The sequence below is a fragment of the Spermophilus citellus genome (assembly GCF_964194105.1).
Source record: "Spermophilus citellus genome assembly, chromosome: 3".
NCBI lineage: Eukaryota > Metazoa > Chordata > Mammalia > Rodentia > Sciuridae > Spermophilus > Spermophilus citellus.
Genome location: NC_138184.1, coordinates 205,848,587 through 206,094,816, shown reverse-complemented (window position 1 = coordinate 206,094,816; position 246,230 = coordinate 205,848,587). Strand labels below are relative to the sequence as shown.

The following is a 246,230-nucleotide window of genomic DNA, read 5'->3' as shown; positions in this document are numbered from 1 at the left end:
AAAAAAAAAAAAAATCTGGGAAAATAAATGGTAAAGTATCCCTGAGTTCAATCCCTAGTACTTCAAAAAAAAAAAAAAAAGTCAAAATTTTTAAAAAGTTAACAATGCTACCGGGCTGGGGATGTGGCTCAAGCGGTAGCGCGCTCGCCTGTCATGCGTGTGGCCCGGGTTTGATCCTCAGCACCACATACAAACAAAGATGTTGTGTCTGCCGAAAACTAAAAAAATAAATAAATATTAAAAATTCTCTCTAAAAAAAAAAAAAACAATGCTACCACATGGAATAGAATTTTGATTGCTTACCTTTAACTTCAGGAATAATTTCTTCTAATGTTACTCTTTTATCCCCTAATTTGGTAATAAGAAATGAAAGGAAAAATGGCATTGAACTATAGATTAATGCTTTGAAATACATGTGAGGATTGCCTCGATCTTGTCAATAAAATAATTTGGAAAATAGAAAATTCAAGTGTAAGAAGAATTTTGACTTCATAGATAATACTTTTTGCCTTTTTGATATATTTTAATAGGAGTGAGGCATTTACAACCAATGACATCTTTTTCACAGTAAAATATTTGTCGTCAGGTGTAGTCCTACACACCTATAATCCAGGTTTGAGCCCAGCTTGAGCAACTTAGACCATGTTTCATGTTCAAAAATAGAAAGGAGGTGCTAGGATTGTGGCTCAATGTTAGAGCGTTTGCCTAGCAAGTGCGAGGCTCTGGGTTCGATCCTCAGCACCACATAAAAATAAAAGGTATTGTATTCAACTACAAGTAAAAAATATTTAAAATAAAAAGGGATAGGAAATGCAGTGGTGCAGTGTCCCTGATTCAATCCCTAGTACTGAGGGTTGGGGGGAAAGTACCATTAAATATTACAAGTAACTAAAAATTAAACTTGATTAATAGTGTTAATCAATTTGGTAATAGGAGATGAAAGGAAAAATGGCATTGAACTACAGATTAACACTAACCTTTTATGATTCCAAATATAGGATTAGTTCATATGATTTCTGGTATAAAAGCACTTAGACAAGACCAAAGAGAAAATAATGACTTTCCAACAGCTTTATTATTTATACCATTGTAAGTTACTATTGTAGCATTTTCTGTAACAAATGCATGTGTATATGTGAATCTCAAATTTTGTATACAGCCTTATAAAATCTTGGAAATTTAGAAAATTGCAGGTTTATCTGTCCTTCAGTTAACTTGTATTTTTCAAATTTTCCCAAATAATTAGGAGGTATATATTTTGCCTTATGATACTTTGGTATTAGAGTAATGGTCTCATCAGTTTTCAGTGGTGGTGTTTGCCTCACAATTGGTCAGTACAATTTTGCCTCAGTTGTATTTAGTAAGAAGAAAAAGACTCAAGCTGAGACGAACCCTCTATTACATTTTAACATTTTTTAACTACTATTTTGAACATCAGACCTTTAGAAGAACACCCCTAAAATCTTAAACAAAAAAAAAAAAAAGTTTAAATTTCAGTTCCCTTGGAATAGTGCTATCCGTTGTAAGAGGGCTCTCACATAAAGTTTGTAGGGGTTGAGCTGTGCAGACAGGCATCTAGCCAGGGAGATAACTTTCGGTAGAAAACCAGCCTGCATTTGCAACAAGTATGTGCACTGACAAGAAAGGCGCATTTCCATAGCACTTTTCCCCTCCACAAATAGCCCTTTATTCTGGTTTGGCTCCCAGATTTGCTCACAAAAGGACATTTAATGTAGCAAGGCACTTTCACAGTAGGATTCTTAAAAGATCCCTCAGCAAAGTAGATAAGCAATTCTTGGTTTGAAAGTCATATACTGCTGGGCACTGGAGGCATGGGATCCTCCCAGCAGCACGGGAAGCTGAGGCAGGAGGATCCTGAGTTCAAGACAGCTTCAGCAACTTAGTGAAATTCTGTCTCAATAAGTTAAAAAAGGACTGGAGGTGTGGCTCAGTGGTTAAGCACCCCAGGTTCAATCCCTGGTACAAGAAAGAGAAGGGGGCTGTGTGAGTGTTGGATGGTGGTGGTGGTGGGGGGGACCCATGCTTTGCCAAAAATGTCCAGACAAGTAAGAATTCCCTGGTAAGCATGTAAGTAGAATTCTGCTATCAAGAGCACTACAGTTGAAAAATGTTGGGGGGTGTGGGGGAAGACACCTTAAATAATGATCAGCTAAGGATGAGTAGTGTTAGCATTCAAAGTTAGCTCCATATTACCTAGAAGTAGAAATAACAGTGAAGACAATGTGGTTTTGTGACTCAAAAGTGAATGCTAATTTTCCCAAGATGACAAATGAAATTGTAGCAAAAGGTATATTTTATGCATCATATAATTTTTGTGTATTACTGAAAGGGTAAAGTTTCTAAGCTGCAAAGCCTGAGTTAAAATGTAAAAGACCAGGCATTGTAAAGTTTCTAAGCTGCAAAGCCTGAGTTAAAAAGTGAAGGACCAGGTATTGCTAAATTCCTCTGCTACATCCAGAACCTGAAATTCCTGAGGCAGTTAAGACAACGCCCTACTGGCCATTTAGCCTAGGGCCCTGTGCAGCTTGTCACATAGGCATACAGGGCCCGAACCAATCAGTTTGAATGTGTACCCCGCTTAGGAGTGACCAATCACCCCCGCTCGACCTGTTCCCGCCAATGAATGTGCTAATCATGTATGAGAGTTGTTCAATTTTCCCGCGCCTCATGCTGATTTGTTCTGATGTATACAAAGCCCCCGCCCTCCCCAAAAAGTGTACTTAAGCACTGCTTAACCTCTGCTCTGGGCTCTGGGCTGCTCTCTCTTCTTGAGTGAGCCTGGAGCCTCAGCACGCTGAATTGGATCCTCAATAAATCCCCTTCTGCAATTGCATGAGTCAGTCTCTTGGTGGTCTCTTCCTCCAACTTTTCGCTGGACCCTTACATTACTAGATGAATTTTATGTTTGAATACTGTTGCTAATCTAAAGGATATATTAAAATACTTGAAAGTGAAAAAATGTTGTATATTTAAATATTATAAATTTCTATAAATGTAATATTGATTGTGAAACGAAAGAAAATTTTGTTACACTTTTCAGAAGTCATTCCAATGTTGTTTAATTAATAAAGTGAGATGTAAGAATAATGGACCTCTTCCTATAGATGGAAGAGTTTTTAAGCACAATAAATGTAAATTAAACCTTTGCTGAGCTAGCTGAATCTTAAAACCATGAGGCTGCCAGGTTAAAAACAAAGAAATCTAAAACAATGCCCTTCACAGTATAGGCTGCTCAAGATATAATTGGGCCCAAATTACCTTTTATCTGAGAGCTACTATGGACATGCCTGTTTTAAAGTCTGTACTACTACAAATAAAATGCATAAGACAAGTGCTGTGATTACATGTCATGGGTAGGGTGGGGCAAAAGCTGGAGAAGATTGACATGGTGCAAAAAAAAGTCAAAAGAAAGGTCAAGCAGTTCAGCATTTAAGTTGCATTAGATATAGGGCTGTTTAATGGTATCATACAAGAAGTAGTACAACATCATGCTTCCACAAATTCCAAGCAAGAAATTACCCTTTCTAGCCAGATGTGGTGGGCTCACATCTATAAACCCAGTAATTTGGGAGGCTGAGGCCAGTCTTAGCAATTTAGCCAGACCCTGTCCAAAAAAAAAAAAAAAAAAAAAATGGTAAAGCAATCCCCAGTACCAAGAAAAACAAAAACAAAAAAGAAAGAGATTACCCTCTCTGTATCCAGAGACAGCAGTATACCCACATAGTCATCTATTCACACTGATGATTATGTACAACTTAGATTTAAAAGAACAATTTAAGGTCTTTGCAAATAAGCTCCTTACCATTAATTAGCAGTCTTAATTATGTCAGCAATATTTGAGGGAAGTAACCTCCTTAAAATCCTATACAAAAAATAAAATTAGGAAGAGCTCAGAGCAATTAAGAAGCAAAAAATAATTTATCAATAAAAAAGTAACACTCAATGCAAGAAATAGATGTGAAAAATTTAAGCATTGTAAAAAAAAGTGCAGGTAACGAAAAAGTAAGACTTGAAAATTCCATATACAAGATTGAGGGTTCATATAGTGACATGTATCATTGTCAGTAATAAACTCACATAACAATGGAAACAAATATACACTTTGAGAATGATCTCACTATATTACAACCATTTCAAAAGGAGTTATTCACTTATTTTTAATGAATATCTTTAACTCGAAGGGATAAGCTGAGTAGTTTGGTGTTTTACTCCCAAAATTCTTTTGAGGCTCCCAAAAACCACATTAGGTACCTCTAATATCAGCCCCATAAAATCTTTACCTGGACTTAGTATTTTCATAGAGAATAAAACTATAAATTGACAATAACCCACAAACCCCCATTATTTCCTTGAGGGAATTTACAAATCTGTAAATTTTTGTAATGGTAACTCATTACAGGGTGAATTCCCTGGGGAAGTACACTCTCAGGTGAAGAGTGGTATCCCTGATGTTTTCTAAGGTTTTGCCAGGTGCTATTTTCTAAGGCCAGGTGCTTCAACTTTCATTCATATATATATATATATACATATATATGTATATATATATATATATATATATCCCCCAGAGAATACCTAACATCTCCACTGAACTTGGCTTGGCTTTATTGTAAAACCCTAAGGGCCTGGACTGTGATTTCCTTATTGTAGCTTGTCATAAGCTTCTCACAACATGTTTTTATCTACCACTGAACATCTAGAATGTTTAAACCTGCCTAGTTATATGACTGCAGAGCCCATTCTTGCTTGGGGCCTTCACTCACAGCTGGAAGTCTTTCTTATGAAAGATTCCAAGCATTATTCCCAGGTGGAATTTACTGCCTCCAGAACCTGAAGAGGACCATCAGGCTTTATACTTCTTTATGTTTGGAAGGTTCAGCATACAATAACTTGTCTTTTCCTCTGGATGTGGTATTCTGACATGCCCCTAAGTTTAGAGTTCTAGTAAGAACTCTAAAGATGTTATTGATATAGCAGATCCCTGAATCTTTCACCCTCTGGGAAACTTGTTTTCCATCTTTTTTTTTTTTTTTTTTTTCCAGTAATAGGGATTGAACTTAGGGACACTCTCCTACTGAGCTACATTCCCAGCCTTTTTTTTTTTTTTTAAATGTATTTTTAGTTGTAATGAAACAATACCTTTTTTTTTTTTTTTTTTTTTTTTTGGTGCTGGGGATTGACCCCAGGGCCTTGTGCCTACAAGGCAGGCACTCTACCAACTGAGCTATATCCCCAGTCCTGTTCTGCTTTTTTTTTATGTGGTGCTGAGGATCAAACCCAGCACTTCACACGTGGTAGGCGAGAGAGGCGAGAGCTCTACCGCTGAGCCACAATCCCAATCTCCCCATCCATTTTTATTTTTATGTTGAGACAGTGTCTCACGAAGTTGCCCAGACTGGCCTTGAATTATCATCCTCCTGCCTCAGCCTCCAGAGTAGCTGGGATTACAGGTGTGTTCAATCACACCTGGCTGCAGAAAACATGTTTCTAAAGTTTCCAATGTTCTAGCAACTTCTTGCATATTTGGTCCAATAAATATGATATCAACATGATTAATTAATGTGATTCCTTTATAGGATCTGGATAGCCAAAATCTATCCAAATTATAACAAAGGACAAGAAAGTTCAAATAGGCATGGCGGAAAACATAAATGTATACTGTAATCTCCCTGTGAATGCAAATCACTGAGCTACATCCCCAGCCTTTCTTATTTTTTTATTTTTTTAGGTACCAGGGATTGAACTCAGAGGTACTGGACCACTGAGCCACATCCCCACTGAGTTGCTTAGCGCCTTTCTTTTGATGAGGTTAGATTCGAACTCACTATCATTCCCCAGCTGGTGGGATAACAGGCTTGCGCCACCGCGCCTGGCTTATTTTACTTTTTTATTTTTTTATTTTTGAGGAAGGGTTTCACTAACATTTGGAACTAGAGGAAAATAGAATAATTGGCTTGAGAAAGCAGAGTTCTCCATGCCTGGTTTTCAAATACAGTTTTGAGGCAGGTAGATATTCTAGAAGGAACAAAAATGTCCTCGGGAGTTGAGAGAATCATACAAATGTCTGCCTAGACCTTTTCATATATTATCATCTTCCCACACCATAATGTAAAAACAAAACCAAATAAGAAACAAAAAAACGGCCTTCGTACTCAACTGCATTTGCGTAGGGGACTCATACCGGTGTCCTTAATGATTGCCAACCACCTGCCACAAAGCGGATCCTCAAACCGTGTTTGCTGGATGATTAACTTAACCTGTCTTAGGGTCTTGTTCTGTGATACTAACTTTAGCTACCAATTTGTGGGAAACATTATAGTTCCTTGAGGACATTGTGGATGAATACTCGCTGCCACAGCAGCGCAGCTGGTATCTGCGGCGCCAGGGCTTCTGCCAGTAATGACCACTAGTTTCTTCGCCTTTTTCCTCCCTCTGGTCTGCAGGATATAGAGGACCTTAGGGTCACGAGGTCGTAGTAGTTGGCACGGTCGTGGAGACGAGCAGGATGCTTAGAGAACTACATTTCCCAGCTGACTCCTGCGCTCGCCCCTACTGGTGAGCTGGGGGCGAGTGCACCCGGCGCTCGCTCCCTGCCGAGTGCTCGTCGCCCGGCTGAGCCAGTGCCAGGGTATGAGGTGGGAGGCGCTAGAAACCACTTAGCTACAGCCAACCGCCCAATGCAGCACTCGCTCGCTCCCCCCACCAGCGGAAGCGCCCGCGGAACACAATGCAGCACTGAGGCAGCGCCGCGGTGGAGGCTGCAGCTCCTTGGCAGCTGCAGCATCGGCCCGGGCTGGGAGGGGGCGGCTGAGGGAAGCCGGAGGGCTCTGAGCTAGAGAGCCGGACCCGGCAGCCCCGGCATGAGAAGCTGAGCGTCTCGGGCGCGGTAGGCTGACAGCAGCACCATGCAGGCGGCAGCGACTGCGTCCGTGCCCTTCTTGCTGCTCTGCGTCCTGGGGACCTGTCCCCCGGCGCTCTGCGGCCGGGCAGGTAAGTTCGCCACCCTCAGTGGCTTCGGGATGGACCATTTTTTCCGGTAGTCTTCGGAGCTCTCGGGCTCATTGAAAAGGGGCACCCCCATTTCTCAAGTGCGCGGGGAGATTTTTTTTTTTTTTTTTTAATTTGGAAGGGTGATGAGAAGCGGAGCAAAAATGCATGTATGGGGGCACGCGGATGCACTAGAAGCCTTGGGTCAAATGCCTGTTTTTCTTAAGAGGACTGGGGAGAATGGGAAAGGGGTACCCTGCCTTTGGGCCCCAATCCTGGATGCTCTCAGATGAGCTGGTCCAAGGTTCTCCAGCTGGTGCCTCTGCGTCCTTCCAGATGGGGTCCGGGAGGGAGGAGGCGGTGGAATTTTCGTGAGGGAGAGATGTAGGACCACGGGAGGGACGAGTGTGGGTCAGAGTCTTTATTTTTGCCTTTTCTCTCCACTCCCTTCTGCCCCCCTTCCTGCCTGGAAGGAGACGCCTCTTTGACGGAGCTGGAAAGGAGGAACGAAAACCGCTTCCTGGAGCGCCAGAGCATCGTGCCACTGCGCCTCATCTACCGCTCCGGAGGCGAAGACGAAACTCAGCATGACGAGCTCAACACTCGGGTGCGGGGCCACCTCGGCGGCCGGCAGGTGAGAGCGCGGTGCAGGAGGTGGTCCTTCCAGCGGCCTGGCCCACCCGCGACCTCACGTTTGCTCTTGGTTGCCCTGGAGACGGGTGACTTGGGTGAAATCAGCGCAATCCTAATGCGAGTCATGCAAAAAGAAGGGGGAACAGGGACTAAAAAAAAAAAAAAAAAAAAAAAAAAAAAAAAAAAACGAAAGAAGCACTGCTGAGAGCTTTGCTTTGCTCCATGGGTAGTAGGGTACTTTGGGCGGGCTACCTCCAGCAGAGCAGTAACCTTAGTGAAGGAGGGAGTAGACCCTCTCATTTTAGTCAAGCAAAAAACTTGCATAGGGGAGGAGATTATATATGGGCAGGTTTGCATCATCATTGTTGTTTAATGCTGAAAGCTTAGACTTTGTAATGCAAGATTGGTACTGTAAAAGAATGGAGGGGGGTGGGACAGGGGAGGCATTCCTAAGAAACCCAAACTGTAAAAATAAGTTAAACTTAAGTTCTCTGATCACTTAGATTTGTGGAAACCAAAGATTCACCAATACTTTCTACAAAAGGAGTCCCCCCCCCCCCGCGCCCCTTTCTTCATTAGTAGCAGTTCTCTTGGTGTAATTAGGGCTGTTTTGTTTATTAAGCATATAAAATTATTTTAAAAACCTAGCTTATTATTGTATCTGTATTTAGATCAATGTCATATATCCACAGATATGTTTGAAAATTATTTAGAATTTATCAGCTAATTTTAGTAAATATTTTGGGAGCTGTGTAAGTATTTTTGAATTTATAGCTATAAACCTGGCAGGCAGCTCACCCAATTGTAAGTACATATTAAGATAGAAATTATTCATGTAGTTGAAATTTTTTTTAAACTTCACTGAAGCAAAGGCAAACTGAACATTTTCACATGCTTAAATATACTCACCAATACTTTAAGATATATCTGAGTGAAGTGATATTTATATTGACTTATCCATATATTTAAACTATGTGAAATTAGAAAAATATTATTTACATCTGAATTTGTAGCCAAATGCTTGATTCTGTTAAAATTTTGTCAATATACGATAAGACATTAATCTAAGGACTACTGTAATATCCATCAAAGTTAGATTATTTTAGTAGAAGACATACTATTCCAAGTCATTTTAATGGAGTCTATTTTCCTTTTTCATTTTGACTTGTTTTCATTGGAAAACTGAAAGAGAAGGGAGCATAGTTTCTTAATCTTATTTTTCAAATAATTAGGAGTATTTTTGTGGAGGAATATTCTCATGCCAATTTGCAACCTTTGATTATAAAAAAATATCAAACACACAAAACTAGACAGAATAACATAATGAACCCCCAGTTTCAATGTTTAGCAACTGCTGTTTTATCTCTACTCTCTACTTATTCTTTCCCCTCGTGTATTATTTTGAAGCAAAAATTTCAGTAGTATACCCCTGAAAGGTAAGAATTCTTTTAAAACATGTAACCCTGACATTATCGTATTTTAAAATATTAAGAATAATTTCTTACCACTATTGAATAGCCAGTCTTTCCAGAAAAACTTCAAGTATCATATATGTACATGTACATATATGTGTTATGTGTGTATATATAATATTTTATTTATATTTTATGTACACACATATATAATATGCGTAAATATATATATACATATATACACACACACACACACACACACACACACATATATATATATATATCGCATTTGTCTATTTGAACAAGGATCCAATTAATGCCTAGAGACCACGATTGATTTATTTTTTTTAGGCTTCTTTTAATGTATGATTTCCTCTCTCCATTTCTTTGTTGTTGTTTTTTTTATGTTATTTATTTAAAGACTTGAAGTCTTTCATCATGTAGTTTCCTACAGTCTGAATTTTGCTGAGATACAACTGTGTTTTAGAACAAATCACAGAGACTTTCTGGGAGAGGAAGTACAGAAGGAAGTAGAGATACAGAAAAACCACAGGATTGAACCTGGAAACTCTGAGTCTCTGCCTCAATGCTGGTAATGCTGTCTTCAGTAACTTCTGACATATTGTGTGTTGGTGAAAGACCAACATTTTGAAAAACAAGCCAGTCCTTTTCTCACCATTTATAGGGCACTACTTCTGCAGTTTTTTGATTCATAGACCTGTCCACATTGGTCAGAAAATACCTTGGGCCCCTGCAGATTTTACTTTTTAAAGCAATAAATCTCACAATTGAGAAGAATGACTCTTGACTTTTGGTGAGGTGTGAATAAATTGGTAGAATTTAGGTTAAGCACCATGACTACATTATTAATTCAACTTAGAAGTGAAAGTTTGTATTGTCATCAAAGTAATTATTACAATTAATTATTATAAGAAATTGTCCCAGTGCTTGGCACATAGGCCACACAATATATATTTTCTTTTTTCTTAAAAAAATTTTTAATTGTAGTTGAACACAATACCTGTATTTTGTTTTGTTTTTATGTCATGCTGAGGATCAAACCCAGTGCCTCACACAGTGCTAGGCAAGTGCTCTACCACTGAGCTACAACTCCAGCCCTCACACAGTATATCTTGATGTCTGCATCACTTGGGGATCCATTGCAGTTCATCATGTTCCTTAAACTACTGCCGAAATCATGGTCAACTAGGACTGCATCTGGCAGTTAGGATTGCAAAGACCTATTTGACATAGGCCAACTTTTACTAGAATTAGGAAACTAAGAAGTTTTCTTGGACTTCTGGCATTTCTAGTTTTCTAAGAGTTGTCATTGGACCTGAAAAAATAAGTTGGTTTTATACGGCTCTTGCTATTTCTTTGGTAATTAAATAGATATCTTTAGGTATCCACAGATATTTTTAGCAATTTTTTATGTGTGTGTGTGGCAGAAATAAAATCAGGATGACTTTTTTGTGAGCTCACAAAGTTTATATATAGATTTTTCAATTCGTTTATTTAAAAGACATTTATTTACATGGGTTCCTGCTTTGCAGCAATTTTTGTGCAAGGCCCTAGGGACTTTACAGATAAAAGACACAGTTCTAGCCTCTAAGGTGTTCACAGACTAGTGGGAAGATGAATGAATGAATAAGCAATTCCTTTTGCCCTTCCCCGTGGTTTTCTGGAAGTGATCAAAGATGGCTGTGAAAACAGAGAAGTCCCAGCACTAAACTAAGTAAGCAGTCAGGGTGGGCTTTTTGGAGGACGCACTGTCTTAGTTGTGTTTTGAGAGGGAATTAGTAATTGGCTATTTTAAAGGGAGGGAATGGGCACAGCCAACTGAAGGGAGAGCAAGGAGATAGGAATGTGAAGTCTGGACTTGTCTTTGTGAACTACAGATAGTTAAGGGACCAAAGAGACAAAAGAAGAAAGCAGGGAATTGATGCTGTAGCACTTTCCTGATTTACTGAGGAATGTGGACTTAATCCAGTAGGCTGTCCAAGGATTTCAGTAAGGAGCATTAATTGGTTAGATTCATGCTACAGTGGGATGGTCCTGCTTGTTAGAAATGAATACTCTTTATTTCAAAGAGTCAATGAATATGATTGTTTACTTGTACTCATTGTTAAATACCAGTTCACATCATCATTAAGCCTCATAAGAACTTAGTTACTAAATATACTGAAAATACTGTATAGGGAGTTAATGTTTGTAAAGCACTTAGGACAATGCTGGGCATATAGTAAGTACTCTGAGTCTGTTAAATAACTTTAACTCCCTCAGGCTGCTTGAGTACTATTTAGAAATTTTATGACATCACTGGAATGCAAAATGGTGTCCTAATTACAGGAGTGTAACATTTCCAGAAGTGAGTTACAAATTACCCAGATTTACATGACTGAATGGAATTGATTTGTCCTAGAGAGAACAGACCTAATAGGTCATTTAAATTAGTTCAGGAATCACTTCTCACTTAATAAGATCGAGCAATTGACCTATGTATTACTCAATGATTCATAAAACTCAAAAGAACTATGACAGAATAAAAACTTTAATTTTATTCTTATTGTGTCCTTGTTTCAGTTTTCAGCCCTAAATTGGAACAATTTTTATTTTGGAAGAGATTTAATTTTAGTTCTGTTTAAATGCTGACAATTTGATGAGTGTGAAATAGTGCTTTTGTTGATGAGTCCGTCTTGTAAAACGTTTCATTTTTACATAGTCAGTTACTTCAAAGCACATTTTATTTTTTTATTCCAAGTGAGATTATTAGCTCATGCTAAAAGCTTATTATTCCATAAAGTCCTAAAAACAGTAGTTAAAATGATTATACTTGACTGTGGGTAACCTTGCTGTCTTCAAGGTTGTCTACTAGTTTGAAGTAATTTCAATCTTGGAAGATGGCACTAGAATAAAGTAGTCTTTCTTATGTCTTGAAAGTATTTATGCTGAAAGAATTGCATGTGTTAGATAAAAAGATAGAATTTTTAATTTTTTTAAACTGGTTATCTATTTGGGCAAGATATCACCTACTTAATCTCACTGATGATTTGATATTGATGATCTTGTAATTGCCATTTTATAGAATATAAGCACCTTAATGATTACTCTTTTTTTTTTTTTTTTTTTTGCCTGCCAAGCATCACAAATTTATTGTAGCAACAAAGATAGGTTATTTGGTAGTTTATTTTGTTGTGTAGTAACCTTATAAATTATGCATAATTTGTTGTATACTCAAGTGAGTATATTTTTCTACAAATAGCGGACATTAGTTTTGTCAGTGAATTAGGCGGGTCACTTTTTTTTTTCTTTCTTCCTTTAGAAAGTGTTGTACCTTCTCAAGTAGTTGGTTAGGTGCCAAGGACATAGCTCTACAATTTATCAGAGTTTTGAAAACCAATAATGACTGGAGAAAATGCAAGACAATAGCAAGATTGAAAGTAGAAGGTGTGCTCTATTCTGTTTGAATATATTTATATATATACCTGAGCATGGATGAGCTGTACTTAAAATTGTGCTGTTTCATTTGGGAGCACTGAGTCAGCTTGACAGTAAATTGTCTGCAATACTGCTTCCCTGGTGGTAAAGAAATCCTAGGAATTACAGCTTTGGTGGTATTTTGCAAAGATAGCACAAACATTTTTTTAATTGTATATTTGTTAAACTAAGTAGCTGGATATTGATTAAGGTTTGCTACCAATCAAAACTTTGTTATACTGCCATAAATAGGACAGGAACATTTCACAGTACATTTTGGTTCTCCTACCAACCTTCTTTTCCAAGAAAGTCAAAATCAAAATTATGAAATTTCCTTTAAGTCCTTATTCAAATTTACATAAGTAAGTGGAATTGAAGAGTCCTAGAGAGAAGAGACATTATAAGTCATCTAACCTAATTTAGGAATTACTTTGTTTCTGCTCTGTGAGATCCCAGTTTGTATACATTTTTTTTTGTTATCTTTGAAATTCTATCTAGTAATTTTAGTGTGCACAAAAGGAACCAGTTTTCATCACTTCTTAACTGCTACACTTGGAAAACTATAAATGACTCTATGAGCTTTTGGGTTGATAAAATTTGTTCCTAGTTTTATTCACTTTCTCATATGGCAAAGAATGCCAATTTTACCAATTAGAGTCTGTTTTAGATGTACATGGAGAGAGACTGTCTTTTTAATCTGGACACACTGAGAACAGGAACCTGTAAGGTCAGTTTTGTTTAGCAGTTCTGTGTTAGTCAGCTTTGCATTGCTGTGACCAAAATACCTGACAAGAACAATTAAAGGAGAAAAAGGTTATTTGGGCTCATAGTTTCAGTGGTTGTGTCCATGGTCATCTGGCTCCTTTGCTCTGGGCTAAGGAAAGTTGCTTATCTCCCTAAAAGCAGAGAGGACAAAGAGAAGGAGGGGCCAGAGGGATAAGATCTAATCTCCAACTCCCAGTGACCCAACTCCTCCAGCCACACCTACCTGCCTAAAGCTACCACCCAGTACAGTAGTTCTTCCAAATTATTAATCTATAAAATGGATCAATCCACTGATTAGGTTATAGTTCTCATAATCATTCCACCTCTGAACATTCCTGCATAAACACAGGAGTTTTGGGGGCAAACCTCATATCCAAACCAAAAGGAAAGAAGATGTTTATAAAAATGGGGTGGGGAGAGAAAAGGAAGGAACCTTGAGGGGAATGATGGAAGGTAGAAGGAAAAAGAAATCAGGAAAAGAGAAAAATACTTGTAATAGAATTTCTATATATGTTATACACTAAAAAATTAATATGTAGTTATTTATGTGGTGACTTTATGTGCCAAATAGTCTTCTTTTTTTTAATATTTTTTATTTTTTTGGCGGACACAACATCTTTGTTGGTATGTGGTGCTGAGGATCGAACCTGGGCTGCACGCATGCCAAGCGAGCGTGCTACCACTTGAGCCACATCCCCAGCCCATCAAATAGTGTTCTTAAGTGCTTGATGTACGTGAACTCATCCCATCCTCAAAAAAAATCACTTATGATAGGTTAATAACTTATCTGTGAAATCACAAAGCTGTGAGGGGGTTTGAACTCAAGGATTTCAACTCCAATGCACTGGTTATATGATCAACCACTGTGCTAGACTGGCTAGTGGTAGAGGGCCACTGACAGTTCTTCAGATGTCATTCAAGACATTTGGATGTCTTTGGCAATGGGATCAAAGATTCCTTATATTAATTCCATTAGAACAACATATTTCTTGCAGTACTTTATATATACACACACACACATATTGAAGTTTCATTCATTTTACAACTTTAATATATGTATATATAATAATATGTATGTATGTGTATATATAAAAAATTGTATTATATATAAAGTTTTCAAGCTAGTGAAAGTGGAAAATTCAGAGATATTTGACATTTAGAAGGTGAAAAATAACCTCTTTAAAGACATGTACATATTCAATGGTTACATTCTTTCATTAAAAATCAACGTTTTTGGTATTCAGCAGTCAACACCAAAGTTATGTGTATTCTTTTGAGGTCAAAGTTTCATAAACAGAAACTTTAACTGCTAAATCCACATTCCTATATCCTTTATCAAAAGAAAAGGTACAAAATATGTTTTGTGGCTTTATAGAATTAGAAGCTGGAAGGTCCCAAATGTCAAGTCATCCAGGTCACAGAGATACATAGCCTTAACCAAAAAATGATAGGTTCTGTGAATATCTAGTTGGATGTGTTTAGTTTGGTAATAAAAGCACTAGAAAGAAAAATAGAAAGAGTTGAAAAAACAACTCTTTCTTTTTAAAAAATATTTTTTTAGATGTTGATAAACATTTATTTTATTCATTAATTTATATGCAGTGCTGAGAATCGAGCCCACTGCCTCACACATGCTAGGCAAGTGCGCTACCACTGAGCCACAACCCCAGCCCAAGGATTAACATTTACCAGCTACCAGACACTACGGGAGTGATTTACATGTATCATCTCTCATTATGAAATAGACACTATTATATCCATTTTAAAAATGAGGAAACTGGGGCTGGGGTTATGGCTCAGAGGTAGAGCGCTCACCTGGCATTTGTGAGGCACTGGGTTTGATCCTCAGCACCACATAAATATAAAATGTGTCCACCTATAACTAAGAAATAAATATTTTTTAAAAATGAGGAAACTGAGGCTTAGAAGCTAATTAAGCTGCTCGAGGTCATAAAGCTAGAAAATGGTAGAATTGTAAAAAGACTCCAAAGAAAATGTTAGAAATCAACATCAAATAATCTTTTTGTAAAATCTTTGCAACTTAACATTTCTCATTTATCTCTATGTTAGAACATTCTTAAATAAATAACATTATTTATTTAAGAAACTGTTGACCCTGCCCAGGACTCTTTGGCTAACTTGCAATTATATTACACATAATTAAAATAGAGTTCAACATGCTATATTTTTAAGATATAAATACGTCATGTAGAACATGACTTTAGACTTCTTGCTGCCCTTTACTTCTGATTACATCATTTGAATTCCTTTTAAGATAGAAATATGTTTTGTTGTTCCCAGCACAAGCTATTATTTGTAACTTGATTTTGAAAATAAAACTCAAAATGCTGTACCATGATCAGAAATATCAGTAGTTTTAAGTGGAAAGAGAAGGAATAAGGAATTTCCTCATTCCTCTTGTCCCCAAATCAATTAGTTGTCTGCATTGAAGAGATTTTTCAGGATCATATGTATCAGCAGGGGTAAACAAAGACTTTTCTTCTCCTTTTTAAAAATTTATTTTGTACCAGGGGATTTTAGCACTTAGCCAGAGTTGCCCTTTTTGTTGCATTTTTTTTGTCCGAGATCATTAGATAACACTTTGAAGATGAGAAATCAATGATACTTTTCTTGAGATAGGTCTTGAAAGCTCTCATTTTGCAATGGTTTTAAAATTTCTTACCCAAGGCAACGGAACTCCTGGGTGACAGTTTTGTTAGACCACATATTCTCTTGGCACTGCCTCATCTCTCTAGCCTTTACCTTTAGTGGGTCAATTTCTCTTCAGATTTTTTTTTTCCAGTTCACCTTTAAAATAGGCTTGTTGGAGAGAAATTCCCTTCATATCCTCCACTAGTAAGATTAGGTGTTGGGGCCAGGCTGCTACAGGAATTTTTGCTATTCCTGGTCATAGTGCAAACTTTTCTCTAAGGAGTTTCTCTTTCCTTGGATTAAACAGCAAGATGCTGTAGAGGGAGCTGCCATTTGACAGAAACTGATCCTGAAGGTTTCCTTAAATTCTCTAGTGGTTTTATAATGCATTTAGAATATCCAGTCAGGGGGAAGTCTATCCAGGCTCCCAGCTGTGGATCCTCAGCAGGCATAAGGGAAGTCAAGGTTATGCCCCACTTGGTGCTATTAATCTAGTTTAGACTGGAGAGTAGGGAAGGATCATCAGAATCTGAGCATGAGCAGGCTTTGGCCAAAGGCTCAGGGAAATCTCAGGTCAGTTATGAGAGAAGATACTAGTCCCACTGTGCTGGGTCAATCCAGTACCTCCTGTCTGAACTAGAGAGAGCACTACCTAAAAGAGTCTGAGGGACTTTCTGATTTTTAATCTTAACCATTTAGGATTTAGTGGTTGGTTCCACTTTTGATCCATGTTATAGGTTTTTTAAAAGGAAACTTGTTTTTAGCCAGACTTGCTCTGATGGTCCCTGGGATGGAGTTCATTTCCCCATGAATTTTAAGTGTTTGAATTGTTCAGAGGAAAGAAACGGAATTATTCATCATAATGGTAAATTTGAAAATGCATATGTTAAAAAAAATTCCCAGCATTCTCATTCAATGCTCCCTAAAGTTTTTTTTTAATATTCATTTTTTAGTTGTCCTTGGACACAATACCTTTATTGTATTTATTTATATGTGGTGCCACCACCCCAGGCCCTCCCTAAAGTTTTTCTAGAATACCCATGGAAGTATTCATAACTAATACTAAGCTGCAATTCATGCCAAATTCACCTTGAAAAAAACTCATAATCTTTGGAGGGAACAAAAGGCTGGAAAGAAAATATTCAATTCAATAATTACAAAATTTCAAAACTCCAATTTATAAAGACTACATTACTTCAACATACATTTATTTAACAAATACTACACACCATTGAAAGTAGCCTATTGCTCCTTTGAAGCTTCTTTCCTCCTTCCTTTTCCCTCTTTCCTCCTCCATTGTCCTCTCTCTCTTTCTTTCTTAATTTTCCTTCTCTTATTCCTCCTTCCTCTTCCTCCTCCTCTCAGTTGGTCTTATTAAAGTTCTGCAGGGTGTGGGAGAGGGATTTAAGGGGCCCATTCTACTCCCTCTTATGTAATTCAGACTCTAGACACTGTGCCTTTCCTAAGTTGGGAGATGAAGCCTAAATCAGTTTCCTTACTCATGCAGGAATTTTTTTCTTTAATATTTTTTTAGTTGCAGTTGAACTCAATACCTTTATTTTATTTGTTTATTTTATTTTTTTAATTAGTTGTTTCTGGGTGTCATTCCACTCTTTTTTTTTAAGAGAGAGTGAGAGAGAGGGGGACAGAGAGAGAGAGAGAGAATTTTAATATTTATTTATTTTTTCTTAATTCTTGGCGGACACAACATCTTTGCTTGTATGTGGTGCTGAGGATCGAACCCGGGCCGCACGCACGCCAGGCGAGCGTGCTACCGCTTGAGCCACATCCCCAGCCCCTTATTTGTTTATTTTTATGTGGTGCTGAGGATGGAGCCCAGCACCTGGAACATATGTGCTAGGTGAGCGCTCTACCGCTGAGTCACACCCCAGCCCCAGGAATTTTTGATTCTCTAAAAATTACATTAAATTTGTATAAAATGAGCAATAGAATGGTATGTAGTATTTATTAAATGTATGATGTATGAATGAAAAGTCTTTGTAAACTGGAGTTTGGAAAGATTTAATTATTGAGTTGGATATTTTTGGTATCAGTCTTTGGGGCAGAGTGAATAATTTTCAAGGTGACTTTGGTATACCCTGCAGCTTATCAGAGTTAGGAATACTTTGATATGTGTTCCAGAAAATCTTTAGGTATTGTTTAATGAGAACACTGGGTAATTTTTAAAACAAATGCATTTTCATAGTTACCATTATGGTGAACACTTTGGCTATTGTTTCTTAGGAAAAGTTTTTATTGACTTTAATAGAAATGTAAATATTATTAAAGATGATGAAAATTTGACTCAGGACTAAAAAAATTATTCTGACTTTTTATGATCCTGTATGGATGGTTAATGTGTAATTAGGACATTGCTTTCTAAGTTATTTCCTCATAAAAGTGCCTTTTAAGTTGGACAGATACTGAGTGGAGTGGGTAGGTAGAGGAAATTCATGTTTATTGTCACCAAAGGTGGAACCATTTCTGAATGAGTAGGTAACTAGAGGTAAGACTATTTTAAAATCACAGTGTACATTTTTGTTGACTCTCAGGATGCCTTAAGGTAAAGGGGGGGAGGATACTAATGTTGAAATACTAAGAATTCTTATTTGATGTAATTTCTGAGATAAGTTGAGCACAGTGTTCTTATAGTTCTTAATGATCTTGCATAGACAATGTTCTCATGGGTAATGAAGAAAAGCACCATTAATTTGTAATTTAAACCAGTTTAATTTGAAATCACTGATGATGAGTTGTTTAAATGTTCTGATTGTGAAATCTTGGAGTTTACAGTTGTAGAGTATTTGGGTAAAAGTATTTTAATTTAGTTGCACAGAAAAACATTGAATGTAGTTATGGACCCTCATCTTCATTTTTATTTCTTCCCATCATTGAGTGCAGACAGCCTTATATGCAACAAATAGTCAACAAACAAATGTTGGCTGAATGGGATAGTTTATGCCATGCCATGTAGAGGGCCTTGTTCCATTTTTGTGCTCTCGTATGCCTGATGTTATAGTAGACTTTCCCTGGTTAGTTATTTCTTCACGTTGTTCTTCATCTCTTTATTCCTCACCTCTCAATAAGGCTCTGTCACTCTTGTGTAGTCCTTTTCCATTTGTCATTTTCCTGTGAACATAACTTCTTATTTCCTCTGACCTTTGGTTTATTTTGTATTTTTCCCCCACTCTATTTCTGTCAAGTTTCTCTTTTTCTCTTAGCAACTGAAGTAAAAACAAGTTTCCAGAAGGTTATTTACATTCAGTGTTGGGAACCACCCCTGTTGCACAATGCTGGACTTAACTTATTTTGGAATTTGGAAAATGTGTTATAGTTCAACAAGCTTTCCATTTTACTACTTACCTTTAAATCATATTTTGTGTGTTTTTTTTCTTTTTCTTTGATTCCCCTTGCCCCTCATTTATTCTCTTCGTTGGGTATGGATTGAAGTGTCCATTCTGTTCTTCACTGATGAAATAATCTCCTTTCTAATTTTTTAAAAAATTCTCATTGCTGATAATCCCCTGGGTTTAAGTTTTGAATTATTTTGAGTTATGTACCTAGTCTACCCTCCTCACTTGGTGAGCATGACACTTCTCAGAGGCTTCAATGGTGATCCATTGCTACAGGATAGTGATCCATTGCCACACTGGTACAGGGTGCATATTTAGGATAAAGGAATGACAGGCATTTTTACACATATACTAAAAGTAGAACTTGTATCATAGGCTTGGCATAAAATTGTGTGTGCTTATGTGTGTGTTAGGGGAGGGGGCTAGGGCACTTACAACATGGGTATTACTAGATTGTGACCTTATGATATAGACTGCAATCTTGGCGTGTGTTTGGTCATTCATATTCACCATTGTTTATTCATTGCTTAGTATTGTGCCTGACCTACAGATATTAAATATTTATGGTCTGTTTTATTTCAATTTTCTGTCTCAAAGATGCAGAAAAAAGTTTTCTGTAATCATTTATGTTAGTGATTTTATTTACTTTGCAGGTATTTCCCATAGTTATAATACCTCTTTCCAAATGGAATATTCAAATCTTTTTTGGGATGGGGTGAAGAGAAGCATGGTGCTCCTTCCACCTGTGCCTAATCTCTGAACTCTTTCTCCCTCTTTCCCTCACATATTCCTGTTGGTCCAGCAGAGATGCTGAGTCTTTAGTATGCCCAGATTCTGTGGGGATCCTTGGATAATGAGTGTCTGCACTGATGTAGCTGTCCCTCTTCTTGGAATCTGAGGCAGGGTTTATTAGGAAATGCAGGGCCGTGGTGATAAGAGGAGAGAGACTGCCGGAGAAAGTGGCAGGAACTTGGACCATGATTGGCATACTGACATTCCACCACCTAACGCTGCCTTGCTGTCTCCCAGCAACTTTAATCACTGTGACAAAATCATCCATGTCAGTTTATAGCCCCGTCTCTCCTAACAAAAATAAATCCTAGATGTTTAACCTTTGTGTGTGATTTAATCACCAGGCTTTGTCATTTGCTGCCTGGAGCTGCATTTTCTTTAAGACAATGATGTGTGTCTACTGAGAGAGTGACATATAGTGTTCCTGATGGACCTGAATTCATATGACATATTCAGCCAATGATTTCCCTTAATATTTATTTCTTACTTTTTAAACTGTGATATTAAACTAAGGACAACATCTTCTTTTACTTCTGAGCCCCATATAACTGTTGCCTAATATTTGTTTTAAGTTTTTCTAATTTTTATCTTTCTTTTATGGACTAACAAGTTAATGTAAAATATTTTTATTCTTTATATGAATTAATTAAGTAAATTATAATGCTATTTTATTGTTTTATAATATAAAATACTATATAATAAAATATTTATATTCGTTAGATATTTGTTAATTATAAATTTTCCTTATAATATTAATTGATGGTATAAGCTAATATAAAACATTTTCTATTTTAAAATATTTCTTGGGAGGTTACCCATATGGGATTCTGGGAAATCTCTATGCTTATAAAAGATCTGTACATGCTGACTTAAATCTGAATAAAACACCCGTAAAGAATAGTCCTTTTGGGGCTGGATCGTGGCTCAGGCTCAGTGGTAGAGCGCTCACCTAGCATGTGTGTAGGCCCTGGGTTCAATCCTCAGCACCACATATAAGTGAAAGTATTGTGTGCAACTACAACTAAAAATAAATAAATATTAAAAAAAATAGTCCTTTTAGTATAAGTAGTTTTAACCACAGTATAAATAAGGATCTATTTTAAGGACTTGTTCTAGGGAAGAGGCCCCACATCAAAAGTTGAACATCATGAAGTTGTCTGACAGCAAAGAACTCTGAAACTGTTTTCATGACTTCAGCTGACTTAGTGTAATCTCAGGAATAAAAAATTCATGTTTTACTTATGTGTATTTAAAAAATAGCTTTATTGAGATATAATTTGCATACCGTAGAATTTATCCATTTTAAAATATCTACAATTCAAAGGTTTTTGTTGTATTCAGAGATTGTGCACCAATCACTACAATTTCAAAGCATTTTTATTGCCTTAGAAAGAAATCCCATACCAACCTCCCCTGTAAATAGCACCTGTAGGCAAACACTAATCTACTTTTTGTCTCTATAGATTTGCCTGTCTTAGACATTTTATGTAAGTGGAATCATGCACTCTCTGGTCTTTTGTAACTGGCTTCTTTCACTTAGCATAATACTTTCAAATTTCATCTATATTGTAGCTTGCATCAGTGCTTCAGTCCTTTCAATTACTGAATAATATCCCATTATTTATTCATTCATCTTGATGGACATCTGGGTTCTTTCCATTCTTTGACCATCATGACACAGTTATAAACATTTCTGTAAAAGTTTTGGGTGGATGTGGGGACAGACGGACAGACACACTCACATACACACACATCCAAAATCAAAATATGTGTCATGAAACAGATCTTACCCGTATTATATGCAGTAGAATACTTTTCATTCTACTCCATTCTGTTTCATTTTCTAAAAATATCCTGATCATGGTACATTAAAGTGATTTCAGAAGCTCTTCTGTGAAAACCAAGATTGCCTTGTATTTGAAATGTACTTATGCAAACAATAATGATTTTATGTTGTTTTTAAAATAATAGTTTATTGATATATAATTTGCATACATAAAATTCATCCTTCTAACTATGCAATCCAGTGTTTTTTAATACAGCTTTAATAAAACTTACAGTTATTCACAATGCATTGGTTTTTTTTTCCTTTCTGTTTGGCTTCCTCTTTTTTTTAATATATTTTTTAGTTGGAGATGCATGCAATACCTTTATTTATTTGTTTATTTTTATGTGGTGCTGGGGATTGAACCCAGTGCCTCACACTCTATGACTCTGACTAACCCACAACCCCATATAAACTATTTGTGCTCTTAAATCCATTTATTCAGCTTCTTTATTTTATTTCTATGTGGTGCTGAGGATCCAACCCAGGGCTTTGCACATGCTAGGTGAGCGCTCTACCGCTGAGCCACAACTACAGACCCACCAGCCACAACCACAGACCGCCTTATTCGGCTTTTTATTAACATGACTCTCTGTCTCGTGTTGGGTTAGCCTTCAGCTCCATGGAAGAACTTCCCTTTTCTTGTAGTGGATTTTCATATTTAATAAATATTTCAACACTTAATCAACCATGTGTTTCTGAGTTTCCAACAGTTTTCAACAAACATTCTTTCCAAAATCTGTTATTCCAAAGTTAGTTGTTTGTATAATTTCTCCTTCTCAAGAAATAATTAGGTTAGAAGAAGTCCGTATGCTTTTATTTTTAGCATCATATGTTCATAGCAGAAAGTGTTCAAGAAGAAAAAAGCTCAAGTGCAGATAGTCTGAGAGTATTGTTGCTGATTCTGGTGGTAGTGATGGTGGTAGTGGTAGTGATGGTGGTAGTGGTAGTGATGGTGGTGGTGGTGATATGTGGAGGATTCATGGGACATCTCTTCTTCATTGGGCCATTGGGTCAGTTTTAGTCCCAACTTGATGAGAAAAACAGCAATACTTTCCTGTGCACCTTTGGCCCTTTGTACAGTTGCGTATTTCAGTTATGTTCAAGCTATTAATCATGCCTTTTTATAGCTTCTGTTCTCTGCAGTGTGTTTTCACTAGAACTAGAGATTTTTGAATTCTCTTTTCGTCGTCCAATTTGAATAATGAAGGAACTGAGGGGATTGGCAAATATTTAATAGACTTTGATTCTTGTTCCTTTTCTTATAAAGTCTAAAACTTGCCAGTTCTGTAATTAAAAATTTTCTATTTTTTTAAAAATTTCAGGTTAAGACTCAAAAACTGTTTTGGTCAATCTGATGCAGTGTGTGTGTGTGTGTGTGTAAGGGGGGATAATTATTTCCTGTAATTTGCTTTAGTTCATTCCACAAATATTTGTTGAGGGCCTACTATGTGACAGGCATTGTCCTTGGTCCTTGGGATACATCAGTGAATTTAAAAAAAAAAAAAAAAACCTTTATTTATTCTGCGGCCCATATTCTAGCAGATAAACAGAAACATATTAAATGATGAATTATACAGAGTGTTAGCAGGTATTAAGGACTAAGAAAAAGAAAAAAAATACAGCACGGTAATAAGGATTAGGAGTGTAGGGAAGTATGAGGGCAAAGATTGTACATCCCCCCCCCCCCCATGCTGGGGCTTGAACCCAAGGTCTTATGCATGCTAAGCAAGCACTCTACCAGTACACTACATCTCAGGACTTGGGTTGTTATTTTTAATAGGGTAGTTCTTTAGGCCAGAGAAGATCACATTGAGAAAAATACTTGAAGGAGGTGGGGAATGAGCCCTGTGGGTATCTGAGGAAGAGCATTCCAGGGAGAGAGAAAAACCAGTTTGATGGCCCCAGGGCCAGAGTGTGTCAAGAATTAAAAACAATTTGACTACTCCAAAGAAAATTAATGATAAAGGTCTCATTGGAGACTGTACTTGCGGGAAACATTGGAATCATCCATACCTGTGGCAGTATTTTTGGTTTCTTCCTGTAATTTCAAAATATTGGCTTATTTCACCAAGGAAGACCATACAGATTTTCACTGTGGTGTCTGCATTTTAATTCATATTCCTCCTCTTTCCACAGTCTCACAATGCAATTCATTTGCGTCTTTCTTTGCAAGACAGTATTACTTTTGTATTTTTAGCACATACATGGTTATAGATTACTCTTTTTGTGTGGTTGGTGGGTATTTTTAGTACCAAACTTCCATAAAGCAGCAGATACTTTCTGCTATGCCTCAGAGATGAGCTGCATACCTCCAAACCATCTCTGAACAAATCCTGTTTCGCAAATGGAGCAAATAGCACTAAATTACATTAAGACAGGGTTTTGTTAGCTAAGAGGAAAAATAAGATGATGCAGCATTGGAACAGAATACAAATGGATGTTGAGAAACTGTTTCAAGAACCTTATAAAGTAGGCTCAACAATCTTTGTTCGAAATACTTTTGAGTTAGATGTTCGTTTCCTCATAAGTAGGAGGAAGAATGAATCATATAACTCTTTGAAGCTCCCTAAAGCTCAGAGTTCCATCCTTTTCCCTCTGTACTGTGGATAACACATATTTCAAGGTATGTGGCCAAATGACTACCAAACTCACTAAAAAATGTTGGCTGAATAAGATTCACACAGGAATGAATGCAGGCCAGAAGTTTCTAAGGAGAATAAGTAGATTCTTATAAGCATATACCTGTAAAGATCGAATTCTAAATGACAACGGTAGTGCTTACAACCGCTGGGGAAGTAACTAATCTGAATCCAATAAAATAGTTTAACTGTAGGAAAGCAACCTTTATATATAGTCCTGAGAAATAGTTCCCATTTTTAGCTAAGTACTGTTTGCAGGTTAACTATTCTCATATTGTTGTTAGATAACAGTTGTTGGAGATGTTTTGAATTTACAAGTGACCACATACTTTGTGTCACAGAAGGTGCCAATTATTGGGAAGACAGTCACACTTGGCACCGGGTTGAGGGTAGAAAGTGATATAGCTGAAGGGCATGAAACTCAATAGGGAGGGATAGAGGAATTGTCTCGTGAAGGTGACCAAGGAAGCAAGAGCAATTCTGACTCCTGATCACAACAAGAAATTCTGTTCGCACAGGCTTTGACTTCTGAAGGGTAACATCCCTAACATCTCCGGAGCTAGACCATTCTACGTACTTTACATCTACTCAATCTGCATAGAAATCCTCAGAGGTTGGTACTCTTGTTGCTATTTAATGAATACAGAAACCGAGGCACAGAGAGCTAAATAACTTGCCCAAGATTATTTATAGCTCAGCAAGGAATAGAGCTAGGATTTAAACAAGGAATCTGGCTAGAGATTGTAACATTTTAACTACTGGGCTCTCCAGCTTTTCTTAAGTTATCTTTACAGTTTAAAACAGAGGGAAATCCTTTTGAACAAAACACTTGAGCAATGGACTAGCCTTGTACAACCATAGCAGGTCTTTCCAGACAGAATAAATCTGTGGGTAGGATCTTATCTTCTTTGGAGTCTACTTTGGCTCTCCTGGAGTCCTGTACATACAGCAGGGGTTCAGGCTTGGTGGGGAGAGGTGTAGAGCCCTCTGGGGAGGCCAGAGAAGGACAAAGAGGACAGCTTGGTGGCAGTTTGCTGAGGATGCTGGTCTGGGGAACATTTGAGTCAGAAGTCCTTGCCAGGAGGCAGCTTCCCCAAAACCCAGTGGGGGTGGTTCAGAGAGACGACCTCCACACTTTTGAGAAGTGAATAGATACTCTCGGTGGGGGGAGTGTTAAAATAAATGAAAAGTGACCTCCATGAGGTTTTATTCATTTGCCTCAAAGCAACAACTAGTTTAAAAAAAAAAATCATAAAACACAGAAAGAAAACTGTGCTTGGCTTTTTTTCCTTTTTAAGGAAATCAAGATGTCTTATAAGAATCCTTTCTTTAACTCAGCACGTCAAAAACACGGAGGACTCATTAAACTGCCGTCGTTTGCCCCCAGGAGAGGCAAGAACTAGAGAGTTTAGTTTATTCGTCTTTGTTTTAAAACACATCAAGAGCACAGAGACCTGGGCCACATATAGGACAGACAGAAAACAGTTGTGGGTGCCTGTGTGCATGCAGTTTTGTGAAGACTGAGTGAAAAGCAGAGGAAGAGAAGGAGACTCTCATCTCCCTTGTGTCTCTAGAATGCAACCATTCTGCCCTAAAGAGTAATGACTCCTTAGGATTTTATTTATCTATTCTTTCTGTTTTGGGTACAGTAGGGGGATCAAATCTTGTCAGCCTTTGACAGAAAATATTTTCTATTAAGAGTTGAGTTCACCATGGGCACAGTGGCGCATGCCTGTAATCCCAATGGATTGGGAGGCTGAGGCAGTAGGATCTCAAGTTCAAAGCCAGCCTCAGCAAAAGTGAGGCACAAAGCAACTTAGCAAGATCATGTCTCTAAATAAAATAAGAAAAAGGTTGGGGATGTGGCTCAGTGATCCAATACCCCTGGGTTCAATCCCTGGTACTCCCCGCTCCCCTCCCCCCCGCCCCCCAAAAAAAAAGACTTCATGCTAGTGAAGAAAACAATGGTGAGTGTTTAGTCAGCTTTTTTGCTACTGTGATTGAAAGACCCGGCCAGAACAACTGTAGAGAAGGAAAAATTTATTTAGGGCTCACAGTTTCAGAGGTCTCAGTCTGTAAGTGGCTGACTCCGTTTCTTAGGACTCAACATGAGGCAGAATATCTTGGTGGAAGAGTGTGGCAAAGGGAAGCAGCTCACATGATGGTCAGGCAACAAAGAGAGAGACTTTACTTGCTATATACCAAATGCCCGCAATGTCCTACCTACTCCACCCATCCCCTACCAGCCTTCAGTTACTACTCAGTTAATCCCTATTAGGGGATTAATTCACTGATTGGGTTAAGGCTATCACAACCCAATCTCTGAACCTTCTTGCATTGTCTCACACGTGAGCACTGGGGGGACACCTCGCAGCCAAACCATAACAATGAGAATAATCATTTGATTTCCTTTTTGTATTCAAATATGAGGTTGTAACGCTAAATAGAAATCTCTAAGAGTATGGGATTTTTTCACTTGTCTGAAGTATTTCAGAGCTAAGTGTAAGTCTGCATCTGATTCTGATTTTATATCACTGGTTATAATTAGCATGTCTTAGGTCTAAAGATCAGTGAGGATCTCTATTCTACCTCCTTCATTTAGAGCATCAGTTCTATTTCTGGCTGTTCAGAGTTGGACTCATTTGACTACAAAATTTGCTTGTTTCAAATAGTAATATTCTTCCTGGTTGTAGTTAACTATAAGCTTTTACTGCCATAATGTATGCACCTGTGCACACGTACGCACAAGCATTATTGGTTGTACAATGGATAAGGTAAACTGATTTCTAGAGTTTTTCTGTGTCTCATAATAGCATCTCTTACTTTCAGAGATGATTAAGAATGAGAGTATCCACATACCAGTAAATAAATAAAATTTAAAACTTCATCAACAACGAATAAAAATGTTTAAAAAAAGAATGAGAGTATTTTAAAAAAAAACATGTGGCTCAAGCGGTAGCGCTCTCGCCTGGCATGTGTGCGGCCCGGGTTCGATCCTCAGCACCACATACCAACAAAGATGTTATGTCCGCCGAGAACTAAAAAATAAATATTAAAAAAAAATTCACTTTTCTATTGTTTAGTGCTAAGATTTAATTACAACTCCATATAACTATATATGACATGGACTTTTTATGATGGGATAATAGGGATCTAGCTTCATTGAATAATGGAAGTATAACTAAAATTACTATTTAGAATCTCCATTATATTTATCAAACAGAATAACTTCCTTATTTTGATACTTCTTAAGAGTTTTTCCTTGTAAAATTTTTGAAAATTATTCTTATTGATTCTATTTAGATTAATATGTTTTTGAAGGTAGAATCCCAGAAAAACACTATGTACCAAGTACATGTAAAAGAATTTTCTTATTTGGTGTTTGTTTTCTCTCCACCATGCATCATGGCCAAAATTCTTTCAAGTTTTTTTTTTTTTTTTTTTTTTTTTTTTGTAATATAAGGGCAAGGAGTTACACTTAAAAGCACTTAGAGATGCCAGCTAGTAATATGTGGCCACCCATTAATTAAAAACTGGGGGTGCTGATTTATATCATACTTCATTTTAATAGCTTCTAGCTATGTCCTAACCTGTGGGTGCATTTAAAAAAAGCTCCTTTGTTTAAGACAAGGTTTTCTCAGAGCTGGCTGGTAATCTGATCTCCCTCTCCCCAATCTCTTCCTCCCACCCCTCTTCTTGTGACTATCCTTTACATTAGAGACCAATCGCTTTTTTTTTTTTCTTAAGCTGAGGTTTTCCTCTTAGAATATTTTACTTTTTCCTGATGGTATTCTTGGAAAACTTTTGACATGTTAGTCAAGAAAGAATGTGGTCCTTTTAAAGTTTATTGTTTGTATATGTATAAGCAAAAAGTTCTAGAATTAGGGAGTTCTAGTCCTAGGAGAGAAAAGGCCTTGTAACCTAATGTGAATTTTGTTTCCCAAAGAAAATGCTATGGAATCCGTACAAGCCTGCTGTTCATCATGGCATTTTGTTCAGTGGTATTTCTGATTTTTCTTTCTGTACATGCTTGGCGTTGGCCCTTTAGTGGAAGTGAGCCTTCACTCTCAGACACCTCTGATATCTGTAAGCAAGATGAAATCAAGTAAGCAAAGAAAGATCCATTGACATAACAGGACTGGGTGAAGTAAGTCTTGATGTGAACAACTCACCATTCTTAATTTTATTCTTTGGACTTGGCCTATTTCTGATGTTGCCTCCAGGACAGATTGTGACCCAGCTGGCAGAGACAATTCTGATTCCCAAGTCTGCTTTTAAAATTGTATGATTTAGTGCTAAGCTGAATAGTTATTCATTGGAGAGTGTGGTAGTTTAACCACTCATCTTCTCTCCTCTACTTTTTTTTTTAACCTGTCTTTACTTAGCTTTTTGTACTTCTATATTAACAACAAGCTTTTTTATGCTCTTTTCACTGTAAACAAAAGCTTAAAAGTATTTTTCTCACAGCATTGTATAATTGTGACTATTTTCAGTTCACATATGGGGACAAGATGAAGCATAGAAAGTTTTCATAACTCCACTCAAATCAAATATCAAGTCAATAGCAGGGCTGGAAAGAGCTCTCCGTGTGTTTCTCCCAGGCCTTTGCTGTACTAAGGAAGGATATCAGTTTCCCAGGGCTGATTCATCTGAGAGATTTTTGTGTGTGTGTGCCGATTTCGTTGCATCCAAGTATTGGGGTTCTTTATACTCAGATTTAATTACAGCTCAACATAACTACATATTTCACTGTTCTCAAGCCACTAAGTATCTTAAAGGTCTGCTTTGACTTTCAGGATTATGTGAGTAAGCATTTTTTGTTCAGGCCTTAAATTGAAGCCCTAGTAATGGGCAGTTAATGGCCAAGATGATGGAGAGACTGATTTATCAGAAGATAGCTGAAGCATAAATAGGTAATGAGGCTGCCTGACTTCCTGAATGGAGATGAGAAAATAGGCACTAGTGTCAGCGTTGGCATTCTCTCTCCACTTCTGGCTCATTGGAGCAGGGGCCACTGGAAAGAAGGGGCATTGGCAGCCAGGAAATCACAGAATCTTGGGCTTTTAGTGCCCTCAGAACTGGAAATTTGGCAAAGCAAATTCAGGGAATGTCTCTTAAGTACTCATCTTGTTCAAGGAAAGCCAATTTTTATATATAGTATGTGTGGCTTTACGTAGGTATATCCTGGGTACTAAGATCTATACAACATAATCTTTGTTTTGGGGCAATATGTCCCCAAACAAAGGCAACAGATTTTTGTTTACATTAATTATAAGGTTTTGGGGTTTTTTTTGTTTGTTTTTTGCATTAACTAAAGTCAATAGCAAGAACTGAAACTTGGAGGATAAGTTGGAGAATGAGTTCTACTAGATGAGAATTCCGTGAGAATTGGTCATACTGTAGACTAACATGGATAGCTCTTTAGAGAATACCATGGGAATTCCAATTTCTCTCTCTCTCTCTCTCAAAAAGTACATTGTGTGTCACTCTGGGAGACACTATGCTAAGGTACTTATAGAGATGTTTGAAAACCTATTGGTCCTCAATTTATCTGGGAAAGTCATCATAGTAAATTATTTTTTCTTCCTTTTGGCTTTCTCTCACTACCTTACCCCCCACACCTTTTAAAAATAATTTTTTTAGTTGTAAATGGATACAGTACTTTTATTTTATTTTTAAAATTTTTATGTGGTGCTGGGGATTAGCGCCTCTTGTATGCTAGGCAAGCGCTCTACTACTGAGCCAAAACACTGGCCCTCCCTCTCCCCTTTAACAAACAAACAAAAAAGAAGAAGAATAAAAAAGAAAAAATTAGACTTTTTCTGTTTTGGTGAACTCAACAACAAATTTAGGTAGTAAATTAAAAAAAAAAAAAAAGATGCAGAGGATCAGGCAAACCTGTGAGAAATATGAGGACTTCAGTAAGTAGATCAACAGTTTTCAAAGTTAAACACATTTGGTCATAAACAGCGAAGAAGAGGTCAGAAACTATTGTTTACTGAATATATACCATTGCAAAGACCTTCATATCCATTTTCTATTTCTTTTAGGATAAAGAATACATTTCTTAGGTTGTTTTGGGATGGGGGCTTTTCAATTCATAACCACACCCTAGAATCTCATGTGTGGCTTTTTAAAAGACATTGATGCCTGGGATCCACTCCAGATCCACCAAATTAATCAGAATCTGTAAATTGTAGGTCACTGCATTAGTACATTAAAAACAAAAATATTATAAGCAAGTCCAACACACAGCCAGGATTGAGAACGGTTGGTTCAGAAGTTCTTTAATGTCTATAGTTCTAGTTTGATCATCACAATAGATGCCACATTTTTGTTCCCCTCAAAAATTTAGCATTTTTATAGTTTCCTGACTGGGCTACTGTTGCAATGGGCAAAAGTTGCGACTTATGCATTTGAGGGGGAGAAATAAAGAATGTTCATGCACTTTTGCCTTTTTAGTGCTTATTCACTCAAATCACTCAATACAATTTCACTTAATAGGTTCTTTTTTTAAAAAAAGAGAGAGAGAATTTTTAATACTTATTTTTTAATTTTTGGTGGACACAACATCTTAATTTTATTTTTATGTGGTGCTGAGAATCGAACCCAGCATGCCAGGTGAGCGCGCTACCGCTTGAACCACATCCCCAGCCCACTCGATAGGTTCTTAATCAAGAAAATGACAATCCTTAATGCTAGGCACTGCGATGGATGTAATCAATTCACAGCAAACAACTCTAGATTAATTCTAAGCACTGCAAACACAATGGCATTGACAGACATTGCTTCTGCGTGCTAAGCTCAAGTGTCAGATCAAAAGTCTCAAGCCTTAGGCTCTAAGTCCAGCAGATGAACACTCGATCAGACTCTGGTGATCAGGTCAGGAACCAGGTCAGGTTTCTCCTGGGGTAGAGCTGACAGCCGGCTGGTTGAAGAGAGGGTTGTAGGGAGAAGTTGTGGCTCTCACCAGGGTCAACATGTGGCTGTAGAGTTTGAGAGCAAGAAGCAGCTGTAAGAAGATGCAGAGGATCAGGTAAATGATGAGAAGAGTTGGGAAGTCAGTCCAGGTCCTCATCAGGCTCTCCAGCATGAGGGCATCAGTGTCGGCTGGCTGTTCATTTGCTCCCTCATTTATACTAAATTTTGGGGCTTCTGACCACCCTTTTGATCCCTATCAGCTGCCATTGGGTTTCTCAGTGATGTCATTTGCCCTTGGGTTAAAGCATCTGGTTGGTGGTCCCCACCTTGATTTTTTCACCTTTCTCCCTTACTGGGGTGAGGACAACATGCCAGAGACTTCAGGATGGGAAGAAGTGACTTATTTATGCTTGAGGGCTATACTGGAGGGCTCTGTTAGTTGTGCCTGGTGAGACTGCAGGTTTCAAACTGGAGTTTAAAATGGAGTTGCTTAAGCTAAAGCCTAAGGCCTCAGGCCCTCCTTATAGCTAAGTTGTTCCTTTTACCTGGAGTGCTTATCTTTGCAGTTAGTCTGAAGGGACCAACTCTTCCTTCTCTAACCCTACAGTTGGGCTGCTGTTGTATTTTGCACCTACATACCTATATTGCACTTATACATATTTTGTAATAATTTGTTAATAGCTTCCCTTTGGGGCTGGGGATGTGGCTCAAGCGGTAGCGCGCTCACCTGGCATGTGTGCGGCCCGGGTTCGATCCTCAGCACCACATACCAACAAAGATGTTGTGTCCGCCGAGAACTAAGAAATAAATATTAAAAAATTCTCTCTCTCTCTCTCTCTCTCTCTCTCTCTCTCTCTCTCTCTCTCTCCTCTCTCACTCTCTCTTTAAAAAAAAAAAAAAATAGCTTCCCTTTTTAACTATGTGAGTGTCCTGGGTGCAGAGACCTTGTATAACTGTTCCTCTATCCCTGGGGCATGGGCAGATCTCTACAAAGGCAGAATGGACTTATTTGTAACTTATTTGTTACAACAAATCTACAAAGTGTATCATTATTTTAGCTCTCAGAGATGAGGACCTTCAGTGCAAAACATCAAACATCTAGCCCCAGACAAGTCTACTTGTAAATGGAAAATCCAGAATTCAAACCCAATTTAGCTCTTTGAAATTCATTCTTAAAGACTGTGGGTTTTTTTTGTTTCTTTTTGTTTTAAATACCCCGCTGCCAGGAGCTTTTCTGGTTTTTGTAATAGTAATGCAGATGGTTGAATTTTGAAGAACAGTTGAGCTAAAGATAATGTGTAAATTAGATGCAATATATGGTAGAGATTATGAAAACTATAGGGTTGATTGAATTGACCAGATTTAGAGGAAAAAAAGGAAAAGGTATTTAACACAGTTATCGATACAGAAATGTGGATAAAAACCACTTGTGTTTGTAACGTATCATGCTAATTTCTGTATTAGGTAGATATAAGTTGGGTAGAATGCTTTGTTAACAAATGCCATTGTAGTACAATTCTTTTATGAGATTTATCTTGTATCTTAACTGACTAGACAAGGGAAAACTATCCTGCCCTTGTGGCCACAACAAATTCTAGCAAGAGGAACAGTAGTCTTAGTACACATCTGATTATCAGTCTTTTAGCTCTTTTGTCAGAAGTTCACTTAAGGAGATAGGGTAATTACAGTGAGCCTACAATAATATATTTTTTTGATATAAAAGAGGAATAACATATTCAAATGGTAACTTGCTATTGGTATTTTTTCCCTATCAAACTGAAGATATTAGACTTCCAGGAATTGCATTTGTATTTTTTTTTTTTTTGAGAGAGAGAGAGAGAGAGAGAGAGAGAGAGAGAGAGAGAGATTTTTAATATTTATTTTTCAGTTTTCAGCAGACACAACATCTTTATTTTATGTGGTGCTGAGGATCGAACCCAGCACCCCTCGCATGCCAGGCAGGCGGGTTACCCCTTGAGCCACTTCCCCAGCCTGCATTTGTATTTTTTAAAAATTAAGTTGTAACCTTCATATGACAAAGAAGTGTTTAGGAAACAGAGTAGCTAAAGATTTTGTTACATAATTATACACTTCTTTTCAATAATGTTAATTACTTTTACACTTACCATGTTGTATAATACCATTTGGTTGGTAATACCTGTACTCTGTTCATATCCATTGATTTTACTGGGGTTGGAGTTAAGAACCCAAATTACCTTTTCTTTTCCCTTATGTGAAAATTCTGATTTTATTTATTTATTCATTTATTTATTGGTACTGGGGATTGAACCTAAAGGCACTCAACCACTGAGACACATCCCCAGCCCTTTTTATATTTTATTTAGAGGCAGAGTCTGCCTAAATTGCTTAGGGCCTTCCTTGCTAAGTTGCTGAGGCTGGCTTTGAACTTGAAATCCTCTTGCCTCTGCCTCCTGAGCCTTTGAGTACAGGCATGCACTACAGCGCCTGGCTAAAGTTCTGATTTGATCATGAATGTTTTAGTCAACTTTGCTTTGGGAAAAACAACAACAACAACAACAAAATAAATAAATAAAAATAAAAACTGGTTATCAATAAGGAAGTCTTGAAAAATTTGTTTTTGCTCTCTGGGATATGAAGGTTGGCCCTGGTTGGTTGACTCCAGAATATGCAAGGAAAAAAGGACAGGTTGCCAAGAAGCTTAGTGCATAAAGAGTTTGGGGTTATATTCATATTTAAATTTCAGCTACTGCCATGAATAATAAACGGGTCTCAATCTGGGGAATGTATCAGGTTCTTCTGGTTCTAAGATTCTATGATTCACTTTTGAAATTAAAAATTAAAATTAATCTTATGTAATTATATTGATTTATTAAGAGCTCTTGCCATCTGGATAGTTATTTTATATTTTCCCCTTGAATCTTTTGTTGCATATCTTGTGTAAATGTCATTTACAATACCTATGTCATTATTTTCCTTAAAAAATGGATTTCTTTGTATGGTGTGTGTGTGTGTGTGTGTGTGTGTTTTCCAGGACTGTGTGTTGAACCCAGGGCCTCACACATAACTTGTCAAGTACTCTAACACTGAGCTATACCTCCCAGACTTTTTAAAATTTTATTTTGACATAGGCTCTTGCTAAGTTGCCCAGGCTGACCTTGAACTTGAGATTCTCCTGCCTCAATCTCCTGAGTAGTTACAATCATAGTCCTGTACCACCATGCCTGGCTCCATGTATATTTTTTACTGTAGTTCTCAATTTCTAAGGTTGTAATCAGACGGGCCTTAGAAAACATTCTGTGTGTCAGATGTGGTAACATTATTGATTTTTTTCCCCTGATAAAAACAGTTTTAAAGATTGCTTTTCATGTTTGGTTTTCCTTTCAATATCCCTTAAAAATATTGTTTAGAGCATTTTCATGGCTCAAGTGATGATCCTATTATAATAATTACTCACTAGAATTCAGTAAAACCTGCAAGCACCCCTGAGCCGCAGATTGAAAGCCAGGAGTTGCAGTCTGATGGAAGGGCCTGCCAGCAGGCAAGATGCCTGCTGTCACCATCTCTCTGTCCTTGGAAATGACTTTTTCACACATTTACCTAAGTTTTCTTACTTGTAAAATAAGGATGTTGTATTATATGAGCTCTAGGGATTTTTTTGATATCATTTTGATACTGAAGTGTTTGATGGTTTTAAAAATCACAAATTATTCCTATGTAATAATTTGAAGGAGTATATTTTTACAAAATTTTACTTCCCATATATCCTTGAGAGCCATTACTATTTTGCATGTGTGTGTGTGTGTGTATGTGTGTGTGTGTCTGAGGGCAGGTAGGGGGAAGTAGGGATTGAACCATTGAATTCAGGGCCTTGCATGTGCTAACCACACTCCTCCACTGAGCTGCATCTCCTGTCCCCATCATTAATGTTTTTCAACATTCAATTTAAAGTTAGTAAGTATTATAATTTTTCTTTGGTGCTGCGGTGTGGTGGTGCATGTGTATAATACCAGAGGCTGAGGCAGGAAAATGACCAGTACTGGGTAACTTAGCAAGACCCTGTCTGGAAGAAGAAGAAGAAAAAAAAAAAAAGGAATAGAGATATAGCTGGTGGAAGAGCACCCCTGGATTCAATCCCTAGTACTAGTATTCATAAATAAATAAATATATTTTTTAAAAAGCAGAAAACGAAAGAAAGAATTTTTCTTTGATAATATGTCATTTTTTCTTCTCTATTCCCAAAGGAAAATCTGATATTATACTAATTCTTTCTTCTCAAATATTTTCTTTTCCTTTCAACTAAAAAGGCAATGTGTAAGATTAACTTTCCAAAAACCATTCTGGCTCACTTTAGTGGAATTGAATAATAAGCTGGGTTGTTAATGCAGCAGAAATTCAGTGTGATTCTCTTTATTATTTCCCCAAGTACCATGTTTCTTCTCTTTGGTTTAATTATAGACTGGACACATTGGAAAGTAATCAATGAAAGTCAGATTTGGCTGGATGAGGTGTGACTGTATCTCCCAAAGGTTTGTGTGCAGCAAGTGTGGTCCCTGGTGTGGCAGTGTCCAGGTGGTAGAACCTTTAAGGTAATTAGGACATGAGGCCACTGCCTTCAGGAGGGATTGGTGGAGTTCTTTTTTTTTTTTTCTTTTTCTTTTTCTTTTTTGGTACCAGGAATTGAACCCAGAGGTTTCTTTTTAGAGACAGGGTCTTGTTAAGTTGCTTAGGGCCTTGCTAAGTTGCTGAGGCTGGCTTTGAACTCATGATCCTCTTGCCTCAGTTTTCGGAGCCTCTGGGATTACAGGCATGTGCTATTGTGTCCAGCGATTGATGTAGTTCTTGTATGACCAAATCGGTTTCATAAGAGTGTATTTTTATAAAGTGAGGCCACCCCATACACTTGACCACTTTTGTACATGGTTCCTTTTCTGCTTCTTCACCGTGTTTTGACATAGCTAATGGAGGCTTTGCCTAGGTGGTGTGCCATTTAAACTTTGCAGCCACCAGAATTATGAACTACATAAATCTCTTATCTTTACATAATCTAAATTGTTTCCAGAAATTGGTACACTTTCAGAAGTTTGTGAATGAACCCATCTGTGTACAGTCTGAGGAAGCCTGCCTTACTGAAAACTATATTAACATGCCCCTGTTCATTTTTCTATCAATAATGCAAGGTTCGGGCTGGGGATATAGTTCAGTTGGTAGTTAATGCAAAGTTTTTGTTTGTTTTGTTATTTACTGATGGCAGTTAAGCTAGCTGTCAGTAGATTTTCTTTTAAATTTAAATATATGGGTCTGTCCTTGGGACATGATTGAGGCCAATAAAATAAAATACCAGCTGTAAAATGGAGCTGGAGGAAAAATAAAAAAAAATTTTAAAAGTTCACTTGAAGTAAAATGGGTGGAAATGGAGGACATTATGTTAAGTGAAATAAACCACAAACAGAAAAAAATTTGCATATTCTGTCTCATATGGAAGCTAAAAATGTTAATTTTAAAGTAGAAGAGAGTAGAATAGTACTTACTAGAGGTTGGAAAGAGGTGTAGGAATAGCGGGAAAAGCCCTGTAAACTCAATAAGCTGAAATAACCATTTACCTGTCCAAGATTTTCATTAGGTGGGGGGGGGGAGATAGAGAGAGGAAGGAGGAGGAGGAGGAAGAGGAGGAGGAGGAGGAGAGGGGAGAAGGGGAGAGTGAGAGAGAAGAGAGAGGAGAGGGGGAAGAGAGAAGAGAGGAGAGGGTGAAGAGAGGGAGGGTGAGAGAGGGTGAGAGAGGAGAGGAGGAAGAGAAGGTGAGAGAGAGAGGAGAGGGGGGAGAGAGAGAAGAGAGAGAAAAGGGGAGAGAGAGAAGAGAGAGGAGGGGGGAGAGAGAGAAGAGAGAGGAGAGGGGGGGAGAGAGAGAAGAGAGAGGAGAGGGGGGGAGAGAGAGAAGAGAGAGGAGAGGGGGAGAGAGAGAAAAGAGAGAGAGGAGAGGGGGAGAGAGAGAAAAGAGAGAGAGGAGATGGGGAGAGAGAGAGAAGAGAGGAGAGGGGGAAGAAAGGGAGGGTGAGGGAGAGGGAGAGGGGGACAGAGAGAGAGAGAGAAAGAGAGAGAACGAATAGGGTGTTGATATTTATGGGCTCAACGCAGGATGAGGAAGAGCAAGACAAGTGAGCTGTTACTTCTTCATTGGCTGAGAGTTCGCGCCACTTCAGGGATTGGAGGTGTGCCATTCAAAGTTCGAGCCATTCACCAGGATTAGAGGTGATGGTTCGCCCGCCATTCAGTGCTTCATGGACCTGAGCTCCTGGAAGAGAAGTGCTCTGTCTGGGTGCCATCTTTACCAACAAGAGGAAGGGGATAATAAGTACCAAAATAGGGCTGGGGATGTGGCTCAAGCAGTAGCGCGCTTGCCTGGCATGTGTGGGGCCCGGGTTCGATCCTCAGCACCACATACCAACAAAGATGTTGTGTCCGCCAAAAACTAGAAAAAAAAAATTAAAAAAATTCTCTCTCTCTCTCTCTCTCTCTAAAAGATAAATAAATAAATAAATACCAAAATAGGTAGGAAGAATAGATTCTAGTGTCCCACTATACAGTAGTCCCACTTTATAATGATAACCTATTATATACTTTATTAAGAACTAGAAGAAAAGGAACTCAAAGGCTCCCAACATAAAGAAGTGGTAAGGAACTAGAGATATAATTACCCTAATTAGATTGGCGCACATTTTGTAAATATTTTGAAATAACACACTACAACTCACAAACTTGTGTAATTATCACATGTTGATTAAAAACAGAAGTTGCCTGTGATCCTAAGACTTGAGAGGCTGAAGTAGAAAGATTGCAAGTTTGAGTCCAACCCCGGCAACTTAGCAAGACCTTGTCCTAAAATAAAAAATAAAAAGTTGTGGGCTATAGCTCAGTGGTAAAGTACCCCCTGGGTTTAATAACCAGTACCAAAAAGATAAAAATTAAAATAATAAAAAAATAAAAAGAAGAAAGAGAACTAGACAGAATTAGTAAATACCTTGCCAAAACAGAATGTAATATTACCTTGATCTGAGCTCTAATTATGATGCACTGGTAAGTAGCTTGGGCTTTCTGCCCTCTTCACTACAGATTTACAATGCTCGCATTTGTAATTCAAAGGAGACTGAGATAAGAGCTATAATAGTCATACAAGAAGAATAAAGGAGGAAGAGATTCATTTTAATCGAGACATCACTTCTGGTAAGCAGAGCTTTCCTCAGGCTGTTCCCAAAACATGATCCAAAGAGCTTTTAGGCAGAAGGAACAACATCCATTGACATGGCATTAAGAACAACCCTGATGGAAAGATGGTATTTTGGTATGCAGATAATTTATAGCTGTGCCCCTATTCATTGATGCATCCAGGTGATATATAAAACAATTCTTAAGTACCTAATGCTGGTCAGTAATGAAGCTGTGATGTGACCCTGACCTGAAGTGAGGAGGAGGAGGAGGAGGAGGAGGAGGAGGGGGAGGAGGAGGGGGCAAAGAGGTTGGAAAGACTTCATAGAAGAGAAGTATTTTTTAAAAATAAGTTTTAGGGGCTGGGGTTGTGGCTTAGCGGTAGAGTACTTGCCTAGCACATGCGAGGCCCTGGGTTTGATCCTCAGCACCACATAAAAATAAATAAATAAAATAAAGATATTGTGTCCATCTACAGCTAAAATATAAATAAATATAATTTTTAATAAAATAAGTTTTAGTTGTGATGGACACAATACCTTTATTTTATTTATTTTTTATGTAATGTTAAGGATCAAACCCATTGCCTCACACTTGCTAGGCAAGTGCTCTACCACTGAACTACAGCCCAAGCCCATGGAAGAGAAGTATTATAGACTGAATTGTGTCCCCTCAAAATTCATGTGTTGAAGATGTAACCACCAATGTGATTGTATTTGGACATAGGGCCTTTAAAAGGAGATGATTATGGTTAAATGAGATCATAAAGTTGGGGTCCCTAGTCCCATAGGATTGATGTCGTCATGAGAAGAGGAAGTAACATCAGATATGTATGTCCAATAGAAAAGGCCATGTGAGTACACAGTGAGAAGAAAGCCAGGTGCAAACCAAGAAAGAGCCCTCAGGAGAAACCAAGTCTGTCAACACCTTAATCTTGGACTTCCAACCTCCACAGCTGTGAAAAAGGAAATTTCTGTAGTGTAAGCCATCCAGCCTGGAGTATTTTGTTATGGTGGCTACAGCAGATATTAGAAGGAGGAACTTGACCTAGGTCCTAAAATGGGTAAGGCTGATTCTGGGAAACTGCCTTGTTGAAGGGTTTGGTTCAGAAAAGTCCTCAGTAAAAAAAGTTAGAGGCAGAAGTCTGGTAGCTATTACCTTCTTGGTTTATATGTTCCTTATGCCTGCTGCATTTCAATCCTTTGATTTTCTTGTAATTAAAATATTTCTAACTAAAAAAAAAAAAGTGAACAAAAGCCATTGAAAAAGTTGGAATAAGCATAGCTTTTGACCTACAGAAGAGAGAACTCAGTGTAGATGGGGTGTAAGGGGGTGCTTGGGAGCTTCTGGGCCATTATGCCTGGGGTGAGTTGGGGAGGTAATTATGGAGGATTTTGAAATTAGGGGAGAAGAGTTTTGTGTTAAGAAAAACCTGGTGTTGGTTAGGAAGAGTGAGGGAAGAGTGAGGAGTTAAGGTTAATGGCAAAGACTAAGAGGTATTCAGAAGGCTCTTTGGGGTTTTATGAGAATGGGAATATGTTAGAAACTGAGGTATAACATTCTTCCACCCCAGTCTCTTCCAAAAGCTTGAAATAGAAGAATTATTCTTTCTTTCCAAAAAATCTTCATCATTGTTAAGTAAGCTCTCTCTGCTCACCTAATCCCATAGTTTACTGCAAAGGAAAATCTAGGGGTGGTTGAGGTTCCCTTTTTGCCCCACTGAATTCTAGGATGTGTCTTCCATGATGTGCTAGTTCTCAGGAACAGCCTCACATACTATACACATACAGTTGTTATTGATAGTTTTCCTTTCTAAAATAATATTTGTATGTTTTTCTCTTTATAAGAGTTATATATGTTTATTTCAGAAAATTGGATGCTATAGAGACACATGAAAATTCCAGTAGTTTATAGTCCTACGGTTTAGATATAGCTTCTATTAGTATTTGGGGAGTCAAACAGAATAGACAGTTTTGGCAGGGTGCAGTGGTCCCTATAATCCCTGCTTGGGAGATTGCAAGTTTAAGGTCTGGACAACTTGATGAGGCCTTTCTCAAATAAAAAGGGTTTGTGTTGTTTCTCAGTGGTAGAGAATTTGCTATCATGTCTGAGGCCCTGGATTTGATCCAGAGATGGGGATAGGGGAGAGAAGATATTTTCCTTACTCATATACATATTTCACTGAATACATATTCAGTGAATACACATGATCATTCAATATATTATTATTATGTTATTGATGACATTATATATTTTTAGAGTGCCCATGTGATTCTCTGTGGGAGTTTATAAGATGGAATAGAAAACTGATTATTTTTATCCAAGAAAATTTTGATGAGTGATATTTGCATTAGATGTGCAGAGGTTCAGATTTTTTCTTAGGAAGATGTGGAAACCTCTATGCAATTACGTTTGGTGAATTTGAGATGAAGTATTATTTTTATTTTATTTTATTTATAAAAAATAAATATTTATTTTAGTTGTAAATGGACCTTTATTTTATTTATATGTGGTGCTGAGACTCAAACCCAGGGCCTCACACATGCTAGGCAAGTGCTGTACCACTGAGTCGCAACCCCAGCCCAGAAGTGTTATTTTTAAAGTACGCATTTGAGATATGATAAAAAGTTTGTAGAGGTTGTATCTTTGTCCGTAGATCATATTCACTATAGTACTTCACTCTTAGATTGAGCATGTTTTCATTTTTGAATGTAAAAGCTTAATTTTAGAGCAGCTAGTCATTCCATATAGAATAAGATTAATGAAGTAAAGTCTTCTTAGAAAGGGAATGTTTAACCACTTAAGACAAAGCAGAAAAGTAGGGCACTTGGCTTCCTTGATTGGGTGGTAGTTCACTTCATATTGGTGAGTACTTGGCTTCTAAGAAGGTGCATATTTTGCTTTAGTATGCTTTCCTTTACTCTCCATGTTGAACTGGCTCTCTCATTTGTGATATTGTAAACCTTTTTGAACAATCATAAGCAATACTACTCATCTGATTGCTGTGGCTAATGAGTGCCTTTTATCTTTTTGATATTGCAGTTGACTCATGTTGACCAGGCAAGCTTCCAGGTTGATGCCTTTGGAACGTCATTCATTCTTGATGTCACGTTAAACCAGTAAGTGTTTGTTGAGCTGCCCTCTCTTTTGTGAGACACACATTGAATCTAATTTCCTATCCTTCTTTGAAATTTTGTCTTACTACATTTTAGTTATCTATACCAATTTAGTACTGCATTTAAAACTGTTTTATCTATTGACGAGAAAGTAGAAAATCTGGTAAGTAATAAGAAATAGATATGCATTTGAAATGGCATAGCTGTAACAGAATGTACAATGGAGGCAAGAGTTATTTCAATATTATATGCGAATATATATGAGTTTCCTATGAATGACAGATATTAAAATAATACTTTGGGCATTAAAATGTCTTTCTGAATAACAGCAGAAGAGATAAAAGTATACTTTTTGACTAATGATTCAGAGAATCAGCTGTATGATATGTGATGCTAAATAATGCCTGGTGTCTATTTGATGCTTTTATACAGGGGCATGTTTTGTTGAGGCGTAGAGTAGTAGAAATATTCTGTATTTACAGTATGATTTTAGAAATAGTCAGTTGTTTACCTAGAATTTTAGACTGGAAGATGACTTTTTACCCCCTAGTAATGAGGATTGAAACCAGGGACTTGTACATGTTAAGCAAGTGCTCTAGCACTGAGCTCCATCCCCAGACTTGGAGGAGGCTTTTGATAGATCACTAGATTTAATCTTTTTCACTATTTTTTAAAAAATGTACTCAATTTCCTATCAAAAGCAAATGGGGAGAGACCAGAGTTCTTCCAGGCCTGAGTTTCTGGGCAGCTAATGATATCTCTGCACCAACGATTCGCTTGGTCATAAGCCAGTTGTTTTATTAATGGCATTGCTTGTTCTGTAATCCCCAAAACTCTGGTAGCTGTTTGAATAAGCCTATCTACAAATTCAGCATAAGATTCATTAGCTCCTTGTATTAGCTTAGATAATTGACCTTGTAAACCTCCATGTCCTTGTAAAGTCTTCCATGCCCTAACCGCCTCTACAGCAATTTGTGCGTATATGCCAGGATCATATGCAATTTGTTGCTGCTGATCCTCATAAGGTCCCTTTCCTAACAACCTATCTAGATTTCTCTGAGGATAACCAGCTGCTGCATTTCGCCTAGCCGTCTCCTTTTTTTTTTTGTTTACTTCCCATTTATTCAACATTTCATGGATTAACACTCCCTCAACAGGATCATTCAAAACTAATACAAACTGAGATTATGTTTAACAATTCAAGTATTTTAGTCTTAGAAAACAATTTCCTATTTAAAGTAAAAACAACAGTTTACCCATTTGATTGCTAAGAAGTTCTACATCTCCCTTAGAGTGGTGTCCGCATCAAATGGAGAGTCCTTAGTCCTCACCATGGTGGCCTCTGGCTAGGAACACACAGAGCCTGTGATCAGTGCACGGTTGGAAGAACCAAAGGCCAGTCAAAGATAGAGGAACAAAGATTAGAGCAGAAAAAAGCCATCAGGGGGAAAGTTACAAAAGGAGACTGCTACTAACAACTTTCTATCACCAGAGGGCGTAAGTGTCCAACCAACAGCGCCACCTCTACAGGAGACTGCTACTAACACCTTTCTATCACCAGAGGACGTAAATGTCCAACTAACAAGGCCACCTCCATATGCTGGGAGGCCCCCAAACCCCACAGTTGATAGTTGGGATCCTGAGACAGGATCTCAAGTATTAACATGCCCTATATTTGAGGTAGGAGGGCAGCGGATTCACCATGCTTTAAATTTCAAAATAGTGAAGCAGCTAAAAGAGGCTGTAACAACCTATGGTCCTCAAGCACCCTTCACTGTAAGCTTGGTCGAATCCATTAAGAACTTGAACATGACGCCAGCAGATTGGGCTAATATGTGTAAAGCTGTGCTAAATGGAGGTCAATACCTGTTATGGAAGGTTGCCAATGAGGAATTTTGCAAGGAGACTGCTAGGCGAAATGCAGCAGCTGGTTATCCTCAGAGAAATCTAGATATGTTGTTAGGAAAGGGACCTTATGAGGATCAGCAGCAACAAATTGCATATGATCCTGGCATATACGCACAAATTGCTGTAGAGGCGGTTAGGGCATGGAAGACTTTACAAGGACATGGAGGTTTACAAGGTCAATTATCTAAGCTAATACAAGGAGGTAATGAACCTTATGCTGAATTTGTAGATAGGCTTATTCAAACAGTTACCAGAGTTTTTGGGAATACAGAACAAGCAATGCCATTAATAAAACAACTGGCTTATGACCAAGCGAATCGTTGGTGCAGAGATATCATTAGACCATGGAAACATGAAGATTTAAACACATATATTAAATTATGTAGAGACATTAATGAACAAGAGCAAGTCGTGGCAGCTGCAGTAAAACAGGCTTTAGATGCCAGAGACATTAATGAACAAGGGCAAATTGTGGCAGCTGCAGTAAAACAGGCTTTAGATGCCAGGCCAAGAACATGCTACAATTGTGAACAAACAGGACATTTTAAAAGGAATTGCCCCATAGGAGGAGGGTTTAACAAAACTAGGTATCAAAGGAGTAGAATACTGGGTATTTGCCCACGATGCCGTAGAGGGAGACATTGGGCTAATGAATGCCGTTCTCAAACCACCATAGAGGGTACTCCATTATCAAAAAATGAACAAGGACCAGGTGTTTATCCACGATATCGTGGAGAAAGGCATCGGGCTCCATTGCCAAAAAAATGGACAGGGGGCCCAATGCTCCGGGGCCCAAAACCACAAATATACGGAGCACTGGAGGAACCCAGCAACCCCATCAGGGTAGTGCCCAGGACACATTGTCCATCAGATCCCTCATCAGACAAACCAGAGGGAGCGCAGGGTTGGACATCTGCGCCTCCGCTAGATCAGTACTAACTCCAGAGATGGGAGTTCAAATCATTCCCACAGGGGTAAAAGGACCTCTTCCCAAAGGAACAGTAGGCTTATTATTGGGACGCAGCTCTTCTACTCTAAAAGGACTTATGATAAGTCCTGGGGTAATTGATCCCGATTATGAAGGTGAAATAAAAATTATAGCCAGTTCTCCAAAGGGTATATCAGTAATTTCACCAGGAGATAGAATAGCACAGTTACTAATAATACCAAGCCTACCTGATAAATTTTCCAGTCGTGCTGTAGAAAGAGGTTCCAAGGGATTAGGCTCCACAGGTGTGAGAGGCTTGTGGGAAGCCAGTGGTGGCAGTTGGGCTCTGAGGGTTTTTCCTGAAGAGCTGTTTTGTTTGGCCTGTGTGGTTCTAAAAATAAAGTTCGTTTCTTTTGACAAGTGGCTCCTGAATCATGCCCAGCCAGACTGCGGCAGGCAGCGATGGATCACAGATTTACTAAAAGCATCTATACAACAGCTCAGGAAGACAGTTTTGAGGTCAGAAGATCAGACAGGTAGACCAAGAGTGAGAATTGGAACCTAAGCAGTCTAGAGTGGGGAACCAGCTATACTGAAGACTGTCAGTTTAATTTTTAAAATGATGTAAGAAGCATAGCTTGAACTTCTCTGAATAAATACCAGCTACTTGTGACCATTTAAATTTAAATTAATCAATTTAAATAAAAAAATTAGCTGGGTACAATGGCACATGCCTGTTGTCCTAGCTACTTAGGAGACCAAGGCAGGGGGAGGATTTATTGAGCCCATAAGTCCAATGGACAACCTTGCAAGAACCTATCTTAATTAAAAAAAAAAAATAAAAATTCTGTTCTTCACTTGTCATAGTTCAAAATGTTCAATAGTTATGTATGGCTAGTGGCTACCTTACTAGACAAGATTTGAAAAGCTGGGTTCCTAAGGTGCTCCATTTCAGTGTCTCTATCCCATATCTCCTTTGTATTCATTATTATTAAACAGTCCCCTTGTTTTCTGGTTCCTGACCCAAAGGAACTCTTTTGACTTTTTGTACTCACAGGAGTGATATTTATTCATGTCCATTCTGCTCAAACTGCCTCACTTCCTTGGAGAAATCTGAGTCCAAAAACTCTCTGTTCTCAAGGAGAAACACATATGGCCATACTTATCAGAGCATGAAGCTTGGAATACTGGGGGTGAAGCAAGAATTTTTTTCCAGATATTGGCAGGAACTTGTATTGGACATTTTTCTTCTTATTTCGATGCAAATTTGAAATTACCAGTGCCAGTGTCTTGGCTGGGCACAGAATCACGAGCCACCACACAGCTTTGTAGATTCAAACAGCAATTCTTTATTCCCGAACTCACACCGGCCTCCACACACGTTCTGGGGCAATCCCAGTTCTGCTGCCACCCAATTCACCTACTACACGAGGCTTTTTTCCCAAAATGCTCTCTGAATCTCACGAGAGCTCAACAGGAGCTCAGGTAGCAGGAACACCCTATTTCCAGCAGCAATAATCCTCAATATCGAACTTCCCTAAAACCCAAGGTCTTAAACTGGGAATGCCCTAAACCCAAGGAGGGGGATACTTCCTCAAACTGCAGGATACACCCTAATCCTGGATCCACCCTGGTCATTGAGCAGGGTCATCTTTCTCAAACACACATGCAAGGTCACAGCAAATTTAACATGGGGTACGCTGGCAAGGAAATCGATGCGTCATTCCTATTTGGTAATGGCCCTCAGCATACCAGGAGTATAGAGGATAAAATAATGTCATAAATGAAGTTTACCCAGGCTGAGAAATATGCAGTATGTTGCTTTTCTTTGCCGGGGTTCTAAACAGTGATGAGTAGGCAGGTTTTTATTTTTTTATTTTATGGTTTCAGTGTCTGTCATTATTGTGGTTCTATTGGTTAGGAACTTGAAGGTAAAACTGAATATTATCTTTAAAAGCTTTTTGTTGTTGTTGTTTCCTCCTTATGAAACAAGTCTAACCCTGGGGGGACAAGTAGATTTTTTTTTTTTTTTTACCTCGAGGAAAATTAAATAAGTCTATGTGTAGCGGGATTTCAGTTGCAGAATGGATCCAATAATACTTATTTTTAGAGTGGAATGGAAGGAAGAGTATTATTATATGATAAGCCTTCAGAATGTTTAATAAACAAGATTATCTACAACCAGATTATACCAGAGTTCAACTTTTGGTTGTGATCTCTACAGGAGGAAGATAAAAAATGTGAAAGGTTAAAAAGCAAAAAGTACAGCTGGCTCTTGTTTTGTCAGAATGATGAATTTTTCTTTTTCTTTTTTTTTTTTTTTAAGAGAGAGAGAGAGAATTTTAATATTTATTTTTTTTTAGTTATCAGCGGACACAGTATCTTTGTTTGTATGTGGTGCTGAGGATCGAACCCAGGCCGCACACATGCCGGGCGAGCGCGCTACTGCTTGAGCCACATCCCAAGCCCATGAATTTTTCTTTATCAGGTCATAATTATGAAATTTCACTCTTTAGGACAGATATATTAATAAAACCAAACACATGGCTTGACCTGGCCTGGCCAAACTAGTCCTGAGGCTACACTGGACCTTTCCAGAAGTCTGCGAGGGGTGTTGTGCTTTATTGTGAAACATTCCTCAAGGGAACAAAGAAGAACTCCATAAAGACATTTAACTATAGACCCTGAGAAATTCAGGCCAAGTCTTTTCCTATAGATCTCTCTCCTGTTTTTCCAAAGTTGAATAATTAAACTGCCCCAAACAATGAAAGAATATTGAACAAAAATTTCCGTCAATCCTTTTATAAAAGTGACCTGACAAAAAAACACAGGGAGACACACCCCACAAAGATGCACACCCTCCTGTGGACTTTGGCTGGTTGTTTTATGATGCAAAATATACAAGAAAATTATAAAGAAGGAGGTCATCATTTATAGCCTGTTTTTTTTTTTTTGAAAGACAAGATTGTGTTGTGCAGCTCTCAGATCTTGAATGATCCAACTCCAAAATTTTAACTGTATTTTACAGATTGTCACCCAATCATTTTCTTATTTCAGTCACAACAATACAGTTTTTCTCTCCCTCTATAATCCTTATAGCAGGCTCCCCCCAAAACACCCCTCATTTCACAGTGGGGATGGGAAAACAACTAGGATAAGACATGATAGCAGGCGGGGTGACCAGGCAGAATGGGAGGCATTATGGAAACAGTGGGAAGAGGTGGGAGGAAAGCAGGTACAAGGTCAGGCAAAGAGCTCCCAGATTCTGTTAAAATGGGCAAGTTCAGGCTGGTCTTTCAATAAGGAGAATCATTTGCCGATTAGTCACCTCTGCCTGCTTTCCACTGGGGCCTTGAATTTGTAGGGAAAGCAGGAATCAAAGTGGGTAAAAGGGTATGGATTCAATTGGAATTGAAAGCTAGCTCTGAAAGAGTGTCGTTTATTTAACCATGCTCTATTTGCAGTGTGGTTGATGAAGATGATAAAAATAAGTGGTGAGGATAAGAGTGTAATTAAATGATGATGTTACATGATGATGATGAATAACAATAGATCTCTCACTGTTATTAATAAATCTATAACAGAGTATCTTGCTGTTCCACTACATCCATTATGATGAATATTTGTTTATTCAAATGTACATTTAATACAAAATTTAAGACAAATTCATGTTGACTAGTTTGCTATCCTTATTTTCATTTTGAATATACATAAATACATATATATACATATATACACAGTTATCCACATATGTGTATGTACATATATATACAATTATGCATGCATGCAGACATGTGTACACACATATACACGTTTTTTATGTCCCTACCTACTAAGTGCCCAGAGCTCTTGTAGACACTAAGCACTCAGAAGCAAGGAAATAAGGTCCCCATTCTTAGGGAGCTTGCATTTGGAGTCAGTGACAATTAACATGTTAATTTTGAGAGTGACAGTGTTGTTAATAGAGTGCCTGGTGTGGGAGGTGCTATTCCAGCATGATTCTCAGGGATAGGCCATCTCTAAGGAGGTGTCCTTTGAATATAATGGGCCTTCAGGCAGAGGAAGTGGTCCTCAAGGCCCTGAAGCAAGAACAAGCTTAGCATGTTTGAGAGACAGAAAGATGGCTTCCGGAAGGTGGGACAGAGTGAGCCAAAAGGGTTATTAAATGAGGTGGGAAAAGTAGATAAGCCAAAATAGCTCAGCAACAGAAAGACTTTGGATGATAGTCTAAGCAGGGGCTATTGATTTCTCCACACTCTGTTGCATTATTCACTCCTTCCCTGACTGACTTATGATCATTTATTCATCAGATTCGGTTATTCTATATTTTAATGTTATTTTCGAAGCAATCTCTTCTAAAGATCTATTCGTTGATTTGGGAGCCTGGTATTATACTGTTTATTCATTGCTTTGCCATGTGTTTTAATAGCTGGTAGGAAAAAACCTCACTTTCTTTCTTTTCTACACTTTTCAACATGAAAGAATCTAATGATCGCTATAATTCTAAAATGGCATCAATACAACAAATACTGTTCTCATAAGAATTAACTGACTATACTGAAAAAAGATTAAGTATATAAATATAATGTTCTCAATTTGAAATATCACCAAAATAAATAGCAGATGTTTATAGTGAAAGATGCAACTGTGAAGTTTTCAGATTCAAATACTGATTTTTTTTTAAATTACATATATGGAATACCTAGAAAATAGGTTTAATTGGAACCTATAGACAATTTTATAATATTCATGAGCAACAATTTTTAAAGACATAGAGGGCTATTTTAATTTGGAGTTTTTTTTTTTTTAAGAGAGAGTGAGAGAGGAGAGAGAGTGAGAGAGAGAATTTTTAATATTTATTTTTTAGTTCTCGGCGGACACAACATCTTTGTTGGTATGTGGTGCTGAGGATCGAACCCGGGCCGCACGCATGCCAGGCGAGCGCGCTACCGCTTGAGCCACATCCCCAGCCCTTAATTTGGAGTTTTAACATCATTTCCCTTTAATGCTTTTGATTATAGCATGATCATAAACCAAAGATTCAAATGATTTCAAGGGATTGTTGATACTATTTAGGCAAAATTTTTCCTGCACCAGTACTTTTAATATTGTGTCCATCAAATTATAACAACAACACAACAACAGCAACAACAGAACCCACAACTATACACAAGATGTAGCCTGTTCCATGAATAGCACATTGTATAACAGTACACCAAGTTTATATTCCACCATCAAGTGTGGCGCTCTCATTAGTTCACTTTGTGATAGATCATTAAGAGACTCTTCAAATCCAATAGGTTCATCACAACCACTCAAAATATCCAGTGAGAGATTGAGCTGGAAAGAAATGGAAGATGCTGAACCTGCTGCACTATTGAGAATTCCATGTGTCTTTTAGTGGAGAAAATACACACTGTATTTCCCAGTGTAGAAAAATTCTTGATTGAGTTGGATTTTTCCTTTTTTTTCTGATTACTAATAATTAATAATAAATATTACTAATTCAAGGGGAGGATTGAGTGAAAGTTCATTTTTCTTCACACAAGAACAACTTTCTGAAAAAGATCACGACTTTGAAAAGGCCCGTTTGCTGAGTGCAGCTGAATACTGTCCTTTAGCAGAAAGCCACGTCCTCTGGTATTATCTTTAGTCTGCTCTATTAACAGCCTCTCAGCCCCTCATCATTAGTTGTGTTTTACAAAATTATCATGGGTATTTTCTCCTTTTCTAAAATGGAAATTCAAAATAATTTTCATCACTTCACCTTTGGAATTTTTGGACTGTTGTAAATCTATTTTTAATTTGGAAAAAAGAGGGCATTTGTTTACACTATTGACTCTTTCTATCCAAGATTGTAGTGTATTTTTTAAAAATATAAGTATTTTATATCTTTCAGTAAAACTTAATATTTTTGTTTTTATAGGCTTACACATTTTATGAAGCAAATTTTCCTGGAAGTTGTTATTTGTTTTTGTTTCTATATGGATCTGACATTTTCCCATCATATTTGTGATTAGTTGTTGGCGTTATATAAGAAAGCCATTGACTTACTGAATGTTCTAAATATTACTAATGGCTTTTGTTTCTCTTGGATTTGACAATGACATTATAGTTTGACAATAATGTGAATGGCAAATCATGAGAGGTTTTTAATTTTCAAAATGATACTTTTTATTACTATCTTTACACCTTAATGTTTATTCTAAAAGTTTTTAAGCTGTGTAATTCAGTGATAATAGTAATTTTGTTCTGGTTCTTTTGAAGACAGAGATATCTCTAGTATTCATTAGGTAGAATGTAGATTACTGGTTTTCGAGAGCTAGTGTTTATTATGTTAGTGCAGCATCCTGCATCTTGTTTATTAGGTCTTAAAGGAATGACTATTTGATTTTATTAAATGACTTTTCAGTCAATTAAACTGAGCCTATGAATTTTCTTATTTTTTTAAAAATATATATATTTATTTATTTATTAGTTCTCGGCGGACACAACATCTTTGTTTGTATGTGGTGCTGAGCATCGAACCTGGGCCGCACGCATGCCAGTCGAGCGCGCTACCGCTTGAGCCACATCTCCAGCCCTGAATTTTCTTATTTAACTGTTACTGTGATTTATTATATCAGTGTTCCCCACTATTAAAAATTATTCTTAACTGCAGAGTACTCTGCTTTGCCATGTTGGATATCCTATATGTCACTGGCCTTCTCAGTTGTAACTTTAAAATGGAATCGAACTTACTGTTTTTATCTAAATTATTATGGCACAAGACCCTTCTGGCCCTTCTACAGTAAATTACTTTCATCCCCAAGTGTTTCCCTTAAGTATTTCTGAGATTTGGTTTCTAGCCTTTTATCTTGCCCTTATATTGCTGCCACTGACAGATACCCTGCAGAGACCACATGACAGCTGCTCTTCTGGGTACAGCTGCCCTTCACCAGTGATGGTTACTAACATCTGCCACAGTGGTTACTTCCGGAACCTACACACTCACACACATCTATGGGCCTTCTTGTGGAGGGTTAGTGTCATCACCCGGAGAGCAGATGCTCTGCTCAGAGGCAGGCAGAGAAAAGGGCAAGCCCTTTCTTTCCTTCATTCAAGGCACTTTGCATACTGTCTCAGGGTGAAAGCAACGGGGACATCTGTTTTCAGAAAGCAAAGATGGACGATCTGACTCCTGTAGCTTGACAGTCCCTTTTCCAAAGCATGGCTTATTCAAGTTTAAACCATCACATGTGCGGCATGTCTGAAGTCCTGATCACCAAATATATTTTCCTTGTCACAGTGTTTCTTCTATTATGAGATGAAGAATAGACCTGGTCACATAGCTCTCATGCTCAGGCTCTGACTCCTAGTTTTCTTATCTAATGCTTAGAAAGAGAGTAGTTTACAAACAAGCGTGAGGGACACAACTCTGCAATTAACACCTTGAGGCAAGTGTAATTGATTTTCTGTACTGGTTCAAGCTTTCCCAAGGGTTCAGAGAACTCCCCAGGGTATACTATTGAGACCTATCATGAAAAAATCAAGGGATACTCAGTTGCAAATTTTAGTTTCCATTGTAGAGTGCTGCAAAGGATTGCATTTTAAGGCAGTTTCTTGCTTAAAATTTTAAGATTCATCTCTCCAGATACTCTAACTGTTAAAATAAATTTGCTGTTATATTTAGAATTTTTATATGCATAATAATAAATGAGATTAGTACTATTCTTTGTTTTGCATCAAATGTTAAAAAGATGTTTAAAATGAAATTATTTTATTTTATGTCTTTATAGAAAGTTTCCTGAAAATTTTTCTTGTGTAGAATGGAAATTTATATATCTAAGTGCACATTTGTATCACACACACACACACACACACACACACACACACACACACATAGTACATGTACTGTTTCAACTGGTAACATGAAAAGAACTAGCTCTCATAAATAAATAGTCAACATTCTACTTAACAATGAATTCTAGAGATATTCATATTATCAGAATAACCAAGACAAAAATGCTGTTATTACCAAGTAATACTGTTCAGAACTAAATATATTTATGCATGTTTGTATGTTTTAAATGTAAATATTTTACATATACATGTATATATGTAAAGATTTAAACATCCTTATTTTTATCCTGATTAGTCTAGGAACCTTTTTTTTTGGGGGGGGGCACCAGGGATTGAACTCGGGGGCACTCAACCACTGAGCCACATCTCCAGCCCTATTTTGTATTTCATTTAGAGACAGGGTCTCACTGAGTTGCTTAGCGCCTTGTGGTTGCTGAGGCTGGCTTTGAACTCATGATTCTCCTGTCTAATATTTGATAGTTTTTGTTATGGTTATTGATGCATTCAGATTTTCTATTTATTCTTAAGCCAGCTTGGGAAATTGTATTTTTTCAAGCAATTGTCCATGCCATGGAGAGTTTCAGCTTTATTATCTGATAGAAAATAATTTCTAAAATTTATTATGATAGTGTTATTATTTACTATTATCTTATTAAATATGGCATCAAATATAACATACAGACTTTTAGGAACCTATTTATTACATAAAATCAATAATTTTGATTTTTAAGAATAATTTTATTGAAGTATATTTCACATTTCATAAAACTCATTTCAAGTATACAGTTAAATGATTTTACTGAGTGGTGCTATAATCACAATAAATCAGTTTTAAAACACTTTTCTTTCCTCCAATAAGATTTCTTATCCCCCTTTACATGTAATCTCTATTTCTATCCCCAGCCCAGGCAATTACTAATTTAGTTTCTGTCTAAGTTTGTCTTTTCTGGATATTTCTTTTAAAAGAAATATAATATATAACATCTGATATATAAAACATCTGTTCCTATGTCTAGCTTCTTTTAGTTGGCACACTTTTAAAATTCCTCTATGATGTACTGTATGTCACTTGTTCATTGCTTTTTATTATTTCATTATATAAAGATATCTCCTTGTAACTATTCATTCATTTGATCATGGTCATTTAGATTTTTCCCCCATTATTTTTGGCTATTCAAATAATGTTAGTTTGAACATTTGTATGCAAGTCTTTATGTGGATATGTTTGCATTTCTTTTGGGTAGATTCCTAGAAGTGGAATGATTAAGTCACATTGTAGTTTTTGTGTTTGATTGCTTAAGAAATATGAAACTTTTTCAAAGAAGACTTTTGACTTTTTTTCAATGGTGTTGATAGCTGTTTTTCTATAAATGCTATGTCAGATATAAATGGTTATTAAGGCTTCAGGCTTTCAGTTTTATAATCATTGTAAGGATGGAAAGAATTCCATAATTCTCATGGCTATGATCTTATGCTCTGAAATGGATACTGGATTTTTGAAACTTTTTAAAGGTTAAGATTCTACCATTGACTGAATATCCTGAGACTTTATGTATACCTCACATTTCTTAGACCTTAGACGAAACATGTTTCATTTAGCTCGGTTGGTAGAGTGCTTGTTCTAGGTTGAACAGTGGTAGTTATAAATTGTGAATCCCAAAACTGGGCTTCTGCAAGTCTAATAACTCCCTCTCATAGGCAGGAAATCTTTTTTTTTTTTTTGCCATACGATTTATTTTTATTTTTTTTAGTCATATATGACAGCAGAATGTATTTTGGCATATAATACATACATGAAATGTACATTCATCAATCATATTGTCTATTCTATTCTTCTGCCCTTCCTATACCCCCTACTCCTCCCGTCCTCTCCCATCCTTTCTCTCTATCCAATCTAATGTGACACACTTTTTTTTCCTTTTTCTCCTCACAACATCATATATGTATTCTGTATAACAATGAGGTTCTCCTTCCATCTTCTGTGTAACTCCCCTTCTCCCTCTTTTCCCTCCCACCTCTCTTCCCTACTTAGTGGAAGTCTTCTTCTCATGCTCTTCCTCCCTATCCCATTTTGAGGCAGGAAATCTTTTGAGTTCAGCTCAGGGTTGCCTTGGTTATTATTGGGATGCCTTTGGCTGCAGAGCCCAGAGCAAAGGGGAAACTGGATTGGAAGATACTAGAAAGTCCACTAGAAATGCCTGGCAGACAGCTCAAGAGTCTTCTAAGGCAAAGACCACTACTAAAGCTAAGACCTGGAAAATTGTTTCTGAAGAAGTGTCTAGAAGGAATCTCAGAGGTTTTCAGACCCCATGGGCTGGAATCTTCTATAGGGTTCAGAAGGCTGGACTCCTGGGTGGGGAGGATATTGTGCAAGGCTGGAGTCAGTCCTTTTATAAGGATAGACAAGAGCTGAGCAGGGTGGAGTCAGACCCCTGTACATGGATGCTTATGTTATTGGTTAGCTAAATGTTCTGCTTTAGGTTTTTAAAGTATAGCTTTAATACAAATATGCTGTCTTTTTTAAAAAATATATTTTTGTTAGTTGTTGATGAATTTTTTAAAATTTATTTTTTAGTTGTAGTTGGACACAATACCTTTATCTTATTTATTTTTATGTGGTGCTGAGGATTGAACACAGGGCCTCGCGCGTGCTAGGCGAGTGTTCTGCTGCTGAGCCACAACCCCAGGCCTGATGAATTTTTTTTACTTATTTGTATGTGGTGCTGAGAATCGAACCTAGAGCGTCACACATGCTAGGCAAGCGCTCTACCGCTGAGCCACAACCCCAGCCCCCAGACATGCTATCTTTTTTTTTTTTTTTAATATTTATTTTTTAGTTGGCGGACACAACATCTTTGTTGGTATGTGGTGCTGAGGATCGAACCCGGGCCTCACGCATGCCAGGCGAGCGCGCTACCGCATGAGCCACATCCCCAGCCCCGCTATCTTTAATTTGATTATTTAATATGACCTGTCAATGTCTTTTAGCACTACCTGCTCTTTTTTTTTTAAAGGGAAATCTGGAGATTATAGCACACTTATAAGGACATTATTTAAAGTGTAAATGAAAAATAATTATGATATTATTTAATATAATCAAGACTATTTATACTTCTTAGTTTTCCAAGGAAAATACCAAATAAAGCCATTTTTATGCTTGAAAAGATTGATGTATATTTTTATTACAAATTTATCAAATGAGTCAAAAATATAATTTTCTAGATATAGTCAATATTTTTAGGTGCATCAATGAAACTTGTAATGAAATTAGCTATTTTTACATACTTAACGTAGAAATTGTTTTCAGTTTTTATAACAATTAGGAGACATATTAAAGATCATATCATCAGTTAATTGCTGTTTTCCTTTCAGGTGTCAAATGATTGAATCTTGCTCAATTGTCTACTGGTGGTAGCAACATAGATCAACAAAAGGGAACTTAACCGGCTACAGTGAATTGAATTCCCTAAATATTAATGTTATTTAAGTTTATGACGATGGCTGTTAAGATATTGGGTATCTTGGGGCTGGAGAAATAGCTCAGTTGGTAGAGTGCTTGCCTACCATGCACAAAGCCCTGAGTTTAATCCCTGGCACCACACACACACAAAAAAAGATATTGAGTATCTTATAAAAATAAAATATTGGGTATCTTTTAAAATCTCTACAAGGTAAACTATCTAATTTGGGCAATTGAAAACGTGTTCTGTAATAGCTATATTTGTTTTTTAGTAAAATCTTTGTATTAAAGTGAGGTATAAGGTACATGCTTATCCCAGGTGATACCATCTGCACAGAGCTGACTTGTTGCTCTTTGTCTCTGAAGTATTTTCCTCATTATGGGTATATCAATCTGTTACCACACACTGTGTATATATGTATATTCTCTTATACTTCATTTGTTGGCACATCTTCTCAGCCAGTGAGAGCTGGTGTGGCAGATTGTACTGTACACCCTTGTCCCATGAGCATTGACTGTCATTGTTCTCAAGCATGGAGTGTGACCATGTTATTCTCAGTTGACTCTTATTTTGTGTAAAATTGAACAGTTTTGGCCTACTAATGCTAGATATACTGCAAAGAAGCAAAGGTTAATATCCTAGTTATTTTTTTAATATTAATTTTTTAGTTGTAGTTGGACACAATATCTTTATTTTATTTATTTATTTTTATGTGGTGCTGAGGATCGAACCCAGGGCCTCGCACATGCTAGGTGAGCACTCTACCGCTGAGCCACACGACCCCGGCCCAATATCCTACTTATTAAAATAAAAGTTTTTCTAAGGCTCAAGACTCCTTCTGGAAACTGGTAGAGAATAAAGGTCAGTTTGAATTTCCTCTTAGGAAATGGCCATGGAATACGTAGGATAAGAATCCACAGGGAGCAAGAGATGGTGCCATGTTTTGAGGTTAGGAAGCGGGTCATACACACCATTGCAACTTGGTGGCTTGGTCACAGTTGTGTGAATGGTAGCTATGAGGAACTTCAGCTAAGTTACTGTTATAAAGCTATGGGATTTTGCAGAGAAAGGCACTGTGATGTCCCTCTGTGAGGACCACTGTATAGCAACCCCATGTAGGGCCTATTCAGTTAGTGTGCTCCTATTTGCCTGGCCATATCCCTGGCACTCAAGGATAAAAAAACTGAAAACCTGATATGGAGGTGTGGTTCAGTAGTAGAGCTCTTGCTGAACATGCACTAAGTTTACTGGGTTTGATTCCCAGCACTGGGGAAAAAAAAAAGAAGAAGAAAAAGAGAAAGAAATTTGTTTTAAGATAGGTTACTGCTGAGGGCCATTGCCAAGTAGGAATGATGCATCGAAATTTCCTTGCCAGCATACCCCATGTTAAATGGACTTGCCTTGGAATTTCGCTGTTGACATTGCATGTAAGGTGACCCTGCTCAAGGACGAGGGTGGATCCAGATTTAGGGTGTATCCTGCAGGTTTGAGGAAGTATCCAGCTCCTTGGGTTTAGGGCCTTCCGGTTTAAGACAAGTTTAAGGCGTTCCCAGTTTAAGACAATATGGGTTTTAGGGAAGTTCCAGATTGAAGATTATTGCTGCTGGGAATAGGGCGTTCCTGCTGCCTGAGTTCCCGTTGAGTTCTCCTGAGATTCAGAAAGTATTTGGAAAAAAGCCTCGTGGAGTAGGTGAATTGGGCGGCGGCAGAACTGGGATTTCCCCAGAACGTGTGTGTAGAGGCCGGTGTGAGTTGGGGAATAAAGAATTGCTGTTTGAATCTACAAAGCTGTGAGTGGCTCGTGATCTTGTGCCCAGCCAAGACTGGGGCAGGTTACATATTAAGTTAACATTTTATGAAAAGGTATTTGCATTTTGATACAAGTCATATTTTCATATTTTGTTTTAAGAAAATCTTATGATAATTTGCTGCAATAATTATTTCACCTTAACTTAGGTTTATCCAACTCAGAGAAGTTGGAGAAATGGGGCCTGTGGAAGCCTCGACTTTATCCTTTGTCTTGCTCTTGTGTTTTTCTCTGCCTTAGATTCTTAGGGGGTCAGAAATGGTAGAAGCACCAGGTGACTCTCTTAAATTCAAAAGCACATATGGGTGGGGAGGGTGCATGGGGGCAGGGATGATGGCGGAATGAGGTGGACATCTTACCCTAGGTACATGTATGACTGCACATATGGTGTGATGCTCCATCGTATACAACCAGAGGGAAAAAAAAGTTGTGTTGCAAATGTGTACAATGAATCAAAATGCATTCTGATGTCATATATACCTAATTAAAATCAATTAATTAACTAGAAAGGAAAAAAAAGCACATACGGCCACTTTTCTTTTTTTTTTTTTTTTTTTGAGAGAGAATTTTAATATTTATTTTTTAGTATTTGGCGGACACAACATCTTTGTTGGTATGTGGTGCTGAGGATCGAACCCGGGCCACACGCATGCCAGGCGAGCGCGCTACCGCTTGAGCCACATCCCCAGCCCCGGCCACTTTTCTTTAGTCCTGGTCTAGAGAGTTTCTCCACTTTGTTCTTCTAAAAGAGAAACTATAGTCACAGAAACAAAAACATGGAATATGTCCCTAAAACAATTGGTTTAGAGTTCAGTACAAATTGGTTCAATCTTTCATATATTTTATATTTAGAGCATTCAGCATTTTATAGTCAGAGTTCTTACTGATGACCCTAGTACAGACTAAGATCCTGAAATATCTTTATAAATAGAAGCAAAAAAACTAAACTATTTGTGTACATGTTTATTATTATTGTATTCACATGTACTATTAATACCCTCCTATATGCTGGTTGATAGAAAATTCATAACATTTTGTTTTCTTTGATACTGTTTTTAATAGAGATGATAAGTAATTTTAAAAAATGAACTATTTCCCATTTAAATGCATTTGGGCTGGTTGCTGCTTAATGTGTGTGGCTTGAAACTGGAATGTATTGGAAGAGAATTTGTTTTAGGCTTCTTTTTAAAAAAAAAAAATCTTTGTTTTATTTATTTATTTTATGTGGTGCTGAGGATTGAACCCAGTGCCTCACACATGCAAGGCAAGTGCTCAACCACTCACCAATTCATCCACTGAGTTTCTGTAGAGCACCCACCACATGCTGGACACTCCATTAGATTTTGGGTTTTTTTGTCCTCAAGTACATGGCAGCCTGGTCTGGGTAGAGATACAAACATTGATGGATGGGTTGTGACTCAGTGGTAGAGCACTTGCCTAGCATGTGTGAGGCACTGGGTTCAATTCTCAGCACTGCATATAAATAAATGAATAAAATAAAGGTCCATCAATATCTAAAAAAGATTTTAAAAAAAGAAATAACCACCCTGACTTCGGTGATAATCATTTCAATGATTTTTCTTTACAGTTTTATCATCCATATTTTCATCACTAAGCAGAAAGGTACCTTTCTCTCTCCTAAAAATTTAAAGGTAGAATGGAGTTGCAGATTTTTATGCAATATTTACATTCAAATGAAGTTGTTGATTATTCTTTGTGATGCTCAATTGTCCCCAAGTTGACTAGTGGGAGCCTTTGGTTTCAGTGCCATTTTGATTTGACCCATTAATCCTTAAATGCTTCTTTGCTTTCTGAGACAGCAAGAGAGACTTCTTGGTTTTGGGGACAACCAGGTTGGCTTTTTATTTTATAATTGACTTCTAGCTTCTTATGGTGACTGGTTTATAAGCTGATCATGGTCTTCATTTTGCTGTTTGAATTGTATATCATTATCTTCTCTACTTATTTCATAAGAAAGGCCAGATGACAGCCTTTACTATTTCTTATTGTTAATCAAATATTGAACCAACAGGAAACATTAAAAAAAGCATTTCAGTTCTTTGACTTTTGGGAAGGTTGCCTTACACATATTAATTAAATTGATCTCAGATATAATTCCTTTTAGAATGCCATGGTGGTTAGCATAGGTGGGGATCAAGGTACTGATCAACATTTTAAAGAAATATTAGAATTCTAAGGAACAAGTTCTTACTATCCCCAAGATTGAAACACTCTTGAAACCCACTAGTGAAATACTGAATGTCCTTTTCGCTCACGACCATATGACATATGATCAGAGATCTGTAAGCCCTAAAGTTACTCTTGACCATGTGAAGAAACATGTTGTTTGGTGACCTAGGTATAAAATGATAAAAAGCTGTAATTCTAATGATATGACCTAGGGAAGGAATGAACAATTTTGCCCAATAAAGGACTTCAGATAAAACTTCACGAAAATGGAGTTGTTTTTTCCTAGGTTTTAAGCTGTGTGAAATTTTGCTAGGGCAGTGGTTTTCTAAACAGAGGAAAGAGAACAATGATATGGTGATACTGCCCTGGGGCAGAGTTGCATGAAGCTTAGGGAGCTGGGGAGGGCTGGGAGATAAAGCTGCCTTGTTACTCAAGTGAGAATGAGGTCTTGATTGCCCTATTAAGGAGTTTACTTCATTGGTAATGGCAGACTGTCAGTGTTTTTAAGTGAGTTTTAGAATCAGTAGTATTTCCAGAAGGATAACTTTGATAGCAGTATAGAAGTTTGATTAACCATTTAAAAAAATGCCTGCTATGGTCTGAACTATTTAATAAGCCTACTTTTATTAGTGTTTTTTGAGTCACAATTTAATTCCAGATTTCCATAGGTAGTATTGCTTTTTAGATCTACCATAAATAGTGATTTTACTTATTTGTGTTATGAACTTGTTTTCCTATAGCACATTTTGACAATGTTTTGGTCTGAAAGGAATAGAAAAGTCTAATTCAAAGAATCCTGAACAAAATGAGATTCCTGTCTCACATAACTGCAAATCTAGACCCCAAGAGTAACTCCAAATATGTTCCTTTGCCAGTCTTCTGTCCAGAAAAGATGAAAAGACACCTCCCCCTTCTCTGTCTCACTGTAGGAGCCAGACACCTTTTTATTAAAACTTTTGAAACCTTATTGGCCATAATTGAGTCAATCATCCTCCTCCTGAAGGAGGAAGAGGAAATTCAGCCCTCTGCTGACCTAACTCTGAACACCCTAAACCAATAGCTCAACCTTTGGCAAAGAGAAAAGATGCCTCTAGGATTAGTTGCTGCTAACTGGGATCACCCTGGAGCTGGGGTGAGTTCACCCAGCTCCACCAGAAGAGAGCGTCTTGGTCCAATCAGTTTCTGCTAGCTGACCGATCAGAGTTCTATAGCTCTAGAATATGGAGGTGATGTTGGAGAGATAACCAACAAAGTCTGACAAAGAGAATTTTGGATAAAGGTGACCTTGAAAAAATTAATGGATTTGAGCACTACTGTAATATTGCTGCTAAGTTCATTCCACAGACTGGCTGAAATGAGAACCCTCTGTGTACTAAATATACATCCTTTATACTTGATCTAAGAGGAGCTCCTGTTATTAAGAACAGTGAGTCATGTGACAGTAAAACTGGGTTTTTTAATTGAATTCTCTAATCATTGATCATCCATGTATATCTTATTGTTCACATCCACTGAGATTCTTAAATAACATGCTTTTAACATTTTTTTCATTTTAGTAACTTTTGCTGTAAATAATCAGATTAGAAATATTGAATTTCAGGGTGCCAAGAATAGTTCTGGGCACCCTGAAATTCAGCCTTCTACTGATCTAACTCTGGAAACCCCGAGCCAATAGCTTCCTTCTGTGGTTAAGTCAGTATGCCTCAAGCCATTCTTGTCTGCAGTTAGCCCTTCCATCACTACACTGGCTATGTGAATTCTTTCTGCCCCCGAAGTGCAGTGTGATCCCCAGATACCTTGGGTTTGTTATAATTTTAATATGCAGCCATGGTTGAGATCACTGGGTTAGCAACACCTGTTCTCTGATAAATTAATCCATTGTGATGTGCTGGCTGGTTCTAGCCCCCTTCTTTGTACATGTATGTGACTTTTTAGAGATATTCTTGTCTCTTTTGTATAATTCCAAGGATTGACTATAAAACAGGGTATTTTAGGACAGGTAGGAGGATAGGGTAGGATTTTGAGCACCATGATAGCTCTTCAACTTCACTGTTAAACATACACATATACACCCATGTTTGTGTCTTCCTCAAAGGATGGTTTGAGCTCATGAACTCATACTGACACCAGACTTCTCTGAGAGATCCTGGACACTCAAGCAATAATATTTAGGGAAAGAACATAAACTATTAATTAGCACCTAATGAAATTAATAATGTTAGCCATGAAATCTTCTATATTTTGATATAAATATCATACTAAAAATAACCCTTATTTTTTTTTTACAGAAATTATTTTGTAGTTTGTATTAATTGAAGTCTCTTCCACAGTTGTAAAAGTGGTTGGTTGATTGTCATTCTTAAGCCAGGTTGTCTGTGGACATCTGGTATCATTGTTGTCACTTAAGTTACCTTCCCTCATTGCTTTCTGCCTCTCTGGGTCTAATTTTATGTGAATCTAATTCATTAGCTCTTTTTTTTTTTCAAATGTGCTTTTTCTGTCTCTATTCATACCCTGATTCCACTACTAGTAGTTCGGAGTCTAATAGACAACAAAAGCTCAACATAGGTGCCAGAAAGTGCCAGTTTTCACTTTGCCATGTTTCATGTATGTATGTATGTTGTATGTATGTAGAGTACTGGTGATTGAACCCAAGGATGCTTTACTGCTGAGCTACATCTGCAGTCCTGTTTTTTTTAAAATTATTTTTTTATTTTGATACAGGGTCTTGCTACCTTGCCTAGGTTGGCCTCAAACTTGTGATGCTCCTCCCTCAGCCTCCAAGGCATGTTCCACCATGCCCATCTAGTACTTTGTATTGAAATGTGCAAACACACAAACTTCATGAAGTTCATCATGAGTAGATATTCTTCAAAGCCATAGTAGTGAAATGGCTTTGAAATAGCCCTTCCAGCAATATTTTTTTAAAGGCCTTTTATAACTAGCAACACATGGCCATGGATATGAATACAAGAGGATTTGAGATAAATAACAGATGTTGATATATCCCTCCTTCTGTAAAAATTATCTTGGGGATCACAGTGCTAAAATGGAATGGCTACAGTTCTCCCCCGCGTACACTGTTGGTTGCTACTGGGCAATGTTCAGAAGGTCTCTTTTTTTTTTTGAAATTCAGAAGGGCACTTCTCACTGGCCATACACTTGCTGCAAACCTGCCCCTCCAAGGACATTTACTCTTCTGGATGAGTCATCCTATCCAAACAAAGTTTTCATTGTATCTTCCTCATTAGCTGAGTTGCTAACCCAGTGATCTCAACCATAGCTGCATATTAAAATGATCTCTCGTGAGTTTAGAAAACAACCAATATCTGGGTACTACCCCAGACCAACTAGTGAAGTGTCTTCCCAGTGTGATCCTTGGACCAGCAGAGTCATTTTAGGAAATTGTTGGATATGTACATTCAAGGTCCTCACCTACAAGTACTAAATCAAAATCATTGATGGTTGGGACCCAGAAAACTATGTTTTAACAAGCCCTTTGGCTGATTCTGATTTATGCTCAAGTTTAAGAACCAATGATGTCACGTTTTTTCCTCCTAACACTCACGTGCTACAGTTTCTTCTTACTATCTTAATGTAGTTCAGACCTTAACCCTATACCTATATGTTACTCCTCCCCTTACATCTAGTCCATTAGGAATTTTTTTTTGTTACAGTTCAGTAATTAAAAACTATTTCACTCACTCTAATAAAAATAATATCTTCTAGAAATCTTGTTAAAAAACCAAGACCATTTTTTTCCCTTTTAAATCTGGCCAATATGAATTAGATCAAAGAAGATTCCTACTAGACCTTATGTTGCTTCCTTTGAATTGAGGTGTTATATTCTTTTTTTTTTAAATTTTTTAAAATTTATTTATTTTTTTATTGTTGGTCGTTCAAAACATTACATAGTTCTTAATATATCATATTTCACAGTTTGATTCAAGTGGGTTATGAACTCCCATTTTTACCCCGTATACAGATTGCTGTATCACATCAGTTACACTTCCATTGATTTACATATTGCCATTCTAGTGACTGATGTATTCTGCTGTCTATCCTATTCTCTACTCTCCCCCTTCCCCTCCCCTCCCCTCCCCTTTTCTCTCTCTACCCCCTCTACTGTAAATCATTTCTTCCACTTGTATTATTCTTCTCTTACCCCTCCTTTCCTCTTATATGTAATTTTGTATAAACCTGAGGATCGCCTTCCATTTCCATGCGATTTCCCTTCTCACTCCCTTTCCCTCCCACCTCTCATCCCTGTTTAATGTTAATCTTCTTCTCCAGCTCTTCGTCCCTACCCTGTCCTTGGTTACTCCCCTTATATCAAAGCAGTCATTTGGCATTTGTTTTTTAAGGATTGGCTAGCTTCACTTAGCATAATCTGCTCTAATGCCATCCATTTCCCTCCAAATTCTATGATTTTGTCATTTTTTAAAGCAGAGTAATACTCCATTGTGTATAAATGCCACATTTTTTTATCCATTCATCTATTGAAGGGCATCTAGGTTGGTTCCACAATCTTGCTATCGTGAATTGTGCTGCTATGAACATCGATGTAGAAGTGTCCCTGTAGCATGCTCTTATTAGGTCTTTAGGGAATAGACCGAGAAGGGGAATAGCTGGGTCAAATGGTGGTTCCATTCCCAGCTTTCCAAGAAATCTCCATACTGCTTTCCAAATTGGCTGCACCATTTTGCAGTCCCACCAACAATGAACAAGTGTACCCTTTTCCCCGCATCCTCTCCAGCACTTGTTGTTGTTGGACTTCATAATGGCTGCCAATCTTACTGGAGTGAGATGGTATCTTAGGGTGGTTTTGATTTGCATTTCTCTGACTGCTAGCGATGGTGAGCATTTTTTCATGTACTTATTGATTGATTGTATGTCCTCCTCTGAGAAGTGTCTGTTCAGGTCCTTGGCCCATTTGTTGATTGGGTTATTTGTTATCTTATTGTCTAATTTTTTGAGTTCTTTGTATACTCTGGATATTAGGGCTCTATCTGAAGTGTGTGGACTAAAGATTTGTTCCCAGGATGTAGGCTCCCTGTTTATCTCTCTTATTGTTTCTTTTGCTGAGAAAAAACTTTTTAGTTTGAGTAAGTCCAATTTGTTGATTCTACTTGTTAACTCTTGCGCTATGGGTGTCCTATTGAGGAATTTGGAGCCCGACCCCACAGTATGTAGATCATAGCCAACTTTTTCTTCTATCAGACGCTGTGTCTCTGATTTGATATCAAGCTCCTTGATCCATTTTGAGTTAAGTTTTGTGCATGGAGAGAGAAAGGGATTCAGTTTCATTTTGATGCAAATGGATTTCCAGTTTTCCCAACACCATTTGTTGAAGATGCTATCCTTCCTCCATTGCATGCTTTTAGCCCCTTTATCAAATATAAGATAGTTGTAGTTTTGTGGATTGGTTACTGTGTCCTCTATTCTGTACCATTGGTCCACCCGCCTGTTTTGGTACCAGTACCATGCTGTTTTTGTTACTATTGCTCTGTAGTATAGTTTGAAGTCTGGTATCGCTATACCGCCTGATTCACACTTCCTGCTTAGCATTGTTTTTGCTATTCTGGGTCTTTTATTATTCCATATGAATTTCATGATTGTTTTTATCTATTTCTACAAGAAATGCTGTTGGGATTTTGATTGGCATAGCATTGAACTTATAGAGAACTTTTGGTAATATCGCCATTTTGATGATGTTAGTTCTGCCTATCCATGAACAGGGTATATTTTTCCATCTTCTGAGGTCTTCTTCTATATCTCTCTTTAGGATTCTGTAGTTTTCATTGTATAGGTCTTTCACCTCTTTTGTTAGGTTGATTCCCAAGTATTTTATTTTTTTTGGGGATATTGTGAATGGAGTAGTTGTCCTCATTTCCGTTTCAGAGGATTTGTCGCTGATATACAGGAATGCATTTGATTTATGCGTGTTGATTTTATATCCTGCCACTTTGCTGAATTCATTTATTAGTTCTAATAGTTTCTTTGTAGACCCTTTTGGGTCTGTTAGGTATAGAATCATATCATCTGCAAATAGTGATAATTTGATTTCTTCTTTTCCTATTTTTATGCCTTTAATTTCTTTCATCTAATTGCTCTGGCCAGTGTTTCGAGGACTATGTTGAACAGAAGTGGTGATAGAGGGCATCCCTGTCTTGTACCAGATCTTAGAGGGAATGCCTTCAATTTTTCTCCATTCAGAATGATGCTGGCCTGTGGCTTATCATAGATTGCTTTTACAATGTTGAGGTATGATCCTGTTATCCCTAATTTTTCTAGAGTTTTGAACATAAAGGGATGCTGTACTTTGTCGAATGCTTTTTCTGCATCTATCGAGATGATCATATGGTTCTTATTTTTAAGTCTATTGATGTGGTGAATAACATTTATTGATTTCCGTATATTGAACCAGCCTTGCATCCCAGGGATGAATCCTACTTGATCATGGTGTATAATTTTTTTGATATGTTTTTGAATCCGATTCGCCAGAATTTTATTGAGGATTTTTGCATCTAGGTTCATTAGAGATATTGGTCTGTAGTTTTCTTTCTTTGAAGTGTCTCTGTCTGGTTTAGGCATCAGGGTGATGTTGGCCTCGTAGAATGTATTTGGAAGTTCTCCCTCTTTTTCTATTTCCTGAAATAGCTTGAAAAGTATTGGTGTTAGTTCCTCTTTAAAGGTTTTGTAAAACTCTGCTGTATACCCATCCGGTCCTGGGCTTTTCTTAGTTGGTAGTCTTTTGATGGTTTCTTCTATTTCCTCTATTGTTATTGGTCTGTTTAGGTTGTCTATATCTTCCTGACTCAATCTGGGCAGATCATATGACTTAAGAAATTTATCGATGCCTTCACTATCTTCTATTTTATTGGGGTATAAGGATTCAAAATAATTTCTGATTATCTTCTGTATTTCTGAAGTGTCTGTTGTGATATTGCCTTTTTCATCCCGTATGCTAGTAATTTGGGTTCTCTCTCTTCTTCTCTTCGTTAGCATGGCTAAGGGTCTGTTGATTTTATTTATTTTTTTCAAAGAACCAACTTTTAGTTTTGTCAATTTTTTCAATTGTTTCTTTTGTTTCGATTTCATTAATTTCAGCTCTGATTTTAATTATTTCTTGCCTTCTACTTCTTTTGCTGTTGTTTTGCTCTTCTTTTTCTAGGATTTTGAGATGAAGTATGAGATCATTTATTTGTTGGTTTTTTCTTTTTTTAAGGAATGAGCTCCAAGCAATGAATTTTCCTCTTAGAACTGCTTTCAGTGTGTCCCATAGATTCCGATATGTTGTGTCTGTGTTTTCATTTAACTCTAAGAAGTTTTAAATTTCCTCCTTAATGTCTTCTATAACCCATTGATCATTCAGTAACCTATTGTTCATTCTCCAAGTGATGCATGATTTTTCCTTCCTTCTTTTATCGTTGATTTTCAGTTTCATTCCATTATGATCAGATAAGATGCATGGTATTATCTCTACTCCTTTATATTGTCTAAGAGTTGTCCTGTGACATAATGTATGATCTATTTTTGAGAAGGATCCATGTGCTGCTGAGAAAAAAGTGTAACTACTTCATGTTGGGTGGTATATTCTATATATGTCAATTAAGTCTAGGTTGTTAATTGTGTTATTGAGTTCTATAGTTTCCTTATTTAACTTTTGTTTGGAAGATCTGTCCAGTGGTGAGAGAGGTGTGTTGAAGTCTCCCATGATTATTGTATGGTGGTCTATTAGACTCTTGAACTTGAGAAGAGTTTGCTTGATGAACATAGCTGCACCATTGTTTGGGGCATATATATTTATGATTGTTATGTCTTGTTGGTGTATGGTTCCCTTGAGCAGTATGCAGTGTCCCTCTTTATCCCTTTTGATTAACTTTGGCTTGAAATCTATTTTATTTGATATGAGTATGGACACTCCTGCTTGTTTCCGCAGTCCATATGAGTGGAATGATTTTTCTCAACCTTTCACCTTCAGTCTATGTATATCTTTTCCTATCAAATGCGTCTCCTGTAGGCAGCATATTGTTGGGTCTTGTTTTGTGATCCATTCAACTAGCCTGTGTCTCTTAATTGGTGAGTTTAAGCCATTAACATTTAGGGTTGTTATTGAGATATGGTTTGTTCCTCCAGCCATATTTGTTTATTAATGTTACTAAACCTGATTTGTTTTCCTCTTTGATTACTTTCCCCCCTTTACTGTCCTACCTCCCACTGTTGGTTTTCAATGTTATTTTCCATTTCCTCTTCCTGTAATGTTTTGCCAAGGATTTTTTGAAGAGATGGTTTTCTAGCTGCGAATTCTTTTAACTTTTGTTTATGGTGGAAGGTTTTAATTTCATCTTCCATCCTGAAGCTTAATTTCGCCGGATACACGATTCTTGGTTGGAACCCATTTTCTTTCAGTGTTTGAAATATGTTATTCCAGGATCTTCTAGCTTTCAGAGTCTGTGTTGAGAGATCAGCTGTTATCCTGATTGGTTTACCCCTAAATGTAATCTGCTTCCTTTCTCTTGTAGCTTTTAAAATTCTCTCCTTATTCTGTATGTTGGGCATCTTCATTATAATGTGTCTAGGTGTGGATCTCTTATGATTTTGCACATTCGGCGTCCTGTAGGCTTCTAGGATTTGGGATTCTGTTTCATTCTTCAGGTCTGGGAAGTTTTCTCATATTATTGTTGCGTCTGCCCGCCGGCAGGAATGACGACAACAAACAGGATTCTTCTTTAGCACGCTTTATTGGGAGCATCCATTATGGTTCGTTGAGAGAAAGGACCCTGAGCCCGAAAAGACCACCCCTAATATACTAGAGCCGCGGCCTAAGTATCACGCGATTGGACAAAAGCGCATAGCAACACAGCAGCAGCCAATAAGGCAAGGAATTCAGCACTGGCGCCCAGAGCCAGGAAGTACAGGTCAACTGGTTCTTACCAGTTTTTACCGGTTCTTAGAACACTCAGCACATTATCATATCGGCTTGCTCCGGAACTGGCCGACCACAAAGAACTGAGTCATTGTCCAAGAACTAAGCCAACACCCACACAAGGCAGCGCAGCAAAATGGCTCACCACATATTATTTCATTGAATAGATTGTTTATTCCTTTGGTTTGGAGCTCTGTGCCTTCCTGTATCCCAATGACTCTTAAGTTTGGTCTTTTAATGTTATCCCATATTTCTTGGATGTTCTGCTCATGGTTTCTTAGCAGACTTGCTGAGCTGTCTATGTTCTTTTCAAGTTGAAATACTTTGTCTTCATTGTCTGATGTTCTTTCTTCTAAGTGATCTACTCTGCTGCTAGTATTGTCAATTGAGGTTTTAAGTTGGTTTATTGCTTCCTGCATTTCTAGGATTTCTATTTGTTTGTTCTTTATTACTTCTAGCTCCCTGTGAAATTGATCTTTTACTTCCTGGATTTGTTTCTGTAGTTCCTTGTCAATGTGATCTTTCATTGTCTGATTTTGCTGTCTCATGTCTTCCTTGAGACTCCAGATCATCTGAAGCATGTATATCCTGAACTCTTTTTCTGACATTCCATCTGTTGCAGCTATTACCTCTTCTAAAGTTGAGTTGACCTGCATTGCTTGTGGTCCTTTCTTTCCTTGTCTTTTCATACTGCTTGCGTTTCTTTCTGCTTGGTGAAACTGTTGTGTTTTTGAAATTTTCCCCCTATTTATTTATATTGCTCTTATATAGTTGGGAGATCTCCCTTGAAGGGCGGATAGTGGTTGTGCTCCTCCTCTAATTAGGGTGATCTATCTACCATGCTGGTTGGTCGCAGGTCTGCCCACCCTGCGGATGCGGGTGGCGGCTCTGCTCTGCCCCCACTCCAATTGTGGTGACGTAACTACCACGCCCTCAGCTCGTTGGTCCTGATCCGGATGTGGGCGGCAGCTCTGCTCCGCCCCTACTCCAATTGGTGTGACGTGTCTACCACGCTGGTCGGCCTCTAAGCCTGTTCCGCCGGTGGGTCGCAGTTCTGCCTACTTTGCGGGCTCGGGCGGCAGTTCTGCTCAGCCCCCACTCCCAGTGGGGGTACCTGACTGCCTCTCCAACGGGTCGCTGGGCCTTTTCCGGACACGGGCGGCGGCTCTGCTCCACCCCCACTCCAACCAGTGTGACGTGACTGCCTCGGTGCTACTTGTCCACCACACTGGCAGGCTGCCGGGCCTGTCCTGCCAGTGGGTCGCAGGTCTGCCTACCTTGCAGGCTCAGATGGCAGCTCTGCACAGCCCCCACTCCAAATGGGGTGATTTGGCTACCGCGCCATCGGGTCGCTGGTCCTGTTCCAGGCGAGGGCGGCTACTCTCCTTGGCCCCAGCTGCAGTTGGGGTGTCGTGATACCACGCCGGCGGGTCACTTGGCCTGCTCTGGGCGCAGGCGGCAGCTCCACTCTGCCCCCCAGGCCCCCACAGCACCCAGCAGGACCTGGACCGAGAAGCAGTCCCCGCAGGTTCCCCAGCCCTGGGCCAAAGCAGCTTTGGGAGCCAGAACCCGGCCTCTCCGATCCCGGCCACGCTCCTCTAGGAGCAGGCTCCACAGAGCGACCCCCGCGGGTTCCCCAGCCCCAGGCCAAAGCAGCCCCGGGAGCCCGAGCCCGGCCGCTCCAAACTCTCCCAGCTCGGTGCACGCTCCGCTAGGAGCAGGCCCAAATACGCAGTCCCCGCGGGCTCCCCAGCCCCGGGCCAAAACTGTTCCGGGAGTCAGAGCCCAGCCGCCCCTTAGCGCATGTTCCACTTGGAGCTGGCCTCAGCATGCAGTCCCCGCAGGTTCCCCAGCCCTGGGCCAAAGCAGCCCGGGGAACCAGAATCCGGCCGCTCAAAGCCCGGCGCACACCTTGCCAGGAGCGAGCCCCGAGGAGTATTCTCCTCAGGTTCTCCAGCCCCGAGCCTGAGCAATATGTCTGCGAGATGCAGGCAAATACCAGCCTGAAATCACCTGTTCCGTAGTTGAATGAGCTGAGATCAGTAGAAAACAGGGATGATTACATCAGCTCTCCAAGATGGCGGCTGCTGTCCTCCTCCGTGGTCCGACTGGTGTCGAGAACCGAACCGGACCGCTTCTCTCCTCTGTCTCAAAGCCAGAACTCAGCACTAAGCACGGCCATTGCACCACTGGCAGGAGCCCCCAGAATCCGCATCGCTGTACTCCCACTCCGCTACCTCGCCGCTACTCAGCGCGCGCTGCAGACTCCATCCGCGTGGCGGTCCGCCGACCAGGCTCTGCTACCCTCCGTGCGGAGAAATCGCCCGCGACCGAGCCCCCGCAGCCGAACCCCGCGCGATGTAAATCCGTCCTCTAGATTCTGGAGCACCTCAATTTCACTGGAAATTCCCAACAAGGTAGCCTTCAGCCGTTTCACCTCGTCTTTCTCCCGCACAGTGACGCGGCGTGATACACTCCCTTCACCGCCATCTTCCCTCTTCTCTCCGAGGTGTTATATTCTTGAGGTGGAAAATTGTGGATCAGCCATTCAGTTGGTTACCAAGGATTTATTTTGAAATAATAGGGACATGACCATGGTACCAGGTTATTATGGATTTTAGATCCAATAGTAGATACAAATTTCCAGAATCTGTAATATAATAGGGGAGGAAAGGCAACACAACAGGAAATTCCAGGCAGCAGATTTTGCTGGTTGGTTGACTAATGTACTGTTTTTTGCATGTCTTAGTTTTAGCTGGCATAACAAAAATACCATAGATTAGGTACCATGAACAACAGAAATAAATTCCTCACAGTTCCAAAAGCTGGCAAGACCAAGGTCAGTGTTTTTGCTTATTTTGTCCTTGGTGAGGTCCTTCTGATTTGCAAATGACAGCAGTCCAGGGGTACTTTACCACTTTACTACATTCCCAGCCCTTTTTTATTTTTTATTTTGAGACAGTGCCTCACTAAATTGCTGTGGCTGGCCTTGAACTCATAATCCTTCTGCTTCAGCTTCTCAAGTCCCTGGGATTACAGGTGTATGCCACTGCATCCACTTGTATGTGTTCTTATATGGCCACTAGTTCCAACTCACTCTCATGACCTAAGCACAACCCAAAGGCCCCCCTCCTCAAACCACTGCATTGGAAATTGGGATTTCAGTATGCAAATTATGCCAGATACCAACATTCGTTCTGCAACACTGAAGGAAATATTATTGGTACACGCAGCCTCACAAGATCAGTGCAAGGGTTTGTATGGAAAAAAAAAATAGTGTATAAATTCTGGGGTCACCTAGGCATCCTGTTGTAGATATTTTGTTGTGCCAATTGCTGATGTTTGATTAAATGGTCCATACAACCAACAGAGAGGGAAGGTAGTCAAGTGGCTACTTATGGACTCCATAGTCGATCAGCCTGTATTCAAAATCTATTCCAATTACTAGTTGTGAGACTGTGGGCAAATTAGCTAATTGGTCAGTGGCTGGATTTCTCCACTTGTAAAATAGGGATGGTAACAGTGCCTATTTTATAGGGTACTTGTCAAATATAGTTGTTAATACATATGAAACATAAAATAAATAAATTGTTCTGAATCCTTTCTGTGTATTTCTGAAATCTCCAAAGCTCTGAAAATAAAAATTTTATAAATTTGAAGCAACATATTTGGCATTGAACATGGCATTCAACTATACATGTATTGGTTTTGTATTACTGCTGTATTGATAGCCACTTAAACCAACAAATTTATCATCTCACTGTTTCCATGGGTCAGAATTTTGGGTACAAGCTGGCTTGGCCACATTCTCTGCTTAGAGTCTCATGGACCTAAATCAAGGTGTTGTTCAGGATGTGCTTCTTTCTAGAGGTTCTGGAAAATAATCTGCTTTGCATGTTTTTAGATTGTTGACACAATTCTGTTCCTTGAGATTATAGGATTGCAGTTCCCACTGCTTTGCTGATTGTTGGCCATGGATTGTTCTTTGAAGGTTGCTAGAATTTCCTGGCTAGTGGTGCCCTCACTCCACCTTCAAAAGCAGCAGTGGCTGGTTAAGTCCCTCTCAGACTTTGAATCTCAGCCCTCCTCTTCTGGCTTATTTCTCCTCTGCCATCTTCTCCCACCAACTCTTATGCCTTCCTCTTCTGCTTTTAAGGACTCATGAGATTATATTTGGCCCACCCAGGAAAATCCAGGATAATCTCCCATTACAAAAATTAAAGTTGTCAGTGAACCTTCATTTAAAAAAATTTATTTATATGCAGTGCTGAGAATCAAACCCAGTGCCTCAAATATTCTAGGCAAGCACTCTACCCTTGAGCCACAAACAACCCTAGCCCTGGTCTCTCTATTTTAAAGTCAGCTGTTTAATAATCTTAATTCTGTGTGCAAAATTTCCTCATGCAGTATTAGAACAGTATTGAATAACCCAAGAATGGGAATCTTGGGGGACATCTTCAGACTTCTGTCTAGTATGATACATTAGACTATTTGTATTCTTTATACCAATTAGTATGATTGTCATTTGGCACAGAAATATTAGTATATTTGATTGTAGTTGTTATCCTTCACTGTGCTTGGGGCATTAAGTGACACGTGATATATGCACATGCTAACTTTCTAAAATTAAATAATTTCTAACTCCAAAATACATCTGGTCCCAAGAATTGGTGAAGGGATTGTGGGCGTGTTATAAAAACTTGCTGGTGAAAGATATTTTTGAAAGCATTTATATTTATATTTTAAAATACTGTGAAGTGGTACATGTGTAGCACTCACTACTTGAGAGAAAGGATGTTAATTTGTTCTCCAGATTCGAATTTAGAAAACTAAAATGGACTTTGGAAGAAAGGTTCATTGTTTTAAAGACAAAGAAGGCAAAGGATGAAAGTAACGTTTATGAAACATTGTACGATTCACGTTACACACAGTCAGAATGGTGGGGTATGTCCTTAATTTAATCCTCATAACCAAAGAAGCTGTTATTTTCTCTATTGTGCTGGGGTCAAGAATCAGGGAGACTAGTTTGTATAGGGTCAATATGTAGAAATGAAATTTGAATTTTGTGCTGACTTCAAAGTCTACTTAATTCATCAAAGAATGGTGGCAGATCTGCAATTCAAACTCTAGTCTTCTGTCTCACCCTAAAAGCACCCAAATAGCCATTTTAAATACATAATTCTGTGTTTACAAGTGTCTTTTGAAATGTTTAAAACATTTAAAAACTTCTGGCAAGGGAAACTCATGATGCTTGGTCTGCTACCAAAATTAATTTTCAATTGAATACTTTCTATTGGATAAATCTTTATTAAAAATTATTTGCCATTAAATGTCATGTCTCAAAATGACAGTGTACTGATATAATAGCCACTAATGAATCCTGGAAATAATGGTGCATTAAAATTTTTTTGGGGGGAGGGAGGGTTCAGGGATTGAACCCAGGGTCACTTAACTACTTAATTCTTCTTATTTTTTATTTTGAGACAGGGCTAAGTTGTGTAGGGCCTTGCTAATTGCTGAGGCTGACTTTGAATTTATGATGCTCAGTCTCCCAAGCTTTTGGGATTACAGACAGGTGTGTGCCACCACGCCCAGCAATAATACATTTTTGATACTGGAACATTTATTTAGATTCAGTCTTGTTAAGTAATGCCTTATTTTATTTTTTAAAGGTATCTAGTTGGCTATTCCTGCTATATAAAATATTCTCCTTTGAAAAATAAACAGCTCTCCTGCTGCTTTATGTTTAAACTCCTCCTCGCTTTTTGGGTCTCTGTTTTCTCTATGTAGTAAAGTGTTGACAGAAAGCAAGAGTACAGAGAGATAAAAATATGCATCAATTAGAACAGCAAATCACAGTGTGGTTTTCAAGCTAAGTATTTTAGTAAGGGCATGAGAAACACAGCTGTAATAAGTGTCTGAATAGGAATTTCTTTTGAATTGTTGCTAAAATGGAAACTTATTTTCATTTTATAGTTGTCAAAGGGGATCAAAAACTGGAAGAGGCATACATATTCAGGATCATGCATCATTTTGAAAATAAATGTGAAATGAAGATTCATGATGTTACTAATGTCTTCATTCTGTTCTTTTTATTTTGTTTTTATATCCACAAAGAAAATAGTCTAGTTTTGCATTATTCATTATGATAAATTATAAAAAGTCTTGGTTTTGAAGGACCAACTTCATGATCCCCCAAAATATATTTCAGCTTACATGACTTTTTTTTTTTTAACAAAGATTACAAATGAAGCATTGAGATAGATGCCTATACCGAAGATGACTTGAATATTTGTCCATTTAGACTAAAGCGTAGGGAAATTCTTTACTTTTAGCAGTAATAGACACAAATAAACACAATTTTAATGGACTGTAATATGTCTGAGCTAAAGGAGTAGAAAGGCAGAAAAGAAGACCATGCCTTTGTTTTTACCCGGACCTTAAGGAAGGTGATTATCCATCTCTTTCATTTGCTGTTTATTATTTGTTTTTGTTTTACAGACAGCATTCCAGGTGGGGCACTGATGGTATTATCTTGCAATTGCTTCTGTTTTTGGGAATCAGGATTGAGATTGGTTAGATTTTATGTGATAACCTCCAAAAAGGTCACTTAGTACTCTGATGCCTGCCTGTCTTTTCAAAAGGAATAGAAATATATGAAGAAAAATAATGTAGAAATTTTGGGACAAGATAGCATGAAAGGCAGTGGAAAACCAAAAAAGTTAATATTTAGGAATAAATAATTTCCTCTTGTGTATATATCTAGTGTACCATTGTCTCTTCACAAAGGTGACTAAAACTCCATTTTTATGTCTGTGTGGTATACTCATTCCAAAATGGAAAGATGAGATTTTGAACTTTAATGCTAAATTGATGTATGGTACACTGTATACTGCCACTTTATGTTTTTTGTTCAAGCTTACAGTATTGTATATACTGAACATTTTCCCATAAGTGGTAGCCTAACAATGTCTGTACTTCAATCAACCAGCCAGTAAATCCTATAGAGTCTAGCCCTTAGATGAAGAACTAGAAAGGAGCAAGGGCTCACACTGGATAGTTCTATAATATATTTACAGAAAGGAAAAATTATGACAGAGCAGGGACTCAAAGATGCAGGTTTGGGCTGTTGCTCGTAACTTACTAGTTATATAACCTCAGCCATTGCCATTATAATCTCTCTGGGGAGGAAGGGGGTCAGTTTTCTTGACTTTCAAATGACAAATGTTCTATTTGACCTAGAAAAGTTTTTGTGAAAATGTAGTGTTACCAACTGTGCCACATGTGAAATATGATGTGTATGCAGATGACATGCAGATGACAACATTTTAACTCAGATTAGCAAAGGAAAGGATTTATTGACTCACTCATGAGATCCAAAGTAGTACTGCTTTTTAGTCTACAGTTCTCTGTTGCTTGACGGCTCTTAGTTCTGCTGTGTTCCATCTTTAGTTTCTAACTCAGTGTACACTTCATGTGCCCTTATGTTCAGCCCAGTAGGGAGGATTGCCCTCCTGTGTCCTATTATCTCAGTCTCCACTTGAACCAGCTCTGATGGAGTCACAGGCTCATTGCTGGTTCAGGCACTGTAGCCAGAAAATATGATGTGGCCATTGGCTGAGGCCAGTGTGGATCTAGGTCTGAACCCATCCTGCCCAGACTAGGGAGCTCAGTGGGCATGAGGGTTAAATTCCCAAAGGACCTCAGGACATACTTTACCAACATGAGAGAATATTGTGCCAGGGTTTGGGAATTGAGTTCTGTGGCAGTGTGCTTGCTTAGCACATGCAAAACCCTGGGTTTGAGCCTCAGCACTGAATAAAAAAAGAAAAAAATAAATAAAAATTAAAAAACAAGACAACCAGAGAATATTATGCCAGAACAACTTGCCACTGAACAAGATGTTTTTTATTCTTTTTCTCTATGCAGAAAACACTTAATGGCTTTAAAAGCAAGTAAAGAAATAGTTGGTTGACATTCATGGAAGTCAAAAAAGGACCAAATTTCTAAGAGATTTTATAAATAAGAAAGAATAGGGGGGAACCTCCAGAAATTTATCAAGGACAGATAAGTACAATGATATGTGCAAGGCAGAACCTTCTTCTTGACTATTTGACAAGATGGTTTTCACTTCCTTTTTGATCCTGACCCAAGATGTAATTCATTTACAAGGAAGTTATTCCCAGGCCAAGGAACAGGATTAGTAAAACTTCATCCTAGATAAAATAAGCAAAGGTAATTTATTAAGTGTGGGAACTTTTAGTTAGAACTAGCAATTATTTTTTTTTTAAGCAATGTACACATTATTGCCAAAAAAGTAGCTCTACAAATTGTGAAAATGATTGTAATTTTCGGTGACTAAGTGGGGTCAGAATGAAAAGAGTTGAGGAGAGAAAATTATAAAACTCTAATAAAATTTTACTCAGAAAAGGCGGCCAGCTGCAGAAGGCATGTCGTTGCTGCCCCTCAGGAAAACAGGGAGTCTTGGGAGATTTGGAACAAACAAACTTAGAAGAGATTAAAAAGGCCGAAAGTTAAAACAGCTCTAACCTAGGAAAGAAATTGTCAATTTAAAATTGCCTTCGCAGTTCCAGTAACTTTATATTCATTATCTATCTCTTTTTAAGCCTCAGGATAATTCTGTTTTACAAGTGGGGAAACTCAGAGGAATTAAATAACTGGTTCAGGGTTCTATAACTGGGACCTCAGTTGGGAATCAAGTGAATTGGCCATGCTGCTACTCCGTGGAATTTCTTGGGAATTTCAGTGAACTTTATTCTTTGAGTTTTTCCCTCAAATTTGATATGTCCTGAGAATCACTTTTCAAATTATTCCAAAAAATGGAGTTACACGCTAGAGTTAAGTAAGGTATTGTGAAATATTTAGCTATTTCAAATTTGGGAAACAAAGACAAATTATAGTCTCCCAATGGAGGATAATTTTGTTCCTTAAGAAAAGAATATTTTGAGTGAAAAGGCAACTATTTTCAGAAAGCTTAAAAAAACTTGTCACTGTTTAAGGGCAACTGTTATTCCTTGAGATGTTTTTAAATGTTCCTAAGAACATTTCTTTTTTTTTTTTTAAAGAGAGAGTGAGAGAGGAGAGAGAGTGAGAGAGAGAGAATTTTTAATATTTATTTTTTTTTAGTTTTCGGCGGACACAACATCTTTGTTGGTATGTGGTGCTGAGGATCGAACCCGGACCGCACGCACGCCAGGCAAGCGCGCTACCGCTTGAGCCATATCCCCAGCCCCCCTAAGAACATTTCTAAGGTCAGAGAAGTGTGAGGGAAAGTTCTGCATCATGCATGCCTATTGGATTCATATCCAAGTGCATGGAACCTGGGAAATTGCCCTTACATTGTGTCTCCTGTGAGCACTCACAGGTGAGCAGGGTTATTACTTGTTGCTCACCCCTGGTGGACAGGCAGACACTGGCATGAGACTGCAGAATAGTTAGGAGGGTCCAGAAAGATGTAAGTTAGAAAAGACCTGAAAATCCCAATGAAGGGAAACTTTGACTTTTAGGTCTTTTAGGGGGATTTGAAGTCCTAGGCGGCTGTTCCAATTTTTTTAAATGATGAATACACTTACTAAGTACTTACTTCACTTGCATTAGTGTATTCAAAATTTGCAACAATAAACTGAGGCACGGAGAGATTCAGTAAATTATGTAAGGCCACTCATGGAATATGTGATGGATCTAATAGTCTGTTTAGGGTCAGAGTTTATACTCTTAAACAATACATGTTCTGCCTCTCAGATTAAGAACTTGGGTGCTCTTGAAAACAAAAATGATCTTTTTGAAAAGATTTTTTTCTTATTTTTTTGGAAAGAGTGGTGGGAGTTCTTACTTTTCTAGAATCTTGCCAGTGTAGTTTGACTTTTTATGGTACCCTCTGTTCACCCATTCCCTCATCATTACATTTGTAGATTATAGAAACAGGAGATCGCCTCAACTGGCTGCCAGATTGGTGTTGCATCTTGTTCTGCATGAAGGGAAAAAAATCAGCATGTTCTGGGCAAATGTCAGAGAAGAGAAAACCAGTCTGGGTGGGAAGGCCAAGTCTGCATTTGGACAGGTCATTTCCCACGTTCAATTAAAAGTCATCAACCAAGAGTTATAGGCTTTGGGGATTATGGGCGGTGGGCTCAGATCGATAGAGAATCGATAGAGAATTCTGATGTCAGCCCAAAGGTTGTTGGTGACAAGGATGACTAGAAATCAGGGCTCGGAGAAAAGAGATTGAATAAGGGGGCAGATTTTTAACTTACTGCAACACAGTTCAGTGTAATACTAGGATCTGGATGCAGGTCCTGGGGAGGAGGGAACATTCTGGGCATTGCAGGGGTAGAGAAAACTGTGTGGATAAGCAGATGGTTCCTGTTGAGTAGGCAAATTCTGGAGGCTACTGACCCAATGCTGTAACCATTACTGTGATATCCACCACTTTTAAACTATTCGAGTTTCAAGGCAGCAGAACAGTACTCTTTTTTGGACGTAAATTGTTTTTGTGGACGTTCATCTTAGTACATTGATAGGCGCAGATCTTGGTTCTGGGGCTAGGTGGATAGTAAGGACCTATTATACACAGATGCTGAGGTGGGTGGGTGATGGGCTCAGGCAGGGAGGGATGCTGAATTTGCCACATGACCTTTATTTGACTAACGTAGGCTTATCTTGGCATTTTACTAATATGATGCAGGGCTAGCTCTACAGTTGGATGCAGGTTTTGTAAGGCCTGAGAGTTACATAATTTTAAGTGCTCTTTTTAAGGAGGAAAAAAATGTAAAATTATAATTACAATGTTAAGAATAGATGTGAAAATTAGTATTAAATAATAAAAGAAATAATACATTTTTCAAAAACCAAAAAAATAAAAAAACTGTATAAAATCCATAGATATGACATTTAAAATTTAGTTTCCTAACATACTAATTCTTCATTTCAATCTACATTTTGTGATTGCTTACTTTCTAATCATCTCTCTTAATGCAGTGATCATTCTGAAATAAATTTTCTATACAGAGAATATGGAGATAATTCAATTTTTTCAGGAGCATACTTGTTGGAAATTTATTTTCATTTATTGATAGTTTAGAAAAAACATCTTTTGGCTTTTCACCTTGTTATGCCTCGTCAATTTTGTTCTAATTTGGTAAAACCTTTATCATAATGACCTCTGAGATTTGATGGCATTTCCAGTTTCAGGGGAAGAGTGACTGATCATCAATATTTTGAATTAATGATCCTCGTTAAGTGGTTTGTCCTCAGTGTCCTCATTTGATAGCATACTGTGATGTTGTCAGTTTCAGGACAAACCAGTACAAAATGTAGATCTTTTTCTAGTATGTTCATATGATTTAAGTTCTTTTCATAATTAGATTGTTAAGTCACAAGACAATTCATTATTTTTATTACTTCTTGATGAATTGCTGTTTTTGGTACAGTGAAAAAAATCATATCACTTGCTTCTCTGTGTCAAAATAATTTCAGCTGGTTTCAGTTCTTTATCAGGTTTGTTTCAGATTTCATTAAGTTTTATCTGAATTTTCTTATTTTTAAAAAATGAATTTAAAAATGAGAAAAGAAACTTCCTTGATATATATATCAAGGAACATATTTATATATTTACATATTTATATATATGTGTGTGTATATATATCAGATATCATAATTTTTTCACTAGTTTTATTGAAATGTCTTTCTAAATTGTATTGAAAATGGTGTATTTAAATTTTACCAAATATGGAATTTTCATCAAATAAGATTATGGTGCATTTATATGGAGTATATTTCTGATAAGAAAACACTCTGAATTTTGACTAGACATCAATGGTAATGGAATCCTCTGCTTATTATTTTACACTTGAGGTGCCTGGAAAAAATTTCCAGACTTGCTTTTATTTTGAACTTTTTATTTCCACTACTTATATCCTTCAGTGTCTGACATACCAGGCACATCACTATGGCAATAAGACTTTGGTCCTGTAACTTCCTTTTACTTTTGGTCCTGTTGTATTGACAGTTGAGTCGGCATAGTGGGCTGAAGGAGTATACCTGGATACCATTCCTACACCGCTAAGGCTAGTAATAACTGTAAATGAAAAGTATATAAACCTTGTATTTCCCTAGATCTGATTCTTTGTTTTTATGCCTAAAATGCCTACAGCCAGCTGGGCACAGTGGCATATACCTGTAATCCCCACAGCTTGGGAGACTGAGGCAGGAGGATTGCAAGTCAAAGCCAGCCTCAGCAACTTAGTGAGACCCTGTTTCAAGATAAAAATAAAATGGACTGAGGATATGGCTCAGTGGTTAAATGCCCCTGGTGCAAAAACAACAAAACAAAACAACAAAAAAAAATTCATCCCCATAGCCACCTTAGTGACTCTAGAGGCTGAGGCAGGAGGATAGTAAGTGGCTGGGGATTTCACATAGACGTAGAGAATGTGCCTAACATGTGGAAGGTCCTATGTTCAATCCCCGGCACTAGAAAAAAAAATTCATGGAAAGAAAAAAATATTAGCTATATCTGAGCATTAGTTATTTTATTATTTACAGACTATAATTCTATATTTACTATATTTAGACTATATTTACAGACTATATTACTTACTATTTACAGACTATCTTTCTTGAAATTGAGTCATTTCAAAAATACTAAATAACTACTTTACCCTCCTAAGGAGTATCAACATCTGTGAAATCATAGATTTGATATATTAACCACATTTTTTTCCTGATGTATGTTATCAGGGTTCCCTGAATAAAAAGTCTCCAAAATCATCCTGTGTTCAACTAGTGGCATATGTACCCACAATGGAAAGAACTGCTATAAGCAACTGAGTAATATGTAACTATAATACTGATTTTTGTGAGTTCTTTTAAAAATTGCCTAGTTAAGCATGAAAACATTTCCCGCAGTAGGATAGGAGTAAACTTGGACTTTTTCTGACTCTCCATTGGAGTGAAAATATAATGAACCCGATTGCTACTTATATCCTAGAAAAACTCACTTTTCTCTCTACCTCCCATCATATACTCTTTTACAAGAATATATCATTATATCATTCTTTAGTTCTGTAAGTCAGCTGAGAAAGTTTTCCTGGCAGGAGCATTACCAAGAAGTTCTACATTTTCTGGCTATCCTGGGCTCTCTAAGAATTTGCTGCATCAAACCCAAAGGTTGTTTGAGAGTCTCCTGTCAGCAGGAAGTAAATAGGACTTGAAATATTGCTAAGTTCTCATTCTATTGAGGTAAGTGGATTTTCAGTGATCTGCAAATGCTGATCCTCAGACTGGCTGCCGCTGAATCATTTGGGGAACTTTAGCATAAGTAATTCACAGTCCAAGCCCCACATGTAGAAATCCCAAGCAGATCTAGTAGGGAAGGAGCTGGGAATTTGCAGGTTTATAGATTCCTCCCCTCCCCACAATCATTCTGACATGAATCATGACTGTGACTGTGTCCATGAATCATGTACTGTGTTCTGGTCCATGCAGTGATTATTGATCTAGGGTAGAACCGTATTTAAGAATTTAATATATGCTGTGACTTTTTTCTTCTCATTCTAAATAAAGTAGCAAGGATTTATTTTTTAAAAAGAGACATGTGTGTAGATACTGAATATATATATCATTTTTTCTGAAGAAGTATAAAAGGAACTTTAGACACCATCTTGGAGCCAGTGAAGGGTTAAAGTTGGTTGAATTTATTTGAATTGAACTTAACTAAACATTAATTGTGAAGCATATAAATTTTATATTGCTTTTAAAGAGGTGGGAAGAAAGTAGTAAAATGCCTAAATAATTTTCCCATTTCATGCTATATTATAGCAAAATAAAACAATTGTGGATTCTGTCTCTGCTCATGTAGCTAGTCTGTTTCCACCATTCTTGATGCCCTTGTTGTACATTTGGAATCAATCATCACTGGCATGCATAACTGTAAGCATTTGGTTTCAGGAAAGAAGTTCAGAGAAACTAAGCAGTAAATGAAATATGGTTGGATCAAATAAAAGAGTTGCATTGATGAAACTGGAGGAGGAAATGGAATCAGACCTCCAACCATCACATTTCATCATAGTACATTAAATGTCTTACCAGAGTCAGGCAAAGTCCAGGAAATACTGAAAGCTTGGCTTTGGACACCAGGCAGCTTGGATGTTTCTTCAAGCACCTGGTTGCAGCAAATGGTGAAGTTTAATATTCTCATGTTTTGTTCTTATCTAACTAATCTAAGAACCTGTCCTTCATTTCACTAGAGTGAAATTTGTAGGGCAGAGCAGAAGCATTTATTATGTTTCCCATTGAATTTTAATTTTTATCCAAGTTGTGTGTACATTTTTAATGAATTTTAAGAGAAAGTTGTGTACTTTCTCTTCCCAAGAGGTAGCTGCTTTTAACTTTTTTTTTTTTTTTACTGTTTCCTCAAATATAATAAATGGAGAAGGTATGATTGGCCTTGAAAATCTCTATTATGCTTTTCACTAAAACTGTTTTCCAAGTTATGTTCACCTTAATTATCATCTTAATTAGTTTGTATGATTGTTAAAAAATAAGGAGTTCTACTCAGACATAAAGAAGAATAAAACTATGACTTTTGCTGGTAAGTGGGTGAAACTGGAGAATATCATGCTAAATGAAATAAGCCAGACCCAGAAACTCAAGGGTTGAATGTTTTCTCTGATATGCAGAAGCTAGTCCAAAATAAGGGGAAAAAAAGAGAAATCAAAAACCCCACTGGGGGGGGGGGAAGTAGATTCCATGAAAATACAAGGGAGATCAGTGGGATAGAGGAGGGTGTTGAGGGGGAGGGAGGAGGAACAGTGGAATGACTGAACTAACTTTCCTATGTACGAATATACCACAGTGAATTTCAGTTGCTGTCTCACCCAGAAAAACAGGGCCAGAGAACAGCAAATGGTTTGATTACAGGGAAGTTTTTATAGCACAAAAAGTTATAAAAAGGGGGTTGTCTTGGGAACTTAGAGCTGACAGGATTCAGGCAAGTGTAATACAAGGGTAGATAGCAGGTTTATGATCTACATGGTTTAACATCTCAAGGTAGGGAGCAAACTCAGATTCTAATGTCAAAGTTAATGAGGAACAGCTGGGATTTCAGGGAGGGTTTTTATTTGGTCAAGGAGAGCCCAGCACCGGTAAGTTCAAAGCACAGGCAGGAATCCCAAGCAAGTTTTTAAAACATCAAATTATGATCAGGCCAAATAGAAATCTTAGTATTTTACAGTAAAACAGAAATAAATTTTTCATGGCTTTGTGATGAGATGGCTCCCAATTTTAAGATGGAATTAGGCTGTGTTCATCAGTACTGGGCACTGATTGTAGCAAATTACATTTCATGCTTGTATAATTATGTCAAAATGAGCCATAATATTATGCATAACTAATAAAATTAATTTAAAAAGTAAGGAGGCCTGGATTCTGTAAACAAAACTAGTAAGTGAAACTTGCCTGGATTAGGGTATGGAGCCTGGACATCTGTGCTCTGAACAGCCTTTAAGTGATCCTTATGCAAATTAAAGTTTAAAAGTCACTTTCCTAAAGCCTCCTGATTTTTGCCAGGAAATATCATATTTTATAACTCTGTCTTTCTATCCATTTACATGGGTTACAGTCCTACCTAACAAAGATTACAGCTTTCACCAATGATATTAATACAAGCAAGATAAAATAATAAGTTCACCCCACCTAGAAGAGTGAGAAATCACCCTAGAAACTGAAATCTGAGTCCTGGACATGCTTATTTTATTGGATTATTGCTTCTAAGCACTTTAGTGGAAAGATCAAAAAATTGTGACTTACTTTTGAATTATAATTAGGAACATCATAGTTTATTAAACTATCATGTATTTTTTCTTATATGAAAAATCCATACTTTCTAAAAACAGTAACAGTTATTTCCTGCCAATTGTAAAATTGCTGAATAATACTTGAAATCAACATTGTATTTCTTTAGATACTTAAGAGGAAATAGATATTATGTTCTGAAGTTTTTTTTTTTTTTTTTCCTTTTCTTTTTGTGATACAGAGGATTGAACCCAGGGCCTTGCATGCCAGGCAAACACTTTACCACTGAGTTTTATCCCCAGTCCTTTGAAGTCATCTTAAATGCTTATTTTCTCTGTTTAGTTATATTACCAATTTGCTATATATGTAGATTGGTTTCAGTTTGTTTACAAATAAGGTTGGCACTTTTTATTCTTAGATTTAATTTAATTTTTGAAATACGTAAGACATTTTAAAAACTATATGAAATACATAAAGTGTACACTCAGAGAAGTTTCACTTACACCTTTTCCCTTTATCTATCGGCTACTTCCTCCTCCCTTATAAGCAATCATTTTTAATCGATTTCTTTCCTTTCATTGTTTCTTTTTACAAATGCATGAATGTAGGTGTATGAATTCTCGTCTCTCCTCGTTTTGTTTTTTCATAAAACATGCAAAATACGTTTGCTCTGCATTTTCTATTCACACATATATCTTGGAGGTCAAGGAGAGCCCTTGCAAACTACCACTTTCTCCCTAATTCCCCAAAGATTGAGAGGTTGAGTTAATATTTTGTCTTGTTCTTAGGTCCTCTCTTGTTTCAGGTTTCCAAATTGAACCTTTCACTAACAAAGATTTGTTGTACAAAGTATTTTTTACCCCATTTTTTTTTTTTGAAGGTGTTGATCCCAATCTTTACTTGTGAAGTTGATCATATATACTTTTCATTTTGACAGGCTCACAGTACTTTGTGGTTACAAAACAGGAATCATTATTCAAAGAAACAAAATATTACATAGCTACAATTAGAATAGAAGAATGTATCTTGGCTTATGCATAAGCAAGCATTTTTCCTTTCTGTTCGTGTTTTGCTTTGAGCTCTTTCTGCTTAGTTAACTTCTAATAATAGTTAGAAATGTCCCAGACTATTGGCCTATATCTTGACTATTCTTTCTTGACTTACTGACTAGAACCTGTGCCATGGTTACGGCAAGTGGTTAACTTGTTATTAATTTTAATCAAACAAGAGTAAGAGCACAGACCATTGTGCACAGGTACAAGAACAAGTTGCCCAGTACTAAGCACTAATCTGTCTTCTTAACATTAATTCTTCTTCTCTAGATTTTAATTTAATTTCTCAAAAACTTCCTTGACAGGAATACAGGGAGTTTCTCATCAGACATTAACAATTTATACTCCACAGCTGAATCATTGCATTTAACAAATGTCAAATGTCTTTTTTACCCCATTTTAATGAGTAGGGTTTGAGAAATCACACAGTGTATCTTATTTGTGTGCAAATGTGTACATAGATGACCCAACCAAGGTTCATGTCAGGTGGCCAAGAAGGAAAGGGTTTAACCTTCTTTTTGTCCTCTGAAAAGATCCAGAAGTAGCACCCAGAAGCCACCATTTTACTCTTGTTTCATTTTAAGATGCCACAGTGTCTTTTTCTATTTTTTTCTCTATTTCTTTCTTTCTTTTTTTCCCCTTTTCTTAAAATATTTTTGATGACTGTTGCAGAGAAGTGTCATTATTTGACTCCTCTGTGAGAGGAGGGAATTTTTGTTTTGTGGGTTAATTATATTAGGTGATCTAGATTTTTCCCTGTCATTATTCTACCAAATTAGAATATTTATACTGACTAGTGCTGAAAAACAGTATAAAACAAGCCAAATCTAACTGAGGAAATGATTAGGATTTAGGTAGAAATATAAAGCATCTGTTTTTTTTCCCTTATTTGCAACATTCCTTGACAATAAGGCACACTGTAAAGAAAGAAAGCAGTCTTTCCAAAGAAAGATTTTCCAGTTGAACTCACTCTCCAACACTCCCAAAGGTATGTTCACTTCCTGTTTTCCTGCCTGAGGCACACAAAGTTGGAATATGAAAACCCCTGGAGGCCAAATATATTTTAAATGGTTCTCATTATGAATTTTTGTTTCTTAGTAAAAAGTATCTCTACTTTCTATATAGTAATCCATAGAAATCAAATTGCATGATTAATTTTCAAGAAATCACTAGACATAATGTTTACCTAAAGCTTTAGACAAAAGTAGTCTCAATACACATTCCTTTTAATGGGTAGTTTATTAGCTCTGTGTTTTTCTTTTAATTTTTATAGAAAACAGCTTACTGCCGCAGTCTGGCTGGACACAATTCAGGAGCCACTTGTCAAAAGAAACGAACTTTATTTTTAGAACCACACAGGCTAAACAAAATAGCTCCTCAGAAAAACATTTAGTTATATTATCAAAATATGTATCTCATGCTATATATCATGATATATTATACCTAATGATTTTTTTCTAAGATATATAAAAGTATATAAACTATTAAACCAAGAAAGATTAGCTTCAAAATTGTTTTGTTTTTATTTAGTGAAATAAACTCTTTGAAGCAGTTTAGTATTGACCTAGGAAGACCGTCCATTAACCCATTTTCAATTTATCATGATGATTTTGATGTTTTTAAGGAAGTAAACTTACTTACTTTTAAATATATGTGAATATATTTTTTTATAAAAAGATTAACTATAAACTATGAAAACTAATATTCTGTCATCTTCCTTCATACCGATAAAAATAGAAAATTAAGTTTTTGAACTTTTATAAGTGTTCACAAAAAATGGTGAAAACCATCTCTTATATGGATAGTCATTTTTTTCTGGGTTATGCTAATGATTAATTAGAAATGACTTTGCTAATATACCTGTGACTTATTGTAATTTTCACGACCAAATAATCACTTCAAGGCAACATATATTTTTTAAGATTTAAATTTTGTTTTGTGTTCATATAGTACATAATTTAAAAATGTAAAAAGAGAATGAATCAGGGGCTGGGGTTGTGGCTCAGTGGTAGAGTGCTTACTTAGCATATGTGAGGCACTGAGTTCAAACCTCAGCACCTCATAAAAATGAAATAAAGATATTATGTCCACCTACAACTAAAAAATAAATATTTTTAAAAAAGTGAATCAGGCAAGGGCTCAGCAGAGAATAGATGACATTCAAAATAGGATTATACTAGGAGAGTTTATGTATAACAAAGCCATTTATAAAACCATGGACGTAAGGACCCTACCATCAACACCAACACCCAGGGATAATCATTACACCTTAATTAGAGATAAGAGGGAGTAAATATTGGAACTCAGAGTATGAGTTCTACTATTGGTTCAGTGGCCCTTGTGAGATGTCACAACTTTCTTTGGAGACGTAGCCAACTCCAGGGACCTAGAGCAAGTACTTTGTCTTCACTCATCTCCCTCTTCCTGATCTTCTGCTCTGTTTTCCACTGTCTAGTGTCTTGCTGTGTTTTGTGTTGTTACAACACATACCTGAGAGTGGTAAGTTATAAAGAAAAGTTATCCTGTCATTCTAGAGGTTCAAGAACATGGGCCTGGCATCAGCTTCTAGTGAGAGCCTAAGGGCAGATAGTATCAGAATGGCAAAAGCTTCTAGGGAAGAGATCACATATTGAGACAGGAAGCAAGAGACAAGGAAGGAGCCAGGTTGCTTGTTTAATGACATCCAGTTCTTGTGGGAACTGATGACTTGTATGATACGACTCAACTCACTCCCTGAGACCAGCCTGAATCCCTTTGTGAGGGTTATCATGACACAGTCACCTCACACTAGGCTGCACTCTTAAAGGTCTCACTACCATTCAAAACTGCCACACTGGGGAGCAATCCTTAACATGAGTTTTGGCAGTGACAACCTACTTCTTAACCACAGCATCCAAAGCTATCAGAAGCCAGGAAGTGGGGAATTGTTTGCTGTGAACCCTAAAGGTCAGCCCCTTAGGGAATAGGGCAGGGTGGCAAATGGACCTCGAGAGCCAAATATAACTCAGCATAAAAGATACATGAGAAGTCTCTTTCCTGCTTGGCACCTAGCCTCCTCTGTGAAAGCAACCAATTTACCAAAATCTTCTGAAGACCTTAATCCACTCTTATTTTGTAAATAAACTGAGGAGTGGAGATTATTTTTATAGACTTTTAAATTTGCCTAATGCAAATCTTGTTGCTGGGAAGGAGCCCCTGCTGCATGCCAGAGGTTTGCTGAGGGTCACTCGAGACCCTATGACGCATATCCTGTTCCTGTGTTCTGGGTGCTCTGTATGGTCCATTTGGGCCTTAAAAGTACTAAATAGGTTAAGTTTTCATAATACTGCCTTGTGTTTCCTATTAGTAAATTTGGCTCAAAAATATATATTGGCTCAAAAAAATATTGGCTCCTTTCAGATAAGCAATTATAATATATTTTTCTTAAATGGACTTTTCAGTGGTTCTCAAGCACAGTTTCCTCCCTTGCTGTTCACGGATGAACCCTGAATTTCAGGAATGATGAAAATTACGTTCAAAATGTTAAATATGTATACATGTGAATTTTCAGGAGTGTGGGGCCATGGCTTTCATCAAATTCTCATAGAGGTCTTTGAATCATAAAAAGCTTGGAAACATTGGCCTGAAGAAAGTTTAATTAAGTTGGAATTTCTTTTTCCTCTCATTACATAATTTTAAAAAATATTTATTTTGTTTTCAAGAGACCTTTATTTTATTTACTTATATATGGTGCTGAGAATCGAACCCAGGGCCTCACACTTGCTAGGCAAGTGCTCTACCACTGAGCCACCACCCCAGCCCTCATTATGTATTTTTAATTGTGACCTCTGTTTTCTTAGATTTCAGAAGGCTGGACCAAGTGATTGACACCAGACATTTCATAACATTAAAGTTCAAATGTTCTCAATCATTTGCAAACTACAATTCTCTAGTGTAGTAGGTTCATATGTGTTAAATGATTATTGAAATATAAAATTCTGTGGTCTTTGTCATGAAATCTTTGTAAGACCAGTTAATAAGGTGATTTATGTTCAATGAGAATATGTCAATTGCAGAGAAAACAAGAGCAAAATGTTCTGCTTATGTGATGGAAGAGAAAATTGGGGTTAAAAAAGAGGTTGTACATCATTTTTTTCAACAGTGATTGTCCAGACATTTTATTTGGTTGTTGAAATTTGTGACTTTTTTCATACATGGAAGTAGATTTGATAAATTAAACTAAGCATAAGCATATTTAAGATTTTTTAAAAAGATTTTTTATTAACGTTTTTATCATAAATTATTGTCATATTTTTATTCCTACTTTGCATACTCTCTATGGCCAGATATTTTTCTAAGAAATTATAATTTCATGTTAAAAATCATTACATTCAATATATGATATTCTAGCAGCACTGAAGGGATTTTTTTTCTCTTTTTTATAAGACACACATAAAAAATTTTTTATAGAACTGGAACTCAATATTGAACCCAGAGACACTTCACCACTGAGCTAGATCCCTAGCCCTTTTTATTTTTTATTTTGAGACAGGGCATCACAAATTTGCTGGGGCTAGCCTTGAACTTGTGATCCTTCTGCTTTTGCCTCAAAGGTAGCTGGGATTACAGGCATGTGACTCCACACCCAGCTCACAAAGTAGCTATTGGAACTATTAGTGGAGCAGTATAATTTTTAGTGTACTTTATACAGCATTGTTAGGCTCCGGCTCCGTTAGAGGAATCAACTCTTTAAATCATCATCTCCTCCTCCCCTCCCCCTCCCCTTCTATCTTGCACTTCCTCCTCCTTCCTCTTTGCTTTCAAGTATCTGAAACCTAACTATCTTTTTTTTTTTTTTAAGAAGAACCATTTTTTTTTCAGTTGATGAACCTTTCTTTTATTTACTTATATGCGCTACTGAGAATCAAACCCAGTGCCTCACAGTGCAAGGCAAGCGCTCTACCACTGAGCTACAACTCCAGCCCCTGAAACCTAAATATCTTAAAGAAGAAATTTATTTATTTTGATTTATATAAGTTAAACTCAGAGCAATGGAGGTGGGGACCTGGCCTGGTGCTCTACCACTGAGCCACCACCCCAGCCCTCATGTTATATTAGGTCTCTTCTTTATTTCTTGACTCTACTTGTATCTGTGTTGGCCTCATTTTCTCTTAATTCATTTTTTCTTCAGGTGAAGAAAGACATTATCACCATAGAAAGCATAAGACTTATCATTCTCTTGCCAAGGAAGAGAACTTCTCTTTTGTCACTTATGAATAAATAAAGTCCAAAAATGAGAGGAGTTGGTTGGTCTGGCTCAGGTCACATGTCTGACTTGGGGGCCAACTGCTATAGTCAGCAGCTCATCCCATCATTACCAACCCATTCATGAATTTCCCAAAGCAAGGGGAGGGTTGCTATTATCAGAGTAAGGGGGTAAGATTGTGGGCTGGCCCATGTCCAGCATAGAGTGTTAATATGTACAGAAAATGCTGCTGCAAGATTACTAGCTACAAAGCTGTCCTCTGTGCTCTGTAAGCTAAGAATTAAACTGCTTGTTCTATTTTAACTATAAAAAGCACAAAGTCTAAAAAAATATGGATCTGTTTGATTTCCATATGTTCTTGGTCTCTCTGTAAAAGAATTTCAAGTAGATAATACTTAAGTATAATCTTCACCTAATCTTCAGTATTGTAGAAAGCTTTTAAATTCCTGACTAGCTGGCAAAATTGAGTATGAATGCAAATGAAAAATAAGTAGCACATTACATTTTATGCTTCTGGCACATTTGGAAATAATTCCTGCGTGGGCATTTTGAATACAATAGACCTTCCCTGCTTATTTTTCCATCCAATCCTTTTTATTTTTTCCTTTTGGAAATTGCTTAAAACATTCATTAAAGAATGAACAGTACCGAGAGTGAAAATTGATAGCAAGGTTTATCGTCTCTTCTGAAGTTCAGAAATCCTCTAGGGTGAAATATCTTTATTCTTATAACTCTTTTGATGGGAAATACTCTCCAAATGCATTCTTCTGTTGTAGCATTCTAATTAGGGCCAGAACAGACACTAAAAGAAATAAAGATGTAAAATAGTTCACACAATCCCAGTTTCAACATAGTATTTCACTTTATCACCATATTTATTATAATTTATTATTCTTTGTAATGCATTAACAAGATATTAATAGAACAGTCGGCTACATAAACAACTGGCACAGGCCAAAGCCATGAGGAAGCTTCCTTACCATTCCTTTAACACCTCACTAGAATAGATAATACTGTATCTGTGTCCTTTTCTTTGATGTAAAACCTGTGTAAACTGAGTACATCCTTAGTGCTTGTTGACTTATTAATAACTTTTCATTCTTCCTTCCCACCCAAGCCATGAGGAATCCATGAGTTAGGATAAAATGTAAAATTCTCTTGATCTATTCACCCAGTTTTGTAGGATTATTTTGTAAAAGATACCTGCAGTTTATAACAATAACAGAAATGAAAAGAAAATAAGATGCCTCCTATATAACCTTGCCCTCCATATAAACAATTGACTTTCCTCTTCTTGTTTCTTCTCCTTTCCTAATAGTGATGAATGCATTCTATGTCATTGTGAGCATAATGTAGAATATAGGTAGAATTTGTATTCTGCCCTTTGTAGTTAGCTGTTATATAAATATTTCTATATAGTCTGCATTCAAATTGGATTCATAAACTCTTTGCTGATAACTGTGTAAGTTGGTAAATGTCTATGATCCCAGGTACTTGGGAGGCTGAGGCAGGAGGATCACAAATTCAAGGCCAGCCTGGGAAACTTTGACCCTATCTCAAAAAAAAAAAAAAAAAAAAAAAAGGACTGGATGTGTAGCTCAATGGTAGAGCACCCTGTGATCCAATCACCAGTACAAGAGGGAAGAATCATTTGCTTACGTTCTGTAATTTATGAAGGAATTTCCCTTTTTTTGGACATTTATGTTATTTTTGGTTTTAAACTTTGTGAATGATGCTCTTGTAAATATATTTGTGCATCAGAACCTCTTTTTTGGAGAATTATTTCTTCAAGAAAAATTCTGAATAATGGAGTTATTTCATCAAAGATTAAAAGCATTTTTCATAATCCAGTTTTACAGTAAATTTGAGATATTTTTTTGAAATATGTGGGTACAAAATTAAAATGATTTTTTTTCCTTAAAGCTCACAAGAATGAAATTTTTATTCTCCATGAAACTTTTTCCATGTGTTCTTCCAAATCACTTGTTGTTAGTCTGTTCTCATGAGGGGGAAAAAATGAAAGCCTAAAACCTATATTCCTAGTTAGATTCAATTGAGAGAAAGAAAACAGTAAGAAAACGTGTTGATATTACCTTTCTATCTAATTCATTTGGGGTCCATATTTTAAAAAATGTATATATATATATATTTATATTTAGATTCATATTTTTAGTTGTCAATGGACCTTTATTTTATTTATTTATATGTGGTGCTGAGAATCGAACCCAATGCCTCACACATGCTAGGCAAGTGCTCTACCACTGAGCCCCAGCCCTTGGGTTCATCTTGATGTCTTTTATCCTTTTTATTTTTTCCCCCCTATAGAGAAGGGCATGACTGTATCTATTTGTTATCCTATAAACCCAGCCCTGGTCAGTGAAGAATGATAATGGATGTCTTTCTCTTTACACAAAGCTTGGATGGTTACCAGTGCCCTCCCTACTGTAGATATTCCCACACTCTCTGTCCTGGGAATTTTTCATAAAATTAGATCTCTTAAATTTTCTATGATCATAAAATCATATACAGTCCTCTTTACAACTTTCAATGGGAAACCTTTTGTTGGTATCCAGAGAAGTGTACCATTCAGAAAAGTAAATGTTGGACAGCTTGGAGAACCAAAGGAAAAGGGTTCATTCTGAACCTGAACCTTATAAGTAGTTTTTCATACCCCTATGGACATTGTGACTAACTGGCGTGAAAATATTCAGGAGTTGTGAACTGCTTACTTGAAAGTATTGGGAATTCAGTGCATTTGTATTTCTTTTCATATCTCTTAGACTTAGCTGTTTCCTGGCAAGTCTGGCCTTTAGTGTTCTCCACATCCTATATATTCTACCCACTCTAGGGTAGACTGTGAAAGACACATTCCATGGCTTACTTTGACTTAATCTGAAAGTTATTAAAAATCAGTTTATTCTATTGAAAAATTTAACATATGACATAAATTTCTGGATTCACTGCCTTGTAAACTACAAAATGTGATGAAAACTCAGACTGCAGTTTCCATTTATAAGCAAACTCTAAAAATAAGTCACATAAACAGAAAGGTGCATCATTGTTATTTTTTTAGTAATTATATATACATATTTCTTGATCCAACTGGAGAGCTCCATGATTTTCTAACACTGTGGATCTATAAAGATTTGTGGCCTTATCATCAGATTTATGACAAAGATTTTAAATGGGGAACAAAATCCTTTAGGGTTACTATAATCTGGATCTGATTTTGTGTCCACACCTTTTCAGATATTGTAGAATTTAAGGACTAGAACCGGTAATGAATTATAATTTAAATGTTTTTCATTCTTCATATGTGTTGTGTTTTCTCTTTTAGGATGGTCACTGGTGATTGCTAGCAGGTATTTATTACCCATCTAAAAGAGGGTTTGGAAAAGAATGAATCACTTTTCATTTTCTTACTAGTTTCTGCTAGTGTTATTCTGCTGCATCTGCTTTTACTCATGTTATGGAATTTGTTTTCAGATTAGCTAGTTCCTCCACTCAGAGTAGAATCAAGGAGTCATCTGGGGAGGCAGCCACATCTGAGGTTCTCTTCCAGGCTCATTCAGTTGGCAGAGCTCAACATTTCTTATGGCTGTGTGACTGAGGCCCCTGTTTTCAGGGGACCTCTCTAGCCTCCTAGTGTTACTCTCAGGTTTTGCCCCATGATCCTGCCAGAAGCAGTTCATTAATATGGTGGTGGCTTTTTCTGTAGGCCAAGAGGAGAGCTTTTCCTGCTGCTTCTCACCTAATTAAGCTAGGCCCTCTAAAGGTTATCTTCCTTTTTTTTTTTTTTTTTTAACTCAGTCTACTAATAAGAGACCTTAATACATCTGTAAAGTCCATTTTCCTACAAGATGTAACTTAATCATGGGAAGGGATCCCTTCATCTTCAAGGTCCTACGCACACTGGAGGGGAAGGAATTATACAGGATGTATTCAGTGGGCATGAATCTTGGGGGCTTTCTTAGAATTCTGTTTACCACAGAACAGATGGAAGCAAGAATGGTGATGAGTGTCATCCTTGTTTAAGTGAAAATGTTATACTAGTAATATAGGTGGTGCTAGTAGTGCTAGTTGGGATTTTTACATTATGTGTGTAATTTGTGAAATTATTAATTTGTGGAATGTGTGCATATGTAAAAAATATACTAATTATATATCCCTATTAACATATATTTTAAAACAAATCTATAAAGCATTTTACTACACATTTGTTTAGATGTACACACTAATTGCATCTTTTTTTTTTTTTCTTTTGGTGGTATTGGAGATTGAACCCAGGGATGCTCCATCACATAGCTATGACCCCAATCCTTTTGTTTTGTTTTGTTTTTAAACAGAGTCTTGCTAAATTGTCAAGGCTGGCCTTGATCTTGCTATCCTCCTGTTTCAGTCTTCTAAGTTGCTGGGATTACAGGGATGAGCCATCATGCCCAGCCACTGATTGTATCTCAAACTGATCTTTAATACTTCTTGGCAAGAATTTCCTACAACTCAACCATATTTTAATGTGAAATTTATTTATTTATTTATTTATTTTTGCTGGTGCTTGCATGGGATTGAATGCAGGGCTTGAGCATGTTAAGCACATGCTCTACCACTGAACTATATTTCTAACCCCTGAAATTTAGATTATTTTTGGAAATACTATGGTTTTTATTGAGAAATACATTCTATGTCTCTTTTGGCTTATGGTTGGTTATAAAATTCTGGACAATTTTACATGCTGTTCCTCCCAACCCAGGTAAGGTGGAATGTAAGGTGACTGATTTCATCTGCCTTGCCAGATAAGCATAGTTGCTTCTGGCGAATAATCAGATCATGGCTTTCATCCTATTTCATCCTAACCTTTGGAAGAGGATCATTCTTCTTTTTCTATGTTGCGTGCGTGTGTGAGAGAGAGAGAGAGAGAGAGGGAGGACAGAATATGCCAAACCATATTTTGAAAATGCCGTCTTTCTTAGGAAAAAATCTATTAAGAAAAGACAAAAATGTAGTTATTTTATTTGAATAAACAGAATAGTGTTTCAGCTCTGCTGTCCTAAAATATATTCATAATAGCATCTGTTTCTCTGTAAATATAGAGATTTGTTGTTAATTATTTTCTGCTAGTGTTGCTAAAATTGGTAGAACTTTTCTTTGAGTCATTATCTGTTTTATATTCTTTGCTCTACTATATAAAACATTTCACAAATCTAAGAGAAAAATCTTTTCAGAGGAGAACTTTCCCAATATTTTTCATTGATTTGGCATGGATCAGGGTCTATTGTCAATTCTGGCGGGTTATTTTAGGAGGCTGTAAGAAAGATTCATTCTTATTTCCATCCTAAAGAGGAGGGGATTCAACAATTTACACCATTAAAAAATACTATATTAATAGGAACAAAAGAAAAAATGAAGTTGATTTTAATTTTAATTGATCAGGTATTTAGTTGATGTGAAATTAACTACTGACCCTTGAAGACCTTTCTTGTTTGGAGTTGCTTATTGCTAGCGAGACTGTTTTGTGGAGCATTCTTTTATAAATGTGTCCACAGATTGCTGTGCTGTAGGCTGTCTAGCTTTGCAGTTGATCTAGAGGAGGTTAAATTGAAATTTGAAATTAATATCCTTGCCTCTACCCACATACACATTCAGTTTTCACTTCTTGATCGACTTAGCATTTCTGTTCTCTTAGGGAAAAATAAAAGATTCAAGGCTCAGTAGTGATAATATTCACCCTCCAACTCAAATCTGTCTCGAGTTTGTTGCAGTCAGGGTGACATTTCACCCTTCATTAAGGGAGCTTTGGTGTTAGACATAAATGCATAAGGTAATGTCTTGTTCCTGAATGTGCCCCAAAGTGCCTGTATCCTAAACCCAGGTGTCCTAGTTATCTTGTCTGTTATTGATGTTTCTTCCTGTCTCCTGGGCATTACTAGATCAAAATTTGAACATATTTGTAGCTTTCTAAGAAAAGGAATATACCATGGCTGTAAAATATATCATTTGCTTCTGGTACCAAGGAGGTGGATGAGACATATTTCCTTCACAGTGGTCACTTTCCAAGTGGCTGACCTGTTTTTTTTCTATTCATGAACATAAGATTAAAAACCATTCTAATCTTTATGGTAAGGTTTATACCATTCCATATTTAGAAAATTTGTGCTTAGAAGTTAACGTTCTTTTCTTTTTTGAATCTGTAAAACAGCTGACTAAAGATGTAGGCAAAATATTTAAGAAAAGCATTTAAATGATTTCAGATATACCCATGCACATCCACACAAGTACATATGTGGGTGGAAATTGTGAAGAAGTTTTCATCAATATGCATGCCATTTACAAGTGCAAGAGATCCCAGGGAAAATAATTTCCATCCTTAGCATCAAAGATACTTCTTTTTATCTATTTTTATGTGTGGATATTATATAAATCAAATATACTATTCTTGTCATCTCTACAATGTGGTCTATATTAAATCCAAATATAATTTCTTTTTGAAATTAAAATAGGAGCTGGGCAGAGTGGTGCAAACTTATAATCCCAGTGACTCAGGAGGCTTTGGTTGGAGGATCAAACATCTGAGGTGGCCTCAGAAATTTAGTAAGGCTCTGAGCATCTTAGTGAGACCCAGTCTCAAAATAAAAAATAAAAAGTGCTGGGGATAGAACTCAGTGGTAAAGTGTAACTGGGTTCAATCCCTAGTACCAAAAATAAATGAATAAAAAAATAAAAATTAATAATGATGAAATTAAAATAGGGAAGCTAAACAATATGCCACTTGTTAAAAAGTAAATATTTTAATGGTTTTCTAAGTGATTATTTTATTGGCCTTTGGAACTCACACTGTGGTTATATTTTTAGTAAGCTATTGGCAATTCATTTGTTTTAAGAAAGTAATTTTGGGCTGGGGATGTGGCTCAAGCGGTAGCGCGCTCGCCTGGCATGCGTGCGGCCCGGGTTCGATCCTCAGCACCACATACACAGAAAGATGTTGTGTCCGCCGAGAATTAAAAAAATAAAATAAATATTAAAAATTCTCTCTCTCTCTCTCTCTCTCTCCTCTCTCACTCTCTCTTTAAAAAAAAATAAACCTTTAAAAAAAAAAAAGAAAGTAATTTTGAGATTAATTTAGAAGTCACTTCTCCCTTTTGTATTTACATATTGTCCATGACCATGATGATGATGGTCTTTTCAGGAAATTAATGAATTAACCTGTAGTTTACTCTGTTGGATGTTCTCATCGTGATAATACAGAGATGAATGGGTATGTGGAATTTTCTACCAAAATCTACCCTGAGTTGAAGAAATTCATTTTAAACTCATCTCATGGAGGCATTTTTATCATGGATCTCCTTTGCTAATTCTCTACCTACTATAGTTAGATTAATTTTTTTAAAATTGTTGCCTCCTTTTATCCTCAGCTTTATTAGATATAACAAAATAAAAATAGTATATATTTATGGTATACAACATGATATTTTGATATATTATGAATTGTAGAATTATTTAATCAAACTAAGTAATATATCCATCACTTGACATACTAATATTTTTTATGGTGAGGACTTTCAGCAGTTTTCAAGTATATAGTACACCATTAACCATAGTGACCATATTGTACAATAGATCTGTAGAACTTGTTCCTCCAGTCTAATTGACATTTTGTAAACTTGAAACAGTATCTCTCCATTCCAGCCCCCAAACCCCACCCTCAGGCCCTGGCAATCACCATCCTACTCTTTCCTCTGTGAGTTTGACTCTTTTCGATTCCACATATAAGTGAGATCATTTGGTATTTGTCTTTCTGTGCCTGGCTTTTATCCTCCAGGTTCATCCATGTTGCACATGTCACAATTTTTCTTTTTTCAGGACTGCATAGTGTTCCAGATATACCACATTTTCTTTATGCATTTATCCATTGATGGGCACAGCTTGATTTGGTTTCTTGCCTGTTGTGAATAATTTTGCAGTAAACATACTAGTGCAGGTAGTTTTTTTTTTTTTTAATACACAATACCTTCATTTATTTATTTATTTTTATATGGTGCTAAGGATTGAACCCAAGGCCTCATATGTGCTAAGTTACAACCTCAGCCCAGTTCAGATAGTTTTTGACCTATTGATTTCATTTCCTTTGTATATATACCCCAAAGTGGGATTGCTGGATCATATGGTAGTTCTATTTTTTAAAAAATATTTTTTCAGATGTTGATGAACCTTTATTTTATTCATTTATTTGTATGCGGTGCTGAGAATCGAACCCAGTGCCCCACACATGCTAGGCAAGCGCTCTGCCACTGAGCCACAACCCCAGCCGGTAGTTCTATGTTTAACTTTTGAGGACCCTCCATACTGTTTTCCATAAGGAATGCACTAACTTACATTCCCACTAACAGGGTACAAGGGTCACCTTCTCCACATACTCTGCAACACTTGTTATCTTTTGTCTTTTCAATAATAGCCTTTTTAACAGGTGTGAGGTGATACTTCTTAGCAGTTTCAATTCTTAGCATTTTCAATTTCAAGAATTTTCTCAATTTTTTTTAATGTGTTGTTGCCCATTTGTATGTCTTCTTTAGGAAAATGTCTACTTATATCCTTTGCCTATATTTAAATTGGGTCATTTTCTTGCTGTTGAGTTGTTTGAGTTCCTTATATATTTTAGATATTAGCACTTTGTCAGATGTATGGTTTGTAAATATTTTCTCCCATTTTGTAGGTTGTCTCTTAACTGTAATTTTTCCTTTGGTATGCAGAAATATTTTAGTTTAATGCAATCTTATTTGTTTGTGCTTTTGGGGTCATATACAAATAATCCTTGCCGAGACAATGTCAAGAAGCTTTTACTCTGCTTTCTTTTACAGTGTCAGGTCTTTAACATCTTTCAGGTCCTCAAAGTATTTAATCTGTTTTGAGTTGCTTTTTGTACATGTTTTAAGAGTCCAATTTTATTCTTCTGCATGTAGATATCCAGTTGTCCAGTACCATTATAGGTAGTTTTTTAATTACAGGTGATTTTTAATACAACTTTAATCTTGAGTCCTTTCATGTTCATTGGCCAACTAGTTACAGTACAAAATCCTCACCAGTCTTATTTCACCCTTTCCATTAATAAAAGATTGTGATTTGGAGCATGAACTTGAGAATCAGACCTCCTTGGGAATTAATCTTGATGCTATTACTGACCAGCTGGGGAACTTTGGGCTGTCACTTGAATTGACCAGCTGGGTAAACTTTGGACTTGAAACTTTACCTTTCTGGCTTCTGTTTCCTCACCTACCAAATGGAATCATATTTTACACCTCCCTTATCAATCTGCTGTTTTTTTTCTGTGATCAGCTAATGGATATAAAATATCTAGCACAAATCCTTAGCACTGTAGAAAACAAAATGGAACAAGGAAGCAAATAAACAAAAGCCCAGCACTGCCTCTGACACGTGGAAGCACTCCACAGGTGCTACCTGTCGGTATTATTTTCTTAACTTAGCTTTAGGTAGGCTGATGATCTCATTGCCTCTGGAGTCACTCGTATTTTTTTCCTGCCACAGCTTTGCTCTTATTATTCCTTTCATTTGAAATGACTTTCTTTGCCTTTGTCCAAACCATGAACATTTTCTCTACCTTCCAACAATTGAGTCTTTTCTCCTTCATGAACCCTGAATCACTATTCTAATTCACAGAAGATTTCTCTCTCTCTCTCTCTCCTTCCTTCCTTCCTTCCTTCCTTCCTTCCTTCCTTCCTTCCTTCCTTCCTTCCTTCCCCCTCCTCCTCCCCATCCTCCTCCTCTCTCTCTCCTCCCCATCCTCCTCCCCCCTCCCCCTCCCCCTTCCCCTCCCCCTCCTCTTGTGAATTCTGTGTGCATTCTGTCAGTTCTGTTTGTCATGGCTCTCAATAACACTTACAATGGAATTTGTTCTTTGTAGTTTCTTGTTTCCTTAATATGACTCAAATTTCCATGGAGTCAAGTCCTTTTAAATTCTCACATCTTCCTAAGAATTGAGCATATGGGCTTGTTTTGGAATTTTGTCTTTTTAAAATAAATGACAAAATGATTTTGTGTTATTTACTATGAATTGTATATATTTGTGAACACTGAATAGACTACTAAATATTTCAATTATTAATAATTTTATTAAAATGAGTTTTTAATACTTTCACTTGTTTATTTTGGCAGGGTCTTTCACAAAAAATGTGCAACAATTACACATATGCAGTGTACTCTGTTAAATGGATCAAATAAATAAGTGAATCAATGTATATATTTAAATAAAATTATGTGTACATATAAGAGAAAATACATTTTTAAAGATGAAAAACAAAATCAGGAATAAAGGAGAAATAAAAGAAATAAAAATGGAAATTTATTGAACATCTTAGTATTTGATTGTTCTGTACTTTATTTAATAATTAACTCTTATATTTAGATTTTTAGTATTTTGCTCTTATAATATGAATATTCTTGTTGGCTTTTTTTTTTCTTCCTGTATTGGGTATTGAATACAAGGGCACTCTATCACTGAGTTACATCCTTAGCCCTTTTTATTTTTTATTGTGATACAGGGTCTCATTAAGTTGCTTTGACCCTCGAGAATTTGCTGAGGCTGGCTTTGAACTTGCAATCTTGCTGCCTCGGCCTCCTGAGCCTCTGGAAATACAGGCATGCGCCTTAGTGCCAGGCTTGGATCTTTTCATAGGAAAGTCATTTTGGTGACTGGGAAGAGATCCTTTATGCAACATATGATTATCTACCTTCTATAAAGATCATACCAGTTTATTCCAGATTAATCTGTGTTCCTGCGTTAATCTTTTAAAATAATTATTATAGGTTAAAGTATTTTTCTTTTAATATTTCTTGTTCTTTTATTTTTTCCCCCTATTTTATTGATGCATAATAGTTGCATATATTTTTGTTGCTTATTTGTACATGCACACAAAGAGCAATAATTTGACTAATATCATCCCCCCCAGCACTAATCCACTTTATTTTTTGATTCTGAGTATTAATTGACCATTTTTAGACATTTTATGAAGTGTTTGTGTATTCTTCCCATTTTCTATTAGAATGTTCACCTTTTTCTTATTGAATTATAAGACCTATTATGCATTTAGGATATTAACTACTTGATACATCAGGTAGTTTTTAGAAACACAGGAGAATATATGATAGGTAATTTATAGATATTATATCATAGTTCATGAACAAATAATATTTATTTCCAGATTTTATGGCCACCCTCTATATTCTATAAATAATTCTCTTTTCTACTTATTTACCAGTATATTATTTATCATTAACTAAGTTTAGTGTTATATGTTGGAGGAACTATTTAACTATTTTTATGTAGCCAAACATATAGTGATTTTTTTTTTTTTAGTTTTGATTTTGATTTTAGTAAGGCCTTTCTCATCAAAAATTCTTTTAAAATTTCTTTTACTGATTTTAAGGTTTTATTTTAAGTAACTGATCATCTAATCCATTTTAAATTTCTGTAGATATTAGTGTGCAGTAAGTCTATCTTTATTTTTTCAACTGGTCTGCCAGTTGTTCTTGGAGAAGGCCTTTACTGAACCTTTAAAGGTACTACCAGGTTACATGTTCCTGGGAAATCCCATAACCTCTCTGAGTCTCAGTTCTCTCACCTATAAAATCAGGAGTAAGAATATTTTTCATCTCAGATTGGAGTTCATGTAGGGTAAATCACATATCCAGAGTCTGATGTCTTACTTCATCTGTAATCAAACTCTTCTATGTACCCTCTTGCGTGTGTCGTTTGGATAACTGAAGTTTGAGATGTGTTATAATTTGAATATGAGGTATCCCCCCAAACTCCTCTGTTAATGCTGGAATGTTCAGAGGTGAAAGGATTCGATTATGAGAACTGTAAATCAGTCCATCCAAGTTTGAATGGACTGTCTGACTTAACTGTTGGCAGATGGGCCATGGCTGGAGGAGGTGGGTCTCAGGGGCAGGGGTGTGAGTCCTGGAAGGGATCATCCTTCCTTCTTCCCTCTTTCTGCCAAACCCTTTGCCCATGATGTTCTGCCTCACCTTGGACCCAGAGCAATGGAGTTGGCCCTCCATGGACCAAGTCTCTGACATCGTCCTTCCTCAAAGTTGTTATTGTTAGGTATTTTGGTCACGGTGGTACAAAACTGACTAACACAAGGAGGAAAGGGATCAGTCTGTCTTTACCTTGATCACAGAAAATCAAAGGATAGAATTGGTGAGTGGAACTTCAATTTTTTTTCTCTTTTAACCACCAGATGTTATTTAAACTGACTGATGAAACACATCATTTTATATAAAATGCTTTTTGTAACAGACTTTGAAATATGAATTGCTTTCTGAAGAATAGTAGTGTTATTTAAAAAAAGAAAGAAGCTACAAGAAAAGGTCAACTCAGAAATAAAGCAAAGTACAAATATAGAACATAGCTTTAATTTTGATTTTCTATTTAAAAGTTCTTGTCTCAAAATGATTTTATGTATTAAATATAATAATTTAAATTTAAAAAATATAAAAAATTAAACAGAAATGTTCAGAGTCTTAGAGATTTTAGTAGGCTAACTTAAGGATAAAAAAGAGTAAAGATTGTTTAATGGATTGATGTTATAATAGTCCCCACCCTTATCTACTTTTTTTTTTTTTTTGGTAATTTTAACTACCCATAATTAACTACATTCTGAAAATATTAAGTGGAAAATTCCAGAAATAAATAAGCCATGAGTTTTAAATTGCACACCATTCTGAGTAGCATGAGTAGTAATACATATATAGTTTTTGGTGCTGTTTATGATTTCAGGCATCCATCAGGAGTCTTGGAATGTATTTTCTACAGATAAGGGAGACGACTGTATAGACATGGAAATCAGAGCTTTCAGGAAAGACCATATCTGAATGTGTGACTATCCAGTAGCCGTCTTTTGTTGGTATTTCTTAATAAACATACAGAGAGTATTGGCCTTTAACTTGGCCTTTCTTTTTTTTTTTTTTTGTCTTCTGTCTTTTTTTATTAGTTGTTCAAAACATTACAAAGCTCTTGACATATCATATTTCATACATTTGATTCAAGTGGATTATGAACTCCCATTTTTACCCCATATACAGATTGCAGAATCACATTGGTTACACATCCACGTTTTTACATACTACTATACTAGTGTCTGTTGTATTCTGCTGCCTTTCCTATCCTCTACTACCCCCCTCCCCTCCCCTCCTCTCCCCTCCCCTCCCCTCCCATCTTCTCTCTCTGACTTGGCCTTTCTTATATCGTCATTTCCTATTGACCAATGAAAGGGTCTTACCATGCTAAACCTATTATGTGCAATGGGAGGGAGTTCTGAGATAAAGTTGTTATCTTGTTCTTTCAGTTTTTGTTATCGTTTTTTGATTTTTTACCTTTACCTTCAGTCTCCTCATTAGGGAGATTTTTAAATATCCCCCCAAATTCATAATATGAGTTTGGGCTAGGTTTAACTTGCTAAATGTGAGATGCTTCAAGCTTTCTCTGTTGAATTTACTTAAAATATAACATTTATTTCAACTTTGATGTTTTTATTTCATTCATCAGTCACCATGGGCCATTATTGCCTGCCATTTGGGCTGTCTGTACTACTCACTTTACATGACGAACATTGGAAGGTAGCTGAGTATCTGTGAAGAAAACTAACACACACACAAATACACACAATTTAATAATTTATTCTCTCTTTCTTCTTTTTCATGTTAGAGATTGAACCCAGGGTTTTGCACATGCTAAGCATGTGTTCTGCCACTGAGTCACACCCCCACCTCCTATAACTATATTTTTACACAGATGTTAACATTAAATACAACCTCCTGGCTTGGTGCTGTGGTGCACAAATGAAATCCCAGCTACTTGGTGGGTTAAGGCAGGAGAATTGCAAGTTTGTGATCAGTCTCTGCAATTTTAGCAAGACCCTGTCTCAAAATTTTAAAAAAGGGTTTGGCGTGCTGGGATGCATCTCAGTAGTAGAGGGCTCCTGATTTCAATCCCCAGTCCAGAAAAAAAAAAATCCTTCTGACTTTTCTTTCCTCACTTGTCAATATATCTTAGAGAAATGTCTACATCAATGAATATACTACTGCCTCATTCCTTTAAAGGACTGCATGGTAATCCATTCATAGATTTATTATAATTTGCTAAATAGGTTGTTTTTCAGTTTTTTATCATCTCAGATGATGCTGTGGTAAATCATAAACACATTCATTTGAATATGTGGGATTATATTTGAAGATGAATTCTGGAAATGAAGTTGCTGGTTCAAAAGGAATACACAATTTACATTCTCACCAGAAACATATTGAAGGTACCTATTTTCTTAGATTGTGTATTCATCACACGTAACTTTGCTCTAGTTGTTTTTTATTTCCTTGGAGGACCCTGAGGAGGTCATGTACTCCCATGCTCCTCCTAATTTACATGTTCTTATACTATTGAAAATCTCTGCATATCTGGCACCCTGTCTTATCACACTCTCCTCCTGACAGTCTCTTTTCTTCTTCAAGACCCAGCTCTATTATAAGTTCCTCTTAGGAATATTCTTATTCTATAATCATCCTTCTTCCTCAGAACTTTCTGGGCCCAACTAGGTGTCCTCTTTTTTGTGTGTGAGTGTGAGATTCCTCTGCACACATAATGGATTTTCCTGCACATGTCTGCTACATTACTCTTACTCTGAATTAGCTTTTTTAATTTTTTTTTCTTTTTAGCTGTAGAGGGACACAATACCTTTATTTTATTCATTTATGTGGTGCTGAGGATCAAACCCAGTGCCCCATGCATGTGATGCAAGTGCACTACCACTGAGCCACAACTTGCAGCCCTTTGAATTAGCTTCATTTGTCCTTTGCTTGCACTGTCATTAAATGACCTAATCCCCACATCATGGACTATGCATTTTCATCCTTTTGTCCAAACACCTTTCTTATGACAACACATACTAAAGGCCTAGTCGGTGTGTTTTTAGATAAATTCATGTCAGAATTTTAGAGTTGAATGGGATCTTTGCAATCATTTAGTCCAACATGTTCACTTCATTAACAAAAGTGTTTTAAATAATGTTCCAAATTCAAAAATATGTAGTTCATTATTTTCTATAAGGAAATAAAAAAAAAGAAACCATGACTCTTTTTCCTCTGGGTTTAATCAATCAGTATTGTAGTGCTTAATTGATAGATTTTTGTTTTTGTTGTTCCAGGGATGGAACCCAGGGCCTATTGCATGCCAGGCAAGTGCTATACCACTGAGCTACATCTCCAGCACTTTTTAGTTTTTATTTTGAGGCAGGGTCTTACTGTGTTGCCCAGGCTGGATTTGAACTTGTGATCCTCCTGCCTTAGCCTCTCATGTAGCTGGGATTACAGGCTGTGCATCACCATGCCTGGCTATGTAGGGATTTTATAAAGGAATATGCTGTTCAAACTCAGTAAATATCAAGGACATACTTTTGTTTCTTTTTTAAAAATATATTTTTTAGACATTGATGGACTTTTATTTTGTTCATTTATTTATATGCGGTGCTGAGAATTGAACCCAGTGCCTCAACATGCTAGGCAAGTGCTCTACCATTGAACCACAACCCCAGCTCCATACTTTTGTTTCTTTTACTTCTCCTGTTAATGCAACCATCTTCTGTCTTCAAGAGCTTGTTTCCCAGGATCTTACCAAGTTTGAAAACACTGACAGAGAGTCAGGAAGCTGGAAAGCAAAGAATCACAGTTTTTACTGATAAAACTATTATTTGTGTTTTCTTGGTTTGTTCCCACACCCTATGGTTGTCTCTCCTTGAATTATGGTAACCCAGTTTCCTAGTCTCTAGCCTCTAACAACCACAAATGTTTTACTTGCCCTTTGGATTGCCAGTCATCTTCCAAGACTTTAGCAGCTCTCATACCATTTCTCACCACCCAGGAATCTGCACATAAGAAAAACCCCAGATGACTCTGAAGTATTTTGAGAAATTTCTTTTTAGTCCTGTGCAATCCCTAGTTCTCATGTACATTTAGTTTCATTTCATTGCAATTTTTTAATATTTATGGAGTCCCTGTTAACACTTATAGTTTTGTACTTCTTGGTACATCTGCATAGAATATTCATAGGTTCTTTCTTTGTCATCCTCTTTACTTAATAGCCTAGGACAGTGCTTAACTTTTATTAAAATATTCCTCCTCCATGCCTAATTCATTTGATACTGAAATCTAAAATTAGAGTGATAACCAGAGAGTGCCATGGAAGAATGTATCAGTCACATAGATATACCTTACGTCCTTTTCATTTTGATGTTTGTATAGAATATATTTTGTTTTAGAGTCTCTTCGTATTCCCCAATAGCTGATCATGAAGCCTAACCATTATGTGTTTATTTCCTCTCTATAAAAACATAATTTGTAATTTATGGATGAAAAGCAGCAATGAAAACACTGTTTTTCCTTTTGTGGGGTTGGTGGCTGAATTTAGATTGAGAGGAATACAATGGTTCATCAGATAATCATGAAAAGAAGTGCCAAATACAAAGGCCTTAGCTAATCAATCCTCTGTCTGGAGTGTAGACATTCACAATTGATGTATATGACACTTTCTCACTTTTGTTCCTATCTTCTTTAGCATATTGTCAGATACAAAAGTTCAGTAATTTTCCACCAGAAAATTACTTATAAAAGGTTTTCCTAAGGATAATTTTGTAAAAGCTAAGAGAATAGGGACAGAAAGGCGTATTTAACTTTTATGTTTGCAGTTTTGATGTGACTATTAGCTCTTAGAATTTAGAAACTGATTCTAGGTAGGTCATATTGTCATGATCCTAATTCATTTTCTTTCCATTTGTTGCTCATTTAAGCTGGGTTGAGGAGTGATTATGAGGGAATGAGATGTTTTAACAAGCTTTTAAAAATTTACATAGCCAGATGAGCTGCCTTCCACCACCTCCTATTTTTTTGTAGGGGGATTGAGCCCAAGACTTTGTAGGCAAATGCTCTATAACCAATCTACATTCCTAGCCTTAGGTGCCTCTTTAATGTTATCACTCTAGGAGAGCATTGCATTTATGACAATAACAGTTCCATTGCTGATATCCATGTTAGATCTTTGGGGGTTTGCTATTAATGTCTATAGCACATTTTCTGAACTGTTTTAGTGATAGAATAACATCAGTTGGGTATATTTGAGTTTCGAAAGCAGCCAGAAAGCCATCCAGAATCATCTTTTTACTAGTATGAATGATTAGCCTAATTGTGGATTAAAAATTTCTAATCTGAATCTCTAATCTGTATTTGTTACTCACAAGATATAGTTAGGAAATAATGAGACTGGTTTTCTCATGTGTCACTTTGTCTCTGAAGGCAATTCCAAAGGAGAAATTTTAACAACGTTTTGAGTAATTTTAATATCACTGGCATAAGTGAAGATGATCTCAAAATGACAATTTGGAAATTGGCAATACTTAACTGACTGTTCATTTCTGTTATGTTTTATAAAAGCCTAGTTCATTATTTATTGTAACATTCTGATAGTGTGAAGAAACAGATATTTTAGTAGAACCAAAATAAAATTGCTTGACTTAGTATACTTACCATTTGTTCATCAGTGTAATTATAAATTGACTGATATCATCTAGAATTGAAAGATAGGTAAGGAAATGACAGCTAAATGTCAAATGAAATGTGAAGAGGGCAGAAGGTCACCTTTTAAGGACTGCAGTATTCAGACAAATGGTGAAATGTAATTTTCTTATCTTTGGTGTCCATTTCATGCCTGTATTACCTAGATTTCCTTGGATCAGGTTTAATTCCTTAATTTCCCATCTTAAAAAATATGCTTATGATAGAAAAATTAAACACTTAAAATGAGGGTTGGGTTTGTAGCCAGTGATAGAGCACTTGCCTAGCAAGGGTGAGGCACTGGGTTCGATCCTCATTACCACATTAAAACTAAATAAATAAAATAAAGGTTAATTAACAAAAAAGAAACATGAATCTTAAAAAAAAAAATGACCTGGTATTTCTGATTAGGCATGGCAGACTGAACTCTTGTGTATATCTTTGATCCTTTGTAATTACAGTGAGGGTACAGTTTCTCTCTCAGGAACAGATAGAGTCATCAATGCTCTAACAAGAATGGATAACTGATAATTGATTTAACAGAATGAGAAAAGCTGCATTAAAATTTCAATAAGAAACTGAAAAAGATTCTAGAAACAGATAACTCAGAAAACTGGGATATAATGTGGGGCTAAAAAGAGAAGCAGATTATAGTAATTTTCAAAGATATTAAGCCCTAAAACTTTGTTTTAAAATCAGAAAGCTGAAAGTTGCAGTTGTTTTATTTTGTTCTACTTCTATAAACATATGGGAGAAGAGAAAAGTGCCAATACTACTTTTTTTGGCTTAACGATTATTTATGCTTTACAGAAAGCAGGGATATCTGTTTAAATATTATTAATAGGGTAACAGATTATTAAGGAAACCAAACAGAATTTCATACTTTTTGATTTTAGAGGATATGCTTACTTTCAGAGGCACAGCACATTTTCATGTCTGGATTCTGGACAAGCATCTGTTGTTGAAAATAATGATGTGAATCCTATTCTATGACATATGTTAGTCCTTGCTCTCCTGTGCTGTAAGGGAAGGGACGTTTTCTTTTCATTGTGATATATATCCTTTTCCCTGCATTTGGAAGAACCTACAGTGTCAAAGCTGAATATTGGAATTCCACTAATGAGAAACAAAGCAGGCTTGAAAAACATAAAGCTTCTACTATTGAAATCAAGATGTCAAAAAGAGAATTTTAATAAATAGCATATTGGACATGTAATGTGTTGCACCTGAAGTTTGAATCTTTATAAGGAGCAGATAGAAGCCCTATTGTCTTCTGACCATTCTCTTGGAAGGAGCAGAAGGCTTTCTCTCTGAAAGAACAGCCCGCCTCTGGATTGGGGATATAGACAGCTAGGGGAATGTGTTATGCTGAGAACAGGAAGGTGTAGCTATGTCTGCATGTTGAATCAGGGGCCTATAACCTTTGACCCTAGTTTGGTTCTCTGAATGTTGCCATCAGGCTTATACCATGCAGCCAGGAGGTAGGAGGCTTACTCTTTGGGCAAAGTGATTGGTTCCTGGTGAAGAATGTCATTCGGGATTTTCCTAATGGTGTTTTTGTCCCCTCTAGAAAGGCCTGCCTATCCACAACCTTGCTACTCTCCACTTTACAGGCAGTAAATTTTGAACAATGAGAGCAAAGGATACCAGAGATTTAAGGAGAACATCTACAAAAAAGAAAGAGGGAAGAGAAAACATAAGAGAATTCAGTTGAAGGAAAGAAACAGCCTTTAAAAATCCTGACCTGTAATAACATATGCAGAGAGACAATTACTACATCTGTGAAACAAAGAAAGGGTATTAAACATGTAGAGGAAAAAATAATTAGTAAAAATAGTATAAATAATAAAACATCAGTAGAAGTGTTGAATGATGTAGTTGGGGGAAACAAGTCTCCCAGAAAATAGGACAAAAGATTAAGAAATGAGTCAGGGTGATGCATGCCTATAATACCGTGACCCTGGAGGCTGAGGCAGGAGAATGGTAAGTTCAAGGCTAGCCTGAGCAATTTAGTGAAACCTTGTCTCAAAATAAAAAATAAAAAATGTTGAGGGGCTGGGGTTGTAGCTCAGTGGTAGAGCACTTGCCTAGCATGTGTGAGGTACTGGGTTTGATCTTAGCACCACATGAAAATAAATTTAAAAGAAGATATTGCATCCATCTATAACTAAAAAAAAATGTTGGGGATGTAGAGTACCCGTTCAATTCCAGGGGAAAAAATTAAGAAAAGGAATATAGGAGAGAAGAGATAAAAATATTGAGGATCAATCTAGGAGATTAAGTATCTGACGAGTAGGAGTCCCAGAAAAACAGTAGGGAGAAAACAGAGGAAATTATCAAAGAAATAATTTAAGGAAATTAATATAACTGAAAAATATGACTTTTTAGATTGAAAGGACTAATTGAATGCCCAGGACAGTATATGAGAGAAAATCCACACAAAGGCATACAACTGTAAAGTTTTAGAATAGTGGAGAGAAAAGAGACAATCAGAAAAGTTTCTAGACAGAAAAAATGAATCACATTGGGGAAGGATCAGAATCAGAATAGGTCAGACTTCTCAGTATTACTAGAAGCTAGCAGACAGTGGAGCAAGACTATGTAAATCCTGCAGGATTTCTGTGCCTGAAAATCCAAACCATCCATCAAGGTGAATGCTCAGAAACTGTATGTGCAAGTGCTAAAATAAATCAACAGTGTGCATTCCTTATTTGGAAGGTACCAGAGACTGAGTTCCAGCAAAACAAAAGGGAGAAGGCCCAGAAAGGTGAAGATGTAGGATAACACACAACAGAGTTCACAGTGAAGAAAGCAGCAAAGGGAATTCTTAGGATCATGATGAAGAGAATTCTGTGATGACGGCTGAACAACAAGCCTAGAGAGCAGTTAATCCCTATGTGAGCAGGAGGATGGAAGCTAAGAGAAAAAAATCAGATGTATTTGCACATATTGAAGAAAATTATTTGTAGAAAAATTGGGGGCTAATTTGGTGGCATATGTGGCCGTATGTATGGCACCAAAACAGAAGTCTATGGAAGTAGGAAAATATACATGTTGAAGTTGGGTTTTGTGGTCACGAGAATGAGCCTAAGTTCAGGTTGTCTGAACTAGGATCCTGGCTCAACCACTTACTACTACCTGCATGCCCTTGAGGAAGTTACTTTTACCTCTCTGTGCCTCAGTTTCCTCATCTGTATGGAGATACTAACAAGACCTTCTTAACAAGATTGTTGTATGGATTAAATTGTATGTAAAGCAGCTAATCACTTATATCAGTATTATTTATAATAGTAGTGATAGTAACAAGCGCTCAAAAATTTTAACCATGATTTTCATTATTACCTAGTAATTTTAAAATGAAAAAAAGAAGAATTAGAAGTATAGGCTTACTTCTTTTTGATAAATGTGGTTATGAATACTCCTAAGAAACTGTTTAAAATAAAAAAAATTTAAATACCTATAGTGACACCTGATGTGACATTTATGTACTCTTGAGAGCATTTCCTTCAGTTATTTTTTTCCTTTGTATTGTTTCATTCACATAATTGTTATATTCTCACTCTATAATTTCATGTTCTGCTTTTCTTTTTAGACATTAAGAGGCATTTTCCCTATTAATATGAACCCTTATTAAAGAGTTTTTATTAACTATAGTATTTTCCACTAAATGGATGAAAAAATAATTTTCTCAATAGCATTGGGATAATGGCTTTGTGAAATACATTTAAAAATTATTTTTCTTATTATCAATGCAGTATGTTTATTATAGAAATTTTAGATAATGTTCAAAGGTAAGACAAATAAGATTAATATAGTGGTAATTTTACTACTCAGAGATAAGCACTATTATCATTTTAATGTATGCCTCTTTGTTTTTCCTTCACATGTATATTCTTTCTTTTAAAAAAAGGTGGAACTCTTCTTAAGAAGATATTGTCTTTTAATATCTTCTTTTCTATGTTAGTTTTAGCAGAATGCTGAATTGTAGTTTTTTGTGCCTTATTTATTTAATTGCTTCTTTGATGTTGTTTCCAGAGTTTCTCCATAATGTTTTATTGACAATCTTTATAGCTAAATATCTGTCTATATTCAAAATTATTTTATTTGGTTAAATTCTCAGAATTGCAGTCTTAGAAAGCAGAAACTTACTAAATATATATTGTCAAATTGCTCTCTGTAAAATTTTTACAAAGCTATGATCATAATGTTAGTAGATGCTTGTGGTTCCTCCAGTAGTCTTGTCAAAGCTTGGTTTTGGAATATTTTGTTTGAAAATGTCATAAAATATCTTCTACATTAATTTTCTTCATTAGATTCTTGGGTGCAAAAAATATTAGAAATTTTACACTAAATTTTGAAAGCTTTCTTTCTCAAAGGAAGGCAATAATTAACTATCACCAACAGCATATAATAATGCCTGCTGGTCTGAATTCTTATGAATGGTGGGACTATTGCATTTTTCACACAGATGATAAGGCAATCATTGACAGATAATAGATCTTAAGTATTGCAATAAGCCAACCGTGATATCATGATGGCTCAGGCCAAGTTGGTGGCAATGGAAATGGTTTTATTTTGGAAACATTTTGAAAACAGAGTTGACAGAATTCTTTGATCAATTTGATATGGAATGTAATAGAAATTGAAGAGTTAGTGATTACTTCATAAGTTTTGGCCAGGGTAATTGTCATGATAAAACAGTTGTTTATGGAAACGGAAAGATTGTAGAAAATCTTGTTTCTCAAACAAGATCAGGAGTTCAATTGGTACATGTTAAGTGTGATATGCATACATATATGATAAGCAAGGGGAGGTGTTGATTATAGAGTTGGATATGTTATTCTGGTGTTCAGAGTATTCTAAGCTAGGGATATAAATTTGAAGACCATCAGTATAGAATTATTATTTAAGAGAAAAACATTAGAAATCACCATGGGAGTAAATGTGAAAAGAGAAGACTCAATCTTGGGGAAACACAGTCTGGGGAGATGAGAAGAAACCAGCAAAGGAGACTGAGAAGAAGCAGGAAGAGAAGTAGAGGAAAATAAGGAGAATATAGAGCCTGGCAGGAAATTTAAAGAACTATTTTCAAGAGAAAGGAGTGATCATCCATGTCAAATGCAGCGTCAAGATGAGGAGTAAGAATCCACCATTGCATATAACATGGAGGGGCAGGTAATTGGCAACCTTTTTAAGAGCAGGTTTGGTGAAATGTTATGATGAAAATCTGATTAGATGAGTTTGAGAAATAAGAGAAGTGAGAAAGGAAAGATATTGACTATGAGCAGTTCTTTCAAGTGGTTTCAATTAGTGGATGGAAGGAAATGTAGCTGGATAGGGAATTGATGTCAAGACAATAATTTTGTTTTTCTAAATGGGAGAAATAATAATTTATATAGCAATAGGAAAGGTCTAATAGAAAGGGAGAATTTGATGATCAGGTGAAGGTAGAATTTCTGGTATATTATCTTTGGTAGGCAAGAATGTGATGGATGTGTTGCAAGAGTAGGGTCTGGAAGTGGTTGGGCTTTGGAGAATTACATGGATAGCTAATTCCCGGTAACAGGAGGGAAGACTGAGAAGGAGAGTGCAGATGCATGTAGGTGGAGAGATGCAGTAGCTGTCGTCTGTGGAATGTATTTTCTTGTTTCTTTTTTTCCCAGTGCTCTAGGAAGCAGATTCATCTTCTTAAAATGAATGGGGGTGGGGTAGTAGTTTGAAGTTTGAGAGAAGACATGGAAGACACAGTGAGAAGTGAATGCTCCAGTAAGATGGGATGTGATTGTCAGGCAGCTTTAACGGACTACTCAGTTTAGTATCCATTAAGATAAAGTACCCATGGTCTGCCAGACGATATGCTGCTCTTCAGCTTCATTTAGTTGCATTGAGTAGGCATGGAGCAGGTAACAGAGTGTTTCAATCAAGATTGGTTTGGCTGGATGAGTATCACATGTCAGGTTATGGGTAGGGAGGTTTGCAAAGCAGTGAATAGTAATTTAAGCCGGGAAAGGAAGGGAGTGAGATAGGAGGGAGGTGAGGCACAGTGAAGCGGAAGTATGCTCAATGATTTAAGGGTCAAAAGATTAAAATCAAGTGTTGAGGAGAAAGCTAGAATGAATGGAGATGGTCAAACAGTGAGAGACTGGAGATTAAGAATATGGTCGGTGAGAATATGGTTTTAGGGAGATGAGAGAAAAGGTCATTGAATGAGATGAGCTGAAGGTGCTGTAAAGCCGGAATTGAACAAATCACTCAAGTACATGTCAAAATCATCAGTAAGTGCAATAGGAATAGTGTTGCAGAGTGTGATCATAAATCAGGAACCAAAATTTTTAGTAAATAAAGGGAAGTGACTAGGAGTCTGTGAAGAGAAGAATGGGTGATAGGTAGGTAGTATAATCTGATGACATGAGATGCAAAATAGGGTAATTTTTAGTGGAATGAAGGAAAATAGCACAACATGGCAATAAAAAGAAAAATGGGTACATCTTCTGCAATTAGACTCCCATTAGAAGAAGCTCTCTTAAGTAGAGGCTGCAAACATAACAGTATCTGCAAGCAAAAGCTGATTTCCAGAGTAAGACAATGAAGGAGATACTCAAAGAGATTGGAAATAAGGGATTTTGCTAATTTTCATGTGTGAGTTCCAAAAAAGCATTATCAAAGGGTATCTGGAGGTTCTGAATTGTGGGAGAAGGGGGAAGAGCTGGAGATGAGGGTGACTTGGGAGTGTAGCTTTTTACAGTGACATAAACTGAGATAAAGGCCTTGATTAGATTAGTCTTGACATTTAAAGCAGATCTACATGACGGGGCTGTGAGTGTTGGTGGTAGGTAGGTGATAGGTGCTCTCTTGCCAGGAACAGGCAGAATTTGGGACTCCCACTTGATTTCTGCTCCGGGGGTCATGCACGTGGGTGTGGAAGCAGTTTTACTTTGAGCACATAGCTCTTTTGGATTTCTGATAATGGAGTCTGACCAAGGGATATGGTCTTACACCCAGAATATGGATGTGATAAAGAATAGAAAAAACAAAGATATAAAGATGCTTAGCTGTAGAGAGCCACAAACAAGTCAAGTTGGCGCCTGGCACTTTGCCAGGAGGAGTGGTTTTGGGGGTAACGCCAGCGAGTCATTAAGATGATGTTAATTGAGTTAAGCTGTGTAGAATTGTTAAGATGATGAGAATTGCTGTATCGGGATGATGTTAACTAAGTTGAGCTGTATATAATTGTTAAGATGATGAGGATTGCTGTATCTGGATGATGTTAATTGAAACAAACTGTGTATAATCAGTTAAGGGTACATATACCTTTGCTGTCTGGTAATAAAGCGGCTCCCGCTGTATCAATCTTCACAAGTTGCTTGTCACTCCCCCCAGTTAGTTTGCCCAGCCAGCCAGGCTGCAGCACTTAGCAGGTAGTTAGTAATTTGTAGAGAAATCTTAAGGCTAGTTCTATCTTGCTGAGTCCAATTTTTAAATAATTAAAATTATAAAATTTGGTGAATATAAACAATTTATTTGAACAACATCCCCAAAGTTCAACATTTTTAAAATACCAAAATCTTTTATTCCTCAGATACTCACAGGAAATCTAAGTCAATTTTGAAATAAATCCATCGGTTTTCTTCTTTGAAAGTTAGTCCTTGACTTAGCTGTGTTGGAAAGGAGCATGTCCCCCTCTGTTGAGAATCTACCTTGCATTTCACCAGGGCTCCATTCAATTGGTTTGCTGTTTCATATTCCATGGTTTCTTTAGCTTTCTAAGAGGTAATGAGTCACAATGTTCAGAATATGTCAACGCATCATTGTATGTTAATAAAATCTTACTAGACTCTTTGTAAACTGTTAATTTGATTATACTTTCATGTCCTGATGACATTTAAAAAATATATCAGAATAAAGCTAGGAGATTCTGATTTGTAAGGTTTGGGGGTACCCAGGCTTTTTGTTTTTAGTATTGTGGTTTTGCTGCAAATCCAGGCTTGGAAACCTTTGCTTTATTATGAATAAGTAGGCCATGAATAAGAGCTAAGACTAACAATGGTGCTCATTGCAACTCTTACTTAAACAGGTTCACTCTAATTCCCTGAATCCAAACATACACACAAAAAGCTCCCTGACAAGTTTCATCAGATTGTGACTTACTCAGTAGAACCTGACTAAAATAGCCTCACCTTGTAGAACAGGGCATATAGAAAATCCCTTGTATGTGCATAAATAAGCAGGAAAGAATTTTTTTTTTGTTTACAGATTGGAAAGTAATAAAATGAATTTTTCATCCAAAAACTAGATTGTGGATAAGCATTTATTTCTCTTTTGTCATTTCAATTTAATTTAGTTTAAACAAAATAGGAATTTTAAATACCAGTTCTTATACACTGAGGAAATAGATATTACTTTGCCAAAGGATCTGTAAGGTCAATTCTTGATTAAAGAGAGTAAGAAAAAAAAAAAAGATGAACTGGTAGTGAGTTGCGGGAGAGGTACGTAGAATAAAGAAGAGTTTTTTCTTTAAAAAAAATTTCTAAACTAAAATTTCCTTATTTTCCTTAGGTAAAAATGAAACTTGGATTTATTTATTTGTAGTACTGGTGATTGAAACCAGGGTGTTTTACCACTGAGCTGGTAAAGCCCTTTTCATTTTTCATTTTGAGACATGGTTTCACTAAGTTGACCAGACTGGCTTCAAGCTTGCAGTTCTCCTGCCTCAGCCTCCTGAATAGCTGGGATTATAGGCATGTGCCACCAAGCCCAGCAGAAGTTTGCATCCTTAAAACTTACATTTTTTGAGTTCTTTTCTTTGATAGATGTTTAATTTGTGAAAAGCTTAATAAAATCTTTGATATTCATTGCAACCCATGACCTGTGGGATTTTTCCTATTTTCATGGGATAGATGATAATCATAGTTGAAATTTTTATTTTTTAAAATTTATATTATCCCCAATAAATTACACTAAACATCTTTAAGACTGCTTTAAGGAAAACACAGCAATAATTTTGTGCAATATAACAATCATTGAATGTTAGAATAAGGAGGCAAAATCAGCCTATTGCCTTACAGTGTAATATTTTGCATAGTTCTGTGGGTTGACTAGGTAGATATACTTCTTGCCATTTTAGTTGATGCACTGTTATATCTGAAAGATGTGAAATAGCCTCCATCACATGGTTCGAAATTATTGCCAGTATTCATTGGGAATTCAAGTGGATTGTCAGCTAGGGATTTTGGTTCTCCTCCAAAAATACATGAATCTTTGTATGTGGTTGCTTATACTTTCTGACAACCAATAGTGGTTGGATTCAAAAAAAGAGAGTTCCAGATCTCAGATGTTACATAGTATCATTCCTGCCTCTTTGTATGAGGGTCAGCTCAGTTTCAAAGGGAGGAGAAATGGTCTATACTTTGCATGAGAAGAATGACAAAGAATTTGTAGCTGTTTAACATCATCCATAATCCATCCTTTGGCCACAAATTATTCACATTTTTTCACATATACAGAGTATACTGAATTCCTTCAAAGACCCCTGAAATATCTCATTTCTTTGTGGCATCAGGAGTAGACTTAAGGTTCAGGTTTTTGTCATCTGAATCTGGCCCAAGTGTGAACAAGACTACTTGCATGGGGAAGGGAAGGTACAGTACAGACCTTTGAAATGAAAAGATAAGTTATCTATTCTCCACACACTCAAGATGCAGGAGCAAGAGGGAGAGGATGACTGAATGAGATAATACTGTTCCAAAAGGGTGGAAAGAGGAGCTACTACATAGTCATTGGTTCATTGAAATTCTGATATTGATACAGATAAGTCTCCAGTTCCTTCTGTCTCTGGGAAAGGGAATGTATATTGATTAAGGCTTTGTTCTGTTTCCTGGAAATGGTACTTTGTGGTTCTTGGCTCTACTCTGAGTCACAATATCTTTCCATAAGAAATGTCCCAGGCTTCAAGTTAAATAACTTTCTAGATTTGCTTTCATGACTTGTAGAAGGTTTGAACTGTTCATTTTGGTCCAAGCTATTGGTGGACCCAGTGATCTAATTCTCTTAAAAACTTGGCCAGTTTCATGTGAATCTCATTTGTATTTACCCAATTAGTTAAAACTACCTATGCAAGTCTTTTTTGAGCTAGGCCCCTCTCCACTCTTTACTGTGAATTAAAATTCTATGTGATATCCTTCAAGAATTTCAATTCTTGGAACTTTTAAGATTCTCAGGGGCCCTGGAGATGTAGCTTATTGGTAGAGCACTTGCCTAGCATGTGTGACCTCCTGTGTTTGATTCCCAGAAACACACACACACACACACACACACACACACACACACACACAATCCTTAGAAACTCTTTTGTCTTGCTGAGGAGGCAGGTCTTATGAATCTTAGAAATTCTTTTAGATAGATGATGTGGTCCAGATGAAACAGCCCTATGTCTTCCCAAGGTCTTAGCAAAAGGCTGTACAGCCACATCCTTGACTTGACTGGACTTGAGGGGACATTTTGTTGGCAGCACCTTGACTTAATCTTAGCTCTGAAGCTGTTTCTTTGAAAATTATTGCAATATCAGATTTTGTTGTTGTTCATTCATTAGTTGCTTTCTTATGCATTTTATTGTGACTATAATAAATGATATGTCCTCCTTAGTGCCTCACTTCAGAAGCACATATTTTGGTTTGTTCCAATACTGGTGATGTCACTGTGGGGATTGTTTGGTTAAGGTGATATCTCCTAGTTTTCTTCAAAGTCGAATTATTACTTAATGGTACATTTTCAATATAGAATAGAATACTAGGATTTGGTTAGGAAAGTCATGCATCAAATATGTTGAGTCTCAGATGCCTGTTCAACATCCTAGTAGAGACTGGCTCAGAAACAGGGGTGTAAATAGATTAGAAAGGTGAGGCAGTGTTCAAAATGTTGCCATTTTCCTGCTGAATATAGAAAAGCCAGGTTATCATTAGGGGCCAGTGATGTAGGACCATTCTGAAGATTGATGGAGAAGGGTTCAGAAGGGTTTTCTCAGAGTAAGAGATTAGAATGTAATGGGCTTATGGGCAAAGTTGTATTGAAGCATCTATTTATAACTAATTGAACCTGTGATGCTCAGATGTTCTGTTTCTTGGAGTTAGACTTTGCTTTATAGAAAAGTTAAGTTTACCACACTTGATGTTTAGTCACATTAGTACAATGGAAAGGGAACAGGAGGGCATAAGGAACTTTCTAGTGTGTGTGGCTGGGCAATTACCATTATGGATCATGGAATGTAAACTGGCTGGCGTGGAAAAGAAGAGATGAATGGCAGTGACAAAATGGTAGTGGGTCATTGGTTATTGATAGTGCTTGTGTTCTGATTTAATACCATACCAACTTTATGATGTCAATTTTAAACATGGCAAATTGTATTCACAATAGCTAAATGACTTGACCAACATTATACAGCTAGTAAATGGCAGAGGTTTTAGATGGAAAAATCAAATGCACTCCAAACTTTTGTATTGTACTAGCTGCCTCTGATTCTTGAGTTGCTCACTAGACAAAGGATAATCATTATTATGACTGAAGATGTTTACATTGTATTTGTTTTGCTTATTCCAGGCTTCTTATGGCATGTAAATGAAAATAAAGTGTTGTGAGGGGGCTCAGAATACATTTTTAATTTAAAACCATCTCTGCTTTTAGAAAATGAGTAGCCTTTAGAATTTGATTGAAAATGGTTTTATTTCTGTCTTTCAAAGGTCACAAGCATTCACACATATCAATCAGTATTGAATAAGCTGTTAGCATGGAGTGAATTCTACCTTATCCACTTACAGTGAGGTAAAACTTCTATGCTAAGGAGATCCTCTGTTTTTCTCCACTTACCATGACATAAGAAGATCCTCACTGAACAATACATAATGATGTTCTAAGGAAAAGAAGAGCAGGTAGTTTTGATTTTATCTACTTCAGGAGGCTTCAAGAAATTTACTTGTGTTCTCAGACTTGTGGAGGTAAGGAGGATTTTATGGTTCAGTAGAAGGAACAGTGGCATTTTAAATAGGAGGTTTTTCAAGCCTAATAATTAAAATAACAATACTTAGCATACTTTCACAATACTGCAAACAAACAAAACCAAATTGCAGGGACTGTTTTTGGTTTAAATTACATGGAGCCTTTTCTATCAAATCTTGTAGATATAGAGGCTTGGTTGAAATAGCTGCATAATTCCCCAGCAGAGTGTTTTTCTTTGCTGTAATTACATTCCTGCAGTGACTCATGCTCTCTTAATGCCTAGATTTTATAATTCAAAGGACAATGTTCCCTTGAAATTTGAAAACCTGGAAGACTTGAAAATTGTGTTTTAAAAAATTATTATTGCTATTACTACTGCTACAACTGCTATCCTCTGTGGATTGGTTCACTTAGGTGCTTTTGATTTCATTCATGCAAGCTCCATAATGGGGATTTACTCTTGTGACAGTGAGGGGGATAGGATCCCAGGTATGCCCAACAGTAGGGATAGACTGTTTTGGGTTCATGGACTTCAGCTGCAGAGATTTGGGGCCTTCACTCTGCTATTCACTCTTTCAGCTTCTCTTTCTTTTATCAGCTGAAAGTTGTTCCCTTTACCCTCCCCCTGCCGTGCCCCCCCCCCATATACTCTTTCAGATTCCCCAGAGAAGGAACCTGGCTGGGTGTGCTAATAAACACTGTCTCTTTGTGGTAGTGTTTCTCTCCCACTTCTGGGGCAGTTGTTTCAGACTGGTAGCAAGGCCAGGGGACTGACTTTTGTAAAAATCTGGCTGCCACCATCTGTTTTAGCTGTGGGCTTGTTTGGGGTCTGGGTTTGGTTAACAGGGTGCATTGTGGATGCTGTAGCAATTACTAGTTTTGTTAAAGGCAAATCTTTACTGTTCTGCTTCACTATTTTTTCAGAAACCTTTGGAAATTTTTGAAATATTGTTCAACTCTCTTGAGAAGTCAGGATGTGCAGAGGAGGCCAGGGAGCTGAATCTTGATTGTTCAGAGACAAATGTCCTTGTTAAAGAATTGGTTTAGGTGTGGTCATGTAATGTAATTCTTGCTTAAGATACTAGAGAATATAAATGTTAGGTGCTTTGTGTTAAGTGTTTTCTCATTCTTTCAAAGAAATACCAAGAATTTTTTTTTAAATCATGGAATATTTAAAAAAAAATTAAGTTGTAGACACAATACCTTTATTTATTTTTATGTGGTGCTGAGGATCAAACCCAGTGCACCTCACATGCAAGGCAAGTGCTCTACCACTGAGCCAACCTCAGCCCTACCATGGGATATTTTTAATCTTCATGAGATGTTTTCAGTTATAACAGCAAAGTTATAGGTCATGAGAACAGCGAATTAAGAGAACAGGTCAACCACTGTACTGATTAATGCCAGAGCAGAAAGTTGAACATATTCTTGGTTGCATTAATTGATACAGAGCTACCACATGAGCCAACCCTTGAAGTGCCCTGATGTGGGAAACGTACTTTGGTGCAATGGTAGCCTCTTGGTATGCTAGCAGGAGAGCTCTCCCAGAGGTCAGGAGGCAGAAAACTTCCATAAACCAAATTCAGATCCTCAACTCACAGTTTGCCACAGTCTGTCTGGGCACAAAATAACCAAGCCACCACAAAAGCCTTGTAGATTCCAACAGCAACTCTTTATTCCTCGAACTCTCCCTGGCACTCTACACGCATGTTCTGGGGAAAATACACACCCTCCACCGGGCTCTGCGTACCAAATACTCTCAGAACCCCTCTAGAACCCCATGGGAACTCAAGGAGCGGGCACCTGAGGCAGCAGGATACGCCCAGCAGGATCCACCCCAAACCCAGATCCACCCTAATCCAGCAGGATCCACCCTAAACCTGGAGCCACCCTAATCCCTGAGCAGGGTTACCTTTCAAAGCAAAATGCCATGCGTCATTCCTACTTGGCTATGGCTCTCAGCAACAGTTTGCTAAATTAACTTAAGCACACTGTGAGAAATAAGAGGAAAGAGATGGGCATATCCTGTATTCAGGATAGTGTATGGGGGGATGAGAAGGAGCATGCCTGCTAATCCTGGAGTATACAGTATTCATATTTCCTGTTTCTCTGTTGCACCTGTCTTCCCTGCTGATAATGTGGTTATGAGGATCAGAGTTAAAGTTTGTTCAAGTCTCACAGATAGCAGGTGCCCTGAACTAGTGGCACCCACTTGTTGTATCCAAAAGACACAGGACAAGTATGCCTGCTCAGCAGCTGTAGCATGCCAATTAACCTGACAAATACTCGTAGTTTTATTTGTGATTTTTGGACAGAGACCATAAGGGACAAGAATGAATGTTAGCAGTTGCTTTTAACCAGAGTGTTCTCCCAGTATACAGTTAGTTATGTCTGGAGACATTTTTACTGTCATGACTGAGGTGTGTTGGAGCTGTACTGGTATTTAATGTGTAACAGGCAGTCTGTTTCTACCCTAAATATAAATATACTATAATGGTAAATGTATTGTAATGCATAAGATAGCCTCCCAAGACAAAAAAAAAATTATATGGCCTAAATGTCAATAGGTCAGAAATTGAGAAACCCTTGGTAGCACCAATGGGTGATAGAAATAAGACCTCAAGAATATTGATTGTGCACATTTAGGGTATCCTGGGTGTTAAGTGTCTCTTGCTTATTTAGTATATCATGAACTTTTATTACCTAGGTGTCTAATGGATATATTAGTTTTCTCTTGAGTATCCATTCCTTTCTGTAAATGGGTAATACATAGGAGATTTTACTATGAAGTAATAGCATCCTATGAATTCTGCCCACATCTAACAAAATTTTGCTTACTCATCTATACCTAAAATGTTTTAAAGGTTTTGTCTATAATTTTTAGAAACTTCAAATATATTCATTAACAGAACAGAATATTCTCAAATGGAAATTCATATTACACTTGCCCTGGAATTTCTAACAAGAAGATGATAAATATCTTGATTGTTTTAGCCACTTTTAGTTATGTTTTCAGCAGCTTGAGGCTTATAGCATCCTGGCTGGGTCCCATATAAAGTTAATATGAAAATATATTCCCAAGAGCAATGAAGCGTGGACTTAGACTATAATTATAGGTTCCCTAAATGGTAACATAAGCATCAGATTCTAGAGCCTTATGGTGCCTGCATGAATGTAATGCATGTTTGCACATTCCGTTTATATTTCAAGCAATTGTAGGCATGGTGCTTATCACGATGGGCCTATGTGCTCAGATATTAACTTTGTTATGATTGTGACAATTTTGGCTGAGAAACCTACAGAGTATTTGAAGAAAGATTTTTTAGTTGGCTCAATGACTATAAATAGAGTAACATTATAAATTTATTAACTTTGGGCTGGGGATGTGGCTCAAGCGGTAGCCCACTCGCCTGGCATGCGTGCGACCCGGGTTCAATCCTCAGCACCACATACAAAGATGTTGTGTCCGCCGAAAACTAAAAAATAAATAAATATTTTAAAAAATTCTCTCTCTCTCTCTCTCTCTCCCCCTCTCACTCTCTCTTTAAAAAAATAAATTTATTAACTTCATGTATTTTTATTTATTGATGACAATTTTACTAATATTTTACTGCTTTTAAAAAATTAAAGACTTCTTATAGAAAGTGTGTCTTGCGGTACTTCTCTTAAAAGGGAAAATTTTTCACATATATGGGATTAAAGCATATTAAGGTTCTATGAATATTTAAGTTTATATAAGAAGGTATTGTTGAGAAGAGGTTTAAAAAGAAAGTAATTTTAAAATGCTTATGGTACATTCCTTTTCATTTCTTTTAATTTTCCCCTCTTTTTTTGTGTGTGTGATGGAAACTAGTAATTTGTCAGATAAAAGTATTACACATAACTCATAAAGAAATGGTAAGATATAGTAGTCAATTAAAACTTTTTGATAAAAAGCTGAAGTTTGAAAAAAACAAGAATAAAATGTCTTTAAAATAATGGTGTGCTGAAGCTGTGTGTAGTGCATGCTGGTAACCCTAGCTACTCTGGTCTGAGGCAGGAAGAAGGACCCAAGATTCCCGGCCAACCCGGGCAACTTAGCAAGACCTCAACTCAAAGTAAAAAGGGTTGGGGGTATGGGTCAGTGGCAGAGCGCCCTGAGTTCAATCTCTAGTGCAAGGGGAGAAAAAAGGTGTGCTTACAGTAGTTTCCTAGAATTACTGCCTGGAGCCAGGCAATCTGCTGATGAGCAACTAGATGACAGGTGGGATAGCCAGTTCAACCTCCTCTCCTTTTAGAAATCCTGGGTTTGTTCTTTCTGTTCCTATAATGTGTGGATTTTGTTTTAAAATATAGTTAAAGAATTGTTAAAGCAGATGTGTGTGAACTTGATCCTGATCTTCATAGACTTTACCGGTGCTCTTTTGTCATCTTTTCTTCTTGTCATTGCAGTGATTTGTTGTCCTCGGATTACATAGAGAGGCACATCGAACATGGAGGCAAGACTGTGCAAAGCAAAGTAAGTGAATTTTCCTTCTTTTGGAGGAAATTTTGAAACTCTTCAATACACTACTGCACGTGATTTCAATTTTCAGTGATACATCTAAAGGATGGTTCTGAGGTTTGAAAATATTTTTTGAAAAAAATGAAACTTTCAGTTATTAGAAAAAAATTCTTAGCACACTGTCAAAATTATTATAGTTATATTTTGTAGGATTAAGGTAGTTGCAAGTAGTTCTTTTTAGATTATGTTACAGAAAATAATTTTTGGAATTTGCTTTTAAGGTTAATTCTTGAGAATCATGTGGTGAAGGGCCGGGGTTGTGGCTCAGTAATTGAGTGATTGCCTAGCATGTGTGAGGACTGGGTTCAATCCCCAGCACCATGTAAAAATAAAATAAAAGTATTGTGTCCAACTACAACTAAAAAAAAAAAAAAAAAAAAGATGTAGTGAGATCTCAGGTGCAGAATAAGTGTGTGGCTTTGCATTTGTGTGTCAAAGACTTTCCCCAATTAAAGTGTAAAATTATTAGACCTACTAGATGTTTCAGGGAATTTAAAATACCTGAAGGTGTATCTCAGAATACTGGCTATAACAGGTAAGCTCTGAAAACCTTGAAATACAAATAGAAGCCTCATCCAGAGGCAGAGAATGTGTTTTTCCCCAGGGTAATGATGGACTTATGGTGTACGTTAGGACATAGGAGACCAAGAGTACTGATGTGTAGACCTTCTTTTCAATGTGAGTTTGGCCAAGTGTACATTTGTTCTAAAGTGTTCACACATTCTATTCTACCTTATCTGATAATATATCATTTGTCCATGTTTCTTTTGCTGAATGCAAATTTGATACATTCTTATTTAGAAAACTTGTAAGTAGCGAGCGAGGTTAAATTTGTTTCCATTTTGTTACATTTCCTTTTAGTGTTTTTTGTCTCACATATTTATATTTTTTTTTCATAGTACCATATGTATCTATAATATTATATCTTGCTTGTTCTTTAGTAAATGCTGTAACATATTGTGAACATTTTCCTAAGTTGTTTTCATATAAAGCCTATGTTCACCATTTTCCTATTTAACCTGTATTATGATAAAAAGATTTTTATTCAAATTGAATTCTGTTTTTGATAACCAAAATAAATTACATTTTTCTATTTAACCATACCAGAGGAAATTGAATTTTAAATTATTTGTATATGTTAACTAGAATAATTATTCTTTGTCTTTGTCTTCATCTTCATCTTCGTCTTCGTCTTCTTCTTTTGTGGTGCTAGGATTAGACTCAAGACCTTATACATGCCAGATATAGTATATACTATACTACTGAATTATACCCTTAGCCCATGAAAACTATTATGGAAAATGTCAAACATACAGAAGCTAAAATATAATGAACCTCTCTCACATCCATTTCCAGCATCAGCTGCTATCAACATTACAATAACTTTGTGTATTTGAAAGCAAATTTCAGACATTACAACATTTTGCTAGTAAATAAGTCTCTACCTGAAATGCTTGCAATCAGAGGTGTTTCAAAGTTCATGTTTCTGGACTTTGGAATATTTGAATAGATTTTTCCTGGTTGAGCATCTCTAACCCAAACTCCAAAATCCAAAATGTGATAAAATATGAAACTTTTAATGTTTTGTTTTGATGATCAGAAATTTTTGGATTTGGAACATTTTGGTCATGGATTTTCAGATAAGGTATGCTCAACCTACGTTATCAATACATTTCTAACTGATACTTAAAAACAAAACCTGTTTATTTTTACAAGTGACCTAAATATAATAATTACGCTAGTCCCTCCACAAAATTATTCCAGCTTAAGGATAATTGAATGGTTGATCTAAATCACTGCCTTCCTGCAGAAAAGAATATCAGATACTTCTAGGTAGGACATAGGAGAATGGAGTAATTTTGCTTATAGTTTGAAAAAAGTTACCTAGAGTTAGAGTCTCTGTTTCCTTTTGTTCTCACCCCTGTTTATTTGATTCACTTCTCTTGTTTGTATGACACAGTTTTTCTAAATGTGGTTATCTCTTCTTGCTTTGTTGAAGAGGAGAAAAACCAGGCAGTTTCCTATCCATTTCTTTCTATGTCTGTCAGGGGAGTGGTGGAATGCAAGTATGAGCATGTAGGGTGGATCCAACAAACAGCTGTTTGCCTTCCTTGCTGTAATATCCTTTTTAGGAAACTCACACTTAATCAGCAAAGTGTACCCTGCTCTGAGGTTGTAAGCCTCCATGAGTATACATACATACGATCCACAAAGCACTGACTTTATTGCACAGTCTGCTGATTTTGCAGCCTGAGAATTGCATTTTCTTTGTTGATGGTTTTCTCCACCCTTTAGCCTATCAAATCAGAAAAATAGTAAATAGGAATTTTATCCAAACCCTTGTGCCAGAGGATATTTCTCCCTTTAAGAAAACAACTTTGATTTCACCCATCACCTCCATGTGTTTCCAGTCCATTTAAAAATCTCACTCAAAAATTTCCCCTGTTTTTTTTCCAGGAACCATTTTGAAAGTGTTCAATCCTGATCATAAAATCCAAAGCCAGTAGTCAGTTATTTCCCTGCTGGTCTCCTCATGTCCTGCCCTCTGTTCTTAGTTCTCTGGGATGTTTCCTTTTTTGGTGGAATCTGGTTGAATACTCTTTTTTTTTGTTAATAACTCAGAATTCTCTTAAACTTTTCTTTTCATTATTTGTTACAGGTCAAACAAAATTGTAACATTTCATACTTTTTTGTTTTCTTTCTCTCTACTGCCTTTTTAAAAAGAAAGCCTTAATTTTTTCTACCTTTTCTTTGCTTTCTGTCTTAGTTTGCTATGGTTGCCATAATAGAATAATAGGAATCTGTTATCTCATAATTTTGGAGGTGAGAAGTCTGAGATCAAGGTGTCCAGGGTTTATTCTGGGCTTGTGCATTGTCTTCTCCTATGTCTTTTTATGGTTCTGGGGGTTAGGACTTCGACATAGGAATTGGAGGGGGAATATAATTTAGCTCACAGAACCTTCCTTAAGAGACTTACAATTTTTGTTGTGTTTTTCTTTTTTGTCTCCATTGTTGTTTGTTTTTTAAAGTTGACATTTGCCTTAGGACTGAGGTAAATGAAAAAGGGTATATGAAATGAAAGCTAAATTCAGAATTTTTTTGTGTGTGTTGGTTGTCATAAATGTGGACATATATGTCTTGAAGAAGCAAAACTATAGTCAAAATCATCATGCCAGATTTAAACAGTGGCCAGAAGCCAGTATATTAAATGGTTCTTTTCAAGTGCCATAGAATTTTTGTGAAAACTCTACAAAGCACTGACTTTATTGCACAGATGCAGTGCATTTGATTTAAGGGTGTGAGTGTGAATGTGGGGAAAGAAATACATTAGTATGAAAAAATTTGTAATAGCTGCTTTGGTGAATCTTTCAGATTATAGTTTTATTTTAAAAATATTTTTAGTTGTAAAAATATAACACCAACACAGAAACTCATGTCAAACACCGTATGGGTTGATTAATTAAAAGCACACACCTTTACATCCTCTGTCCAGTTCAAGCCATAGAGCTTGGCCAGCTCTTGCACCTTCTGCTTCATATACCCAAGCCCTGCACCTCCAGTGACACTTGCAAACACCAATCTGATTTTATGAGTACCCCCTCCTATGGAGTTTTATCACTGCGGTATGTATCTTTTTAATTTAGTTTTGCCTGTTGAGGTTTTATAAAATAGATTTTAAAATTTATCTTTCTTTTTTGTAATTTATTTGCTGAAGAAACCAGATTGTTTATCCTATGCAGTTTCCCACAGTCTAGATATTTAGGGTTGATTTCACTTTTATATTTAGAGTAAAATGAAATACATTTCAGTGATTGTTCCCTAGCCCATGTTGTCCCATCCTCCCATATATCATATTTGCCCAATCTCCTGTTTGTGGGATGTTTATATATGGAAAAGATACTATAATGCCCCAGTGTTCTATTTAAAGGACAATCTGTATTGTCATTCCTTTTTTTAAATTTCCGTATTATCATTTTATTTATTTATTTATTTATTTTTAATTAAAAATTTTAAAATTTATATATGATAGCAGAATGCATTACAAGTTTTATTACACATATAGAGCACAATTTTTCATATATCTGGTTGTATGCACAGTATATTTACACCAATTCGTGTCTTTATACATGTACTTTGGATAATAATGTCCATCACATTCCACCATCATTAATAACTCCATGCTCCCTCCCTTTCCTTCCCACCTCTCTGTATACATACATACAATCCACAAAGCACTGACTTTATTGCACATTCTGCTGATTTTGCAGCCTAAGAATTGCATTTTCTTTGTTGATGGTTTCTGCACCCTTTAGCCTATCAAATCAGGAAAATAGTAAATAGGAACTTCATCCAAACTCTTGTGCCAGAGGATATTTCTCCCTTTAAAAAAAAAACAACTTTGATTGGATTATAGTTTGATTAGAGTTCTCTATCCCTCCCATGCCCTCTCTCTGTCCCACTATAATCAGCCTCCTTATATTATAGAAAACATTCAGCATTTGTTTTTTGGGATTGGCTAATTTCATTTAGCATTATCTTCTCTAACTCCATCCGTTTACCTTCAAATGCCATGATTTTATTCTCTTTTATTGCTGAGTCATATTCCATTGTGTATTGTATTAGCATTCTTAATGATAACAAAGGATATACAAGCTTTAGATTATGATTTGCAGGCTATTTTTTAAACATTTATTTTTTAGTTGTAGGTGGACACAATACCTTAATTTTATTTTTATGTGGTGCTGAGGATCAAACCCAGTGCCTCATGCATGCTAGGTTAGCACTCTTCCTCTGAGCCACAACTCCAGCCCTGATTTGCTGCCTATTTTAATGTACCCATGTCAGTTTCACTGACGTATTTGCAAATTTAGAAACTTAGGACTCAAGGGGTTAACAACAATTTGTATTATTTACAGGGTTTTATGTTTCATTGGTCAGATAGGTACACATAATACTGATTTAAAAAGTTTTATTAAAACTTTTATTTAAAAAAAAAATTTCTCCCAAGCTTACAAAGATAGTCTTTATTTATAAAGAAGATAGATACTATTTGTTCCTTTATTAAGGCATATTCATAATCTCATCTTTCATTTATATTTGTTTCACATTCACTCAAAAATTAAGTTCTAAATTTACCCTTCTATTTAGGAAGAAGTATTATGTGTTTAATAAGGACTTTAAAAAGAATTAACTAACCCTAACCCTTAACTAATAAAAAGCCTTAACTAATCAGAATCCTTTGGGAATATAGTTTTTATTTTGATTGTGGACATCTGTGGCTATAGATTTATAAGACAAAGGAAACTGGAATTGGTGAATAGTGGCAACTGAGCCTAAAGAATTCAGTTTTCTGTTTCATATTTAGCTAGTTTTTATGTCTAACAACTGAAAGCTGCCAGTATTCTGGTTATTTGAAAAATTTGAAATTTCCAGTTATATAGGCTCAGTATTATAATACTACTAATAATAACAAATAACATTTATTACTGAACAATGTGGTAGGCATATCTGTATTCCAACCTCAGAACAATCTGTGATTATAAATGTAACTATTACCCTACTTTACAGAAACCAGGGCATATAGAAGTTACATAGCTTATAGAAAGCAAAGCAGTAAGTAAGTAGTGGAGCTGTAATTTGAATCTTAGATTACCTAACTCCAGAGCTACGTTACATAAAATAGGATAGTCGTACAAGTTGAAATGTATTTTATTTGTCCCCTCCTTCCTTCTCTGCCTTCCTTCCTTCTTTTTCTTTCCTTATTTCCTCCTTCCTCTCTCTCTCTCTCTCTCTCTCTCTCCCTCCCCCTCCCTCCCTCCCTCCCTCCCTCCCTTCTTCCTTCCTTTTTTTCCATATTAGGAATCAAACCTAGGTTCTCATATGTGCTAGACAAGCCCTCTACCATTTAGTTATATCCTGAGCCCTTTCTTTTCTTTTCCTCCCTCCCTCTCTTTCTTTCTCTTCTTTTTCTTTTTTTCTTAAATATAAGAAGATAGCTCTACCTAAGTTCTGGAGGCTGGCCTAAAACTTGCCATCAGCCTGCCTTAACCTCCCAAGTATCTGGCATACAGGTGTGTGCCACCACTACAGTTGCTATTTATTCATTTTGGATATTCCCAGTAATTACTTCTTTATAGCCTTTAATTCTAAGACTGAATAGTCTGTTTAAAGACCCTTCAGGTATATCTCTCAGATTTGGTTATGCATTAGGTAATTTTTCTGTAAAGTCAGTTGCTTTGGGCAAAAATGATAAAGACAAACTCCCAGGCAAAGACTGTTGTTGTTCACTGAATGAACATCGTGGGGGAAATAGCCTTAGTTTTAGAAGGCTGGGAGAGAAATGGTAAATTCTTTTCATATGCTAAGAACATTCATTGATGGGGAGGGAGCATATTTTCTGGGGGTCAAAAAGTAAAACTTGATGTCATTGTAAAGACATGATTTATTATGTCACCAATGAGAGATCATTTCCAGTCATCAATATTATTAGTTTTGATAATATTTTTGTTAAATTATTTGATCTCTGATAATAACAAAAGTAATGGCCACTGAGTGCCTATTTTTATTAGTTTGAATTGTTTCTAAACTACTATACATGAGCATTCCAGCTTGTCTCTGGATTAGGGTATATCTTAAGGTTGAGTGTATAGAGACACTCATTACATAATACTGACTTTGGCCTGGCCATTGACTGGTTACTCCATCATTTGATTGCAGTGCACTCAGGAATCATTGTCTCAGAATCCTAATTGTGTTCATAGCAGCAGTAGAAAGATGGATAAGAATCTGAGTGTGGGTCAAGGTTGAAGTCTGGAAATGGGTTAAGGAATTGAAGAGAATGATGAGTGTTGGGGAGCAGGTGTTAGAGGAGAAAGTGTCTACTTAGGGGTGAGAGAGGTTATTGTGACTCCAGGGAAGTCTTTTGTTCTAATAAAATGTAGTGTAATTGACATTAAAATATTTTGAATGGAACTGAAATGGCCACTGTCATTTCTGGAAACAGAGTAATAGGGCAGTTGATTTAGAAGCAAGGAGGAAGTTTGAGTTTTTCTGCAGAAAGGTTTTTGTCCTGCTGCTCACATCCATCTTTCTCCCCTGGGGCTGCATACCATGAAAGATTTCTAACTTAGCACAACACCATCTCCTGGCTGGCTCCTCTGCTTCCAGCGGTGTCTCCAAATCCCCTTTGAACTCATTTCTAAAGTCAAATTTCTTCCTTCTTAAAAAAGTGATGCCCTTCTAAAATTTTGCCTTCATCTTTTTGTTTTCCACAATAAATGTGCCAATGGCAGAAAAAACAATACTATAGAATATGGATGTAAGAAATCATTTAGAAATCTTTAAATATGTGACTGTCAAAACAATAAATAGTTCAGCAACTTTGTAGTTCCTATAAACCTCAGTGCATTGATAGAAAATTTCTTGTGATCTCTAAACATACTCAAGATTTCTCTTGTCTTCTTTTCTAGATTTTTCTACAAGGAACACTCAGATAATTCAAAAAGGGTACTATGTGTTAAAGAAATAATGTTTCTTAATATGTTTTTAAGATGTTTTATGTGTTAAAAAATCACAAATAATTATATGGTTTTTTTTATAATTATATGTTTGATATGATGTTGTGGATGCCTTTCTTAAGTAACAAATGTTTTCAGTTGGTCATTTGTGATAGAATTTAGTTTATGTAAGATGTAGGTTAGGGATTGCATTCTGCATTTTTGCTTCAATTTTAAAATAACAAGACCTTTCCTTAGCATATCCTTTTATGAAACAGATTTTTCTCAAATTCCATTTCATATATATGAATAGTACAGAAATGCTTGAAATGTTTCCTTTTTTGGCCACACAAATACAAAATTAGCTATTAAACTGTCAAAATTGTCTCATATATATTTATTACAGCAGAAAAGATGAACAGAGTTAGTCTGCTTTTGTTTATCCTGGATATTGAGTTTCCTTATTGATTCTCAAAACTGCATTACTATACAGAATCTTTTTATGAAACAAGACAAGTAAGTGATTAAGAAGGAAAGAAAAACCAGGCTTTGATGTGCAGTAAATTTTGCTGCATACTTTAATACAGAGCCATCTATACCATTGCATCAGCAATCAGTCTTCTAAAGTAGAGACCTGACCTTTTAGCATTTTAGGTTATCTTTTTGTTTTGTAGGCTGCCTTTGAGATGAAATGCAAGCAGTAGTCACTGTTGCCAAGTAATCTGTACTAAAGCTTTTTCTGTCTCATTTTTCCTATTTTAATTTTTTTTAGAACAACTCAGCAGCAGCATTTTTCTTCCAAGATGACTTTCTTGTTTACAACTTTACCTTACATTTGAGAAGGATGCTTTCTATCTTGAGTTCTCACTACAGTAGCTTTTCCAAGAGACTCTTGGATAATACTTAGTCACCTAGACAGGAGTTGAGTCACGTGGCCTGGGAAGATGATTTTAGAAAGGATTTTTTTTTTTTTTAAATAGATTTATTTATAGAAGTTGTCACTTAAGTTTCTAATTTTATTATTAAATTTCTAATCCAAGTTTCAAGCATTTTCCTTGGCTCCAGGGAGATGGGGAGGCCTCTATCCAAGTAGAGAAACTCAGTGATGTGCATTTTAAGGCTGGCTGATGGACAGAGTGTCAATTGAAGACCCTCAGTTAATCCTTGAAGGGTCTCCTGCTGCCATGGTAACTGAGATTTTTCTTTGAAACAGCTTTATTTAGATATACACACCATAAACTGAGGTGGCTTTTGGTCTCCATTTTCTCAGTTATGGGAACATAGATTCTTTAACAGAGTGTGTAAATAAAGTTGTTTAAGTGATCCCAAGTGAGGAATGAAGCAGTGAGAGAGATATTTGGCAGATCTGTATGTTTGATTCTGTATTTTTTTTCTTGCTGCACTTTCTGAGAAATTTAGGTTAATGGCTCTCACCACTGAGCATGAACTCTGGGAGCAGAACCTCTGGTGCAGGATAAAGGGGAACTTCAGGAGCAGGTGGTACAGGATGTGGCATGCATATCCAGGTTCCTCACCTAGGTTCTCTTTCCCAGGAGAGAAAACTTGAGATGGCGTATCTATGCACATGGTTTATTTTTCACTAATAAAATCATGCTAACCACAAATAAACAAGTTTTAAAATTAGATGACTTGGAAAAATTTCTTTTCAAGTCCATTTCTTTGAAATAGTTTAACCCTGATTTAATGCCTGTAGATTATTAATAAAACTAGAATGAATTAAACATATGTATTTGTCAACATATCTACTTTATACAATTTATTAACTATGCTAGACTAGCTCTAAATTTTATTATATTTTAATTACTTCATTAGCCTCTAACTACTGTCATAAAGTGATTTTTTTAAAGAACTTCAGCATATGAAGATCCTACATAAATGAGATAGACTTTCATATATATATATATATATATATATATATATAAATATATGTAGACACATGCATGTATATACACATGTAGACACACATATACACACATAAAGTAGATTTAATCTTATGGTAATTTAATATGAAATTATGAAATTTTGAGGATGGTCGAGGAATTCAATTCCAGGAGCTTTTTATTTAGAGATGACCATGTAATTGCGAATAGGGCTAGCACAGGAAACCTTGTGCTTTGTGTCCTGTGGGTTTAAGCTTCTGCTCATTTTTAAATACTTTCATTTAAAATAGTGAATTTTAACATAAGGAGGACTCAATTTCCTGTTACTAGTGCAAAAGCCATGATATTTTCATAGAAGTGTTTTAAATTCTGAATAAAAGTCTAGCTAGAAAAAACATATTTTTATGGTTAGTGTGTGAGAGTCCCAGGGAGAGTCATAATTGCCACATAGTCCTGCCTTTAATTTTGCTGTCTATTTTCACAGGCTCTGTGAGTAAGTCTTACCTTAGGGGGGCACATAACTGCTGTGCTGCTACTGGTTTAATGCTAGTTGCTTGGAAGAGTTAATCTCTTCTTACAAATCCAGACCCATTTTCTTTCCTTAAGGCATATTTTCTTCAGTGAATGAAAGACTCATCTTAATGGTAATAAAAAGAATGTAATGACTTGCTATATTTCTGAAGTACATCATTCCGGAAATTTTGTATTTTTACAAATTGATAAATAGTATATCCCTGTAGTGCTTATTTTTATTACTAGGGATTTCCCCTTGACACACTCTTGACCTCCTAGAATCATGTGATATCCTGATAGGATCAATATCAATAACTGGACTGAAGAATAATAAAAGTACTTGTAGTAGTTGGAGCAATAACAAACACACATAAGGTGCTTACTGTGTGCCAGGCACTAATCTAAGTGTTTCACTTAAGTTAAATTGCTTAAACCCCCAGGAAGTTGATGCTAGAATTTGTTCTGTTATCCATTATAATGTACCTCTATGGAAAAAAATTATAATAGCAAAGGAATTAGAATGCTAGTATTTTAACAACAGCACCCACAGAAGCTGCCATTTGAAATTACATTTCCTTTAGCAGTTGTTTTTAGTAAGTCATAAATTGAAGGTGTGATTGGTTCAGATGAGTCTCATTTATTCCAATGTGAAATTTCCATTATTCCAAACAGGACCAAATGCCTTCTAAAGATGCCCTGATTTTTTTTTTTCAACTATTTACTGTTCCGTTTATTTTTAGTCCTTTGTTCTCCGTGGGAATTGGATTGTGCATTGTGCATTACAGGGGAGCCCCATGGCTTCTAAACTATTACTGTTTGAAATATACTACTCTCTTACATATGGCACACATATGGCTCAGTTCTTATGCCTATCTGATACCTATGTATACATTTATCTGCATCTGGAGAAAATGTGTAGTTTTATAGGCAATAGTAACTAAGCCAAAGGTGGAATCATGCTGCTAGAAGACTAAAAGATATGTGGTTACATCCTTTCCAAGGTGCTTTAAAATGCCCATCCCCCTACTTCCTGTTCCTTTTCACCCCCTCCCTTGCCTTTCTCAGTACTCTCTATATAGGAAGGGAATATAAGAGCTACAAAAATCTTATAAACAAAGATTTATAAACTGAGCAAATGTTTGTTTCCTCCTCACTTGTAGCATTAGTTATTCTAGGTATGTCTCCCAACTTTACTTTTTGTCCACACTAGGCATCTGTGAATTTAGTGTCTCCCTGATGAGCTTGCTGGTGTGTGCATTTTCCCCCTGGCAGGCTCAGGCAGACATATGCTCCTCTGCCATCTTGTAATCAGTGTGGTTTCAGGAAGGTCTCAGATTTCATTATTTAATTCTTTTTACATTATAGGAAAAAAATTTCTTTGGGGATTAAGTAAATTTTGCTTTCTCTTGGGACCGAAGCAAGGTTGCTCAAGGTCCATCATCATGTATAATGCATCAGTTGCCCTAATGGCATGGTGAAGATTCCAAGTGGTCTTAACTCTGTAGCCTTCAGAAAATATATTGGCCCATTACCAGTTGATACAGGTCAGGCATCCTAGGGCTAGGAGTAAGGAAAAATGAAAGTGACAGCTGCTGTCAGCATGGGTTCTGTTCCTGAGCTCCATTTGTAACCTATCAAGTAGAAAGGCCCTTTATTTTCTTTCTGGTATAAGATTTTTACCCCCAATTAAGTTTCAAAGTTATTTCATCTGTTAATACTCAAGATGTTATCTATAGAATTAAAAGACATTTTCAGCTACAAGTTTTTTAAAAAATTGAAGTGGCACTAATGGTATTTCTATATATAGAACTAATTATAATAGAGTATATTTTCTATTGTAATTCTAATTATCAAATCAGCTTTTTCATTACATAATGTCTTTGCAAGTCTACTACTGCAATTATTTTTAAAATCAGGGTGAACTGTATTTATAATTGAACAGCAAGTTGTAGAGTGTTGTTTTAGATAAGTTTTAACTGGTTTAAAACAAACAAACAAACAAAACCCCAGCTTATTCCTTTGGTGTTATCCTAGACTACAGCTATCTTCTTGTTTATTGATAAAAATTCTTGCTTTCCAGTGAATAAGTAGCTACTATAAAAATAAGAGCAGGTAGTAAAGGCCAGAGAATAAGCATCCTTGGTATATTGAGTGGTTTGAGTGTTTATTGCCATTTTATGTGAGGGATGGTAATTGATCAGGGCTACATTTGACATTTTATTATAGCAGTCTTTTCTTTGCACCTATGAGTCTTGTCTTTGTACCTATGGAGGTATATGCAGGTGGGCTTGATTATCTCCCACCTTTAGAGGAAACTCCTAAAAACTCAGGCATATGGAGTTTAAATGTATAGAAATCTATCGGTAGTGATTTGTGGCAGAATAAAAACAAGCCAATACTCTCATATACATTATTTGTGTTTTCCACCCTCATTCATTCAGTAAATATGATTTGAATGCTTGCCATGGGCCAGGCATGGGGATATAGGTGCGAAGAATAGATGATGCAAATTTTGCTTTTCTGAAACTTGTCTATTAGGAGTGGCACACATAGTACAAATAATTGCCAAAAAGTCTTATAAATTACAGAAATAATAAGTGCCCCAAAGAGAAATACACAGTGCTCTGAGAGCATCTGATGGAAAACCTGACCTATTCTGGTTGGTCAGAGAAGTCACGCCAGTCCCCTGGTGCTGGGAATGGAACTTTGGGCTTTGTGTACACTCAGTACATGCTCTACCACTGAGCTACATACATTTCCCTGTTCCGAAGACATTCTTGATGAAATAATATTAACTCTGAAGTTTGAAAGGTAAGTAATGGGCAGGTGAAATTGGAGTGGAACAATTTCTCAGGCAGTGGAACTAGCATGTGCAAAGGCCCAGAGGCCTTAATGCTGGATCTTGGTGCAGGAAAACAACAGGAAGAAACCAGAGAGGGTGGAAAGTCAGAGGTGGATCAAGTGACACAGAGGAGGAAGGATAAAAGTAGGAATGCAGTGGTGCAGCCTGAAGGATTAAAACTGTTCATGCCTGTGGACTGCACATTGGCTCTCTTCTTTGTTTTCTCTTCTCTCAATAGTCTGAAAATCTGGAAATGTGTCTGTGACTGTGTCTAGAAGGTAGAGAGCTTGCCTTGTGGTTCTGAGGGGGGTCGTAGATGTTCCACATGGCAGTTAAAGTTTCAGACTGAGTATGTGCCATCTCCTTAAGACTGTGCTACATCGCTCATTGAGATAAAATAAATAAAGGGCTTCTTGAGAAGCATGAACAGATGGGACCAGTCACTTTTTTTGTTTCTAAGTCTAGGACAAATCTATAGTTTGGAGGCAATAAAGCTTAGATCTAGACCAAGAATATTGTTAGGGCTCAATGGACCTAAATTCAGTCCTGACTTTGCCAGTTCGTGTTAGTGTGGCCTTAGACAATTTATTTATGCCTCCTGTGTTTCAATTTCCTCTTCTAATAAGGAAGCAAAACAAACACATAGCCAGAGCTTGGGTGTGGGAAGTGCTCCATAAATATCACTCCTGATACTTTTAGTGAGGTAAAGGGGCAACTTGAAAAGAATTTCTGGCTAAGTCTTTGGTGGCTTCTGTCAGTTTTTACTGCTAACTTCTGAATCTGCTCATGGCACTGGGGATATGTCAGGATCATCAACAGCGTTCCTCACCTCTCCACTTCATAACAGGACAGTCAGTCTTCTGTGCCCTTAGACTATAAATTGCTTAAGATGTTACTCCAAGAGAAGCGTATACTATATGCATATTCAGTATTCAGCATGATGTGTGTACCTAGAAGATAATAAATATCTATTGAATGAAAAAAGTAAGTGAATGAATGAATTCAAGCATTAGTAAGTTGGGTGATTTCTCCTGTTCACCCAACAATGTGTCAATGTGCGGGGAATGTCCAGTTTGGACAGGTCTGGGAGGATATTTTATTTCCCCTTGCAATGATTAAAAAAGGATAGTGATTTAAACAGGAAAAATAAAAACCAAATAGTGATCCTTATGCTCACCTTATACTCATCCTTATGCTAAATTATCTTCTGTATGGAAACTCATATCTATGTTTCTTTCCCTCTTAAGGTACTTTAGAGCCACTTTTAAATCAATGTTAATTCAAGTAATAAAGTACCAGCAATTTACTTTATTTATTTATTTACATGTGGTGCTGAGGCAAGTGCTCTACCACTGAGCTACAGTCCCAGCCCCGTAATTTACCTTTATTAAAAAATATATATATATTATTTTAGTTGTAGGTGGAGACAATATCTTGATTTATTTTTATGTGGTGCTGAGTATTGAATCCAATGCCTCACATGTGGGAGGCAACCACTCTATCACTGAACCATAACCCCAGCCCATACCATTGATATGTTTTTATAATTTTGAAATATTTAAACATATAAAATTATATAAATGTCAAAAAGATATCCATTTGTAGATACAACAAATGTTAGTATTTTGCTATATTTGCTTCCTTGTTTTTTTGTTCTATTTTGTTTTGATGCTAAGCACACATACTTCTAGCTAAGCTAAGACCTCAACCCAGGCTTGAAATCCTTTGATGTTTTATAAAGTCAACTTCTGAATCAGCCTGTCTTCTATACCATTTCCATTTGGCTTTATTCATTCTTTTACTTTGTCAATCTTGTTAGACTTCTTTCAAATTTTTTTTTTCAAAGAACCATCTTTTACTTTACTATTGTTTATAATAATTTCTTATATTTGTAATTTCCATTTTTTTAAGTTAAAAAAATATTTTTTTCCTCTGTTGTTCTTTGGGGAACTCATTAAGTGTAATATTTAACTTATTACCAGTCTTCTTTTTAAAAATCATTCTTTTCTGTAAATATTTAAGAATGTAAAATTTGGTTTGAAGTAGTTTTTAAGCTCCATCTCCAAATGTCTAATACATAGATTTTTTTTTTCATTGTTCCGGTATATAGATTACAAAAAAAACTTATTCTATGATTTTTATGTGACTCATAAATTATTTAGATTTTTAGAAATAACGTTAATAGTTTAAAATTTTTTATATTTAGCATTTAAAATTTTTTCAAACATATAAACATCTTTTGTAGTTTTAAATTTCATCTCTTTATGGTAAATGCAGCCTACAAGATATTGATTTTTTTGAAGTTGTCCCTGTACTTAAGGAAAAAAGGTTGATTTAAAAAAAATATATATATATAGCTTGCAAATCATAGAATCTAAAGCAACTCTGGTTCTACTTCCTCCTTCATTTTAAAGGAAAAATAACAGAAATTATGCATGATCAACTTATGCCTATAGAAACAGCTACTGAAAAAAAGAGCACTTTATTTGTTATGCTTAGCACTATTATTATTATTCTTAAATCAGAGAAAAACCTTAAATTCCTATTCGCCTTTCCTAAAGGACGTTGTTTTGGCCAACTTTTGTATTGCTGTGACCAAAATACCCAACATGAAGATCTTAGAGGAGGAAAAGTTTATTTTGAGCTCATGGTTTCAGAGTGGCAATTCATGATCAGCCAGTTTCATAGCTCTGGGCCAGAGGTGAGGGAGGACATTAGAGGGTGACAGAGGGCGTAGCAAAGAAAAGCAGCTCAGGACATGACAGCCAGGAAGCAGAGAGAGGGAGCTCAGCTTACCAGGAACAAAATATATACCCCATAGGCATGCCCTCAGCGACCTGTTTTCTTCAACCACCCCCACCTGCCTACATTAACCACCCACTTAATCCATATCAGTGGATTAATCTACTGATTTGTTTATGGCTTTTGTAATCTAAACATTTCATCTCTGAACATTCTTGCATGGTCTTACACAGGAGCTTTTGGGGGATACCTCATATTTAAACCATGACAGGCATTGTTTGTGAACTTCCTCCTTAGTAAGATGACCCTTTGTTTGTACCTTTAAATCAGTCCTGAGCTAATCCAAAATCATTTATGGAGGGGTAAAAATGATTACTGAAAGCTGTGTGGACTTCTTAGGCATAGAGTATAATTCTCAAGGTGCAGGAGAGAAGAAAAATGCTACAACAGACTCTTCTTTTGACTACTGAAAATGTCTCTTTATTCTTCCTTCAAAAAAGGAGCGGATGGAAAGAGGATAGGAATGAAATTAAAAGAGAATAATCTCATGGTAAAGGGCAAAGATAGAGGAAAAACAATTTGCTTTTTTCCCCCTCCCTCAACTCAGATCCTCATATAGTAGTTATGTTTTCTTTCTTTCTTTTCGTTAAGTAAGAAAGCAGGGCTGGGGATATAGCTCAGTTGGTAGAGTGCTTTCCTCACATACACAATGTCCTGGGTTCAATCCCAGCACCACACGCACACACACAAAAAGAAAGCAACAAAAATATTGTTTTCAGATGGAGCAAAAATCTTATTCTTCCTCTATTTTAAGGCTTCCAGATTTTTTTTTTTTTTTTGGTTTGTGTGGGCAGTTATTATTTTTGTTGGCCAATTATATTTTTTCCTGTTAATATTCAAACATCAACTAGAAAAATATTTTAGGTAATATATATTCCGTATGCTAAAAAAAGTCCATATAGAGCTGCACATTTAAGGTTTATTATTTGTAAAAAGGGTACAATGATGTAGTGGTTTCCTGGAAAGAGTTATAATTTCATGAGTTTATAATTATACAGTCACTGTATGTGGTCCGCATTGATTTTCCATTCTCCTAATTTAGAACTGCGTCTCAGAGAACCTGGTCAGTACTCTTTGCATTACAGTAATTTGTTGCTGAGGAGCACTTTGTGGGAACCTAAAATTTTTCAGTAGCCTGATAAGACATCTGTTATACTAGTGGGTGTGTAATGATTACCTGACAGCTGAAAAGTAATTTCTCTTGACTATTTTTTGGTTAAAAATAAGCAATTTGGTAAGTCCTGTTTGACTTAGTAATAGAATGGAAGAATTGGTTTGCCATACTATTTGTGTGAAAATTAGGATTTTATTTTTATTTTTAATATTTTTTTAGTTAGCGATGGACCTTTATTTTATTTTTTTATGTGCGGTGCTGAGAACCAAACCCAGTGCCTCACACATGCTAGGCAAGTGCTCTACCACTGAGCCACAACCCCAGCCCCAAGGATGTTTATTTTTTAATAAAGTTATGGGAAACTAAATTGGCTGGCTAAAAATGATTAAGATGCAGGTTAATTCTATTAGATGTCCTAATAGACACCTCCAGTTTTTACCTTTGGGCCAAACTTGTTAGAAGCAAAATCCTTGAATTATGAATATAAAAATTTGATTAACCATGTTTAAAGAGATGAGAAAAAGTAATAGGTTAAGTAGAATCCCCACAAAATTTATGTCTTAGACCTTTGTTTTTCATAGACCAGTATCCTATCAAAATGATTTTGGGGGATTAATATAGGGTTGCAAGTTTTTTATTTTGCCATAAATGGAGACACCCTTCTCAAGACATACAGATATTATTTACTTTTACTGCCAATTAAAAATGAATGAGGACATCATTATCCAAAGTCCATGTATGAAGACTGGAATTGGGTGTCAACATACTTTATATACAGAGATATGAAAAATTGTGGTATACATGTGTAATGAGAATTGTAATACAAAAAACCCACAAAGTACATGTATAAAGACATGAATTGGCATGAACACACTTTATATACAAGGATATGAAAAACTAGGCTCTATATGTGTAACAAGAATTGTAATGCATTCTGCTGTCATGTATTTTAAAAAAAATAAAATCAATTAAAAAAAAAAAGGAAAAAAGTTTGGCCTAGAGGAAATCTGCTACTGTTGTCTCTGCATAGAGGCAGTCGGTCAGATTCTCCTGACAATAAACTTGCTTCTACTTAAAAAAAAAAAAAAAAGAATGAATGTGAAGCTAATGTAATATGGTACCCCAGGTTATTTCATGGAACAGAAAGAGGAAACTAGTAGAAAAAACAATGAAACCTAAATAGTCAGAGTTTAATATAAAGTAATGTACAAATGTCAGTTTCTTGGTTTTGACAAATGTACTAAGGAAATATAAGGTGTTAACAATAGCAAAAACTGGGCATGCTGGAATTCTCTGTGCCATATTTGCAATGTTTCTATATAAAATCATTTCAAAATTTAAAAGAAGAAAAAAACTGGATTTTTTTTAAAGAGAGAGTGAGAGAGAGAGAGAGAGAGAGAGAGAGAGAGAGAGAGAGAGAGAATTTTTAATATTTATTTTTTAGTTCTCGGCGGACACAACATCTTTGTTGGTATGTGGTGCTGAGGATTGAACCCGGGCCGCACACATGCCAGGCGAGCGCGCTACCGCTTGAGCCACATCCCCAGCCCAAAACTAGATATTTTTAAATAATCAAAGAAACTAATCTTAGAACAAAGGACAGATTTTTACAAATTAAATATATTTAGTTTTAAAATTGACTATGTTATAATTATTTTGCTCATTTTGACATGAGCTGGTAAAGACTTGACATGTTTTAGTATATATAACCATGGATTATTGGCATTCGAAACCATGATGTGACAGCTTTATTTAATTTTACTTTACTATAAAATGAAATGAGATTGTTTATCTCTACTTTTCTTACAGAGGTAGTGTAATCCGATACCCCCTTTTTTTTTAGGTTCTGTAATTTTATTTATTTTTTCTTTTCTTTTTTTTATTGGTTGTTCACAACATTACAAAGCTCTTGACATATCATATTTCATACATTAGAATCAAGTGGGTTATGAACTCCCATTTTTACCCCAAATACAGATTGCAGAATCGCATCGGTTACACATCCACATTTTTACATACTGCCATATTAGTGACTGTTGTATTCTGCTACCTTTCCTATCCCCTACTATCCCCCCTCCCCTCCCCTCCCATCTTCTTTCTCTACCCCATCTACTGTAATTCATTTCCGTCCTTGTTTATTATCCCATTCCCCTCACAACCTCTTATATGTAATTTTCTTATTCTCTATACCTGAGCAGATGTTTAGGGTTGGCTGTGACTTTCATGAATGTAGCATCAAAAGAAGAGCCGTCTTAGAAACTTTCAGTTTCTGGCAAACCAGGATGATTAATCACTAGCCCCTTCTTACATATTCTTATCTTACCTTCCATTTTTTTTTTCTCATAAAGCCAAATGGTTTGGAGGAAACAAGAAGTGGAAAATTGTGGTGTTGAAACAGAAAGTATCCTCTTAGGAACTAGTGCAGGATTTCACTGAGCTCGGTACAAGGAGCTTCAGAATTAGAGCCGGGTGTAGTACAAAGCAGTGGTTCCTAAACTGAAATCACCTGGACCACAGGCTGAGACAGGAGTCAAGCCACATTCCCAGAGCACCTGAATCTAGGGTGAGGCTTGAGAACATGGGCTTCTCACAAGTCAGGTGTAAAGCCATTTTATGAAGAGTTTTGAGACTCTGTCAGGATTGCCTTGCTGGGTGGGAGCACTCCTGATCTGTATTTTCTCATTTGTATAAGGAGGGAAATAATATTTACCTCATTAGTCATCATGAACTAGTATGTACATCATCAAGCATGGTGCCCAGGCTATGGTAGACATTTTTATTCTCTGAAAGATCTTCTGGTATCCATGGCATGAGGGTTGGTTTGACATTGAATATTCTAGGTTAACAATTCCAAATTAATTTTTTACCTGTAAAAACGTTTGCAACTATAAGAAAAACCTAAGGCTGTAGCAGCCTCCTTGGAGATTCTGATCCAGCAGGTCTGAGAGAAAGCCTGGGAATCAGTTGGTTTACAAAGCCCACTGCATTGATTCTGAGAGTCAGTTTGGGGAACCACTGCTTTGAATAGTATTTCTCTCCTGCAGGGGTTCTCAGTCATTGCATTGTATTGAACCATCTGAAGTATTTAAAGAAATGTGGAGGTCTGCATCCCATTTCATATCCCATATCATATCTAGATTATAATAGAATTGGCTTGGAGTGTGGTCTGGGCATTGGGATTTTAAAAGCACTAACACAGAGAACCATCTCTCTAATGTAATCTCAGAAAAAGAAAAACATGAAGTATTTGATAAATTGTGTATTTTGGGATCTCACCTGAGAGTTGCTCAAATGAACTCTGGGCAAGAGATTTTTAAACTGCATTATAAATCAATGCCCTGAATTGTTACTCTTAACAAAGGATGAGAATCATAACTCAAGGGACACTGTAGATCCCTCTTTCAGGAAATATTGCCTGTGTTCTCACCCATTTACATATCAGTTTATGGTATATGTAATCTTGTTATCCCATATGATCCCATGATTCCCTGATGAGGCCCCTTGGGCAGATTTTATGTTTATTATATTGATGAGGTATCTTAGATACATGTCTCTAAAAGCACATTTGGGAAACTAAAATCTACTTAATCAAATGATAGAAACAGGAATGCAGGTAGAAACAGATGTAGTACAGATTAAAAAAATAAAAGTAAAAAAAAAACTATGAAAATCCAGAGAAGGAAAGAAAGTAATTTATAAAGAGGTGGGAGTCTGAGAAAGCATTTTGGAGGAAGTGGCCCTGGCCCATCTTGGAGTTGAAAAAGTCAGGTTTCCTTTGCTGATCTGAAGAGAGGGGAAAAGACTGTGGCCTTGATGCTGTGTTTCAGTTGTTTGTTTTTATTGGGTTTACATCATGTTATAACCCAGGCTGAATAACTTTCTTTGCATTATCCTTTTGTCTTATGTATAATAAATTCTATTTTTCTTTTGCGATATTGCTGGTGGTCTAATAAAAATATGGTACCTTTTTGAGTCTTGCAAATAAATGCCTATTTTGATTTCCTTGGAATAAAAATTGCAACAAGGTTTTTTTCCCACTGGGAAGCTAAACCAATAAATGGACACATGAGCTACTATATAATTAATTTTTATAGAGGTGAATGTTCTTTTACTTGTCACTATCTAATTAGCTGACAATAAACATTTGTAATGTTATGACTATGTTATTACATCAAGGTGTTTGAAGAAAGTTTCAAGGACAATGGATTTATTTCTGGAACAAAGAGACAATAAGGAACAAAGCTTTGACTGGCAGTAGAGTTGGGCTCTTTATTCTATCAGAATGTACTGGCTTTTTTTCTTTTCCTACATCTGTCTTACGTTACTATATATAATACCTGTTTATCTAGAAGTCACTTAAAGATATGGAGAAATGTCATAATTGATAAGGTTTGAGTAAGTTGGCTTAAGTCAGCAGTCTTTATTGAAGTATATAAATTTTAATAAAATGCAGCTTATTATTTTCAATTGCAATGCATGTTTTATGTGCAAAGAATTACAATTGTATTTGTCTCCAAATATTATTAAAATTTAATATGCACATGTTCTTTAACCTTTGAGGTCCACATTTAGTAATGCTACATACAGACTGACAGAAGTATATGTGTATTAAGGGAGTATTTTTACTCTTACCTTGTATATTCTAAATTCTTAGAATTCTTGTTGCAAGTGTGTGTCATTTAAAACTGATAGGTTGATTCCCAAGTACTTTATTTTTTTTGAGGATATTGCGAATGGAGTGTTTTTCCTCATTTCCATTTCAGAAGTTTTGTCGCTGATATACAGAAATGCCTTTGATTTATGTGTGTTGATTTTATATCCTGCCACTTTGCTGAATTCATTTATTAGTTCTAGTAGTTTTTTTGTAGACCCTTTTGGGTCTTCTAGGTATAGGATCATGTCATCCGCAAATAGTGATAATTTAAGTTCTTCTTTTCCTATTTTTATGCCTTTAATTTCTTTCGTTTGTCTAATTGCTCTGGCCAGTGTTTCAAGAACTATATTGAATAGAAGTGGTAAAAGAGGTGAAGGACCTATACAATGAAAACTACAGAACCCTAAAGAAAGAAATAGAAGAGGATCTTAGAAGATGGAAAAATATACCCTGTTCATGGTTAGGCAGAACTAACATCATCAAAATGGCGATATTACCAAAAGTTCTCTATAGGTTCAACGCAATGCCAATCAAAATCCCAATGGCATTTCTTGTAGAAATAGATAAAGCAATCATGAAATTCATATGGAAAAACAAAAGACCCAGAATAGCAAAAACAATTCTAAGCAGGAAGTGTGAATCAGGTGGTATAGCGATACCAGACTTCAAACTATACTACAGAGCAATAGTAATAAAAACAGCATGGTACTGGTACCAGAACAGGCGGGTGGACCAATGGTACAGAATAGAGGACACAGAGACTAATCCACAAAGCTACAACTATCTTATATTTGATAAAGGAGCTAAAAACATGCAATGGAGAAAGGATAGCATCTTCAACAAATGGTGTTGGGAAAACTGGAAATCCATATGCAACAAAATGAAACTAAATCCCCTCCTCTCGCCACGCACAAAAGTCAACTCAAAGTGGATAAAGGAGCTAGATATCAAATCAGAGACTCTCCGTCTGATAGAAGAAAAAGTTGGCTCCGATCTACAGATTGTGGGGACGGGCTCCAAATTCCTTAATAGGACACCCATAGCACAAGAGTTAATAACAAGAATCAACAAATGGGACTTTCTTAAACTGAAAAGTTTTTTCTCAGCAAGAGAAACAATAAGAGAGGTAAATAGGGAGCCTACATCCTGGGAACAAATTTTTACTCCTCACACCTCAGATAGAGCCCTAATATCCAGAGTATACAAAGAACTCAAAAAATTAGACAATAAGATAACAAATAACCCAATCAACAAATGGGCCAAGGACCTGAACAGACACTTCTCAGAGGAGGACATACAATCAATCAATAAGTACATGAAAAAATGCTCACCATCTCTAGCAGTCAAGGAAATGCAAATCAAAACCACCCTAAGATACCACCTCACCCCAGTAAGATTGGCAGCCATGATGAAGTCAAACAACAACAAGTGCTGGCGAGGATGTGGGGAAAAGGGTACTCTTGTACACTGCTGGTGGGACTGCAAACGGGTGCGGCCAATTTGGAAAGCAGTATGGAGATTCCTGGGAAAGCTGGGAATGGAACCACCATTTGACCCAGCTATTGCCCTACTCGGACTATTTCCTGAAGACCTTAAAAGAGCACACTACAGGGATACTGCCACATCGATGTTCATAGCAGCACAATTCACAATTGCTAGACTGTGGAATCAACCCAGATGCCCTTCAATAGATGAATGGATAAAAAAAATGTGGCATTTATATACCATGGAATATTACGCAGCACTAAAAAATGACAAAATCACGGAATTTGCAGGGAAATGGATGGCACTAGAGCAGATTATGCTTAGTGAAGCTAGCCAATCCCTAAAAAACAAATACCAAATGTCTTCTTTGATATAATGAGAACAACTAAGAGCAGAACAGTGAGGCTGAGCAGGAAGAAAAGACTAGCATTAAACAGAGACATGAGGCGGGAGGGAAAGGGAGAAAAAAAAAAAGGGAAATCACATGGAAATGGAGGGAGACACTCATTGTTATACAAAATTATATATAAGAGTATACGAGGGGAATGGGATAACAAACATGGAGGGAAATGAATTTCAATAGATGGGGTAGAGAGAGAAGATGGGAGGGAAGGGGAGGGGGGATATTAGAGGATAGTAAAGGTAGCAGAATACAACAGTCACTAATAAGGCAGTATGTAAAAATGTGATGTGTAGCCGATGTGATTCTGCAATCTGTATTTGGGGTAAAAATGGGAGTTCATAACCCAATTGATTCTAATCTATGAAATATGATTTGTCATGAGCTTTGTAATGTTGTGAACATCCAATAAAAAAAAAAAAAAAAAACTGATAGGAACTGGGGATTTAATTCAGTGGTAGAGCACTTGCTTTGCAAATGTGAGACCTTGAGTCCAATCTCCAGTGCCGCAAAAAATAAATGAATATAATGAATTAAAAAATAAAATAATAGAGAATAATTATTTGTAAAATAAAAGTTGACTAAATGTACATAATAATTTATTTTAATAATTTTATAATAGATATATATTAAAGATGCTCATTACCATTGAATCCTCTATCTTGGATTAAAAAAAAAATTTCCAGAAATGTTAAAGGGAAAAAAATCTTCATTACTTATTAGTTTAAATAATTACTGGTTCATGGTAAATAATGTCTGAAAAATATAACTTAAAAAATATCCACTGCTATTTAGAAGAAATAAATATATCACCAATTGAAAGCCTCAAGATGTGAACGATAGTAGCCCAACTGAGGAGCTATTTCCTCCTTGGTGTTTATGCTTTTCTTGAAGTGTCATGGAAACATTCGATAATGACTCAACCATATTGAGCTCTTCTGCACTTGCCGTGTTAGGCTTTTGTGCAGATGGGTCCTGATCATATGCTGTTGTTGGATTGACTCCTATTTTTCTGAATCAGAAATTAGTGCAAGATTGTTTTTCATTATCTAATCAAATGAATTCCTTGTCCTTTTTATGATGTAATATGACATGTTTCCCAGAGTTGGTATTTTAAAGAAAACATCAGTAATTTATAAAATATTCCTGGTAGGCTTTGCTACTGATCTATCTCCCCCACATAATATTGACTGCTAGTATCCATTATTTCCTAACCTGGTACCTCTTTTTGTGCTCTTGTTCCTAACTTACTTCTCTTTGTTTCTTTTATGTTTATGTGTTGCTCTTCATTGTGAGTCTTACACTTCTGAGAGAGAAGTTCTGGTTGAGGTACTCAGGGTACAGCCTAGGGAGACACATTTAAACAGTTCTTTCTCTGTCCAGTTCACCTTGACGACTATTAACCTTCCATGTCTGGCTCGTACAAAGCTAGTGTTGATTTCTGGTCAGATCAGAAAATCGGGGTCATCCGAGTCAATGTCCTCAGATGCACTTAGAATCTAGTCTTAATGACTGTTCATCAGTCTAACACCAACAAAGGGTACTTAAACTTCTGTAAATTTACCCCCATTCTTACTAAAAGAAACTTGTTCAATTTGCATTGCATAACCCATAACTCTAGATCCAACTCATAGCTGGTGTTAGGGAAGTGACACAGGCTTTGCCTTCACTCAAAGTTCACATCTCTACTTGGCAACTTTGCAGGTTTAACTTGACTTTAAGAATTGTACCCTTCAGGGTGGAGTAAGGATAACAAAATTTCTTTGTAGGGTTGATGTAAGGATGTAATGTGATTGTGTATATAAATTTAGTAGAACAGTAGTTGACACACAGTATTTACAATTATAGCAAACATTATTGAGTGCTTTCCAAGGACCAAACATTATTCTAAATCTTTTATGCTTATTAGTTCATTATTAATCCTCATAATAACCCATGAGATAATTATCTCCATTTGACAGATGAGGATGCACACACCACAGCTTCCATGACTTGCTTTGAGATTACACAATTTATTAGGTGAAGAAGCCCAGAGTTTATACTGTCAACACTCACACCACACCCCTTTCTATGCAGAATCACTGTAGTGGCTGGGACCATGGACACATATCCCGAAAACTGGTGGGCCTTCAAGGTCCTCATCACCTTTCAGTACAGAGGGGCTCAGATCCACATGCTTTCTGCACCACGCCATTTCTACTTTGGCCAAACCAACTGCACCCTGAATTTCTCTGCAGATTTCTTGCTGGCAAGTTTCCAATATTTGAGGGTGACAATGGATTCTATGTGTTTGAGAGCAATGCCATCTCCTACTGTGTGAGCAATGGGAAGCTGCAGAAAAGTACTCCAGAGGCAGCATCCCAGGTGGTGCAGAGGGTGAGCTTTGCTGATAGTGACATGGTGCCCCCAGCCAGTATCTGGGTGTTTTCTACCTTGGGCATCATTGTACCACAACAAACAGGCCATTGAGAATGCAAAGGAGGAGGAGAGGTAAATTCTGGGGTTTCTGGATGCTCACTTGAAGACAAGGACTTTCCTGTTGGGTGAATGAGTGACACTGGCTGACATCACAGTTGTCTGTACCCTGTTGTGACTCCAGAAACAGGTCTTGGACCCTTCTTTCCACCAGGCCTTACCCAATACCGATCATGGGTTCCTTACCTGGCATTATCCAGCCCCATTTCGGGGGGCTGTCTTGTGGGAGGTGAAGCTGTGTGAGAACATGGCTCAGTTTGATGCTAAGAAGTTTGCAGAGAGCCAGCCTATAAAGAACATGCCATGGAAAGAGAAGGGTTCACCATGGAAAGAGAATGTTTTGCCATGGAAAGACAAGTGTTTATGAGAAGAGAAGTAGAAGCCCCAGACCGAGCGGAAAGAGGAGGAAAAGGTAGTTGCCCCAGCTCCAGAGGAAGAGATGGATGAACATGAGCAGGCACTGGCTGCTGAGCCCAAGGCCAAGGTCCTCTTTGCCTAAGTGTGCCTTTGTGTTGGATGAACTTAAATGCAAATACTCCCACAGGACATGCTGTCTGAGGTGCTACTATTATTGGGAGCACTTGGATAAAGATGGTTGGTCCTTGTGGCATGCTGAGTATGGCTTTCCTGAAGAGCTCACCCAGACCTTCATGGGTTGCACCCTCATCACTGGAATGTTTCAGCGATTGACAAGCTGAGGAAGAACTCCTTTGTCAGTGTCATCCTCTTTGGAACCAAGAACAGCAGCTCCATTTCTGGAGTCTGGGTCTTCCGAGGGCAGGAGCTTGCCTTTCTGCTGAGTCTAGATTTGCTAGGAGCCACAAGCAAAATATACGATGTATGGCACCTTTGGTTGTAAAGTGACGCCAGCTAGCCACTGAGGTATTATTATGCTAAGATTTACATTCATATGCAAATTGGGCTCCTGCTGTTCACCTTGGCCTACTACGGGACTCATGTTACGGGGACTCATGGAGAGTTTCCATTGGTTGGGGAAGGATAGTAGGAGGGAATTCCGGGGGCGGTTCTGGTGGACGCCCGCGTGGGAGGATCGGGTTTGGCTTGCCAGTGGCGGCTTTTTCGAAATAAAGTTTTGTTCCTGCTTGAGTGGCTCGTGATTCTGTGCCCAGCCAAAACTGTGGCATAGATTGACAGGTAGAGTAGGAGTCACATACATGGCAGAAACCAGATCTTGCCAGTGAGGAGACCCAGCTGTTGGTTCAAGAGTACTTTTCCTGGGCGGGCGGGGGGCTTCCAGCACCTGGGGGAAGCTTTCAATCAGGGCAAGTCAGGTGAACATCTCTTGCTATCCTCTAGTTGCCTGCACCCGCCCTTCAGAGAAATGCAGGTTTTTAAAGGAAACTGAACATTGAAAAAAACAAACACACAACACTTACATCACACCAATTCTTCTCACATAGTCAGTGTCCTATGTCCTTTTGTCAAGACTCCTATCTGCTCCCAAGTCCTTGTGACCTCCTATGGTCCATCATTGTCTGACCCATATATGAAACACCATTCTGTCTTCTCCATTAAATCCAGCCACATTCCTTGGTTCACGGTGCTCAGTGACTCCTCTGGGCTTTTAGAGGTATTACAGGGCCAGGGATTGCGTTGTGTAGGATTTATTCTGCTCTCCACTCCCTCCTCAAAATTGAGACTCATCAACTCTTATGGAATTATCTCATGAACAACGTAGTCTCAGGACAGGATGTTTTCCTTGGAATTCTGGTAAAGAAAATGTCTTTGGACTTGTTAAATCTTCATTTTTTTTTCTGTTCTCTCCCCTTGTCAAGCACTGAATATTTGAAGTAGGATTAGCATTTAAGCCAGATTAAAGTAGGTAACATTTATTTTCCCCTTTAACTACCCATTCTATCAGTCCTTCCTCTTTTATTTTTTCTTGTCTCAATGAGTCAATTTAATTATAAGCTTTCAACTACTGAAGAAATAGGAGCTTAGTAGGAGAATGGGAAAAGGTCATTTAGAGCAGAGCTTCTCAAAATTTAATGTGCATATGAATTGCCTAGGGACCTTGTTAAAATGCAGATTTTGATGCAGTTAGTCTGGGATTGGCATTTCTAAGAAGATTTGGATGATGTCAGTGCTGCTGGTCTTTGAACCAGGTAGCCTAGGGAGTATTTTAAAGCAACATTATAAGATGTCAGAGGATTTACCCTCTTTTCTTTTCCAAGCACATTTAATCTAAACAAATGAATCTTAATAGAATTTAATGTGACTGTCTGATAGAAGACACTTCACCATCTCAAACCCTACTGCTGGACTGCTTAATTGTAAAGCCATTCCTGGTTTTAGAAAAGAATAACATAAACTTAGATACTGTCAATTTTTTTTTCTAATATTTTAATTACTAGCACATGTTAATTCTTTGTGACGTTTTCATACATGCATACAACATTCTTTGCTCATATCTACCCTCCCTATTATGCTCTTTTATCATCCTATCACCTGACCCCCTCCCTCTTCCCTAATGACTCCCCCCTTCTGCTTTAATGTCATCTTTTTATTCCCCTCCAGATTCTGTGTATGGGAGAAAATATGTGATACTTATCTGACTCTGGCTTTTTTCATATAACATAATCATCTTCAGTTTCACTCATTTTCTTGAAGTAACATGATTTTGTTCTTCTTTATGGCTGAATAATACTCCATAGTGTATATATAACACATTTTTTAATAAATCCACTCATCCACTGATGGGCATTCAGACTGATTCCATAACTTGACTAGAGCTGTGATGAACATACGTATCCAGATATCTCTATTGTGTGCTGATTTTAGTTCCTTCAGGTGTATACCAAGCAGTGGTAGAAATAGATCATATGGTGATTCTATTTTTGTTTTTTTGAGGAACCTACATACTGATTTCCATAGTAGTTGTACTAGTTAACATTCCCACAAACAATGTCTCAGAGCTCCTTCCCCTCTGCCACCCACAATGTCCTTACCTGTGTTTGTTATTTTTTACTTTCTTGATAATAGCCATTCTGAATGAAATCTCAGTATAGTTTTGATTTGCACTTCCCTGATTGATAAAGACATTGAGTACTTTTTCACTTAATTGGTCATTTGTGTTTCCTTTGAGGTATCTATTCAGCTTATTTTTTCATTTATTGATTGGATTACTTGTTCTTTTGGTGTTATTTTTTTTGAGTTATTTATATGCTCTGGATAATAATTCTGTCAGCTGAATAGGTGGAAAAGATTTTCTTCCATTCTTTAGCCTGTTCCTTTACTCTGTAGATTGTTTCCTTTGTTATGCAGAAGCTATTTAATTTGAAATAATCCCATTTGTGAATTCTTGCTGTTATTTTCTGAACTATAGTCTTGTTCAGGAAATCATTGTTTATGCTTATATCTTGAAGTGTTTCCCCTCTGTTTTCTTTTAGTAGTTTCCAAGTTTCAGTTCTTAAGGTCTTTGATCCATTTTGAATTGATTTTTATACTGGGTGAGAGATAGGGCTCTAGTTTCAATTTTCTGCTTGCAGATATTCAATTTTTCTAGCACCATTTATCGAAGAGGCTATCTTTTCTCCAACATAGGTTTTTCATTCTTCTGTCAATAATTATATAAACAAAGATGTGTGGATTTGTTCTTAGGCCCTCTCTTCTATTCTATTGGTCTTTATGTCTTTTTTTTTTTTTTTTTAATGCCAGTACCATACTGTTTTTCTTATAGTGGCTGATAGCGTATTTTGAAATTGGGTATTTTGATGGCTCCAGTATTGTTCTTTTTGCTCAGGATTGCTTTGGCTCCTTGGGGTCCTTTGTGCTTCCACATGAATTTTAGGATTGCTTTTCTTAGGTTGGTGAAGAACGTCATTGCTATTTTGATGGGGATTGTGTTGACTCTGTAGATCATTTTTGGTGGTATGACCTTTTTAACAATCTTCATTCTCCCAGTTCATGAATATGGGAGGTCTTTCCACTTTCTGGTGTCCAATTTCTTTCTTCGGTGTTTTACAATTTTCATTGTAGAGGTCTTTCACTTTGTTAGATTTATTTCTAGGTATTTTGTTTTATTTTCTTGAAGCTGTTGCACATAGGATTATTTTCCTGATCTCTTTTTCAGTGAGTTTATTATTGGTGTATAGAAAAGCTACTAATTTTTGTATTTTGACTTTGTATCCTGCTACTTTACTGAATTTATTTTTCAGTTCTAAGAAATTTTGGTGGACTTTTTAGCATTTCCTAGATATGGAATCATATCATCTGCAAATAGGAATAATATGATTTCCTGTGTTTCTATATGTTTTTCTTTTATTTATTTTTTTCCTTGTATGACTAAAGTTTTTAGTACTATGTTGAGTAAGAGTGGTGAGAGTGGACACCTTTGCCTTGTTTTTGATTTGGAAAAAATGCTTTCAATTTTCCTCATTCAATATGATGCTGACTATGATTTGTCATATGTAACCTTTATTATGTTGAGGTATGAGCCTTCTATACCTAGTTTATTCAGGATTTTTATCATGAAGAGATGGTGGATTTTATTAAATGCTTTCTCTGCAGCTATTAAGATGATCATGTGACTTTTATCCTTGATTCTGTTTATGTAGTGAGTTACATTTACTGATTTGCATATGTTAAACCAACCTTGAATCCCTGGAATGAAGCCAGGGATTACTTGATCATGATATAGAATCTTTCACCCTGCTAATGAATTAGATTCACAGATATTTTGTTGAGGATTTTGCATCTATATTCATCAAAAATATTTTTATAAAATTTCTTTTTTTATGTGTAGCAGTCCAGTTTTGAGATAAACATCACAAAAACAGTCATTTCTTTCTCCATCTTTATAATTTAGTAACTCTTACATAATTTATAGTCCATGTGAAAGCATTCCTCTACTGCTGCTTGAGATTGGATATCTCATAACTCGGGAAATAGATGATTAAACTTATTCTGTTGCATGGAACATGTATGTATTTTCATATCTGTTTCTTTGTTCTCTGCTACCACATACATAAAAAGAAAATGAAGTCAGCTTTTTCTTCCCTTTCTTTGGGTTTGAAGTCATCTCGTTAGGAATATTTCTGAATAATTCTGTTAGAAGTGGTTTGATAATGCTAATCTGAATAATGACATATTGCATAGAACTTTATGGTACATGCAAGTGCCGTGGGAGCAGAAACCTTTACTGAAATGATGCTGCTGGTTCTCCTTGTCCTCTGTTTCTGTTTTCAGGGAGGAGAGCACTGTTACTACCAGGGCCAGATCCGAGGAAATCCTGTCTCATTTGTTGCATTGTCAACATGTCATGGACTTCAGTAAGTGTCCAAAAGTTTACTGTTTATTCATTCTTTCAATATATATATATTAAAATTTTTAAATAGAAGTTTCTATTTTATTTCAATAAATAATTTTAAATTAGTGATAATTCTGTGTGTATGTGTATGTGTGTGTCTGTGTGTGGGGGGTATTTAAACCAAGGGAATTTTATTTTTTAAATTTTTATTTTTATTTATTTATTTATTTATTTTATTGTTGGTCGTTCAAAACATTACATAGTTCTTGATATATCATATTTCACAGTTTGATTCAAGTGGGTTATGAACTCCCATTTTTACCCCGTATACAGATTGCAGAATCACATCAGTTACACTTCCACTGATTTACATATTGCCATTCTAGTGTCTGATGTATTCTGCTGTCTATCCTATTCTCTACTATCCCCCTTCCCCTCCCCTCCTCTCCCCTCCCCTTTTCTCTCTCTACCCCCTCTACTGTAAATCATTTCTTCCACTTGTATTATTCTTCTCTTACCCCTCCTTTCCTCTTATATGTAATTTTGTATAACCCTGAGGATCGCCTTCCATTTCCATGCGATTTCCCTTCTCACTCCCTTTCCCTCCCACCTCTCATCCCTGTTTAATGTTAATCTTCTTCTCCAGCTCTTCGTCCCTACCCTGTCCTTGGTTACTCCCCTTATATCAAAGCAGTCATTTGGCATTTGTCTTTTAAGGATTGGCTAGCTTCACTTAGCATAATCTGCTCTAATGCCATCCATTTCCCTCCAAATTCTATGATTTTGTCATTTTTTAAAGCAGAGTAATACTCCATTGTGTATAAATGGCACATTTTTTTTATCCATTCATCTATTGAAGGGCATCTAGGTTGGTTCCACAATCTTGCTATCGTGAATTGTGCTGCTATGAACATCGATGTAGCAGTGTCCCTGTAGCATGCTCTTATTAGGTCTTTAGGGAATAGACGGAGAAGGGGAATAGCTGGGTCAAATGGTGGTTTCAAGGGAATTTTAAAATTAAAGTTGTAGGGGGCTGGCTTGTGGCTCGGTGGTAGAGCACTCATCTAGTGAGTGTGAGGCCCTGGGTTCGATCATCAGCACCACATAAAAATAAATAAATAAAGCAAAGGTATTGTGTCCAACTACAACTAGAAAATAAGTATTTTTAATAAATAAAAAAAATTAAAATTAAAATTATAGAAACCAGAGGCTTTGGAATTATAAATATGATGCCCAACAGTGATATAGGGGACATTTTTCAGGTTTCATCCAAATTCCGACAGGAGTGGTTTGGTAACTTCAGTTTCTGTGGATGTTTAGCCCCTTGGTACCAGTTTTACCACACTATTCCTTAATATCAGTTTTTATATGTTCATGGAATAATGGAAACTTCAGTAAATGGAAACTCTGGGCTCCTTGAATAAAGACAGAAGGCTGCAAGTGACCTCAAGAGCCCTTTTTTTTTTTTCCTGCCAGAATTCCACCTACCTCATAGCTATTGTGGGAGGATCCGTATATTCTCAGAGATCTCCAAAGAACGAAGTTCATCCTTCTTGCTTCCTTTCTCATAACCTTCGTGATCACAGAGTGTTTTCTGATGTTTGACATGGGAATACATCTCTTTCCTCCGTCCTGTCAATAATGGTGATACACAGGTGGCCATCACTTGTTTGTTTCACAACATTTTGTAAACTAATGTGTCATTACTTGGCCTTTTATTTAAACTGAATCGTCTCTTTTCCTTTTTGTTTGTTTTATGTTTTTTGGTACTGAGCAAGTTAGCACTATAATTTAGTTTTGTTAAATTTTTTTTATTGAGAAACATTAAAATATTTTCTTTCTGTTGCTAAGTTAGAAATGTAGCTCTCTTGTCTCACAAGCAATTATTGAGTATTTGCTGTTTATCAACCACTAGGAAAATATTAAGGCAGTTGAAGCGTGAGTCCTGAGAGCTCAGTCTGGTAGAGAGGTCAACCTCAGCAAGTTGGCAAATCTCTAAAAACTTAATGAGACCCTGTCACTAAAATAAAAAGGACTGGGAACCCGGCACAGTGGCACACACCTATAATCCCAGTGGCTTGGGGGAATGAGACAGGAGGATTGTGAGTTCAAAGCCAGCTCAGCAAAAGTGAGGTGCTAATTAACGCAGTGAGACCCTGTCTCTAAATAAAATACAAAATAGGGCTGGGGATGTGGCTCAATAGTGGAGTGCCCCTGGCACACACCCCGCCTCCCCCCACCCCCCAAAAAGGACTGGGGATGTAGCTCAGTGGTAAAGTGTCCCTGGATTTAGTCCCCCCCCCAAAAAAAAAAAAGCATGAAATAATTATTTTCAGGAAATTTTATAATGAGTCTGGATCAGGAGTAGAACACATATTTCTGCTTTTGGACTTCAGTTATTTTAACTAAGTAAAATTTACTTCTACCTTTAGAAATTTTCATTTAAAACTAAGCAAAACTGAACACAGAAAAGTCAGCTTGTGTCTAGAGACACTGTCAGAATTTTGTAAAACCATGTTTGTGCTTTCTTGATATTTTGGAGCACATTAGATGTTGTACCTTTTTGTTATTTATTAATTATTACTTTTCATCTTGATTTTACCTTCTGAATAAAAATTGCTCTCAGGAACATTTTGTTACTAAGCATTAAATAATACAGGTTGTCTCAATTACAGTGATTTAGACATGAGATATATTAGTTTATACATGATTCATCTTTTATAAATTACCAAGTACTATTGAAGTTTATTCGTTTTTATGATTTATGGTATTTAGTTAAAGAATATAAAAAGGGAAAAATCAGATTCATATGTCTTTTCCATAAGAAGCATGTGAGGGCACACTTCTTAAAAAAAAATCATACAGCCAATGGAAGTGTAACTGATGTGATACAGCAATCTGTATACGGGGTAAAAATGGGAGTACATAACCCACTTGAATCAAACTGTGAAATATGATATATTAAGAACTATGTAATGTTTTGAACGACCAACAATAAAAAAAAAAAAATCAAAGGACTAATAGGTAATATTTTGGTCCTAGGATGTTTGATGTTATGACAAAATCTTATAGTTTATCGCCCTCTTGTGGAAATTTGTGAGAATAGCTGATGTTTCCTTCCAAAATCTTGTTTTGATTCCGCTTTATAAAGTTTTAGCTTAATTGGTCTGTAATGACTTAGTCCTAGCTACAGATTTTTATCAAGAATATATTGTTATGGACTCAATATACTCATTAGAATTTAAACTATTATAACAAAAAGGTGTCAATCTTCAAACAAATGAAATAAAACACATGTATCTTTTGATTATTAAGGAATTAATAATGGCATATTTTCACAGGAAACCAGTATCTTCCAATTACAGTGTCAGGATCTGCTTTTTATATGTTGTGTACATAATGTTTAGATTCAATAAAAAGAACCAATTTTCACATTGGATGTTAACCTAATGCAAGGGCAAATAACACCCAGTCCTATGTAAACAAAATAATCTGCTTGCTACTTAATCACTGTTGCCATGTGAACTTTAGAAAATGGTGATGGTTTTATTTTCAGTTCTCTGCAGGGGTCAAGAGAATGTCCACTACCATATTTGGTCTACTGTTTTGAAAGGATCCCTCTTATGACTCCTTAGGCATATATCTCCAATGTTATTTTACTAAGGACATCTGTTTATCTTTAAATTTCAAATGCAGTGTCATCCAAATTCAGAAAGTGCACTGTGTTTGAAAACTGTACAGATGTGAGAATAGCCATCCCATGGATATATAAAATTTTAGGACATGTGGAAGATGTTATAGCAGGAATGAAAAAATTTGGATAGAAGTAGAACTGGAAGCCATTATAATTATAGCTCAGGGAAACCAACTGATTTCATTAAGGCTTCTATGGAAGACAAATACCATTCTGCATCATACAATCATTTCTACCTCAAACTGAAGAATTACTGCAGAAGATCACAGTTTTGCTTTCTTCAAATGCCTGAATGGTAAGGCAAGTTTTTTTAGTATCATAAAAGGCTTGATTTCAATAAAAGCATCATGGCCTTCAAAAAGGAGTGTCTATCAGAATCTCTCTGAGTGGAAACTGAGAAATCAGAGGATTTCTCAGTTGACAAAGAGCCACATGCACCCTAAATGTCCAAAACCAAATCTTGATTTTTGCTCTGCTCCTTGCTCCTTACTTTCTTGACCCAGCCCTATTGTGCTGTTCTCATAACCTTTTTTATCTTGTTAAACGACAGCTCCATCTCTGACTTTTCTCTCTCTCTCTCTCTCTCTCTCTCTCTTTTTTTTTTTTTTTTTGCACTCCATATCAACTCTATCAACAAATTGGTTCTATATTCAAAATATATCCAGGCTGGGAGTATAGCTTGGTGGTAAAACATGTGCTTAGCCTGTGCCAGGTCCTGGGTTCAATTTCCAGAACCAAAAAAAGAAAGCTAAAAAATGAATAAATATATCCAGAATTTGGTTAGTTCTCTCCACTTCTGCCGTTACTGTCCTGATCTAAGCCACCAACTTCTTTCTCCTGGGTATTGTGGTAATCCCTGCTTCAGTCCTTGCTGTTCTAAATATTAGTATAACACAGCAGCTGGGATGATCATTTTAAATAGCAGAGACTGTGTTTCTCTTGCTGAGAAGCCTACAGAGCCTAACTCTTCTCCTCTTTTAGAGTAAAAGTCCAGGCCCTAACAAGGGCCTACTTAATATGGTTCCCACTAGCCCTCTGATTTCACTTTATGGTACTCTTTCCCTCACCCATTCCAAGATTCTCTTTCCTTGGACTTGAAATGTTCTTTGTACAAGCATAGTTATGGATCATCCCTTTTTTAGGTTTTTGCTGAAATGCCATCTTCTCTGTGAAGCCTTGCTTTAACCACCTATATAAATCAACAGTCCTTGCTCTCTGGTCCCCCAGACCCAATTTTTGGAACCATTTATTGACCTTAACCTGCTTTACTCCCTAAAATTTATCACCATCTAATATATATTTCTTTGTTTATTACATATTTATTGTCTGTTTTTCATAGTTTGCATATTAGCAAAACAAACAAACAAAAAACTATGAGGATAGAGCATTCATTTGTTCTGTTCACTACTATATCCAAGCACCTAGAACAGTGCACAGGTGCTCTGTAAACACAAGTTGAATGACTGCATGAATGAAGGAGGGCAGCAGATTGCAAATGGGCAGTTCATGGACCCATCTGCCTGGGCTCCATTCCTATCTATATCCTTAATGGTTATATAATCTGCAAAAGTTTCTTCATCTCTTTAGCCTTTTGTTTCCTTTCCTATAAAATGAAGGTAGACATTGTATCTACCTCATGTATTTGTGGGAACAATTAAATGAGTACAAATATTTCGCTCATGGCAAGTTATTAATATGTGTTAGTTCTTATTAGCAGAACATCTTTCAGGTATGAGGTAGGGAAGCCATTGTCAACTTGGTCCCGACAGCCTTAGAATCCTCTGGGTTTTGTTTGAAATGTACCTTTCTAAGTCCTCGCCTAGAAATCTGAGAAGGGTTCTAAAACTCTAGGTGAACTTTTGTATATTAAAATCTTGGAATTATAAGTTAGAGGGAGGAGTACTGCATAACAACTAGAGAATGGCAATTTCAGGATGAGAGAGCCCATTTCAGGGAGATTCAGAGGAAGGGGGCTTTTCCTCTTAGCAGAGTATGTGTGGTGTGTGATGTGTAGTTTACCTGGAGGTGATGAATGGGACTGGGAAATAGGCATTGAAAGTAACTGGTTCTCTGCTGCTGATTTTAAAATGATCTCGTCCTGAGATGAGAGTTAATAGTCATGCCTAATGATTTTCTTGTCCTTGGCAGTGGAATGTTCTATGATGGGAACCACACATATCTCATTGAGCCAGAAGAAAATGAGACGGTCCAGGTAAGTGCTCTATTTGCAGTAGCAAATGGAAATGTTGATGTTGAGAGCTTTCCCTCCCTTTTTCCCTAAATTTTATTTTCATATTTTGTATGGCTAGGATAGTACACACAAACACATTAGGATTCTTTTAATTAAATATTAGATAAGTCAAAGCCACAAGTTTTTAAAAAGTTTTATTTTATTTTGTCTCTTTCTCTTTTATGTTGGAAATACTTTCCCTGTGAAATGTTCTAAAGCCTCCATTTCTAGCTTTGATCTGTCTTAGTTTGGTCTACCTTAAAATACCATAGACTGAGTGGCAAAGTCAGCATTTTTTTTTTCTTACATTTCTGGAGTCTGCATGGTCCAAATCAGCAGGGTTGGTGGCTGGTGAGGGTTCTGTTTTTGAGTGACAGATACTTTTCTTGCTATGTGCTTACATTGGGGGAGGGGATTGATCCATCTCTCATTGTCTCTTCTTGTCCTTGTAATGTCATCAGTCACACTGAATTAGGGCTCCCTCTTCTGATCTCATTTAACCTTTATTATCTCCTTATAGGCCCTATCTCCATGTATGGAGTTACGGCAGCTCTAAAACTTCAACATGTGAATTGATGGGGGTTGGGGGACATTTAGTCCATACAGATAAAATCCACAGATGTGTGATTTTTAACCCATCCTTTCTTTTCTTGATTTTAAAATTTTCTCCATTGTTCATTCCTTTTAAGGCTCTGTGCCAATGGAGTTTAGAGAAACCCAAGATTTATTAAAGTTCCTCCTTTACTTTAGGTGAAATATTTCCTACGAATTAGAGAAGAATTGAATAAAGATTATAGATTAGAGCTGGGCATGGTGGTGCACACCTGTAATTCCAGCTTCTTGGGAGGCTGAGACAGGGGGACTGCAAGTTCAAATCCAGCCTCAGCAATTTAATGAGGCCCTAAACAATTTAGCGAAATCCTGTCTCTAAATAAAATATGAAAAAAGGCTGGGGATGTGGCTCAGTGATTAAGCGCCACTGGGTTCAATCCTTGGTTTAAAAAAAAAAAAAAGACTACAGTTTAGAGAGAAATATAATGCGTTCATTCTAGCTCTGTACATACAAGTGTTCTTTCTTGTATCATGCAACATTGGTTAAATGGAGAGGCAAGTAATTTCAAACAATACACATTGTTTTGGCCCCATAAGTAATCTTGATTGTGTATTATTGTCTGGGTATGCACTATTGGCTGTCCCTGTCACTTTATTTCAAGTGTGATTTTTTTTAAAAAGCAATATCATGAAACTTGCCTATTTATGACATTCTCATTTTTTTTCAGTAATTGGATGAAGCCAGATGAAATTACTTGAGTGTTCATTAATTTTTCTAAAAAAGAAGAATATGATTTTAAAATCTCTTACTTCCTAGGAGAACTGTGTGTAACACTTGAATTTTGGAGCAGGGTCTACTTTGGGCACCTCCTTGTATGAGTCATCCTGCTGCTCATTACCAGAGAGATTTCTAGCTCTGTAGTCTTTCTGTACCAAAGTTATCTGGCTCTTCCAAGGGCACAGAGATCTGTGAAAGGAACCAGTTGTAAAAAACATTAACCCATTTTCCCAGATGTCTTACTTTTCCTTGGGGGGGATAAGTCCATTCATTTATTTTCCATTACTGTAAGCTCTGGCTTCTCTGTCTGTGAGGCATTTATAATTGGGTATAGCTCTGGTGCTGGGGGAATGCACTGTGAGCTGGAAGCCTTGTGCAATGGCTTCTGGCCTCTTTAAACCCAAGGGAAATGTGTAGTCAAGTTATTGTTCTCTTAGGGTTCTATCTATTTTTGCTTGAGGCTAGAGATATCTGGTTATGCATGTTTAATTTCTGTTGCTGTGTCATTTCAGGAGGATTTCCATTTTCATTCGGTTTACAAATCCAGACTCTTTGAATTTCCCATGGATGATCTTCCATCTGGTATGTTACTCATAGAGTGACTTTTTTTTTTTTTGTCTAATGTTTTGTTTTGTTTTAAGGACAATTTCAGTAATTCATTTACTACTTTAGAACTAATCTATATGTGAAATATTATTAACCCACAATTGCTTGTGACATTTTTAGAGGGAAAGTCAAGTTGCAACAGGAGAAAAAATAAAATGCAGACTGGCTTTGTATTTATAGTTAAGTTTGGAAAGATATGGCTCAAGCACTTTGAAGAAAAACTTAAAATTTAATACTCAATATAAGGAACTAGAGGAGAAATATTAGAGTAAGAATTGATCTGCATAGATAAAGTATGTAAAATTCATGTTTGGTGAAATAATTATCTAGTAAACAGGAATGAAGTCTTTTTTATTGTTTCTTTTTAGTTATACATGACAGTAGAGTCCATTTTGACAAAATTATACATGCATGGAATGTATTTTTTCTGATTAGGGACCAAGTCTTGTGGATGTACACAACAGTGGGATTCACTGTGGCATATTCATGTATGTACATAGGAAAGTTATGTCAGATTCTTTCCACTGCCTTTCCTATTCCTATTCCCCCTCAAGGGACAACTCTTAATTATTTATGCAGATTCTTATTTTCATATCTCTTTTTTTGAATCAATATTTTAATAAAAAATTAGATCAACCTTTTATATTATTATGTGCTATTTGTAAAATTAGTCCTTTCTTTGCATGTAGGTTCTTTATTTATATATTTGGTTTGAGAATTGCACCCAAGTTGTCAGAGCAGCTTCTCATACCTGGGGTGGAGATCATGTACGTGCAACACTTTTGTTTATGCTGGGCTCATCTGTTTCCCTCCTTTGAAAACAGGGCACACTGAATATGTGGTAGAAAGATGCTCCTTCCTCTATTTAGTGAGCCCTGAGCATACTACCTATTAATCATAATACAAACTTTGCAACAACTCTGTAAGATGAATGTTATCCCTATTTAATAGATGAAGAAGAGACTTAAATACTTTGTCTTTTCCAGGGTCTTACTGCTCATAAGGGACAAGGTGGGGCACTGGATAATGATACTATAGAAGTGTACCATGGGATAGAATCACAAGACAAAATGGAAAAATTGTCAGCCTGAGAGCAAATCCTAAATTACAGCTTAGAAAATCACTTATAAGTTCATATTGCCTCTTCATTGAAAAATGAAATAAGTGTTTTGTGATTACCTTCCTCTGAAATAAGTATATACGTCCTTGGTCTCCTGCAGTTCCCCTAAAAAGAAATGAGTTCTTTTTCCTTTTCACCTACTGCCAAATAGATACAAGATCTTATTTCACAGAATGCACTATTTTGAAAAATTCTCAAATGGACACACAGATGCTTTGACTTTACACAGACTCGTTAGACTGTTCTTAAAGTGACCTTTATGCCCATTATGACCAGAAAGTAAATCATGATTAGCTGCATGAGAATAAAGCTACAATTTAATAGGTATTACTGGAAGCAATCATCATTAATTTTTAAAGTAATAAGTAAAGATTCCTCCAAAAGACTTGATTATAGGCTTGCTATGGCTCAAACTTACAGTTTTTTAAAAATATTGTTCAGGATTTTTTTTTTTTAGAAGAAACTTTGAAGGTGACTTTGCAGTATTGCTGTTGTAATTGAGTTTTTTTTTTTTAGATTCATTATTTGGAAACTCAGGTCTGTCTCAATCAATTTCTAGTTTTCTTTTTTCATCAGAAATTGGCACTATCACTGGGGTGCGGTGGCATATGCCTGTAATTCCAGGGGCCCAGGGGTCTGAGGCCAGGAGGATCATGAGTTCAAAGCCAGCTTCAGCAAAAGCGAGGTGCTAAGCAACTCAGTGAAACCCTGTCTCTAAATAAAATGCAAAATTAGGCTGAGGATGTGGCTCAGGAGTCAAATTCCCCTGAGTTCAATCCCTGGTCCCCCTCCACCCCTGCTCAAAAGAAGGAAATTGGCACTGTCAATTTTGAGAGTGGTCTTTCAAGATTACTTATAATTTATTATGATAAATTAGAAGAAGATGATGTAAATTAATGTCAAAATTGCAATTTTTGTGAAATAAGCTCAAAATAAGCTTATTTTTTTTAGGTTGAATGAAATTTAACAGATATGGAATTTCAGCACATCCGTCTTGCTGTATATCATGTGTTCCTGAGAGATAAAAGTATAATCAAGTCTTTTCCAAACTTGTTTGACTCTAGAACTTTTTATTTTACGTGGCACATATCAGAGGACTAGTGTTCTTAGGAACACAGCTTGGGAAAAGCTGATTTTATTTCCTGTGGACTCCTTAGCAGTTTTTAAAAAACGAAATTCCCGAATCTTGTGTATTACTCTTTGAATTTTGATATGTACCCCAATTGACATACAGAGCAATTCTATTATCTCAGCAACTTCTTAGTGCCTTTCCCAGTGTCTTCCACCTCTGCAATCACTTTTCTATTTTTGCCATTTTGTAAACTTCAAATAGATAGAATCATATATTGTGTCCAGCACCTTTTGCTCAGCATATGCCTATGATATTTATGTTGTCAGAAGTAATAGTTTATTCTTTTAAATTATTGAGTATATTTTATTATATGAATACACCACAACTTTTTATCCATTATTTTTATGAACATTTGGGTTGTTTCTAGTTTTTAGCTATTACAAAGAAGCAACTGTGATTATTCTTATACAAGTCTTTTTTGTAGACATATGTTTTATTTCTCCTAGAAAATACCTGGGAATGACATTGCTAGGTCATAGGATATAGGTTTAATTGTATAACAGTATTTCCAATTTTTAGCATGTATTATAAACATGGGGAGGGCCGAGTAGACACAGATTTCAGGACTCATCTTGAGAGTTTTCAATTTGGTACTCTCATCTTGAGAGTTTTTAACTTGGTATTCTCATCTTGAGAGTTTTCAATCTTGGGTGGGTTTTGGGAATTTGCATTTCAGGTGAAGTCCCCAGATGATGCTAATTTTGTTGATCCTGGGATCCTACTTTGAGAACTCTGTTCTATGAGAAATTGCTAAACCTTTTTCAAAAGTGGTTAAACCCTTTTACCTTCACATCAGCACTATATCAGAGTTCTAATTGCTCTATATCTTGACCAACACTGTGCTGTTGTTGTCTACATTTAGCCATTCTAGTGTGTGTAGTGGTATCTCACATTACTTGAATTTGCATTTTTGGTGGGGTCTGGTCACATCTATATGCTTACTAGACATTAATAAGAATTTTTCTCTTTCTGTTGTTGGGTTGTAGGAGTACTTACATATTCTCTCCTTGATCTTAGTCAAAAGGCCAAGAAATAATTACATATTTTGCATGTAAGGCTTTTGTTAGATTTATTTTATGACTGTATTTTACCAGTCTATAGCTCGTTCATTCACTTTTCTAATGGTATCTTGTCATGAGCAGTTGTTTTGATTTTGATGAAACCCATCATCATTTTTTTATGATTATTGCTTTCTTTTTTAATACGTAGTTTTATATTGTTTATTTTTATGTGGTGCTGAGGATTGAACCCTGAGCCTTGGATATGCTAGGCAAGCGCTCTACCGCTGAGATGAGGCACAACCCCAGCCCAATTATTGCTTTCTTTATTCTACAAAGTATTCTTCTGTCCTCAAGTTTTCAAGATATTTTCCAACATATTCTTCCAAAAACTGTATAGTTTTATTTTTATATTCAGATATGTGATCTTTTTCAAATTACTTTTTGTGCATGGTGAAAGGTAGGAGTTGAATTTTTTTTGAAATTTGAATATGGATATCCAGTTATTATAACACTATTTATTGAAGAGTTTCTCATCTTCATTGAACTGCTTTGATGTTTTTGTCAAAAATTATTAATAATAAGTCTTTTCCTTGACACCATTCTATTTGGTTGCCCGTACCACACTTTTTTTCTTACTATGTCTTTATGGTGTATTTTGAAATCATGTAGCATACATTCGGTAATTTTGTTCTTTTCAAATATGTTTTGGCTTTTCTAATCCTTTGTATTTCCATTCCAATTTTAGAACCAGCTTCTCAATTTTTGTAAATCCTCTGAGATTCTTATTAAAACTGAACATATAGATTAATTGTGGAAAAACAGACATCAGAATTGAATCTTCTAATCCATGGGCATAGGAGATCTTCTTGTGCTTTTAGGATGTTGGCTTAGGGGATATGGCTCAGTGGTAAAAGACATGCTTAGCATGCCTGAGGCCCTGGGTTCAATCCCAGCACCAACAAAACAGATCAAAACACAAACTCTCAGTCCCACCCAGATCTTTTGAATCATAAGAAATAAAATGATTTAGAACTTTTTTTTTTGGTGTGTGTGTGTGTGTGTGTGTGTGTGTGTGAGGGAGGGAGGGAGGGAGAGAGAGAGAGAGAGAGAGAGAGAGAACGAGAGCGAACTGGGGGTTAAACCCAGGGGTGCTTAACCACTAAGCCACATTTCCAGCTCTTTTTTATTCTTTGAGACAAGTGTCACTATGAGTAGCTTAGGTCCTGGCTAAATTTCAGAGGCTGTCTTTGAACTTGTGATCCTCCTGCCTCAGCCTCCTGAATTGTTGGGATTACAGGTGTGTGCCACCACACCTCCTAGGACTTTTAGAATTTATCTTAGTGTTGGTCATTTTTAGTACAGCAGTTCCATTAGTTATCTGTTACTATGTGATGAATTATTCTAAAATTTAGTGTCTTTAAGCAATAAATTACATTTATTATCTCACCATTTCTGAGAGTTAATGATCTGAATGTGGTTTAGCGGGTGCCCCTGGCCCCCAATTTCTCATAGGTTTGTAGTGTAACTATTAACTGGGTCAGCAATTAGTTTTTAAGTTTTGCCTTGGAAGGACTCACTTCTAAGTATGGTCATATGGTTTTTGGTAGGAATGTTGCATCTTTTTGATGAATTGATCATTTTATTATTATGAAATATTCCTTGTTCTGCCTGATAATATTTTTTGCCCCAAAATTACATGATCTGGGGGCTGGGGTTGTAGCTTAGTGATAGAGTGCTTGTCTAGCATGTTTGGGGCACTGGGTTTGATTTATTATTTTATAAATAAATAAAATAAAGATCCATTGACAACTAAAAATATTTTTTTAAAAATGACATTATCTGATATTAATATTTCTAGAAGAGCTTTCCTGTGATTAAAGTATGCAAGACATATTTTCTTCAGTACTCTACATTTAAAGTGTATCTCCTATATTCAGCACGTAATTAGGCCTTGCATTTTATACAAGTTTGACCATCTGAACCAATTAGCTGTAACATTTGGTCTATTTGCACTTAGTGTAATTATTGATTATGATTTGGTTTAATTCTGCCATCTTGTTTTTCTGTGTCTTAGCTCGTTGTGAAATAACTTACTCTTCTCACCAAATTTCTTGTGTATCCTGGCAAACATTTTCATAAGCAGAATGATGGAAGCATATTGATAATGAACTAATAAATATCCAAGATCCTGATCTTCTTACTCTGATTTCATTATTCATCATTTCTGTCTCAGATTTCTCCAACCATGATTATCTTCCCTTTTGACAGGATTGCTTTGCTATCATGAATGTAAAAAATTTCAGAAAAAATCAGAAATCAATTTCATTACTTATTGCCTACCAATCCAGTTAAGGTAATGAGAAAGAAATCTAGATGAATTCACTTAAATGAATCTTGGCCACAAGTTTAGATAAAAAGAACTTTCATAATTCTTTTGATAAAATAGTGACTTTTTAATAAATAAAATAATTCACTCATAGGATCAGGAAAAAAAAAACCACTTTAACATACTTGGGGACAGTATTGTGATTTCAGAGAACTTCTCAGTTTGTACAAACAGTCCTCAAGAGTCATGATAATAGTTTACTGTACCTTTATATAGCATTCCTCCCATAAGAAGCTCACATCAGACTGCTACATGTTGTTCAATCAACCATCAATGTTTTAGGAAATCTGTATCACAGTGGATGATTGCATTTTTACTTTGTAGGAAATCATCCTATACAAATAACCTAATCTCTTTTTTAAAAAAATATTTTTTTAGTTGTTGATGGACCTTTATTTTATTTGCTTATTTATATGTGGTGTTGGGAATCAAAGACAGTGCCTCACATATACGAGGCAAGTGCTCTACCGCTAAGCTAAAACTCCAGCCCCAAATAACCTGATCTTATATTCAGAGATGAATTTGTGTCCATCAATAATTGATGTCTAATTCTGACCTGCAAGTTAAGAGAGGTTCAGATTTTCACATTTGCTCCCAAGAACAAACAAACCTTGGGTGAAGAAGAATGTGAATGAATTGGAAAAAATGAAAACCTTGGTGGCCTATCATAATTTTTAAATAAGTCATGAACTTATGAATGTGTGATTATTTATTCTACTTGCTTCTTACTGTTTCTCTTCTTTAATTTATTTTGTTTTCCCTAGAATGTTAGTGACAGAAGTGAAGGTCAAGTTGGCTGTTTGAAGATTCTTGATAAAGAATGTGATGGCGTTTATAGGAGAAACAGGGAAAATAATCAATATAAATTAGAACAGAGATGATGTTTGAGATTTTGTGAATTGTGTTTTTTTTTACTATATACTTATTTAGAACTAATAGAACACAATTAGTTTAATGTTCTGCATAATCATTAAATGCAACATTATTATAAAATTCATAAGAGAGTCAAGTGGAACTTTGCTTTGTACTAAAGAAATCTGACAAATGTGCTTTTAAATTTATTTTTATTTCCTTCTAGAATTCCAGCAAATAAACATCACTCCACCAAAATTTATTTTGAAACCAAGACCCCAAAGGAGTAAACGGCAGGTATGTATTCATAGGTGTATGTCATGATATTTTAAACCTATGATTTGAATCCACATTTGGTCTTTGTGAGAGGGCAAGTACTATTTCAGGTGTTTTTCATCGTGAGGTAGGCAGTACAGGTGACAGATGTGTAGAAACAGTAAAAATGGGCCATATTATTGTATAGTTTCAAAAAGGATTCAAAATAGTGGTGATAATTTAGTTCTTCATCAGGTAAATGAGCTACCAGGTCCCGGCTGGCAGCATCCCAGGTTCTTCCTAACATGGGCCTCTTCTCTGCCCAGATGTGCACCACATCATGCAGGCTGCTTCAGTGGTATCCTTGTATTTAGCTTTTACCTTTGTAGCTTTTACCCCGTAAGAGTAAACCTATTGGGTTCTGAGAGCACAAAGCCCTTTTTTCTCACTTAAGTTACTTTGGCATCCAGATATAAAATTAGGACATAAGCTTTATGATTGCTTAACCAGACCTTAGACTGAGTAAAACAACAATCACAACTCTTCAGACAGTGCTTTATATCATATGACGTAGGTACTCTTATTGCCCTTTCACAGGAAAAAAAAAAAAGGAAAGATAGCTATGACGTATGGAAAAGACCCAGAATCACTGAGTTGTAAATGATTTAGACAAAAAAAAAAAAAAAAAAAAACTCTGGCCATCAGAATCAACATATCCACACACTGTGGTGGTGGTGGTTTGTGAATGTGTTTATGTGACAGAAAACTACACAGGGTAAAGGAATAGAGACCTATTAAGATCAAGCAGTTGAAGGATACAGTTATCTTCCTTTTATTATCTTATAATAATTTATGTATATAAACAGATTCTTACATATATAACATTTGCTAAATTTTATTGAATACTTTCCATGTGCCTGGCCCTATCGTAATAATTTGTAACTGTTGTAACACATTTAATCCTCATAACAACTTTATGAGGAAGGTGTTATTATTATTCCTATTTCACTAAAAAAACATAAGGAAGCACAAGATGCTGAGAAAACTTGCCCAGGTCACTCAGTAGTGAAGTTGTTATTCTTATTAGGAAGTTTGGCCTCAGAGATGTTCATAGAAACACATGCTCTGTGTACTGCCTCTCAGAAGCCTGTGTGTTCTATGCATTACTACCATGAGCTTTATATATGTTGTGCAGATACAGAGACACATATATCTTGAGGATCAGTTAGATAGATAAAATACTTACCATCAGGTTTTAAATTGAAACTATATTTTTTTTCATGATTTATGAATTGAGAGAATACAATACTGTTCTTTAAGAATGTACCTTAAAGTTCTTTATAAACATCTGAACATCTAGTCCTTTGCTAAGTAGATAAACCCTTGATTTCTCTTAAAGACCCATGAAGTTAAGGAGCTATCAAATTATGTAGCCAATATGGCAACTCTGTGACATTAAAAAATGTTGGGTCTTATTGGTAAGTGCTACTATATTAATTAGTAAGCCACATAGTTGGCAAATCAGATCCTATCATCCTGATAATACACTTATAAAAAGACTTATCTTACTCTTTGGTTTCCAGTCTCAGAAATAGAATCTGTTATTCCCAGTCAATCTGGTGTTATAAGAGATTTCTTAGCTGGGTGTAGTGGTGCACACCTGTAATCCCAGACACTTCAAAAGTTGAGACAAGAAGATCAGAGTTCAAAGCCAGCATAAGTGAGGTGCTAAGCAACCCAGTGAGACCCTGTCTCTAAATAAAATACAAAATAGTGCTGAGGATGTGGCTCAGTAGTCCTGTGCCCCTGAATTCAATCCCAGGTACCTAACTCTCCACCCTACCCAAAAGAGATTTTCTTAAAAAGATTTTATGTTTAGGTTGCATTTAGCAAGAAATGAAATCCGCTTGGCAACATATTTTTAGTTTGTTTTAAATGTAGCATTCAAAACCAACATACATGTACTGATTTGGGTTTGATTAAATGTCCTTATCACAAAAATATCTCTTAGCCAAATGAACAAAAAGATATGCTGGGGGAAAAAAAAACACGGGTATTGAACTGTAGCATAAGGGAAAAAGTTAATTTTAGAGATCTTGTTAAAGATTTTGTTATAGATAAACTATAGAAAACCAAGGGAATGTCCATCTTAGTGGCTCTTCCCTGACACAGTCATTGATCAGGATTTTGAAAGTAGAGAAAATTTTTTTGCTGAGCAGAGAAATCCTGTTGTTATAGATAATCAATATTGCTTGAGAACTCTAAAAGCTATTCTGGGAAAACCCCTGTATCATTTGGGGGTTCCCTTGATCCATATAGGAGAGAGAGGCACATCTCAGTCCCAGATCTGGGGATTATAGAATAAAGTAAATTAAATCAGGAAGATTTAATGTTACTGTTCATATGTTACCGTTTCCATGATGTTCTGTTAAATGAAAATAACTTGATATAGAAGAGAGTAAAATAAGTGGAAGTATAAAATAAAAAATAGATTCATATTAATCTTTTATGTATAAATCTTTCTAGAAGAAGCTGGTAACTCCCAATACTGATTGTAGAAGAAGGAGTAGAACTGGGTAGATGGGGAACTTTTATGCTTGGTCTTTTTATACTCTGTTGACATTTTGAGTCATGCAAATGTATTATTATTACCTACTCAAAAACTAAATTGATGAATTTTTTTTAAAAAGTCTGAAGGAATAAAAAGTGAATGTTTTGTTTTTTTGACTTCTTATGTATTTCTTAGTTTTTCACAACTAAGTTTAGAAGGGCTTATTTGGGTTTTGCTTCTTTTACTGCACTGCAGCTTCGATATCCTCGTAATGTAGAAGAGGAAACCAAATACATCGAACTGATGATTGTGAATGATCACCTCATGGTAGGATTTGCTTTTGTTTATTTTAACTTGTCCATGCCTTGGGTAAAACTGGAGGATGCAAAAATTTGTTTAAGGGAAATTTAGAAAGCTCTCAAGTTGTAATCTAGAGGGTCTTTTTTTTTTTTAGAATTTATTGTATTTCTTATTTTTATTGGTGCAGTATAATTATACATAGTAGTGAGATTTATTATGCCACATTTGTGCTTGTACATAATTTAATTTGATCAATCTAATTCCCCAGTTCCTTCCCTTTCCCTCCCTCCTACCCTCCTGATCTGTACTTGACAGATCTCACTTCTATTATAATTATTTTAATTAATGCATTATACTTATATATAAGTGGAATTCATCGTGGTGTATTTGTACATGGACATAGCGTAGTTTGGTAGATTTCGTTCCCTGCTATTTCTCCATGCCCTCTTCTCCTCCCTTCCTCTTGATCCCCTTCCTCTACTTTATTGGTCCTCGGGGAGGTTTTAGCCTAACCAAACGTATTTATTAACTAGCAGTCAACCACAAGTGGAAAATGCTCTTAGGTAGAAGTAACTAGCAATAAGTTTTGAGGTTCCAAAAATATTTCTGTGACCCATAATGTCAACTCTTTGCATTTGATTGACTAATATGGGTACTAATATTTGAATCTCTAAAGTGACAAGGCTTAAGAAAAGCAAAAATTTTCATTTTATGTGAAAAAAAGTAAGTGAGGCATCAATTATGTGACACTTTAGTTTGCAGTGTACGACTTCTTCATAATAAAAGTAAAGCAATTTTCCTGTTTCTGCCTTGCCATGCAGAAAATCACATGGAAAAAGCACACATCAGGAGCCCAAGGAGTCTGGCAAAGCCTCCTTCTTGTTAAGTCACGTTATTTCAGTGTGTGTATTTAATTAATGGGCATATTGCAGTATGGTGGCATTCTTAGCATGGCAGTAAGTTATAATGCTAATTTTCCATGGAAATAGTTTTAAACTACAAATATTCAGTATTGAATTGGACTTAATTTCGGATACAAGTCCATTCTAATTTACTTTATGAATTTGAAGGAAAATTTGATCAATTTATATATGATTACATATATAATAACATTCTTCTTTATTATTGTTGCTAATAATAGTAATAATAATCATGATTGAGTAATGTTCTCTTGTTCAGGCTAGGCCTGTTTTCTTTCATTGTATTTGAATTCAGTGAATGTTACTCCTCCCTAGGATTTTTATAAAATAAGCATAAACAGCAAGACCATGCAATCTGAACATTTTAAATAGTTACAAACTCAGTTATCCATCAGTATCTGGAGGAATACTGTAAATGAAGTGACCCAGGATTAAGCAGCCAGGAGAGGTGAGAGGGTAGCAGCCAGTGTTTGTGAGGGGGCCGATACCTCTTGCTGCTCGTAGTTATCACCGTGGTAGGCTTGCTACTTTTAAATGAAGCCAGAATCAGGTTTTTCCATATTATTTCCTGATTTTTAAAACATGATTGGGGCCAAACAAAACGTATGTGTGATTTACTAGGCTTGTAAGCCACATCCTTGAAGCCTTTATCTTAGGGCTTTCTTCTTACTGAAAAAGTCTTGTAGAACTTGTAAATTTTCATACTTGTGGCAGTGTTCACGACACTTTTTCTAGCCATATCCCTACTCAGATTTGTATGTCTTACAATTTGTAGACAGCTGTCCTCCATGTTATTGTTTTGAATAATAGTCCTGGAAAAAGAAAAAGACAAAAAAGCCTGTGAAATGCATGCAGCGGGTAAATTTTTTTACTTTATCTCATGGATGAGTAAATAGAGGTCTCAAGCTTTTAAGAGATTGGCTTCAGGCTACAGAGCAGATAAAGAACTAGGTCTCAGATCTGATGTTTGTTCCAGCAAGTCTTAGGGATCTTCTGTTACACCTTGTTTTCTCTGGTGATTACTACTACTTCTTCTTTTTTTTTTTTTTTGGTTCACATTTTTAAAATTTGTTTTAATTAGTTATACATGATAGTAGAATGAACTTATATACTTTGATATATCATACATAGATGGGATATAATTTCTCATTTTTCTGAATATACATATTGTAGAATCACAGTGGTCATACAGTCACATACATATATACAGTAATAATGTCTGTTTCATTCTACTATTTTTCTTATCTCCACATCCCCTGCCTTCCCCTCCTTTCATTTCCCTCTACCTAATCTAAGGTAACATTATTATTATTATTTTTGCATTACAATTCTTAATACACATAAATACCACACTTTTTATATCTCTGTTTGTATATAAAGTATGTTGACATCCAATTCAAGTCTTCATACTTGTACTTTGTATGATGATGACCATCACATTCCACACCTCTACCCCCCTTTCCGTCCCACCCCTCTTTCCTATCTTGAATTCATCTATTCCTCCCATGCTGTCCCTCCCTATCCCACTATGAGTCAACCTCCCTATATCAGAGAAAACATTTGGTATTTGTTTTTTTGGGGATTGGCTGACTTCACTTAGCATTATCTTCTCCAGCCGCCATCCATTTATCTGAAAATGCCATGGTTTTGTTCTTTTTTAATGCTGAGTAAAATTCCATTGTGTATATATGCCACTTTTTTAATCCATTCATCCACTGAAGCACATCTAGGTTGGCTCCACAGTTTAGCTATTGTGAATTGTGCTGTTATAAACATTGATGTGGCTGTGTCCCTGTAGTATGATTACTTCTGATGACTTCGAAAGCCCATCACTTTTTTCTTTTGCTTTCAGTTTAAAAAGCACCGCCTTTCTGTTGTGCATACCAACACCTATGCCAAATCTGTGGTGAACATGGCAGATATAGTAAGTATCACGGTGATTTGCTCATACACGGTTGCTCATAGAAGGGACAATATGGCTCTTACCTTTTCACTGCTCTAGTTGCATGTTAGCCAAGGTGTCCTAAAAGGCCCTGGTGACCTGGCAATGGAATTTATTGACTTTGATCTCTTTCTGGAAAGAGGAAGTGGTCAAGATCACCCATAGATAGGCCTGCCCTGAAATTCCTTCCTGTGTTTTTCACTCTGTGAAAGACAAAGGATGAGTCATAGCCCCAGCAGAGATGTGTGTGCTTCTGAAGGTGGAGAAATTGGCCACTTTTTCTTCTCCTCTTGGTGGGGATAGGGGTGTGGGGCGTGGGACAGGGACCAAGTTTCACCACGTTGCCTGGGCTGGAATTCCTGGTCTCAAGCGATAATTCCACCTCATCTCTGAGTGCTGAGACTACATGAACTGCCCCCTTGAAGAGCGTTAGTTGTACCTTTTTGATGGTACCTAGTGCTGTAGTGATGAGGCCACGGAGTCAGTCCACAGGACCACCTTCCATGTGGTCCCTGACAAGGCAATGCCGGGCCAGTACCGCCCCATAGGTTTAGTCAGGGCCAGTCTGTTTGTATAGAAATAGTTTCCTTGGAGAATCTGCATTGTTCTGTTTTTTTGTTAGGGGAACTCAAGAATGCATAAATTATCTTGTCTAGGGTGCCCAAAAATGGACTCAAGGGAAACCTTGAATTGGATGCAAGTATTTGTCAAAAAGGGAGCTTATGTTTACTAAAAACTGTTTTGTACGTTGGGTATTTACTGGTAAATAATTCGATTCTCTGTTATTCAAGTAAAATGCATGCAAATTTGAGGAAAAATTATCACCCTTAAAAATAGTAACATTTTATACCTGTAACTAAAACTCAAAGAGTTTCCATGAAAGAACTCTGTACCCTGTTCATAAACCATTTGATTTTACCGCATATATAGCTGGTGTGTTCATTTTGTTAATATACTAGATATATAAAGACCAACTTAAGACAAGGATAGTATTGGTTGCCATGGAAACCTGGGCGGCTGACAACAAGTTTGCCATATCTGAAAATCCATTGATCACCCTACGTGAGTTTATGAAATACAGAAGGGATTTTATCAAAGAGAAAAGTGATGCAGTTCACCTTTTTTCGTACGTAACTTTTGCAATGATTTCTTCCTTTTTTTTATGGTTCCATATTAAATGCTGTATTACTTGTGACTGAGATGTATCCTTTACAATTGGGATTGACATTGCAATATACTTGGAAGAAGGTTTAAAGTATAGATTATTTTAATTATTGTGAAATTTTAGGTGATTTGATTTTGAGCTATTTTATCACTGCATATCTATTTCACTTAATTTTTCAAGAGATTTAATCACGGCCTTCACTGGTAAAAATACTGCTGATTTATTTTAACAACAGATTAAATTCCCTAAGGTTGCTGCCTTTTAAATGTTAATGTCATCTCTGTTTTTGGTTTATTTTTAACCAAAAATAACCAAATTTCTGGAGTTTAATTTTTCTCACTTGTGTGTTCTTTTTTTTTTTTTGATAATATACATATTTGATATAATAGCAAAAAAATATTATATATATATAGTAGCATTTTAAGAACCCATCATCTAAAGCCTGAGCTGTTGAAGACAGCTACAATTGGAAGGAAAGATATAGTTTTGGGGTAACTTAAATTTTTACATAATTTCAAATTTAGAGAAAATTTGTGAGAGTACTACAAAGATATTACACATGCTCATTACCTAGATTCATCAATTATTTGTTTATCCCACTGATTTTGTGATTTTTTTCCTTTCTCCCTTTCTTCCATTCATCCATTGATTTTTTTTTTTCTTGAACTTTTTCAGAATAAGTTGGAAATGCCTACCCACTGGCCTTTTATACTAAGTACTTCAGTGGATGTTGTCTAAGAAGAAAGACATGCCTTTACATAACTATAGTAAATCAATAAAACCATGAAATTTAACATAGATGCAGTACTTCTATGTATGTACACCATAGTTTATATTCAAATGTCACCGAGTATCTCAACAATTCCTTTATAGCTACATTTTCCCCATCCAATATCACAGATCATGTTTGATCATGACATTGAGAAAGATTTTCTCAGCCTTTCTCACATTTAAAGAATGTAAGCCCATTACTTTATAGACTGCTTCCATTGTGGGAATATCTGATCTTGAGCAGTAGTACTATAGCAGTGATTTTGTATCCTTCTCAGAGTGCATCATATCAGAAATTCTTTTTCAATAGATGTTCTTCAATTGAAGATATTTATTGATCATGTAGGAAAACATCCCTCAGAAACCTTTTTCTTTGGTTCTATATGCACAGTTTTGCTTTCCTCCCTAACTTCAGGAACATATAATATAGAAATTTTGTATGCATTGAGAAAATGTACTATGTGGTGAATTAATAATGAGAGGTGCTATAATGTTTGAACTGTGAGCAGTAAGCATTTTTCATTTCCTTTTCTAAAAGGGGAAGTCAATTTGAGAGTAGCCGGAGCGGGGCTGCTTATATTGGTGGGATTTGCTCGTTGCTGAAAGGAGGAGGCGTGAATGAAGTAGGTGTGAACATCTATACAGTACAAAGTGGTATGATGGCTGAAAATGTTTTCCTCATACTTAAGAGATAATTTCTTGGTGTTCCGTGTGCTTCAGGTGTTAGATTGTTTTATTAGTGATCAACATGACCAAAGGATAGAACAAGCAAATAACAGAAGACAATACCTGATAATTCTGCTCCTGTTCTACTTAGAATAATTTCCAGATCAAGCAGTTTACAGAATAAAAGTACATAGAATTTTTACTTTACCCATTGTTGGAAATAAGGCCCTCTTTATCATTGAATGATTTCCCAGAGAATTGAGTAATTCCCTGAAGCATTGGATTGCTGCCTAACAATGCAACTGAATATTTTTTCCCTCACTATTTGACAAATTTTAGGAGACAAAAAAAAATAGAGGAGCATTACCAAAGGGTTTCTTTTACCCCTTACACACACTAATTTGATGGAAATGATCTAGAAGAAAAATAATTCAATCTTTGGAAGGCTGCATATTGAAAAGAAAATTCCTCAGTTGTTCTTAAATTTATTTAGGCCAGAGATCATGACTACTTTCTGTTACTCATTATGTTTGTTTTCTAAAACTATTTTCTATTCCATGAGGGGGGAATTTCAAGTGTCAAATAGACACCTAAAAACAAACAAGTTCCAAATAATTTTTACACATTTATTTTTATTTTGTGTTATTCAAAAAACTTACTTGATCATATGCAAGTACTAAATTTTTCAGTAACATTACTGGGTGAAATGTGGACTCGGATTAAAGTTTCCAAACTGAAGAGTTGATGATTCTTAGAATTCTAGTCTTTCCTATGAGATCTAATCAAATATGGATTTATTTCTTGCTGTTTCATCCCATACGGACATTCAGTGCTAGGTACAAGGTGTTTAGCCTCTGCTGAATAAATGCTTTGAAACTACTTATTTCTAATTATATTGCGACATTTTTCTCTGGCTCATCTTAAAACCAGATTGTATTTATGTATCTTTTATTTTTGTTTTTGTTTTTCAGTTTGGGAAAACTGATTTAATGGCAGTTACACTTGCCCAATCATTAGCCCATAATATTGGTATTATCTCAGACAAAAGAAAATTAGCAAGTGGTAAGTTTTACTACATGTGTGGTTTATATATATATTTTAAAACTCTGTCATGTTTTATTTCTTAAGATAAAGGACTGAATATTAACATTTATTAAATCTGGCTAGTTTAGTTATATTTCAAAGAATATTGATTACATATTTTGTAGAATAAGATTCTTTGATTCAGTTGCTTGATCAAAAGTATGTGGGTGATAGTATAAGAAATAAGCCAGGACACAAAATACTATTCTCAAAAGTAATGCAAGGTTATATTTACATTCTTGATGAAAACCTCCCCTTGTATGATAAACACTTAAAGTCAAGTGATAATAGATTCACTGCTGAATTTAACCTAAATAAATAAGCTCATTTTGGCATTTTGGGATGCTCTAGTTGAGAATCCTAGCCATATAAGTTTCAGACATAGTGTTTTATTTTGATTTATTTGAAACAACTCTAAATGTGACCACAGAATTAGAATGTTCTTGTCAGGATCAGACCTTATCACGTGAGTAGTAAAATATAGACATAGTAAATATGCCAGATTTAGCAAGTAGGTAAAATTATTTCACCAGTTATTTTAATGGTCAAATACTATGTATTTGTTGTAGCAAGTTGATTATAACCATATCCATTTTATTATTTTAGTAACAAATAATATAAATATGGTGGGAAAATTATAATAATAACTTCTGTCATTCATAGAGTACTCATTATTTACCAGATGACTGAAAGCTATATTATGTACATCTACACTCAGTTCTCAAAAGAGTCCTTCAAGATGCCCGTTTTTACCCCTATTTCACAGAGGAAATGATTGCATCATTTATTCAAAAAAGAATAATGTCTCCAGGATTATACATATGTTAAGTGGAAAACCAAGCTTTAAACCCAGGAATTCCTGATTCTGAGGCACTTCTGCTTAGCCAGTATGCACAGAGGCTTTTAAAAGTGGGCAAGAAGTTGTATGTGATGGTGTACCCCTGTAATCCCAGTGTCTTGGGAGGCTAAGGCAGGAGGATCACAAGTTCGAGGCTAGTGTCAACAATTTAGTGAGGCCTTAAGCAACTTACCAGACAGACCCTGTCTTAACATGAAAAAGGCTGGGTATAGCTTAGAGTAGAGTGCCCCTGGGTTCAATCCCTAGTCACAAAACAAAAACAAAACAAAAAAAAAAAACAGGACATGAAATGGTAATAATTCCCTCAATGTTCTGTGAAACTGGGATCCTATCTTGATTCCTCAAAGTTTCTCACTATCTCATTGGTACTTGATTTTCTTTCATTTAAGTCATTGTAAGTGACTTTTAAAAAAATATGGTAATTTGTTTAGCTAACAGGAAATTTTTAAGTAAAAATTATATTATCTTGATAGGGTCAAAGTGTATTTTTGTTGTCATGCATTACATAGAAAACCTCAAGTATAACAATGAAAAAGCAGACATACTTTAAAAAAAAGTATTTTAAAATAACGTGAGAACAATGTTTGTTTTAAAAACAAAAATTACTTGAATGCAGCTGCATTTACTTTATAAAAAGGCATTTGTATTTATTTTTTTAGGTGAGTGCAAATGTGAGGACACATGGTCCGGATGCATAATGGGAGACACTGGGTGAGCCACTTCTATTCAGAAATAACTCACTTTTCCTTTACCTGCTGTGCTCTTATTCTCTTAGGAATACAACATTAAATAAATTATCGCACAGATTATTACCACAGGAATTTATGAGAAAAATCAGAAGTAAATATTTTTAATGGCTCTATGTAGATGATATTATCACAGAATAGTCCCTTATTTAAGAAAATAACTGATGTGAATTAAATTAGTAAACCTCAGAAAATTTGTTAGCCTTGAATCTAAGCTAGAAGTGTAATGAGAAACAACATTGTTCTCAATAAAGTTGCCTTTCCTTTTATTATCTCCAGTTTCAGTTTAATGGGTTATAAGTAGTAGTGTGTTGGTAAGTTCACTCTCAAAAACAAGAACAAGAAAGTGGAATGGATTTGTCACTTTCTCAGAGTTCTATGGTGCACGCAATCCCACTGTGGCTGATTTCAGGTCAGTACTGGTGGTTCCACAGTGTGACGTCACTTAAAGAGGAGGTGGAAAGAGAAGTGTACAGTTGCCTCTTTTCAGAAAGATTTAATTTTTATACTCTCCTTCTTTTGCTCACAATCAGTCATCATTTCTTGTATTTTATTCTTTCTAAATAAATTTTACAACCCTTCCTTTTAATCCAGTTTAATCTCCAATGCCCTACCTTAAATTCTGGATCTTCTTGTGCTATTAATAAACAAATAACATTACAAACATCAGGCGGGTTTCAGGCTTTGTCTCTCTTCTTTTGAACCCTACTTCCATCATCACTAAAAAGATATAGAGAATAAACAGTGAATCCATGTATCACCCATTTAAAGAAAAGTGGAATTGCCTACATGGTAAAGTTCCCTTGTGTTCGTCCTTATTAGTCTCTAGCCCTTGCCAAGGTAACCGCCATCTTGGATTTGGTTCAAATTATTCTCAGTTCCTTCTTTATACATTTAATGTGTATATGCGTAAAACATAGCCTTGCTTCACATTTGCAGTTTGTAAGAGGTGGCATGCTGTGTGTATTTTTCTGCAACTTACTTATTTTGATCAACGTTGTTTGTGAGATTAATCCATGCAGTTCATTAAATGCCATTCTCTTGTTCAGAACTTTTGTCTCTATTTTCTGAAGAATAAAATTCAAATTTCTTATCACTAGTTAGATGCCCACAATCTTTATTTATCCTCATTTCAAATCTTATTTTCTCCTACTATTCTGATCCATTTGTTTACCATAATTGGACATAGGTTTTCAGCTTTCTGACTTACTAACCATATGCTACAAAGATTTTTAGCTTTATGAAAATTTGCTTGTCTTAATTCCAGCTTCTTTTGGTTTCCTAACTATGTTCTCTGTAACATCTTTCATCCTTTTCTCTTTCTAACCACATTTTTAACCATCTGAAGTTTATTATAACTTTAATGCCTGCATTATAACTTAATGCTGTACATTCTTCTGCTTCCTCTCACCATTTAGTGATTTAATCATTTTAAGAGATTATATTTCATAGTAATTATAGTTCATACCATATACCATAATCCTTTGTACAAACTTGATTTTAAAAAATATTTATTGATTAAATTTGAATTTTGAATTATCAGGACAAGGCAAATAAATGATGGAGGGAATGTGTATGCAAACATGCATTTAAAAATTTTTTAAATTTTCTTTGGACATTTATTTAATAATGAGAAGAAGTAATACAGTTATAATTTTCCAACAATTACTGAATGTTATGGTGGAGATTCCTGTTCTTTAAAAGCTATTTAATATCTTTTATTTGATTGTTCTGGTTAATTATTAAAACTTTTATAGACAATCTGCATAGTACTAAGCCAAATCAAATGGTGCTGGGCACAGGGGCACATGCCTGTAATCCCTGCAGCTCAGGAGACTGAGGCAGGAGGATCATGAGTTCTAAGTCAGCCTCAGCAACTCAGCAAGACCTGTCTCTAAAAAAAATATAAAAAAGGGCTGGGAATGCAGCTCAGTGATTAAGTGCTCCTGGTTGCAATCCCTGGTACAGCCCCCTACCCCCCCACCAAAAAAAATCAAATGGTTACCTTCAGATATGTATAGCTCTTTGAATTGGAATTCTTCCTACATTAAGTAGATGAAGCAAGAGAAAAATTCTTTTTATAAAAAAAATTATCTAATATGACTCTATAAATTTGATCTATGCCAAGTATCACTTAACATTACTAATTATGGATGCATAGTTCCCATGAGTATATCCCTTCCATTTTCGCTGTCTGAAGTTCCTCTATATTGCTAAATATTGGAAACCATAGTTGAAATGAATAACCATCAGTTTCTATTTAAAGATATAAAAACTAAATTTTTAAGAATGGCTGAATATAATAGATATACAATCTTGTAAAACAGAAGTTTGAGGGCAGAGACAGGGGAAAGACATATTTGCCTTCAGATGCATGAAGGGTTATATTATAATGGTAGAGGAATTAATGTCTATTTGGTAGAGTTCAGAATGTGTGTGTGAAAGTTATAAGAAGTCAGATGTGTCAAAAATAAAGGGTAAGAGCAATTCATACACTTCAAGTATCCATATATAAAGAGCTTCCCTGTAAAGGAATGATTTTCTAACTCCCCAGTTATGGGGTAATGACTGAGCTCCCCACTGTGAGGTGTGGAGAATGGGCTGAGTTGTGGCAGCTGTAGGCATCCTGGCAGGGCAGAGGTAGAACTAGACTTTGACTTCTAAGAGTCCTAAAAGTTGGACTTTTTACTTCAGTAGTAGAGAACTTTCTCAAGTTTTGACCAATTGAATGAAAAGGGAAAATTGGAGAGAGCCCTGTTTACATTTGATAACTGTGGCAGGATGTGTTGGATGGATTGGTAGGGAAGGTGATAAGAATTTAACGAGGCAGGCATTGAAGAAAGGAATAATATATGAAAGAAACTTTTAAAATTAAGAATAAAGTCTGTGTCTTATTAGAAAAAAAGCATGGACAGAAACAGAATAGTTTAGATAACTTATACCCAAGACAGCTTTATTTGGAGAATTTGGCATGAAATACTTAAAAAAATGAGTTTAGCCTAAATAATCATTATAAATTCCATTATAATTTATGAAACATTAACCACTGTGCTAGACAGAGTTATGGTTATAAATGGACACTGTCTTTGTGGCTAGCAGGAAAGACTTTATAAAAATCATTCATTATTATCTTATTTTTTCACTTTCATAAAGATCAAAGAAAAACAGTTTTAGAGAAATATAGAAAATAAAATTCTTATTTTTTTCTCCAATGATAACCATGTTGATATTAAAATACTAGTGTTTTTTAACTCATATTCTTCTTTTTTCATTTTTATTGTTGTTTTATAAAATCTTGTTCCTGTTGGTTATATGATGTTTATTCACCTTTTTTTTACTTAACATTATATAGTCAGCATTTTTCTGAGTCTAACTATTCTTTATTACTATGATTATTAATTCATTTCATATTATTCTATTTTATCCACATATCACAGTTCAGCTAATCATTCTCCTACTGTTAAATATTTGGGATATTTTTATGTTATGTGCTACCACAAATATCTGTGTTTATATATCCTTGTGTAATAGCTAGTTATTTCTTAAGAAAATTTTCTGAAAAGCTGAATTACTAGATCTAAGGGCATTTGTGCTCATTTTGAAGGTATCTGACCAAGTTTCTTTTTTCTCTTTGCCCTTTATTACTTTTTATTCTGACATGAATTTTTTAAAACAATTTGAAACTTGAAAAAAGTTGCAAGATGAATAACAAAGATCCTTTTGGTTCCTTGAATCATAAATTGCCAATCTGTGCCCTCTTACCCTCAGATACATAGGTTACATTTCTATGACAAGAACATCCTCCTACAACCTAGCCAGTAAAATCATCTGAATCTTAGCCCTCATTCAAGAATGGCCTATACGTCAATAGTGTCTTTTACAGTAAAGGATTCAGAGTGAGGCATCACATTTATTTTATTTTATTTTTTTTAAAGATAGAGTGAGAGAGGAGAGAGAGAGAGAGAGAGAGAGAGAGAGAGAGAATTTTTTTAATATTTATTTTTTAGTTATCGGCGGACACAACATCTTTGTTTGTATGTGGTGCTGAGGATCGAACCCAGGCCGCACGCATGCCAGGCGAGCGCGCTACCGCTTGAGCCACATCCACAGCCCATCACATTTATTTTTATGTCATTTTAGCTTCCTTCAGTCTGTAGTAGTTCCTCAGTCTTTGACTTTTATGACCTGACACATTTATAAGTTATAGGTCAATTATTTTGTAGAGTTCTCTGTTGTTTGGATTCCAGCCCAGATTTAGTATTTAAGACTATGAAATATTTTTTTTCAAAATTATAGTTGCTGCTTTATGTGTTTTCTTTGATTGCATATACAAGTAATGATATACATTACTGTCTTGTCACCATTAGTGACTGAATGAAGAATTTAGAAATATACTGGTTGAATAAAAATTCTTGTAGGTTGAATACAAATGTTGTACCTAAGAGGACTTTATTCTTTCATCTTGAAAGAATAATGTATAATTTTAATAATGTTCAATTTTAAGACTAATAAACAAGCAAGGGAGGCTCACATTGCATCCCAGTATTGATTTTCTTCTCTCCCACAGCTATTATCTTCCTAAAAAGTTCACCCAGTGTAACATTGAAGAGTATCATGACTTCCTGAACAGTGGGGGTGGCGCCTGCCTGTTCAACAAGCCTTCCAAGGTAATAATGTGAGCAGAGATGTTAATGATTAATCTTTCTGCATGCTCATACACACCATTGTTTAGCCTTTGGGTGTATAAAAGAGAGCTTTTCAATTTGGCCTATATGTACGTATCTAGATATGCTAAAATGTCTGTCTACATTTTCAAAATCAACTTTAATATTGGGCATTTTGGCCTATTCTGATGATAACAGCAGAAATGAGTTCATTTTTTATGTTTTCTTTATCTTGCTTTGAGTTTTTATTCTATTTAGTTTTGTGTGTGTGTGTATGTGTGTGTGTGTGTTGACAGTTGTGTGTACACTTCCATTTTATAGTCTGAACACCTTGATTAACTTTTTCTTTTTTGTGGTATGGGATTGAATCCAGGGGTACTCTACCACTGAGCCACATTCCCAGCCCTTTTTGCTTCTCTTCAGTACTGGGGATTGAATCCAGGGCCTTGTGCATGCTAGGAAAACACTTTACCACCAAACAATATCCCCAAACCCTTTTTTAAATTTTGAGACAGAGTCTCCCTAAGTTGCTAAGGCTGGTCTTCAATTTGTGATTCTCCTGCCTCTGTCTTCTGAGTTGCTGGGATTACAGGCAAGTGCCCCTGTGCCTGGCAACTTTAATTAACTTTTGAATGAATATTATGTTCCTAGCTAATAGTAATTAGTCATTATTTACCAACTGCCTATTGCCGCAGCCCGGCTGGCTGGGCAAAATAACCGGGGGGTGATGAGGAACTTGTGTACATTGATACAGCAGGAGTGGGAGCCGTTTATTGTAGGACACGAGGGGTATATATACATTACACACAGCTTATCTTAATTAACATAAAATAGATACAGCAGTCAACCAATAAGGAATCTCCACACTTAATGGCTCTCTGGCGTTACTTCACAAACCATTCCCTCTGGCAAAATGCCAGGTGCCATCGACTTGTTTACAGACTCTAACATTTGCCAGGCGCCATCCTGACTTGTTTACAGACTCTAACAGCCTATCACCATAGGATAAATTGTATTTGAAAGGTAATAAAATTGATAGAGAGTTAAAAAATAAAACTGACCTAAAATGTACTCCTGGATAGTCCAAAAGTTGCTTTAATATCTGGGACAAATTTTTATTGCTTTTCTCTGCAAAGCTATATACTAATAGTAGGAGTTATATTTTATATTGAATAGTTCAGTGGGTATATTAACTTTGTGATTCTTTTCTTGTTGTTGAAGTAACTTGGAGAAAAAGATGATTAATAAAGGGCTTTTCACAGATGATTAAACTTGATTCTCAGAAAACTTTTGGACAGCTGATTAATTTGATGAACAGTTAATATTTGCTGCCCCCAACCTGCGTAGGCAGCTGAACTTAAGGTCGCTCCTGTGAATTTCCAGGGACACCAAATAAACCATAGACACACACTTTACCTTTAAACAAGCTTCAGGACAGTTTCTCCGCTCTCGGCTTCAGGCTCTCCAAATGGGAGAGCAAGAGAAAGTCACCAGAGGCTGGCCAGAGACAGCGTGACATGGAAATGGGCTTTTATTGGGGAGACCCTTATTCTTAGAAAGTTCTATCCAAAAAAGGTCAGAAGGAGCAGGGTTACAAAGGACAGGTGAGTGTAATTCGACCCAAGGGGCCATGGGTGACACGCCTACCTCTGGAGACGTGCCCTCAACTTCTGGGACTGGGGCAATGTCCAGGTCACTACAAGATGTAGTGACGGTCAAAACATCTCTGCTCCAGGATGGAAGATGTGAATCATTCAGAGTGGCTCCCCACAAATATTATTATTCCTGTTTAACATAGTAAAGTCTCTGAGATGTTAAGTAGTTGTTCCACGCTTTTATTTCATTTTATTTTGATCCTGGGGACTGAACCCAGGGCCTGATTCATGCCAGGCATTATGTGCTACCACTGAGCTATTCTCTAGCCATGTGCCAATATGACAGATGTTCTGACTCCAAACCCCTTACTTCCTGACTATAATGGAATTTCAGGCATCAGTCAGTCTTAGTTTTAGTCAATGACTAGATCATCTTTTATTTTGGTGACTTTTACCAGATGCTGTTTGGTGTATATGTTATATAAATATTTGTAAAGTATATACACATATTAAATATGAAATGGAAACAGGAGGAGACACTTATAAGTTATAAGTTGTAAAAAACCATGCTTTCTAGTTTAGCTAAATAAATACATATTTGGGATGACTGGCAGGTATGCAGAGGTGTGGGTGTAGTGCCTAGGTCTCTCAAAGTCTTTGCTGTTGACTTTTCTATGTTTTAGTTCCCTTTTTTGTTTTCCTTCCATAGCTGCTCGACCCTCCTGAGTGTGGCAATGGCTTCATTGAAACTGGAGAAGAGTGTGACTGTGGAACCCCTACAGTAAGTCTGTGGTGCTTTTGAAGATGGTTTACAGGTGACTCAGGGTTGTTCCTGGTCCACACACATTGAGACAAAACAGAGCAAGTATTATGCTTAGAAATTTTATAGTATTTGTGGATGAGAGATTATTGTGAGTTTTTACATTTATTTTAGGAAACATGCTGCTACTTTTTAGGAAATGATGTTGTTTTCTGATGTTTGGCAAATGTTTATGTTCCTTAGGAATGTGTCCTTGAAGGAGCAGAGTGTTGTAAGAAATGCACCTTGACTCAGGACTCTCAATGCAGTGATGGTCTCTGTTGTAAAAAGTGCAAGGTAATGAATGCTGCTTAATGACGAATGGACAGAAGGAAGGACACATGTGATTAATTGCTAAGGCTGGGTAAATCGCACCTAATAATCATAGTATCTAATACATAGTTAATGACTGAATGCCAGATGCTTACAGGACCCTCGTAGAATCTTGTGAGATATAGTTAACATCTTTCCCTTCTAATGGTAGTTTTCCCAAGGTCTGATACCAAGTAAGTCAGGGTTCTTGCTGAACATGCTCATCCCAAGGCTGTTCTCTCTACAACCTCCCTGAGGAGCAGGGACAGTAAATGAAAGTAGGTGTTACTTATCTTTGAATATGCCTACATTTCTTTGGGAAGCCAAGTAGGGATTCAAGAGATCCTCCTTTTCTTCTCACTCAGATATATCTTTCCTCCTCCTCCTCCTCCTCCTCTTTTTCCCACTCTTCCTCCCTCCTCTTATTTTCTTCCTTCTCCATTCCTACTTCTTTTCCTCTTCCTCCTCTCCTTTATATTATTCCTTTTCCTGTTCTTCTTCCTCCTCCTTCTCATGTTTTTATGGGGAGCACTGAGGATTAAACCCAGTGGTGCTGTACCACTGAGCTATACCCTTTTTGTTTTTTATTTTGAGACAGGAATTCCCTAAGTTGCCTAGGCTGTCCTCTAACTCGTGATCTGCCTGCCTCATCCTCCTGAATAGCTGGGATTATAGATGTGCGTTACTGTGCCCAGCTATATCTCTTGCGTTAGCTGTTGAGGGAGTGAAAGGAATACTTCAGGGATGATAGTACCTTACATAGTTTATTGTACATGGAAATTGAGAATGCATTTTTATACGCTTTGTCTGAGTTCGTCTTCCCAATACCATCCTCATCCCTGTCTCTAAGTATTTAATTCTTTACATCAAGACCCACAATTTGGAACTTACTTTTCCCAAAGAAATGAAATTCTTTTTTCTTATCTCATATGATATCTGATATAATATTCTGTATTATGTCTAAGGTTTAATATCTGTCTCCAGTTTGTACATTTTTTTTTTGGAGCAGAGCCAAGAATTTACACCATTGTTGTTATAGGTTCTTAATAAATATTTGTTGAACAAATAAATAAATAGGCACAGCACTCTCTTTGTGATTATTTGCAGATTGAATATCTTTAATGAGTTAAAGGAAGGTGAGATATAAAGCTATCACAGTAAGTCTCCGATGTGTGCCAGAGATTGTGTTAAGTACTTTGAATTTATTATCACCCTACATCTGAATTTCTCTACTCTGGTATCATTGACATCCTTGGCTGGATAAATCTTTGTTGTGAGAATGTGTCTTGTGCATTGTAGGATGTTTAGCAGCATCCTGAAGTTTTACCCATTAGATGTGAGAAGTAATCTTCCCAAGAATGACAACTAAGAATGTCTCCAGACATTGCCAAATATACCCTTGGGGACATAATCACCCCTGGTTGAGACCACTGTCTTAGAGAATGCACACAAGCACACTTTGGGGATAGGCATTATTATCCTGATCTTTATAATCGAGCAATCCAAGTTCCAAGGAATTTAAGTCACCTGCAGGGGCCCACTCAGCTTGTAAGGAAGGGATATGCAGTCACATCCAGATCTGCTGGCAGCCCTTCCATCCCAGATCTGTTGGCAGCAGTTTCTGTTGTTTCCACTGCACTGCTGTGTCTTCTGGCAGCTTTTTAAGACAAGCACGGCACTGGCAGAGATCTCTGAAAGCAATCTCTAAAAAAGGAAGATTCAACCAAATGTGAAACAGACATTCTTTCATTTTGGCGACCACAATTGCTTGCTCTGTCAGCTCCTCCAAGTGCTATAACAAGGGATCCTGAATCATTTATTTTAATCTTTGATTAAATAAATGTCTGCCCATCTGTTAAATACGTGTAATTGTACCTTTTTTTCCCCCTTTGGCATACAGAATTAGGCTCTTTGTGATAGAATCATTATAAGGAACAAGCATAGAATAATAACATACCTAAAATATAATGACACAATTAATTACTGTACTACAATATAGTATACCAGTCGAGTGAAATCATTCTTGCCACTTTCTCTACCCCAAAACTCCCTTCACCCTACCCTGGGGATCCAGAGGCAGGATAGTAAATGGAGGAGGGGGAAGAGAGGATCAAGATGAGAAGTTGTGAAGTTGTATGTATCTTCTCTCTCTCTCTCTCTCTCTCTCTCTATATATATATATATATATATATATATATATATATATATATGTGTGTGTGTGTGTATTATAATGTATATAACATATATAAATAATGTATAAGCCGAGGGTTGGCAAACATTTATTATAAAGGACTATATAGTAAATAGGTTTTCCTAAAGCATCACAATTACTCAGCTCTGTCTTTGAAAGCAGCCATTGAAAATGCAGAAACAATGTGTGTGGCTGTAATTCCAGTAATACTTATTTGTAAGGTTAGGTAGTCAGCCAATTTGGCCTTCAGGCCATAATTTGTGGACCTCTGCAGTAAGATATATCTTGCTTACTTGGTTATTATTTCCCCCCTCCCATTATAAGCTCTAGCTCTAGTACAGCAGGAATTTTGGTTGATTTATTTACTGCTGTATCCCAGCACTTAGAGCAAATCTTCCTTTACTGTGCTTTTTTATTTTTCTAAAGTTTCTTGGAAATTCTTGAATGTTTATAGTCTCATCTAAACTGTACTTCAAATCTGTACATATTTCTGCTTTATATTCTAATTGGCTTGCCCCAATTTTGAGAAAGAAGAGAATCAGACATGTAAAATTAAATTACTTTGCCATTTCCTTATTTTTATGGCCCATTTACCCCTACTAAAATGCAGGGTTTTTGTGAGCAGAGTTTTTGTGTTTTGTATTCCACCGGGTCTCCAGCATTGAGAACAGTGCCTGGCACATCCTAAGTGCTTAGTAAATCCTTGTTGAATGAGCACAAATTTTGTTTGAGTCATCTAAAACTATCTTTTAAAATCCTGATTGGAGCTGGTGGGCTGCACATGATCTAGAAGCAGAGGAGACTCAAGTGCTAGGAGGGTTCTGAATGGGGGAAGAAAGTGTGGTTTGCACAGAAGTCAGGGAAGCCTGATAATAAGTATGTTTGTACAAACAAAGAGAAAAGCACAGAAGAATCCAGCCCTAAATGTCAGAGTCTTAGAGAGGGAAAAGAGAGGCATTGCACAGGAAAGGAGAAGTATAGCTTTATTTATCTCTGCTCGATTTTGTTACCATGAGTATTCCTGCACTTTGTAAATCCAATGGGGTTAAAAATTTATTTGTTCAAATGCATACTTCCAAGAAGTATTTCCACTGGTTGAAAAGAAACAAAGAAAAAAAAAAAAGAAAAAAAAAAACCAACCAACCGATAATCCCCAGAACTCCAGACTCCAATTCATAGGCACCAATAATAGGAACATTAATAACAAGTAAATAACCAAAATTTAAATCTTTGCGTAATGAGGCACATGAAAAGAAGGGAAGAGAAAGCTTGGGAGGATATGGCTTTGCCAGAAAACCTAACTTTTGTGATTCAGCCCCAAATGTAGCTTTTCCAATCTTGGCAGATAAGAGAGACCAAAAAAATAAAAAGTTATGTGATAAAGGTGTGAATAAGAAAGAAGGATAAAGCCTAAAAAGCTTAAAACCTCCTTGCAAGAAAGATGACAAGAGCTTGGACAAGCCAAGCATTCTTGTGGAGACGTACCATCAAGCCTTGTCCAATTTTAGCATTTTAGCAAGATATTATGAGACTTACGTGTGATGAATATGGAAGTTACTTCATATACAAAAAACTGTTACTTAAAACTGTTAAAAAAGCATTTTGTTCAATAACTGCAATTTTCACACACTATGATTTTAAAATAGCCAAAGGTATTCCTATCCAAACATTTTTCATTTTGCTTTTTTAAGATGATACTGTGAGAGCTTTTGTTCCTTCTAGTCTTTCACATCGATTTTTGTTCATTTTAGTTTCAGCCTATGGGGACCGTGTGCCGAGAAGCAGTGAACGATTGTGATATTTCTGAAACATGCTCAGGAAATTCAAGCCAGGTAATCTGCAAAATAATTACTCTAAACCACAGTGGAAAAAGTAGGGGTATCTTTAGTGCACTTGACCCTTAGGAGAAATGTAGATGGACAAAATTCATGTTTCTTTCATATTATCTCTCACTTTCTTTTTAATTTTTTAGAAATTTTAGTTTTAGTAATCAAAGCTTGAGCAGACGTTCAGCATAATTTTGTTTTAATATTGAATTCCCCTAAGACTATATGTTGCCTTAAGTATTTTGTTTTTTATATTAAGTAGGGAGTGAATGGCATTTTCTTTTTATCTTTCTAGGAAAGAAAACAAAAGGCCCTCTCTTCAGCTGACTGAAACAGGAGCCAGCTGAGGCAGAGATCCCTAGAGCACTGGGTTCTGAGAGGGGACCCTTTTCTCTCTCTTGTTTCTTACATTTCTGATATAGTACATCACCTCCAACATTAACAGTTCTCTTTAAATTTAATAGTGTTTATTTGTAGATAAACATGCTGGGGAAATTGCAATCTGTGATGCAGGTTCACAGATTTAAAAATGATCAGTTCTCACTTTGCACAATTGTGCTGAACTGTAAAAATGACCATGCAAGTTGAAACCATGCAACACAGTCGTAAGGATCAATGGAAAATACAGTTGTTCTGTCATCTTTAAAAGACTCTGTCAAAACTCTCTTACTGATAGTGTTAAATGCACAGGGAAATGAAAAATATTAACTGGTGTTTATATAGCATACTGTAAATTAAAACAGAAACATTGAGAGTTAAAGTATTATATTTCTTTATACCAAACTTGAGGTGTAGTTTGAACTGTGCCTGCTGCTGCTCCTGGTAAATTTTACGATACAGAGTAAGCATTATTCTGTACCTTGTCATACTCCTTTCTAAGTTTGAATCTGCTTTCAATGTCTTACCCTCTATGCTTTTAATGTCATTAAATATCTCTTGAGGGATGTGAAGCCATACATATTGAGTGTCTTGTCAGCGTCGCTTCCTCGGACACATCTTCACCTGTTAGGTCATGCCCACTTCATTTATGCCAGTGAGTTCCTTCACTAGGTTTCTCAGGCTGCATATCTAGAATCTCCTGAGCAATAGTCATCCCCACAGTTAGCTGTTTATTTATTTTTCCTGTAATTCTATTTGCATTCAATTTGAATTTCACTTCTGGTGTCATCGCTTTCATTTCTTGGCTACATTTTTATCTTTGTTGGCCAATTCCCTCTTTTGATGATCCATTTTTTCAAATGCCACATAATATTACTAGAAGTCAAAGAGACAGCACAACTACACACTTTGCTGTCTGTGAATTGAATAAGCAGATGGTTGGTGACAATCACTGATAGGGATTTAAAAGAAAAGACAGGATGGGTCACTGGTCATGAAGGATATCTGTTATTTGCACAGTGACCAGCTGACTGAAGAGCTAATAGCAAAGTTTGTATTTTATGCAGTTACTCACATTAATATGGTGTGATAACTGAAATTGAAACCATGTTGTGTGGGAGGTTGATTGGGGGACAAAAACAGAGAAACTGAAATTCATGTATAGTTGAGTCAAGACTGCCCACATTTATTTTTTCTCCAGATAAGAAGATATCAAGAGTGGTAAACTTACATTAACCATTAAAAATGATGTATTTTAAAGGAATCATACAAAGAGATTAAAGATCTCTATATAAAAGTATTGTTCCATTCTTTCTAATCAGTGGGATTTTCTAAGTTAATACTTAATGATGATGATGACTCAATGAATAAATAATTACCTGCATACACACACACACACACACACACACACACACACACACACACATTGTGATTAAATAAAAAGCATAAATTTTAAAAGAATCAAAAGTCTAAAAATGATGTCTGTACAAAATGCTCTTTTGCATTAGTTTTAACTGTCAAAATTAATTGGATATAAGTGATCATTGTAGTACATTGTTAGCTTAAAGCAATGCATTATATTTATTAAAGATGGTAGCTATAAAAAGTTCACCTTGACAGGAAGTTTATATGACAAATATAAAGCAAAGAAGCAAAATATAAAATATTATCTATAATTTGAGCTGGGATTATGTCTCAGTGATAGAGCATCTGCCTGGCACCTGTGAGGCACTGGGTTTGATCTTCAGCACCACAAAAAATAAATAAAGCTACCGTGTCCATCTACAACTAAAAAAAAAAAATTAAAAAATTATTATCTATAATTTGACCATACTTATGTTTAAAAATCAATTTTTATAGAAAAAGGTAGAGATAAATTATACTAAAATATAAAAAATAGCAATTTTGAATGGTGGAATGTGATGGACCTCTCTTTTTTTTCCTCCTTTTTTTTACATTTTCCAATTTTTTCCCAAATGACTACGTAATTAGACATTTTTCTATCATTGTAGTAATACATTTTAAAATTACTGTTTGTTTATAGCCTGACAAAATAAATGCTCTATAATTTTCTAGTTGCTTCAAGAAAATATAATGAATTAATTGTAAAATAATTTAATATTATTTTTATTAATTTAAGTATTAAATATAATATATAAGCCATGTCTTTTCTAGCTTTAATTCTAGAAGCAGACTTCTAGTTGAAAGTTATTGCCTGCAGCGAAGGGTCTGCATTGCTTCTCATGGCAGAAGAAGGGAAACAAGTTGGGCTACTTTTTGCTTTGTGTTCTTTCTTTTCTTGCTCAGAGGAATAGTGATCTGTATGAAACATATCTCTTAATATGTCATTTACTGAGCCCACTGCAGTCAGTTCTTTCTGCTTGCTTCTGTGTAATCAACTGTATTTGCCTGTCATAGCATCCCGTTTTTAGGAGAAAGTGTACCAGTTGTTGTATTTCCTCTTGCATTCTCTTGTTCTTCTGTTTTTATATATAGATATTTCAAGGGACCAAATGTATCATCAAATGTGATTTTTAAAATATAAACACTAAACTGATTAGCTCAGCCTGATATTTTGCTCTGTGTTTGGTTCATAGTTTGTTTTCTTTTCCTAGTGTGCCCCTAATATTCATAAAATGGATGGATATTCATGTGATGGTACTCAGGTAGGCCATTTTCACTTTTATTTAAATTTTTCATGTGGCACCAACATGAAAGAAATACTGAGATATTGTCAAAATAGGAATATCATTTAAAAAGTTTCATAATCAATTCTGAAGATAAAAGGGCTTTATAATACCTATCTGCTGTTTTTCCCCAGTCGTATTTCCTTTTCTGTCAGTTTTCTGACATAAACAGACATTGCATTGCTAATGGGTATTTGCTTTTCCATTTTAGGGAATTTGCTTTGGAGGACGATGTAAAACCAGGGATAGACAATGCAAATATATCTGGGGACAAAGTAAGTAATCAGTGTGGCTTGATAATTATTTCAAAAATATTTTTATTGGTGCATAATAATCATAAGGGTTGATCATTTTCAAAGGAGGGTATCAGGAAGACTTTATAGGGTCATGTGGGTTGGAAGCAAATTTTTTTACTTTATGACTGGGGGACATTCAAAGCTATGACAGGTGTTAGCGTGGGCACTTTTCTGGAAATTAGAGAAAGACACCTCCTTTGAGAAGACATGACTGTACACTTCCTGGCTAGCTGGCAGCGCCTGTGGACGAGACAGAGACAGAAGGTGCTTTTGCTGCCAGGCAGGCAAAGCGATGCCAGGGCGCACAGCTTGGAGAATAGAACAGACCTTGATTTCAGCTCCTCAGTGGAGTGCCCTAACAAAACTTGTATAACCATATGGGATGGACATGGATCCTGAATAGGCCATCCTTGACTTAGAACCTTGGGGAAAGTGCACCCGTTGTTGTATTTCCTCTCACATTCTCTTATTCTTCTGTTTTTACATATAGTTGGCTTCAAGGGACCAGGTGTATTATCAGATGTGATTTTTAAAATGAAAGCACTAAACATTTTGGCTAGAGTTGCTTCTTCTTCCTCAATTATCTTTCTTAAGCTCTAGCTGGCTTTCCTAGTTACAGGTGACCTTCTGCTGAGGTTGCTCTTATGTATCAGAAAGACATTTTATCATTAATCTCTTCAATATTTGTCAGTTTCAGAGGAAAATATATAACAATTATATTTTTATATTATTTAAGTTATACTGTAATTAAATTTATATTTAAATGTTGTATATATACTTTTTCTAGAAGTGTTACTGACTCATACTTTTAGAAGCAATTTTTGTTGTAAACTCTTTCAGAAGGTAATTTGCATCCGGAAAAAAAAACCCTATAAAAATAATGAGCATTGTTACATGTAATAGGTAGTCGCTACAGTCCTATTAAGAGGGGAAGTATATGCTCTTTCAAGTTACTGAAACACTGAGATGGGAAGAAATTTTGTCATGCAAGTTTACACTCTAAGCAAAGAGATATACTTTGTTTCCTTCACTTCAGCAAAAATAGTAGCTGACAATGAAAAGTAGGAAAAGAAACTACCTACATAATTATTTGTTGTTTAATATATAAAGTTGAGTATCCCTTATCTGAAATTCTTGTTACCAGAAGTGTTTCAGATTTCAAATGTTTTTCTGGTTTAGTAATATTTGCATGTAGATATAATGAAATATCTAGGGAATGAGACCCAAGTCTAAACACAAAATTCATTTATGTTTCATATGCACCTTCTGCATATAACCTGAAGGTAATTTTATCTACTATGTGCCTTTGTAGTATTATATAGTATGTGTTTGACATATGCTTGTATTTTGACTATGACTTGTGATAGAGATTAGGGTGAACTTTTCCACTTGTTGTATCATGTTGGCACTCAAAAAGATTAAGAACCTAGGGCAGTTTGGGATGTAGCCCAGTGCTAGACCACTTGCTTAGCATTTTAGATTTTAGATTTTTGGATTAGGGATGCTCAACTTGTACCAATGAGTTGTCTTTAAGTTTTCAAGTCATTTTTCTCTAATTCAGATAACATCATCAACTCACCCTTGCTTTAGAAAAGATAAAAACCTGACAAAAAATGCTGACATACTTTAAAATGATATTTTACTCTCAGATTTTATATGAATTCAGTCTCACCTAAAAGCAGTAAACTGAGATTTTTTTTCTGATGACTGTTAATAATGAGTAAGCATAGTAGAAATTGGACTGCTATTTCTTGAATCTAATTATAGTGCATAACTTTTAATAAAATTGACTTTTTGATTAATAGTTTTCTGAGTGAGAAATTCATGCATTGTATTTGGCAAGGAGACTACAGTATCAAGAATTTATTCAAGCAAACATTTGGTAGTGTTGTCCTGTAATTATTAGCCCTATCCTAAAGAGTGTTCTTGCAGTCTAAAGCCTAAATCCCATTAGATATCTAAGTATATTTGTTTCCCAAAATTCAAATGAGCATTCGTGAAAAATGCACCTGAACCAAGGATGTCTGATATAGGTGAATTCTTGTAGGCCCTGGGTACAGTTTTTGATTATGGTTTTGACAACACTGAAGACTCTTTAACTTTCAGTTTTCCTTCACTGCAAACATTTTGGACAGCTCACATGTTGCCTCCCTCACTGATAGAAAATTCTGTTCTGCTTCAGAGGTGACAGCATCAGACAAATACTGCTATGAGAAACTGAACATCGAGGGGACTGAGAAGGGAAACTGTGGGAAAAACAAAGACACATGGATACAGTGCAACAAAAGGTGAGGTGGACACATTAGCCCAGAGTTCACCCCTCAGTCAATTTTGAGTGTATGTTTTTGAGGGACCAGGATGTTCCAATTTTCTTCATCCCACAAAGAATGCTCTTGCCTACTCCCTTCAACTCTTCCCAGGGTTGCTGCATCCTAAGAGCTTCCACATCTTGGCATGTACCCTGACCTCTCTCCCAAGGCCAAGGTCATTCTTGCTGCTCCTGCAGAACCTTCTCATTTGGAGGGCACCTCCCAGCATCTCATAAGCAGCAACAATTAAAGCTGCCAGAATAGATACAAAATGCTGTTCAGCAATTAGCTAGTTCTGATCTTCCATTCTGGTTTTTCCAAAGGTCACAAGTCTCAGTGTCCTTTGTGTAGAAGCCTGGAGGGATCCGTGACTCTGCTTTTCCTCTGTACATTGTCCAAACACTAAATCATGACTATTCTTCCCTTTTGCTCCTCTACCTTTGTGTTTAATTCATCCCTTCTTTTCTATTTCTATTGCCATTACCCCAATTTAGACCTAGATCAATCCTCAGCTGTCCCAAAATTTTCTAATAGTTTTTCTATGCCAGCAGTCTCTTGCATAGTTCCATCAGAATAATCTTTTTTGGAATCCTTTTGATTATGTCAATTTTTTGTTCCAATTTTACTAGTTCCACATGGTTAATATTAATAAGTAGTAAGAATAGGACCCAATATTTACTGAGCACACACTGTGTGCTAAGCACTGTATCACACTTTGCATAAACTATGGCACTTAATCTTTGTGGCAGTTCTCTTATTTTATGGATGAGGAAACTGAGACAGTCAATTAAATTGCCCAAGGTCATGTAGGCAGGATGTAGTAGGAACAGAATTAGAATTCAGGCAGTTTTATTTGAGAACTGTTTTAACCATTTTGCTGAATATTATGCCATCTTAATTAATGAATACAATGGAACCTTAGTTTGGATCTGTATCTTCTCCATTTTTTGCCCCAAACTACATTTTTTTTGGTCTGTTTTACTCCTTCAAAATCTAGAAAACCTTACTGTTTGTAATAGATACATTACATTATCCTACCTTCATACCCGTGTTTGTGCTACCAATTCCTCAGAAACAGTCTTTTTTTTCTTTTTCTTTTAATTTAATTTATTTTTGTTTTGAGATAGGGTCTTATTAAGTTGCCTAGGCTGTCCTTAAACTTTCAAATCCTCCTGCCTCAACCTCCTGAGTCACAGAGATTACAGGTGTGCACCACCACACCCAGCTCCTCAGAAGCAGTGTGTCCACCCATACCATCACCAATAAAAAGTTCATCCATCCTCAATGCCCAGTTGGAAAATACTTTCTTCCTAATTTTTTCCTCTAGAAATAAATCATCTCCCTCTTGTCCTCTGAACTTTGTCAGGCCTCTGTGCTATTCTTATGGCCTTTTCCCCCCAATTCCATGTTTTATAGTTGTTTATGTATGTGACTTAACTTCTCATCCAGTGTATGATTTCCTTAAGAATAAAGATTACATTTTTCCTTATATATTTTAAATTACTCAGAAAAGTTAATACTTATAAATGCAACTCAGCAAAATATCAAATGATAATCTCTTCTGTGTTGAAAAGAACTGTTTATGATAGCAAGAGTAAAATGATGATGTAATTTTAAAAGTTATTTTTCAAAGACTAAATTAAAACATTGTGATAAATATGGATCTTAATTTTTATCTATCTGATGAAGTCTGATATTTCCATGTATAGTCTGGCTTGACTGCTAATAAATCTTCACAGATATTTACTAAAATATATTTTATTATTTCTCTACCAATAACTAAAATGTGTTAGATGTAAAGAATATATATCATAGTATTTAATACCAGTTAAAATATCATATAAGTTAAATTATAATTGTATGTGATAATAGGAGAACTACTGAAATATTTCATTTAATTAATTAATTTATTTCTTCCAATAGTTAGAATTGAATCCAGGGACACTCTACCACTGAACATTCCCAGTCCTTTTTATTTTGTTTTCATTTTGTGACAGGGCCTCACTAAGTTGCCAAGGCTGGCCTTAAACATGCAATCCTCCTGCCTCAGCCTCTGAAATATTTTAAAGATGCACTGGTGAGCCTTTGTGGCTGAAAATCTATAAACTACATGTAAAATATTTAACTACTTCTTTGATTCTGGGAGTTAGGTGGCAGAAATGTGTATATTCTAAAATATACTTGTCCTAAGGTTATTCCTTAACTTATAAATACTAAAAAAATAGTTTATTATATGCAATGATGTGTTACAAGCAAAGAGATTCTGATGTAAAAGAAGTATATTTGATAGATAATTTTCCATAGATAAACACTTGAACCAAAGAGCAGAAAAAGAAACAATTGGAATTTTGATTCACCAACAAGAATTTCAGAGAAGACACTTTTTAAAGCAGGAGGGAAACTAATTTGGGCTTATTTTATTTTGCTTGGCATATGAGTAAGCAATATTGTTGATGGAAAACAAATCCTAAAATAAGACAAGATTATCATTCCAACTGTGCAAGGTTTGTTATATCTTTGGGGAAAGAAGTAAAGTAAATAATTGGTACTCTCTCAACACAGGGATGTGCTTTGTGGTTACCTTTTGTGTACCAACATTGGCAATATCCCAAGGCTTGGAGAACTCGATGGTGAAATCACATCCACTTTGGTTGTGCAACAGGGAAGAACATTAAACTGCAGGTAACTAACCACTCCGTGAGAACATTAATCATCTTACCTCCTAGGAGTGCAGCTTAGGTGTATGTTTTCAGTACACATGCCTGTTAGTAAAGCCAAATAGAGTCTAATCCATGAAGGTGATTGAGTAAATTCAAACAGAAAAGAGAGAAAGGGAAGATAAGAATTAGTTGAATGTAGAATATTATGTGGTTGCTAGGAATGTGTTTGGTTGGTCAGTAAAATAAAGCAGGGTTTAGCATGCATTTCTTTCTATGAAGGAAAGTGAATCATGACTTTTGGGTAAAATCAGCTTGTTAAATATATCCAAATGCTTTTGCTCCCTTCTGAATTCCTGCTAAAAGGACTCTATGTGGGTCTTTGTTTTTTTGGGTTTTTTTGGGTTTTTTTTTTTTTTTTTTTTTTTTTTTTTTTTAGAGCTTAATGTCCACTAGAAAGCAGAGAAAAAGAAGGCAACAATGCAATTTTGGAACAAGTAAAGCAAATAGCTGTATGGCAGACAACTTACAGGAGCTAAGAAAAATGAGTTTCTCAATAATGGAGAAAATTGAGACCCAATCCAAGATATAGTGTCACTTCCCAGAAGACTTAGAAATTGGTAGGAACATCCACCTTTGGAAGAGGGAGAAAAGGAATTTGGAAGAAAGGGGTGAAATAAGATAGATGAATGAATGTATGTGAAATAGATATACTGATTATTTCTTCAACTCAGCTAAGAGTTGATTTGGGCTTTGTACTTACAGAGAATAAGAGACAAGGTTTCTAACTGGGAATATTGATATCAAGGTTGTGTGGAAGTGGTCTAATCTCAGTGATGCTCAGTCAGAATGCCCTAAATTTCCAATAATCTATTTGGTTCCCCAATTCGGACATGAGCAGACTATGAGACATAGGAAGAAAGTTATCAACATGTAAAAATTGGGGGAAAAAGAAAATTACTTCTTAATATTTATGAAAGAAACAAGATTTCTATTATTAAACAAGGAAATAGGGTATTACCTTTTAAAAAAACGTGGGGAAATATTCAGAGAAGAAAAAATGCTGTTGGAAATTAAAATATAAAAATGTTGGAAGTGAAACTCAGTAATTGATATTATCTACCTAATAGTATTCATAAAAGGCAAAAAAGAGAGCATATAGGAAAACCCATAAAATTAAAATAGAAATAATAAAGAGCACAGAAGGGAGGAAATTATCAATGTGTAACTCTAGAACTGAAGGACTGAAATTTCCATTTTAACAGCCTCACTGGGTATCAGGTACAGTGGGTGTAATTAGAGGCACATCTAAACATATCCTTATGAAATTTTAGAACCTTGGAATAAAGCAAAGAATACCAGAAGTTTCCACAAAGGAGGAAATCTTGAAGGCTTAAGACTTAAAATGGCTTAAGAGTTTTATCAACAGGAACCCTGAGAGTCAGAAGACAACAGAGAAAATTATTTGCAAGTTGGAATTTTATAACAAAATGTCAAATCTGGTGTGAGAGTAGAAAATAAAGACATTTTTAGATTTGGAAGTTTTTCCAAAGTGTACCATTCAATACTCTTTCTCAGAAAGCTAGTGGAAATGGCGCTCCACCAAAACACAGGAGTAAGGTAGTAGGTATAGGAAACAGGGGGAGATAGGGGTTGATGGGAGGGAGAGAGAGATATGGAGTTCCTCAAATTGATAGTTTGGGGAATCCTGGATTTATAGCTCTATGCCAGGTACATGGGGACAATCAGAACAGATAGGAGCAGGTCAGAAACTCAAGGGGAGATTTCTACAGAAAAGGTCAGATACATCTTCTGTGGAGACTTTGGCCGAGAGACATTGGATTAGTTTTGAATTAATTGATGGTAAATTCTTAGAAAAGTAGGCAAAGAAACATCAAACAAATGAAAAACATCAATCTAAGGAAAAATAAAAAGTAGCACAGGCAAAGAAATGGTTTATTCTTGGCATTACTATATCATGAAACCTATTTATTATTTCAAATCCAGTAATAATGAACTTATTGGTTTTACATAATAACCAAGGCAAAATAGTAAAACTGTTTCAATTCAGGCTGGTATGTTTAAATCCTAAGCTATGTAAATGTATCTGAAAAATTAAAAGATTCAATTGTTTTCTCCCTTTAGATGTTGACATGCTACTTGCTTTTATTAAATAAGTAGAAAATAGAAGAAATGATATCACTCGATTTAAAAAAAATTAAGTAGAAAATAAAAGAAGCAATATCACCAGTTTTTGAGTATATTGTCAAGATGAATGTGAATTAATAGAACCCCATTTTCTTTTTGCTCCCCATTTATTTTTAGTGGTGGGCATGTTAAGCTTGAAGAAGATGTAGATCTTGGCTATGTGGAGGATGGGACACCCTGTGGTCCTCAAATGATGTGCTTGGAACACAGGTGTCTTCCTGTGGCTTCCTTCAACTTTAGTACTTGCTTAAGTGGTAAAGAAGGCACTGTTTGTTCAGGAAATGGAGTAAGTATTCGGGATCTTTGCCATAGGGAACTATTCATTTCTTTTACATCACAGAAATAGACATGATCGTAAAATGCTTTTTCCAAAATTATGGAAACATGATTATCCATGTTTGTAGTTGGTATATCAACACGCATTTGATCATAGGCATTTGAATAATTTTTATTGTGTACTCTGAGAGAGTTTGGGAATAAGAAAGAGGATAAACTTCCTAACCAAGTTCTTATATCTTCTTTCTCATGTTAATGTGATTTCATATAGTATAATGCCATTTTTTTTTGTAAAAGTGAACTAGGAAATAAATTTTAACAAACTGGAATAGGATTTTTTTTTTAAAAGGAGAATAAAAAGGAGGGACTATGGCCACAATATTTAAGTACTGGTGTGATTTGGGCACTGACCTATCAGAACAGACCATAAATAACTGCTGTGGCTACCACTGTTAGTACCAACTGAGGAACTATAAAAGAATAGGGAAACGTTTCTCATAGATGGAGAGCAAGAATGGTGTTTGAAAGACTTTATTCTGTTCTTTCAGTTATGTATCAGATAATATAGTTCCTATGTAGATAAGTTTATAGGTTAAGTATTTGCCCTCTATTAGTGCCAAAGTTTGTCATTTTTCAGCTTGGAATTTCTATGCTAACAAAAATTTTGGTTCTTTGTCTTTTAGCATGTGATATGATTTTCTTTTTATTCTTGTGCTCAGTTCTTTGCTTGAAATGATTGTATTATCCAGGTTAGGGAAAGATTATGTTTTGTAATTTTAAGTCTTCAGTCTTGGTCATTACATGTAATATCCCTGAGAGAGATGCCAAGAATTTTCTTAGGGAAGTAATGTAATCATCACTCTTTGACAAAGGATAGGAATTCCTTTGGCACATTAGAAAGGGAAGACACATAGTAAGTAGTTCTGCTGCTATAAGGGGGTCTGTTAAATCATCTTTCCTTAATTATGAACAGGATTTTAGAGAAAAATGCTTTTTGGAGGGGACAATGGAAAAATAATGGAATTATTTTTGATTATGCAAAATAAATTTTCATATCTTCTTTATCTTAAAATTTGGGATACAAAATGCAGAGATCAAACAGTTCTATTAACTACTGGTTTAATGAATTTTAGTAAAAGAGTGATAGACACAAATAAATCAGACGGTAAATAACATCCACATAATTTAGAACAATTATGCATAATACAGAAGTGATATATCCCAGATAACTTTAACTTAGAGTAATTCCACTCTCTATGACAAAAATTAAAATGGAGTATAGTCAATATTTTTATGTACTATATATCTTGTAATTGTGTATGTGGGCTTGCAATCAGATGGTTTAGAATCCCAGCTCTGCTTCTTACTAGCTGGGTGACATTGGGTAAATGATATAGCTTCTCTGGGGCTCGATTTCTTCCTCTATAAAATGGGAATGATAATGGTTCCTACCGTATAGGATTGTTATGAAGAACAGTGAATTAATACTTGTAAGGAACTTAAAACAATACCCAGGACATGGTGAGTACTCAATGGGTGTCAGCTGTGCCATTTATTATAATCACTGTACACTGGTATCGCTGTCTGTTCTTGTCACTGTATCACTGGTACTGTCATATGATATGGAAACTGATGCTTAGAGATCCAGGTGACCTGGTTAAGGACCCTTGGTAAAGCAACAGTAGTGAAACGGGGACTCGGGTCCAAGCCTTTTGACTTTCAGCCTAATTTTTTTTATTCCTGCATAATTGTTAATCTTAGTTACATGTAGATGTGGATGTATGTTGTCTTCTGCAAGATTAGATTGGATAAGGCAGAAATACCTGTGCAGTGAAACCTGCCTCTCAGTTAAACCTACTTAGTTCTTTCCTTCTTCTCAATACATCCAATTGATTTGAATAATAGAATCTAAGTGTAGATTCTCTTTCTGAGATGGATAAATGAAGAGATTATTTTCCAATGATTTAGTGGTTGCTGTCATTTTTATGTGAATCTTTCTACTTTGTTTGTGAGAGTTCTTAGTTCCCATGGCCCCGTGGCAGCTGCCTTCTATAATTTGGGTTGAGCTGACAGGGTTATAACCTTGTGAAGCTTTATTCTCAGACCACTGCAAAATAAATACCAGGACTTCCTGCTTCTTTGTGGTCTTTTCTTTATCTCATTCTGCTCCCTAAAAAGTTAATAATAAAATTTTGGCATAAAGAACCTTTTATGGAAGAAAAGCAAGACTTCATATTGGATAAATAACAAATAGTTGTATTTTTGCTTAGTTTTTAAATTTCTCTCATAACAAGTTAATAAAAGTCAAAATAGGAATTTCATTGACTTTTTTTGGACGTAAGATTAAGTCTTCTGCTGACATTTATTATGCCCTTTGGGCCAGCTGTTAGTCTAAGTGAGAAATAAAATAATTATTAGTAGGAAAAAAGTATTAATAATTTTTCAGTGTCATCATATTCTCAGCATATTATTATCAGAAGTTAATTAGAGTTTATTTTTCATGCCTTTATACCAGAGAGTTGATACTTACTCTAGCTTGATTTTGGATTTCAGGTGTGCAGTAACGACCTGAAGTGTGTCTGTGATACGCTCTGGACAGGTGCAGACTGCAGCACTTTGTTACTTCACAATGAAGGTCCAAAGACTAGCAACGGTAGATATTTAATTTGGTGTCATTATGTCATCTTTTTGCACAAGTAAATAGAGAACTTCCCTTTGGTCATTTTTATCTAAGTTATTTTTCTTTTTTAAACTTTATTTTTATTTGTTCATTTTTATGTGGTGCTGAGGATTGAACCCAGGGCCTCATACGTGCTAGGCAAGCTCACTACCACTGAGCTACAACCCCAGCCCTATTTAAGTTATTTTATGATAACTCAAAATAAATTATATATACATAATAATGAATTATACTATACAAGTGGGGTCCACCTTATGAAACTAATCATTTTTATCAAATTATAATTATTTACATGTTGAGTATTACCTTGTTTAATGACTTAGCCTTAACATGTCCTATTTCAGAGAAATTTTTCAAGTATTCCACTTAACTGAGGTTGTCAACAAAACCTAGCATTTCTTTTAAATGAAGAAAATACTTATAGTTTAAGGGGAGAATTTTATTTTATTTTTATCTATTTTGGTACCAGGGATTAAACCCAGAGGCACGTAACCACTGAGTCACATCATCAGCCCTTTTATTTATTTATTTATTTATTTATTTTGAGACAGGGTCTAGGCTAAGTTATTCAGGGCCCTTCTAAGTTGCTTAGGATGTTCCCAAACTTGTGATCCTCCTGCCTCAGACTGCCAGGTCATTGGGATTACAGGTGTGCACCACTGTGCCTGGCAAAGGGAGAATTTTATATGTACACACTTTATAAATAAGAAAAAGAAAAATTAAGAATTGATTTTTAAAATTTTATTTTTAATATTCTTTGTTATAAAATCTCACCAACCTTTAACTACACTTCTTCAACCTGAACTAGAAGTATACGTTGGCCAAGTTTCCTGAAAGCGGTTTTTGGATCAGAAACAACAGGGAGGCACATTTCTTAAAGCTGGGGTTGCTTGGGTGGAGAAGTGGAAATTAAATGCAGATAGTTGTAATAACTCATACCTTAAAGGTAAATGTCTTCTTTTAAACCATTTTATTGTATATTCTTTTGCATAAAATAATGCTCAAATCCTGAAGTCCATTTGCCTCCAAAGGATGAGAAACTTAAGAAATATATTACTTCTAGTCATCTAGACAGATTGGAAATGTTAGCTAGTGTGACTTTAATAAAGAAAGTCACAGAATGACTAAGATTTTAGGATCCTCAGACTTAGCAGCAGTAAGTGGTAGTGTGGAACTTGTTTCCATACTTAATGCAGAGGTGAGGATATTTATAAGCACATGGGTTTAAGTGACTTACCAAAAGACATACCATTACTTAGAAATAATCAAGACTAGCATCTAAGTTTATTTGTCCCTATTAAAACCCTTCATGAAAAGGAAGTGAGGACAGACATTTGAGGTCTTGGAATAAGAAAATCCCAGTGACCCAGAAGATGCACTGGCATCTGCATCCACCCCTCTTACAGGGGAGCTGTCCACTCTCCTCTGATGCCCTAGCATTGCTCTCCTGCATGACTCCTGAGGGCTCCCAGACTGGGAGACTGCTATTTCTGCCATGGGAAATTGAAATCTCCAGTTACCCTTGATCACTAACCTTTGCTGTCTAGAAGGATGTCTCAGGAACAGACAAGGAAAGGTCTAAGCTGCTGTGGATGAAAGCCCTGCATACAATTAAACGTGGTATAAATCATAATTAGCAGTGTGGGAGCCAGGCCTTGGATGGGCCTTCTCTGCCTTTAGTCCTTTACATGGACTTGCTGACTATGGGTTGGATTCACTGCCGTGATCCCTTAGGGATCACATCTCAACCTGCCTGTTGATGGGTGCTGACCATGCCATCGCTCAGTCCTGAGTTTTGTCTGCCCTGTATTCTGCTCCCCTTTCCCTCTGCCCTCCTGGTGCCACCTCCCTCTTGTGCCACAATGACACCAACATCCCCTCACTAGACCATTTTTCCCTTTGGGGTTTTCTCCCCTAGGATGCCACAGCCATTGTTGTCCAACTGGGAGTGACCAGCCAGTGCTTCTACCATCTACACCCCTGAGTACTGATCATAGAAACCTGTAGATGTATTTTCTCCCTTAAGAAGCTTATATTCACTTTGAGAGACAAAATATCACACACATAACTTAGAGCAGCAAGGGTCTTGCATTAATTGTCAAAATGGAGTAATTTAAGTAATAACACTTCTAGAATTTCAAAGAAAGAAATAAGGGTCAAAAGGAACACTATAGGGGATGACAGCTTCTCGTTGGGGGGGGGGTTCTTCTTCCTGCTGAGGAGGGTGTAAGTCACCTGAGAAATTAAAGTGTAGAATAATTAGTGAAGAACAAAAGACAAAGAGTCAGAAACACATTTTCAAAAGCAGAGCCCTGATAGGTTTAGTTCACATGGGAGCTGGAACTAGACAAGGCAAAATGGCTCCAGTGGTTTATTAAGGGGGTACATCAAAGGAAGGGATAAGGTTTCAAGGGTGGAATCTTGCTTTGTGATGTCTTGCAGTCAGCAGGTTGATTGGCATCTTGGCTGGTCACACCCATCTCAGGTGTTGTGTGGGACATGGCAGAGCAGAATAGGAATTCACAGTATCTCTGGGCAGTCTTACACAGAGGAAATGACCACTGGAAGTTCCCAGACATCAGCTATTCCTATTCAGTGGGCTTCGATGCACGGTAGCCCACATATAGCACATGGATGGCTCCCTACAGAACAGATTTCTTAAAATTCCTTCCTAAAGGGTACTTTCTTAGTATCATTCTTCTTCCATCTTTTAGTTTAATGACATAAGGTTTCCCATAAAAATACATGGGAAGTACAACTGTGCAAAATGCACTTGGGCAAGAATTAAAAAGGAGCGTAAATTCGTTTTAAAAGGATTGATATGGCTTGCTGACTTATGGTTGATTTTTCTTTCCTTTGAAAATCTTACTTTTTGTTTTAAACAAATAGTGTTCTTAATGTGATGATTACAAATCTGAAGAATGAAGTTCTGAAGGAATTTTATCTCACTGATGTTCTTTTTTTTTTTCCATCCAGGTGTTGCTGGCATCAATATCATAATAGGCATAATTGCCGGCACCATTTTAATGCTGGCCCTCATATTAGGAATAACTGCCTGGGGTTATAAGTAAGTGAAATGACTCAGTATTAGTACTATAAGACATACTTTGAAACACATTGATTAAATGAAAACATCTAGAAAGTTTTATCTTATTGGATAAATACGCTTGCATTGAAAAAACAGTCTGGCTCAACAATCAATGATAACCTTTGACATAGTTTGAGGTAATAATAATTTTAGCAGTTTTTAGATTTTGAGACAATTCCCTTCTGTTCTGAAAGTACTGAATATTTTTTTTTTCAAAATCACTGAAGTGAGTTAAAATCAACTTAAATTGTGTCTAGTACAAAGGCTAGGTTTCTTTGCTTTTTAATGACAGGGTTTCCTTTACTTAAACCATACTCAAAATCTAGGCAAGACAGTCAGTTAGAGAGCAGCACAATAATAACAGTTATCAAAGAACAGAAGCAGCAGATCTCTTAATGAGCCATTCATCTCATTAAGGTGATACCCCTTGTCCTCAGGGCCTTTATGAAGGAGGCACAACTTTTTGTGATGTACATGAGTGTTTATGTGAAGAAAAGACTGTCATGATATTTGATTTGTTAAAATGAAAACTCCATGTTAAAAAAATCAAAAGCCTAATTCTTCCTTAAGTTTTATAGTTTAACTTACAACTTTTTGATTCTATACATAAATTTTAAAAAGTTAAAAGTCATACTGCTTTTGAATATTTGATACTCTTAAACATTTTCTTAAGTAAATGCCTTCAAGCATTTATTTATAGATTTAATGTGTTCAGTTTCCTCTTTAAATACTTAGGATGTGAAAAATTTCTTTAGTCTACAAAAACTAAGTTTAGTAAGTTAAAACTTAAATATGGTCAACCTTTAATTCTCTTTAGTATTTAAACTTAAAGTCATATTCTGTCCATCTCTAATGACAATGTTCCTGTCCACCAGCCTTGGGTTTTTCTCCATTTGGAAGCCCTAGCACTTTGGCTCGGCATTCCTGGCATTATCTCATTTCACAGCATATTTTTCAGCATGAATTGAACTTGGGTCAAAAAAAATGGGAATTAGAATATTTGGAATTTTAAAGTTATGCCATATTTTTTAATAGGTTCATCTTTGTTCTGTGGGTTGATATGTATCAAACTTTCAATACCTTTCCCACAGAAAGCATTATGTAATTGCTATAATTATTATCACTTAACATGGAGATGTGTAATCAAATTAAAGGAGACACATTTGAAAGACTATATGGCAATTGCTTGTAAGCTCTAAACCTTCAAAGAGTATCTTTGAAAGAGGAGCACAGTGACTTTACGGCCAGGATAAATGTTGTATGCAGCAGGCATTAAAGACAGACAGACTCTCACAGAAGACTGTATTAACAAGTTGCCCAGACAGCATACTAGAGTGTAGAAGAGTGTAGCAGGGATGACATAGTGAAGGAGCACACAGCAGAGGAGTAAGCTCTGCCCTGATTAAATCTGCATCACTTATCTCCATACCAGTTCATAGCAGATGCTTATGAGCCTTTTTTATGTGCAGGTCATTTGGTATATTGCACATTTACATTTGCACACTCTGACTTCAGCAAAACATTTTAAGTTTTAAAATCATATGTCTGAAAAGAAAGCTTTTCATCATATGACATCCCCTTACAACTTCAGGTGGGTAAGCTGCACCTTAGGTCACACTGTTTCCTCTGCCTCCCTGATGCAGGACTTGCGAAGTCATTGCCATCACAAGCATTGCTGTCTTGAAGCAGCTCAGTGGTTTCATTTGGTCACACGAAAATAGAAAGGATAACTGATAGCTCTGGAGGGTGTGATTTTCTGCCACCTACTGATGCATGTGGATATTTCATTTTTCCAATCTTGGTAGAACTCCCTGTTCAGAAAACATGAAACTTTTAACACTTTCCTTTTGCTTATAAAATTACCTGTGTCTGTTTATTGAAATAACCTGCTTTCTATTTGTTTCATTTGGGATTTTACTCTTTAAAATACACTTCTGAATACATACATTTTTCAGGTTGATTAAGAAAAAAGATAAATATTGTTCATATTACAGTATTCTCCTCATTAGTAATTTGAACCTAAATGATTAACACTTTAATATTTCTAAATTTATTTGAATACATTTAGAAATAGAATGAGAATTTAGAAATTTTAATAGAGGAATTAAACTAATAAGTGATATTTCATATATTCTCTTTGAAAATCAAAAGCAGATTTCAGGTCTGGGAACTCAGTTTTTCATTTCTTAGGTCTGCTTGTTAAACTTTCCACTCTTTCTTGAAGCCCTGGGTGGGGAATAGCAGGAATAGGAAATGAGAAATCCTCATCTAGAACTGTATGGCTCAAGTAATCAGCTTGAGGGAATAAAAAGCAAAACATGCTGAATGGAAAGATACCAGGCTTATATTCCCCCCATCCAAAAGTCTTCAAAATTGAAACTAATAACAAATGGGCACTTTTACCCTCTTGTGCCTGTTATGATCTTGATAATGTGGGTGGAATGGATCCACAGGTGGAAGTGCCAGGAAGGATATTCATGTTTAGACATTGTCCTTGATCTTAGAGGAAGGAGTCCCAAATAACTCAGTCTTCCATATATTCTAATTATATCAAAAGAGAAAGTCAACAACTCTTGAAACTCACTGGTATTGCACTGTTACACCCTTCAGAACAATTTTTTAAGATCAGTTTATTTTATCATATGGCAAATAAACATAAGTTTATTTTAGTATTTGGTCAAATAAAAAAGAGACTAAACATGGAGCAGGAATTTCCAATGTGATACTTGAGTGAATAAGTAGTAATAACTACAAAGGTCATCCATAACAGCTGTGAATTAACTCACTCATTTGTCACACATGGTGAAATCAAATGTTCTGGTGTGTATTTATGTTTTCCTATTTGAAATTCTTAGGAACAGCTATAGTTGGGGGTTTGTATTCTAACAAATACATTATGATTATTGTTTCTATGAAAATATAATTAATTTTTGCAAGTAACTGGATTCATCAACTTTATTATTTAAATCAACATATGTATCTGAAAACCTGTATTTAAAATAGGATTAGAATTTTACTAATCATTAGAATATTACTAATGCTCAGTGTAGTACAATTGATGTTGTAGAAAGTTACTCTTTAAAGATTATTTATTTGTTTAAAAATGACAAACTATCTGACAAAAATGTCACCAGTCTTTTGGTGTGACCTTTCCTAATGATAAAGTGGAATTTTTTTGTGTATTCCCCGTTTTAACTCTGCAATTCAGAATCTTCTAGCAAAGTCCTTTCAATTAATGCCAGAGCTTTTATGTTGAGTGCTCTGTTAATGTGCTTCCATAGGTAACTAATTCTTGTGTTTTTCCCCTTTCTCTTCTTGTTCATGAAAAGAAACTATCGAGAACAGAGGTATGTGATTAGATTAATCTGAACATGTAACTGAAAGGTTTAACCCCTGATTCATATCACTGGAATTCATACATGCAATTATAAATCAAATTCACTTTATTTTTATTCTACATTGATCTTGATTTTTCATGATATTGAAATAGTTTTAATTGTGTTATTTTTATTATTATATATGTACCTTAATTGAATTTTTCCATCAAAAACAGACTTCCTTCATGTTAAGTTGTCATGTTTGTTTACATTAGTTTATTGACTTTTCTTTATGTTTATGACACTCTTATTGCCTAATACTATCTGAGGAAATTTATTTTTCTTTGTTACTGTTGTTATATTAATAACTTTCATTCATAAGTGATCATTTATTTGGCTACACTGTAGCTACCAGGGGAATGTTCTGGCACTTGGTGAAAATGTTATTTGTACATGAGAAAAAACAATTTACTCTGATTAGGTGATCACATAGGTAGTTAAAGAAGGAATTTGCATAGTTGGAATCTCTGATTGTCTCCTGTACTTTTTTTATTAAATAAAAATTCCCACAGAGAAAATTATTCAACATAACTTTATAATCCATCTTTGGCAACCATATAAAAAGACATACAAAGAAATTTTGTTGTTCTGTAAGAATTGTTAATTTTATATAAATTGCCACATAGTGCTGGGGCATACCATTCACTTTTCACATTTAAAAAGTTACTAATACTATTAACTATGGATAGAAAAAATTAAAATGTCCTGGAAATTAATAACTCAGACCAGGTCTTGTGTATCATACAGTATTTAGTTCTGCATTCAGGGTATTTGTGCAAATTGCTACCTACTTATCTTTTTCCATAGTTCTATTACTTGCCTGAGACAGGTTAAGAATAAGATGTAATAAATGTGGTGATACTTTTCCAGGCTCTAACCACAACTTTCATTTTTTTCACAAATTGAAAAATTAAACTTTATTTTTCTGTATGTTTCTGTTTAAATCTAAAACCGCTGAAGACTTTAGCCATAAATATCTGTAGACTATCTGTAATTCTAAGATATCCACAAGGTACCAGTTAGCATAGGTTTAGGAAATATTGACCTTGCCCTGGGGTAACTAACACATCATTAATAAAAAATGTGAAACTGAGACAAAATTGACTAAATTTTAGAAACAAGTAGATTTCTTTGTGACTTGTTTTAAACTCTTTTAAAAATATATTTTTAGTTGTAGATGGACACAATACCTTTTATTTATTTATTTATTTATTTATTTATTTATTTATTTATTTATTTATTTATTTATTTTTATGTGGTGCTAAGGACCAAACCCAGTGCCTCACATGTGCTAGGCAAATGCTCTGACACTGAGCTTCAGCCCTAGTCCCCTATTTTGAACTCTTGTGTCTATAGGCACTTGAGAAAGAGCCATTTAGGTTTTTAATTGGGTTGAAATTGATTTAGTCATATCAGAAATCTAAGGTTGGTAGCTTTCTTCAGTGGACTTTGGTTGATATGACAGACAATTTATGTTTGAGCTCCATTTCCAGAGGAACTAAAGCAATAATGTAATTTAATACTGCTGGATATATTAAAAAGAAAGCAAAATGACTCAATTATGTAACATAAGCAAAGCCAAAAGAGTACTCTTAAGTTTTGTTGTCCCTAAGAATGCTATCCAGAATAAGGAAATTGCCCACACTTTACAAAAATGCTTTGTTTAAAACTATGCACCAATTTTTTATTCTAACTCAACATATGCATGGATACAGTTTAAAGCATTTTCACACTATGAATCTCCTGTATTTGACTAATAAGTTTTCACATCTTCTAGTGTTACCATGTCGTCATTTCATTGATGACTACTCTTTTGGAATATTTTCAAATGACTACTCCTTTGGAATCTAGTACGTTTCGAGAGTTTTCACAACTACAGTGGGTATTTGTTTTATATATTTGATATATTTCACCTAAAGCTTTTTTTTTTTCATCCTTGTCCATAGCTAATGAATGTTAGACTTGTACAATAATTCTCAAAATGGAGATTAACAGTGAATGGACTTAAATCAGGAAGTTATGAATATATAGGTATCTTTTGAAGGATTTTTCTTTCTGAAGATATGTTAGGTTTTTTTGATTTTTTTTTTTTTTTTGTTTCATTTGTTTGTTTTTCAAGTGTCAGGGATTGAACTCAGGGCCTCATACATGCTGGGCAAGTGCTGAACTATGGTGCTACACTTCTAGCCCTGACAGTACATGTAATGATGGAGAAGGGGTCAGGCCAACAGAACAAAGCATGCATTAGGAAATTTTTAGTCTTGTACAATTATTTGTAGTCATTCAAATAAATATCTGTGAGTTCCAAAGGATGACAAGAAGTAGAATTAAGAATTTTGGGTTGTCATTGTCTTAAATTAAGTTTTTCCTGTGATGGGAGGAGCAATTGACAAGGAATTAGGAATCTAGTATGAGATATTGAGAAATCACAAGTTTCCTCAACTCTATAATCAAAAAGAGTTCTTTGTAATCTTTAAAGCATTATGGTAAAGAGAAGTTATTTGTATGTGGTTTCTAAAGACTTTGTGTTTCTCTGATCTTCAAATAAAAGAGGTGGATGTTGTTCTCAAAGAGGAATGTAGCTGTCCTCAATCTGAATGAGGCCCACCCCTACCAGCTGAGCTGGTAAAGGAGTTGGTGAACATGAAGGTTTGCTTTGACACCAAAATCAAGATCTAATAAGTATGTAGTGTCTCAACATTTTCAAATGATACATAACTTTCAATTTATTTGAGGAGACAGGCAAGTAATTCTGTAATTGAATGTGACAACCTGATAATTTTCCCTCCTGAGAATGTGTCCTCAAGGTTTTAAGTATATTAAGGATTGTGTTGTCTGTTTACTTGCAAGTTGACAAAAAAGATGAGAAGCAAGCCTATTTTCTTTCTTTTTGTTCACAAATTGCTTACTTAAAAAAATAGAAGCCCTGTTCTGGGACCAGTGGAGGCAGAACCCCACACATGTACAATTAGTTGAAACCTGTCAGTGTCACCTTATGAAGCATATATCCGTGGAACCAAGGAGCCATGCAGAAGCTCCTTTATCCTTTTTCTTTAAATTTCCAGGAAAAAAAAAACACTCCACACTTTTCACTTGATGTTATTATTTGTATCATAGTATAATAGCTTTAGGATTTAGCAGTTGTGACAAGAATTATAAGTAGGTTTTAGTTTTCAGGCCTGTTTGCAAATAGAGTAAGAAATAATAAGTGAACTTAGATTTATAAAACATCCCTATTCAGCTGAAACCCTTTTCTTTTCTGAAATGAACATACATTACTATGATTAATGAAAAATAGAATATAATAAATCATCTTTCTGATCTATGGTTTTATCTTAAGCAGTCTACTCTTTTCCACCCCCATTTCTTTCTTTTTTTATTTCTTTTTCTTTTTCTCTCTCATGTTTTAGGCACTTTGTTTTCTGCTTGTGGACTTCCTATCTTTTTTCCAAACCTTTCTTGGTTTCTTTTAATATTATTTCAGTAATATTTATACATCTGTTAATATACTATTTTAGAAAATATTGGTATACCTTGAACAATACTTCTTAAAATAGTAGATTAACAATTTCAATAAGAGAAAGATTAAGACTTATTTAAATTTTTTTCTTTCATGTTCAGTAAGCATAAGTATTGTCAAAATTAATATTAAAGATCAATGGATGCTTTTAGGAAAGATCAGACTTCTCTTATAACAGGATCAACAATTTGCTTAAAGACTTTTGGGGTGATCCCAGAAGTCTTTTTGAATGCTTAAATTTATAGTGCTCACATAGCTAGATGATTTATGAATATAAACATGTTATCTTCTAAAATAGAATAAGAACAAGAAAACAATAATAATGAATACTGTAGTCCTAGAAATAAATAATAATTAACAGTTTGTATGAATCAGCTCCTCCAAAGTCATTAAGTTATAGGGATTGTTTCTTGTGTTAGAGAATAGGATTACCTTCAAAGAATGTTATCGAATGAGATGCATCAATTCAAAGCACAAATTGGTATGAAAATGTGTAGAGAGGAAAAAAAAGACAATCTGTAATTAATGTAGGAAGGGATGACCTTTGAGGAAAAAGAACTTAATTACATAGCATTCATTTTGGTTATTATTTACCAAAAATCAAGTACATGTCTAAAATGTTTGCATATAATATGAGAAATATGAGGTGATTTTTCCTGTTATAAAACCACTAGCCAGGCCATCAACCAAGGTAATCACTTTCAAATTCAGATTTGAGGGAACATGAAAAACACTCAAAATGTAGGAAGAAATCTGTAAAAATTATTAATAAAGAATTAGGGGGAAAAGTTCAGTTTAAAATTTTTAAGGGCATTATTTAATTGATTTTTTATGATGTTTCATAACAAATGATGCAAGATTATTTTATTGACCCTGGGGACCTAATATTCTCTACTTCCTCTAAAACAAGAAGAAATAGTTTTTTTAAAATGCATAATGAATATTTTTAAAAGATAAATTTATGGACAGTGAAGAATATTAAATATTATTCTTAAGAGTTTTTTTTAAAAAAAATTCAAAACCTACCACAGGAAAAAAAGTATGAAAACAAGTTGCATCCATTCCTTGTGGAATTTTCAGGAGAATGTGGAAAATTAGTTTCTGTATGTTGGAGACTTTATAGGGAACATAGATAAGAATCAAATCTTGCTGGATTGTTAAAGGAGGTGGTGCCCCAGAAGTACATTAAATTGAAACTGCCTTTCAGCTCCTTGACTGAAGCCCATAGCTTTTATGTTTACCATTTAGGATGTTTGTGCACTGTGTAAAAAGTGACCGTGACCACAGAGAAGTTACCTTGAAGAGGTGGTAAAACATTCTCAGTCTAAGACAAAACAGAACTAGGTTCCAATGTGGGAGGTAGTCCATTGGCACATGCAGTATCAGAATGCCAGGGTAAATACCTGAAAGCCAAAAATCTGTGAAGAAAAGGTCATTTGGCGAAAGAAAGTAAAAAGAAAGGTTTGGTGTGGTTCTGAGCTCTTATATAATAGCTTGTTTTTGTTTAATTTGAATTTGTTGAGGCACATCTCATTGCCTTCCTAAGATCATCATTAAAGGTAATAGGGACAGAAGGACTATATTGGCCATCAATATTGTTATTGGATGATAACATTCTGACATTATGATGCTGACATTCTGTAGTAATCTTTTTAACATACTTATATAATACAATAGGGAAGTTTCTTCCTTGAGACAAAATATGGAACTCTGATTTTATTAAGGGCATTTTGTTTTTCAAGTATTGAAGGAGTATGTTCCTAATGTGGGATAAAACAAAATATGAATAGAGATCAAAGATCTCTTACAAAGGAAAATATATTGTTTGTTGTTACTATGAACACTATAAGTATCAAGGCTTATATATTTTCCCTATAAAATTATTTTTTCATAATAACCAGGAAAAAGAAAAGGTAACTGTCATGAGCTGAAGTCACTTATAGAATTAAAAAAATATATATTTTGGAGGAAACTGTATGAAAAAATTATGGGTAGAATCAATATTATAAACTAGTTAGTGAGAATTCCTTTTTTTAAATTAAAATATAGAGAAGTAGCTTAAACCATACAAGTTAAAGTACATACTTTTTATTTCCATTGAAAACTTTTTGAGATTTGTAGAGATGTGTTCACATAGCATTGACATAATATGACATGGGATGTACAGTTATCAGAAAACAAATGATGAAATATTTTATATATTTACAACAATTTGGGAATCAATATAGACAAGCAGACATCTGAAAGTGGCATTTGGGGGTTGAAATTTAGCATCAGTAAGTAACCAAGCTTATCATAGTAACTAAGGAGAAACCAAACATGAAAAAGGAATTAGCAAATTTGTGCTATTGTTGGAGATTTATTTAAGTGTAGCTCTGTTTAAAATTCTTAGTCCAGTGCTAGTTTGTGCCACCTTCAGTGATAGTGCTGGATGAACTGAGTCAGGTTTGGGTGCAAGTTGTCTATTTGGGCGACACACACTGGCAGGTGATTGGATTGGCACTGTGAGAAGGTTGACTGTGGGGGCGGTGGGGCTATATAAAGTTTCTATCTGGTTCACTTAGAAGAGGTAATAAAAATCTGTACCAATTTTAGTTTGTTCAAAGAGAGAAGAATGGGGTTAATACCTGTGCAGATTAAACAGCTGTTCTTGTTCTCCTACCACAGTGGAGATGGAGGATTGCCACCCACTATCCTCCTACAAATGTCCTTCCATAGTCTCCACAGAAATTCAGTTAACTGTTCAACCCTTTCTTCCTCCTATTAAATGATCTTCCTTCACATATTCAAGTGTACAATTATAAAATTACCTTTTTGATTCAACTTTGAATCTTCTTTTAAATTTTTTTCCTTTTTTTATTTTAAATGAACAATGGAGCTCCACATGGAACATTAAACTCTAATGAGAATTTATCTGGATTCAATTATAAAATAGCTTAGAAATTAATCAGTTCTTTTAAAATTAAACCAAGATTACGTTCATTTTGTTATGTTTAGAAATCATGAATAGTTTATTCATCATGGTGCAAAAAAAAACCCTCAAAACCCAATTGCTTTGTCTGGGTAAGAACTGTTCTACTATGTGTGCTTCAACATCAATTTTTTAAAATTGATACTCAGCTAACATCTCTGAGTATAATGAAGTTACAGCGAAAAAACAAACAAAACTCATCCTCCCATGTTTTCCCTCTCAAAGCAACGCTTTATTCATCCAACCTATAAAGACTTCAGTGATTGCATTTCTGACTTCAACAGTTAGAATGACTTTAATTTGTCACATTTATTAATAATCTTATGTGTTGTTATAGATTTGATTCATGTAGATCATTATCCCTACCTCTCTTTTTCCTAAAATAAGATTTGTATATGTCTGTGTTCATGTGTGTGTCTTGTTTTCTGACTCTGAAATGTTTATTATGCCTTAGACAGTTACCCCAGGGAGATTATGTAAAAAAGCCTGGAGATGGCGACTCTTTTTATAGCGACATTCCTCCTGGAGTCAGCACAAACTCAGCATCTAGTTCTAAGAAGAGGTCTGCTTTTCTGTCGCATTTTCAGATTTCTACCTGTTCCATCACACATTATTCCATTAGTCAGAACATTTCATTATTTTGCAGCAGGTTTGATTACTTCTTCCTTCTTTCTTGAATGTTAAAAAATAGTATCCTTTGTTCTTTGATTACTCTGCTTCAAAATGCCATATGCTCAAAACTACTTGACCTATAAATCAGGCCACAAAATTGAAACAAAAAACAAAATAAAATAAACAATAATTCTAAATCTGTTTGGAAACCTCAGGGTCTTTCAGTCTTGCTCTTATATAGCTTAAGAAACTATGCATAGTACTTAATAATTTTAAATGGTGAGCTTTATGTCATGTTTGGTAGTCAAAGAAAAAGGTTACTGTCATGCTTCAATAAAAGCAGTTAACATAAATTGGTAATATAAGTGCTGCATTGACTATTTTTTTAATTTTATATATATCAAAGCTAAGCTCGCTGTGAAACAAAGATTGCTTCTTTGTGAATCATGTATTGAATATTATAATTTTGCCTTTTTTTGGAATGATTATTTGCAGACTTTTATAACTTACACCTTAGTTGACAAATTAATTTAAGTATGCTTAATAATTGCCTGATTTTTATAATAATAGAGGTGGGATTTATCTATTATTTCTGTCTTGAACTCTGATGATATATTCTTATTCTAGCATCTTAAGGTGTATGACACCATTTAAAATTCTGCATGCTTTAAAATTGCTTGAAAATAAATGTGTAGAAGAAACAAATAGTTGGAATGTTGTAGGGAATGAGACATACCACATTGAAGGAAGCTAAAATATTCTTGTAGAAGAATTTCTTTAACTAAAGAAATGGAAGTAGTAGGGGAAAGGAAAAACGTTTTGGTAGCCCCACTCGTGACTTCGGGCACATTTGTTGCTTTGCAGTGTGAGGGTGAAACATCTAGTTTATTGAGAGGAATCTGATCTCTTCTGGTATTCTAGGGAGAGTGAATAATCTGTAAAAATTCTGCAGTGGTGCTCAGTCTTTATCAACATTGATCAGAAAGGTGAATAGAAGGAATTGGTGAATTCTATGTGGGAACTCTATGCGAAGGATAGTTTTCACTTAGATATCAGAATTCAATGCAAAAGATGAAATGCTACATTTTGACCCACAGAAGGGTGTTTTAAAATTTTTAGTGTTTTAATTTATTGAGGGATTGATGGCTAAGAAAAGAAGATGACAAAGATTTACTTGAATTCTCTCATTATATAAGTATTTTCTTGGTCAAATGCAAAACTTTATATAATATAGAAAAAAATAGAGAAATCAGTGGGTTCCAGAAGGATTTCTGTTGTCCTTTCTTACAAAATATGAGTCATTCTCTAAGAAGCAAATCATGTTGAAAAAGTTCCAACCTACAGCATTGATGTGTACCAGTTGTGCTGAGTTCCATGTTTTCACTCATCAGCAGAAGACTCCCTTTAAAGTAGATATTATTAGCAACTAACCAGAGTGACATATGAAAAATATTTTTAAGTATAGTACTATTTTATCAAATACCTAAAAAAGAGCTTGAAATATTCATTTGAATTGTTAGAAATTTTTCAGTGGGTTACTATTTTTAACCAGTTAAAAATACATCCAACGGTTAGGCATTTAAGTATATGTAATTTGTCAAAATTCTTTTGTTATGTGGTACAAGGTAGGTGTATAAATTTTGCTTCTTGTAGCTAATTCATTTAAAGATGGTAGGACACAATTAGCAGAAGGGCTGAATGGTACATGGGCTTTGTGAGAAAGAGTTCCATGGTAAACATCTGATTTCAGTTCAGTTATCAAACAACTAACTGAAATGTACTACACATCTTTGGAATATATTTGGGGAGAAAAATGCCAAATCCAGAAAACTAAATATTACTTTGATAAAGGTTAACTAGGTTCAGTTAAGCAAATCTTAATGTAATCTCTTGGAAGTCCATGTTCGCATAATATTGGAATGGAATCCATTGCTTTACAATTAAGAAACATCTATGGTGGGACCCCATTATAAATGCTGCTGCTGGGGTTATGTAACTGAAATACACAGCGAATTTGCCATTTGTGGTTGCTGTGTTCTGGGGCAGGTAAATTGGCTTGTATTATGTCCTGATACTTTTCATGTATAGATTATTGTAATGGGGTTCCATTGTATTTGACTTTTCTTAAATTGAATGTTGTGTATTTCTGCCTTTTTCATGAAGACTTTCATGTTCTCGTCATTCTTTCATTTCAGATTTTTTTCTTGATTTATTTTATTTGATGCACAGTAATGCTAAGAAGTTTTGCTTACTAATTTCAAAAAAGTTAATTTGCTTACATTTTTGAACAATATGTAAATATTTTCAATTTCAGGTCAAATGGGCTCTCTCATTCTTGGAGTGAAAGGATTCCAGACACAAAACATATTTCAGATATCTGTGAAAATGGGCGACCTCGAAGTAACTCTTGGCAAGGTATAAGGGTAACATTCTGAATTCATCTGTAGATCCAGCCCAAGTTTTGTATTCTGTGCTCCCTGGATGTAAAGATATGTTATTTCCTGTAAGCTCTTTAGCTCTTCTCCCAACAGAGAGGAAACGTATTTGGAATGAGAGTCTAGTTTTGTTTTCCATGGATGGGAAATGATGGGATTTGTTAGCACCAATGTACTGGATACATTGGGAAGGCTGTAGAGTGTGCAGCGCCCCCTGTCTTCTAGGGTGGTGCTGGTTTTGAATTATACCCATTTGAAATACTGCATAATGAGTGATGGAGCAATCATTTATTATTTGGAAATCTAGCTATAAACCTTTTTTTTTTCAGGTAATGTGGGTGACAACAGAAAGAAAATCAGAGGCAAAAGATTTAGACCTCGATCTAATTCAACTGAGTAAGTCTGAACCTCTAATGGAAAAAGGCACTGCAAGGTCCTGGGCAATTAGTGTCAAATGTTAATTAAGCTGATCATCAAAGAACAGTAAACCTGCTTCTGGTCTTGGTTTTGTCTTTAAATTCTTTTTGCCCTTTAAAAATTAACCATGGCTTTTCTCTTTTACATAGGCATCTCCGCAACTGTGCCCATACCAATATTCACTGCTAGTGGGGGGCTCGCCCTCCCTGTGAGCCTTTCCCTCCAGTCACCTGCCATGTGGTGTCTTGGTTCCCGTTGAAGGGAATTTTGATAACATTCCTTTCTTCTCATCACCTGGGGTCCAGCCATTTCAGAGGGTCACCCTTCCTTTCCCCAATACGCACACAGCCCTGGAAGCATCAGGGGAAAACTCCCACCAAACTAGAGCATGATGGTGCTCAGGTCTGAAACCACCGCTCCGAGGTCTTCATGGCTGCAATCTAAGCATTCTCTCAGACTAATGGAATCAGTTTCCCTTTTAAATTTTCCTTCTGAGGACATTTAAAAGGGCATTTACCTAAACTTGCACTTTAACTGAATCATTGTCACTAAATGCAACATTATTCATTTTAAATGATAGCCACAATTTTTTTTTTTTTAGTGCAGGTGGGGTTGGAAATATATTTATTTGAATCTTTTATAATGAAGTAAACACCATGCACTTTTTTCTTTGTTTTTTTCCACTTAAGAAATTACAATCAAAACACAGCTTCCTTAAACCTTTATCTCCCTTCATGGGATGAGATGCACTTTTAGTAACCTTTTGGACCCACCTTGCTACTTGGTTTTAATTACTTGTGCTTTTTAAAGCCACCCAAGTTTTTCCACTAATTTTTCACTGTAGTGGTAGTTATTGTCCCCAGGATCTCTACTGCTTCTTCATGCCTTAATATTTTAAAAGTCTGAATAGCAGGTGTTTGTTAACTGCTCATCAGAAACTTATGTTAGCTTTTTCCATCGTATACCCCAGCTTTTTCAGTCCAGGAATAATAACATTGCCCTGAAATTTGGACCTTCCACCTGAATTATATTGTCTTGTAAGTGACTTATCCAAGTTTACTGGAGGATCCTTAACCTTAGAAGCAATAGACAATTTCAGATGATACCATTGCATGGTCCAGAATGGCATCATAGAACTCCATCATAAGTAACTAATCTGTTAGAGTTTATCTTATGCATTCCCAAAGCGCTTGGATGCTTTAGGGCTCATTGTGGATAAACTCTTCTTGGAATGTTATTTGATTTGTTTTGCATGAGGTCACCTGGTAAGAACTCCTTAGCTTCTCAGTTGCTTATAAGAGTACAGATAAAACTGTAAAATGTTCTATAGAACTTCCTCTGTATATTACTTAGTGTTTTAATAATATTTCCTATAACAAGGTTTCAACAACTCCCTAGTGGGGACAAAAAAAGTTCCATAGTATGTTAAAGCTATGAGTGTAGCACCCAAAGAACATTTGGTGTTTAACAATGTTTATACAGTATTTCCTAGAGCAGTCATTTATTTTTTAAAATTTTGGGCAAAATTTGCACCCACAACATGAGATAAAAACTATAATACTACTGATAGTATTTTTGAGAAATCTTGATACAAGATAAGTCAGTTATAATATTGAACAAAATGTCATAATAGAACCATAGTTAGGGAGAAATATTAAGGATTCCTTCAGATTTTTTCAGCATTTTCTGCTGTGGTTTCATGACTGATGCTAGTTAAATGGAGCCAAGTTTGTAATGCTGATCCCTATTCTCATATATCTTCTTGTATGGGAATTCTCTCTATATATATATACACACACACATTTATATACTTCTTTAGAAATAAGGGTTCCTGGGCTGGGGATATAGCTCAGTGGTAGAGTGCTTATTTAGCATGTATAAGGACCTGGGTTTGATCCCTAACATCATAAAAAGATAAAAAGGAATCTTGATACATAGCCTCTCAAGAATAAACCTGGCAAATTTTTTATGCGTTCCATATACAACTAATCCCATTTGATTCAGATATAGTAATGCCATTTGTGTGACCATAAGTGCAGGAGAATGACCACAGGAAAACATCTTTTGTTTTGTTTTGTTTTGTTTTGTTTTTACATCAGCGGTATTTTAGGTCCATTATTTCAACATTCCCTTAAGTACCTTATCATCCCAAAAGATGATGAAAAATTGGGACAGAAATTAGAACATGCATCACAAATACATGCTGTGCTCATTAACAAAATAAAATATCCTCATTTGTTATTTTATTTTCCCACTCAAACCTCTTGCATCTTCCTCATTGTTGTACATGATGTAACATTTTTTTTTTTTTGGCTTAGACTTTGTATTATATATTGTGTTTTTACAGGAGGGAGCCCCAAGCACCTGAGCCTGGGCACTCCCTCGCCCAGACAGTCCCATCCCAAGGCATAAGCCCAGGGGGCTCTGACAGCCCCCAGACAGGGAGTCTGGATCACAGGTCAGTCTCACCTGCCCCTTTACTCTGGGCTGCCACTTAGTCTCCCTCCAAGCCCCTTCCTTGGCTGAGAACAGGGTCATTTGATCTTTGGCCGAGCCCTCATGTCTGCTCAGAGGTGCTCCTGGTCCAGCCAGCAGCAGCTAAATTTCCTCTGCCCTTTCATCCTGGAGAATGTACTGAGCTCTCCTATCCCGTCTGATGCATTTTTTTTTTTTTTTTTGCATGTTGCGCTACAAGCCAAGTCAAAGCACGTAGGCAGGTTTATTGCAGTTTGATAAAATCCCATCACTGCAGCCACCATGACCTAGAGATGTTAGGAAGCCCACTATGAAGGCACTTTAATGGGCAGGTCCCCAGAAGGACCAAACAATTTGGAGTTCTCTTCAGTGGCTCTGGTGACGTGATCACAGCCTTCTGAAATGCTCCCTGAAACAGAGGACAGTGTCCATCAACTGCAAGACCAGCCATGTGATTGTAGCTTTCATGGAACCACCATGGTACCAGCCCTTTGAGTTTCTAAGGTTATCAGTGAAAGGAACAAATGTCTCCTCCAGAAGTGGCCGTCTGCCTGTGGGAGACTCAGTTTGCTGTGGGGCTATGTTTCACCTGATGACAGCTGCATGGGCTTTTTCTACAGTTTTCCCCAGGCCAGAGCATTCACAAGCCTTCATCAGTGGCTGCACTTGCTTTTTGACTTTTTCTTTTGGTTCAGAGTCTCAGTGTTAATCTTTATGCAAGTTTTCATTGGCTATCTCTGCGAAAAGTGCAAGTTGGCAATGGTTGTGGCTAAAGAAAAAATTAGTGTGAGTTGCTCCTGAGTCAGGAGACCTTATCTTAGCAAAAATGGTCTTATGAATCTAAAAAAGCTGCAAAGCCCTTCTTTCAGGAGGGCATCACGATGCTCTTTTGTAGAGTACCTTGGTTATGGCTAAAAATGAAAGAAAGGGCTATGGAAAAATAACCTAATTTTTTAATGTAACTGTGGAAATGCGATTTGGATCTAAATATATTTACAAACAGCTCAAGAACTAAATGTGGAGGAAAGAAGCAAATGTTAAAAACAAACAATGTGTTTTTTAATTTCTTCTTTTTCGTTTCCACGTAATTTAAGTTTTACAAAGCTTGGATCTTCATTGCCTATCATATCTTTAAAAGTCATTTTTTAAAAGTGAAAACCCATTCAAACCCTCAAATTCTATCAATACTGAATTTATTAAATTTATATTATTTTACGAGGGCAAATTCTAAGGGGATGTGTTTTTGCTTGGCCCCCAGGATAAAAATAAAAGGAAACTCTAGGCCAAAATACAACTACAGCTCTGACATTGCTGCCCTTATTGTTTGCATGATCATTCTGATACAGTAATTGCCATATCCATCAGGGAAATTCTCACTAAGGTCATCATTATTCTCTGGCAGTCATTCACACAGTGTACCATCAGACATTCAGAAGGCAGCTCTGAGGGCCATTTCCTTCATGGCACCATGAACACTTCAATCTGGAATGCACTGAGGAGAAAGGAACATGTGGCCACAATTAAATTACTAAACCCAGCTTCAATATCATGGAGGCCTGTTTGGACCCACTTTGTGGGGCTCCGGGAGCAGAAGAGCATGGGACCTTTTTGGCTCTTTACAATGCTGACTGGGGGGGTCCTATCTGTTGATTCCAGCTTGGGATATACTTCAGGGACTAAGACAATGGCCATATAAAAGCCTTCTTCTCATGTTGTAATGAGAACTTTGCTCTTTTAAATTGTGTTTGGGGTTTTATATGCTCAAATGCCAGGTTAAAATTGCAGCTGCCTGAATATTTTCAAAAAGCACCTTTATTATTTGAAAACCAAGCTGCTGTATGAGAGGTGGCCTGGGCAAAGCCACTTTGGAGGTGGGTGAATGGGGCTGCTGACAGTGCCGTGATTGAAAGTGAGTTTCTGATTTACTTTGGGAAGCCACTGGAAAAAGCTTTCCCAGAATTGTCAAGTACGTTCTCGAATGCCCTGAGCCTGTTGTAGCTGAGATTATTCTCATGCCATTGTATAAACTGCCTCATAACCACCCAGCATCTGTCCTGGTTTATTTGCCATAGTCACTTACATATGGAGGGTGAAGACCACTTGCTAAGCTTGTGCTGTGTATTTTCAGATTTTTCTATCTTGTTCTGCTTTCTTTGTTCCTTCCATTGCTTTCTGCAGGTATTTAAATCCATGGTTCAAAAGAGACTATAATGTAGCTAAGTGGGTAGAAGATGTGAATAAAAACACTGAAGGACCGTACTTTAGGTATTTTATAAATTAATTTTATATCCTTTTCAAACTCTCCCAGCACATACAAATACTGTAGTGTGACTGGTTCTCTATCTTGTATCTCCTAATACAAGTTCCTAGAGATGGAAAAGGGTCCTTGTTTATTTGCTGCCGTTTGGAAGGGTTGCCATTTAGTGCATGTCCCTATCACCATCTTGAGCTTTTAGTAGCTTTCTCTTCATTTTACGCTGTGTAGTGTTCTATGGGCATGAAACATACTTTCCACTAATAAAAAAGCACTATTAACCTCAACAATTTAATTTCCAGAACCTAGCAGTTTCTTAATGCATTTTTTTTCTACTTACTGCCTAAGAGGGCACAGTACATACAAAAACTCAAGGAAAAAACACACAAAGACGCTAAACGAAATGTAGTGAATTTCACTTGAAGGAGAAACAATGATTTGATCTACCTTGAAAAATCATTGAGATAATATGGACCACATGAGAGCACGTGGAATGAGTTTAGGTTTTCTTTGTTCATTTCAACCATTTGCTACCAGAGAAGGCACGTGCTGAGAAGAGTGTTTTATGGATTCTCAAGAAAGCACCTAAGAAATTTTTTATGTAAATCAAAATGTTGTCTGACACATCAGATATAACAGAAAGCAGAGAGGAAACATGTTCTTGACTCACAAAAGAGAAGAACATTCCTCCATTTTAGAAACTGTTGAATTTATTCAACTTGTTATAGCTCTGTGTAACATTAGAGATCAGAGAAAATTTCCAAGAGCTCTTAATGGATTTTTTCTTTTTTGCTCTTTAGAATATCAAAATGGTTTCCTAAAGGTAAATGTCCACTCTGTATCTGACAGATTCATGGACAATTATGTGAAGCAGAAATAGGCTCAATTACCCTCTCATTTGAGGACAAGTTAACAATGAGCTTTCATAGTACTTTTGACCATGACTTGGGTCAGCACTGAACAGATACCAAAATATGTCTGTATATTTAACTCTCAGCACCCATGTAAGGTGGACTTTCTCTTCCAGTGTACCATTTAGTTTAGACATGTATAGTTTGAGAAAATGATTAGACCTATCTGCATTCTAATTTGATCCATAACATTTGCATATACTCCAAGGAAAGCATAACTCCTGCCTGCTCACAAAACTACGTCCTGCTTTTATACCCCATCCTGCCCTCCTGCCCCGTCCTCTGCTTGTCCCACACTTTGCCACACTGAACCTCATACACATACACTCACATTCAAACATCCCACCCTCACCTGTAGCTCCCAAGATGGCCAACGTCAGGAAGACAGGTAAGATAATTTTGAATGTTCTTGGGAATCTTGGCTCACCTGCAGTCCTATTACTTCTTCCTATGTTACTCAGGCTTGTGGGCAGATTGTAATTTGTACCAGCCATGGAACCAAAACGTAACAACTTTGGTCCTATGTGGGTTAGGGCTTTTATTCCCAAATGGCTTTAGCATTTTGGCAGCAATAATCTGTGAAATGGTACCCCGGAAGAGTTGATTCACCTCCCCTGGGTGAGCTGAGTAGTTTTTTTGTGACTTTAAGAGAAGAGTTCACATTTCTTAAAATCAGCACCCAGGTCTGCCCAGAAGCTGCATGATTAAACGCAATTTGGATGGGGAAATGCTTTTGCACCCCCAGTTGCACGTGCAAAGCCGCAAGGGCAAGTTTAGAGGGTTCCTTTATCTCCTCTTTAATATGAGATGTTGGGTCCTACAGTAGATCGTCCCATTAAAAATTTGTTATTAAAAATCTGTATTTTTGTTTAAAGTTCAGTGGATGGCTATGACTTAGTTTTCATGTTTAGATAAAGGTTATACTGTTAAGACTTGAAAATCAACACAGAATTTCTGTGAAAGTGGTGAATAATTAAGATGACCTAGAGCTTTAACACCACAATTCTAACATAACAGGACAAGCCTTGCATAGGAGGCCTAAAGTGCATCCACATCTTGGCTTATGCTTTGCCAACCCTATGCTTCAGCTCATATCTGCTTTGTCTGCCCCCAGGTCATTCAGGATTATCTCTCCTACCAAAACCAGCAACGTGGGCAAAGTTCACTTTCTTAATCAGCCAGAGGTGTTGGGTTTGTGGCATTCTTATCAATAGGCAGTGAGGACTTGGCGACTGCATCAAACTGGTCCCAACTGTAGCTTAGCATTTGAAACATAGCATTCGCTCACTATGAAGACTAAAGCAAATGAATGCATACAGATTTGGAGGGATCAGAGTACCTCCATTGTGCTCCTTACCCAGTTCTCAGATGATAGTAGTTGGTCAAATTGTCCTCACCATGTATTCAGGGCATCAGAAGAAGCAAGGGAAAACAGGGCAAAAGTATTATCTCACCAACCCAGATGCTGGCAGCAGTTCTGCTGGTGCTGGTGCTTTACAAGCTCTTAGAAGGCATCTGGGGATACCAGCTGATTGCTTACTTCATCAGTGGGTTTTGAATCCATTTCCATAATCTTATGAGAAATGTAGTGTTTCTGGAAATAAATGAACCACAGTAACTATCACGTATCAAGTGCCTACTCTATATCTTTATTTCTCATCTCATAAGGTGTATTCTTATTCCCTTTTTATGGATAGAAATCAAGGCACAAGAGTTACTAAAGGTAGCCTATCAACTCAACTGATAAGGGTCAGAACCAGACTTTGAGACTGGCTCTATCCAATTCCAAAATCTACTCCCTCTTTATTCTTTTGCATTTACTTAAAAGGTGGATACTGACTGCTTAGATCCTATCCAAGGACAATTAAATCCTTCTGATCTGGCTATTACAAAATTTGCATATTATCACAGTGTATTAGTGGGCTTATGTCCCTGCCATGTGACTGGCCTGGTTTTGGTCATCCTGAGGGGTAGAACTGAACTGAGATTGCCTTATAGGCCTATCTATAAAAAACAACCCCAGAAAGTCTGATGTGGCTCCAGATGACAACACTCCATTGGCACATAAGCACAACCTTTATTTTGCAATTCCAATGTGTGCTCAGTGTAGTTACGAGGGTTTTTAAAGTGTAGTAATGATAATGGCTAACATTTATTCCAGAGACTGACTATGCTTTGTAAGTGAATGAGCTGGTTTGGTACTGGCTATAAGTGATAGCCAGACTGGAACTGAATGTCTTCCTTAGATCTTTGTGAGAAATCATGTTCATTTTCCCTAAACATTTACTCTCCCCTGTTCTCTACTCCTATTTTGACTCCTACCCTGGTCTTCTCCAACACCCCTCCAGGACCTGTTTCCTCCCTCCCCCACTAAAACTGTCCTGGTTGGTATTTCTTTTTTTCCTCTCAGGGTTCAGGAAAGTGTCAATTAGCTAGACTGTTAATGTGAGAAGTAGTTTAGTGCAATTTTCTTGGGGTTCTAGAGAATATCTCCTGGTCTTATTTTTACTCTTTATTGACTTTGCCCACAGAAAGATATTTGAGAGGAGAACTGGGCTTTAGCGCCTCTTGTAAATGAAAAGGCTTGTCATTTGGACCCCTGGCCAAATCAAGCCTGATATGGCTGTGAAGCTAACAGCTCATGCTAGGCACACACACAAGGTAGCAAATTAAAAAGAGGACTTACTTTGCATGATCCCTAAAAGAAAGATTTGGTTATTTGCTTTTATACCTCACTAGCTTTCCTGAACTTGGGTTTATTATAGGTAATGATTGTTTAAAAAGATGAACCCAGGTTGATAGCCTTCATTTTAGAAAGATGCATTTAATAAATGTCTAAATGCAAAAGTTTGTCTTCATTTTGCACATACTGAATTTGTTTCCTAGAGGTCATAGTCCTATGTAAAAAGCTTTACTTAAATTATTAAAAAAAATTAATTTCCAAATTAGAAAAACACATAGTCTTGTGTTGCATTAATAGAACTTTAGAGGATTTGAAATACTAATATTCTTAGTCACACCTATCCACTCAGGATGGAGAGCATTAACATAAGAGAAATCTAACAGTTGCTTTGTCCTAACAATTAGAGCTAAGGAGTGGACCTGGCCATTTTTCAAAAACGGAAGAAGTGTTAGTAGTTATGGATTAAAAGTAAATGGAACCACTCTTGATCGATTCTTAAAATCAATTAAGGATGTTCACTTGAATCTCAAAGTTAGTAAGGAAAATTATTTTCAAACTTTAGCTTGAATTTAACATTTATAAAATAGAAGTAAGTTTGAAAACTATGGCAGAATCAGAGCCAGGGACTTTATATGAATGGGAACTAAATGCAGTGTAGGCAGTAGACCTTGCCCCACCCAGTGATATCCCAGGATACAAACGCCTGGTCTGAGTCAGTCTCAGCAGATGTGATGCATCCTACTGAAATATGTACTTGTGTTATAATGTGGCAGTGTAACCAGTTCAGTGATATGTGTCATTACCGCCTTGCACCCGGGAATTAAGGAATCATGAATGTGTAGTGGTAACATTTGCAAAGGGGGTGTCTATTGCAGTTATCACATCTGTTGTTCATTACGATATTCTAATGAGAAAGTCTTTTACTCGTTTCCACCCCACTCTTAAAGATAAGCTAGCAGCAGGTATGGGCTCATCTAGTGTGCCACCATAGTCACAAATATTACCACTGCACATACACAAATCAAACAAGTTCAGCATAACACACCACTCTTCCCCAGCAATGCTGATTGTAGGGATGAATCAGACCATTTTTGTATGTTCTCATCAGACTTTGTTTGGCTGGAACTCTGCACTCCTTACTGCTTGCATGTTTACTAATTTATTATTAAAATCCCTGTATTTGCCTTTGTTCCTTCACAACTAACACACTGGCCTCTGAATGCATGAGTTTTGTGTAAATGAGTATGTGACTTAGCAACTAATATATCATTGGTAATGTATTGTAAGATCTTAACTGGAATTATTATACTTAGAAGCAATTTTACATTAAGTGGCAAAAATAAGGCAGAATATTAATATGTTGTATACTTAATTTACCATTATGAGCTCTTAGAATAATTTTATCCCTTCTCCATATTATCTTTTTAATTATTCTATAGGAAACTTCATTGTTGGCTTTCTAGTTGCAAAGTATGATTCTGTGTACTAACATTTAAGTGGTTCATTGCAATCATGGAATTAGAAAGCTAAAATTCCAGCATTCCAGTTTTGGGGATGACAGTGTCATCTTCCCAGTAGTTAAACTTTGGAGTAGGAGCTTATGGAAGTAGAAGTCAGGGTTTGTTCTGAACTCACTTTTCAAACATTTGAAAATGATATTAAGCAATTGCCTGCTATTTATTTCATATGTTCTCAATGTCTCAGGACTTTATCTCCTGCCAAGTCTCCTTCTTCATCAACTGGGTCCATTGCATCCAGCAGAAAGTACCCTTATCCAATGCCTCCACTTCCGGATGAGGAGAAGAAAGTGAATCGACAAAGTGCCAGGGTATGTGGCAATGTTTCTCCATAAACTTACCTAATCAGTCCCTAGCACTTCTCTGTGAATTCACAGTGTAAAAGGTATATTTTCCTTCTTCATGAGAAAGTTAAATATGAAAATTAGAAGATTCTTGGGGCTTGGGGGTTCAGATTTGTATTTGCAAATAAATTTAATCTGCATTGGTATATGCTGGAGATATTTGGTGCGTATTAGTCATTAATATATACTTAAATTGTTTATTATTCATTGTAATTAATATAGTAAAACCTGGAATAGATAAAACCAAAGGATATATTTTGCTAAATCAGTTTTTTAATATTCCTGGAAATGCCAGAGACCAAATAAATTAGCCACTTTTCTATGCAAATTTGCTTGCTCAGCCCTTTCACTGGCTAACTCCTCAGTAGATTGTTAGAAACAGGAACTTATGACAGAAATTCAGATTATTGTCTTAGGGATGGGAGTGGAATTTGGATACTGGGAAAGGGGATTTGAAAATCTATAGTATTAGCCAGACTCGGTAGCACATGCCTGTAATTCCAGTGACTAGGGAGGCTGAGGCAGGATGATTGAAAATTTGAGATCAGCCTCAGCAACTTGGTGAGAACCTCAGCAACTTAGTTACATCCTGTCTCAAAATACAAAATAAAAAGGACTGGGGATATGGCTCAGTGGAAACAATTTTCCTGGGTTCAATCCCTAGTACCAAAAAGAAAGCAAGCAAGAAAGAAAAGTTCAGAAAAATTGGTACTATTGAAAGAATACAGCAGTGTATGGCCAAATTTATTTATTTGTTTGTTTATTTAGGTACTGGGGATCAAACCCAGGGACTTATTCATGTTTGACAAGTACTATATTACTTAGCTTGCTCCCAGCCCCCCAGAGATCAAATTTTTTTTTAAAAAATATGAAAATATTTTCCTGTTCACAATGATTCACAAGAAGTTTTATTTAGCTATCAAATCTCTTTTTGCATTTTAATCATATACCACTCTCTTATGATATTCCTGGAACCTTACTCATTATGTGAAATTTGAAATACAGTGCAGTTTAGAGAGGCAAACCAACCTTTAGAGGTTTAACTAAAAGATATAACCAAAGAATAATTATCTTATTAGATTTTCAGACTCTGTTGTGGTTAGTTAATACTATAAAGTTGACTTTCTCAGAGATAACATTAGAAAAAAAAAAAGAAATGAAGCTTTAAAAGCCTTCGCAGATGTATCTGCTAGTGAATACTAGGTTGCTAGATTTTTTTTGGTCTTCAAAGATATTTAAGAGACTCTTTGCTCTTCAACCTAAATTATGGGGTTCAAGATAATTATGGATCAAATTTGAACTCAGTCAATCCACATCCAATAAGAAAACACAAATCATTATATGCATTATATTTTATAATAATAAAAAAATCTTTGAAAACAACTATCGTGTTAATCATAAAAAAAAAAATACCTATGTTAATATGGAAAGTGGTAAGCAAAACAACTCAGATTGCCAGCACTTGGCTTTCTAGCCTTAAAAAAGACTTGTTGATAGACAGTCATTTCTGATACATGATATTGAAATCTAAGGCTGCTGTCATTCTTCCCGTCCTAGGAGTTTTGTCTAAGTACAGCACCCCATTTTTTTTTCCTATTAAATCATCTACTTCTCTGTTTTACTGCATCAACTTGGGGACATTGTTAAGCTGTTGTTATGCTGGAGTGTGGGTTACTAGAGATGACAATTCCTCTGAAAAAATGGCTGGCCCATGTCCCTTCCCTGGGCTGAGCAGGGTGACTGTAAAGACTAGCTGCTGGGGGATTGGGGCTGTAGCTCAGTGGCAGAGCGCTCGCCTAGCGTGTGTGAGGCACTGGATTCCATCCTTAGCACCACATAAAAAAGTAAATAAAGGCATGATATCCATCTATAACTACCAAAAAAAAAAAAAAAAAGACTAGCTGCTGGGAGAGTTGCTTGAAAGATCTGATTTCTTTTTCTCACTATGGATTAGCCACACCTTTACGAGTCCTGCAGAATAAGTGGCCCCTGTTGCTGGGCTGTCTTTGTGGGCTGTGGAGACTCAGATAAGCAGATCTTCCTATCAGCAGCCCCTCTGGCACAGCCACACAGGCCTGGGCAAAGTTGTGCCTATTATAAAAATGATGTCTTGGCCAGTCTTTTCTCCTTTTTTCCTCACAGGGATAATCATGACTTTTAGGTTGTCTCAGTGTCATTCATTTGTTCCTCTCCTGTCTTATGTAATATTCATAACCATATGCAAAGATACTTCAGCTCTCTGAATCCAAAGTGTTGTCTCTTTACAACTACAGACCATCATCAGGGTATTGACCAGATACTCTTTGCCTCAGACACCCCTGCCAGCCCCATTAAACTCTCCACCATTAGATGTCATCTACTCCCGAAGATACTCATAATTGAGAGAAATCCTTTTGGTTTCCAAGAACAAGAGGATGGGTGTCTTTTTAATGATAAGGGCATACAAAGCCAACCTGAGGTAGATAGCACAGAAGGCTTTATCACAGTCTTGAGGTGTAAGCCAACATGAGTGTTCAGAACAAGATTTCCATGAAGATTTGAAAGAACATCCTAAGGTAACCTATAGAAACATCTTCATAGTCGCTTCCTTTCCATTTCTTTCCCAGAAACCTATTGTGTATACCATAATATGCCCCATGTATCCAGTAAAAATGGAATTTGGATGGAAATGAGTGTCATTTAAGTCACTCTCCTAATAGGCTTTCTTTGTTCATGTTTATAGTAAGTTTTAAACATCATATTGCCTGAAAATATGTTTCATCAGCTAGATTTTTTTTTTACATTGACCTTCCTTCTCTGGTGAATTGATTTACATTCACATCTGACAGTGCTAAAGTTGTTTGTGGTCCATTAAGGCAACTGCTGAAGATGGTAGAAATTAGATCTGATCAGGCTCAGTGTATAGAGCTGGTGACAGAAGCACAGAAAGGGAAAAGGTGAGGGAATGAAGGAAGGGACTTCCTGCCTTGCACTCATCCTTCTTCACTGAAGGGTCAGCTCCTGAGAGGATAGTGACGAAATTGCAGAGTATGTGGTCTGGTCCTATGGCTGTGGCCCAGGACAGTGATTCGTAAGTGGGTGGTGGTGGTGTTGAGGGAATCACACTTCCCAGAAGTCAGCAGTTCTTAGCATTGACTGCACATTGGAATCATCTGAAGAGCTTTAAAAACATTCTCAGCCTAAGTCCTACCCAGAGAGGTTATAATTCAGTGATCTGGTGTGCTGCCTGGGCAGTGGAAGTTTTAAATATTTCCTAGATCAATGTAAAATATGGCTGTGAGTGAGAACACTGCTCTAGGTGGCTGGATGAGAATCATGAGCCTGTGTAGCTTAAAAATAATATCTTTACAGTCTTTTGTTTCATTTGAGACAAAATATTTATTAAAAAATTTGAGTAAAATTAAATGAAGATGTAAAGTTTTTTTTTTTTTAAATTGAAAAGTGATAGTCATTAAAAAGGTTGAGACACAGGCTTAGAGGAAAGAGCTAAAAGCTGAAGTGTTTATTTTATCTGTGCACTAGACATTGTAAGAGTGTGTTTTCACAGTCATGTAACTATGGATGGAATCACCAACTTATTCATTTTCCTAACTCAGAGTATGTCTGCTTCTCCTGCCTTTACAACGTACAACTTTGCTTTTCTCTGTTGTGCAGCTATGGGAAACATCCATTTGAGATCAACTGTTTACATGTGAGACATCAAAACTGTTTACTTCAACTTTTATAGAAGCCCAGCCTCACGGAATCACTGCAAATCTATCTGCTCTTCAGAGGACACCAAAATCCTCTGAGATGCCACAGAGGAGAGGAAGCTGTTTCACATCTGGATACCATTTTCTTTTTGTCATTGGCTTAGGATTTAACTGAACCATGAAAAGAACTACTGACATGTCACATTATAACACGGAACAATAAGGGTACTGGTATGTTAATGGATAATCCGCATGACAGATATATGTAGAAATATCAATAAAATTAACTCACATGACCCCAAATGTAGCAAGTTTCCTAAGGGACAATAGTGGTTTCAGAACTTCACATTCTGAAGCACATCCTCATTGTATACAGTAATGCTATATGCATGAAGCTTCTGTTTATTGTTTTCCATATTTAAGGAAACAACATCCCATAATAGAAACTAGCATGCAGGGCTACGGCATATAGGATTTTTTCTGCAGGACTTTACAGCTTTGAGAGGTCAATATCCCATATGCTAACTTTAAACATGTATTTTTATTTTTGTTTTTTACTTTTCATATTTATATAAGCATTCAAGGACAATTGTACATATGTAAACATTTTTAAAATTAAAAAAGCAGCTGTTACACACAAGTGTATTTTGCCAAATGCCTAAAAAGAGTCAGTCACAATCACATCATCGTCCACCATCCAATGGTCTTCAAAGAGTATAAGCAGATGATGTAAATATAGTGGTCAATGCTGTAAATGTGTCTCTCCATAATTGGTATTTGTCAAAAACATGTGATATCCCTTTAAACTGTGTGTAGTCTGGAGGCAGTTTTATTGAGTCATCAAGAAACAAAATGCTCAGCAAAACTTCTGGCCTCCATAGCTTGCTAAAGCAGGAGTCCAGTAGTGTGGCTGCCTTGCTGCCTTGAGACTATGCTGGTGATTGCTCTCTGGGCCCCCATCCGCTAGCCCATGCACTTCTCTTCTGGGGGTACATGGTGCCTGCCACAGCAGCTATTCTCTTCCACTTCCAGAGCATATCAACTAGTCTCACCCTGGAGGCCGTGAGCCCCCAGCAGTGTGTTCTGCTGAGGTTAAGCAGGTGAACCAAAGACAATCCAGACCACAAGCTGCTGGTGAACTGGTAGCTTCCATCTTGCCAATACTCTAACCCTTTTGTGTAGCCTGAAGTTTTTTTTTCCTTGACAAAACTTTTCAGCCACCCTTATCTGTGAAAGAATGACTTGTTGTAACAAAAACAACTTCTACACTGTTTATTAAGGGTATGTGTTAACACTGGGATGTGAGTCCCAACAGGTCATTCTGTGTTGACCCTGGAGCAAGATGATGGATGGTTCTGCTGTCTGAGCTGGGAAGCCGTAACAGGGCATAAAGGGTTAAATGAAATCTAAAGCCACAAAGATGCAGCAACTGGAAAATTATACAAACAGCAGCAGAAAGAATCTGATGTCTTGAGCCCTGTCATCTTTAATCCATAGAAAAATGAGAATTTTATGTTCAAAGCCCTATTTTTAAACCAAAAGTTTGATAGCTATTATAAGGCCAGTCTGTCAGTCCAAAAAATAAAAAAAAAATTAAAAAAAAGGCACTCTAGTGAGGTCAGAAATTGATGGGATCAATTGTGATCTTTTGTGAAGTATACTTCTGATTTCCTCTTTTTAATTTTTATTTTTTTCTACATTTGCTTGAGAGGAAGGGAATCAGCTGATAAGATATCAGGAATGCCTTCTAACTTTGATTTCTTCTGGTAATGTCCATGGACAAAATCCACTTCATCTCCCTATGTAATCACCCTAATTGCCCAAACTTCCAGTTAGAAGACTGTGTTTCATCCTCAGTGTTCATGTCTTCTGTAGAAGCCCTCTCTTCTGCAAGTCTTTGAAAATGTTTGAAAAGTGGTTTCATCATTCAGAATTATATATTTAATCATCTCAACTTTGTGGAAAATAGCAGTTTTTCACAACAGGAAATGATGTGATTGTTGATACCTCAATAAAACAATCCGTCAGACCAAGGCTGGTGTGAGTGGTGAGCAGTGTTGCCACAGAGCTCTAGCCAAGGACAGAAGGGCAGACAGATTAAAAGATGTAGCAAATAAGGTGACTTGACCAAGATCATTTTAAATGTGCACTGAATGTTTTCTGGTATTGAGTGTATAAAAGGCTAATAAGGTTTATTTTGACTACAAAAGAGTTTATAGATTTGAATGTAAGGTACCTCATGTAAATATCCTTCCTAGTTATAGTTCCATAAGCCCTATTTGAAAGAATCCACAAATGGCTAGCTACTCCATTGGTTATTGATCTTTTTCACCTTCTCAATTATTTTTACTGAAAATTATTATTTCCAAAAGAAAATAATTATCATGTGCCTTTTGGGAGATATGGTTGTTCTAGAGGTATATAGTTTGTAATCATACTCATTGGTAATAACCTTCTCTTGAAACTGAGTGAAAAGTGATTGTTTTGTTTGCAGAGATTATGATTTTAGAAATATAATAGAGCTTCAATGTTCTGTGCTGAATATCTATTCTATCTCCCGTGTTTAAACATTCTAGAACCGTTTGTGGAATTCTTTGACAAATTTTAGCCTCAATGGATAGTTTCAAGAAGTATCTACATGTACACTCATGATTGATGTTCTAGAGCATTACGTCTAAATATTTATGACTTTTCATTCACTGAGGTAGACAGAATGGATCCATGGCACCAAATAAAAGCACAGATATTATATCTTTTTAAATATTTACTTTGGAGAGAAACTTTGAGGACACATTGCAGTTCATATCATGCAACTAATATTTGTATTCCCCAGTTCAACATGGAATTGTTACTAAGCTGAAAAGAGCATTTATTTGACCCTTACATTCCATTGTATGCCTTTCCCCCAACTTTCTGAAGTTCTGTGCATAGTTAGGACTTCAGATTGATAACCCTGCTGTTTGAGATGTTCCATTTATCCATATTCATCACAGTTCTGATATAAAAGGACTTTTAGATGTGTCCACTAAGAGTCAACATGGGAGTTGTGGGATGACAGGGACCCCTTAAAGAGTGGATTAGCTAGACTAACTGTTCTCCGCATCCAGCACTTACTCCCCTCCCGACTCTGCCTTCTTTCCTAGTACTGGGGATTGAACGCAGGGATGCTCCACCACTGAGCTACACCCTCAGCCCTTTATGTTTTTAAATTTGAGACAGAGTCTCACTGAATTGTCTAGGCCAGCTTCAAACTCGCTATACTCTTGCTGCAGTCTACTGGGTTACTTGCCACCATATCTGGCTCATCCAATTTCCTAAAATAGGAAGCAAAATCCTCCTCTGGAGTCACCAAGCTAGAAAATGACCCTCAGTCACATGCAGTCTGTGAGAAGGAAAAAGTCAGTATGTCTCCAACAGATCATCACAATGAGGGCTCCCAGACTTACATTAGTGATTTTGTGTGTGTGCGTGTGCTGGGAATTGAACCCAGGGGCACTTTTACCACTGAGATACATTCCCCAGCCTTTTTTATTTTTAATTTTGAGACAGGTCTCACTAAGTTGCTTAGGGCCTTGGTGGGTTACTGAGACTGGCCTCAAACTTGGATCCTCTTGCTTCAGCCTCCTAAGCCTCTGGGATTACAGGCATGCACCATCACACCCAGTGAAGTTGTATTTTTAAAGAAGCTCAGCACCTCAATTAGGAATAACCTACCCTAACAATTGTTATAAAAACTAATTGACCAGCCAGGTGCAGTGCCACATGCCTGTAATCCCAGCTATTCAGGAGGATGAGGCAGGAGTATTGCAAGTTTGAGGCCTCCCACATAATCCCTTCCAATTGACTAATAAATGAAAGATAGGGTTAAAATTCCAAGCCTATTTTTCAGTTTGATATGGTGTTTATTAAGTGATACTGCAGTTCCTCTTTTTCCCTTTTGCTTTCAAAGGCTTTGAGAATTGTTTTTGTGCATAAGGTCAGTTCAGCATAGAATTTCTGAATGTAAGATTGATATGGTTTCTAAAAGAAGCTAGTGTGAAGATAAAATTAGATATTCTGTGGGCTTCTAAGGAGAGACTGTGTTTGAATTCTATAACAAGCTTACAGTTCTCAGTCTTTTCTGTTGAAGCTCTTGCATATTTGCATCATTTTATCCTGCCCTAGATCTTTTGTAGACACTTTACCTGTTACCTTTTTTCAGATTTTATTTATTTTTATTTTTTTGTTTAGATACCTTTGAGCCAGAGGAAATAATAGTATTTCTGTTCACTTCTTTCAGTGTTTCAAAATCATGTTTGTTCATTTATTTATGTCATCCATTTATTTCCTGTTGTTAGTGTTCCGTTTTTACCTTAAACACACACACACACAAACACAAACACATGCATGCACGCACGTATGCACAAACTTTATTTCTTTGTTATTCAACATGATAATAGATCCTAATCTAAAGAAAAGACTATTTTACTTATCTTAAAGGAAAGGAAGGCTAGTTATTGAGTGGCTTGTGTATGGGGGGAGTGGAGAACAAACTGTGGAACTGAAGAGAGGCAAGACAGTTGCCCTCACAGCCCGATTTGGAAGCTGCTCACTGCTGCCACTGGATGCCACAATATGGGGCGTATTGTAAATATCTTCTTCCAGTTGGTAAGTTGGCATGAATTTTCCATGAAACACTCTCCCATTTGCATTATAATTATCTATTTTTCCTTAACTTTATGTTTTCCTTTAAAATTGTCACCTAAATACATTTCCCTCCTTCAATGTATGGAGTCAAGATAAATTTCTCATTCTCTCTCTACCAGCTTAAAAGATTTAAAAAGCAACATATCCGTGGAATAGGGTTTAATTTCAAACTCAAATGTTTATTTTCCTCTTCTGAGATACTTTCTGAATGGATAAGATTAATCTGATTTTGGATGCAGCAAAATCTTTTCTCCTTGCACTGGAGAACTAAGCTTTCATAAATGTCTTTCTCTGGTTATTACATTGTGAGGCACCTGGTCTTCGATTGTGGCAATTGCCTGGTGCAGGAGCCCCTCCAAGTTGTGTGAATGGGAGCTTTTAAAGTGCACCTGCTGGGAACTGCTGGCATGTGCTCACAGCATATGCTGTCAGGCAGGTGTTTTGACTACCAAGAGGAGCGGATCTACCACACCTGCAGGTGCAGAGCAAAGATGGTTAAGGCTTTAGAAAATGGAAGATACTATTTCTATTCACATTTTATTCATGGCTTTGTCAGAATCAACATGGAACATCTTTGTTTTGTAAGCAGTACAACAAAATAAATATTCAAAACACAAACCTGCCTAGTTAGTATTTCTGCCCCTTATATCCATGACCTGACACACAGTAAGCATCCTCACTAGGGGACTGAGGGATGCTTCAGAACCTTGCTGTTTCTGAAGTAGCTTCCCCTTGAGTAGCTGTGCAGCACTTTCCTCCTAGTTAGCTTTCCCTGTCAAGGAGGCTAGTACTTCCAGGTGGAGACTGGAAGGACACCAGGGGTGCAGAGTGGGGTGGGAGGCATTGTTAGCCTCCCTTTGACACATTAGCATGGATTTTGCAACTTGGAAAGTCACTGAGAGACAGGCCCTAGGGTGTGAATTTCAGAATGGGGAGGAGATAAGTAATAGTAAGATTTGTGATATCATGGGGCATTTGTTTAGTCCTGGCTTAGAAGAACCTGAAAGCCAAGCAGGCACAAAAGCCCTAAATGGTCTCTGGGCATGTGGTAGGGAAAGAGATAGTGGGAGCCTAAGGCAGATTTGTGTGCTTTACAGCTTTCACCAGTGGTGGCTCTGTAAGTGCTTCATGGTCCAGTGGGGTGTCCCTGTTGCATTGTTTGTAGAACCTGCCACATGACAGAGAGGTGCTTCAAGGGCAGCAGGATTTTGGTGAGAGGCATCATCATTTTATGTTCCAAGTTTCCCTAGAATCAAAACTTAGCAAAATGTGTGTTTTGTTCTTTTTTTTTTTTTTTTTTTTTTTTGGTACTGGGAATTGAACCTAGGTGTGCTTAACCACTGAGAAACATCTCCAGCCCTTTTCACTTTTCATTTCAAGACAGGGTCTTACTAAGTTGCTTAGGGCCTTGCTAAATTGAGACTGACTTTGAACTTGTGATCCTCCTGCCTCAGCCCCGTGAGTCACTGGCATTACAGGTGTACGCCATCATGCCTGGCTCTGTGTGTTTTGTTTGGTTTCATTTTATAAAAAGGCATACAATGAGAGTACCCAGTCTTGTTAAGATAATGTGCATACAAACCATCAATCATAAAATTTCAAAGAAAATTAGTTTCCCCTTTATTTGTGTGTGTGTGCCTGCACACACTAATCCGCATTCACCTGAGGGCTTAGCCTTTTATTTTATGAAGTTTCAGTCTGTGATTTGTTTTGATGGTTAAGCTCTAAAATAACACTAATTTCCCCAAATCTACAAATATAGCGGTGCTAAGTTATATCAGATAACACAATACAGAGAGTGCTGATAGGAATTAATACTTAGTAATAAGACAAGAATTCCTGCTAAATTATACATGTGTATCACTGCCTGATTAGAAACCCCACTTTTTTTTCTAATCCAGCACAAAATCAAACTGTGATTCTACAACCAGTCTTTTTAATGGGTAAAAATGACCCAACACCTTTGTTTTGTATGGGGAACTTTTTTTCTTAACACTAACTGCAAAAGCTTAACAAAAGGATCTTTCAGAATAACTAAGCATGTGCTCCTTTTTAACTTGTAAGAAGACTTGTCCCTCTAAACTAGAATCCCCAACCGACATCTTTCAGAAACTGGGTGTTCTATTTAATCAAAGCAGTTTATGTTAGCCTGTTTAGGTCTGTGCTAGTGTTTTCCACATCTGCCATCCTTGAGGGGTGATTCCATTTGCACATGATGGAAGTCACCCTTCGAGGAAGTGTTACTAGCAGCACGGTTTCACTTTTGGTAACCAGGTATTCGTGTGTATATATTTAGATTTGCATCATTTTAACATTCTCTCTGCTACTCTACACTTCAGGTTCTTACGCTATTTTAAAAATAATTGGGTTTTGGCAAACACCAACTGAAATGTATATGGTGACTGCTTTCTTGGGCAAGTGTGATTTGTTTTATGGCCATTCAAGTTATAAAATTGTTCTTGCATTGTAGGTAAACAAAATCTTGCTGTTTTTAAAGGTCACTGTAACTTGAGGTTCAAATTTCTGACACAATTTTATTAGTATTCACTTCTGAAGCTAATAAGATACCAGTTTTCTATGTTACTCTCATTGTAACATCAATAAAGTGACTTTCAATAAAAGATTTATGTTATTTTGATGCATGACTCCCTTTAATCTCTTTTCTCCCAGCCAGATGCTCTTTCAGGTTAATCAGGATATTGTTACAGGGTGTCCCCCCCCCCCCCCCCCCGTTCTACACAGTCCTAGAAGAGATCATTAACTTGATAAGAAATAGAACAATCCTTTAGTAAAGCCTGGGTGCTCAGATTTGCTAAGCATTTTCCTCTACTTCCCCAACTGCTGAGCATTTTCCTCTACTTCCCCTAATGAGGATTCATGTCTTGTACCTTATCCTACAGCCCAGGCAGTGGTGCTCACCTGTGCTGCATTCTAAAGCAGAGTCTTGGTTGGGTTCAGTTTAGGTTCACGAGTTCATTGCCTACAAATGGTTCCACTCTAGACTTTTCGTCTCTTCTCACACAGCCATTTTAGTTACCAGTCACTACACTGGCTTTGCAATTTCCTTGCCTTCAGCTCCTAGTCTGCATAGAAAAAAGTAGTCAAGTCTGTATTATAGTGTGAGAAAAATGGAAGGGAGTTGTTGATGAAGGGCTTGTATATTTATTATGAGATTTTAAAAATTATGGTGATCACATAGAACTCCATTACTTATGTTTGAAGCATATAATAATTCATTTATATGAGCACTGAAGCAATCATGCACTCAGGTGAGGCAAACAAAGTCTAGTCCAGAGACGGCAGAAGTTTTAGCTCACATGCCCCCTCAGGGGCTGATGGTACCACCTGGAATATCATGCTAGAGTCTCAACTCCAACCTTGGCTCAGTAGGAGCGTGAGTTTTAACTTAATGACTACTGTGGTGCAAATCTATGCTGGTCCCCAGGAAGTACCAGGCCTCTGGAAGCCACATTTCTATGAAAATTGTGTGAAATGTGTTATGAGGACTTTGTAAATCATGAATCTTTTGAACCATAAGACTGAAGCACACATTTCCAAAATAAAATACAACCCTGAGTGGGAGTGATCTGAGGAACTTATTTTTCCCAATAATTCCAAGAATTCAAGTTTGAGTTCACAGCTTTACCCTTCCCAACTGTATGCTTTAATAGAAGATCAAACAGACTGAGAAACAGTTTTAAAGAAGTGGTCGAGGCTACACTGGAAGTATACAAAGAAATGAAGCACAGAACCCAACATAAAATAGAAACAAGGGAGCACAAGATTCTTTTGTAATGAAGACTGACTGAAAGGGAATGGCTACCTCAAATCCATCAAGGAGAAGGAAAAATTTTAACAGCAGACACAGACTGAAGAGGAAGCGCCATGCCATGCTTTTGGAAACAAACTCTACGAGCAAAAATAGAGGTAAGACTTTTTTGAAGTATCAATAATTAAAATTGAATTAATTGATATAGAAGCATGGTTTATAATTATTTAGCACTTATCCAAAAGCAAATTCAGAACCATGATAAATGTAGCACATCTTGGGATTCATAAAAGCAACAAGGTGGTTCAAATAAGGGCTGTGACCTTGGGTTAGCAAGGATGCTTTTACCTAAATGCAACTGATCACCCCAAAATTTATCTTCCCTTAAACTATGTTCTCAAGATCCTGGTGAGGTTTAGCTGAACAATAGGGACTAGAACTCTTTAAGGACCGTCCCTGCCTTTTTGTCCTCTGGATACCCTTTGGCCCATTTTTGGGCAGCCCAGGCTCAAGAGAAGCTTTGTGGCCACACATAATATATCTGGGACGAAACCTAGACTTACTATGTAAGATACAGCAGGACCACCACACCCTAACATGTAATTGAGGCATAACTACTTCACATTATAAATTGCCTCAAATGCTTAGGCCTCCACGAAGCTCTTCCCCAAGGTGCATCATCATTTTCCCACATTCCACATGTTGTGCAGGTCCTCAGTCCTTTAGGTGGGAGGATTAGACCAATTTAGCTCCAAGTTCTTGGTTTCTGGGTTTCCAGCCTGCTCTGCATTTATCATTTTAGAGAACAGTTGTTAAAGAGAGCAGAATTTGAGGATTTTTGCCTTAGACAATTAACGGTGTATTGTTTTTTCCTAAAAACCTTTGACTAGAACTAATTCCAAGAATTTAACTAGATTTTTTCTTTACTACTCCTAAGGAACTTAATATTG

At 36.4% G+C, this 246,230-nt stretch overlaps 1 protein-coding gene and 1 pseudogene across 13 annotated transcripts; both read left to right on the top strand.

Moving 5' to 3' along the window:
* Nucleotides 1–6,589: 6,589 nt before the first annotated feature.
* ADAM22 (ADAM metallopeptidase domain 22) lies at nucleotides 6,590–242,862 on the top strand (the record flags this gene model as incomplete). 12 transcript variants are annotated; one of them, XM_081287156.1, is made up of 34 exons in its annotated part: nucleotides 6,590–7,008; nucleotides 7,479–7,639; nucleotides 41,702–41,778; nucleotides 124,980–125,046; nucleotides 155,982–156,064; nucleotides 161,885–161,948; nucleotides 163,809–163,878; nucleotides 170,620–170,690; nucleotides 173,455–173,526; nucleotides 176,272–176,343; nucleotides 177,321–177,487; nucleotides 178,836–178,920; nucleotides 179,935–180,025; nucleotides 181,565–181,616; nucleotides 186,219–186,318; nucleotides 188,620–188,691; nucleotides 188,914–189,006; nucleotides 192,964–193,044; nucleotides 196,032–196,082; nucleotides 196,315–196,378; nucleotides 198,582–198,687; nucleotides 201,271–201,390; nucleotides 203,691–203,859; nucleotides 206,403–206,502; nucleotides 209,506–209,596; nucleotides 212,947–212,964; nucleotides 219,940–220,134; nucleotides 222,412–222,512; nucleotides 222,862–222,928; nucleotides 225,297–225,407; nucleotides 227,603–227,689; nucleotides 228,948–228,977; nucleotides 232,977–233,100; nucleotides 236,788–242,862. In XM_081287156.1, exons 1-34 carry the CDS (start codon nucleotides 6,924–6,926, stop codon nucleotides 236,806–236,808), a joined length of 3,018 nt encoding a protein of 1,005 aa, XP_081143282.1. In that variant the 5' UTR covers nucleotides 6,590–6,923. The 12 variants fall into 12 exon arrangements, with proteins under 12 accessions (XP_081143282.1, XP_081143283.1, XP_081143284.1 ...); XM_081287157.1 differs by lacking the exon at nucleotides 228,948–228,977 and having other exon boundaries at nucleotides 219,940–220,047; XM_081287158.1 differs by lacking the exons at nucleotides 225,297–225,407; nucleotides 228,948–228,977 and having other exon boundaries at nucleotides 219,940–220,047.
* Nucleotides 149,807–152,139, top strand: LOC308645317 (elongation factor 1-gamma-like; annotated as a pseudogene). The gene is made up of 4 exons: nucleotides 149,807–149,838; nucleotides 150,324–151,110; nucleotides 151,153–151,597; nucleotides 151,963–152,139. The product of its transcript is annotated as an elongation factor 1-gamma-like (transcript).
* Nucleotides 242,863–246,230: the final 3,368 nt, after the last annotated feature.